At 36.6% G+C, this 286,939-nt stretch overlaps 24 protein-coding genes and 1 long non-coding RNA gene across 31 annotated transcripts in view; 11 read left to right on the top strand and 14 right to left on the bottom strand.

The window, feature by feature from the left end:
* Positions 1-834: 834 nt before the first annotated feature.
* LOC128199283 (uncharacterized) lies at positions 835-1,602 on the top strand. The gene has a single exon (XM_052888176.1). The coding sequence runs from the start codon at positions 835-837 to the stop codon at positions 1,600-1,602; it is 768 nt and encodes a 255-aa protein (XP_052744136.1).
* Positions 1,603-3,152: 1,550 nt separating this feature from the next.
* On the bottom strand, positions 3,153-20,916 carry LOC112047203 (N-alpha-acetyltransferase 40). Its single transcript, XM_052888025.1, has 5 exons — positions 20,743-20,916; positions 20,364-20,620; positions 19,466-19,624; positions 9,685-9,843; positions 3,153-3,872 (listed from the first exon to the last, which is right to left on the bottom strand). The coding sequence occupies exons 1-5, from the start codon at positions 20,746-20,748 to the stop codon at positions 3,770-3,772; spliced, it is 684 nt and encodes a 227-aa protein (XP_052743985.1). The 5' UTR covers positions 20,749-20,916; the 3' UTR covers positions 3,153-3,769.
* LOC112047201 (UDP-glucosyltransferase 2-like) lies at positions 10,531-18,786 on the top strand. Its single transcript, XM_024084227.2, has 6 exons — positions 10,531-10,935; positions 14,350-14,817; positions 15,068-15,238; positions 15,522-15,759; positions 16,227-16,446; positions 17,092-18,786. Exons 1-6 carry the CDS (start codon positions 10,762-10,764, stop codon positions 17,441-17,443), a joined length of 1,623 nt encoding a protein of 540 aa, XP_023939995.2. The 5' UTR covers positions 10,531-10,761; the 3' UTR covers positions 17,444-18,786.
* Positions 20,917-21,217: 301 nt separating the features above from the next.
* LOC112047202 (1,5-anhydro-D-fructose reductase-like) lies at positions 21,218-27,572 on the top strand. Its single transcript, XM_024084228.2, has 6 exons — positions 21,218-21,539; positions 21,645-21,812; positions 22,880-23,083; positions 23,552-23,802; positions 24,720-24,870; positions 25,548-27,572. Exons 1-6 carry the CDS (start codon positions 21,381-21,383, stop codon positions 25,716-25,718), a joined length of 1,104 nt encoding a protein of 367 aa, XP_023939996.2. The 5' UTR covers positions 21,218-21,380; the 3' UTR covers positions 25,719-27,572.
* A 46-nt stretch (positions 27,573-27,618) lies between these two features.
* LOC112047223 (DNA replication licensing factor Mcm5) lies at positions 27,619-38,180 on the bottom strand. The gene is made up of 13 exons (XM_024084254.2): positions 37,907-38,180; positions 37,688-37,835; positions 37,198-37,305; positions 36,927-37,099; positions 35,730-35,808; positions 35,355-35,513; positions 34,633-34,870; positions 34,196-34,389; positions 32,968-33,108; positions 32,335-32,511; positions 31,535-31,779; positions 30,155-30,297; positions 27,619-28,918 (listed from the first exon to the last, which is right to left on the bottom strand). Exons 1-13 carry the CDS (start codon positions 38,059-38,061, stop codon positions 28,689-28,691), a joined length of 2,190 nt encoding a protein of 729 aa, XP_023940022.2. The 5' UTR covers positions 38,062-38,180; the 3' UTR covers positions 27,619-28,688.
* Positions 38,181-38,826: 646 nt separating this feature from the next.
* Positions 38,827-100,989, top strand: LOC112047228 (dynein beta chain, ciliary). The gene is made up of 82 exons (XM_024084264.2): positions 38,827-38,835; positions 39,068-39,202; positions 40,054-40,224; positions 40,929-41,099; positions 41,376-41,464; positions 41,779-41,882; positions 42,490-42,678; positions 43,818-43,991; positions 44,416-44,551; positions 45,285-45,513; positions 45,961-46,152; positions 47,442-47,576; positions 48,062-48,198; positions 48,811-49,000; positions 49,518-49,619; positions 50,138-50,291; positions 51,371-51,566; positions 51,983-52,073; positions 52,277-52,526; positions 52,871-53,016; positions 53,310-53,430; positions 53,808-53,948; positions 54,220-54,314; positions 54,766-54,933; positions 55,268-55,437; positions 55,795-56,014; positions 56,717-56,881; positions 57,701-57,874; positions 58,292-58,440; positions 58,833-58,956; positions 60,421-60,551; positions 60,656-60,770; positions 61,111-61,335; positions 61,432-61,618; positions 61,745-61,923; positions 62,052-62,247; positions 62,332-62,542; positions 62,774-62,915; positions 63,297-63,453; positions 63,768-64,008; positions 64,141-64,342; positions 64,681-64,905; positions 65,182-65,520; positions 65,784-65,932; positions 66,257-66,475; positions 66,834-67,071; positions 67,496-67,688; positions 68,184-68,361; positions 69,114-69,242; positions 70,068-70,287; positions 71,469-71,630; positions 72,300-72,499; positions 73,580-73,746; positions 74,721-74,899; positions 75,517-75,594; positions 76,687-76,848; positions 77,421-77,669; positions 78,042-78,153; positions 78,755-79,017; positions 79,264-79,344; positions 79,500-79,715; positions 80,271-80,419; positions 80,863-81,022; positions 81,809-81,975; positions 82,394-82,595; positions 83,227-83,357; positions 83,892-84,176; positions 84,821-85,076; positions 85,585-85,766; positions 85,850-85,981; positions 86,344-86,476; positions 86,624-86,850; positions 87,248-87,371; positions 87,505-87,641; positions 88,243-88,438; positions 89,233-89,406; positions 90,131-90,199; positions 90,849-91,031; positions 91,660-91,833; positions 92,462-92,610; positions 93,133-93,327; positions 100,619-100,989. Exons 1-82 carry the CDS (start codon positions 38,827-38,829, stop codon positions 100,716-100,718), a joined length of 13,797 nt encoding a protein of 4,598 aa, XP_023940032.2. The 3' UTR covers positions 100,719-100,989.
* LOC128199256 (uncharacterized) lies at positions 46,172-100,592 on the bottom strand. Its single transcript, XM_052888024.1, has 3 exons — positions 93,613-100,592; positions 48,371-48,455; positions 46,172-46,798 (listed from the first exon to the last, which is right to left on the bottom strand). Exon 1 carries the CDS (start codon positions 99,230-99,232, stop codon positions 93,989-93,991), a length of 5,244 nt encoding a protein of 1,747 aa, XP_052743984.1. The 5' UTR covers positions 99,233-100,592; the 3' UTR covers positions 46,172-46,798; positions 48,371-48,455; positions 93,613-93,988.
* A 377-nt stretch (positions 100,990-101,366) lies between the features above and the next one.
* Positions 101,367-118,167, bottom strand: LOC112047218 (ankyrin repeat domain-containing protein 12). Its single transcript, XM_024084247.2, has 8 exons — positions 117,886-118,167; positions 113,808-114,096; positions 109,239-109,372; positions 108,094-108,266; positions 106,983-107,248; positions 103,916-106,568; positions 103,214-103,608; positions 101,367-102,818 (listed from the first exon to the last, which is right to left on the bottom strand). The coding sequence occupies exons 1-8, from the start codon at positions 118,102-118,104 to the stop codon at positions 102,532-102,534; spliced, it is 4,416 nt and encodes a 1,471-aa protein (XP_023940015.2). The 5' UTR covers positions 118,105-118,167; the 3' UTR covers positions 101,367-102,531.
* A 22,386-nt stretch (positions 118,168-140,553) lies between these two features.
* On the bottom strand, positions 140,554-145,603 carry LOC112044277 (uncharacterized). Of its 2 annotated transcripts, XM_024080074.2 has the most exons (4): positions 145,290-145,603; positions 142,677-142,773; positions 141,806-142,147; positions 140,554-140,700 (listed from the first exon to the last, which is right to left on the bottom strand). In XM_024080074.2, the coding sequence occupies exons 1-4, from the start codon at positions 145,425-145,427 to the stop codon at positions 140,585-140,587; spliced, it is 693 nt and encodes a 230-aa protein (XP_023935842.2). In that variant the 5' UTR covers positions 145,428-145,603; the 3' UTR covers positions 140,554-140,584. The 2 variants fall into 2 exon arrangements, with proteins under 2 accessions (XP_023935842.2, XP_052744015.1); XM_052888055.1 differs by lacking the exon at positions 140,554-140,700 and having other exon boundaries at positions 140,721-142,147; positions 145,290-145,601.
* A 3,785-nt stretch (positions 145,604-149,388) lies between these two features.
* On the top strand, positions 149,389-165,779 carry LOC112044328 (uncharacterized). 2 transcript variants are annotated; one of them, XM_024080147.2, is made up of 11 exons: positions 149,389-149,505; positions 149,589-149,781; positions 149,861-150,060; positions 151,610-151,817; positions 152,559-152,877; positions 153,531-153,714; positions 154,727-154,872; positions 160,861-160,990; positions 161,279-161,506; positions 162,278-162,448; positions 163,571-165,779. In XM_024080147.2, the coding sequence occupies exons 3-11, from the start codon at positions 149,941-149,943 to the stop codon at positions 163,697-163,699; spliced, it is 1,635 nt and encodes a 544-aa protein (XP_023935915.2). In that variant the 5' UTR covers positions 149,389-149,505; positions 149,589-149,781; positions 149,861-149,940; the 3' UTR covers positions 163,700-165,779. The 2 variants fall into 2 exon arrangements, with proteins under 2 accessions (XP_023935915.2, XP_023935914.2); XM_024080146.2 differs by lacking the exon at positions 149,389-149,505 and having other exon boundaries at positions 149,520-149,781.
* Positions 165,780-171,639: 5,860 nt separating this feature from the next.
* On the bottom strand, positions 171,640-180,129 carry LOC112044285 (3'(2'),5'-bisphosphate nucleotidase 1). 2 transcript variants are annotated; one of them, XM_024080086.2, is made up of 6 exons: positions 179,917-180,129; positions 179,617-179,736; positions 178,648-178,792; positions 177,848-177,952; positions 176,456-176,742; positions 171,640-174,886 (listed from the first exon to the last, which is right to left on the bottom strand). In XM_024080086.2, exons 1-6 carry the CDS (start codon positions 180,034-180,036, stop codon positions 174,620-174,622), a joined length of 1,044 nt encoding a protein of 347 aa, XP_023935854.1. In that variant the 5' UTR covers positions 180,037-180,129; the 3' UTR covers positions 171,640-174,619. The 2 variants fall into 2 exon arrangements, with proteins under 2 accessions (XP_023935854.1, XP_023935855.1); XM_024080087.2 differs by lacking the exon at positions 177,848-177,952 and having other exon boundaries at positions 179,917-180,128.
* On the bottom strand, positions 175,104-176,449 carry LOC128199271 (uncharacterized). The gene is made up of 2 exons (XR_008251923.1): positions 175,284-176,449; positions 175,104-175,186 (listed from the first exon to the last, which is right to left on the bottom strand). It is a non-coding gene; the product is annotated as an uncharacterized LOC128199271 (long non-coding RNA).
* Positions 180,130-180,364: 235 nt separating the features above from the next.
* LOC112044288 (protein farnesyltransferase subunit beta) lies at positions 180,365-185,985 on the top strand. Of its 3 annotated transcripts, none has more exons than XM_024080088.2 (5): positions 180,365-180,501; positions 181,154-181,248; positions 181,327-182,140; positions 182,222-182,330; positions 183,945-185,985. In XM_024080088.2, exons 1-5 carry the CDS (start codon positions 180,477-180,479, stop codon positions 184,150-184,152), a joined length of 1,251 nt encoding a protein of 416 aa, XP_023935856.1. In that variant the 5' UTR covers positions 180,365-180,476; the 3' UTR covers positions 184,153-185,985. The 3 variants fall into 3 exon arrangements, with proteins under 3 accessions (XP_023935856.1, XP_023935859.1, XP_023935861.1); XM_024080091.2 differs by lacking the exon at positions 180,365-180,501 and adding an exon at positions 180,697-180,895; XM_024080093.2 differs by lacking the exon at positions 180,365-180,501 and adding an exon at positions 180,702-180,815.
* Positions 184,719-188,585, bottom strand: LOC112044287 (cysteine protease ATG4D). The gene has a single exon (XM_052888120.1). It carries the CDS (start codon positions 188,242-188,244, stop codon positions 186,829-186,831), a length of 1,416 nt encoding a protein of 471 aa, XP_052744080.1. The 5' UTR covers positions 188,245-188,585; the 3' UTR covers positions 184,719-186,828.
* Positions 188,586-193,542: 4,957 nt separating this feature from the next.
* LOC112044291 (mediator of RNA polymerase II transcription subunit 6) lies at positions 193,543-196,742 on the top strand. The gene is made up of 5 exons (XM_024080096.2): positions 193,543-193,883; positions 194,148-194,322; positions 194,909-195,014; positions 195,453-195,604; positions 196,418-196,742. The coding sequence occupies exons 1-5, from the start codon at positions 193,684-193,686 to the stop codon at positions 196,634-196,636; spliced, it is 852 nt and encodes a 283-aa protein (XP_023935864.1). The 5' UTR covers positions 193,543-193,683; the 3' UTR covers positions 196,637-196,742.
* On the bottom strand, positions 196,668-198,330 carry LOC112044294 (uncharacterized). The gene is made up of 3 exons (XM_024080099.2): positions 198,082-198,330; positions 197,446-197,561; positions 196,668-197,107 (listed from the first exon to the last, which is right to left on the bottom strand). The coding sequence occupies exons 1-3, from the start codon at positions 198,145-198,147 to the stop codon at positions 196,939-196,941; spliced, it is 351 nt and encodes a 116-aa protein (XP_023935867.2). The 5' UTR covers positions 198,148-198,330; the 3' UTR covers positions 196,668-196,938.
* A 683-nt stretch (positions 198,331-199,013) lies between these two features.
* Positions 199,014-201,331, bottom strand: LOC112044292 (CDAN1-interacting nuclease 1). Its single transcript, XM_024080097.2, has 5 exons — positions 200,549-201,331; positions 200,306-200,458; positions 199,793-199,937; positions 199,650-199,699; positions 199,014-199,430 (listed from the first exon to the last, which is right to left on the bottom strand). Exons 1-5 carry the CDS (start codon positions 200,668-200,670, stop codon positions 199,052-199,054), a joined length of 849 nt encoding a protein of 282 aa, XP_023935865.1. The 5' UTR covers positions 200,671-201,331; the 3' UTR covers positions 199,014-199,051.
* A 1,870-nt stretch (positions 201,332-203,201) lies between these two features.
* On the top strand, positions 203,202-206,196 carry LOC112044290 (probable DNA-directed RNA polymerase III subunit RPC6). 2 transcript variants are annotated; one of them, XM_052888132.1, is made up of 5 exons: positions 203,202-203,351; positions 203,778-204,008; positions 204,347-204,551; positions 205,600-205,851; positions 205,933-206,196. In XM_052888132.1, exons 2-5 carry the CDS (start codon positions 203,812-203,814, stop codon positions 206,170-206,172), a joined length of 894 nt encoding a protein of 297 aa, XP_052744092.1. In that variant the 5' UTR covers positions 203,202-203,351; positions 203,778-203,811; the 3' UTR covers positions 206,173-206,196. The 2 variants fall into 2 exon arrangements, with proteins under 2 accessions (XP_052744092.1, XP_052744093.1); XM_052888133.1 differs by lacking the exon at positions 203,202-203,351 and adding an exon at positions 203,413-203,429.
* LOC112044275 (optic atrophy 3 protein homolog) lies at positions 204,526-209,367 on the bottom strand. Its single transcript, XM_024080073.2, has 4 exons — positions 209,049-209,367; positions 208,789-208,957; positions 208,104-208,246; positions 204,526-207,663 (listed from the first exon to the last, which is right to left on the bottom strand). Exons 1-4 carry the CDS (start codon positions 209,188-209,190, stop codon positions 207,332-207,334), a joined length of 786 nt encoding a protein of 261 aa, XP_023935841.2. The 5' UTR covers positions 209,191-209,367; the 3' UTR covers positions 204,526-207,331.
* Positions 209,368-209,809: 442 nt separating this feature from the next.
* LOC112044331 (glucoside xylosyltransferase 1) lies at positions 209,810-218,382 on the top strand. Its single transcript, XM_024080151.2, has 6 exons — positions 209,810-210,116; positions 211,183-211,492; positions 212,049-212,241; positions 212,326-212,441; positions 213,545-213,727; positions 214,160-218,382. The coding sequence occupies exons 1-6, from the start codon at positions 209,983-209,985 to the stop codon at positions 214,334-214,336; spliced, it is 1,113 nt and encodes a 370-aa protein (XP_023935919.2). The 5' UTR covers positions 209,810-209,982; the 3' UTR covers positions 214,337-218,382.
* Positions 218,383-221,981: 3,599 nt separating this feature from the next.
* LOC112044295 (NPC intracellular cholesterol transporter 2) lies at positions 221,982-230,399 on the top strand. Its single transcript, XM_024080100.2, has 3 exons — positions 221,982-222,204; positions 226,533-226,643; positions 229,033-230,399. The coding sequence occupies exons 1-3, from the start codon at positions 222,114-222,116 to the stop codon at positions 229,317-229,319; spliced, it is 489 nt and encodes a 162-aa protein (XP_023935868.1). The 5' UTR covers positions 221,982-222,113; the 3' UTR covers positions 229,320-230,399.
* A 2-nt stretch (positions 230,400-230,401) lies between these two features.
* On the bottom strand, positions 230,402-258,861 carry LOC112044296 (ecdysteroid-regulated 16 kDa protein). The gene is made up of 3 exons (XM_024080102.2): positions 258,677-258,861; positions 234,018-234,125; positions 230,402-232,127 (listed from the first exon to the last, which is right to left on the bottom strand). The coding sequence occupies exons 1-3, from the start codon at positions 258,747-258,749 to the stop codon at positions 231,847-231,849; spliced, it is 462 nt and encodes a 153-aa protein (XP_023935870.1). The 5' UTR covers positions 258,750-258,861; the 3' UTR covers positions 230,402-231,846.
* Positions 258,862-263,595: 4,734 nt separating this feature from the next.
* LOC112044269 (uncharacterized) lies at positions 263,596-274,824 on the bottom strand. Its single transcript, XM_024080068.2, has 5 exons — positions 274,074-274,824; positions 271,364-271,471; positions 266,713-266,790; positions 265,726-265,814; positions 263,596-263,855 (listed from the first exon to the last, which is right to left on the bottom strand). Exons 1-5 carry the CDS (start codon positions 274,144-274,146, stop codon positions 263,631-263,633), a joined length of 573 nt encoding a protein of 190 aa, XP_023935836.2. The 5' UTR covers positions 274,147-274,824; the 3' UTR covers positions 263,596-263,630.
* Positions 274,825-276,651: 1,827 nt separating this feature from the next.
* LOC112044274 (dimethyladenosine transferase 2, mitochondrial) lies at positions 276,652-282,270 on the top strand. Its single transcript, XM_024080072.2, has 7 exons — positions 276,652-277,178; positions 277,802-277,943; positions 278,630-278,769; positions 279,225-279,374; positions 279,680-279,819; positions 280,784-280,948; positions 282,064-282,270. Exons 1-7 carry the CDS (start codon positions 276,783-276,785, stop codon positions 282,215-282,217), a joined length of 1,287 nt encoding a protein of 428 aa, XP_023935840.2. The 5' UTR covers positions 276,652-276,782; the 3' UTR covers positions 282,218-282,270.
* A 2,055-nt stretch (positions 282,271-284,325) lies between these two features.
* The window catches only part of LOC112044297 (uncharacterized), a 9,225-nt gene continuing 6,611 nt past the window's right edge, over positions 284,326-286,939 (bottom strand). The window contains exon 4 of the mRNA XM_024080103.2: positions 284,326-286,939. This exon is cut by the window's right edge and continues 277 nt beyond it. Within this exon, the coding sequence (XP_023935871.2) occupies positions 285,739-286,939 (1,201 nt within the window). The 3' untranslated portion in view covers positions 284,326-285,738.

Here is a 286,939-nt window from a genome sequence, read left to right on the forward strand (position 1 = left end):
AAAGGCTTCTGGAATGAAACGAAAAAGTTAAGTCCTAAGGTAGGGATCCCAGTGAGTATCGCCGGTGTTACGGAGTCAAAGGAGATAGCAAATCTTTTTAAAGAATTCTTTCAAGCTCGTTCACCTGTAGAATCTATACAGAGTAGTAGTAGCGTAGGCGTTGTGTCGGGTATTCCATCCCGTATTTCTGCCAGTACTGTTAAAGAGATACTGAAAGGAATGAGGAAAGGAAAGTCACCCGGACACGATGGCTTAAGTATAGAACACTTATTACATGCAGGTCCACATCTTCCGAGGCTTCTGGCTTTACTATTTACCATATGTATCAGACACTCATATCTGCCGGCGGAGCTAATGAGGACGGTGGTCATACCCATAATTAAAAACAAAACAGGGGATATTACTGAGAAGGGGAACTACCGACCGATCTCATTGGCTACTGTTATAGCCAAGGTTTTTGACGGTCTGTTGGAGCGTCAGCTAAGCAAATATCTGCGAATTCACGATGCACAATTTGGTTTTAGACCGGGTGTCTCGACAGAAAGTGCGATTCTGACGCTCAAACATACCGTTAGATACTACACTGATAGGAGTACACCTGTATACGCTGCCTTTCTGGACCTCTCGAAAGCTTTTGACCTGGTTAGGTATGATATACTTTGGTCTAAGTTGATTGACTCGGGAGTACCACAGGAAGTGATCAATATTCTCAAGTATTGGTATGACCATCAGACTAACCAGGTCAAAAAGAGGAGTACTCTTTCTGATGAGTTCAGGTTGGAGTGTGGAGTGAGACAGGGGGGATTATCGTCTCCAGCACTCTTCAACCTCTACATGAACCAACTAATTATAGAGCTCGGCAACGCTGGCGTCGGCTGCTCAATAGATGGGCAGTGTGTTAACAATATTAGTTATGCTGACGACATGGTGTTGTTGAGTCCATCAGTAAGGGCGCTCCGGAAGCTGCTGACAATTTGTGAGAGATATGCGCAGAAGCATGGCCTTCTGTATAATGTTAAGAAGAGCGAACTTCTGGTGTTTCGGGTGGGCTCGCGAAAATTAGAAAATGTACCACCAGTAACATTGGGAGGAATCGAGCTTCAGAGGGTGTCGGAGTTCAAATACCTCGGTCATATTGTCACTGAGGGTTTGTGCGACGACATGGACATGGAAAGGGAAAGGAGAGCGATTGCTGTCAGATGCAATATGTTGGCTCGCAGGTTCGCGCGGTCTACTGTAGACGTAAAAGTAACACTGTTTAAGGCGTTCTGTCAGACGCTATACACGTGCAGCCTGTGGGTCAACTATACGCAGAAGACATACAATGCACTCCGAGTGCAATACAACAATGCCTTCAGGGTGATGTTGGGGCTCCCACGGTACTGTAGTGCATCAGCAATGTTTGCGTACGGAAGGACTGACAGCTTCTCTACAGTCATACGGAAGCGAACGGCAACGCTGATGAGCAGGTTGAGGGGGAGCACTAACACCTTCCTGAGGGTGATTAGCGAAAAGTATGACTGTCCCATACTGAGGCACTGGATACACACACATACCTGTGTGCCCGGTGTGTCAGTATGTAGGGGCAGATATCTTAAGTAAGTATTATACCTAAATATGTAGTGTTATTATTTCTCTTTTTTTATTTTTTATTTTTTTGGTCTGTATTTATTTTACTAACATATATTTTAAGCTATTGTCTTTTTTTTTTTTGTACACTAACAACTATGGGTCAAGGCCTGAAATAAACATATTTTATTTTATTTTATTTTTTTTTTTATTTTTATATATTATAATTTTTTTTTTATAAAATTTATTTAATGTAATTTCCTCATCGGTTAAATAATTAATAAATATCGTACACTAGAAGAATATCATCATCATTATCAACCCATATTTTTCTCACTGCTGTGCTCGAGTCTACTCTTAGAATGAGAGGGGTTAGGTCAATAATCCACCACGCTGGCCCAATGCGGATTGGCAGACTTCACACACGCAGAGAATTAAGAAAATTCTCTGGTAGGTATGCAGGTTTCCACACGATGTTTTCCTTCATCGTTTGAGACACGTGATAGTTAAATTCTTAAAATGCACACAACTGAAAATTTGGAGGTGCATGCCCCGGTCCGGATTCGAACCCACACCCTCCGGAATTGGAGGCAGAGGTCATATCCACTGGAGGAAAACATAAAGGTTGCCTGCTTTCACACTGCAACTGTGGGGTTATATATAAACAGTTAAGTAATGTTATTTAGTCATTAAATTCTTCAAATGATACCTAGCTTATTTTGAGTGTAATTTTGCTTTTGAGTTTTGACGGCCTCCGTGGCGCAGTGGTATGTGCGGCGGATTAACAAGACGGATGTTCTGGGTTCGATCCCTGGCTGGGCCGATTGAGATTTTCTTAATTGGTCCAGGTATGGTTGGTGGGAGGCTTCGGCCGTGGCTAGTTAGAGCTATCACCCTACCGGCAAAAACGTACCGCCAAGCGATTTAACGTTCCGGTACGATGCCGTGTAGAAACCGAAAGGAGTGTGGATTTTCATCCTTCTCCTAACAAGTTAGCCCGCTTCCATCTTAGATTGCATCATCACTTACCGTAAAGTGAGATTGTAGTCAAGGGCTAACTTGTAAAGAATAAAAAAAAAGTTTATGGTTTCCTAGATTTTGTATGAAATCAGTGTCTGGCCACAATTTAACTAGGCAACCTATTAGCAATGTGTTACTGTGAATATTATCTATCATTTATTTCTTATCACTAATAAATAACAGATGAGGATTTTTTGCTAATGCAGTTTTAAGTACTGCCGCTCAGAGATTGCGTTTCTGTCAGTTCGTGATCGGATGGGACAAACATATTCAGTTACAATTGCCTCGTTATTTTGTCTTATCACTACAAACAAACAAACAGTTGGCATGGCTTTGAAAAACCGCAGTTCAACAACCTTGTACGCCAGTTCGAAGTTACATCGCCTATTCCATCTCACCTGACAGAAACGCAATTTCTGAGCGGCCAAGTTTAAACCGTTACTTAATGTTATACCTGAAAGTAGGTTTTCTGAAATTAAGAAAAAAATTCACAGACTATAAGTCAGTAATCATGTATTTAACGTTTAGAATATGAAATAGAAGAAATAAATGAAAACAACATATTAGATAATGTATAAAAATTATATTTACTTTTGTAGGTAAACTATATCTTAAATTTCATGAGACAATAATAACCAAAAAACAAACATGACGAATTGTATTTTTAACAATATTTTTCTGTATTCAGTTTAGTGCTATTTGTTTTTTTTTCGTTCCCGTATTGGTCAAAGATATGTCATTTTGTCTACACGAGATAATATGCCGTGGCGCGAATCTTAGGCCTAATGGCACAGATTAAAGAATAATAGGCAGATATAGCGTACGAAACACGGCAGGGATAGCCATTCTAAATACAAATCTCGAGTACGACACGAAGCGTCGCAGTAACTTTCAATATTTTTCAAGAAAAATGGCGTCTTATGTTTCTAAATAAATGTTTACAAACACTAAAGAAGTTAGATGGAGTATTTTTTATAATTATTGATTAGTATATTAATTTACATAATTGTTGTTAGTGTCAATTTTTTAAATACAAATTATGAAAAAAGTTTGTATATGCGGATGTCAAGGAGACGCGTGACGTTTGTTCTTATTTATGGGTTTCACCGGCTTCTACGCTTGTAATCTCTCCTAGATTCATTCTGGATCATTCTCTATTCTGTGCCTAATGGTTTGTCCCCTACGCGATACAATCTTCTGCATTGTCTACTGCAGTGGCTTTGCTCAGGATTTCATAGTGCGCGCAATCTTCTTTGGCCGGGCTCGTGTCATCTATACTGTATCTGTAAAAGAAATATTCATTTATTTTTGGTGCTTATTTCAAGTAGTCGCATTTGCAAATTCAACCTTAAACTCAATATTTAAGGTTGAATTTGCTCTGAATTTGGGATTTTATTGAATATTGGACTATATCTAAAGGCCTTTAGGTATAATTTTCTTTACCAATGATGAAACTGTCAAAGCAAAATTGGCCAGTCTTTAAGTGAAATTTTCTACATGATAGTGCTTCCTTTTATTATGTCAATGAATAGAAATTTTCTGTTTTGTGCTACATCTAATGTCTACCCATACCCTGGTTACAAGCTTTGTGCACGCCACTGATGAGTAAGAAGAACAAGTGAGTTCGTGGTTTACAATGTGCAGCCTGCCTCCATATCTGCCCAAAGATGTCGACCAATTCTCGAATCTAATAGGCACTATAAAATGATATAGACACGGCAATAGGGATGATGACAGTTTTTTAATCTTCTTTTTTTTTACTATATAAAAATAAGTCGGGTTTTCCTTCCTGACGCTATAACTCCAGAACGCACGAACCGATTTCCACGGTTTTGCATTCGTGGCAAAGAAAATTCAGGAAAAATTTTAACGTAAGATAGAGGTAGGGTAGGGTACGGGTAGGGTAGGGGTAGGGTAGAGGTAGGGTAGGGTAGAGGTAGGGTAGGGTACGGGTAGGGTAGGGGTAGGGTAGGGTAGGGGTAGGGTAGGGTAGGGGTAGGGTAGGGTAGGGGTAGGGTAGGGTAGGGGTAGGGTAGGGTAGGGGTAGGGTAGGGTAGAGGTATTTGAAAGTTTACATCGAGTTTCACGCGAACGAAGTCGCGGGCATCCGCTAGTTGTATATAATTTAAGAGTATGCTAATAGTGAAGCAATTTTGTTACAGTGACAGGATATCTGCGATCATTACTTTCGGAGCTACAGGGATTTAAAGGGTCAGATTTGCGGCGCTGTCGCGGATCCCTGAAAAACGCTCCATACAAAATGGCACGAGTTAGTGACGTCGTTGGCTCGCTGATCGTTAGATTAGTATGGGCGTTCAAACAAAATTACTAATATCTTTGTTATTTGTGCGTTTATGTTAATAGTTCATTATTGAAAAATCTCACATTTAATCTAATTACGATAAAAGATTTTTATTAGATTTTGAAATTTTATAATCTTATTTATTTTGCAAATATCCAGTCAATCTTTGCTTTTTATGTATAAATTAGTTAACATTGACCTTATTTAACCGAATTTATTATAAAAATCAATATATTCTAACCTAGTCATCATCCCCATTAAGCAACTGTAGTAATAATAATATTATCAATTTGTTGTACTAGAAACTATGACATAACAACCGTTTTACTAGTAACTTGTAAATGTTGTACTTAACATAATCTATAATCTCGCAGATAGACATTAAGCATCATATTATTTATCTAATTAAAAGTAATTGCACCGACATCGCATTTTCCTTGTATATTGGAGATCCAACTGATGCAATAAATTAATATATTCCACTAATAGTGTAAAGGTGAAAGTTTTCATAAAGAAATTAAATATCACAAGTCTCAAACGGTGAAGGAAAAACATCGCGAGGAAACCTGCATAACAGAGAATTTTCTTAATTCTCTGTGTGTGAAGTCTGCCAATACGCATTGGGCCAGCGTGGTGGACTATTGCTAACCCCCTAGCATTCTGAGAGGAGACTCGAGCTCAGCAGTGAGCCGAATATGGGTAAATGAAAGTTTTCGTATAGTATGAATTTTTGTTACTAAATCATGCAAGAAATTATGAGGTAAACTTTGTGAAATTGTAAGGGCTACCTCTAGACCTACTAAACCGATTAAAAAAAATATTTTACCAATAGAAACCCACGTTATTGGTGAGTGTCATAGGAATGTTTTAAGAGAATTTAGAACTCGCTTCCCTCCTCTCTCTCCCCCACGATGGAGATGAGATTCCCCCTACGACTTGCGATGAAGTTCGTTCGGTTATCAAAGGTCTACATAAAAAGAAGGCCCCAGGTCCCGACTGTATAAGTAACAAAGCGATAAAGCTACTCCCTATGGAGATTATAAACCTACTTGTTAACATTTTCAATGTCCTCTTGTCACACTGCTCCTTCCCCAATGCGTGGAAGGAAGCCACTGTCATAGGTATTCACAAGCCGGGCAAACCCCGCGATCTCCCTTCTAGCTATCGCCCTATTAGTTTACTCAACACTATTGCCAAGGTATACGAGATTATTATTCTTAACCGTTTAAAGGCTGTATGCGATGAGAAGCAACTTCTCATCAAACAACAGTTCGGATTTAGAACCCAACACTCCTGTGTACAACAAGCGCATCGCCTCACGGAGCATATTCTCACCGGCCTTACCCGGCTTCGCACTCCTATTCCTACTGGGGCCATTTTCTTCGATGTAGCAAAAGCCTTCGACCGAGTATGGCACGAAGGCCTAATAGTTAAGCTTAGCCGCTTCGGCGTACCTAGCAGACTTGTCCGATTGTTTCACAATTATCTGTCAAATCGCACCTTTCGATACCGCCTAGATGGCACTCTCTCGTCTCCCAGGCCCATCCGAGCGGGAGTCCCTCAAGGATCCGTGCTCTCCCCGCTTTTATATTCACTCTTTACGAGTGATATACCCACTAACCATCCAGGTGTGCACATCGCCCAGTTCGCGGATGATACCGCACTGTTTGTGACACACCCTTACCGTAGATCCATAATAGCCCGCCTCCAGAAAGCGGTAACACACTTAGCAAAGTGGTTTCGCAAATGGAGGATAGAGGTAAACCCAGAGAAGAGAGCAGCAGTGCTCTTCTCAAGGAAACTTGCACGCCATTACTTCGATTTAAAAGAGGTCTCCTTACATGGAGCACCTATCCCGTGGCAACGCACTGCCAAATACCTAGGTGTGACCTTTGATACCCGTATGAGCTTCGCGACTCACATACAGGAAGCCAGAAAAAGAGCTGCTTATGTGATGAGTCGTCTCTATCCTATGATATGTGCTAAAAGCAAATTATCCCTTCGCTCTAAGGTCACTCTCTATAAGACCTGCATCCGTCCAATAATGACCTACGCTAGTGTAGTGTTTGCCCATCGCCCAAAGGCGACCCTAAAGCCCCTTCAGGTCCTTCAGAACCGATTTATGCGTCAGGCCACGGGCGCTCCGTGGTTTGTGCGCAATAACGACCTACATAGAGACCTAGATCTCCCTACAATAGCCCAATATATGAAACAGCTCTCGAAAACTTATTTTGAGAGAGCCGCCACCCACCCCAACCAACTAGTGGTTGAGGCTTGCAGCTACATCCCCGATATCAACGCTGATTGTAGATCTAGACGCCCAAAAAACGTCCTTTACGATCCTGACGATGACATAACGAACGACAATGCTTCCCAGGCAACACAAACACAAGCTACACAGCGTCTTCGCCGGCGAAGACGAGGTCCCCGATATCTGACGTCACCCAGACGTGGGCTTTTTAACTCACGATCTCGGGGGCGCCCGGACTGATACACTCAGGCCAAAACACCCTTCCCGAACGGCCCTCTAAGTCGAGGCCCGAGTCTCAGAGGAGACGCCCTTAGAGAGTCGTTCCACCCACTACTTTCTTCTGCCTTCGGGCCCCATCAGGCGATGCTTCTGCGCTCGCCCAAACCCCCCGGTGACGCCGCTGAGGTCCCATAAGAAGCCTACGGCACTTACACAATCAGGAAAAAAAAAAAGGAATGTTTTATCCCGGGTGAAACCACTGGGCGAGCTTGTATATCTACTGCAGAGTACATTTCTAACATTTTTCAATTCCCATAATTCAACAAAATATTTGAAAATTATATTCAATTTTGGAAATTTGCGTTGCCGCTAATAACAAAATTATCAGTTTTCGAAAAAAAGTGAGAATTGATTGCTGAATTAATTAATAATAGTGCTGTGAGTGGATGTAAAAAAGCAAAGTTGGCCAACCAAATAGTGATTCCATCCAACTTTAATTTTTTACTTCTACTAATATTAATTTTATTGGCATAAGGAGCCAATAAGTTCTCACTTGTTTTATTTAAAGGCACATTCGGTATGAAGCATTTAGATTTTTTTCATGGATCCCGCTTACGAATTGTGAAATTCCTTTTTTTTTTAATGATTTTAAACTTATTTCGTGGTTGTTCATTATGAATATTATTTAAAAAGAAAAAGAACGAGAAAGAGGGTAGATCGATTCTACCACTAACAGCTGACTTCACTTCTCATCTCGCAACTTCAGTTCCGTCGTGACCACGATCCACGCAACTGGGTCGAAATATCGACATTAAAAATGTCGTCGTTTTATCGTGGTATGTACCCGTTTAAATAATATTCCTTTTTTTGTCATGCCAAAGTTTTAGTGTACCGTGAACCCCTCGGGGTTCACCTGGATCACTTTGGGAACCACAGACAAACGAGGCAGTGAATGTGGTCTAATCGATACACGAGTCCAATATTAGATTTAGTTTAGTTTCTAACGCACTATGCAGCGATCAATGACATACTCAATGAGCGAAGTGATAAGATCCACGTGAGCGATGCGTGCACTTTCAACTACTATGTTGTGTCCGGAACTTTAAACATTGTGTGTAAATCTTACTAATGATGGTAAGTAACGAGTAAAATCTCGTTAGTAATCGAACATTTTCAAATATTAAATATCAAATCGTTTATTTGCTGATACAGTGTACAAAGGTCTTAAAAATAATTATATTAAAGGTCTTATTAAAATACTAGCGGACGCCCGCGACTTCGTCCGCGCTTGGACCTCTTTAATCCAGCACTTACAGTAGTATCGCTGTAAAAATGGAGTAACTTCTCCCGTTTTCCCAACATTTCCCTTCACTGCTCTGCTCCTATTGATCGTAGCGTGACGAAAAGTATACTATAACCTGCACAGGAGTATGAAGAATAATTGTACCAAGGTTCATTAAAATCTGTCTAGTATTTTTTGTTTCTATAACGAACATACATACAGACAGACAGATAAAAATTTAAGTGAATGCATTTTTGGCATCAGTATCGATCACTAAATCACCCCCTGATAGTTATTTTGGAAATATATTTCATGTACATAATTGCCCTCGCTACAGATTTATTATAAGTACAGAAGTTAAATATAAGGATTTTGTCCTTTTCGTCGACAACGTACAGTTGTTTACTCACAACAGAAAAGGCAGAGCTCAAGTTATAGTAGGTACTATTTATTTACTATCATGCTCGCATTACAAAGCATAAAAATGTTCATTTAGTAATTGACAACTTTGTTCCCTTGGTCAACCATGTTTAGGTTTCTCACCCACACGCTCGAAATGAGCCAGTTGCGGCTGGGTTTTAATACTATTATCCTCGTATTATAAAGCGCAAAATCTCGATAGTAATAGTCAACTTTGTTCCCTTGGTCAACAGTGTAATTTTCTCACCCGCCCGCCCGGAAGAAGCCTATTGAAATCGGGTTGTAGTATGATTTGCCTACTATCATTTTCGTAACACTTCCTTAGTAATAGTCAACTTTGTCCCCTTGGTGAACAATGTACAGTTTTCTCACCCGCACGCCCGAAGAAGTCTATTGCACTCGGGTTGTAGTACTATTTGCCTACTATCATTTTCGTAACACTTCCTTAGTAATAGTCAACTTTGTCCCCTTGGTGAACAATGTACAGTTTTCTCACCCGCACGTCCGAAAGAAGCCTATTGAAATCAGGTTGTAGTACTATTTACCTACTATTATTTTCGTAACATCTCTTTAGTAATAGTTAACTTTGTTCCTTTGGTGAACAATGTCCATTTTTCTCACCCGCACGCCCGGAAGAAGGCGGCCGCGCTCGGGTTGTGCGTGAGCGCGGTGAGGCGCACGCAGTGCATGCGAGTCTCCGCTGCCAGCCGCTCCAGCACCTGCATCAGCCGCTGGCCGAGACCCCGTCTGCGTTCGGCCTCTTCTATCTGCACCTCGTAACTGTTGAAGAAAAAAAAAACCATTTTTATGTAAATAAACCAAACAAATTTGGCGACCTTTCTGACGTAGTCGATTTCTAGTTTAGGATTTCATAATTTCTAAATTGGCTCAGGTCTGGTCTGGTGGTAAACACCGGTCGTGGCTAGTTACCGACAAAGACGTACCGCCAAGCCTAGAGTCAACAGTCTCAGGGATTCACTGGATGCAGGATCCTGGATCCTGGATGGTGGATGCAAAAGCCTATGTTCTGCAGAAGACGTCCATCGGCTGATATGATGACCAAATAATTTATCCATCCGTTTTCTAAATAATAGACGAGTAACACTTTTTAAAGCCAGTTTTGCATTTAAACAACTCTTTTAAAATGGGAAAAATTAGATTTTATTAAGTAGTTAAGTATATTTTCTTTGTATACAGCCGGACCAAAAATATGAAAAGTTTGGATTGAGGGCAACAAGTATTTTTAGCAGTTTGTGAAATTAGAAAATAGTTGATATTTTTATTTCCGCAACAATCTATATTTTGCTTGTTAGGTTAATCTAGGTTAGGTTATTGGGATTTTAACCTATATTATTGTAAGGGTATGCATTGCGTTTATGCATCTATGATGTGCACGCCACTGCTGATCATGTACCAAACACTGTAAACTCCTGAAGTGATAAAAAAATCCGATCCCAAAGATTACGATTACTGAAGTTATATAACAGTTTGGGAGCGTGTCTCTAACCAAATCAGCACCATTGTCTCGCAAACGGCTTTATCACCACAGCGGCAACTGACACGAGTTCAAAGGGGAGGTCACATCTGGTGGCCGGGTGGAGAGGCGGTCGACTTGGGCGTGAGTCGTGACGTCATCGGCGAGGCAGCGCGGCTTGTTGCAACGATCCACGGATGCAATCAGTGTTGAGCCGCTGAGGGATGCACGCGCTTGGGATACTGCTGGTGGTAGCCGCGGTGGGCGCGGTGGACTGCGCGCGCATCCTCGTCGTGCTGCCCACTAACACGAAGAGCCACTACGCGATGTATGGGCGCCTGGTACACGCGCTCGCTAACAGGGACCATCAGCTGACTGTTATCACACATTTCACCATGGTAAGTGTTTTTTTTTTTAAAAACACAACCTGTGCCACGCGTAATATCGTAAGTGCGACTCAGACTAGTAAACGAAGGGTTCCGTTCTAACAATTAAAAAAAAAACTAATTCATTTATTTAAAGTTGGCTTAGTTTACAAGCACCTTGGAAATGTCAAGTTTGACTATTTGTAAAGAAACTACCATCGGTTCGGAAGGCAGCAGGCTCTGCTTAGAAGAGCCAAGAAGAAATTCAACAGTTGCTCTTTTAAAAAAAAAATCATACAATTTTATAATAATTTGCATCTTTATCATTCATCACGTTTACCGAATGAAAGCCCGTCTTAAATATTAATTTCATTTTAATATAATTATTAAAGTGAATAATATTATGCCTATGATTCATTTTGGTATGGTAAAAAGCATTTCCCTAGATGACTATTCACTCATGACTTAAAGATACTTCAAGCCTCTGTAGCCGTTATCAATATCAAATAACATCTTTTCAACATAAAAAACCGACTTCAAAGACATATCACTTATTTTGATTTCAACAAATTACTGAACCGATTTTCATGAAAATTAACCACCAGTCTGGAAGTATACTCTTTCAAACAAAAAAGATTTTTCTAAATTGGTTGATTAATGACCAAGTTATGAGGCAACAAACATTAAGAAAAAAACTTACACGTCAAATTGAGAACCTCCTCTTTTTTCAAGTCGGTTAACAAAAAGAGATAAAAAATCAAGTTTGTGTATTCAATGTATTATGCTACAAGCAATGATTGAAAGTGTGTGTCTGTTTGTTTGTCCGTCTTTCACTGCAAAACAGAGTGACGAATTTTTACGTGGAGACAGTTGAATTTGGGCTACTTTTTGTCTCTTTCTAATCTAATACTTCCCTAGAATGCCCCCCATTTTATGGAAATGTGTATGGAGCATTTGTAGGGTGCCGTGATAGCCCAGTGGACCTCTGCCTCCGATTCCGGAGGGCGTGGGTTTGAATCCGGTCCGGGGCATGCACCTCCAACTTTTCAGTTGTGTGCATTTTAAGAAATTAAATATCACGTGTCTCAAAAAACGGTGAATGAAAATACCGTGAGGAAACCGGCACACCTGAGATTTTTCTTAATTCTCTGCGTATGTGACGTCTGCCAATCCGCATTGTGCCAGCGTGGTGGACTATTGGCCTAACCCCTCTCATTCTGAGAGGAGACTCGAGCTCAGCAGTGAGCAGAATATGGGATGAGAATGATGATGATAATTTGTAGGGTAGGGTAGGGATAGGGTAGGTAGGGAAAGGGCACACACAAGTCAATGCGAAGCTTGACCGGGTCCGCTAATACGCATACAAATATTAGGCAATGTCATTATATTATCATTCGTAGTTCTTTACCAGATAACAAAAGGATATTTATTGCCTACTCCAGTTTACTTAATCACCAAACCAATATGCAAACAATAACAAATAACTGGTCAAGAGTATGCTATTAAGTATATATTATATTAAATCACCATTTGCTCCAAAATCGAGCCTGATAACACATCGACGCAATATTGATTAATTACTTCATAGAACACTCGGAATTCCAATACAAATAGTAGTCTAGTAGCACAATATACATAACTCGCCCACGTAGTTCCCGTTCCCGTGAGAATACTAGGATATAATATGGGCTATGACACTCACAAATAATATGGCTTTGTAGTGGTAAAAGAATTTTCAAAATCGGTTATGTAGATACAGAGTACCCCTACAATACCACAAACAAACAAATATAAAATCGATGTGAGTACTTATAATTTTACTTTATCTTGATAGTAAGGATAGTACTAACAAGTCTTTGTTTTTTAAACTTGATCTTTCTCATTCGGATAAGCCAAAAACATACTGTGCACTGGGCATGACAATTATAGTCTAGTGGTTTAAAAAAGTGAAGTTGTTATAATATTGAAATCTAGATAACCGATAAAAAACTAAAAATATGTTGAAGTAAGAAGAATGGCAAAATAACCAAGCTTAGTGAAAAGTATGTTATTAGAGCAAATTATTACGAACAAAACGACGAAAGTGAAAGAGAAATCAGTTGTTTTCGGAGAAATTCATAACCCACTGATAAGGTGCTACGAACGGGAGGATGGACTATTCGTAGGTCCTTGCAAAAACGTCATAGCAAAGTTGGGCAAATAATTTTTTCTAATCCTAATTCGTAATCAATATAAAACTCAATATAAAACCTCAAACCCTATTCATTTCATTCCTAATGTACATTACCACACAGGTAAACCGTGCTGCAATTTTTTTTTTTAATTATCAAATAGTTCCATTCAGTCAGTTCAGTCTTCCTTATAAGAGACAAAATCTAGGAGGCCACGCAGAAGCAAAATCGAGGAGGCCATGCTAATTTTTTTATTTCTTTTAACGTGGAAAAAGTATTGTTTGTACTCGTAGCACTGGTGCTTTCTATACTCGTGCTACAATGACCTTCATCACATCACATGACAGTGGCATAAATAATTATTTCTCTTCCGCAAAAACAATCAAAATACTTTCGCTATTTCAATCATCTCTCTGGCGTAGGCTGATGAAATAATAATATAACTAAATAAGTCATACATTCAGGAAATACTCTTACATCTATATCTAGACATCTAATGATATTCGCCGTTTAGTATTAACTAGGGTTTGCACATTTGGTACTCCTAGCTTGTGACCTCTGGCGTCTGCCACGCTCCTTATCTCGGCACGCGCTCCCAGCCCGCCTATCTGTCTTGTCGAACTTATACGGAATGGAAACATTCGTAAATAATCAATATTGTATTAAGCTACTTAGTTTTAATCACTTTGCGGCTTAATTCATTAAGGTTTTCAAAGCAAAAAAACTAATTTGCAGTCAATGGAGTTTATAGCACAATAGACTCCTCCGAATAGAAAGATTAATTATTATTATTATCTGCGCTGAGTGGATTAAATTAATCAATAAGTAATGAGGCACGTCGTGGGAATTTTAGCATCAGGATCATGCAAAAGGAAACAGACATTTTAGCATCTTATAACCACAAAATAGAAAGGCTAAAATAGAGATATTTTCGTTTAGTGCCTCTACTTAGTTAAGTCAGAAAATAGCGAAACATCGAAACACCAACACAACCGCAAATAAGGCAATGATTCAGTGAGTTACAAAGTATAAACAATTTGAAACCCAGAAAATATGCGGCTTTGTATGGCCACTTTGATTTTGTCGCTTTGCGAAAAGTATTTAAGTTTAGGCACTACTTACTTTAAATATGTATTTATAGTAAAATACATAGGAAATATAAATACTTTTAGACGGTTAAAAGTACATTAATACCAAGGCTTTCTCAAAATTTTAGTCCATAATATTTTTATCAATGCCAAAACCAACTTACGAGTACGCTTTATGTTTCTTTCAGAAAAACCCACCCCCGAATGTAGAGGAGATCAATCTGGCCGGCACGATTCCTGAGTTGACGAACAACCTGACTTCACAGCAATTCTCCTTGAAACCTGACTCTATCAGAAACCTGGAGCAAATCATGTTGGAGTGTGTACACTCATGCGATATAGTGTCTCAAAACCCAGCGGTCAGAGCACTAGTCAATTCATCGAAGACATTCGATTTAGTTATAGTAGAAGTTTTTGGAAGCGAATGCTTTCTTCCCTTCGGCAAGAGGTTTAAAGCTCCGGTTGTAGGACTGCTCTCGAGTGTACCTCTACCTTGGGTCAACGAACAGTTGGGGAACCCCGAAGGAACGGCCTACATACCAGCCTACATGATGGAGTATGGACAACGAATGAGTTTATGGGAGCGACTCATTAATACTGCAGCAGTTGCTTGGGCCAAAATTTTGTACAGATATAAATCACAGATACCTTCGCAGGTTGGTAACTTTTTATCTTTTAAGTAATTAAGAAGCAGATGAATTGAAAACGAAGTTTCTATATTTTAATATAAATACGTTTACCTCAAGTAGGCTTAGTAATTTCGTAACATCAAGACCTTTAGAGAATACCACAACACTAGTTTGAAAAAAGTAGAAGCTGAGAAGAACCAATAAGATACTCAAACTCCCTTTTTAGTGTAACAAATTCAGTGAACCGCTACTTAATTGTTCTTCATGTATTTTGTAGGTGATTGCAGATAGATTGTTTGGACCAGGCCCGAAGTTAGAGGCATTAGCTCAGAACTACAGTTTAATTTTATCGAATAGCCATTTCAGTATTAACGAAGTACGACCACTAGTTCCTTCTTTGGTGGAAGTTGGAGGCTTACATTTGGACAATACTCAAACAATGTCTAAGGTACGTTGATAAAATGATTTGTGGTAATTGCAAAAATTTGAATGTATTGAGGTAATGGATGTCACCTGGAGTAAGGTGCCATCTAAAAATTAGTACTGTATGCTCCAGCATTTACTAGATTTATGCAACAAAATGAACTGAAAGGTACCAGGGTTTTTAAGGTTGCGCCAAAAATGACAGAGCAGTGTTCTAATGCTTATACTACTTGGGCTTTACCAATTCTTGTCCAAATGGTCAAATGCTTATCACACAGGTTATTTATATTATCTTGCTCTATCATCAGGAGCTGAAACAAGTTTTGGACAACGCTCACGAAGGCATAATCTACTGGAGCTTCGGATCCATGTCTCGTATTGAAACTATACCGAGTGAGAAATTATCGCAGATCTTCACTGCCATATCTGAACTATCACAATCCGTGCTTGTGAGGTTGAACCGAAAAATGCTCGCACAATTAACAAATCTCACTGTGCCAGATAATGTATACACCATGGACTGGATACCTCAATATAAAACTTTATGTAAGTAGTTTAGTAGTGTGTTTGCTTACTTCTGCTTTTAGCAGGCGTGATTGCAGTTTAGCTTTAATTTTTCTAATGTTAATTATAACCACATTCAGATGAAATCGTTGAAACAAAGTTCTAAAATAAATATCTGAAAATGAAAATTTTTAGCACACTATTGTAGGGATTATATCTAGCTCAAATGATCCACTCTTGCCTAGCATGTGACACCAACATATTTGGTGAAGAGAGACGAGCGGCGAAATCGAAATATCTTATTCGCCGCGAGGGACAAAAATAGCCAATTATCTCGTGGTGCGCATCCCAAACCTACCTCGAAACTCTAGTCTTCAAAATTAGAATGTTAATTAAAGGATTAACGGAAAAAAGAAAGAAGATTAAGGATAAAAGGAGAAAGAAGAAGCGAAAACTATGACTCCACACAGAAGAGATGAGTTTTTCTGATAAGAAACTTTACATTACAGGCCACCCGAACGTCAAGCTTTTCATATCGCACGGTGGACTGTTAGGCACTCAGGAGGCGGTGGCATGTGCGGTGCCTATGCTGATGGTGCCACTGTACGCAGACCAGGCGCTGAACGGGCGAGCCATGAGCGACCGGGGCGTTGCTCGTGTCATCTCCCTCAGAGACTCTTCTGCAACTGATTGGAGAGAAGCTTTCCACGACTTACTTGCGAATAATAGGTAACTATCATTATTTTTCGAGATGTGGTGTTGCAGGAAATTGTTCCAGATTCTATGGACTGCATTTCAGACCAACCAGAAGATAGATCAAGATGGCATAAGATCCTAAGGACAGGAGTTCAGAAATGGAGGTGGTCACAACCCTCGCAAATGAGGTTTTCGACTCACACAGGAGGATCATTATTATCAGCTTATTTTAATATGAACAGGGTCAGGCTTACCTCCTTGTAGGATTGGCTTAGAGTGATAAAGCTAAACTATTACATGTTAATGATAATAATGACTGGCTACCAACAACTTAACGTGCTCTCCGAGGTATACTTACATCCTAACTTTTGCCTCAGTACCTACTGAAAATTTGAAAAATGAAAACTTCAGCATATGAACTATAACTTAGGATATGAACTTTAAATCTCGTAATCTGAAGCCAAATAGTTTAACCACGCGACCAACAAGCCAAGTTACATCTATTTTTAAATATATAGGTATGTAATGTATAAATTGTATATGTATTTAATATAGACAGATAGATGTAAATCAATAATCTTTGCATAAGCTATCCTGTTGTATAGTTTTAAACACAACATCTAGGACTGTTTATCATGCACAAAAAAATTATTATAACATTTAATTGTTTAATTCCAGGTACAAAGAAAACGCGTTGAGGTTAAAGGAGATGTTCCTTGATCGAATGTTACCTCCTCTGGAGACTGGGGTGTATTGGATTGAATATGTCCTGAGACACAAAGGTGCTGCCCATCTAAGATCGCCCGCTCTGGACCTTTCCAGCCCACAATACCTTCTATTAGATGTCATAGCACTCAGCATAGCAATAGCATCAATGACAATTTTCATCCTGCACATATTGTTTAGGTACTTATGCACTCGCTGCATTCGGTGGTTGCCAAAAGATATTGTATTAGAGAAGAAACTTTTTAGGCGAAACATACGGCTATTTCATTGTTTTCTTTGGATTTACAAGGTGAAATTGAATTGAATGATAACTTTAGATACATATTATAGTGTTTCTTGTTAACGTGTTACGTGATGTGAGTGCATAGGTGTAAAAAAATTGCTGACATGGTGTTATACATTTGGTCATTTATGAATCTTTAAATTAAGCTGAACTGATAAGTTTAAATAATCTAGTAATATTTTCAGACTTTTTGATATTTCTCTACTTTTGTAGATGTTCTAATCTAAACACAAAAAATAGAAATTGTAAGCCACAAAATTAATTTAAAATAATGATAATATATTCATATAAACCAAATGAACAGCTCTTGCAGTTGGTCTGTCTCAAAGTTCATAATGATTTGTAAAAAAGAAGTCATGTTATTGGACATGATTAATATTGCTCTTTTCTATAAATTAATAATTCTTTTACAGCCAGCATTTAATGTAAATAATAACAAATAAGGTATTTATTATTTCCACCTGTGACATCAACTATTATAATAAAAAACATAAATGTATAGCATTATTATATTATACTGTTTTCTAATAGCATTATATGCATAATATCTTTGTTTTACAAGTAGGTAATTGTTACTTAATATTTTGTTGTGGTTGGTATCCTGCTATATCAGAAGATAGATAAATAAATGACAAAAAGATACAAAAATCTTTTTTGATACCTTTTGTATTCTATAATATGGTATACTGTGTATAGGTATGTAATTATATGATGAACTAGCGGACGCCCGCGAATTCGTCCGCGTGATACTCGATGTAAACTTTCAACTACCCCTACCCAACTCTACCCCTACCGTACCCTACCCCTTTTCCTGAATTATTTTTGCTATAAACCTCACGGAGCCCGAGACCATTCCAACGAATACAAAACCGTGGAAATCTGTTCGTGCGTTCTGGACTTATAGCGTCAGGAAGGAAAGCCTGACTTATTTTTATATAGTAGACTAGCGGACGCCCGCGACTTCGTCCGCGTGTCACTCGATGTAAACTTTCAACTATCCCACACCCAACGCTACCCCTACCCTACCTTACCCTACCCTACCCCTACCTTACCCCTACCCTACCCTACCTTACCCCTACCCCCACCCTACCCTTACCCTACCCCCACCCTACCCCTACCCTACCCCTACCTTTTCCTGAATTTTCTTTGCTATAAACCTCACAGAGCCCGAGACCTTTCCAAAGAATGCAAAACCGTGGAAATCGGTTTGTGCGTTCTAGAGTTATAGCATCAGGAAGGAAAACCCGACTTATTTTTATATAGTAGAAGATAGATAGATAGATTGTCATTTAGAATACTGCGATGTACATAATGTGATGAAAAGAGATTATATTATTTTATTAAAGATTTTTATTATGTTTGCATTTTTTTTTAAATTTTTATCTATCTTTCTGTCTATACATACTAAGCAGTCATTTGATCGGATTATGGTCCAGAGACTGATTTCCGATAGATAAAGGAACAAGAGAAAAAACAATCTTTTTATCTGTCTGTTGTTAAAAAGAATATTACACATTCAGTTACAGGCTTCCGCTACTTTAAAATAAGTCTACACTTTAACAATTTATTTAATAAATATATAATTTGTATGAATAATATTAAAAACATTTATAAGTTTAAACAAGAATATTAATGAGAGACTATGCAGCTGCAGCATGAGTTTAAATAAACCACAAAATTGTTGCTATTTAAAATATCATTAAAACTCAGACTAATTAGATAAGGACCTGCCTCTCTAGATGTTACTTTTCTGTCAAAGTATATAATCAACTGTCTAATGAGATTACAAAAACTGTCTATATAGAATCAATGTTTCATAGTTGTAATCATTTGTCAGTTAAAGAGCTTGGTAAAATAACTTTTTTGTGTAGTTGAATGGTGCAAATGGACAAAAATTTCTAGTTTAGTGTAAGATATAAACAAAATCTAAACTCCGTTTTCCTCAGAATATGGTAGATAATTTTGTTCAAGAATTCAGGTTCATACTAGTCCTCATGTAATTAGTCTGAGGATTAAAAACATCAAATTGGTTGTTATTCTTACCAGTAAAGGACAGGTTCACCATAGTCCATATCAAATCTGAAATGTGAGAAGGCCTGTAGCTTTTTGTTCTTGTCTCTAGCCACCAGGTACCAGGCTGCATCGTCCGTCATCTCTTCCACTTTGCGCTCTTTATTCCAGCCCCAGGCACAGGTTTCATATCTGTAATAATGATTTTTTTTATTTGATCAATTATTTCGTAGCATTGCTGCCAGATACTGAGAAATGCTGGAGCATTATTCCATAAGCATCAGTTTATTTTACCACCAATAGAACTGGTTATTGGGAATATTGGTCCAAGTATGGAAGCTGGTGAGAGGCTAAGGACATGGCTTTCCGTTACCAGCAAAGATGTACCGCCAAGCGATTTAATAAACTGGTAAAATGTTGTGAAGAAACCAAAATGGGTGTGGATTTTCATCCTACTCCTAATAAGTTATTTCTATTGTAGACAAAAAAAAATTCTAGTAAGAGAATATTTGAGAATAGTTTTATGGCATGTGTTTTTGTTCCTAGCAAGTCCTGAGAAGTGTTGTGTTGTGATATTATAATAATGTCACTCTGGCGGGGACCAGCATCAAATGAGCCGACATACAACCACCAACCTTTAGTGGCTAAGTGCAGAATAGGCCTAGGAAAGAAGAAGAGAATAGTCCTGTACTTTAGCTGACTTCCATAGTATAACAATACAATGTTGGCATTGTATTTGATTATTTTTTGCAGTGTTCTATTTAAAAAAAAATTAAAAGAATATAAAAACACAGTGAATTGATTCCTAATCTGCCTAAGACAGTCAAAAAACAATAAGGAATAAAACTAAGATGTCAACTGGAGACATGATTTCTCATATTATCCTTATGAAAGAGCTTTCCAATATGTGGATACCCAATAGAATACTTACAATTTTTTCATATTCCTTTCTGTTAGATCAATAGCCCAGTCTAACGCTTCTTTATCAAGATCTGTGACTCTTGATATGCTCATATCAATCTCTTTGTCCTCAATACTGTACATCAAGAGGTCTTTGCATAGAGAGTTCAAGTCTTTCAGCTTATTAGCCGTAGTCACAAAGGACATGCCATCGGCTATACGACGCTGTTCTAACTTGCGCGCTTGACGCTTTTCTTTGCTCTTATTTGTTGAGGTAGTCGACTTTTTCTGTAAATTAAACATCAATCTTACTGCTGGTACTAGTTAACAAGCTCTATTTATTGTAATTATTATAGCATAAAAAACATGTTTACAAGAAATTAAATTGTTTTAATTTGTTGTTTACTTACGCCCATTTTGGAGTTATGTGTGTGAATGATGTTTTATTAGTGTTTATTTTCTCAGTTGTCTCAGCAGTATTTAGAAGCAAAAACAATAAATTTTTCAATATTTATAATATTCGGCGGGAACTTATATTATACAAAAACAACTTTAACCTTAAATTTTTGTTGACATTTGACAATCAAATTTGCTGTCAAATTCACAAAAATTGATATTTTTGGTATATTTTATTATCTGGCGCCTTTTGTGATTGGTTACAAAACTGAATATTATGTTAACGTTTTAAAATTATTAATTACTTATTAAGCTTGATATCGTTTAAAATATAATAATTTTTATTAAAACACGTTTTCAAATAATTTAGCAGCAGTAAAAGTTTACCTCATTTAAAAATATAATTTAACGCTACTACAATTATTTTTTTGAATTGTAAGTAGTATTTAAATGTAAAGTTTATGAACGCGAAAACCGCGTAATTCAAATCATAGAAATATTACATCACAAAAATCAATAACGAGTTTTCTTTTTCCTATATTCCTATAAAAATACATAAACAAAAACAGTTTGTGAAATAAAATATATTTTGTTAATTTGTAGTAACTAGACTAGTTCGGCGTTTACAATATTTGGCCATTTGCCAATTTTCATGTCCCTCAGATTCATATTGCGGAGAGATTTTGCGTGTGTGATAAGTTCTAGTTCTTATAATTTTCGTTATTTCCATAAGATTACTGGGAGAATGAAATACGTGAAGCTTTCACAATCTGCAGATTTAATGCCCACACTGGGTTTAGGAACATGGCAGGTTAGTTTAATATAAATCGATGCAGTAGACAAAGTACAGAACATTGATAATCGTAAATCAAGAATTTATTTTTAGTTTTCATAGCGTTTAATTGATTTGTTCTAGGCCTCACCCGAAGTAATAGAGTCTACTGTATACAAGGCATTGGATTTAGGTTACAGGCATATTGACACTGCTTTTAATTACAATAACGAGGAAGCTATTGGTAATGCTATTAAGAAATGGTTAGATGATGGTAAAGGTACGAGAAAGGATCTGTTTATCACCACAAAGGTAACAACTTTTTGTAGAAAAATTTTCAGCTGAGACCAGAATTGGAAATTTGGTGGTATTACACCTCCATGCCTTGGAGAGCACATTATATTGTCGCCCAGTCATTAGACATAAACATATTTTATTTATTACTAGCGGACGCCCGCGACTTCATCTGCGAATAATTGTGTAAGCTTTCATCAACCCCTCTCAACTGTATCTATTATTATTATTATTTTTCTCAACAATAACATTTCGTATTTCTTCCATGATTTATACATATTTTTTTATATCTGTTACTCTTAAAATGAAGGACTTTCCATGCCAAATGACAACCCCTTTTTCTTTTCTTAATTATAAATCGATCCTATCAGGATAATAAAATTCATCTTGATCGGTTCAGCCGTTTAGCCGTGAAAAGGTAACAGACAGAGAGACAGACAGACTTACTTTCGCATTTATAATATTAGTATAGATAATGAGTCTAATAATATCACCCTAATCCCGCCAACCCACATTAGAATAGATTGGCAGGTTTAAGCTCCTTAATATTATCCTTTTTCCTCTAAGTAAGGTTTCTGGTCCTGTAATGGGAAGTGGTGCTTATTCTATCAACTATTATTATGAAAAAAAAAACCTACTATTTATTTCGCCATCATAATCTTAATCATCACCATCATTTACAATAAATAATATCACAAAATCAAATTTACTGACTGGTTAATTTTCGCGCAAAGGAACGCGAATATGTAGCAAGTACTTATTCTTGTCACCATTCCACGTTGGCGTGATTTTGATAGCTATTAGAATAAGTTAGCTGAAGTTACTGTATTTTTTGTTATTAAAAAAATATCTTAAGAAATTGAATATCACGTGTCTCAAACGGTGAAGGAAAACATCGTGAGGAAACCTGCATACCAGAGAATTTTCTTAATTCTCTGCGTGTGTGAAGTCTGCCAATCGGCATTGGGCCAGCGTGGTGGACTATTGGCCTAACCCCTCTCATTCTGAGAGGAGACTCGAGCTCAGCAGTGAGCCGAATATGGGTTGGTGATGATGAAGAAAATATCACTATAATTCCTTTCAAGCTACCGCACGTAGGGAATCGCGCCTCAGACGTGAAGAAGTTCCTAGAGCTGCAGTTGAAGAGGCTGCAGATGGATTACGTGGACCTGTACCTGATTCACGTGCCGTTCGCGTTCCTTTGTGATGCCGACACGCTGACCCCCGTAGTGAATGCCAATGGCGAATATCAGCTGGATATTGATACAGACCACGTTAGCACTTGGAAGGTGAGACCTCTTCTTTTTCTTCTGGGCCGTTTCTGCACATATAGCTTGGCAAGTTCCTTGTATGGACCGGACAGAGGGAAGGACTGGGCGGGTATGAAATCTAGGTACTTCAGAGCTTCGAATTTTCTAGGCAAGCGCACTCCTACCTAGACGTCATCATAGCTTTCCACCAGACATGATTGTAGTCAAGCGCAAGTCTATTATAAATAAAAAAAAAAAAAGTTGAGAGGTGTCAAGGGACACTCGAATGGAACGAAGTTCGCTATCGCAATCGCTATCGCTATAGCTATCATCACTACGCTTCTTACGCAGTCGGGTCAACTTTTGGTCTTAATTTTTTCTGTATAGCTCCCTTTCACAACACGCGTTAAGGAACTTCGCTCCATTCGCCCATTGCTACTTTACATTTGCTTCTAAGTAGCATGGTAGGTACATAATATCAAATGGAATCTGATGTTGTTTTTATAGGTAATGGAGTGTTGTCAAAAAGAAGGACTCATCAGGAACTTAGGTTTATCCAATTTCAACGAATCTCAAATAGCAAAGATAATTCGCGAGGCGACGATCAAGCCGCAAGTGTTGCAGGTGGAACTTCACGCTTACTTCCAACAAATGGACCTCAGGAAGTTCTGCTCAGAACAAGACATCGTGGTCACTGCGTACGCCCCTCTCGGCAGTCCGGGGGCGAAGGACCATTTTGTGAACAAATACAATTATAGGTAGGATATTGACCGTACCTTTATATACAATCTTTTGACAGTTCAATCCTGCGAGATAGATTGTAATCTATTAGCGGACACGGTCAAGCTTCGCTTTGGCTTATGTGCACTTCCACCCTATCCACGTCTTACTAGACACTGGCATAAGTTAGTTATTTCTGCATATCGTCTCCAAAGAGTAAAAAAATCTTTTGTAGCTTTGAATGTACTCTTCTATAAGAAGATTCCAAGACTGTGATGGACCTGCCAATGCATAGCTTTAAGCAATGTGTCAAAAAACATTTGCTTAGTCGAGGTTTCTACACCATTGATGAGTTCCTTGATGATAAAGATGCTTGGAGGCCATTGGATCAGCTTCCACCTTCACACAGGAAGTAAAACTATAAGAATTTGTAATGTTGCCATCAATTGTAAATTATAATATTATATGTTTTTTTTTTTAAAAGAGCAACTGTTGAGTTTCTTGCCGGTTTCTTCTCAGCAGAACCAGCCTTCCGAACCGGTGGTAGAATCTTTACAAATAGTCAACTGACGTATCAAAAGTGCTTGTAAACTGAGCCTACTTGAAATAAATGAATTTTGAATTTGAATCCCTACTCTACAGGGTAGGAAGAGGGGTGGGGGGGGGGGCAGCTTTACTTAAATGGAGTCACTCACATAACTAATTGACGCGGATGTCAACGAGACGCGTGACGTGTTTTTTTATGGGTTTCACCGGTTTACCCCGCTGCTTGTAAAGACTCATTCTGGATCATTCTTTATTCTGTGATGCGATGGAAGAAATTCGTTTTTCCGCAATATGGAGAGGTTTTTAATTTTCTCGTTCAAGCTATACATTGCGTTGTTTTTAAAACATTTTTATCATGTATTTTTTTATCATATTTACAATGTTTTTTACAATTACCTATTTTTTCCAGTCCTGACGCTTTTCCGGATCTGCTCGGTCATCCGGAAGTGGATGAGATCGCCAAAAGTCACGACAAAACCCCCGCCCAAGTGTTGCTACGATATTTAGTTCAACAGAAAGTTGTAGTCATCCCAAAAAGCACAAGCGAGAAAAGACTAAAGGTAAAATAAAGGTTTTTAATTAGTTCTATTCAAGTCTCTGCTTTGACATCTATATCTTTTGCCTGGTGGTAGGCTTCGGCCGTGGCTAGTTACCACCTCACCAGCAAAGATGTACCGCCAAGCGATTTAGCGTTCCGTTACGATTCCGTGTAGAAACCGAAAGTGGTGTGGATTTTCATTCTCCTTCTAACAAGTTAACCCGCTTCCATCTTAGATTGCATCATCACTTACCATCAGGTGAGATTGTAGTCAAGCTAACAAAATAATAAAACTTTAACAGGTTATATTTTGTACATTGAAGATATTTAAAAAAAAATGTCCCAGGGTATTAGACAGACTGTCTGTCTTACCATATTTTTGTTGACCGGGCACCACGCTGAAACTACTGAATGCATTAAATAAATTAAAATGAAACTTCGCGAAAATAAAATCAAAAGGGGTTGAAGTAGGGGTTGAAAGTTTGTATGGAAAATAATTCAAGTTACATTTGTAAAATATAAATCGTTCAAATTATTACGATTTATTATACACAATTAAAACACGCGAAAATATAAATAGTTGGGGTGAAAAAGGGGGTTGAAAGTTTTTCATCGATTTTCACGTGGACGAAGTCGCTAGTAATAAATAATAATAAAATAATCAGTACCACAATCTCAACACATGGTTATTGTTTTCAGGAAAACTCAAACATATACGATTTTGAATTAACGCCATCAGAAATAACCAAATTGAAGAAACTAGACAGAGGGGAGAGCGGGCGGATTTTCAATTTCCTATTTTGGAAGGGTGTGGAGAACCACCCTGAGTACCCCTTCAAATTTTTGACCCAAGCTTCAGACAAAGTATAATTTCATGTTATTTTTCAGAATTTCCAAGGCTTGAGCATTATTCTATATATATTAATATTATAAAGCTGAAGAGTTTGTTTATTTGCTTGAACGCGCTAATCTCAGGAACTACTGGTCCAATTTGAAAAATTCTTTCAGTGTTAGATAGCCCATTTATCGAGGAAGAATATATTATCCCCGTATTCATACGGGAACAAGAACCACGCGGGTGAAACCGCGCGTCGTCAGCTAGTTTTATTATTAAAAGCCATGCCATTCATAGCAGCAAAAATTAGAGATTTCTATTACTAGTTGAGAAAAGCTTTCTTTGTCAAAGTCAGCCTACAAAATTGTACTTTATCTGTTAATAAAAAAAAATGGCAGCATCTACATGCACTTATGTAGTTTCAACAATTTATAGATAGTTCTATCAAATTAGCGATTGTTTATAATTAAATGAATATTTAATAATTTCCCTGCCAAAGCACCTACTTAGTATGAAGTAGCAGCATATTTATACTTATTTTTATTCATTGTAAGTATTAACAGCTTTAAATAAATGGTCTACTTGGTTACGCCAATACTATTAAAGAGGAAATATTTTTGTTTCTTTGTAGAAGCTAATATATAAGTAAACTTCAATATACTTCAATATATTGATTTCTTAAATAATTGAGACATGTATACTTCTGTGAATTCGCTATTTTTCTAGTCAAAGATTACCTCTTTTAATTTAGCTTAAGAATTCTAGTGTGCTTTACAATATATGAGACTCAAGCTCAGTTGAATTGAGGAGACAATGAAGTCTGAATGTTGGATGTAATTAGGGTTCCGAATATCCAGTTATATTATAAAATATATACTAGTATATACTTAAAAATGCACTAAAATATGGTATCTACTGGTCAAAGGAGGTGCTAAAGGAAATATGTGTTAGTGTTTTTTTAGTCGGTTAATTTTTCTTTAATTTCTTGTAACTATACTTGTTAGGTTTAACCAGTTTCAATATGCTCTTCTGGTTCAGAGGTTTGACTGCAATTTTTTTTTCAATTTTATTAAAACAAATGTTATATTATTCTATAAAATATATGGATACGGAACCCTCGGTGCGCGAGTATGACTCAATCATTGTTTTTTATTTGTCAAATTATAGGTAAGTCATAGACTGTCATTTAAGAGGTGGGTATTACGGAATTAACCAATGTTACGTGGCGTATTGTAACATTCGCAGCGAGCATATTGTAACAAAGCCGTGATAGCCCAGTCACCAGTGGATATGACCTCTGCCTCTGATTTCGGAGGGTTCGAATCCGGTCCGGGGAATGTACTTCCAACTTTTCAGTTGTGTGCATTTTAAGAAATTAAATATCACGTGTCTAAATCGGTGAAGGAAAACGTCGTGAGGAAACCTGCATACCAGAGAACTTCTTAATTCTCTGCGTGTGTGAAGTCTGCCAATCCGCATTGGGCCAGCGTGGTGGACTATTGGCCTAACCCCTCTCATTCTGAGAGGAGACTCGAGCTCAGCAGTGAGCCGTATATGGGTTGATAACGATGACGACGATATTGTAACATTTTTTACCGAAATTTGTAACAACGAGCAATAGTCCGAATGCTCGCTGTGTAACATACATATGTGTTATATTACGCCTAATGCTGGCTACACACCTTCAGTTTTATCTAATGATATTTCGATTCGGTTTCACATTGTCAGTTTAACTGGGCAGTTTCAGATTTGCCTTCACACGGACAGTTAAACCTGTGCAGTTAAAAATGAAGGTATGTAGTCCGCATAAGACGAACATTTAGTTTAAAGCCATTCCTATTAAATTATTAATACGTATGACGTAAAACCACCATCGATTATGTTAGTCATAAACATTATAAATTATTATGAAATTCATAAAATAAAATTCATAAAATCATTGAATGATTGTTTTATTTTCAAATCCTTACAAAAATAAATCCTTATTAATTTATCTTACAAGTAGACACTAGACCTAAAATGCACGCCAAAAAATAACGAGATAATTTGGCTACATAGCTATCTCTTTTGTTCCATCCTAACGAAAGAGATGGTATAAATGTCTTTAGGAGCGATAAATAGACAAAATAATGAAAGATTATTTTAGCAGTAGCTACCTAGCATGTGTCAACGATATATATCGAGACGAGAAAGCCATATTGTCGACGAGACAGAGAGAGAAGGATATTTTAAATTCTGCCGTTATTGGTCCACAGTGTTTTTCTTGCGTCTCGAAATCTTAGGCCTGATGAAGTGCTACAAATTAATCGAGTATGGGTGGTAATTAACATTCATTATTTATATTATTATAAAAAGGAGGTATTTATATAGTGTAGTTGTTTGTTAGGCAGCGTGAACACCGTCACGCTTCTAGTTGTGTTCGTGATTTTATGCAACAATGTTTTGTGTTTTGATTATTGATTGTTTTCTAATTGTTGATCATTAGTTGTTCAGTGTGGGCACAGAGAAAATTTCGGGCAGGGGAAGTGAGTGTTGATGCATTATAAAGGGATCCCTTAAACCTACACCCAAAGTCACAAGTCCTGATACCTGCTCGAGGTGTTTCCTCTACCACAAAATAATGGTACAATCACTGTTACACGTCATAGTAGGCCTAGAATGTGCCATAAGAGAAAACGAGATAATTTTGTGCATACATCACTCCTATCGCAACGATACCATATTAGCCAACAAGTTAGTAGTTAGCGTACAAATTGCTGACATCACACACTATAGTCTGGCAAGTTGATGTCGATGATTTCGTCGATGACACTCCCATGATATGCGGGCGACGGGGGAAAGACTGCGCGGGTGTGAAATCGTGCGTGCGGGGAAGCCAGGTGCACCAGTTTTTATTTATCGCTACACGCCCCCCGGCCCGCGCGTACCATCGGGTGTGTTACGAACGAAGTTGCCAAGCTATAGTCTTCCTCTTCAGACGATGGCGCCTGTAGTACATTACTTCACTATGAGAGCCTGTAAAGCATCTTCCTCTGCAGACGGTGCTGCAGCTCCCCTCGCCTGATCATGGTGTGGATCACCTTGACGATGGCGCGCTCCGGGTACTTCTGGCGCAGGAAGTCCTGCACGATGGTCTGCTCGGAGACCTGCGAGCCGACCGCGAACCGCCGCTTCAGTTGCTTCTCTACTCGGGATAACATCTCATGGTCTTCCTCTGTTGTGAAGCCTTCTGCACCTGGAAATCAAATATTTTTGTTTAATTATCAGAATTACATTGATATTACTGAAAGGGCTGGAAGCTTCTTGTAAGTACTGGACCTGTACTAGAAGGTCCCGCTCTTCCTGGTATTATAAAAAAGTGTATTTCAGCTCCGATGCTTGAATGGAGTTTTTACTCTTTCAGATACACTATGTACATCTCAATACTGACGCCTAAAAAGTGAAAGGTGCGCAATCGAGGAGCATCAGGCCGCGGCGTGCGCGCGCGCCCATTAACAGCGCACGGTGAAAGGTGCGCAGAAGAAAAGCGTAACGCTGTCATTCGTTCATCGAATTTTACTGCCCATATATTTTTTTTTTTTTTTTCGTGTTGAGTAAGTGCCGATGGCTCCATTTGGGACGATGTGGGGGGTTTGGGCGAGCGCAGAAGCATCGCCTGATGAGACCCTAGGGCTGAAATACAGATAGAGGACGGAACGGCTCTCTAAGGGCGTCTCCTATGAGACTCAGACCTCGGCTTAGAGGGCCATTCGGGAGGGTGTAACCGTGACCTGAGGGAATCAGTCCGGACGCCCCCGAGATCGTGAGTTAGAAAACCCACGTCCGGGTGACGTTAGATATCAGGGACCTCGTCTTGTGTTGCCCGGGAAGCATTGTCGGTCGTCATGTCATCGTCTGGATCGTAAAGGACGTTTTTGAGATGCCTCAGCTTGAAGTTAGCGTTAAGGTTGGGAGTGTAGTTGCAGGTCGCAACCACTAGTTGGTTGAAATGGATGGCAGCTCTGTCGAAATAGTTTCATGTCGTTATTGCGTACAAACTCAGACCAATTATAGAAGGACCTGTATCGCACTCATAGTCACGAACAAAATTGTCTGTCATTTTCTGAGGAAAACGAGCTTAGATTTGGTATATATCTTATACTAAACTAGAAGTTTTTGCCCGTTTTTTAAACAATCAATTACACAAAAAGGTATTTTCTACGAAGCTCGTTAACCGACAAACACGATTACAACTATTCAACATCGATTCTATAGAGACAGTTTTTATAATCGCATTAGATCGTTGATCATATACTTTGACAGAAAAGTAACGTCTAGCGAGGCAGGTCCTATACAATAATTGGTCTGAGCGTACAAACCACGGTGCGCCCGTGATTTGTCTATTTTTTTCATACCGGGATTCATATATGAAAAATCGAACCGAGTTTCACGCGGACGAAATCGCGGGTGTCCGCTAATAAGTAATAATTACCAGCCAAGCTGCCCGTCATGGCGGCATCCAGCGTGGACACCTGGAACAGCCGCAGCGCCTCCGTCACGTGCGCCTCCGTCGCGAACGGCTGCAGCTGCATCTTGGCCAGAGACTCCGATATGCGGATCACAGCTTCCAGTTGTCTGTGGATGAAGTCAAATATTTTGTTTAATTACCCACTACAGGTTAGTGGCGCTAAAATACGACCAACAAGATAATCTCGTGAAGAAAAAAATGCACGCACGTAGCCTCATGTACCGTCTCGTGTATACACACTGACCTCACAGTGATGGGTATAGGCAGCCGCTTGTCCGCCTGCCGCTCCTGCTGCGAGGCGCCGGAGCGCATGAGCACGTAGCCTCATGTACCGTCTCGTGTATACACACTGACCTCACAGTGATGGGTATAGGCAGCCGCTTGTCCGCCTGCCGCTCCTGCTGCGAGGCGCCGGAGCGCATGAGCACGTAGCCTCATGTACCGTCTCGTGTATACACACTGACCTCACAGTGATGGGTATAGGCAGCCGCTTGTCCGCCTGCCGCTCCTGCTGCGAGGCGCCGGAGCGCATGAGCACGTAGCCTCATGTACCGTCTCGTGTATACACACTGACCTCACAGTGATGGGTATAGGCAGCCGCTTGTCCGCCTGCCGCTCCTGCTGCGAGGCGCCGGAGCGCATGAGCACGTAGCCTCATGTACCGTCTCGTGTATACACACTGACCTCACAGTGATGGGTATAGGCAGCCGCTTGTCCGCCTGCCGCTCCTGCTGCGAGGCGCCGGAGCGCATGAGCACGTAGCCTCATGTACCGTCTCGTGTATACACACTGACCTCACAGTGATGGGTATAGGCAGCCGCTTGTCCGCCTGCCGCTCCTGCTGCGAGGCGCCGGAGCGCATGAGCACGTAGCCTCATGTACCGTCTCGTGTATACACACTGACCTCACAGTGATGGGTATAGGCAGCCGCTTGTCCGCCTGCCGCTCCTGCTGCGAGGCGCCGGAGCGCATGAGCACGTAGCCTCATGTACCGTCTCGTGTATACACACTGACCTCACAGTGATGGGTATAGGCAGCCGCTTGTCCGCCTGCCGCTCCTGCTGCGAGGCGCCGGAGCGCATGAGCACGTAGCCTCATGTACCGTCTCGTGTATACACACTGACCTCACAGTGATGGGTATAGGCAGCCGCTTGTCCGCCTGCCGCTCCTGCTGCGAGGCGCCGGAGCGCATGAGCACGTAGCCTCATGTACCGTCTCGTGTATACACACTGACCTCACAGTGATGGGTATAGGCAGCCGCTTGTCCGCCTGCCGCTCCTGCTGCGAGGCGCCGGAGCGCATGAGCACGTAGCCTCATGTACCGTCTCGTGTATACACACTGACCTCACAGTGATGGGTATAGGCAGCCGCTTGTCCGCCTGCCGCTCCTGCTGCGAGGCGCCGGAGCGCATGAGCACGTAGCGCGCGCCGAGCCGCTCGGCGGAGGCGGCGGACAGACGCGGGCCGCAGCGTGCGCGGCAGTAGGCGGCGTAGCGCCGCAGCAGCGTCAGCGGCAGCTCGCCCGCCGCCGTCTGCCGCTCCGCGCTGTCGCCGCCCATGTGCACAGAGATTATGTGCTTCGCTAGAGTCTGGAACATAAGTAATACATAGGTCCTCAACCTGTGACGGATTCCAACACACTGACAGGCCTAGCTGGTGGCTCAGACTACCTCGGACGGACTTCGTATTCGGAATCCGGGTTTTTGGCGTCATTCCTTATGTTTTGAACATACTTGAACACAAGGAACAAAATCAACAAAATCAAAAGTTTGCTTGTGCTATTTCTTAGCAAAAGTTGAAGACAAGTGATGACAATTTAATTACGAGATTACTTCTGTCGGACGATCCACATATGCTGAACATAAATGAGGGTCTAATGAATTGAGAAGACAAAGAAATATATAAAATCGAAAGGTCACGAAATGTCCAGAACCGAACGATCCGACCGATCAAAGATGAAATTTGGCACAGAGGTAGTTTATAGAAAACAGCCAAGAACAGATTTTACGAAAACACCTGACGTGAAAAAATAGAATTTTGCAGGAAGGCAGTTTATAGTTAGTAGACGTAAGTCAAGAACAGATTTTGCGACAGGGCCGGATTAAAGGGGTTTAAGGGTAGTAAATGATATAAAGGACACTCACAATATCCCGGTTCTGGTCGTGTTCATCCTTTACAATGAAGATCATGTCGAATCTGGACAGGATGGTGGGCATGAAGTCGATATTGTCCTCCGCCTTGGTGTCGTCCCATCGCCCGAACACAGAGTTGGCAGCAGCCAGCACCGAGCAGCGCGAGTTTAGCGTCGTTGTTATACCCGCCTGGAATATGAAAAAAAAAAAACATTATAAGTAGTGTTACTGTACTGTGGAATACAAGTTCCTGGATTACGGGTGGTATTTGTTATTGTGGTATAAATAAGAGGGTATTTGATGACTTGAGCTCAATTGTTTGTTAGGCAGCGTGCACGCCGTCACGCTGCTAGTCACTTTAGTTATTTTGTGCAATAGTGTTTAGTTGTAATTTTTAATAATGGCTTGTATTGGAATTTTTGATTGTTTTGTGTTGTAATTATTGATCATAAATTGTTTAGTGTGGGCATGGAAAAATATCGGGCAGGGGAGGTTAAGTTGACAATGAAACTTTTACCTTTGGGTTACTTTTTCTGTCTCGATAAATTGTATTTTTGGTTCTTAATAGCGGGGTTGTTGTGTATTGAATACCTTAACTTCTCACATAATACTTAGTTGCGATCAAGTTGCGCTACCAACACAAACCTTAGCGATGGAGATGGTCTGTTGCTCCATGGCCTCGTGTATGGCGACGCGGTCGTCCTCGCGCATCTTGTCGAACTCGTCGATGCAGACCACGCCGCCGTCCGCCAGCACCATCGCGCCGCCCTCCATCACAAAGTTGCGCTACCAACACAAACAGATTTTACATAAGGAAACAAACAACTAGCTGCTTAGAATTTTTTATTACATATAATCTCTAAAAAGCCTATTACTTCTATTTACTAAATATTTTAATAGGTTTTAAGATTGTAAAACGAGCAATTTATTGAACTGACCCTTGAAGTTGATAATTGCGTTACGAAAATTGTAATGGGCGATGAGTGAGGCCATCTACAGGCATAGTCAAACAGTTTTTGTTCTCTTTAACTACAAGTAGATGGCGTTCTTAGAGAACTTTGAAACAATCCCTTACCTATTGCGATGCAGTTATACTTGGGATTCATAGATGTCGCTTTATTTTTATCTTTAAAAGAAGTTTTACTTCAGTCGTGTTTTTTAATAAGGTCATAAAAAAGATTCCAACGAATGGGCTACTCGCATGCTGTACTCGCATGAAACTCTAATCACCTATTATTTGTGAAAATAATATCGTATTGTAATATTTTTATAAAACAAAATTGTATTTTTATCACGTCACCGCAAACACCAATCATAAACGGTAACGTCATTCGCTACAAGGTCGGTCAAGGCATCGGTTTGTGATTGGCGCTTGCGGTGACGTTATATAATCACATCATTGCAAACGCCAATCACGCTGTTATCTCTATGAATGACGTCACTTGCTAATGTGTTGTGTTTCGGCGGCATAAATTTTACGTAGATATTTTTTCATTTAAATTTAATTTTTTACTGGTATTGACGGGACAAAATAAAATATAGCTTATAATACTTCCATAATTCAGTTTAACCACTGTTTACAAAAGAGGCAAGTAGACTATTGTAATGGGCGGAGAGTGATGCCATCTACAGCCATAGTCAAACAGTTTTTGTAATTTTAAACTACAAGTAGATGGCGTTCCTAGAGAACTTCCTAGAGAACAATCCCTTACCTATTGCGATGCAGTTATACTTGGGATTCATAGATGGAGCTTTATTTTTATCATTAAAAGAAGTTTTACTTCAGTCGTGTTTTTTAATAAGGTCATAAAAAGAGATTCCGACGATTGAGAACTTTCTTTTTTTGAAGTCGGTTAATATCAAAATCACTCACGCTGCCAGGGTCCCGTATAACAGAGGCGGTGAGCCCCGCCGCGCTGGAGCCCTTGCCCGACGTGTACACGCCCACCGGGGCCACCTTCTCCACGAACTTCAGCAGCTGCGACTTGGCCGTGCCCGGGTCACCCAGCAACAGCACGTTGATGTCACCACGCCTTGTCAGCCCGTCGGGCAAACGTTTACGGGAACCTAATAAAATAAATAAAAATTAATGTAGCCTTTAATTACTGACTATCCATATCTACTATCTGACGTCGATCGATCTCGTGATCCGACGCTAGGTGGCGCGACTTGTTTCCGTAAAGAGTAGGGAGTTAGAGAGGGGTAGCGATCGGTTGGCGGGAACGTCGTCGAAAAGTCTGTTTTTTTAAAATAATCATTACTTACAAATAAATCGTCTCCTTATTATTACATAAATATTTCTATAAATACCTCCAAACAGTAAACAAGCGATGGCTTTCTTCATATCATTGACTCCAAACACGCTGGGTGCTATGGACATTGCAATCCTCTCGTATATGTCGGGAGACGCAGCCAGGCGTCGGAACTGCTCCTCTTCATCAGCTGTGAAGGGTCTGAGGCCGCCGGTCACTCCTTCCTCAGCTGTCAACCCCACTGCACGGATGTAGGAGGATCGCACTCCTACCGAGCCTTTGTCGCGGCCTTCTCTCTGTAAAATTTTACATTACCATGAAATAAGATGGTACATAATAAAGAAAAAAGATGTTATATTACAATGCAATAAGATGGTAAATAACAATGAAATAAGATGTTATATTACAATGAACTATGATGGTTAATTACAATAAAATAACACATTACAGTGAAATAAGATGGGACTTTACAATGAAGAAAAATGGTTTGAATACAATGAAATAAGGTGGTACATTACAATGAAATAAAAAAGTCTGTTGCAATATATTGAGGAGTTACATTGCAATAAAAATATTCCTTAGAATGTATGTGCAGCATATCAGACTATTTTTACGGCGTCCTTTGTCATGAACTTGTCCATGTAATATGATAAGCTTAACTAACGTACGAGGCGAGGCTTCAAAAGTAGTTGTGTATACTTCCACATTAATTATGGGAGTTTAAGCAATGTGTTCTATATAATACAAGTATATAATATAGTTCTAAGTTATCTTAGTTACCCCGATCTTGGCAATTTTCTTAATAGAGTATATTCCCAGCACAGTGACCCTGGCACCCGGAGCCACCCGCTCGCACAGCATCCTGTCACAGTACACAGTGAGGTGGCGCGGCATCTCACCCTGGGGTATTGACTCGGGTGCCTCTTGGAGTTTCAGCACCTTAGGGAATTAATCAAAATTCAAGTATTTCAATTAGGCATAGTTCAAGCACTTTTGACCCGTAAAGTTATGTCATGATATAAAGTCGAAAACTTATAATTAAAGTTATGAGGGTAAAAAATAAGTCAATTATTTACGATTATATAATATCTTAAGCAAAAAACTAATTAATAAAAATTATTAATTGTTTGCTTTAGGATATAAATAAATTTTTACCTGATAATCTATACATTTGCATTTGTCTGGTATAATAAAGTATGGATCCAAAGGACACTTTGGTCTTCCAGCTTGTTCCCTGAAACACAAAAAGGTAATTAAAAATTCTATTTTAACTATAGTAAGGGTAAGTTTAGTCACTTTCTTTGTAAATGTCAAACTAGTGAATGCCCACCACTTTGTCCATGCATGTATCTGCAAAGAAATAAATTGATTGATTGATTGAAAATCGATGTATAAATAGAAAGGGTTGAAATAGGGGTTGAAAGCACCCCTATTTCAACCCTTTCTATTTATATAAGAGTATATGCATGTTTTGTATATATAACACCTCCCTGCCAAATTTCAAATCTGTGGCATGAAAAATGGAGGACTTTCATACAAACTTGCGAGTGCGTTTAGGCCTTTTTAATCCAGCCCTCTCGCAAAATCCGTTCTTAGCATATACCTACTAACTATAGACTTTCTTGCCAAATTTCATTTTTGTGTGTCAAGCGGGTAAGAATGAAAAAGACAAAACTTGTGAATAAGCTATCCATCTCTGTTATTAGAAAGTGGTGACACTGGCCATAAGCAACTAAAAAGTGACACTGCAGGGCAGACATCCATGCCCACAATGTGGTGTAGTTGCATATTCTGGCAATCTGGGGGCATGGCAGTGCTCTTGAAAAGTCAAACATTAGCTATATCATTTGTAACTCATATTGAGTTACTAATGATATTAGACTATTATACTAGATATGACTGAAAAAATTAGGATGAACTTTGGCACAGATTCAGGAAGGGAGAATAGGAGTAGTATAGGTTATAGCTTGATATTCTTCCAAAGACTGGATCTACGTGAGAAGTGGATATGACCTCTGCCTTTTATTTGGAGGGTGAGGTTTGAACCCAGTCTGGGCATGCACCTCTAACTTTTCAGTTATGAGCTTTTTAAGAAATTAAATATCACTAGTCTGAAACGAAGGAAAAACATCTTGAGGAAACCGCATACCTGAGAACTTTCTTAATTGTATTCTATGTGTGTGAAGTATGCCAATCCGCATTGGGCCAGCGTGGTGAACTAAGGCCTAACCCCTTTCATTCTGAGAGGAGAATTCATGCTCAATAATGAGCTGAATATGGTTGATAATGATGATGATGATGAACTGGATCTACATAGGTGAAACCACGTGGTGTCAGCTAGTATAGACTTACGTATTACACTTCCTAGGCATAACATAGCCTTCCAGGCCAGGTTTGACGGGCAGGTTGGGTATAACATTGCGACATGATCTGCACTGGATTGATATTTTGGTGGCCTTTGCTTTGATTCCTGATGCTGATATCACAATGCCTGGTATTTTCACTAGCCTGGACACTGTTTCAGACTGTAATAAAGCAATATTTATAATTATTAGTATTTATAATAAACGCAATTAACAGTAAAATAGCCTTTAATCTCTTAAAGGCTATTTTTATAACTTACTTTAAGCTCCCTTAAGTTGGATGCATGTGCATCAGAGGAGAGCAGTACTTGTATGTCCTCTACTTTCTCCTCGCCCTCAGGTCTCGGAGCTGTCAGCTCATCTGCCAACTGAAATATACAAAAAACAATCACATTCAGTGATTCAGTAGTTAACATAGCAACATAACACTTACTTAATGTAAACTATACTTTTTGTCGCATCAATTAAATTACAAGGGGGTGAAACAGAGGTTGATAGTTTGTAAAGAAAGTCCTTCATTTTTCAAGTTACATTTGCATAAATTGGTATTATATTATAAAATTTGTGAGGTTGTAGGAGGTCTCTGGATCACTGAACCAATTTTGAAAATTCTTTTATTAATAGAAAGCTACGTTAAGGGACTAAGCAGGTGAATCCGCGGCTCGGCTAATACTAATTTGGATGTTTTATAACTGGTGAACTGCTGTAGCTCACTTTTTATTTCAAAAATTATATGAATATATCTATTACCTCTTTAGCAGCTTCTTCTAGTATTGGTAAATGCTCTGTTGGTTTTTTATAAAGCTTCTCAGCCAGGACTTCATCAAAACTTGACAGATCTTCAATGTTTATTTCAACCCAATACTGATGGAGGTTATAATTACGTTTGAGGGCATCTCTGTAAGAACAATATTGTTTATATTTGTTTTGGATATTTTATTGTGAATAAACAGTTTAAGGTTACATTACCTGTATTTGAAATTAAAATTTCCCGTGTGAAACTGTCTAATAAACTCTTTAAACTTTTTTTTAACACTTTGCAAGTTGATATGGTCTTGAGATTCGTTTTCTTCTACGCCGAAATTGTCAGAGAAAAATACACCGGGATCGTCAAAGCCTTCCATTTTTAATTATTCAGTTCTTTATAAGAATTTAATTCAAAGCAAAAATAATTAAAATTTAAAATATCAGCATTACTCGAAGTCGTACCCAAACAAGCAAATTTTGGCGCTAAAATTGACTTTGACAGTTGACAATTGACATGAACATGAACAGCGACTACCGAGTTTAGAGTTTATGGTATTAATGTCTTCTCACACGATTTGAATTAGCTAATCTCAATATTATTATATGTAATGATGTACCATTAAAATACATAATTTAATTATAATATTAACGGTTCAAAAAAATTTTTTTTTAAATATATTATAAAGCAGTAAATATCATTTTAGTGATTTGTTTTTGACGAACGATTTTTGGGCGGTAAATCCAAAAATTGTTCGTACTCGACTAAAATACTAAAGTAGTCCGAACTAGGCCTAATAAAGGCAGATCTCTAATCTCTATAAATGCGCCTTAGTCATAGACAGTTTAAATTTTCATTATAATCTGTGATAGTAACTTTCCAAATTCAAAATTCGATGAAAGTCGGTTGCTAAGCGACGTAAATATTTATAAATTATCAATTTTCATTCCCAAACTTGAAAATAATTTAATAATAAAGTTAAAATGCTAATTATATTAATTTAGTTATTAGGATATAAAGCGTGAAAAATACGAAACATATTATTTAAAATAACGGTTTTTATGTTTGAGTATACATTATGTATTAACGGAATGTTATGACCACATTCTACTGAATAAAATAATTATTTTAGCCCAAAAAAACCATGGGTGATGTAAGTTTGCATGGTTGAGAGGATTTTCAGCAATATTCAAAAACTACATTTCGATGCAAATTTATGACGTCTCGGAAATAAGCTGCGGATTTCGCTTCGCGCAAACTAGTGCCATAAAGTACGCTAAAATCGTAAAGTGATGCCACCGCGCCCTACTTTACCGCTGATACCGAACTTGTATTGCGTAGCATAATGCACTATGTTTCGAAACGTCTTAAAGCTTGCATCGTAGGTAGATCTACTATTTTATATTTTATTTCAGAAAGAAGATGTCGATGTTCGTTTGGAATTTCTAAGCGAATATCTCTTGAAGACACTCAAACAAAAGATAGACAAATGGGCAAAGTTTATAACATCAGAGGACAGGGTAAGCATCTGTTGACAAATCTGTTCGCTTAAATTTGTATTTTTCACAAAAATCACAAGAATTAAAGAATTTACAAGTAAAAAATTGGCATATTTAGCTATATTTATCTACTTATTAGCTCATCTTCCATTGAAAGTCCCGTTAAAATCGGTTCAACCGTTCCAAAGATTAGCCCGGACACGAAGAACGACAGACAGACAGACGAAAATTTTAAAAAAGCTCGTTAGTGATTTGGTATCGTGTAAATAATTATAATCACTTGATAGCCCAGTGGATACGACTTCTGCCTTCGATTTGGAGGGCGTAGGTTTGAATCCTGTCCGGGGCATGCACCACCAACTTTTTAGTTATGTGTATTTTATGAAATTAAATATCATGTGTCTCAAACGGTGAAGGAAAAACATCGCGAGGAAACCTGCTTACCTGAGAATATCCTTTATTCTGAAGTCTGCCAATCCGCATTGAGCCAGCGTGGTAAGCTAAGTCCTGACCCCTCTCATTCTAAGAGGAGACTCGTGCTCAACAGTAAGCCAAATACGAATTGTTAGGCACTTGAGAAAACACATTTATCTTGAAATCACAGACAGTTTCTTCAATTTAATTTTGTATGTATTGATGTATTGATAGACGACACTCACACAAAAAACGTGGCTTTCTAATTGGTGAAATTTTTTTTAAATCGGTTAGGTAGATCCAGAGATAACCCCCTACAATCTCAAAAACTCACTTTACTAAGAGGTAAAGTTTTTGAGATTGTAGTAGTAAGACGAAATTTTAATTTTCACATTTTGAAATGTATAAAGGTGCCAGTTAAAAATAATTTTGATTCACATTATTTATTTTCATTACAGCATATATTATTCAAATTTTTTGAGTATCCAAAATACGATGTGATAGTGTTCCGTATGAACGCGGCCGGCCTGCTGACTTGCTCCTTGACCTTCCCGCCTCAGAACAGAGGGAAAATGGTGTACTTTCTCCGCAATATCGACGACAAAATTACGCAGGCTAATTTTCGAAAGGTATTCTTTTTTTATTGTTAGTAAGGATATCATAGACTAGAGGTAGCGATAAAAAAGTTCCAAACATACTTACCGCTTACTTGCGCTATTGCAGACCTTGCAACATCGTCGCAATGTAGCTTTTCTGTCGGTTTTTTACCGGATATACTTTGGCGAGTGTGCTCAGGAGCTTACCATCTAGTTCCTCCTTCTCCTTTCTACCACAGAACAGCAAGACGTCGCAAACGGTGGCATCCATATATTGTGTATGTCCAGGCAACTCGTACGAAAAGATTTGCATCTACATTTCTAATTCGTACAGCAAAAATCTGGAATGCCCTTCCGGCGATTGTGTTTCCTGACACATATAATTTGGACACCTTCAAAGCTAGAGTGAATAGGCATCTTCTAGGTAAGCGCGCTCCAACTTAGACCGCGTTAATGCTTACCATCAGGCTTAATTGTAGTCAAGCGCTGGCCTAAAAAACCTTTTTAGGTAAGGCTGAAGTTCGTCAGGTAGGCCTTTTTAAATTTTTGAAGTTAAATTAATATTTTGAGCGTTTTTTCCCTGTGAACGCAATTTCCCCCTTCCTACCCTACTACTATAGGTAAGTAGGTACAGTAGCCAATTATGGAGTTTTAAATTGGGTAGCATTGGGAGGTAGCAGATTTGAGGTCCAGCCTCTCGAATGTCTAAGTATGAATCTAATATAACAATATTTTAGGTCCTCACAATAGGAGAAATATCGGGAAACATACTGATGGACCTGAGCGTCATGGCGGACGAGGTGATCGGACCTCTGCTGTGCAACCCGGAGAATCAGAAGGGCTGGCCGAAAATTGTCAAAAACGACATGAGAAGGCACGTCAATGACCTGAGGAGCTTAATGCATCAAGTACGATACCTTCACCATGATACCTTTTTTTTCTTTTAGAAAGAATATTTGCTATATCTTTTGAAAATTACGAATATCCCCATTCCCATCTAACTGTGTAACACTGAACTAAATTGAACACTAGAGCGATTTTGCAATTCCGATTATGTAAGACAAATGACTGCCACAATGCCCAGTGGTACCATTCTAAGTTACCATTCATAGGTCAAAATAGTGAATAGGCCAGCTGATACAGGTGCTGTGATCTTATTAAGTGTTAACATATTTTACCAACAGCTGAAAGGAGAAATGGCCAGTCAGATTATGCTTCCGATGCCGGAAGGTGTTGAAGATATTTATCTCGCTGAAGCGAAACTTAAGGAACTGTAAGTATTTAGGCACAATTATCCGCCCACTTTAATATGTGTGAGTATACTAAAATGGGCGGATAATTGTGCCTCTGAGTGTATTTTTTATATATTAACACACAAGAAACACTTTAACAAATAGAATAGTATACTAGAATGTGCAAAGGCAGTCTTATTGCTTAAATAGGCTACCTTTTATCCTGAAAATTGAATTGTTTTTCGAGGATTTGTTACAAACTACGTTTCTCGGACGAAGTCGCGCGCGTCAGCTAGTTTAGTATATTATTGGACTTACCTGCTTTACGATAAACCTAGGATCTAATGTATTTTAGTGATTCAGAAGCAGTAGACCTTCAATTGAAGACGAATATAGAAGGAGCAATCATAAAGTGGACACAACAGGTTCATGATTTATTGCAAGAAGATTCTTATTCAGGTATATATTCTGAATTTTTACAATAGGTACTTAGGATTATCCCTTTTTCTTCAAAACATACAAAGACTATACATTCGTACGTACGTGATTTTCGTTTCTATTCTACAGTATGAAACTCTCTCGCTGTATTTTCTAATTCTTACAACCTGGCTATCTTTTGAGACGATAGGAACAGCCAACTTTTAGGTTTTTTACAATGTTATGTAAACCTAATCTATGGGATCTTGGTCCAATGAGGCACGTCGATTCTCTTTCATCATTATCATCATATATTTCTTTACTTTTGGAAGCGTTATCGTTTGTAGAAAGAGAATCGACGTATCACGTGGCTAACAGGCCCTTGTTTCATATTGTTACGAACTAGGGATCGAAGATTTGGAATTAAGCACCTGGTGACTCGACTTGTGTGTTGGGCCAGAACGCTTCCAGATCATTCTGGGAACGCCTACACGTGTTGTTTATTCCACGAAATTCGACAAAAAAACAATAACAAAAGATAACGTGACGTAATTAACTCAAATGGTAACTAATCCGAAATGGGCGAGCGATTGTGAACCCTATGTCTCTAGTTCTTCGTTACAATATTCATCTAGTTCATAATCATCAGCTTTTAAGAGAACGAAGTTTCCACTGCCGATTGCCGACATAGAGTTCTACACGGCTAGACTGCGTAACCTCGAAGGCATCTACTCACAACTACGTGACCCCAGAGTGAAGCGGATGGCGCATTACCTCGAGGCGACCAAGAGCGTTTACTTCGATTGCTTCAAAACTATGCTCACGAATGTTGTGGCTGGTAAGAACGGTTTTTGATTTTAGCACTTCATTTTCTTTCCATTACCAATTGAATTGTCTGGATTCTGTTTGACTTATCAGTGAATAATAAATAACATGGGGAAGGAACTTTCAAATGAAGTTTTGTATTTGCCTGTACAATTATTTAAAAAAATTTGTCAAAAATTATTACTAGTCATGATTTACAGTTACTGTAAAATTGATGACTTTTTTTATAATGATTCATAGAAGCGTCTTATTTGAAGATCGCCAGTGACAGAAAAATTGAGGAGTAAAAGGTTAGCTTGGTATGTAAATGTATTACGGAGGGATGAAAGTCAAATTACTAGAAAAATGTTGAATTTGCAAGTGGAAGGACACAGGAGCGGAGGCCAAAGAAGAGATGGTTGGAGTGTGAAGGTAGTCTATGATGAGTTGACAAGTAATAGAGACGCCATATAAGTAGGATCAGAAGTGGGATGACCGGAACAGTATTCTTTCGTCCTCGAATGAACAGTGCGTGGCGACTCCGCACTACAAAGCGCAGTGTTGGTCGACCCCCCACCAGGTGGACTGACGACATCAAGCTAGTCGCGGGTATTCGCTGGATGCAGATGGCTTAGTATCGTGATGTTTGAAAGTTCCTACAAAAGGCCTATGTCCTGCAGTGGACGTCCATCGGCTGACATGATGATGACAAGTAGGATAAGGGAAAGGAGTCGATGATGATCGCTTTGGCAGATCAATTTATGGAATTTTGCTCTTTTTATCACCACTATTATAATAATAATATTATCTGAAAACTTGAGTGTTTTACAGAGGTGATGGTTCCTAACAATCTGATTCCTTACGGGTTAATTGTTTAAATATTCACGAGTTTTACTGATATAATTTAACGTACTAAGCCGAAAATACATTCAGACTAAAGAACCACATGAATGGGTTACCTACGAGAAAATTTCAGTCGTCGCTGTAGCTTGGCAAGTATCATCAACGAGATGACACTCCCATGATATGCGGGCGACGGTGGGACAGACTGCGCGGGTGTGAAATCGTGCGTGCGGGGAAGTGAGGTGCACTCATCGCTACCCGGCCCGCGGATCATTGGGAGTGTTACGAACGAGCTTGATAAGCTATACTGGTGTTTTATTGTATTCGCAGCTATTGTAGAATGCCGAGACATTTACGTTTACCAAAGGCCGTTGATTCCGCATTTTGAAACGTTTGAAGGCACCGACTTCTCCGACGCTAAGCCGCTCATACGACCGATGTTCCATTGTATTGGTTTGCTCTGGGGGAATTCCCGATACTTTTGTAGCGTCGAGAAATTGATACGTAAGATTTGATATATTAACACTTAAATAATCTACTTTCAACCGACGAAAAAACGGAAAGTTCGACGCATAATTTTTTTTTTAATTTATGAACACGCGTAATGGTCTGATTTTGATATTTTACTTTATTGGAAAGGGTATTTCGAATTTTGTCCGATATAAATTAATTAAATGTAATAATACCACGTATAAGACTGATAAGACTTTTTTGATTCAGTAGGGTATGTTTTATAAACTGATTAGTGGGGAAAAAAATTTAAGTATCGTGGCGAAGTTTATGTTTTTTGAAGTGGGTTGTTTTTTTTTTTAAAAAACATTTCTTTAAAAAAAATATTTTTTTTGATAATTATGATGGTGTAGCTGCTGTAGTTTTTTTTTAATTTCTCTTTAATTTAAGATGCTCTATAATTTGTATACATTTTCAGCGCTTTTACGGGAAGTATGCAATCTGGTGATCCAGCAATGCACCAATTCCATCGACCCTCCCACGATATTTCAAGGCGAGGCCGATGAGCAGTTGTTAAAATTGAGGAAGGCCATGGGAATTTTGAACCATTTTGTGTAAGTTTTAAGCATATTTATTTATACACGAACCTCAATTGATACCAGTAGCCTTTTAGTCTATGTGATGCCTGTGCGCTGGTTAGTCGACCGCGTCTTTATGCATTTTAATGATTCACTTGTCCTAAATTATCGCAGTGACACTTTAAAGTGAAAATTATGAAATGAGCCGCGACAAAGTGCGCACTTTCTTCCCTCGCAATGTGATGCCTGTGCGCTGGTCGTTCGACTTCGACCGCGTCTTTATGTGTGACAAAGATTCACTCGTTCTAATCATCGGCTCATCGCATTGACATTTTTTAGTGAAACTTAAGAAATGAACCGCGACAAAGTGCACACTTTCTGGTGTGATGCCTGTGCGTTGGTTGTTCTATACTTCTACCGTGTCTTTATGCGTTTCAATGATTCACTTGTACTAAATTATCGCATTGACATTTTTAGCGAAACTTACGAAATGAACCGCGACAAAGTGCACACTTTCTTCCCTCCCGGTGTGATGCCTGTACTTTGATCATTCTATACTTTGACCGCGTCTTTATGCGTTTCAATGATTCACTTGTACTAAATTATCGCATTGACATTTTTAGCGAAACTTACGAAATGAACCGCGACAAAGTGCACACTTTCTTCCCTCCCGGTGTGATGCCTGTACGTTGATCATTCTATACTTTGACCGCGTCTTTATGCGTTTCAATGATTCACTTGTACTAAATTATCGCATTGTCATTTTTAGTGATACTTACGAAATGAACCGCGACAAAGTGCACACTTTCTTCCCTCCCGGTGTGATGCCTGTGCGCTGGTCGTTCGACTTCGATCGCGTCTTTATGCGTTTCAACGTCTACATGAAGAGGCTGAAAATGATTGAGGACCTTGTGTCGGCGACTGTCGAGTTTCTGAAGTTGGAGAAAGTTGAATTTTCTGGACTGAGAGGCAAAACTTTGAGTTCGGAATGTATAAAGGTTTGATTTCGTGAATTGTTTTAATAAATTATACTTACTTATCTATCAACAAAATTGCTTAATCGCTGTATGCTGGAAACGTGATTCAATTGTAATTTTGCGATTGATGTTTGCGTTCGTGATTGATTACATTATGTTACTTCAGTTAAGGCTTGATTGAGTATTTATAATTCCAAATATAAAATGTATAGGTTCTGCCGTATTCTTAATTTTTTCAAATAATATGAAATTAAAGTGTCTGTTTGTAATTTCAAATTAACATCTTTTCACATACATACATACATATAGGCAATGAAACTATATAAGTAATTATGTCCGTTTGTGGTACTTATTAAAAAAAAATGTTTAATGTTTTTTGTCTGTTCTGTTGGTTGTCTAACCTCTGAAACAACTGAATTTCTTGTATATAGTAGAAATTGATTGTCTATGATATCCACTAATTTATAGATTTTGGAGGACTACACACTGGCCTATCAACATCTCGGCAATATTTCATACGATCCCGCCGACCCTGAAGACAACAAATTCCTACCGGATTATCAGAAACACTTGGCTGTAATCGAGGACGTTGACAGGAAGCTTGCTTCTCTTTTCTCTCAGGGTTTGGATGAGTGTCAAGACTTGGAACACTTTTTCAAAGTTTGTATCAATCATATATATTTACATACGTACAGTATCTATCATATTGTATTTATCTACTTTGAATCATCTATAACTATATCTATATCTATATCTATATCTATATCTATATCTATATCTATATCTATATCTATATCTATATCTATATCTATATCTATACTTAATAAAACTGGTCGAATTCTATACATTTATTCTCAATTTGAGATTTTACTTATATCATTTGTAACGACAAACGTTACCGTGACATAAGGTACTACTAGCGCCATCTAGAATCTATACTTATAATACGAATTTTTGTCTGTATGTCTCTCTGTCCGTGTTTTTTTGTTATTCGAGCATCACGCACGGTTTAAGACCACGCACGGTTGCACGGTTTACGGAGAAGGTTATATGATACTTTATATTGTGAAAATAAAATAAGAAGGGGGTGAAATAGGGGTTGAAAGTTTGTATGGAAAGTAATTAAGAGTTACAGTTTTATTAATTCACACTCTAAAGTGATGAAACAGGGCTTGAAAGTTTACATTGATTTCCACGCGGATGAAGTCGCGGGCGTCCGCTATTTTTAGAATAAATTGAAACAAAAATACTATTATTTTCAACATCATTAGATTCAATTACTTTCGATCCCAGATCCAGCAGCTCCCTGTAACCAAAACAATAAAGATTTTATGAATGCCAAATAGTACATAATTATTGTATATATTTTTTTATTCTGTACTAGTTAGCCTTTGACTACAATCGCAAGTGATGATGCAATCTTAGATGAAAGCGGGCTTATTTGTTAGGAGTAACATGAAAATCTGAATCCAGCTAGACCTGGACCAATTAAGAAAACCCCAATCGGCCCAGCCGAGGATCGAACCCAGGACCACCGTCTTGTAAATACACCGCGCACACCACTGCGTCACGGAGGCTGTTTAGAGATATTATTGTATAGTAGAATTCCTTTAGTCATATAAACACGTAAATAAATCTCGTGCCACAGTGTTAGTTGACTAAATCCTCCGGAACGGCTTGACCGATTTTGATGAAGTTTCATATGTATATTCGGTAATTTTGAGAACAGGCTTTATTATTCTGAGAATAACTCTATATTTTTATACCCCCACATGATAAGGGTGGCCCACCCCAAAATTTACAAGGCAAAACAATGTTTGTCGGGTCAGCTAATTATACTAGATAAAACTTAAATTAATTTAAAGCCTTCAGGCGTAGGTAACTTTAACCTTATTGTAAAAGACGAATAATTTAAACATAGTTTAAGTGAGAAATGAATAATTTTTCAGTATTTTCAAATCATTGGTGATCTATATCATCGATCTATCATAAAAGAAGAACTAAAGTCAAAGATACCTAAAGTACTTGACTTTATGCACACCAATTTAGATCATGTAAAAGAAATCTTTGACGAAGACATGGCGGTAAGTTAGAAATAAAATTTATTATGCCTTTAACTTATTACTACAAAATAAATGACCACTTCAATTACAATAAAAATTAAACATCTAAAGGATAGAAAAGGGTTGTTTTATATATTGTCTAAAATTAAAAAAACAGTAGTTTTATTTTTAAAAATAAACAATTGGGTAAATATAATACAAAAATTTCTAATAATAAATAAATAAAAATATAAGACCATAAAGGTTAAAGTTTTTTTTCAAGTTATGTTCCCGTCAATAAGTAGGTATATTGACTATCGTCAGAATTTGAAATGTAATGGGGACAAAAAAAAAATAACCCCTAATTAAACATAATAAATTATTATATAACAATAAATATAATAATGAGGTGATTTTTCGGTTTTTGTTTTTGTGTTGTTAAAAATCGGCTAAATTTTCTTTTTCAAGTTATATTTACGGTAATATGAATAGGAGACTAATTTGGTATGTAAAATGATTCATTTCAGAAATTAAATCCTAAAAGCACAGAAAGGCCAATGGTAGATCCTTACTTACCACCAGTAAGCGGTATGCTGTGGTGGGTTTATAAACAACGGACAAGGATACAGCGCCCTATGGAAGATTTCATATTATTTGAAGATCCGTATGTATAACTAACCCGTATTTATAGATTTACCTTAAGTCGCATTTTTTTGGAGTTTACTCCTTAAGATTCGACTTTTCATATAAAGCCCCGGTATGAAAAAAATATGGACAGTAAAATTCGATGAACGAATGAGAGCGTTATGTTTTTGTGCGCAACCTATTCTGCGCACCTTTCACCGTGCGCTACCGCTAACAGTGTGCACGCAAACGCCGCGGCCTGCTGCTCCTCGGTTGCGCACCTTTCGCACCTCCCTGCTGAGCACATATAACTTTATTTAGTAAGGTACATAATACATTCATAATCATCATCATCATTGTCATCATCATCAGCATCAGATAACAGCTGATGAACGCCCACTTAAGGACATAGGCCTTTTGTAAGGTCTTCCAAACATCACAATCCTGAGCCGTCTGCATCCAACCAATCCCTGCGACTCGCTTGATGTCATCTTTGCCTGGTCGTCGACCAACACTGCTCATTCTAGTGCAGGGTCCCTATCACCTTACAACATAATCCATTATTTCTAGCTATTTGAATGAAAGTTGGGTTTTTTTTTCAAATTCTTACTTGTTTAGTCTCTTATTATGTTTATTTGATATTTTGTGACAGTATTACGCAGTGCGAAAACGCCCTGTACGTAAAACAGAAGCATAATGAAATGCTGAGCTACCTGGGCCAAGTGGAAGACAGACAGTTCAAGCAGTGGTGCACCACGGTCCCCACCATCTGTAAAACTTATCTCGCTAAAAATCTTATATATAGAGATCCGCCGTTCGTTAGGAACAATTTTAGCCCTGAGGTGAGTTGGTTCTGTTTTGATTATAATTAGTTAGATTATTAGTTATAATCAACCAGCGACTTCGACCGCGTGAAAATCGATATAAACTTACAACCCCTATTTTATCACCTGATTTTATTTTTCTTGATTGGTTTTTGTTACTAAATAAGAAGATCATATTATAGTCCTAAAAGGTGCCGGGTTTCCTTGGAATTCATTCAGTACCGGCAAAGACGTACCGCCAAGCGATTTATCGTTCCGGTACGGTGTTGTGTAGAAATTGAAATAGGTGAGGATTTTCATCCTATCCTACGCCTAACAAGTTAGACCGCTTCCACCTTGCATCATCACTCACCATCAGGTGAAATTGCAGTCAAGGGCTAACTTGTAAAGAATAAACTCCGTCCGACACTTTACTTACATCTTAACTGTATGGTAACTCAGGGTAACGCAAGGAAGTACCATAGTTCCGATCTTATTCCTATTATACGACTGTAGTCATCGTACTTACCGTTACTTTTTTCTGTATTAATATTAGCTTGTTATGCTGTTACGAGAGATACGTTACATGAAGTATTTGAATAAGCAAGGCATACCACCAGACGGCTTAGAATTGTATGCAAGAAATGAAAAATTACAGGTAAAATTTTAATTAATATTTTTATATTCTGAATAAAAATACACATTTTAATACTAATATATTGTGAAGATGTACTATAAATATACAAAAATATAATTAAAATGTTTCTACTGGGTTTTTATTATATCGGTGTACTATTTAAGCAATAAGTCTACTAACTAACAACATCGTTTTTCATCGTATTTTTGTGTTTGTGATCATCTAACATAGTTACTTCAACGAAATGCCTTTTTACTTCAAGTGGCAGTGATTTTTCGTTTTTATGATCAATCATGATATGATTATTTCAACGAAATAACGTAAATAATGGTTTTTCGTTTATATTTTTAATTGCTACTATTCCACTTTACGTAAAATGACAATACTTAATTCATTTAGTTGAAAACACAATGTTAGATGATTGCAAAAACGAAAATATGATGAAAAACTATGTAGTGACTCATTATTTATATGATACACCGAGATAAATAACAACCCTGCTCATCTGTGATTCCAATTTATATAGCTGGTATTTACAGTATGACATGAATCGCCTTAATCGTGCTATATCATGGTACAACGCAATACGCGAGGGTAGTCACGAAACGGAAGTGGCTCTGATAGAGAAAGAAATATCTGCGATAGATGATCTTCTCGGAAGGGGCGTTGAGGAACTAACTTGGAATGATGATTGTGAGCAATAAAATTATGCATTTTTTGATAACTTTCATCGAATTAAACGGATCGTAATATTATTTGTATAGAAAGTCATACAAGTGCGTCCTCTGATCCGCATCATACGGACCGCACGAATCAAAATACGTTTAATGCGATGTAAAAAACATCTGTATCAATAAAATCAATTGCCAAATACATCGCATCTCATTTTGGAACGCTTGAGAACGGTTTTCGATAAAACTTGGACCCGATAGGTGTTTAAATTCTAGAAATGACATGTCCCAAAATGAACTTTATTAGGTAACTTGCCGTTGCCTCGCGATTTGACCGAGTTTGGCGTTTGGCGTAGTTTTCGTTTTAAAATATAGCCTATGACACTCACAAATAACGTGGCTATTGGTAAAAGAATTTCCAAAATCGGAAATTAACCCTTCTAATTTCACAAACTTTACTGTTTTATAATATTAGTATAGATTTATAGTTAGTAACTAGTAGTAGGTAATATTAGAGATAGAAGACACAAATTGTTGGTGTAACACTGCCAGCTTCCCCACTCACACACACTCACTTCCCCACTCACACTACACTGAGAATTTATACAGAAAATTTCTTAGAAAAGAAAAGGAAAAAAAATCACAGTCTTTTACAACATGATTTCAACAAACATACAAAACTATTAATTGTGTGCACAATAGGGATGATGACAGTTTTTAAATTGTATATAAATTAAGAGTGTTCTCATAGTAAAGCAATTCTTTAAAAGTAACAGGGTATCTGCGATCATTACTTTCGGAGCTATAGGGATTTAAAGGGATTTGCGGTGATGACACGGATAGTCCAAAAACGCCCTACATAAAATAGCAAAATACGTTTAATGCGATGTATCCGATACGTACGACGAGGTTAAGTGGACGTCTATGTCAATAGGATACGTTACGGAAACGTAACAAAACGAACCTTTAGTTTTTACACACAAACGCACTTGGTCTGTCGTGTTATCTCTATATCCAAAGTATAATGGACTTCCAGGACTAGGAGAGATAGATTGACTGTAAATTGTAACTATTTTTTATAATATGAAATTTATTTATTAGTCACAGAATGGATGGCTGAAGTATATGCAGCAATCAATACGCTTCAAGAGCGTGTATTGACAGCGCAGAAGAATGTTCGCACTGGACTTGAAAATATTTCTGTATGGGGTGACAAACCACTACACAATCGCAAAGAAAACCCGCAGAAAATGGAACTCCTTGCAGTAAATGAACGAAATTCCAGATTACTTGTACGGTAAATTGTCATTGTATCATCATTATCAGCCTGTAAAAAAAGCGTGCTACAGGGCCGGTCCCTGTAGATTTGTGGTTAATGGCTTATTCATATGGAGGAAGGTCTAATTCTGTATCGGCTAGATCTGAAAATTGGCCAACATCTTTTTTGCATAACCCCTAAGTGAGGAAAAACAACGTTTGCCGGTTCAACTATTAGTATTATAAAGGTGAAAGTTTGTGTGAGTAAGTGTGTATGTTTGTAATGCCCTATGGCAAAACACCTGCACTGATTTAGATGATTTTTTTAATGGAGACTATACATTGGATTGAAATAATACTCATTAAACTGTATTTTAAGTAGGAGTTATTTTATGGTTAATGAAATAAACTATCTATATTTCTAATTTTATTTAAAGTAATTATATTTCTGAATAGGAGTAAGAAGATCGTAGACAGTCATGCAGAGTTTCAAGATAAGTTGAAAGTTAACTACAAGCTATTTTTCAATATCCAAGATGAAGAATCAGTAAGTGTATAATTTTAATGTTGTTGTTTATTTCGTATTTTACTCCATAGAATCGTAGTAGTAGTATCAGTTTATTTTTTTATTCCTAAAATAGTATGGACTACATAAAAAATGTCTAACACAAAACAAAATTTTAAGATGAGCTTGCATTTTAAAAAGTAGTTATATGAGTTTAGTTTTAAAAAGGAATGCGAAATTTTTAGTCTGACGAAGAGGAAGAAGAACTCGAAGAAGTGGACGAAGAAACGCTGGACGAAGACGAAAAAACAGCTAGAAGACAAAAAATTCAACAAATAATGGACAACAGAGAAGCCAAGCGGAAAGCTAAAGAGCTGAGGGACATAGAAAAAGCTGAGTTAGCGGAGGCCAAGTTTTTGAGAAGAGAAGAAAGAAGGATGAAAAGAGAAGCTAAAGAAGCTGCAAAAAGAGAACGGCAGGAACTAAGAGATGCAGGTGACTATATGCGTTTGTCCCCGACCCCGTAGCCCAAGTTTTATGTTATCTTATATTAACGCGTTCAAGTTATTTCAACAAACAGACGAACTCTTCAGCTTTATAATATTAGTATAGATGGTAAATTATTGTTGCTATGCAATGTAAACAAATATGCATGGGAAAAATATTTTAACTTTGGTGCTAGTCAGTTTTAATAATAACTTTAATTAAATTTGTTTTAACTTAATACAGATTAATACCTAGCATCAAATATTAATAATTCTTATTTTGAACGTGAGCTATACGATTTTAAATACAAGAGTCCAGTTTTTACATATACAATAATGCAATTACTTAAATAGGTGAGGCAATAGACTCGCCTGCTGAGGAAGAAGAAGAACTGGATCCTGAAGAGCTGGCAGATATCGAAGAAGAGCGTCGTGAGATGGAGGAGGAAGCTTTCCGTGCTGAACGATGGCCAGCCTACGTGAAATATGTTGATTCGCTGGTTAGTTTAATATCCCTCATATTTTGAAGGATTTTAGGGTAAAAGTGGCTTAATTTTCGACGTTCGTAGCCACACATGAAATGAATACATTAGAAAGAACACTGTCAGATTCATTTTATTTAATTATTTTTTGTTTTCCAAATTGTATCGAGGCTATATTTTAAGTTGAAAAATGTAAAAATCAGTACTTTTATTATAACTTTGAGGTCATTTATTTTAACTCCGATATTACTTGTACAGTTTTATCAAAAGTTTTTAATATATACATTTGAAAATAATTTTACGTGGATCAGGTGTCAGCACAAGTAATGAAAGCGATCAAATCAAGCCTAGATCTCTTCGAGACACAGACTGACTTAGAGAAAGGACCGAGGGTGGCTTTTATGGAAATTATTGCTGAACTTAGAGATCCTGGTATGTGTTATCTATTATGTTTCATCATTATCAACCCATGTTCAGCTCACTGCTGAGCTCGAGTCTCCTCTCAGAATAAGAGGGGTTGGGCCAATAGTCCTCCACGCTGGCCCACTGCGGATTGGTAGACTTCACACACGCAGAGAATAAAAAAAAAAATCTTTGGTATGCAGATTTCCTGACGATGTTTTACATTCACCGTTCACACGTGATATTTAATTTCTGAAAATGCACACAACTGAAAAGTTGTAGGTGCATGCACCGGACCGGGTTTGAACCCACACCGATAGTTAAGTTAGTAATCACTCACACACTCGATAGTTTAAACTTTAAAAAGCTAGTAACGGTTGTTAAAGATGTTATATATTTCAATACAGATATATATTTCTCTCCGTCTTTGGATATTGACGATAGCGGCGGTTTGTATGATACACTCAGAGAAATGATGAAGGATATGTTCCTACAAGCGACACTGTTCCCTAGAATTGATCCCATCGTGCCCCTTGAAAACTATGAAGGTAAGAAATAAATAAAACAGCATATCCAGCTAAGTTTGTATTTGTGCACGTCATTCTTCATTAAAGGGTTAAAATATTTTTATTGAAATGGAAATAAAGTACGATATATACATACACTTATTCTAACATTCTACATATATAACTATGGCTAACTTGTTGTTTTTATGAAGGCACATCAACTGTAAACTTAGTTACTTAAATGTTTAGGTGCTTGATACATCCATCATTTGTACTGCTAATTCATGCTTATATTAATTTTAGTATTTTTCAGAGGACATACGAAACGAGGATGGAATGATCGATCTGTATCATGACATACTGAAAAGGGTTGAAAATAGTATTACCGACGTCGTACAGTATGCCTCGGTAACTGTCTTTTGATTTAAATGTACATTTTTTTATTGAATTTTGGTCGGTAAATAAATTAACGTTTCTTGGTTCAACTTTAAAACTGGTAGACGTATGAACTGATTGTTTTCTTATTTTGTAATAAATATTGTTTTCTGTTGCTATTGTTAGCTCAGCCAATAAACAAATAGAGATTGGTTAATAGTAGGTACCTATAAGTACAACAAATATGTTCCATTGTTTTTATGCTCTGTATTATTATTTAGTTCAAAAACATCAGCGTTAGTTTCCTTAGTCAAGGTCTTCTTTTTTCTTTCTAGCTAGATATTTTATAGAAAATCTTTCGTTTCGGTTGTAAATATCAATGAGTTAATCTTTAGCTCATTACTAGACTTCAGTTGAAGGTCGCAAAATCAAAGATGACTATTAACATTGACAGTTAGATGGATAATTGTATACTATTTTACAGAAATACGAGAAATATGCACTACTGTGGCTGGAAGACAGGCAAGAAGTTTTAGCGGGTTTCATGAAATACGGTCGCGTGATACCTCCCGAGGAGTTTGATAAGTATCGTTACGAGAATGGCTGTGATCCGCCTGAAGTCAAACCCAAACTAGAGCAATATCAAAATGAGGTATTTAATACAGCCTAAGTTTGATATCTATTCCTCAGCAATACTGATTTTACAAAACGATGAAGCGGTAGCCAAGATGATAAGCGCTAGTCAATCTAAAATTTTGCGAAGTATATCATTGTTAAGTCCACTGTAGCATTACTATTAATTGTCTTAGTTTTAAGCGGCTCTGAACTAAAACTATACCTACAATTGGTACTAAGAGGTCAATGCCTACACACAATACAAATTTCTAGAGAGCTTAAAGTTTACAAAGTGAATACGTAAATTACTAGCGCATCTAAATAAATTGTTGTCATCTTAGCCTGTAGTAATAGTCATTGCAATATTGTAGATCGACAAATACAATAAACTGTACAAAGAGTTGTCAGATTTGCCGAGCGATTATCTTTGCAATGGTTGGTTAAAACTTGATTTGAAGCGGCTCAACCAGGCGATCATGAACATTATATGCAAATGGAGTAATCTTTATAAGCAAAATCTCAAGGATCATGTGCAAACGAGGTGTGTTTAATCTTTTAATATTTACTATAAGGTATCTGCTAAAGTAAATATATAAAAGCGAAATTACACTTATCACGGAATCTCGAAAACAGCTTGACGTAGAGAGTAATTTGATAGAGACGTAGTTTATAGTTAGTAGACGTCTGCTTAGAACAGCCTTTACGCTGGGCTAACAGGGCTGGATTAACGACGTCCACTAATTAGTAATAGTAATGTCTATTATTATTAGTAGGTTCTGAAAAATAAACGAATTATAGCTGATGACATATTGGCAAAAGTACCACGTATTGGTAATTTAGATATTGCACTAAATGGTATGCATAAATTAAAAGTCTGAATCAATGTGGTCGCTTTCAGCCTCGATGATTTAGAGAAATTCATTATATACGCTACTAAAGAATTGACAGTTGAGTTAGCAGAGGATGATTACATGGGCCTGCTAAGAATTATGGGTGTACTCAACGAAGTGAAAGCAAAAGTAGACGCTGGGACCGAAATGATGTTTGAACCTCTCAGGGATATTATCTACGTTCTTAAGGAGTATGGCGTTGAATTCCCTGAGGAAACTTATGAACAGGTAAAACCATGATGTAAAATTCGGTCTCTGTTAATGTTTTCAAATGGAAATACTATGCAATGGTAAGCTTAAAATGAAAACCCAAATGTTGGAACACCCACTTGGAACAAAATATTGCTTGAATTTAGATTTTAGTTTAGATCTACTAACTTTTCATTATTCAGCTTTCTGCTGAATGTTCTTTTAACCTTAAAGTAACGTAAATATTTATCAGGGTTATTAATTGTTTTTATACTCATATCTACCACAGTTATTTTAAATAAATGTTATGGTAATTTAGATGAAAGTTACTTTAAAAATACATTGTAATGAATCATTTAATATTTAATGCCTCTATGTGGATCATAGCCATATACCGAATCACATCAATATTCGGTATATACTTTGGTAAGTTTAATAGGTATTTTTGGTAGTAACTCATTGACTCAGACATATATTTCATAATTCACTTTAGTCTCATACTTTTTCCAAGAACCTTACTTGTAATATTCATTTCGTTTTTTGTTTTATAAAAACACTATATAGTATTCATCTAAAGACGCTTTTTCACTTATTGCCATCTAATCACTCCACCTCTCTTTGCTATATCATTAAACCATTCATTGCCAAATATAATTATTAATTGTAATTAATAAAATATAACACTATGTATCCGTTTGTATGCGTCCGATACGTATGATTTTTTCGTTGCAATTGTACCAGTTGGATGTCCTGCCGGAGAAATGGCGTAACCTGGTGAAGTTGGCGACCGTGATGAAGAACGAAGTGGCACCGATGCAGGCCGCACAGGCCGCACTCATCTCTAAACGTGTGGCGTTAATCAATCTGAGAATCACTATGTACAGAGAGCAGTTTGGAGTTAAGGATGTTAGTATAAAACTAAACTTCGTCTAAGCCAATTTGTTATGTCAGGGTCTATACCATGCGGTATTAATTAATAATTAATACCGCGTGGTATAGACCCTGACAGATAAACTGGTAGACCGCGCGACCTTACCGCGGTATCAAAGTAATGTGCCACACCTTGACGCTTTTCGAACGTATTATCGAAACACGGCTGCGTCAAGAGTATGTAGTGTCAATATGGCTTTCAACCTGGGTATAGTACGACGGATCTAATGTTTGCTATCCGAACGCTTCGGAACGGGTCGCACAGGGAAAGGAACCAGCCCCTGTATCTTGCATTTTTAGACCTGAGAAAGGCCTTCGACTGTGTGCCTCGGTTGGTAATCTGGTGGGTACTGCGATCTAAAAGGTACCTGAGATTTATATTGACATCATCAGACATGTATCTTAATTCCGAATCTATAGTTAGGACTGCCATTGAGGACACATCGCATTTTCCATTCACAGTCGGTGTATACCAAGGTTCGGCTCTGAGCCCCTTTTTATTTAATGTTTTGCTAGATATTGTTACCGAGGTCATTCAGGGTCCACCACCGTGGCTTCTAATGAACTTCTAATTAAGAAGAAGTATGGACCCTGACAAGTAAGATTAAGCAAAATCTTAAAAGAAAATCACCTGCGCAGGTACAATCATAAACCAAAGTGTTAGTCGCATGATAGGGCGCGTACTTTACTATTTTATTTACAATTGTATTTTTTTAATTATTCTCCTGTACAAATTTAGGAAATTATGCGTTTTCAAACATTTTGAAACAAAATATCATATTTTATTTTACATAGATTTTCTACGAACGATGCAAGGAGCCCTACAATCAAATAGATAAAGTCAACCAGGAGCTTCTGCAATTTGAAGATGTAGTGCAAACCTTGAAGAAGTCTAGCAGTCTGTTTGATATACAGCCACCTGATGAGAAAAATCTGAAGCAGTGTCGACGTGAACTAAAACTTGCTAAAGTAATTAATTATATTAAGCTCCGTTTCTCTTTACCGGAAATTTGAATTTTTAAAATTCCGTACTAACAAAGAAAAAACAGTCTCCTTAGAGAATCATATGGTTGACTGTCCGTCTGTCAAGGCACTATCTCGAAAACAAAATTGAAATTGATACAAAAACCGAGGGAGGGCTATTGTGACTTTTTTGAAAATTGAATTGAAAAATCTTATTATAGTGTTTAAGATGTATAGTGTAAAAGGTAAAATTAATTTTTGGAGTTTACTTTCACTTTTAATACATAGGTATTGAGACGTACCTATTTAGACAAACGATCTGAAAGAGTAAACACCATGCGTCGGAGCTGACACACAGTTCTTTTTCTTTAGTTTCTTCAAAATTATCTACAATTGATTTAACGGTAACTAATTACATTATAGCAATTATGGGATTACTATTATCTAGTGATGGGTACAATAGAGTTCTGGAAAAAATCTCCATGGAAGAAGATCGACGCCGATGGCATGGATCAGGAGTGTAAACGATTTACAAAAGATCTCCGACAGCTGGATAAGGAAATGAGATCATGGTGAATAACTTTTTTATCTTACTCGTGTATATCACTCTCTAGAGTTTCTTATGACTGGTGAAAATGCAGATTAAATGCTCCTAAGTCTGAATATTCCGGTTACAAATATGTATAGTAGGTATTTTTAGTCATCAAGATTTTGTTATAAAAGCAAATATGAAAGCACCTTCATCATTATTAGAATCTGGCAAATTAAAGCGTGATCTAAAAAACGCAACAAATTAAAAAAAAGCACGTAGTTATGGTACACCAGGAAGAAGTGTTTTGAAACGATGTTTATTTTATTTAAATGTCAGATATTAAATCTATTTTGCCGCGTTTTTTCAGGTCACAATTTAATTTACTCACATTCCAGAGAATTCGCTAAAAGTACCTCTAAATATTAATTTTAGGGAACCGTACCTAACAATAGAAGCAACAATAAAGAACTTGATGACTTCATTGCGTGCGGTGACCGATCTGCAGAACCCCGCTATTAAAGACAGACACTGGGTTGAGTTAATGATGGCCACAAAAGTAAGTTTAGAGTCTTACTAGAGTCTACTAGAGTCCTTTTCAATAAATAGCAATAAGACCGCCATTACCAATTTTTTTATTTTTTTATATATATAGATTTTTTTATTCTATTCTACTAAAGCATCTTCTTTCTATTGTTGAAAACCGCATTATATTCCGTTGCGTAGTTTAAAAGATCTAAGCGTAAGCGTAAGTTGTATTACACTATTAATCATCCTCATCATCATCGTCATTATATCAGCCGATGGACATCACAGGCCTTTTGTACACTGTAAATACAATATATCAATTAATTACTATTATGATTGTTATCTTCGATGTGGTATTTTTTTTTGTATCATCATATCTTCCTTACGAATGAATGGTAAGAACTACTCAATGTTTTGCAGTACTGTTTTAATTTTTTAAAAATCATTTAAGAAGTCTTAACATCAATCAAATCAAAGTCGTAATCAAATCTTTGGAAGTGGTGTATTCGTTTAGAAGATATGAAGACAAGAATCGTTGTAAATAATAATTATTTACATTATTAATAATGATAACACGTTATTTTTAATGATAACACATTATTAATAATGATAACACGTTTTTTTAACATTTTGCATGTAGAAAGCCGCACATTCATTCATCGTGACCATCGAAACGAATCATCGACATTCCACGTCATTTTCAATTAGGCACAAGATTCAAAGTCGCGTATCTTTTAAAGAAATTCTAGACGACTTCAAATCATTAGAAGATTTAGCTAAAACATTAGATGATTATAATAAAGTTGATCATAATAATAAAGTTGGCGAATCAGAAAAGGAAAAAGTTGCGATTAATACTGATTACAAAAGATATCTTCAACTACAAGACTTTCGAAGACCAAAGTTGCAAGAATATGCAAACTATTGTAACAATAAATTTATCAAATTTAACAGATCATATACTCTGCAAGAAATAAGAGACAATGGACTGCAAATATCACCACTAACAAAAAAGATACAATCAAACTCGCAAAATCATAATTTGATTTTGTCAGAATTTATTTTGTAAATAACAAATCGTATTATTTATAAGGACCGTAGTATAAATATTTGATAGAATAAGAAAATGTAGTTATACGAGTAGAGCTCATGTAGAGATGTTATACATAAATTAAGTGTACAGGAAAAATTATAAATTAGGTAAGATTTAAATTATTATCTATTTAATAACCGAATGATGACATGGCATTTACTTTGTCTCAAATTAAATTAGTATTACTTAATTTATCACCATCTTTTGTGCCTGTGCCACCTGTACCTGCAGGAAAAAGATTGAAATTTTTCTCTAGACCCACTTACCTAAGTTATAACCACTGGTCTAAAGAAGTATTATAGCATAAGTAAAGACTAAGAGCCTCAATAAACCATAATTAGTTAACAGAAAGAATTTTACTTTAGGTAAGTACTCAATAATTTTCATTAAAATTAATTTTAGGTGAAGTTTAGTATTGATGATGAAACAACACTGGCAGATTTATTAGCACTGAATCTCCATAAATATGAGGAAGAAGTCAAGACTATTGTTGACAAATCAGTTAAGGAAGCAGCAATGGAAAAAACTCTTAAGTAAAACACTATTTTTAAAATATTTATTAACATATCGAGATAATCATAATTTTGTAAGAGAATTTAACTTTGGTAGGACTGTGTTGAAATTTAAAATATTTTAGGGAATTGGAGATTACATGGGCATCAATGGAGTTCGAGTATACTACTCATGATAGGACCGGCTCTAAACTGCCTAAAGCAAGCGAAGAACTTGTGGAGACCCTTGAGGACAATCAGGTAAACAAATTTCGTCGACAGGTCAGAGTCGATAGTAATAAGGAATCGAATAATTATTATCACCATTATCTTAAGTTTAATATTATTACCTGACGTTTCGAAAGAGCTTGTAAACTAAGCCCATTAGAAATAAATGAATTTTGACTTTGACTTTGACTTTAAGTTAAGTTAAGTTTATGATTTTTCAGACTACTTGCACATATTTTTGTTATACAAAAACTAGAACTATTTTTTGTTATACAAGAACTTCCGCATCATGTAATTGCTATGTAGTTTAATGTTAAAAGAATTGCTTGGGCTAACCAGCCTGATTGAGTGAACTTTTGTATTTGCTTTCTAGAACCAAGTCCAAAACATGATGTCATCGAAATTTATCGGCTATTACGAGGAAGAGGTTACAGAATGGCAGAAAAAGCTTGGCACTGCAGATGCAGTTATTGCTATATGGTTCGAAGTGCAACGCAAATGGCAATATCTGGAGAGTATCTTTGTTGGTTCTGACGATATTCGTTCGCAATTACCTGAAGATTCTAAAAGATTTGATAATGTTGACAAAACTTTCAAGGTAAAATAATAATAAAGAAACGAATAATTGTAACTTTTTGTAGCATCAAATTAGGTACTAATTAAATCTAGAAAATACATATATGGATTTTTATAGGAACTACTTAAAGATATAGCAAATACACCAAATGTTATTCAAGCTACTAATAAACCAGGACTGCTAGACAAATTGGAAGAACTAATGAGAGCACTTAATCTATGCGAGAAGGCTCTTAACGATTATTTGGAGACGAAACGCTTGGCGTACCCACGGTTTTACTTCGTCTCCTCGGCTGACTTGCTTGGTAATAGATTTATAATCTAACCTTACCTCTTTTTACTTTCTTTGGTTGTTTGTTTTACATTTGCTTTCTAAGTGTTTTACATCTCCTATATTAAATATTAATTAATTAAATTTGTTAAACTTCTAGATATATTGTCTAATGGAAATAATCCGCCAGCTGTATGTAGGCATCTATCAAAGTTGTATGACAATTTAGCTAAACTCGTATTTGTAAAGCCAGGCAGTAAACACGCTTTTGAGATGATATCTAAAGAGAACGAAGAACACGTGCCATTTAAGCCCCCGTGTTGTGATTGCTCTGGTAAGGTAAGTTGATACTGATCTGGTAAGGATATACAGTAAATATCAAAAGATCGGACCATTTTTGACCAACAGAGAGCCATATTAGGAATCCTTTTGGTACTTGAACGATATTTTTTTCAATTTTTAAACAGGTCGAGTTGTGGTTAAATCGAGTGACAGATTGCATGCGGTACACTCTTCGCGATATTTTTGAGCACAGCGTGAAGTCCTATGAAGATAAACCTCGTGATGAATGGGTTTTCGATTGGCCAGCCCAGCCCGCACTAGTTGGTACCCAGATCTGGTGGACTACAGAAACTAATCAAGCATTTGAGAAACTCGAGGAGGGTAAGAATCATTAAGACTCTATAAGATCTTTTATACATTTTTTTAATCAGTCTCATACAGAAGGTTAAATTGTTTTTCATACAGGTTATGAAAATGCGCTCAAAGATTACCAGAAAAAACAAATTGCACAGCTAAATGCATTAATTGTTTTACTATTGGGTGATTTAACTGTTGGTGATCGACAGAAAATTATGACCATTTGTACTATCGATGTACATTCAAGAGACGTCGTCGCCAAACTTATTGTTGCTAAAGTGGAAACGTCTGCCGCTTTCCAATGGCAGAGTCAACTGAGGTAATTAGATACCGATTATTATTACTAAAATTATTATAATTTATTTCATATTCGTAATTCCCAAGATTAGCAGATTTTGTAAATATGTAGTCATCAAAAATGGTATTGGTCCATAGTATCGAAATTCATCAATAGTTGACTGCACCGGTAACTTTTGATAAAAAAAAATATATAGAACTATTATACTACTATACTACTACTATTTTCATATAATAATCCGTTTTTTATTAGGCATCGGTGGGACTTAAATGCAAATAATTGTTTTGCAAACATTTGCGATGCTCAGTTTCTCTACGATTATGAATACTTGGGAAACACACCGCGTCTTGTAATCACCCCATTGACGGACAGATGTTACATAACGCTCACACAGGTTTGTTCTTTTAAGTTACGCAATAGTAATTTGTAAAAGTTAAGTAATAGTGCTGCACTGGTAGATCCACTTCTGGCGTAACAAATACTGAAAGACTACTTACACATTAAATGTCCATTTTGTTTTCGGTCTTTTCTTTTTCGGGTTTATTGTTTTTTTTTGTTGTCTTTTCGTTTATTGTATATATATGTGTGTGTAATAAAACATTTTATTTCTTTCTATCTATATACTACAAGCACTGCGTTTTATGTACGTCACTAATGTTTCATGGATTTGCCATTTTAAGAATTAGTCCTTCGATTACATCTTTATTTCTTTCAGTTTCCTTAATTACGCATACATGATTTATTTTTTGTTAATGTTATATCAAAACTATTTTAGAGCCTCCATTTGGTCATGGGTGGAGCTCCTGCAGGGCCTGCTGGTACAGGTAAAACCGAAACCACCAAGGATTTGGGCAGGGCATTAGGTATCATGGTATATGTATTCAATTGCTCCGAACAGATGGACTATAAATCTTGCGGGAATATTTACAAAGGTTGGTATTGACAGTTTTACCGCTGATCTAAAATTTAAATTACTTTTTGCGTCTTTTAAGGTTAAGACGTTTTTTTATTTCATCGATATCTACATTAGTTAAGCATTTAAGGCCCTTTTGAGTACTAAATAAAGTTATGCAAATCACATCTAGACATCAATGAAATTATGATATTCATAACTGTTTGCAAAGCGTAGAGGCTTGTATACCTTGTTGTGGAAAATGGTGCTACATTGATCACGAGGTCTCTTTTATAAATGCTATATGCAACGATTAGAATCTAGATGATGAATTCTTTGATTTTTCTTAAACAGGACTTGCTCAAACTGGCGCTTGGGGTTGTTTTGATGAGTTCAACAGAATCTCCGTTGAAGTGTTGTCCGTAGTGTCAGTACAAGTAAAGAGTGTCCTTGACGCTATTAAGGCTAAGAAGAAGAAATTCGACTTTATGGGAGAGTTTATTTCCCTTATTCCCACAATCGGAATGTTCATTACAATGAATCCTGGATACGCAGGAAGGACTGAGTTACCTGAGAATCTAAAGGCTCTTTTCAGGTGATTTATGCAAATTCCGGTTAAGCTTCACAATTTAACTCTTTGAAATTAACAAATAGCTATTTTTAATTAAATTAAATTAACCGTCGTGAGTTGAACTTGCGTTATATTAAAATGTAATGTATTCAACAGGCCATGTGCAATGGTTGTGCCAGATTTCGAATTGATTTGCGAAATCATGTTAGTAGCAGAAGGCTTCCAGGATGCGCGTCTACTGGCGCGAAAATTCATTACATTGTACACCTTGTGCAAGGAGCTGCTGTCCAAACAAGACCATTATGATTGGGGTCTGAGAGCTATCAAGTCTGTGCTTGTCGTCGCTGGCTCTTTGAAGGTAGTTTCTTGAATAATTTAGTTTGCAGAGAGCCTTCTGCCGTTGTATAATTTTTATGGTACAATGAGAAATAAGCGGCGCGATAGTCTTGTGGAAAATAGCCTTTAGAGTTCATTTTGAATTTGGTGGCATGACGAGACTGCAGTTCTCTCTTCCGTGGTAATAGCAATATAGCTGTTTCAAGTATAACATGCATAATAATGTCTGTATCTACCAAAAAATCACCTTCAATATAGCTGATAAATATTCGAAGATCTGACTTAAGCACACAGTTTTGTTATTAGTGCTTGATTAGAGAAAACAACATTAGGTTAATTGTACAATCTTTTTTTTCTTAGAGAGGTGATCGCTTGAGACCAGAAGACCAGGTGTTGATGAGAGCCTTGAGAGACTTCAACATACCTAAAATTGTAACAGATGATACGCCCGTATTTATGGGTTTGATTGGTGATTTATTCCCCGCCCTTGACGTACCGAGAAAGAGAGATTTTGATTTCGAAAAACGACTTGTAGAAGGTGCTATATCTATGAAACTTCAACCCGAACCAGGATTTATTTTGAAGGTTAGTTTATCCATTATAATCAATATTTCATTTAATTTTAAATTCATGGAGTAATTTCATTCTAAAATTTATGTGTCTGTTTTTCTTCTCATGCTGACCTTCGGTATTTTATTAATTCATCAATATTCAAAAACGCTTAATGTCTAGGTATAATATTCACCTATAAGTGTCGGATACTAAAAAAATAAACATGTAATTACTACCACTGCATACACTGACGTTCCCGTTTTTAGTCAAACAAAACATCGCTGTCTCTCTCAAATATGACTTTTACAGATGGTGCAGCTTGTAGAATTATTTGCCGTGCGTCACTCTGTTTTCATTGACGGATTCGCGGGCACCGGAAAATCCATGGTCTGGCAGTGCCTGAACAAAACATACCACATGTTAAAACTGAAGCCATACTACAACGATCTTGACCCAAAAGCGGTTACTAACGACGAACTATTCGGTATTATTAATCCAGCTACCAGGGAATGGAAGGATGGACTGTTTTCAACAATTATGCGGGATATGGCGAATATGCCTGGGGATGGTCCTAAATGGATTGTCCTCGATGGTGATATAGATCCGATGTGGATTGAGAGTTTAAACACTTTGATGGATGATAATAAGGTTTGAAAATTATCGTTATTAAATATGTTTTTGAGAAATGCGCTAATTTAACATGCAAATCTTTATTGGGATCTTAAAACTAGTAGTCAAATAAAATTATGTAGGTATGTAAGAAAAAATATTGCATTAACAAATTTTGTAACTACTCAATTAATCAAAAAGTAACCCGCATGGTCTTTTTATTGTCTGTTGTAGATATTTATATCAATTACTAAAGTAAACCTAAATTTCTGTAGTATAATTTAGTGTTACTTATTATATAGGTCTTAACGTTAGCCAGCAACGAACGTATAGCTCTTACCAAGTCAATGAGGTTACTATTTGAAATAGCTACACTAAGAACTGCAACTCCTGCTACTGTATCTCGGGCTGGCATCTTATATATTAATCCGCAAGATTTAGGATGGAATCCGTAAGTGACATTTTTAACAAAAAGCTGCAGTTTTAAAATTTATCTTAATTTTGAAGAATATTGCAACTACTTTCTAATTACAAAATGTTTACTCATGAGCTACTTCTTTGTGTCATTTTCGACCATATCTTGCTCTGTTATGTTTTCTTCCTCTATCGTCAAGGTCAATCCAGTTTGATTTTCAGTAGCAAGGCCATCAACTGGATTAAAAATCATGTTAAAGTTGATAATTATGTCAGTGTTCTTAAATGAACGAACGATGAACTTAACGTTTTCTAACATCGAATTCTTAACAAGAATAAATTATAATTTCATTGCTTATAGATTTGTGGCATCATGGATCGACACGACACGCGATGACGAATCCGAAAAAGCCATGCTAACAGTATTATTCGACAAATACATTCCGCCCCTGTTGGAGTCTTGTAAAAAGTATAAACGAATTACACCTCTAAGCGAATTACAACAAATACAGCTTACGTGCTATTTGTTAGAGTGTTTCCTTAATAAAACATTGCTGCCCAGCGATTGCCCAAAAGAATGGTAAGATATGTAAATTTAATTGATTAGACATTTTGTTGAATTTATCAGACATGTTAAAAGGATGTGTCCACCCCAGACTTAATGTCAAGACACCATGTGTAAAAAGGTTCACTTTAGAGTTTAGATCATTTACGGGTATGTATTTGCTTAAACAAATTTTTGTTTACACTTCTTTGCCTTTTGTGCTTTAGCCGTATGTAATTTTATTTATTTCATTTAAATATTGTTAGGATTACAGTAGAGCGCCGAGAATCCGTCTCAAAGATGCTTTAAGTCCATATCATTTTTCTTTTCATATTACGAAAAGCTGTTAACTGCGTAACGTTTGCAATATTTGTGTCAATATTTTTATTTTCAGGTATGAAACCTACTTTGTCTTCTGCGTTGTCTGGGGCTTTGGCTCAGGTCTCTTCCAAGATCAACTCGTTGACTGGCGGAATGAGTTTAGCAAGTGGTTCTGCAATGAGTTCAAACAGATAAAGTTCCCATCCACCGGAAATGTATTTGGTTTCTTCATAGATCCAGATACTAAAAAGTTTTTGCCATGGGCTGAAAAGGTCGAGGCTTTTGAGCTTGACCCAGATATACCACTACAGGTAGAAAACTATTGAACTTAAGTAAAACTATTTAAATATACAATACAGTGACGATTTTCAAATCGTCGATATTGAAAATCGATGAGCACAATTCTCAAATTATGCTCATCAAGACTTGATATACTGTGAAGATTGCGAAAGACAAAAGAAAAAAACTTTTTCATCGGCACGTTTATAATTGCATCATATACCAGAGAATAAGAGAAACCAAGAATAAGACTACTCACCAGAGTGGGTTCTCATGTGCACAAATAATATCACTGCCACAATAACTCACGTGCCTTCTTCTTACAATGACTATCAGAAAGTCTCGGGTTAATAAGTGGAAGAAAATTATACAGAATTTAACAAGGACAAGGGTGAATACTATCTTTAGTAATGTAGGCAATAAAGAATATGTTATTACAGCTTTTGTCTATTTCAGTCGTGCTTAGTATCTACATCTGAGACCACTCGTATTCGGTTCTTCATGGATCTGCTGATCGCTAAGCAGAAGCCGGTGATGCTGGTGGGAAGCGCTGGCAGTGGGAAAACTGTCAGTGTCGCTGCCAAGCTAAACTCACTCTCCGACAACTACGCTATCACTAATGCACCTCTTAACTTTTACACTACTTCAGGTTAGGGATTTTCTAAACAATTGTCTTTTAGTTATTTAAGTACTTGTAGTTATTGTCAGCCTATTTTAATGGACCAGTTTTGTAGAATCAGAATAATCTGATAATTGAAATGGTCTAAGGAAATGGTATGGAATTTTCACTTTAATTTTTAATTTATTTGTTGATAAACATTGCAGATCGAGTGTAATATAGGAAGTCAATTTTATGTTTTAGGTTTCACTTGATAAATAAATTCATTTTTCATTTCATTTATTACCTAATTTAACTTTGTTTTCCTTCATTACTGTCTACTTTTTTTCACTTCTGTGGAAGAAAGTAATTACCACAATACAGGGAATCCTAGTGTGGAGATCACAGATCTATGTTAAATGATTTTTATGTATTTACTTGTTAATCAATAAACAATTATTATTATTATTAAAATGACTTAAAAGTGGTTAATTCTGTCATTTATATATGACCACGGTATAAATCATTTTTACTGTTTTCAAACAGAGATGATACAAAAAGTGTTGGAGAAGCCATTAGAAAAGAAATCAGGTCGCAGTTTTGGACCACCGGGCAGCAAGTTTATGATTTACTTCGTTGACGACCTGAACATGCCCGAGGTGGACACCTACGGGACGGTACAGCCACACACACTCATCAGACAATTTATGGATTACCATCATTGGTATGAAATGTCTCTAAATGAAATTGCGCAAAAAACATTTACATAAAAAAACTAGCGGTCGCACGGGACATCTGAAACATCAGCCTGTATCCGTCTACTGCTGGACATGAGCCTTTCCTAGAGCGAGCCACCATACGCAATCCTCGGTCTTCCTCATCCAGCCATTTCCCACTACCTTCTTGATGCCGTCGGACAATCATACTGCGCTTATCACTCCTACATTCCAGAACACGTCTGCCCAACGGCCATCTGTTCTGCTACAAATATGGCCTGCGCACTGCCAGTTTGCTATACTTTAGATATCTATTTTCGATATAAACAATATTTCGTCCCTGTCGCAAAATCCGTTCTTAGCGAACGTCTTGTAACTATAATCTATACTAATATTATAAAGCTGAAGAGTTTGTTTGTTTGTTTGTTTGTTTGATTGAACGCGCTAATCTCAGGAACTACTGGTCCGATTTGAAAAATTCTTTCAGTGTATATAGGCTATATATTGTCCCCGTTTTTCTACAGGAACGGGAACCTCGTATAGTATAATTTACCTCTCTGTCAAATTTGATCTTTGTACGTCAACCGGTTTTCGATATTGATGTGATGAGTACCTATGTGAGAGTGATACTTTTGCTTTTGTAAATGTAGATTGTCAAAATTTTTCTAGCATGGCTTCAGCAAAGTAACAATGTAGACTTGTAGCTAATCGAAATGTTAATTCTACTATCAATTCTACTATCGATTATATCTTCATACAGGTACGACAGACAGAAGTTGTCTTTGAAAGAAATAGCGAATTGCATGTTTGTATCGTGCATGAACCCCACCGCCGGCTCCTTCACTATCGACCCAAGATTGCAGAGACACTTCTGTACCTTCGCTGTGAGGTTTGTACTTTAATCCATACTAATACTGTAAAGAAGTAAACTTAGTTAGTGAGGTCACCGCGGGTCTCTGTTTCTCATATCTCTGGGCCAATTGAACTAATTCTGACAATTCTCTTAACACTATAAAGCTACGTCATTTGTTAATGTCAAAGGTTATATTTTTATCCCAGTATTCTTAAGGAACGGGAGCGACGCGGGTGAAACCGCGCGGTGTTGGCTAGTAATAATTGAACATGTCAAGAGTATGTCGGATCTGGATAATTTTATACTAATATTGTAAGTTTGTAAGTTTTAAATGGCGTTATAGGAGTAATTTTCGGAACTACTGAACCGATTTTAAAAATTCTTTCATCACTTTTTTCACCTACATTAAAAACTTTACTTCTATTGGACTATTGGTTAACTACGAACTTTTATAATGTATGTAATGCTTGTTTAGACACGTGATAGCCCAGTGGATATGACCCCTGCCTCCGATTCCGGAGGTGGTGGGTTCGAATCCGGTCCGGGGCATGCACCTCCAACTTTTCAGTTGTGTGCATTTTAAGTAATTAAATATAACGTGTCTCAAACGGTGAAAGAAAACATCGTGAGGAAACCTGCATACCAGAAAATTTTCTTAGTTCTCTGCGTGTGTAAAGTCTGCCAATCCGCATTGGGCCAGCGTGGTGGACTATTAGCCTAACCCCTCTCATTCTGAGAGGAGACTCGAGCAGTGAGCCGAATATGGGCTGATAACGCACGAATGCTTGATGCTATTCTATAGAGTTGATCTTATACTTTTGTTGGTTTTGCGTTTGTCGTTTTCGAAATCTATTTTTTCAGTTTCCCAGGCCTAGACGCCTGCTTCCACATCTACAAACAGATCTTATCGCAACACTTGAACAACGTGGCCAACAAGTTTAGCATACCAGTGCAACGGTACGCCGAGTCTATGGTCAACTGTGCTTTGGCTCTTCATTCCAAGCTAGCGTCTACCTTCCTGCCAACCGCTATCAAGTTTCACTACATTTTCAATCTCAGAGATCTGTCCAATATATTCCAGGTTAGAATAATATTATTTTTTTGATTCTTAAGTAAAAGCTAATAGCCCAGGATCCGTGGGACATTTTTACATTTGATTAGTATCAAGTTAATTTTCCTTGAGTAGCTAGCTTCATCTTGAAAATTCTTGATTCTGGTAGCCTACTGTTAAAAATTTCTGAGCCTCGGAACTAGATAATGTACCACGCAGTTTGTAGGACATTGTGGCTGTTAAGTTGTATTTAACTATTAATTAAGCAACTGTAAAAAACCGGTGGTTAGTGACAACTTTTAATAATCTCGTTATTAGTACAACTTAGGAGGAGGGGAGTTTACCAAAATTTGTTCAGATGTTTTTTTATTTTTTATTTTATTTTATTCTTTACAAGTTAGCCCTTGACTACAATCTCACCTGATGGTAAGTGATGATGCAATCTAAGATGGAAGCGGGCTAACTTGTTAGGAGAAGGATGAAAATCCACACCCCTTTCGGTTTCTACACGGCATCGTACCGGAACGCTAAATCGCTTGGCGGTACGACTTTGCCGGTAGGGCGGTAACTAGCCATGGCTGAAGCCTCCCACCAGCCGATTTATACTGGTTTTTACACGGATCCAGGACTATATTTAACATCAAAAAAGTTTCAGAAGTTTAATATTCGCCGATCAAATTCAATAGAAAGGTACGATGTATTTTTTTCACTTTTAAGTATCTTTCATTTGCACCTTTGAAGTCGACAAAAAATTGAATTTTTCAGTTTTTAGTGTGTTCTAGCACAGTGACCGTAAACACGTTCATTCACTTATTTCGACTATTTTGTTTTTAATACAAAAGTATTGAACCGATTTCCGTGAAAATTAGATGGGACCTGTAAGGTCCCCTGTCCCCACTGTAATAGCAGTAAGTCACCGTCCCACCACTACACTGTTATACACTACAATGGCCAGCGGCACACGTCCGCCTCCTCTCGATGCCAGCGATAGACTGCCTGCCCCGCCCTACCAACGGTGCATATATACCCAAACACTACAGGACCAATCTGGAACTATACTTACTGTTTCAAACAAAAAAAATATTTCCCAAATTGGTTTATAAATCACAAGTTAAGAAAAATAAATTTAAAAAAAAACTAAAACGTCGAATTGAGTCCTTCCTCAAAATCCTTTTTTTTTGAAGTCGTTTAAAAAAATTACTTTTTTGTAGGGCATATTGTTCACGACTGGCGATGCTATCAAATTGTCGTCGGAACTGATAAGGCTGTGGCTACACGAGGCGACTCGCGTGTACTCCGACAAACTGGTCGACTCCGCCGATAATGAATGCTTCGCCAAACTTATTGGTGACACCATCAAGAAGACTTGTGAAGTAATTTATCTATATCTATTTATATATACTTATAAAAATGTACATGTACATTGAAGATATTTTAATAATTTTAGTTGCAGGGCACTAGGTATTTATAATCGATGCTGAAGCCAAAAACGTATTTTGTTTTGTCTGTCTGTTCGTATTTAATGCTGACCAAGCATAACGCTGAAACTACTAAATGAATACAAATGAAACTTGGCAAGATTTGACAACATAATAAAATGAAAAACATAATATTTTTATTTACAAGTTAGCCCTTGATTACAATCTCACCTGATGGTAAGTGTTGATGCAATCTAAGATGGAAGTGGGCTAACTTGTTAGGAGGAGGATAAAAATCCAATAAAAATCCAAATGGGGAGGTTGAAATTTAAGGACTTCATTATTTTTGGAAGTCCTTACAAAAGGCCTATGTCCAGCAGTGGACGTTCATCGGCTGATATGATGATGATGAATGCCAATGTGGAATGGAATATATAAAGCGTGTGAATAATTGTTAAAGTTTTATAGAGACTGTAGACACTTAGTTTCACAGAGCAGGGATCGAACCACTGCACCACCTCTCGGCGATGAGTCCGACCCCTTTTCATTTGAGCTATCGAGGCTTTTCTTGTTTGTACTCATTTGTGTTGTATGCAATAAATTATTAATATTTGATATTTTTAGGACTTCGACGAAAACATAGTGTTTGAGAAGCCATTAATTTATTGCCATTTCGCCGAGGGAATTGGAGATCCGAAGTATTTCCCAATAAAAGATTGGGCACATATTAAAAAATTACTCGACGAGTCTCTTTCGTCCTACAACGATCTCGTAGCTACTATGAATCTTGTGCTGTTCGAAGATGCTATGTATCATATTTGCAGGTAACATAAAGCCTTATGCTCAATTTTATCTAAGACTAGCGGACGCCTGCGACTTCGTCTGCGTGGCATTCAGTTTTTCACAAATCCCGCGGGAACCATGGATGGATTCCGGGATAAAAAGTGCGTATGTATTAATACAGTGTAAAATCTATTTCCATTCCAAATTTCAGCCAAATCGGTTCAGTAGCCGCAGCGCAAAGGAGGGAGGAACAAACATACACACTTACTCACATAGGTACTTACACACCCACTAACACACACACACAAACTTTCGCATTTAAAATATTAGTGTGATTACATATAGCCTTTAATTTGCAACTTTAGGTTATTTCATCCTCATTGAGAACCCATATTCGGCTCACTGTTGAACACGAGCCTCTTCTCAGAATGAAAGGGGCTAATAGTCCATCACACTGGCGCCATGGCATTGCGCATTGGCAGACTTCACACACGTAGACAATTAAGAAAATTCTCAGGTACGCAGGTTTTTTCACGATGTTTTTCCTTTACCGTTTGAGGCATGTTATATTTAATTTCGTGAATTGCACATTTAACTGAAAAGTTGGAGGTGCTGCCCAGACCGGATTCGAACCTACGCCCTCCAAATCGAAAACAGAATTTCCTCTGCGTGTGTGTGAAGTCTGCCAATCCACTTTGGACCAGCGTGGTTGTCTATTGGCCTAACACCTGTCATTCTGAGTGAAGACTTGTACTCAACAGTGGGCCGAATATGGGTTGATAATGATCACCATCATCATTATCAGCCGATGGACGTCCACTGCTGGACATAGGCCTCTTGCATGGACCTCCAAGCATAGCGGTCTCGAGCCGCCAGCATCCAGCGGTTTGTTGCGACCCGCTTTATGTCCTCGGTCCACTTAGTGGGGGGTCGACCAACACTGCGCTTTCCGGTGCGGGGTCGCCATTCCAGCACCTTGGGACCCCAACGTAAATCGGCTCTTCGAATTATGTGGCCTGCTCATTGCCACTTCAGCTTCGCGACTTGCTGAGCTATGTCAGTGACTTTGGTTCGTCTGCGATTATGATGATGATGATGATGAATGTACAATTCCGCTATAGAATAAACCGCATACTGGAAGCACCCCGCGGTAACGCTCTGCTGGTGGGTGTGGGAGGTTCTGGCAAGCAATCGCTGTCCCGACTGTCGGCCTTCATCTCCTCGCTTGAGGTATTCCAGATACAATTGCGCAAAGGATACAGCATAAATGACCTTAAAGTTGATCTCGGTGAGTTTGGCTTATATAGTAAACTAGCGGACGCCCGCGACTTCGTCCGCGTGGAAATCAATGTAAACTTTCAAGCCCTATTTCACCACTTTAAAGTTTGAATTGTAAAAAATTTTTGAAAATACTTCGTATTTTTTTTTTGATTTCAGAACTTTAAAACTGTATCTCTAAAAATGATTTTCCATACAAACTATCAACCCCTATTTCACCCCCTTCTTATTTTATTTTCGCAATAAAAACTATCCTATAACCATCTCCGTATTATGGTCTTAAAGTACGTACCAAGTTTTATTTGAATTCATTCAGTACTTTCAACGTGATGCCCGAATAACAAAAATCACGGACAGACAGACAGACAGACAAAAAATCGAAAAAAAATAATTTTAGCTTCAGTATCGATTATATAATGCCCCCCAAAAAAAAATTTCAAAATATATATCTTCAATTTACAGAATGTACAAAATCTACAGAATTCGTATTATAAGTATAGATTCTAGATGGCGCTAGTTGTACTCTATGCCACGGTAATGTTTGGTGTTTAGTGTTATAAGTAAAATCTTAAATTGCGAATAAATTTATAGAATTCGTTCGGTTCTATTATAAGTATAGATATAGATTATTTTTTTTATTTTGTTATATACAAAGTGAAACTTCTGGGATGGTAATTTATATGCGATTAAAGGGGATACGTTCCATGGCGGCAAAAAAACCCAAAATTTTGAAGAATTTTGCGACGACTTATCCCATAAAGAAGACACTATTTGCAGTTTAAGTATGAATTTGCAGATTTTACGTCATATCGGCAGGCAGATAAAGAAATATTTAGCCGCGAATATAGGAATTGGGTTGGGTTGCAATTTTTTTATCCGCGAATATTTAAAACGCAAATAAAGGAAGTGTGAATAAGCTATATGTAGCTTTTGTTGTATTTACATTGAGCAATTTAAAAATGACCTCTCTAATGATACTCACAGCGGGCCTCAATATCAAGGCTGGTTTGAAGAACATCGGCAACATGTTCCTGATGACAGACGGTCAAGTGGCGGAGGAGCGGTTCCTCGTACTCATCAATGATTTACTAGCCTCGGGAGAAATACCTGAGCTGTTCGCTGATGATGAGATTGAGAATATCATTAACGGCGTCAGGGGAGAGGTAAGTGTCATCCATCATCATCATCATCACCATCGCTATAGCCATCTTTAGGTATTTTAATGACCCATTGAGAGACAGACAATTCATTAACGATCATCAGGGTGTTAATGATAATGACTGGCACTGACTGCGACTCTCTAAGGCGCGGGGGTGTAACAACGCCAATTTTTCTAAGAAAATTTCTTACAAGAAAGATAAACTCACTTGTTTCCGACCCAAGGATTTTAACCTAGGACCTCGTGTTCGGAAAGGTAACCAAAGGTTTGGAAAGTTTGCAACATGCAAACATTCTGCTGCTCGAGACTTTGGTGTTTGAAAGTCCATACAAGAAGCATATGTCCAGCAGTGGACGTCCATCGGCTAATAATGATAATGGTGATGACAATCCACTCATCAGTGGGCTCGACTCCTGGAGTCGACTTCCGAAATTGTTGTTTATTTTAGTCTTTTTTTTCTTTGTAGAGACGTCTCTATCTTGCTCTAACTTATACTACGTGTAGTAAAAAGAAAAAGGATGGCATATAATCACTCAATACTTCTACAAAACTTGTCTGTGATTAGTAATGACAGTTTTTAAAACCATACTTTTTCTTAACAAATCTTCAATGAAATTGTAGACCAAGGCATCTGGTGTACCAGATACCCGCGAGAACTGCTGGAGATTCTTCATCAACCGAGTGCGGACAATGTTAAAGGTATAACAATTTTTTTTTAATCCGATTAGATACTACTTGAAAATCAATCGAGCTCTCTTAATGTTTTAGCAAGACTAATGAACAGCAACTTGTTTTTATCTGTATATCTGGTACATATATGCCGGCTCATGACTAACTCCCACTTCTGATTAACGGAGAACAGACTAAATCACGCGGGCTAAATATCGGTATATCGTGATAAGTCTCAACTAGGTTCTACGCTTTACGTCAGGGATGGCAAATACACAAAGTAACACTATCCATCAATACCGTTGTCTTACTTCTACAGGTCTACCCTCTAATTACTAGTATTATACTATAATTAATGTAGGATGGCGCTACTATCTAATCCTTCGACATATATTATTCTTTGTATTATACCCGCTTATATCCCTTGTATTTATTTTCTCTTTTTTGTTTGGTGATCTGGAAGAGATCGCTCATTAGCGATAAGGCCGCCAATTGTATATTTTTTTTCAAGTTAATTTCTTGTTTGTTATATTATTTTTGGTGTACAATAAAGTATATTTCATGCACTCATTCATATATACCTACCTATTACAGGGTACCATATTTAGATTTCGTTTATTTACGTCGCACCTCTGAGTTAGTCACAGAAATTGTGATATATTTGTGCCAAACAAGATCAGTTTCAAAATGTAGATTCGGAGATAATTGACTATGACAGCAGTAGAATGGGCTCATATTTCTGGGGCCCTATCTAATGAATTCGCCACGGGCCACGGATAGTATAAGCTATGTTTAGCTAGTATTTACATGAGGAGATCCGCAGAAGAACCAAAGTCACCGATTTAGAACAACGAAACGACATAGCACATCGCGAAGCTGAAGTAGCAAATAGCCGATGGACGTTTGGGTCCTAAGATGCTGAAATGGCGACCTGAACTAGGAAATGCAGTGTTGGTCGACTGGTGACATCAAGCGAGTTGCAGGGATTCGTTGGATGCAGGCGGTTTAGGATCGTGATATTTGGAAGGTCCTACAAAAGGCCTATGTTCTGCAGTGGATCCTTCGGGTGATATGATGATGATGAGTATTATCATCAACATCTTTTCTTGTTCCTACTCCAAGGTGGTGCTTTGCTTCTCTCCCGTGGGCGCCACGCTGCGAGTGCGCGCGCGCAAGTTTCCCTCCATCGTCAACTGCACCGCCATCAACTGGTTCCACGAGTGGCCGCAAGAGGCTCTGCGCTCTGTCTCCAAGAGATTCATTTCCGAAGTCGAGGCTTTACCGGTAAAAATACATTACCTACTTAGTGACGTCTATTCGGTAAACGGTTTATCGACGCTACACTCCTTTACGTTGGACTTTCCTTTCTTTCCCGAATAGTTGAAGGGGAATTATATTTTTATATTTTTTTCAAAAAAAACAAAACAAACAAAAATGTACATTTTCTTCAGATTACACTGAATGCATTACTATACTATAGCCATAATCGATGTGCAATGTTTACGATCAAATTAGAAATGAAGGTAGAAAACGCATGCCATTTTATAACTTATTTATTTTATAATATGTATTGTGTTTTTATAAAATAATAATCAAAATATATTAACTATATCTAATTGTTTTGCTTATTATCAAGAACTGCGATTTCTCAATATGGATGATTTTAAGTTACAGTTTTTGTCATGGTAAGGCAGTCCATCTGTGTCAGTCACAATAATTTAACGATATATTTCTATTGTGCTAAAGTTCCTTTAATTTACACTCACAATTGGGTATATGCTGTCACTTTACTACGACATCCAAAACCAAGACCTTCTTCTACAATTAGGATCAATATAAAATAATGTGTTTTTCAGCCACGTCTCATTGAACCAGTAGCGGCATTCATGTCGCACGTACATCAAAGTGTGAACCAAATGTCGGCCGTGTACTTCACGAACGAGCGTCGGTACAACTACACCACACCGAAAACTTTCCTTGAACAGATATCGCTATATTCAAGGTTGTTGACCGAAAAGACCAAGAATTTAAAGATGATGATATACAGACTTGAAAATGGTCTTGAGAAATTGGCATCTTGCGCTGCAGACGTAGCAGTTTTGAAGGTAAAAAGCAATGATGTTAGAAGAAAAAAGAGGTATAGAGGTTATACGCGGATCGCAAGTGGCACGTTAAAACTATGCTAATTAGCAAACATGAGCTCAATCGCCGCACTGTTATCGCGCCATTGACAACGCCTCTGAAATATTTTTTGTGAGCCAGTTCATCGAATTTGGTTTATGTAATCTATCTACCTCCTTTTTTCTTCAAACTCTTCATTGGTAAAAAGAAATTCTCTTGACGAAATTCTATTGCTTCGTTAATGGAAAATGGATTCTACTAAAGAAGTAATAGAATTTGGCTGCATTTTGTTAACCAGCGCTATTGCTACGCCAATATTATTGAAGTTCTTAATATTTTAAGCTTGTAATTAACAGGTTACTCTTGCTGAGCAAGAAATAATATTGAAAGTTAAAAACAAAGCAGCTGAAGAACTCATCGAAGTAGTTGGTGCTGAGAGTGATAAGGTGTCAAAAGAAAAAGCTTTCGGTGAGTTGGTAATTTACTTCTTCATTCATTGTTTCCTACATAAATCATTTAATTTTAACCTGTAGTTAAGAGTACAGAAAACTCCTCAAGGTGTGATCGCGCATAGGATTGAAACCTCAGGAATTACTCTTTTTTGGTGTAATTTCACGAACAAGCTATTAGTCACTATGTATTTCGTGTTGTGGGACGTGCTATTTTACGTACATATGTATTTTACGTACTTTAATTTTTGCACAGAGTGTGTATTCTGTATTCTGAGATTTTAACCCATAGTCTATTAAATAGTACGTTCGTCATTTCTAAATCAAAAAAACAGTAGCTATATGATAATGGCAGTACACTGTTTTAAAATGTTTGTAACATCTCATTAAATGAATTTGAATTTAGCACACTCCGCAGTTTCTACCGCGTGATTCCCGTTCCTATGGGAACACGATTAAATATATCATATGACACTCTCTTATGACGTGGTTTATTATTAATAAGAGAATTTTTAAAAACAGTTATTACCCCCTACAACCTCACAAAATTTACCTCTTTATAATATTAGTATAGATTAACATAAAACAACAAAATTAAAATTTAATTACCATATAAACAGCTGCTGAAGAGGAGAAGAAAGTAAAAGTGATAGAAGAAGACGTAACGATAAAAGCTAAGATTTGCGCCGACGACTTAGCTAAGGCTGAGCCAGCGTTACTCGCAGCTCAGGAGGCACTGAATACGTTGAATAAGAACAACTTGACTGAATTGAAGTCATTCGGCTCGCCACCAGATGCTGTCGTTAACGTTACAGCTGCCGTCCTGGTGCTGTTTTCTAAGAAAGGCAAAATACCTAAAGACAGGTCATGGAAAGCGTGCAAGGTAATGGATAATTTGCATATCGAGACATAGTTTGCGATGTGTTGATGATGTGTGTGATGATTTGTTAATCAAATGAATCAAAATCTCCTATGAAGATTTTCTATCTCGAAATTCTCAACTAAGAAGATGAAGTTATGGAGTATAGGAGTGGTGTGGATTGGTGTCAATAAACTTTAAAAGTATTTATTTTACGATATCGTAGTAGAGAGTAGAGTTGATAATGCAGTGTTTTTCTCTTGCTTTCAGCTAATGATGGCTAAAGTTGATCAATTTTTATACGATCTCGTTTACTATGACAAAGAAAATATTCATCCAGATGTCATCAAGGTAAGAATATTTTGTCAAATGTATGATTGAACTGAACTTTTATCTCTCTGTGATGTTATGAACTATTTTAATATTACAATTTTTCTTTTGATGTTTTATTTTTATTGTTGTTCTTCAATTTTTTTCTGTTTCTGTCTGTTTTTTTTGGTCTGTAGGCAGTGATGCCATACATAAAGAATCCGGAGTTCAACGCCGAGTTCATCATGTCGAAATCAGCGGCAGCCGCCGGTCTGTGCTCGTGGGTCATAAACATCGTGAAGTTCTACGACGTGTACGTCGTGGTGGAGCCCAAGCGGAGGGCTCTCAATGCTGCCAACGCTGAGTTGCAGGCTGCCAGAGACAAGCTGTCATTCCTCACTGATCAGATTCATGTAAGGAAAAACAAATTCTATCACGATGACTTCTTATGTGAAGATGAAAGCTGATTTGATGGTCTCCAAAGTACAATCATCTTTGTAATTGAGGCTTTTTATATATATTTATGAGAAAAATACATCGATCTCCTATTAAAAAGTGGATGCTCAATCAACGACCATAAAACGTCCCCACTCAATGACACACACGCAAATACAACTTCTTGGCACTCAATTCAAGTAGTCGCATTTGCAAATTCAACCTTAAACTCAATCCTTGAGGTTGAATTTGCTCTGAAATTGGGATTTTATTGAATATTGGACTATATTTAAAGGTCTTTTAATTTTCTTTACCAATAATTCTAAAACTGTCAAAGCAAAATTGGCCAGTTTTCAAGTGAAATTTTCTACATGATTGTGCCTCTTTTATTGAGGTTAATTGAAGAATATGTAATAAGTATTCCTACATTGACCTCTTAAAATAAGTTTGAGTTTGAACAAAATGAGACAAATATTGGATTATAATACGTATTATGTATTTGGGCCCTTTAATTTTGATTCGTGATATTATAGGAACTAGAAGAGAAATTAGAAGAATTGCTAAAAGCATTCCAAGAAGCCGTCAACGAGAAAATAAAATGTCAAGCGGAGGCTGACGCCACAAACGCAACTATTGATTTGGCTAATAGATTAGTTAACGGTTTGGCTTCGGAGAAAATAAGGTAAGTAAACAAATCACATATCTAACATAGATGTATTTATGAGAATTCTGAAGCCTGACTAATCTTTTAGCATTTTTAGTAAACAGAAATGTATACTGTTTTAATATAGTGATTGACAGGGCGTATACGACCGGCAAGTACTAAAATAAGAATAACTCTTTGGTCAGCAGGGAACCTCATAACTTCACTTCGTTGACCTTAACTTAATTATGTTAGAGAATTTAAATCATTATAGTCTATTTAAATTTAAATTACCTACAATTGATTATAGTCTATTTAAATTACTTACAATTGATTTTATTTTCTTTATTGTGTGAAGTCTGCCAATCCGCATTGGGCCAGCGTGGTGTACTAAGGTCTAACCCCTCTCATACTGAAATGGGACTCGTGCTCATCAGTGTGATGAAAAATGGGTTGCTAATGATGATGATGATTATAATCAGATGGTCTGCAACGGTGGTGAATCTAAAGGAATCTGGAGTAATGTTGCCGGGCGACGTTTTACTCGTGACAGCTTTCATCTCTTACGTTGGTTGTTTCACGCGCCGCTACCGGTTGCTCCTGATGGACGAAGATTGGACTCCTACTCTTCAAAAGACCGATGTTTGTATTTTTATTGATTACTAGTTGATGCCCTAGACTTCGGCCTTCAAAGTCAGAGCCGCACAGCATTGTACGAATACTTACCTAAGTATTCGTACAATGACTTTGAAGGCCCAAGTCTTTGGCATATTATGGCACAGTACCTACTTTACTTTGTATCGTGGTCGGCTATCATTCCACCATAAATGCTATATTAGCTATTTGAGCATAATTATGTTCCAGAGTAATTTTATTTTTAATTCATTTAGTTAGTTTTAATTCATTTAATTCATTTGTTTTAAATATTTCACAAACAAGATAATTGTTTCCTCGTCCAACAACCATTTCTTTTTATTCGTTTTATACAATTCTTACTACAATAATTCTCCTAAAAACTTGGGCCGTAATGATTGTCCGCCAGCAACGGAATATGTTTTAGCCAGCGACATATTAAATGTCAAGCAGGGAGCAACTATTTGACAAGTTGTAACATAGTCTTCTGTCAAATCTGTAAGCCGAGCGATTGGCCGATTAGTAGTGATGGGTAGACACATAATTTGAAGAGCTGATGGATGTAGGGTTCTCAAGATGCTGGAATGGCCACCTCGCACCGGTAAGCGCAGTCTTGGTCGACCTCCCAATAGGTGACCGAAGACATCAAGCGGATTGCAGCGAGCCGCTGGATGCTGATCGATGAGATCGTTGTGCTTGGACGTCCATGTCTATGTCTGCAGTGGACGTCTGCTGATAATAATGATGATGATTTAGTCTATGGATCGTAGATACAATTTAAGTCGTTGATTTTAGCCTAAAATCGAGACAACTGAAGGCTTGGATCCTCTAACGATGTTAACCGACGATGCACAAATAGCGACGTGGAACAACGAAGGGCTGCCAAGTGATACTATGAGTACGGAGAACGCGACAATTCTCACAAATTCGGCAAGATGGCCGCTAATGATTGATCCACAATTGTACGTATGGAAACTTTTTCATCTTAACAAGCATCAAATAGTGTCGAATTTTGCATTTAACAACTATCATTAGCTGCAATCTCAAAAATATTCTGATAGCAAAATATATTTTTGAGATATTTTAACTAAATTGGATTTGATGTATTAATTAAGTTAAATAGATACTAACTTAACTAAAACATAGCTTTAATCTCTATTGATAGTTACTAAAAGTCCAGCCACTCAATTAACTTTGACGTACGTTACCTACCTAATATTACTACTAACTAAACTAAAGCTAATTGGCAAATTTCGTATAGGTCCACTAACATACCAACGTCTGAATTACTGAATTGATTAAGCAATTTTATAAATTATTATGATTTAGTGTATAAATATAATGTAAAATCCTCACAATATATGCGATATTATCCACCAGGCAAGGAATAAAATGGATAAAATCCAAATACGGTGACGCGCTCGTAGTGATCAGACTAACACAACGTAACTACCTGGATCGCATAGAGCGAGCAGTTAGCAATGGCGACGTGGTGCTGCTCGAGAATATTGGAGAGTCTGTAGATGCTGTGCTCGAACCGTTGCTGGGACGTGTGCTCATTCGCAAAGGACGAGTACTTAAGGTGTGCAGTTCTTAAATTGGTTCTATTTCATTTAACCTATCTTTCACACAATCACCATCTCCATAGATTACTTTAATGGTTCTGTTTGTTCACCACACACAGAGAGACACACGCACACAAACACACACACACACAATTTCTCATCACTTTTATAAGTTCACTAATCGTATAAAATTATGTTAAGTAACAAAACTGTGTTTGTATGATATGTACGAGTATCTTTGTTGGAGGGCGTTGATCACACAACACATTTGTAACTTTTGTGGGATCACCGTCACGTTTTGTTTCACCATTTTTAAAAGTTCCGTAGTCAATAAGAAACCCTTAGGCCATTTTCCCACAGATATATTCAAATGTAACGCAACTGCAATGCAACTCGAAAGTCTGAGGGTCCTCTGAATGAAAGCTAATAAACTTACATTAAGTTTACAGTATTAGCTTTCATTAAATTTAATCTACGGAACCCTAGACTACGCGTTGTCCGACACAAAGTTGGTTGTTTTTTAATATTAATGGTTATGTTTGTAAAGGCGTTAATAATGATTACTAGTAAAATTTAAACTTTTAAGAGCTTACCAAAAATAATTAAACGGTCTTCGTTACTAAAATTTTTTACTATTTTGAATTTCAGATCGGTGACAGAGAAATAGATTACCATGTAAATTTCAAACTATTGCTTCAAACAAAGTTAGCCAATCCTCACTACCAGCCTGAAATGCAAGCGCAGTGTACATTAATAAACTTTACAGTGACTAGAGATGGGTACGATGTTTTTTTTATAGTTTACATATATTGAGAAACTAGCGGACGCCCGCAATTTCGTCCGACCTTAGACGTCTTTAATCCAGCCAGTAACTTCTCCCGTTTTCCCATTTCCCTTCACTGCTCTGCTCCTATTGATCGTAGCGTGATGAAAAGTATAGTTGACCTGCCCAGGAGTATGAAGAATATTTGTACCAAGTTTCGTTAAAATCCGTCGAGTAGTTTTGGTTTCTATAACGAACATACAGACAGACAGACATACAGACAGACAATTTTACTGATTGCATTTTTGGCATCAGTATCAATCACTAATCACCCCCTTATAGTTATTTTAAAAATATATTTCATGTACAGAATTAACCCCTCTTACGATGAATGAATGAATGAATGAATGAATAAATGAATGAATGAAATATACTTTATTGTACACCAAAAATAATAATAACAGGCAAGAAATTAACTTAAAAACTAATGTACAATTAGTTAAAACTAATGTATTAATTTACGATTCTGACGTTATATTTTTCTTAACAGTCTCGAAGAACAACTTTTAGGAGAGGTAGTCAAAGCAGAGAGACCAGATCTTGAAGCACTTCGAGCTGGTTTGACTAAACAACAAAACGACTTTAAAATCACGTTGAAAAGTTTAGAAGACGATCTGTTGAAGCGACTGTCTTCAGCTGGTCCCGACATCCTCAGTGATTCAGCGTTAGTCATCAACTTAGAAACTACAAAGAAAACGGCCGCAGACATTGAAATAAAAGTCGAAGAAGGAAAAGTTACAGCAGTCAAAATTGATGACGCTCGTGAAAAATACAGGTAATTAATTAACCAAAAGTACAGGATAGTTCGTAATTATCATGAACATTAATTCAAAATTCTCTGAAATTCAATTTTAAATTGAATTTTTGAAGATTTCTGAATTTCTCTACTAGTTAGTTGTACATTTGGAAATGCAAATTAACCGAGAAAGCCGAATTTTGGATATGACGTGGCGAGAGCTTAAAGAAAAGCTTAACTTAAACTCTCAATATGAATGAGCAATAAATGAAAAATGTAAAGAACCTTATTTATAGAGCTAATAAAGAGCAACAATAAAGTAATGAGTCGAAATTTTACATATATCCAAGTTATTGTAAAAAAAAACTGAATTCAACCCTTTTTCAAGATGACGAAAAATTACATTCATAGGTTCTAGGACGTTATGAACTAGCCGAAGTTTAATTTACCTTCAACTAGATCAAACGGGCTAATATGCGACCAAATGACGTATCTCATGAAGAGAAATAGACAAAATGACAATCAATAGCATCGCAACCGGAAATTTCGCTATATATTGAAAGAGATGGGACTGGGGCTACTCCGCTGACATTGGTTGACATTTTGTTTATTTCTGTACGTGATATGCTATATAGGCAAATAGATAATGTATTGTATTTTCGGTTATTTCTTCATATTCACAGAGGTGCAGCGACTCGCGCTTCAATGTTATATTTCATCTTGAACGACCTATGCAAGATCAACCCCATGTACCAGTTCTCTCTAAAAGCGTACAGTGTTGTATTCAAAGACGCGTTGAATAGAGCTTTACCCGCCGATGAACTGGAGGCTAGAGTAGCTAATCTATTGGACAGTATAACCTTTGCCGTGTTTGTATACACCAGTCGAGGATTGTTCGAGAAGGATAAACTCGTGTTCTTGTTCCTCATCACGCTGCAGGTTTGTATGACAGTATTATTTCTCTAATTTTTTTTAATGTTTGACGTTTGAGGGTAACCACACCCTATAGATACACCCTGTAGATAGTTGACTATAGTGAAATGTGCTGGCCTTGAAAAGGCTTAAAATTCACTTTTGACTTAAGAATACCCGAGTTGTAGGTGGTAGGGAAAACTGAAGTTGGAAGGGTATTCCATATCCTTGTACTGCATATAAGGAATGAAGAACGAAACTTCTTAGTACGCCTCCAAAGGATCTACAACTTGTCTGTCTTGGATGTCTAGCAGTTCTATTATAGAACGGTAAAGCAGGAATTAGATTAAATAGTTCCTGAGCACACTTTCTGAAATATATCTTGGAGAATATCGACAATAAATCGACGAAATGTTTCCAGCGATGTTTGTCAAAGAATCGAAGTTTACATAATTTTACAGCTTCATGTCATGACAGCAACAATTGACAAGTTTTTGTAGAAGTAATACCGGAAGTGTTAATTATTCTTCTTCAGGTGTTACAAATAGAGGGAAAAGTAGATCCAAGGGAGCTTGATTTCCTGCTGAAGTATGCCGTAGCACCTGTGAACTCACCTTACTCGTGGCTGTCCCATAACGCATGGGGTGGTATTATTGCCCTATCGAAAATGGACGCTTTCGAAAACTTGGACAAGGACATCGATGGGGCAACAAAGAGGTTTTACCTAGCTTCATCTAGATAACATTTGTAATTGGCAATTATTATTGGCTTACTTAGCATATTATAATGCCTTCTACCAGATGGCAGAAGTATACAGATGGCGAGGCTCCTGAAAGAGACAAGTTGCCGGGTGAGTGGAAGAACAAGACGTCGCTGCAACGGCTCTGTATACTACGCGCTCTCAGACCGGATCGAATGTCTTATGCTTCTGGGTATAAACTATTTTATTTATTCATCGACATGTTAACTCTTGACTGCAATGTTATCTTTTATGATGATGTGGTTAGTTTGAGTTAATGATGATACTCTTGATATTGGTTTTAACGGATTCCAAAAATCGCTTGCTGGTAAATATTTTCCCGCGGACAAAAGCTCACCAACCAGTTAAAACTCACCATATATTGTGTATAGATTTTTAAACTGCCCTAAGAGATTTGAAAATTTGCTCTACTTAGATGTGCAATAAACAGCTCATAAAATTTCTGATATTTAGTTAATGTGATTATTTTGTGCATTTTGTGTAGCTTTAATTTATTTTTTATACATTTTAATATACATAACATGCTTTAATCAGAGCGTTCTGTGAAGAAAATCTTGGAACAAAATACGTTGAGGCGAGAACTCCACCGCTGGAAAAGTCGTTTGAAGAAAGCACCTGTACAACGCCTATGTTTTTCATCCTATCGCCAGGAGTCGATCCGTTAAAGGTATGCCAGTATTAAAGTAAAGGTTTTTTGCAATGTTTTAATGCAGATTATCAAAACAATTAAATTGGACAAAAATTTAATTCCTGTCGGTACTTAGAACACCATTTTAAAAACAACACTAATAAATAAAGCTAACAATTGTTACAGGATGTTGAAAAATTGGGTCGCAAACTGGGTTTTTCTACGGACAAGAAAAATTTCCACATCGTATCCCTCGGTCAGGGCCAGGAAGTGGTGGCTGAGGAGGCCATGGGCGTGTCCGCTGTCAACGGAGATTGGGTCATATTACAGAACGTGCATTTGGTGGCCAAGTGGCTGGCTACGTTAGAGAAAAAGATGGAGGAGACCTTTGAAAATCCCCTCCCTATGTATAGGTCTGTAAACAGCAAAACAAAAAATTGAAGCCTCTGTATCTTATGGTAAAAGTGGTAAAAAGGCATCACCGAGAGGTCGTGGTTCGATCCCCGCCCGTTGTAATTAATTGGAGGGGAACGAAGAATTGGAGGGAATATTAGTTAAAATATTCATCTTCACTTACTTAATTTTATAAAAAGCTAAAGTTTGTGTTGTTTGAGTAATCTCTTGATATACTGAACCGATTTTCAAATTCTGTTACCGATAGAAAGCCATGTTCTTTGTGAGTGTCTATGTTTTATCCCTTGATTCCCACGGAAACCGGACCTACGCTGGTAAAACCGCGGGGCATCTGGTACTTGTTCATAGAATGTTAGTGATATAATTGGTCTTTATAATAAATACACCATTTTCTAGGCTCTTCTTAAGCGCAGAGCCCGCGGCAGATCCCGCCTATCACATCATTCCCCAGGGGATTTTGGAATCTGCTATCAAAATAACGAATGAGCCACCTATAGGAATGTGGGCAAACTTGCATAAGGTGCGTAGAAGTATGTTGTTAGTAATATAAATAGAATGCTGAATTCGAATATCCCTCCTCCAACTGCAGTTCTAAAAATTGTTGCTGCCATCTCTGAATTAGGAGTTTTTTTTTAATTAAATTTCTTTGGCAGGCTTTAGATAATTTCAATCAAGAAACCCTAGAAATGTGCACTAAGGAAGCGGAGTTTAAGGCTGTATTGTTTGCTCTCTGCTATTTCCATGCTGTGGTGGCGGAGCGACGCAAATTCGGTCCCCAAGGTTGGAATAGGTAATTTATGAAGAAAACCTTTTTATTGCAATTTTGCGGGGCACCCAGTAATACGGGTTTTCCACCTAGTATAGGGACCCTTGCTACTTGTTTGTAAGACTTAGTTGACGAATAAAGATTTTTTCATTTTTCATTTTCATTTGCAATTAATTATTTTACAAACAATTTCTAAACGCACAATGTCACATTGTCTGATTTAAAAAAAAAAAAGAGGAACTGCTGAGTTTCATGCCGGCCCTTCTCATTAGATTTTGCCTTCTGAACCGACAGTAGGTTTCTACAAACAGACAATCTTGTATCAAAAGTGTTTGTAAAGTAAGGGCCAGTTTCTCCACCTTCTAATAAGTACTTATAATCTAACCTTGAGTTTTGTCACTTATTTTATGTCAAAAGACAAAGATAAAACTTTTGACTGCTATCAGACACTTGTCAGAAGGTAGTAGAACCGGTTGTACATCTTCTATAATTAACGCTTCTCCAGTAATCCATTTAGTTTTACTAATTAACCTACTTATTCTATTCAGAATATTGTTTCATCTTTTGGAAGGACAGAATATGATAATGATAAGATGGAAAGAAGTGTTTAATTTTCTTTCACCAGGGTGTATCCATTCAACTTCGGCGACTTGACAATATGCGTGTACGTCCTGTTCAACTACCTGGAGGCCAACCCTCGGGTGCCGTGGGAGGATCTGCGGTATCTGTTCGGTGAGATCATGTACGGCGGGCACATCACCGACGACTGGGACAGGAGACTCTGTCGGACTTTCCTGCTCGAGTATATGCAGGCGGAACTGGTAATTTACTTTTCTACAATTTATTGTATAATATAAGTAAGAGGACATTATGATGAAGTCTAATGAATAGAATAGAATAGAAAATACTTTATTTGTTAACACAACACATTGAAGACTTAAATGTGTTGTGCCAATAAAATGGATCCGACTGTTGAATGAATGTTGCGTGCGGGTACATCAGTACCTACAACGCTGATATTCTGCCAGATCCTATTGAGGAAAGGACAGAACATAAAAACTAAGAAGAAGCTTATAAACCTAATTTGAAAGTAAATAGAGAAAGCAGTGTAAAACCATAATGAAAAAAAACAAAATTGAATTATAGAAAACAAAAATTATAAATAAACGTAATAACGAGAGTACAACAAGTAAAAATTATAAAGAAACCCAATTCGGAATATTTTTTATTAAATGCAAAAAATATAGTCTAGCAAGTTCGTTGATGACACTCCCATGATATGCGGGCGACAGAGGGAAAGACTGCGCGGGTGTGAAATCGTGCGTGCGTGCACGTCGTGGGTTTTTCATACATCGCTTCACGCCAATGTTGCCAAGCTATAGTTTGTTAGTCCTCAGTGCTATTGTACACCTATTAAATACCCATAGCTCTTTTACAAAGGTTAATTGAAAGGTGCTAGCAATAGTGACAGAGTATCTATCCTGTATTTTAAAGTATTAGGCTAAATGCACTTTGTATTTTTTTACAGCATAATGCGACTCACCAAAATTTTCTGACCTCAATAAATCTTCATGTGGTATTTCTATAGATTAATGAAGTTAATAATCACATGTAGGTGGATGGTGAGTTGCAACTAGCCCAAGGATTCATATCACCTCCGAATTCGGACTACGTCGGCTATCACCAATACATTGACGACTTCTTGCCGGACGAGACGCCCTACCTCTACGGACTACATCCCAATGCCGAGATCGGGTACCTGACTACGGTGTCTGAACGTCTGTTCAAGGTGAAATGACAATTTAACTTTATTCAGTTCTAGCATTTGGATTTGGGTGGATTTACAAATCGGAGGTCCTGGGTTCGATCCCCGGCTGGGTCAATTGAGATCTTCTCAATTGGTCCAGGTCTGGCTGGTGGGAGGCTTCGGTCGTGGCTAGTTACTACCCTACCGACAAAGACGTACCGCCAAGTGATTTAGCGTTCCGGTACGATGTTGTGTAGTAACCGAAAAGGGGTGTGGATTTCCATCCTCCTCCTAACAAGTTAGCCCGCTTCCAACTTAGACTGCATCATCACTTACCATCAGGTGAGATTTTTTTTTTTTTTTTTTTAGATTGTAGTCAAAGGCTAGTTTGTAAAGAATAAAAAAAAAATAGCAGAACATCGTGGTTTCACTTGCGTAGTTCTCATTGCCGTGGGAAGACGGAGATAAAATATAGCCTGAATTAGGAACTTTCTGATAATACAGCTTTCTATTGTGAAAACAGCCTATGATGAAAGGATTTTTCAAATCGTTACAGTAGTTTTTGAGTTTATTCGTTACACACACCAACAGAACGCAATATTATCAAGGAGTAATATGGGCTATATTTTATCACAGTGTTCCCACCGTAATGGTAACTACCCAAAAAAGGGTGAAACTAAGAGGTTCTGCTAGTTTGAAATAAAATAATACTAATATCACTTATTTAGAACTACGTCTATCTCCTAACATTAGTAACGGTTCGCAGGTGGTGTTTGAGATGCAGCCACGTGATACTGGTGCTCAGGCGGGTGGCGGGGCTAGTAAGGAGGAAATGGTAAATCAGTTATCTCTAAGAACAAAAAAAAATCTTTGTATGTAGTATACTAGCGGACGCCTGCAACTCTTTCGCATTCTTCATTTACAAATCCCGCGGAAACCATGCACTTATCCAGGATAAAAAATAACCTATGTTCTGCTCCAAGGTCTAATTAATTTATCTCTGTACCAAATTTCATCCAAATCGGTGATCTTGTTAAGCCGTGAAAAGGTAACAGACAGACAGACTTACTGTCACATTTATTTAAATCATAGATCTATTCGTTGACATCGTTACGTGATTATATACCTATTTATAAATAAAAGAAATTAAAAAAAACATACATGCAGCCGAACGTAGAACCTCCTTCTTTTTGGAAGTCGGTTAAAAATAGATGAAGAAGTCGATATTTGTTCAGGCTTTCTTTTCAATGTTCCTTGTCAGTTCTCATAGCAGGTCAGCTTTCAAGTATTTAGAATTTTGACAATGGCACGTTGCCGTGTAACAATTCACAATTCATTCGAAATATTCTCCTTGTTTTCTGGTAAGTTTTAAAAAATAAAACCCATCCAAAGGTATCTACCTTAATATCTTGTACCTTGTAGTTTCAGGCAAACCTCCAATTCGCAATTATGAACATTTTAAAGTATTTCCAATTTCCAAATAGGTTCGAGCCATCTTGGACGACATCATGGATCGGGTGCCAGAGCCGTTCAACCTTCAGGAGTTGATGGGAAAGGTGGAGGAGCTGACGCCGTTCACCATCGTGGCGTTGCAGGAGTGCGAGAGAATGAACCGGCTCATGGGGGAAATCAGACGATCGCTGAAGGAATTAGAGTTGGGTCTGAAGGTAAATGTATCAATACTTTCACTGCGTCATTTTTTTGAAAGACTGCTTGTGAACTTTGTGCCTGAAATACCTCTTGACTAACTTCTTGAGGTGAATAAGAGATCTGATCAGTTTCATAGAATAAAATTTTTAAAATGTAGATATATCTCCCTCAGAACATAAGGAGTGACTTTTTTACTATAGTGCTAAAATTAAATTTCTAAGAAGCATAATATAATTGTCTTCTTAGTCAAAGAATTTTACGCCAAAGATTTTGGACGCCTCTCAAAACGCAAGTCAAATTAAAAACCAAAATAGGCTTAGCTTGCAAGCACTTTGAAATGTCAAGTTTGACTGTTTGTGAAGACCACAATTTTCACCACCACATTTTCGACTTGAAGGAAATACCTTTGGAAGGCAGCCAAGTCAAGTGTGAGGTATTTTCGATCACGTGCATATCTCAGTGAGATCTGCTTATTACTCTGAACTAATAGGTTTGAATTTTTCGTACGAGTATACCTAATATTGGTATTTGCAGTTCACAAAGGCTTTTAAAATTAATGATCTGTCATCTATGTTACATGATCTTACTAAGGTTATTAAGTGGTGGTGCTACTAAGGCTTATTGTAAATGTTCTCCATCGAACAGGGCGAGTTGACGATCAGCAGTGACATGGAGAAGTTGATGGAGTCTCTGTTCATGGACCACGTGCCGGACTCGTGGACGAAGCTGGCGTACCCCAGTCTGCTGGGGCTGGCCGCGTGGTTCTCTGACTTGTGCCTGCGGCTCTCTGAGCTCGAGAACTGGTCCGGTGACTTCAATGTTAGTTATTATCCAAAAATCTTAATAATTAATTTAACGTCTGAGTATGCCCGACTAATTTCAAACCCATAGGCACTTTACTGATTTCACAGGACCTAGTTCACGATCCAAAATGATACAGACTTTGGATCGTGTCGCGTTGAACGTGAGTTTTAGCCGTGTTTCATAATAAATTATTATAAATAAGATTTACGATAGTTTAAATTCTAAAATCTTAATAGAGACACTGTTTTATATTTTTGGATGTGTGACAGTTTGGCTTTGTAATAGTAAGAGGTGTACAGACGGACAAACGATATTTCGTTGGAATAAAGATAACGTCAATGTTCAGTAATATCTACAGTATATTTTTGTGTGTTTTCTAGATGAAAGATATTGCCTAGAAGATACTCAAAATTGAAAGAATGAGCACAATGCTGTGTCAGATCTCTGATATTTGATCAAGGGTCCCATGGGATTATAAAATAAGATTGTATTGTATTACCTATTTCAGTTTCACTAAATCTGGTGCAAGATTATAATTGTTAATTCTATGAATTTGGTCAGAACATTATTACTGGTTCGACTGAACGATGCTTAAGGTCTTCAGAAGTCTGCTATGGTCTGTACTATGTATTATTGAATGCAGCTTCCGCCTGCGGTGTGGCTGGCCGGCTTCTTCAACCCGCAGTCTTTTCTCACGGCCATCATGCAGCAGACGGCGCGCAAGAACGAGTGGCCGCTCGACAAGATGTGCCTCAACTGTGACGTCACCAAGAAAACCAGGGGGGACTTCAAGTTAGTTTTCCGCGTCATACTTACCAACATCCTCAAGTGACCAAGCTTATTTGGTGCATGTTTAATTCAAATGTATTTCTAATTAAAGGTTCAGTTCATTTTATTTGACGACGATGTACCGCGGTTCCTGCCAGGAATATTCTGCTCGTTCGAGAATATCGGGATAAATGGTGTATGTGCTACTTTTTATCCCAATATTCCCTGACTCTGAAAGGATCTGGTGTCTGGACATTTGAAAAATGCTACCTCCTAAAGCCACCGTGATTTAGTATGAAGCAGGGCTGATATCCCTGACTCTTATATCGTTTGATGCCCGCTGAAGACAATTTAGGGACTTATGAAGGCATTTAGCGCGAATCATCATCGCGCTTTCGAAAGTGAGCGGTCAGCGGGACTGTGAAACTAGCTCCCCACTATTTAATATCAAATATATTGACAAATTGCCAAAAACGATTCCTTCGTTGCATTTCAATTTCAAGAAACCTTTTAAGGTTGTCATAAGTTGTTAACTTGTGCACCCAGCGCTCCGCCGCGCGAAGGGGCCAACATCCACGGGCTGTACATGGAGGGCGCGCGCTGGGACACTGCCACCGGCGGCATCGTGGAGTCGCACATGATGGAGCTGTTCCCCATGATGCCCGTCATCTACATCAAGGCCGTCACGCAGGACAAGCAGGACACGCGCAACGTGTACGAGTGTCCCGTCTATAAAGTGCGGTGAGTATAAAGACATCGTGGAGTCGCACATGATGGAGCTGTTCCCCATGATGCCCGTCATCTACATCAAGGCCGTCACGCAGGACAAGCAGGACTCGCGCAACGTGTACGAGTGTCTCGTCTATAAAGTGCGGTGAGTATCATAAAACATCATAAATCTTGGATCGTGTGGTTTTATAATAAAGGGAAATAGAGCTCTATAATTTCTCCAAGTAAAGATGACAAGCGAATGCACTGTTCGCGTTCGGCTTTGCTAAGGAAGGGAAAAAATAGAACAGGACTTACTGACACTGCTTTTCTTTCTTTTTCTTCTCTTCACTTTTCACCATAAAAACACATAATTTAAGCGAACAGGCGAATTGTCGCGGTGCGCGCGCGCATACGTAAGTTGGTGGTTTAATTGCGACTATTAATTTTGACAAGTTTTCAGCGGCGTGGACGAAGATAACGGGAGTTTATGCGGGACAGAGAGGTAAATGGAGGATGCGTTGGAGTAGGAGAGGGAAGCGTGAGCTTGGCGCGAACATACTGCCCAGCTTTGAAAGCTTTGAAAAGCTTTCAAAAGAGGAAGCGAATATAGCGAAGTATATAACAATAATAATAAAAAAGAAATATTAAAACAAAAAAATAAACTAGACTTAAATATTAAACTAAATTAAAATTAGTACTGAATAGGAAGTGGGCATAAACGCATTACAGGACGTTTGAATGTACCATTCTTTGTTTTAACTAAAGCGACGTGTGAGCGACCATCTATACCTGTATATAGTTTCTCTATTATGCCTAAAGGCCAGTGTAGTGGCGGTGCGTTATCCTGCATTATTAGTACGACCGTGTTAATCTGAATTGGGCGTGATTCGGTATTCCATTTTTCTCGAACTTGTAAAGTGTGTAGGTATTCGTCGCGCCAACGTTTCCAATATGATTGAACTAGTTTATCTAAGAGCGAGAACCTAGATAGTAAACTGGATTTCTCGCTAAGAACGTCGGCAGCGGGTAATAATTTGAGAGGGGTTGTATTTAAAAAATGCGCGGGCGTAATAGGACTTGGTTCTGCGGGATCTTCGCTAAGCAATCCCAGCGGGCGAGAGTTCAGAACAGCCTCAATTTGACACAATACTGTTAATAATTCCTCGTAAGTTAAGATTTGATTGCCTATCACTCTTAGCAAGTGAGTTTTAAAAGATTTTACGGCGGACTCCCAGCTGCCTCCAAAATGGGGAGCATTAGGTGGGTTCATAACCCAGGAAATTCGACTATTTGCAAGTTCTTTTTTAAATGCCTCATCGTACTCTGAATTTAAAAACTCGTATAATTCACTGAGGTATGCCTTAGCACCTTTAAAATTGGATCCCTGGTCGGTTCGAACTGAATTCACATGCCCTCGCCTGCTTACGAACCTTTTCCAAGCGTTTAAAAAGGAGTGTGTAGTTAAGTCTGGGGCTACTTCTACGTGTACTGCCCGTGTGGTTAGACAAATAAATATGCAGACGTAAGCCTTTTGACTTTTTATGCCACGCCCTCTTGCGAGCGTCGTGTAAAAGGGCCCACAATAGTCGATTCCTGTATTAGAAAAGGCTTTAGATATATCTAATCTACAAGTGGGTAAATCTGCCATTAATGGCGTTTGGCATGGTTTAGGACGGGTTTTAAAACACGGAATACAAGCATGAATGCGTGCACGTACTACTGTCCGAGCGGATAAAATCCAATACTTCTTTCGTAATAATGACAAAGTTAGTTGTGGACCGGCGTGACAACTCATACTATGAACATGGTCTATTATTAAGTTAACAATGTGATCTTTGCGAGGTAGTAATACTGGGTGCTTATGGTCAAAGGAGATCTCTGAGCTTGCAGATATACGTCCGCCAACACGAAGGATTCCGTTTATAAGTATGGGTCTAAGTTTATTAAGCAGGCGTGGTATTGCGTGGTTATTTTTTATTGCGTTTATGTATTCAGAAAAATAGGTTTGTTGCAGTACGCGAACAATAAACATTTCGGATGTATTTAAATCGTCTGCGGTTATCGATCCGCTTGTATTTATGCGTTTAGAAAAACGTAGTAGATACGTAAATATGCGTAATAATTTGTTCCAATTAGACGTGCGTTGTGCGATAGTATTTATAAGTGGCTGTTTTTCAGTGACAGCGGGTAGTGCGATTAATTTAACTTCCGGTAAGTTTTCTAGCGTAGGAGCGAATGGTTTAATAGGCCATTCGTTACAATCTGATTGCAACCAAGATGGGCCGCTAAACCATAAAGGATGAGATATTAATTGTGCTGGTGTCAGTCCTCGAGACAAACAGTCACTTGGATTTTCTTTACCAGCGATGTGAAAAAAGTTTTCCGGTTTTACATTGGTTTGAATTTTTGAAACTCTATTAGCGACGAATGTTTTAAGTTTATGTGGGCTAGTGTTTATCCAATTTAGTGTTATAGTAGAATCGGAAAAGGCATAAATGCGTTTCACCGTTATACGTGAACAATAACTTGATAATACGACGCTAACTAATTTGGACAGTAAATAAGCCGCACAAAGTTCTAACTTTGCAAGCGTGATTATTTTAACCGGTGCTACTTTCGATTTGGCGCAAAGTAGTTTAACCGTAGTCGTGGTTGGAGTCTTAGTGTGAATATATAAGACTGCACCATAAGCTTTCTCACTTGCGTCAGCGAAGGCCACTAGACTTATTTCACAGCTGTCTGTAATACCTATGTGTCGTGGTATCGAAAGCTGGGATAAGCATGATAACTCCGATTGAAATCTCGACCAAGACTGCGTGATTTGATGAGGTGGGTCATCATCCCAATCTATTTTTTGCAACCAAAGCTCTTTAATTAATAGCTTAGCGTATAAAATGACAGGTGCGATCAAACCCAATACGTCAAATAATTGTGCTATAATTGACAACATATTCCTTTTAGTACATTTGAGTTCGTTAGGTGTGAAGTTGAAGGTAAATGTATCGTGCGCAGGTTCCCATTCAATACCTAATACCTTTTGACCCGCGGCGGTACTGAAATTAATTGTTTTTGGGTCCAAAATCGAAGGATGCAATATTTCTTTAGGATAATTTTGTAAAAATAGTGAAGAGTTACTCGACCATTTTAAAAGTTTAAATCCGCCTAGTGATAACATGCTGGATAATTGATCTGCTAAATTAATGGCTTCGCCTACTGTATGCGTTGTATATAGGACATCATCCATATAATATTGCCCTTCATCTATTATTTTTTTTGCTAAAGGGTAGTTTCTACCTTCATCTTCTGCCAGTTTCTTAAGCGTTCTAAGTGCTAAAAACGGACTACAACTTAGACCGAAGCAAACACGGTTAAATTCAAATAATTGCAAAGGTTCAGTTTTAGCGAAGCGATAGAAAATGCGTTGAAACTTCCAGAATTCTGGATGAACTTTTAATTGCAAATACATTTGCTTTATGTCGGCAGATATTGCGATTTTAAATAATCTAAAATTTAAAAGTACTATAAATAAATCTGATTGTAGATTAGGGCCCTTATGTAACAACTGATTTAGGCTGATATTATTTTCTACACTCTTACTAGAAGCGTCAAGGACCAGTCTTATTTTCGAAGAGACCTTATCCTCCCGTCTTACACATAAGTGCGGAATAACGTATTGAATATCCGATTTATGTTTGATTGGAGCTAAGTAGTTTTGTTCAATATATTCTTGAAAGATACTATTATATTCGGTGCGTAAATTAGGGGACAACTCCAATTTGCGTTCTAAAATTCTAAATCTAGTTAGTGCATGCTGTGATGCGTCACCTAACATATTAGGATCCGACTTAAAAGGCAAAGCTACTATATACCTACCCTGCGAATCGCGTTGCGTTGTATTTTTATAAATTTCTTCGCACTCTTGCTCTTCGGGGCTAAGAAATTTATTTTTTGGTTTTGGTATTTCTTCTACTTCAAAAAACTTGCGTAAAGAACTATCCAATCTCTCGTTAGTAATAGCACAAAAGATTTGAATCTGCGAGTTATATGAACTTTGTGATATCGGTGCTTCACCCATCAGAATAAATCCTAGCGTTGTTTCGAAGGCTTGTGGCGCCCCTGGCGGCGAGTATATGCGACCCGTCCGAATTATTTGCGTGAACATCTGCGCGCCTAATATCATATCTATTCGGCCAGGTAGGTAATAAGTCTCGTCCGCTAGCGGCACGCCTGTCAAATGAGTGATCGACGATTTATCTATGTGCGATGTCGGTAATTGATGTGTTATCTTGTCTACTATTAACGAGTTAAATGTATACGAGTTGTTACTGTTAAATTTCGAAAAAATGGTTAAATGTGTAACACCCTTTATTTTACTAGAATTACCTCCAAACCCATCGACCGACATCGGGTATGTCGGCTGGTTTATATCTAAATTAAGACGGGTAGCACATTCGTTCGTTATAAAATTATGTTGCGAAGCGTTATCAATTAAGCATCTAAGCGTAAATTCAATTCCCGATTTATTTAAAGTGCGTACACAAGCAGTAGCGAGCAAAACAGACGTGCGAGTCGTTTGCCTCGTTTTTTCTATTGAACATAAAGATACAGCGGCTGCCGTATGGTTTTGCGTTTCAACAATATCCCGCGCCGAGGTAGCTTTATTCTTATCTATTTTATAGGTAGATGCATTATCGGTCCCAGGTTTGTGTGAAAAACATAACAGAGAGTGATGAACCTGAGAGTTGCAAAAGTTGCAACTTTTTGAGCTGTTACAAGAAACCTTTGTGTGATAAACAGACAAACATGCAGTGCATGCGTTATTCGCTTTTATTGCAGCATATCTGTCTCGCGGCGTTAACTTTAAAAATTCCGAACATTGATAAAAATGATTATGATGCTTATTGTTACAGAGAGGACATTCATATGTATCTGACGTCACGAAAGACTTCGTCCTAGGTGGCATTTCTTTAAGTACAGGAATCCTACGCATTCGTGGCCGATTATCTGTGACGTTAGTATATGAACTCGACGGAATGCGCTCATTAATTTTCGCTTGCTCTTTAATAAATGTAATAAAATTTTCAAATGAAGGTAGTTTTTCGGACCGAATTGACGATTCGTATAAGCGAGCGGTTTCTTGATCTATTTTCTTTAATGACAGATACAGGTAAATAAAATCGGTTTTGTCTTTAATTTTTAACTTTTCAAATGCGGCAATAGAAGTCGCGCATGTGTCTAAAAAAGAATTTAGGTTCTGCGAATTTATTAGCGGTTTGAAATTATAAATTTGATCTAAATAAAAACATCCTAAATTTCGTACGTCTTGATATTTGTCTTCAAGAGTAGAATAAATTAACTGATAATTGTCACCCGTGGGTTCGATACCCGCAATGGCCGTCTGAGCGGTGCCTGAAATTTGCCCTAATAGGTATTGTAGCTTCTCGGTGTTTGACAAATCTTTGTTATAATGAATGATGTTATTATAACATTCATAGAAAGCCGTCCAATCCCTGGCGTTTCCATCAAATTTTTGCAAATTTATAGCAGGGAGCTTAATTCGTGACTTAGATTGTACCGGGGTTTGAAATTTAGCCGGGCTTCTCGGACTATTGGATGACGAAGGTGAAAGTTCATTCATTCTATATTGAACTGCTGAGAACAATTCTTCAAAGGCGATTAAAGATTGAAAGTTTGGTTCGTAATTCGTATCTTCCTGTAAACGAGCTATATTGAGCTGTTTAACTAAGTTTAAATACTCCGTACGTAAGGTATTTATATTAGCTGCCTTGCTTAAAAAGCCCTCTGGGTTTTCGCCTGTATTTGTAGAAGCGTTATATATAGCTTGCATATTAGCAAAATAAGCGCGAACCTGAGCCTCTAAAATTAAAACTTCCTGGCCTACCTCAGGTAATGATTCAGGCGTACGACGTGGCATTTTATGAAATAATATTTAATATGCGTATAAGCGTAAAATATTCAAATAAAAGTCAAGCGTAAGTAATAGACAACCAAATATTTTTCAATGTAATACTATTTGCCACATCAGCTGGTGGTCGAGACAAAGAAAAAAGATGTCGACTTACGAGTTGCACCGACAACTATTTTATTGCATCAGCTTTAAAATAATAGCGAATTTAAGCGTAAATCTTGTAATAATAAGTTGATAATAGCGTATATATTCTAAAAATGCGTTTGAAATAGGTATAATACCTAAACGTAACTATGAATTAATGGTACATTCAATTCACCGTAACACGTCAGCGAAGAAAAAGTGCGTAATGTAAGAAATATATGGAAATAATATGAATACGAATATAGGTATACTCGAAGGACCTTGCGAAATAATAAAATAAGCGTTGAAATAATGAAATTAGCGTTTATATAAAGAGAAAAAAGGGGGTTCAATCCGTGGCTCGAAGTGACCAAAAATATGTTCGCGTTCGGCTTTGCTAAGGAAGGGAAAAAATAGAACAGGACTTACTGACACTGCTTTTCTTTCTTTTTCTTCTCTTCACTTTTCACCATAAAAACACATAATTTAAGCGAACAGGCGAATTGTCGCGGTGCGCGCGCGCATACGTAAGTTGGTGGTTTAATTGCGACTATTAATTTTGACAAGTTTTCAGCGGCGTGGACGAAGATAACGGGAGTTTATGCGGGACAGAGAGGTAAATGGAGGATGCGTTGGAGTAGGAGAGGGAAGCGTGAGCTTGGCGCGAACATGCACATTGCACAGATATGTTAATCGGCTAAATTTTCTGATGAAAAAGGAGCAAATTTGAAATAATGGATTAGTTTTTTTGGAGTTTACTCCTTAAGAATCGGTTTTTCATACATAGCCTAATAGGCATAAGCATAAGCAGTAAAATTCGATGAACGAATGACAGCATTACGTTTTTGTGCGCAACCTATTCTGCGCACCTTTCACCGTGCGCTGCCTCAAACAGCATGTACTTGCGGTACATGCGCGCACGCCGTGGCCTGCTGCTCCTCGGTTGCGCACCTTTCACTTTTCAGGCGTAGATTTTGAAACGTACATAGTGTATGCCGTAGTCGATCTGAAAGATTAAACTCCATTCGTGCGTCGGAACTGACACACACTTTTTTATCAGAATTACTTTGTCATATCGAACAATGGCGTGCATTTCATAGATACAAGAATGCACTGCCTACTCTAAGAACATATTACGAACCTATATTGGAGAAAGAGTTTTCTATCTGATTGCATGTCATTCTTTAATTAGCTAGTTCTTTCTTCCCGTAACAGTGTTTATAGTTTTCGGTGCAGGCTATACCTAACTGTCTTTTTCATGAATCGCAGAATGCGTGGCCCTACATTCGTGTGGACGTTCAACTTGAAGACGAAGGACAAGCCAACTCGTTGGACTCTCGCCGGCGTCGCTTTGCTACTAGGCGTATAGTACCGACAACATTTACGAGTACTACTAGTTGTATTAGTGCTATTACTTCTAATGCTACTTCTACTGATACTACTAGATATAGTAGAGCATTTAGACATGTTATCAGATGTGAAACAGCTAAGACTATAATGTAATAATTTTGCTTTAGCCGAACTTATCTCGAAATAATGATTTTTTTTCGAGAAGCTATCTTTAGTAGGCTTACGTTTGCTTTAATTTGCTTATTCTATTATTTATGAAAACAACTAATAAATATATTAATGTTAACTAATATGTCTTTTATTTCACACCTTAGTTTGAAATATAAGTCCAGTCTTCTATTTGATCAAGTTTAAATCTGATCTTGTAATCTTGAAAAAAATCTTATACCTCTTTCAAGTTAGCCTTTAACTTTAACATCAGAAAGCAATAATTGGCTAGTAATTGTCATTGAATAAAAAAATATAAGAATTATTTTAAGTAACTTCAGCATCTTCCTTTCCATTTACTTTCAATTTAATTCCACACATTGTAGGGTCACCATATTTCGCATTTGCATTTGTTTTCAGCCATGTGCATTTTAAAAACGGTGTCTCAAACGGTGAAAGAAAAACATCGTGAGGAAATCTGCATGACTGAGAATTTTCTTAATTATTTTCGTGTGTGAAGTCTGCCAATCCGCATTGGGCCAGCGTGGACTGTTGACCTAACCCCTCTCATTCTGAGAGGGGACTCGAGCTCAGCAGTGCAAACCCTAAACTGCCGCAACGGAATTTCTACAAATACTACAAGCCGTTGGAAAAAATAACCTGTGAAATGAGCCAACGTGAATAACGCTTAGAAGATTGTAACTATATCAAAAAAAGGGTAAATTATTTCCAAGGGCTTGTAATCTAAAAGTTAAAGTTCGCTGACAGAAGAGGATAAATGAAAAATGGACTTATTGATGAGAAATTCGGCGACGATGTTGTTTAAGAAAAATGCACTGCAGTTGTTGAATTGAGTTGCTAAAAATGTCTTGATCGATTCAGCTCCAAATAAATTAACAAACCATAAAACTGTACTTCATATATTATATTAACTCGATGACTCGAACATTACGTGGGGCAACTCGTCTTATCTACTTAAATATTAAACTACCTACAGAGATCATCGCTGTTCTTTGATAATTTTGAAGAAAGGTATTATATAATTCCAATATCTTTATACCTATTGTCTTTGTGATGAAAATTTCTTCTTTAGCCTTATTTTTAAATACATCGGTAATCTCTGTATGACAAAGAGAGATAGATTAGAATACTAATACAATATCGTGTTGTTCACAGTTTAAGTTCGTTTGTATACCTAATATCTAAATTAAAGTAAATAATAAAATACAGATTAATTTATAGATAAAATTACAAAAATATGCTATAATAGTTATTCTTTTCTGACTTCTAACTAATAGAGCATCTAATAATAACTTATAAAACAAATAATACTTCTTCTAAACTACCGATATCACAATTCGTAGGGTTTTTAAGCAAAATTTATAAAATGGCAGTGATAAGTATACAAAATCAAAAATAGATAAATTTTACACCTCGCTGATTTATCTGGTAATATATATTTCAAACTATTAATAATAACAATATTAGAATTTTGTCGAAATTCTAACAAATCATTGAAAATATTGAATAGTTACGTATTTATTCTCAAAATTCATCCCTAATTTATTTATCAAGCTTTAATATTCTTTAGCCTATTAATAAAGGCACAGTATCAAGGGCTTGAGAGTACCTTGAAAACCTAAAGCGTCAGCTTTAGTGTAGTTCTATCTATATAGTGTTTAAAACTAGCCACTTCGAACAATCTTGGTAGACTTCGGCGAAGCGTTGTCATTGTCGGATGTCGGCTCTGAACCTTTCACTGTAAATGTTACGTAGTATTTCTTATTTCTATCCAGTTTCTCAGCTGGCAACGCTATCAGTTGTTTATCTGTGCCATGAGATACTTCGAGAGTTACGTGAGCTTTCCCAGATGGTGGCTTAGAATTTATTTTAGGTAGAAACCCTTTGGATTTGGCCGTCGCGCCTGCTGTTACTGGTTTTGGCATTGTATGGTGATTCCATTTATAAGGAACTGCAATTAAATATGAAATTAAATTCATTATTTTTATACACTTTTATTTTTAAGGTACACTGATTCTACGTATCACGAAACACTGACGCCGGAAGGACATTACACATCCAATGTTCTACAACATCATAGCCATTAGAAACATCGATGCGAAACGTTTTTCACGAGTCAATGCCAATGGCGTCTCGATTTTGGTGAAAGTAAATGGGAAACCTGTGAGACAATGTAGTCTGAAAGCGCAAAGTTCATCAAGGAAACTATTGCTAAAGGATTCTTCATTCAAATCCTACAACCAGGCCAGGTACAAGGCCAACTTAGATAAATGAATTTCTATAATTTATTTTCAGAAAGGCCAAGAACACTAAGAACATTGTAAGCTTTTAAAGGATATAACTTACTGTAAGCCGAACATGGAATTCCAGTATATGCATGCACTGCATGGAAACACCGATGAGTCTTACTGGTGCAGAGACAAGGGTTGTCAGGTATAGAGCTCATTTTATATAACTCACTCTCCCCATAGTCAAAGTCTATTGGCTTTTCTGGTAAATTATCTAACTGTCTCTTGCCACTTTTTTGTAACTTTCTGAGGCTATTGTACAGAAATTTTTCGAAACTGCTAAACGAGTAATCCGTGTTGTTGTAAGGCCCCAAACCCACGTGAGCCAAACTCGATTTATTGTATTCGTCTATTGTACGTTTGACTAGAACGGCTTCGTTCGCTTTACTCGTCCTTATTTGCAGACGTTTCAGTTCCAGTAAATGCTGAAAGATTTTTCGTTCGCAGTAATATCTGAAAAAGATACAACTTCAGTGCTTAATTCGATGCACAGCATTCAATTCAAAGTGCATTTAATGTCGTGCCTCGTTAGTTAAATGTGCAATTTATATGTATACGTACTTGAACTTCAATACAACGTATAAACATAAACGTACTTGGTTTGGTCTGGTTTGATAGTTTATTAAAAAAATTAAATACTACCGCTTTGTTCTTAGGCTTGCTGTGTATTTAAAAAGAAAGGTGCTCGCAACTTGCAATTCTGTTATAAACTTAAACTTATTTGGTTCCATCGATTGCACTATTACCATAAAAAGCTTACCTTCTCATATTAGTCTGTATTTGTTGTGTAACCGACCGCATGTCGACTGCTCTTTTGTCTCCTGGCTTCCGCACCGGTATTTTACTATCGGACGTTCCCGTAACTTTTGCACTTTTTCTTTGCTGGTAATAAGCATTGAGTCTCGGACTCATTATACAACGCTGAACCGGTCGTGGGCTAGGTTCGAAACCTGAATCCATTAAGCCACTAGATTCGTAGCCCCTTTCGGAATTCTCACTTTTAGATCTTATTGTCAATCGGCTTTTCGTTCTACCTTTTTTACGAAAACGTTTCCTTCTACCATTAGCTTCTGAGTGACTATAATAAATTTCGTTGTCACTTATACTTGGGATTCTTCCGAATGAGCTATCTCTACGTAGAGTTTGTTCATAACTTTGATCTTGTTCATCATCCCCTACACTTGGTTTTTTTAATATACCAGTGCCCACTACTTCAGCTGTTCCTACAGTGTCAGAAAGAACTTTGTAACTTTCGGTTTCATAAATACTGCTTTTTCTACTGCTGCTGTGGCTATCTTTTGACGACTTTAATCGCCTAGGAGATGTTTGTGATCGTTGCAAATTTGTGTCATATGGTACTTGGTCATCTTGTTCAAAACTTTGTTGTACCGTGTCATTTGAAGTACCATCATCTAAAATTTTTATAATGCCTTTATCAGCGGGTGGAATACTATCGCCACTGGCAGTTGACTCAATATTTTTTTCTGTAGATTCAAAGCTATCTTTAGTTTCAGTTTCTTTAGTCATATCTCCAGATTCAAGTACTTCTTTATGTTCTATATGTTCCCCCATTAAATGTTCAGACGCATCTGTGTCCTTGATTTTAAACACCTCATCTTTATTAGAAAACGAGACAGTAAGGCTTTTGTCTTGTGAATCAACTAATTCATCACTAGCACTCTCCAAAGTTGATTTTATTTCTTTGGTGGTAGTGTCGCTTTTAACTTCATCAGGTCCTGATAAAACTGTAAATGAAGTTTTACGACTTTTGTCTAAAGATCCTTCTTTAGGTGATTCAACTAATTCTGTTGATTTTTCTGTAGATTCTTTGTCTGAAGTTTTAATTTCTTTGTCACTGGATGATTCTTTTTTAGTCTCAACATCTACACTGGGCTCAGACTTCGGTGGCTCAACATCATCAGAAGTTTTGGTTTCACTTCCTTCAGCAGTATCTAATGTTTTTTTTTCTAATATATTCTCTGTGGTTAGAGTATCAAGTGGTATTTCTTCAGTTTTTGTTTCAGGTTGTTCTCCTACCAACTCAGATTTGGTCTCTTTTTCGAGTAGTTTTTCTTGTATAGTTTCTTGGGGTACATTTTCGCTTCCATCCTTATGTGTTACAGACAAGTTTGTAGTTTCTATTGATACATTATTCGATGAATCCATAGTAACAGTCAATTCTGAACTACCATGTTGGCTTGATTCACGTTCCATATGAATTTGAGCTTCTGTTATAACCATATTAGTTTTAACTGAAAGAGTATCCGTTTCTGTTTCACTAGGAGATTTGGTTTTGCCCAGTTGACTTTCTTTAGGTTCCACATCGGTGTGTTCAGGTAGTTTGTCGGTTACTGCATCGTCTTTATCGTTTTCTGGTATTTCTGAACTTTGATGGGGAGTTTCTATTTTTTTATATTTTACAATATTGACTTTTTGTTTCTCATCGTCATGTTCAATATGTATAGATGTTTTCTTACCTCTTCGTTTTGTAGTTTGACGGTCACTTGACTCTGAACTACTTTCAGTCGTAGACGAAGATTTTCTTTTATGACGCTTTTTATGTCGCTTGCTCTTTCTTTTTTTAGAATGATCTGATGATTCCGATGATTCTGAACTTTCTGAAGTAGATCTATAATATTTACGTTGCTTTGCGCTTTCTTTACTTCGTCTACTAGGCTCACTTTTTGATCTATTCTTTTTATCTTTTACATCCTTTTTCACTTTATGTTTATAATCTTTTCGTTTCTCGCGTCCTTCAAACTCACTATCGTAGCCATCACTAAAACTTTTTTGTTTTTCAGATAACCTTTTTCTTCGATCTCGATATCGGTCATTATATTCAGTTTGTTGCTTTCTTTTACTTTTACGCTCATCTGATGATGAACTTAATGAATTAACCTCACTTCTTTGTTTAACTATCGTACGCTTCTCTGAACCGGGACTCGAAAGTTCAACTACTTCACGTTTTTCGATTCTTATTCGATCACGTACATCAATTTTTGTACTCGTCACTTTTCTAGTAGGTAACCCAGTGATTTGGGTACTATCTATAATAACTTGGGTATTTGATAGCTTAGAAGCTGGTAAACCTCCGTGCATCTGCAAGTACTTAGCTGTCGATCTATGTCCTCTGCTCGCTGCACAGTCTAACGGAGTCAAGGGTTCATTTTTTGATGATCTAGCTACAGGGTTAACTTCAGCGCCACGGTCTAGTAATAAACGACAAAGATCTGCATTATCAGTGGCCGCTGCAATGTGTAAAGGCGTTCTCCCTTCATGATTTGTAGCATTGACTTGTGAAGGTCTTCCATCAAGTAACCATTTCACTAATTCTCTGCGTCCTGATGCTACTGCTTCATGTAAAGGCAAGTCTCCCTTGGAGTTTCTCAACCATAAATTTGCTCCCCTTGAGCCTGCAAATAACACCCATTATATTCAACTACGTTGTTGGTTACAGATCATGAAAATTCGAACAGGCTATGAAATATTACGGTTTTCGGCCATCCAAGAAATTTTCAATAGCAGCCCAGAGTTGGGAAAATGCTGGTCTTACTCCCCGTGCTTCGAAGAGCACGTTGATCCGTTGGTTGTTATTTTTGTTATCTAATAGTGATCGCGATAGATACAGAGTAGAACATGAAACTCTAAGCCCGACTATCTGCATTGGAGCGACAAAGTCAGTCGAAGCTCCAAATCTTCCTGTAAGAAGTGGCCAGGCTCTGTATTAGGTGGGCTTTTTCAAATAAGTGGATGATGATGATGATGATGATGACTAATCTTTCATCAACACATCCTGAATTCGAATTCACGAATGTTCTCAAACTTACCCAGTATACGGACAGTCTCTATCTGTCCTTTAGCGGCAGCAGTGTGCGCAGGACTTCTGCCCCTGCGGTCTTGTCGATGTGAATCAGCACCATGGACGAGTAGGGCGGAAGTAGCGTCAGCATGCCCTAAAGCCGCGGCGTAATGTAAAGGGGTGCAGCCGTGCGAGTCGGCGACGTCGACGCGCGCGCCGCACAGCCCCACCAGCGTCTCCAGGGCTTCGGTGTGGCCGCGGGCTGCTGCGCAGTGCAGAGCAGTCAATCCGTCTCTGTGAAAACAGATAACATACAAACAAATTACATCTGGGTATGATTTAATATCTTCTGCCTACCGGTCCATACCCACTGGCTTAAAAAGGCTTGAAATTTTTAGCTATCATTTTACTTGTATAGAGAAATTAGCAGACCCAATCAATTAAATTATTAAAACAAAATTTGATGATACAAGATCACCTTAATGCTGAGCTGTAAACCCTTTCTGTTTGGTGTCACAGACAGTCATGTAATATCTAAGATAGGATGTACTGTTTGTGACACTAAAAAGTGACTAAAAAGTGAATAAACTTATTTTCTTTCTTTCTTTTCTATCTTTCAGCCTTTGCTATTTTTTCAATCAAAAATGACGTAGCTCATTTTCAATTGAAAAAATAGCTCGTTATATCATTGGGCTTAATTAAAGATTTTAGTTTTAGAAAAAACCGCATCCACTGGAAGGCCATAAAGTACTCACAAGCAATTTGCTTAAAGCTGTTGCAGCTGATTGCACAATAGTAATGAATTATTAAAAAAAAGCCGCAACCATCAATTTAAAAATCTTTAATATTTTTTAATTTTGTAAAATGTTTTAAAACTGATAATTTACATATTTTTTATAAGTTATGAATTTCTCGTAAAACATGACAAATGCCTAAACCAAATAAGTAGACCTACTTTCGCATTACATACGAGTACTTTTTACGGAAGACAAAGGGCCTTGCAAAAACCTGCCGCCTGGAGCCTCGCAATGGTCTAGACCGCCACTGCCTCCGGGAATGAAATCAAAGCGGGTGATACCGCTGGGCATCACTGTATTAAGAGTCGTGGGACCGTCAACAGTTTCTATCTATAAATTAACCTGTCGGCGTCGTCGACGCTGGCGCCGGCCTGGTGCAGCGCCAGCACGGCGGCGGCCGAGCCGGCGGATGCGGCCCACAGCAGCGGCGTGCGTCCGTCCGCGTCCCGCACCACCACGCGCGCGCCGCCCTCGCGCACCAGCGCGCGCAGCACCTCCAGCGCGGCGCCGCGACTCTGTCGTACAGTTGAATTTTTTTTTTTTTTACTCTTTACAAGTTAGCCCTTGACTACAATCTCACCTTATGGTAAGTGATGATGTAATCTAAGATGGGAGCGGGCTAACTTGTTAGGAGGAGGATGAAAATCCACACTCCTTTCGGTTTCTACACGACATCGTACCGGAACGCTAAATCGCTTGGCGGTACGTCTTTGTCGGTAGGATGGTAACTAGCCACGGCCGAAGCCTCCCACCAGCTAGACCTGGACCAATTAAGAAAACCTCAATTGGCCCAACCGGGGATCGAACCCAGGACCTCCGTCATTAAATCCACCGCGCATACCACTGCGCCACGGAGGCCGTCAAAAATATAAATTATTAACATCACATTAATATTATAAAGGCGAAAGTTTGTGTGTAAGTACGCTGCGGCTATAGAAGCGATTTGGCTGAAATTTGGAATGGAAATAGATTTTATTCTGGATTAACACACAGGCTACTTTTCATCCCGGAAAAATGCATGGTTCCCACGGGATTTGTGAAAAACTGAATTCCACGCGGACGAAGTCGCGGGCGTGCGCTGATCCGGAATCATAAGCATCATCATTAACAGCCGATGGACGTCCGCAGCTAGACATGGACTCTGTTTATTCAATGAAAAGTTAGCCCTTGACATATGTTTTCTGTGCCTTGACTAAGATCTCATCCTGATGATAAGTGACGATGCACTCAAGATGGAAGCGGGCTAACTTGGAAGAAGTGTAATTTTATTAGAGGAACACTTCTGACGGTTTCTACGCGACATCATAGTGGAGTGTTCGGCGTTTTTGCCGATGGGTGGTAACTACCCATGACCGCTGCCTACCACTAGACCAAACCTCAGCCAATTTACGAAATATAAAATCGTAGCTGCAGCGAGAGCCCGCCGTGTTGCTCTGATATGCAGCGCGTGCCCACCTCGCCGCACACTGTTGTACATCGTGTCGCACCTGGTGGTCGGTGGCGGCCGGCGCGCCGCACATCTGCGCCGCGTAGTGCAGCGGGAACCCACCATGCTGGTCCGATGTGGCGGCGTCAGCGCCCGCCGCTAGCACCGCGCGCAGTGCACCCACCTCGCCGCACACTGTTGGTTATATATCACACTATTTGCATACATCTTTTTTTTTTTTTATCTAAATATATACAAGCGAAAGGTCACTAGTAGACAGGGCCGGTTAAGAAGTTGCAAGCGTCTGTTAGCCTCTTATTTTAGGTTTCAACTTTGGTTGGAATATTAAGGTTTACCTGTACTAACAGGCGGTGGACAGATACGTTTGTGTGTGAAATTCAAAGAGCTGCATCAGCAAATCGGAATGCTGTCTGTGGATTATTATTATCGGTCTGTGAGAGGCCGCTTAGCGACGGATTTTTATGTCACTCCTCTTCATGTCCTCCATATTCTTATGTGTTATGTCCTCCTTATCATTATCTCCCATTTTAACTGCCCGCTATAGAACAAGGCTTTCCTAAAGATAGGGGGACATATAGGAGAAGGGTTCGAAGCTAAATATTTAACAATCATTATTATCAGAAGATAATGACCGTACAGTTATAACGAAAGTTCGAAGTAATCTATACTTATAATAAATCTGTAGAGAGGTCAATTCTGTACATGAAATATATTTCCAAAATAACTATCAGGGGGTGATTAGTGATCGATACTGATGCCAAAAATGCAATCAGTAAATTTTTTGTCTGTCTGTCTGTCTGTCTGTCTGTCTGTCTGTCTGTCTGTCTGTCTGTCTGTATGTTCTTTATAGAAACAAAAACTACTGGACGGATTTTAACGAAACTTGGTACAATTATTCAACATACTCCTGGGCAGGTTATAGTATACATTTCATTACGCTACAATCAAAAGGAGCAGAGCAGTGAAGAGAAATGTTGAGAAAACGGGAGAAGTTACTCAATTTTTTAAGCTTCCGTCGCGTGTACAGCCTTAATGGTTAAAGCTACATAGAAATCATGTATGACGGAAATGTTCTCCTTAAAATTATCTATAAAAACACAACAGCATATATATGTCTATCTGTTATGGTTGACTTACAATAACACGTGTAACTCCCGATAGCTTAGCAGTTCGGAGCTTTCTAATTATATTTGTCAACTCTCATGTTTATAACACTCATCACTCATCCCTAACTAAAAAAGTTAACATTATTACCTATTCAATAAAAAAAGAATCATAAAAATCGGTAAAGATACACCAAAGTTATACAAGAAATACGCTAAGCCATCGCGCGTGAATACTAATTCATGCTATATGGATTATTTTTGTGTAACGGTTGCCGCGCTCGACGCGACTCGCGGGGGAGGGAATAAATAAAGAAGTGCAGCCTTAATGAGTAGGGTAGGGGTAGGGTAGGGTAGGGTAGGGGTAGGGTAGGGGTAGTGTAGGGTAGGGTAGGGGTAGGGCAGGGGTAGGATAGGGGTAGTTGAAAGTTTACGACTTTCACGCGGACGAAGTCGCGGGCGTCCGCTAGTTCTATAATAAAGGTACGAGTACAATCAAATTCGCGATCTTTGCCAATCCATATGACCAAATGCTGACTCATTCGTATTGACCTTTTTTAGTATTTTCGTGTACAGCCGAGTCCTAGATAGAGTACCCGCCCGGGTTCAAGGGCCCGACCTTGCTCGCCGCTCAATAACGGAACCGCTGGACACCCCACACCCCCTTAACAACGACATACAAACTTTGGTTACTCTGTCTAAACGCCTGGTTAATAATTCAGTCCTGAAACGTATTCCCTACCATAAAATACTTCGTGAAAGATTCGTAACTATCTACTCGTAGAGCGAGTAATTTAATTCGACAACTAACTGGCGTAGTTGGAAATGCTGAGATTTCAATTGTAAGTTACTGGGTTTGATTCACAGCTCGAGTAAATATAGCATTTTATCTTCAGCTAAATGCCCTAATAAATGCCAGCTGCATCTGGATTTAAGAGATGAAACCAATGTTTAAATCTTCTTATGATCTTTATCCGTGTAAATCGTTTCAATAATCATGGAGAGTCAGTGGATTCTTGCACAATATTGTATTTACCGTACAAAAGCCTCCTCTGTAACTCCCCCGTTCTAGAAATCGTTTATTACTCGTTGGTTTATTTAAAGCCAGGGATTGAATAAACTATCCATTTTCAAACCTTCCTTAATACAGCACTAATATGTTTAATTGCCTTATAGCTAAATGCCAATAATTGATCTTAAACTTGTACTAAGTATTGTGTTTTCTGTGGTACCTATTAGTTGTGATTGTAATCAAAGAAATTATATGGAAATACTTTTCTTACAGTAATAATGTTTGACGTTTCGTGATTCTAAATCACTCAGGGCTATTATAATGTAATTTCTAGCAAAGGTCACGGTGAAAGAAAAGGCCATGTCTGCCGGACAACTAAATTGCGATAAATACATAACTATCCACATGAATTTATTAGTTAGGTAGGTAAATAGGTACAAAGTATAAATTACATAGACATTCATTATTCATTTTTTTACGAATAACTAATGCTTATACCTTCGTGGATGGAACGATAGAGAAGGACAGGACAGGACGCAATAGTGACCTTGGTTGGAACCGTCCGGGTGGCCCAAGTCGAAAAGCCTAAGAAGAGGCTTCGCTGGCGCAGTCATGGTGAGCAGGTTCATTATTTTGCCAGAAATTATTGTCTGTGGTCCGGATTTATAGGAATCCAATACAGCATTTTATAGAGTATCGATACTGTCCGTAAGAATCAGTAGTAGGTTTTTTTTTCTGTGCAATAAAGAACTTAAGCTTAACTTATCCCAATAACTTTACAAGTCATGCCCACGGGAAATGGTTGAAAGATTATTGACTGCATTTCCGCGTTGACAGCCAGGCTGATCCTTTGCGCAAAAAATGAGCCAGCCTTTTTATTACCTTTGGCAACTAGCCGTTGTTATTCGGAGGATTTTTTTGGCACTGTGACTCCATGGCCCAGGGATCTCCACGGCAAAAGTAACAAATATGTAAACTCTCAGTCACAGAGGCATACTTGTGCCACTTACTGGTTTTTCTGCTGCGGCTCCCGATCTTGATTCTGTCTCGCTGAAACACCGTGCTAATGTGTCAACGCATGTAGCGTGTAGGGCATTCCCCATTTCCCAGGGAACCAGCTTATTTCAAGTAGGCTTCAAAATTACCAGTAGAGTTGATAAAACAACAACTAGATAGAGCGAGGAATGATTGGCAAATTGTGGTAAGTTGTAACAGGCGCGTGTCGTTTTACGATGATAATGTGAACTCGGATTCACGGCTGAGTGACATCGCATCGTTGCCTCCACCAATGAAGTGCTCTGCGAACCAATTTACTGAGCTAACCTTCAATAGATTCGATATCCTCAACTGTGTTTTACGTAACTATGTATTTTGATAAACATGATGGTTGAAATCTGTTTGCTTTTTCATTATACATATCAAAAATTTGTTTAGAGCAAGAAAGACTTTTTATTTATGTACTTCGGATAGATTTGCATAACATACGAGATACGTGAAATTAAAATTTCACGTAGGTATGAAAAAAGCCGTGATCGAATAAAATATTGTTAAAGTACTTTTAGAGGAGAAGGCTTAACGGCAAGGGATGGAGAACTTAAAGGCGGAACTTCATTCCTTGAAATAGAAATATGCGTAACTGTGGTTAAGTTATATTACTTATTAAATATCTGTGATACTTAATCTGCATAGTTTTATAAATAAACTCGTTTCTATATGTATATTTGACCGGAATAATAAAGAAATGAACAATTGTTTGCCCGCATGCCCCGGTTATTGCATGAATTTAAAATAAAAAGTCATAACACAATTTGGTTCAACCCACATTACATCACCTCTGAATGGCTTTGACCTAGTGTGTGCAGTCGTAGAGTCGTACTGAGCACGCCATTTCTAACTGTTCAATATTTTCCCAATTGAACCCAATTGTTTTAACTTTTACAACTTCGATCGCGTTGTACCTATTCTGAAGCGGCTGTTACTATTCCGAAGAACCATCTTGATACCGTAGTAAAGCTTACCTGGGTCTGTCGCCATGTAGCACGTCGGTTCTCTTTCTACAATCGCTAACGCTTCGAAAACTAAAAAAATGTATGGGAATGACAGATCTTGATCACGTGACCTGTCGATAACAAATGTCATCCCATATATTTATTCGTTTTCCAAGCGTTGGCCCAGTAGACCAATGAACAAAAGCAGCTCGATGTCTTTAGCGATGATTCGGTTCGCACTAATGGCATAAGAGGCGACTAGATTTGAGGCGTATGCCAGCGATGAGTCCGCAGGGGACGGGGTGAATCCGTCGTTTAATGACGTTGCTGTCCCAGAAGGGAGAGAGTGCACACAAAGGGTCAAGGGCGACGAGTAAATAACTTTTAGGGAGTCAAGAAGACGGCCTAAGAAAAAGAGCAAGAACCGAGCTCTCCCTCCCACGGTTCAGCCCGAATAAATGTGAGGTCAACGTGGCCACTGGAGGTGGTGGGTTGTATAACGTTACCTGTAGCCCAATGAACAACAGTATGCTGCTCGTTGTCCTTAGCGTTGACGTCAGCGCCGGCGGCGAGCAGCGTCTGCACGAGCGGCACGTTCCCGTGCACGACGGCGAGGTGCAGCGGCGTGAGCCCGTCGGCGTCGCGCGCGTCGGCCAGCGCCGGCGCCGCCATCAAAACGCGGTCGGCGCACGCTGCCCGCGCCGCTGCCGTGCCCGCGCCCGCGCCCGCTCCGCTCGACGCGCAGTAATGCAGCGCGCAGCGGAGGCCGCGGTCTCGGATGCGCACTGATGATGGCTGTTGAGATGATAATCACACTAATATATATTTTTTATCCTTTACAAGTTAGCCCTTGACTACAATCTCACCTGATGGTAAGTGATGATGCAATCTAAGATGGAAACGGACTAACTTGTTAGGAGTAGGTATAGAAACGCTTAGCTAACTCGCTAACTCTAACTCAAATGGAGGTCCTTCGCTATTATGCAGCTTTAGGGCGGTCTAGTTGTTTGATCGAATTATACAAACCTTCAAATACTGAACACGTTATTACACGTTATTTTCATATTTTAATTATAAATAACGTATAATTTGTCTGCAGAAATCTAAGCGACAAAGTCACCAGACCCGAATAAATCCACTTTTTCTAGATCAGACCATCCTTTTATTGGATCTACAAAGTTCAATTGTGATAAAATTAAACGTTGTAGAGTCAGTGCACCTTTATTTTAGAATCGACGTCAAAGCGAACGGCAACAAAATCGAAGACAAGTACCCAAGATTGAACAACAAAACTCCTGATTGAAGATCTAACTTCCAACTTATTAGACTATCAACGTACTCATAGTAAGGACAATATCTATTATTTACCTACATATGTATATGAGACAATTCTCCCTTGCATCATTAACACGTTAAACACAACGTGTCATATCTGACGGCGTTACGACGCGCCGCCTGAGAACGTAGTCCATACGTAGGGGCTGTTTGTTGTTTGTTTATCAAGCAGCAGCAGGCTATGAGGGCCGTTTTGAAGTGTGTAACGTAATACAGCTTAAAACAGCATGCAGTATACTTTATTGTCAACTAGCAAAGAATTTGCTGGAAACTTTTTCATTTAATATAGTTGAACAAAACAGACTAAGGTGTGTGGCTCCAAATTTATTTTTGTCTTACTGTGGAAACCGCATCATAATCCGTTAAGAACTCTAGTAGGTATAAGCAAACTCACGTTCGCATTTAATAGTCTGTAAACCACGGTGAGCCCAGTGGATGTAACCTCTGCCTCCGATTTCGGAGGATGTGAGTTTAAATCCGGTTGTGTGCATCCAAATTTTCAGTTGTGTGTATTTCAAGACATTAAATATCACGTGTCTCAAATGGTGAAGGAAAAACATCGTGAGGAATCCTGCACACCAGATGATTTTCTCAATTCTCTGCGTGTGTGAAGTCTGCCAATCCGCATTGGGCCAGCGTGGTGGACTATTGGCCTAACCCCTCTCATTCTGAGAGGAGACTCGAGCACAGAAGTGAGCCGAATTTGATAATGATGAAACCATAGTGGGCCTACGCTCCAAATCTTCTCTAGTATAAATAAGGCATGTAATGGGCTGTTTAAATAAGCAGATAATCATGATACCTAGTTATAATAATAGATAATATTTGATAAAATTTACAACACTACTATATTCTATAATGGTCTTCTTAACGTGTCACAAATATACTATACACCTATTGATTGACTTCTATACTACTATCGTTAACAACTGAGTCTTAGGGCCATAAATCATTTCTCTATATCTATCTCGCTTGCACTTATGGGTCTTATGGAGCCGTCTAGTGAAGGGTGTAACAATGAAAGACATATTATCGATAAGTAAAGTTTATTATCGTATCTTGTTCACAAAATTAAAAAAATTAACAATATTTGATTTAATATAATACATATTTCATATTATATAATTATTAACTAAATAAACTTTTCAATTCATTGAGAAACAGGAATACGTTGTGAATCAGTGTTCGAGCTTGAGGGCTAATATCGCCATGTAATTTCTTCAGATCAACGTTAGAAAATAAAGTATCCATAGTGCGCAACGAGTAACACATGAATGTATTTATTTAATTGCAGTAAACACATTTATAGCAAAAAAAATACGCAATGCAATTACATTAGAAACCGACCAATCAGAATCGTCCAAATCATTATTGACTCATCATTAGCACGTGCGCAGGTAGCCGTTTATCGATAATTAGGGTGCGCAGGTAGGCGCGCTGCACATTCCTATCTTTTTTGACTTTTATGACCGGACGACTCAGATGATAACGCGCATACTATAGCTATTATGTGCCCTGCGCTTCGATGTTTGCCCGCTGTGCGCTCGTAAGGTACATTTCCTTGAAAGCTTTCAATTTAATAGCACCAAGGTTCACGCAACGAATATTCAAGAAGCTTATGTTCTTAGTTTTTTTATACCATAAAGGATGAAAGGGTTGACGGGTATAGGTTTATAATATTTGACTCTGTCTTGTCTTTTCAGAATGTTGATGATCATTATCGGGATCGACAGCTAGAGCTGTTATTTCTCTACTGAGAGTTTCATGTGGTACCTAAAAAGTAGTAAAAAGAATTAGGTGCTACTGATTATTTTTAAGCCCCGTCGCAAAAAGAAGGGTGTTAAAAGTTTAACGTGTCTGTCTGTCCATGGGCGTAGCCAGGATTCAAAAAAACAAAGTTAGTTAAATCTTTGAATACCTTAATAGGTATGAAGCCCCATAAACCAACCGCTCATCCAGCTGCAGCTGCCCACAACTGCCCACAATAACTGAATGTCTGCAAATATACTCGAGTGGGGTCTCAAATGAAAGCGCACTGAAAGACAACATTAACGACTTGATCGAGAGTGTAATTAATAATTTCATGACATTCGGGGGTTTATCAAATTTTTCAATATTAGGATGTTATTGCTTAGCTTATACGGCATTGTCACTCACGATTAACGCAGTCAAATGTTACAGTGACATTGATAAAAAAATCTGAAATTATCTGAAAAATAAACAAGTGATCATCACCGTTAACTCGGAAGGTATGTACGAATAAATATGCTTTTTGCAGAATTATCATTTCAACTGGGCTTTTACCACACTTCAGAACCACTCTTTTAAATACGCTTCTCCAATGCGGGTTAAAGGACCCCAGGTTCCGTTAAGTTCCGTTAAGGTGACAAAGTTTAACTTTTGATCTCTAACAGATTAATGACCAGGACCACCAGCTTAAAACGTGTTCTCTGAGGCACGGGATGAAACGGCAGTAACTTCGGGCTACTGTTTATTTCTTGGACGAAAAATATTTATGGACTACAAGTTCGCATGTGACCACTTTATGTGTATAATACTCATAAGCAAACAAACAATAACGTGTTTATAATGCCCATTTGAAATGCACATTCATTTGCGATTTAAAAAAAGTAATCGTGACTGACACGTGATGGAAGTAGCTTGTCGTGATGTATTGTTTACAAGACGACGCGAAACGATACGATGCCTTTGCCAGTCGCCTCGCGTCACAGGAAGACTGGCTACATCGCGTGCGCCCTGACACTAGGCACAAAGCTAACGTTTCATATTTCCACACCATTAAAAACTCTTGATTTACATCGCTTAATACAACAGTACTGCGCCAAAATACCGCGAACAGTCTGCTTTTACCTGTCTAATAAAACAACGTACACAGGTCTCTCGCACATGCTCAACATTGTCAATAAAGTAAGGTTAGGTTGTCTGGAGTCGTACTTCTTACAGTAAATGATACTGTAATCTTGGCTACGTGTGGTACTACTTTAGGCAACCTTACGCTACGTTATTGACAACTAGTAGACCCGTACAGTTCCCGTTTCCCGTACGAATACGGGGATAAAATATAGCTTATAGCCTCGTTAAATGGGCTGTCTAACACTGAAAGAATTTTTCAAATCAGACCAGTAGTTCCTGAGATTAGCGCGTTAAAGCAAACAAACTCTTCATAATATTAGTATAGATACTTGTTTAATGGCGTATGTGCTGGCAAACACTAAAAAGTAAACTCACGTCTTTGTTGAGTGTGTCGACAACAGACTTGTAGTTCGCCTGCTGACAAGCGTACATCAGCGGGGTACAGCCCTGGGGCAGGGGAGTGTTTACATCAACCTTTTTGTAGCCGTTCCGTTTGATTTTGGAGCTTTTGTCGAGTAGATCGTAGCTCTTCTTGGGTTTCTTGAGTATGGACGGGATGGGCTCGCCCCTGCCGCTGACTGCGCGCTTTTCCATAACAAGAGGCTAGACGATGCCATGTGGGGGCTGGCGCGAGTGGCGACGAGCGGGCGCGGAGGGCGCGAGGCTCGGACTGACCCTCAGCCACGTACCACCAGCGCCGCCCGCCCGCTGTCCGCTCGGACAACACGCAACGCACTAAACCAGGTCACCGTCTTAGCGGGGAAATTTGATTTCAGACCCCGATTGACACGATTAATCATAATATTAAGGGCTGGAATACTAATACTAAGCCTCCCATACCGTGTAGGGTTCGCTGGTCTGTTGGTATTGATGAAGATGTACTGTCTACCTCGTATTGCGTCACGTTTCATTATAATATTACTTGCGGACGCCCGCGACTTTGTCCGCCCTTAGACCTCCTTAATCCGGCCCTACCGCAAAATTCTTAGCGGATACCTACTAACTATAGACTACCTCCCTGCCAAATTTCATTTTTGTACGTCAAGCGGTTTTCGAGATTTCGTGATAAATGACCTTTCGCATTTATTTATTAAGATAAATGCATGAGGAAGTTGTTACATATTTCTGATTTCCTGCTGAGTCGATCTTGAGAAAATCTGGCACAGTGATAGATTGAATTGTAAAGATGGAAATATGATAGGTGAGGTACTCATTATGCCAGAACTTAAAGAGATCCCGCGGGACGTCGTCGACGATGGCGTCGAATCTTTATTAAATATTCGTTTTAAATTTTGTCTACACTTTTAGTGACAATTAATTAGGTAATTTAGGCTAATTCAATTTAGGAAGGGAAGCTAGTTTAGTTACTGAAGGTATACAATATTCATGGACGCTTATATAATTGTCAAGGCGTATAGATACGAGTGGTGTACCTGCTTGAACCATATTGCGGGCGACCAAACCAAACCCATACCCCTGAGAGACGCTACGAGTACCTACATCATACAAGAACGCTAAAACTGATCGATGTTATACCTTTGTCGGTAGGGTTGACAGTCACGGATAATGTCCAGAATCCATATAAAAAATCATCATTAACTTCGCGCCATCCAGGGATCGAAGCTTGGCCTGTAGCCATGTGGCACGTCGAGTCTCTTTCTACAAACGTTATCGCTTCAAAAATTAAAAAAATGTATGTGAATGACATTTTTAATTATAGACATTTTCCAGTTGTGCGAAAAACTTCATAATAAGTAAGTCCTTCCCATTGAAAGGACTTCCCAATGTTTTTTTCAATAGCAATTGACATTATACTACTTGTTGTTGTTACTATATATTCTGCGGTACGAGTGCCAATAATAGGAGTATAATTGTATACATTTAGGCAAAACAGCGTTTTGTTGAAGAAAATATTATTCACCAGTGCGCTATTGTCTGCTAACGACTTCGTCCGCATGGAATTTGCTTTGATTTCGCTTCCGACTTCCAGTCTCAATGAAATATGTGTAATGATGATGCAGGTACCTATTTAAATACATATGAAACTGTTTTCCTGTTTTTGTTTTATTACTCTACATTTCTTTCCCCCCAACGCCAAAGTTGCTGTCATTCCTTTAAATTCATTGTACGCATTGAAAATATACTCTATTTCCACTGATTAATGTAAAAGATACCTAGATTTAAACTAAGATATTATCTGTGACTGTGAGTGACGTCATCGGTCGCTTCGGCGTTCAGTTCTATAGTAGGAGCAGCGCCGGACCGAGGTAAATTTTAGAATGGAGCGAGATCCAATTATGGCGCCTTTCCTGTTTGCTCCTAACATTATATACTAGGGACATTTGAAAAGTTCGTAGCCTAATTTATATCGGAATGTCATTTTTAAGCACATTTTTAACCGACTTCAAAAAAAAGAGGAGGTTTCTCAATTCGACCGTCCGATTTCATTATTCTGGATTTTCAGATACGGCTTTAATTAATACAGCACTAACTGATCAGAAGGTAGCACATACGATGTTATGTTTTGCTTTTAATTTAATGGAAACTTTTTTATGATTTTAAGGTCGGTTGTTCTTTTTTATTATTATTTTTTAAATTACCCTCATGTTTGTGACGTCCTGCTTGTCACCAAGGTAAGGCTTATAAAGAAACACAAAATAATTTATTTGACAACCTCGTGTCTGCACGTCCGCTCGGCTTGGCGGTAAGTTGCCTCTTCCCCGCGCCCCCCGCCTCGCGCCGTGCCTCCACGACTTTATCGTTTATTCAATAGTCATCACACCTCTCCTTTTTTGACAAATTGAAATATTTAAATATAGTTTATATACAATAATAATTTACTGTAAATATATTTAGAAACAAAACAAAACTAAACATCTTTAATGCATTCGCATTAATAGAAATTATTTATTCGCTGTTAACATCACTTATTTTATCCGAACCATCTTTATCATCTCCTAAAACTCCCCATTGACCTTCAATTCGTGAATAATATTTCTCATTAACTCCTGTCCTGTCTTATCGTTTCGTATATTATACTCAGGGTCTTTGTGGTTTAAGACCGTATGTGTTGTTGAGATATACCTTCTCTCCAAAATCAATATCTATATCTTGTGCCTTTCTTCTCCTGTCTCCATATTCTTTCCCCTTTTCTTTCATTATTTTGTCTTTATCTTTAATTTGTGAAATTGATACGTTTTCTAAATCAATTTGATTTCTCAGATTGACTAATTTTAAGACTTTTCGTCAGCAGGTGTTATCGTTTTAATTGGTTTAATTTCTTTGTATTTGCTATAGTAATCAACTGTAACAAAAAGATGATGTCCGCTAGCCAAGTTAATCGACTGCAACGTCAATCCAAGGTTTAGATGGCAGCTCACGACGTTTCATTTGTATTGGAGGATTTGGTGCAGAAACCAAAGTGCAACCCTTACAACTTTTTACAAATCTCTCAGCATCACTGTCTATTTTGGGTCACCATACTTTGGTTCGTAAGCGTGCTTTCATTGTACCAATTCCTGGATGTCCTTTGTGGATTGCCTCCAAAACCTGGTGTCGTAACTTTAAAGGTATGACAATCTTAGTTCCTCTCCAAAAAAGGCCTTTATATAGTTCGGCTACAAATATTCTATAAATATTTATTGAAGGATCCCAGTTATTGGATGACAGAGCTTCTTTAACTAGTCGAATTTTATTATAATCTAAAGACAATTCTGTTAATGTTTTCATCTTTAAGGCACACGGTCTAGCGTATTGAATCAAACGGCTGGGGGTTATTTGTGGCACATAATCGAGATAGGCGATATTTGTTTTGCCTGGTTTACATAGCACCTTAAACTTATAAGCTTGAAGATGAAGTACCTAACGCTCAATTCGGGCACATGTTTTTGATCGGCTGCCAAATATAACCTCCAGTGGTTTATAATCGGTTTCTAAATCGAACGTATCCTTGCCGAATACATATATATCGAAATGCTCAACTGTCCAGACTAATGCAGGTGCTTCCTTTTACATTTGACAGTAACGTTTTTCAACGTCAGTTAGCCCTTTAATGCCGTAAGATACGAGATCCGTTACTATCTGAATAAACACTGCAATTAACTTAATTTTAAACTAAATTAGGATTTGCATCGTTGCGCATGCAACCGATTTGTGCATTTTTTCTAATTTAAGGGATTTAGTGGGCTTAACCCCTTGTATTGATAACTCATGGCCGAGAAATTTAATACTTTTGCAACAAAAATACACTTATTTGGGTTTAGAAGCTTTTTATAAATATTGCTTTCTTTTAAAGTTGCTAAAAGTTATCTAGCATTATGTTCAGCTTTATTTCTATCTTCATAAACTACAATATATGTCTATGAAGTTTACCACACCCTCACATGACAAAAGGATTCTTTAAAGTATTTTCTGGAACTGCTCTGGAGCACATGAAATGCAAAACATCAATCTTTTATAGCGACATAAAATTGTACCTGATCTGCTACTTGAATATCAGTATTAATGGATCCAGTAACGATATGAGTTTTATCGCTACCATAAGCAATAAATATATTAATTTGGCTTAGCAATTTCATTTCTAACTTCAACTTTTGGTTATCGCTTGATATCTTAATTTTTTTTTTCAAGAATTCAAAAAATTCTGAATTCATTTATTTCAATTAGGCTTAGTTTACAAGCACTTTTAAAATGTCAGGACTATGTCATAATTTAATTTAATCTAATGGTGGTAATAATAGTCGAAAACTTGAAATTAAAGTTACGAGGGTTCTAAATGCGCCTTGGTCCGAGAAGAGCCCACAATAAACTCAGCCAAGGTATAAATATTTATTTATTTATTTATTTATTTTTACCACCATTTTACAAACTTATCGAAAACTAAACACACAGTCATATAATACAGTTTAACACCAAGCTTTTTTATTATTTATATAGTCATTAACACTAATAAGACTTTCCTAAAAGCTTGCGTCTAATAAACACTTTGAACTTTTTGAGAGATATTCCAGTGGCTTCATATGGTAGTTGATTATAAAAACGTATGCAATTTCTCTTAAAAGAATTATTACTAAATTCTCAATAGTATATTGACTATGCACAGTCATAACTTTAATTTCTTTAATTTTTTCTGTTAACGACTCTCTCTCTACCATTTTGTATATCGCACGAACAGCTCTCTTCTGCAGAATAAATATACTATCAATATCAGCAGCCTACCCTATAGTAAAATACCAAAGTCAAAGTAGCTTCGAATATTTATCTGTTGTCTTTAAAATAGAACTATTCCTTTTGCTAGATTGAGTCCAATATACATTTCTTAAATGCTTATAAACCCACGTTGTAGACAGTGGTTCCTTGCCGGGCAAATATTACTATCTGCTGTATTGCGTACACTTCCACACCGACAACATTCTCAATTTTCCGACCAATTGTATTTTGTCAATTTTATATATATCAGATGTTTTAGATACTTGACCGAAATCATCGAGTTGCCGTTCAATGGCCTCAATAGCATTTGCCTGGGCATCATCACCCAGTATAAGTATTTTTACTTTAGATCTTTCGAATTACATTTCTCTACTATCTGATCCATCATGTTATCCTCATTATTAGAAAATTTGTATTTACTTCTTTGATGACATAATCACACTAAACATTTATGAAATTATTCATTTTGTTTTTGAAATTATTCATTTCAGTCTTACATAAATTTTATTTTGCATCGGGGAGAAACAAAACATCTAGTTTCTTTATTGCAAAGTCATATTAATCACCATCGCGATCAGTGTCTTGGTCGCTCGGTAAATTATAATATATCTCTTGTAACGCCAACCCTCCCAAGTGGAGCAAGTTACCCTAGCGTTTTTTTTTTTTTTCTTTTCCGACGCTGTATGTAATATTTGTAATATTTGCAATGTTTCCATTTTTTCGCAAACCTACAGATGCAGGATCGCCGTCGTCATCGTAATCGAATATTTCTAGGGATGGTATATTGTCCAGTTTGCTACTGATTGTTTTAATACCAACCGACGACCTTGTCAGTTTACTACTGTTCTGCTAGCACCAACTGGATTATCCAATTTGCTACTGATTGTTTTAGTACCAACCGACGTCCTTGTCAGTTTACTATTGTTTTGCTAGCACCAACTGGATTATTCAGTTTGCTACTGATTGTTTTAGTACCAACCGACGTCCTTGCCAGTTTACTACTGTTTTGCTAGCACCAACTGGATTATTCAGTTTGCTACTGATTGTTTTAGTACCAACTGACGTCCTTGTCAGTTTACTATTGTTTTGCTAGCACCAACTGGATTATCCAGTTTGCTACTAAATCCTTTTTTTTTTTGTTAGTACCAATTGACAGTGTCAATTTACTACAATGCATGTACGTTCATTACCAGCCAAAATTTTGACTTTATGTGGATGGTTGTAGCACTCGTTAAAAGGCTTCATTTCAGAGTGTGAAATGTTTGCTTTGATATCCATATTGACCAAAACAGTTAAGTAAGTACCCAAAATAATTTCAATATAGTACCTACCATTATTTCAGGGAAAAATTTGAAAAGTTGTATTTCTTCTCTTTTACCGGCTATAAACCATAAACTATTTAATTTTTTATAAGATATTTAAAAAAAATTTAACTGTCATCATTCTTCCATATCTGAATCAATCTAATTTTAACTGCTTGTGCACAAAGCCCATTTGAAAATGCCCATAAAAATAAACTAAATTTTTATTTTAGTATTATTACTAATTTCCAAACGACTCTAATCGTGATTGCAATTTAATTTAGATAGAATCACTCATACTGATTAAAAAAGAATATACCCTACGGTGTGATACCTTTGCCTCTTCGAATTGAAATTCGAAATTAAAAAAATAAAGAAAAACTAAATTATTTAAAATTTAAAAATCTTAAATAAACTTAATCTTTTATAAATTATTTGCTAAATTGGAATGTTTTTTGGTTAGGACAAATTAATTATTATTTTAATATCATTTTATCTACTAGAATACACGCTACTGAGACGGCATTCGTTCATGCAAGTTGCCACCTGTACCCAATGGCGTCGGTGCGTTTTGTTGGGTACTTACTCACCATTTTATTTTATTCACTGTTCTTTTTCCTTTTTCCACATTTATTTCTAGCGCTTACACTTTAGGACTCGTCGCCAGTTGTGACGTCCTGCTTGTCACCAAGGTAAGGCTTATAAAGAAACACAAAATAATTTATTTGACAACCTCGTGTCTGCACGTCCGCTCGGCTTGGCGGTAAGTTGCCTCTTCCCCGCGCCCCCCGCCTCGCGCCGTGCCTCCACGACTTTATCGTTTATTCAATAGTCATCACAATGTTAAAGCTACATTATTCAATGTATAGCTATATTAATAGAATAAAATTTTATGCATTCGTTACGTTCCCCACGCGATCCCGTCAAACAAATCGTGACTAGGTACTCGTATTTTTTAACATGAAAAAAAATCGAGTATCTTAATAATAAACTTAATCACTGCAATGAAGAACTTGAAGAAGAAAGGTTTAGCAAAAAAAAAATCATTTATGAAGTCATGTTAAAAACTGAAGGTGAATTAGGGCCTTCGTATATATCGTGAACTTTATTCGGCCTTTGGCCGGTGGAGAATAAAGTTCGCGGCCGAAGGCCGCGCGTTTTTGGGTAAAATGCCCAGCCATAGCCACAGTCGAAAGCCCTATTTCAAACCCCTGGCCGAAGGCCGGAACAAAATAAAGATCGCGGCCGAAGGCCGCGCGTTTTTTGCGCTTGGGTAAAAAGCCCAGCCATAGTCACAGACAGAAGCCCTATTACAAACCCCTGGCCGAAGGCCGGTGAAGAATAAAGTTCGCGGCCGAAGGCTGCAAGTTTTTTCCACTTGGGTAAAATGCCCAGCCATAGCCACAGACAAAAGCCCTATTACAAACCCCCGGCCGAAGGCCGGAGCAAATTAAAGATCGCGGCCGAAGGCCGCGCGTTTTCTGCGCTTAGGTAAAATGCCCAGCCATAGTCACAGTCGAAAGTCCTATTACAAACCCCCGGCCGAAGGCCGGTCCGATCTTAATGAAACAAAGCCTATATGTTGCCGTGGACTATGCTTAATCTATTGGTGAAAACCGCATCAAAATCCGTTCAGTAGAACCAGAGAATAGCGCGAACATACAGACAGACCTACAGACAAGAAAATTAAAAAAAATGTTTTCGTATTCAATTGCTCATTTCTAATTGCACTAACTTGATTTTAGTTAAATTTGGGAAAAGTACTCGATTTCTACTCTTTTATTATAGTATAGATAGATAGATAGATAGATAGATAGATAGATAGATTGACTTTTAGGAAGATAGCTGACACTATTGGCATCTCAACAGCAATTGGCAAACATCACATAATCGCCTTGGCTTCTTTGAGTTGAACAAATACGCGATCGACTGACGAATTTTCGCAACTGCTTGGAGTTGTTTGAGGCAGATACTTTTTTGTATATTTTGTGACCATGGTTAAAACCTGGGTATATCACTTTACTCCAGAAACAAAAGTACAGTTTAAAAAGTGGACACGACTAGGATCCAATGTTCCAAAAAGGCAGAAGCGGTTTTGCGTGTTGGAAAAGTAATGGCCTTAGTTTTTTTAAATTCGCGGGATGTAATTACGGTGGATTACTAAAAAAAGGCGTAAATATAAACTCTGCTTAATAGTGAAATCTGCTGCGATGTTTCAGAGGACAGATTAAAGAAAAATGGCCATGGTCATTGAGGAGAAAAATTTTGTTTCATCAGGATAATTTGCGAGTTTCTGCTAAGTTTTTAACAAACGTGTGAAACGTTTGTTGAAAGCATAGCAGAAATTCATCAGTATAATTTAGAATTCTTACCTTACCACCATATTCATATGATCTAGTCTCGTCTCCATCAGATCTATTTCCGAAGCTAGAAAAAGCACTTATCGAGTTCAAAATTTTTATGAAAGTGGTCTATGCATTTTCTAAGAGTTTAAAGAAAAAAAATAGCTGGTATAGAAATGTTTCCAGGCCAACAAAATAAGTGTATTGAGCTCTAAATAAAGTTGAAAAATAAATTAACTAAAAAAAAAATTATAGCTTTGTAGTTTCCTGGTTTACTTAGGCTACGAACTTATGGAACGCGAAGATTTTGACCATACTCAGACCAATTGAAAATCAGGCACAATACCGTCTCTCGATCACGTAGTGCCCGGGTGCAATCATCACCCTAGCGCCCCCTAGTACCTAGAGAACCCGCGCGGCGAGTGGCGCTTGGGCGCCCCTGAGATCGCGGCACCCGGGTAATGCACCCCATGTACTACAGGTAAAGAATCTAGCTCACGTAGCGCCCGGGTGCAATCATCACCCTAGCGCCCCCTAGTACCTATAGAACCCGCGCGGCGAGTGGCGCTTGGGCGCCCCTGAGATCGCGACATCCGGGTGTAACGCACCCCCTGCACTATAGGTAAAGACTCTCTATCTCACGTAGCGCCCGGGTGCAATCATCACCCTAGCGCCCTCTATTATCTGTATATACCCGGGTTAAAATCAATGCACTCCCTGCACCATAGGTAAAGAAAGACGCCTCTATTAGAAGTAAATTCGCGCACGTCGCGTTCATCTCTTCGCTTTAAAAATCGTCTATATTTAAAGCAAAGAAAAGCGAAGATCGAAATAAATTTCTTTTCGATCTTGTCTTTACCATTTCGGCGCCCCCTAGGATTTGGCGCCTGGAGCGACCGCTCCGTTCGCCGTATGGACGGTCCGGCCCTGAGTAGGAGTACCAACTGTAAATAATTTATTGACTTCTTTAGTTCGCACACTAAAACATTATGTAACCATCTTGTATATTCTACATCCATATAAACAGTTTTTTGCTTATAAAAAAATTACTAGCGGACCCAGTCAAGCTTCGCTTTGACCTATTCAACTTGAGAACTTCACCTCACAGTAGGTACGTAGTAGGCTGGTACAGTTACGCAAGTAACCAATAAGGTTCAAACTATTGGTGACAAAAATAATTTTTATCCGCATAAGATCATTCCGAGGTTTAATGCTATTTTGTTTCATTGCATTAATTTCTACGCTGCTATACTTATTTACAGTATCTAAAATTCTAGTCAATTAAGGATGTTCAAGTATGACCTTACCGTTTCTTCCAAATGGGGCAAGGTTAGAAACTGTGTGATTGTTGTGGCAGGCGCCTTGGTAACTGTTACAGGCGTTATTAGGCAGTCATTGTGTTGTAGGGCCAGTTGCTGGCTTATTAGCCTTCACACACGAGCCCAACTTGATGTTAGATCTGTAATCCACGCCTGACTGTTAACAGACAGCGGACAAAACGCGACTCTGGCGTGACGAGAGCAGTTATAATGGTACTTGGACTGCGGCAACGCATTCGACCAAAAAGGCTAATTGACACTTTTTTTTTAATGGTCTTACATTGTTCATTAGCGTTCTACTGGATTGGAAAAAAAATATCATATTATTCTGAGACCGATTACATGAAAATTTTAATTGTTAAGATTTTTTTGACAATAAGAGCCGAAACGCCTGTCGGCCATGATGATCTATATTTCAACTGCTTCGTGTCGTCACGTTAACAAATCCTTTACAAACGGAGTGTTTGACAAAACACAAAGTTAGTACATCAATTAATACGTGACGACAGCGTTTTTGACGTTGGGAAAATTTTAAAAAATTCATGATCAATTAATTAAGTGAAGAAATCCTTTATTATCTACGAAATTAATATTCTTGACATTAAATTTGATATGAGTCAACTACACTATTACACACAGGGCACAACGTCCATCACGAGAACTTAATTTCAACGAGCAAAATATTCCCCGTACATGGCTTGGTGGCCTCAACTTGCCATCGTTATCGGTATCAGCCTATGTGAACAGCCCACTAAAGGGTCATAGTTCGCTAATTATAGAAGCAGGGGATTTGTAGCGCAGCTTCGCTTCTTTAGTATTATCGCAAATTTAATATTAAAACTACGGTACGCTAATGCGGATAACGCAGATACGATCTTCGTAACGTTTACTATAAGATAATCACCGGGACTGACGGCTGTCCGTTCTGAGATTTTCTGTCTATATTAACAAGCTCAATGTTTCACAACCTGAACCAGGATTCGAGCCAAGTATCCCATGATCCGATAATGGACTAACGAGACTCTTAACTTGCCTAATTGCAAAAGAAAAAAACCTCGTAAATACGGTAAATCACAGTGATAGTTTGCTCCGTGTGTAGAGGGCTATCGCGTTAGGGAGTGATGCGTGACGTCATGCCACGACGTTACCCCTTGATGGTAATCGCAGTGAGGCAAGTTATGGTGGGCACAAATTGGTGGTGAATTTTCACTCGACTGTGACCGAACTTTTCAAAGTATGTTGTAATTTTGTTTCGAGAAAGTTCCACTTAATGATATACTATGGAGAAGTGGAAGATCTTTATCTTTTGTTTCTTTTATATTTTTGACTGATGACGAACTACGAGCTAAGTAAGCACCTACTATACCTTACCCTCTACTGTGAGTCACTAAACTTTCAAGCTTTTTGGATTCCAATATGGCACCCATTCGCATTGGCATTTGTTTAGATCTTATTTAGGTCAGTAGTTACTTTGTCTTTAAAGAACAGAAGCAAAATAATTTTATTGAAGAAATTATATTTTATGTTAATTAAGCAATAAATACACAATTGATCACAAAATTCCCAAATATCATTTTCATAAAGACGAAAACATCCTTATGTTATCATAATTCTGCGAACCATTAAATTACTTATTTACTAACAAATAAGTAATTTATTATTATGTATATTGTACAATAAAGCGAGATTTATTATTGCAAATGATAAGTAAATACCTAATCACTAAGATCATACGCATTACTGACCTACTGGCCCGATTTCTTTACGAGAGAACAACAACTTATAACACCCCTACAAAAAGTGGTTAATACATAGTGTAGGTACAACATAATTACCTGCCTGTTTTATGGCAGTAGGGTTTAGAAGTATAAATATTTTGTGTTAAGTTGCTTCGGGGTGATTATGAAAATGAGGTATTAGTAAGTATTTTTGTACACGTCTATTTGCCATTCGTAACTTCAGATCAGACATCTTAGCGTAGTAAACCAATCTGCTACAATACTTGGTAGGTACCTACGAGTATCTATTTCATATCTAAAACTATCTGACGCCGCACGGTTTCACCCACGTGGTTTCCGTTCCAGTAGGAATACGAGGATAATATATAGTCTATAGCCTTCGTCGATAAATGGGCTATCTAACACTGAAAGAATTTTTCAAATCGGACCAGTACCTAGTTCCTGAGATTAGCGCGTTCAACCAATCAAATAAAAAACTTTATACCTATATTAAGAAAAAGAAGATCGTGACCGCTACCACTTTCAGCGATTTCAATTTAGTTTTTTTTTTGAAAGGTGACTTATGTGCGAATGTTCTTAGATAAGTATGTTTGATTAAAATTGGTTGAGCCTTTTAAAAGTTGTGGGGAGTAAAAGTGGGAAAGAATACCCGAATGTCTGCAAATATACCTACTCGAGTGCGACCTCAAATAAAAGCGCACTGAAAGAGAATATTAATGTCTTGACCGAGAGTGTAATTAATAATGTCACCTTCGGGGGTTTATCAAAATTACTTTTATCATTTTTATGTTATAAGTTACTTATTTCATTATAAATTTTATATATACTTACCACTTAGCTACTTTTAATCGATTTACAAGATTTTAATAGCTTTCGCAATTTATCGGACAGCGTGTGCGAAGTAATTATGATTAACTATAAATTAAACTAAATTATGTACAAACTAGGTCGTAGCCTACTTGTGTCCTCACTATGTTTGCTATGTTATACTTAGATGCTTAGACAAGTGTGGCCTCACGCGTGATGCGTCCTCCACAAAAGAAAATGAAGCAGATTTTCCACATAAGAAAATGCAGCAGATTTCCATGTACAGGCCGTGAATTGTACTGTATCATATGTATTTGATTGCCTATTTAATAAAAAAATCATCTTATTCGAAAACCGGGAAATGGGTCAAATTAAGATTCCAAGATTTTCTTACATACATTAGTTACAAGTAAATCTAATTTATAGCGTGAAATAAATGGTCATACTTAGTAAAAAAATGTTCGTATAATTAGTTTTTTTTTATTTTTCAAAAAGGCCCCAAATTCTCAAGTTTTTTTTTTATTATTCTTTACAAGTTAGCCCTTGACTACAATCTCACCTGATGGTAAGTGATGATGCAGTCTAAGATGGAAGCGGGCTAACTTGTTAGGAGGAGGATGACAATCCACATCCCTTTCGGTTTCTATACGGCATCGTACCGGAACGCTAAATCGCTTGGCGGTACGTCTTTGCCTGTAGGGTGGTAACTAGCCACGGCCGAAGCCTCCCACCAGCCAGACCTGGACAAATTTAGAAAATCTCAATCTGCCCAGCCGGGGATCGAACCCAGGACCTCCGTCTTGTAAATCCACCGCGCATACAACTGCACCAAGTGCCCAAGGTTCCCAGCCTAATTTAAGACGGCGGCGCTTTTTAGTATGAATCTTCCTAATTTAATACGTGAAGGACGATTTTAGAGAAAATACAAGAGTTTATGTTCAGCTCAGTTCAGTTCAGTTAAGTATGTATGTTCAGTGATATTTCCGTCATTTGTGGACTGACTTGAATTTTGTTTTTTAAATGGAAGGTTAGGTATACTTCAAAGGTGGTCCCATTTTCTTCATATCAGTATCATATGATGACATCCTGGAGAAATCGAGAGGAGCTTTCGAAAATAGTATAGACGACAAGTGAGTTTGTTAATTTTTTCATTATGTACCTAAGTAGGTCTGAAGTAGGTCTGACGATGGAACCGAAACACAGGTGATGGAACTAATCAACGATTAAGAGCCTTTTGTTTGGACTTGGTTTATTTACTTGTTTTTATAGACGTACCTTTTTATTATACATATGTTATTAGACATTTGTACCTATACTACGCGTTAAGATATGAGCCTCAATCATTCAACGTCAAAACTCCTAAAGAACTTTGTAGATAGCATCATGGGGCTAGGACTGATGGTTATTTGTCTGTCATTTGAAGGTTACTACAGTATCTAGTGGCATTTATTGTGATGAGATATACATCGGCCAGTGTCACGACCTTTCCCAAGGTAATTCAAACCACAGTCTGATTCACAAGTGGTCTTTTCGGAAACTATTTAGGAGTCTAGTAAAAATCTATACTAATATTATAAAGAGAAAAGATTTGTTTGTTTATTTTTTTGCATTGAATAGGCTCCGAAACTATTGAACCGATTTTAAGAATTCTGTCATTGTTGGGAAACTACTATCCCCGGGTGCTATACTTATAGGTTAAATTTTATTTCCGTATTTCTACGAGAACTGAAACTACGTGGGTGAAATTGTATGGCGTCTGAAAAAAAAAATCAAAATTTGCTATTAACTTATAAGCAAGTTACAAAAAAAATAATACTTCCTACGTTATACGTTACTAAAAAAAATATTAATCTACAATATCTTCCAAATCGAATGAAAACTTACAAATATTATTTTGCCCTGACACCTAAAACAAATTTACCGAAAAGAGCGATTCTTAAATAGTTAAACACTACCACTAAAAATAAGAAAATAAGAATTGTAGCGGTACCACAATTCAATAAGAAAATAACATTTGCAGCGGTACTACAATTCAATAAAAATTGTAGCGGTAGCGGCGGACTATAGCGTTTGTGTCGACCCCTCAAAAAGGATCAAAGGTTGCCTCAACGCACGAGCAACTTGCAAAAACTATATTGTAAATTAAAAGACTTTTGAGAAGTTCTCTTAGATTCTAAGAAAGTATTTGGACTAACTGTTTAACGGGGTCCTACGTTCTCGCAGGTAGATTTTGTTTTAGTTTCTTAGTGTTGGTGTTATCTGACGGTCAGCGGGCCTTTAATCAGCGATGGTGAGCGAATGTAGGTCAGCGGTCAATCGCGATAGTGGCGAGCTTGGTCGCGATTATATTCAAATTAATCGCCCCCGATAGCCCAAGAGACCACCAACATATTATGTCATCATTCATCGTTATCAGCCGATGGGCTACTGGATCCATTTTTAGACATCTAGACTTCTTAAGAAATATAAGTTAATGGTATCTTCCATACACCATTGTCTTAGGCTCCCTTGATTACCTAGTGGTGGGTCGATTACAACAACGCTTTTCGGAAAGCGCATACAATTTTTAATAAAAAAAAATATGTGAGTACTTGTTAATCTGTCCTAAAGATCACGGGGTCCATATTTACACGGACGACGATGACGTGCAGATACAGTGCAGCAGCAAAAAAAATGCAGTGAATAATATAGTTTTTCTTGTAAAATCATCATGATGCAGGATTTGTCATAGTAAAAACTGCAGTGGGATTCGCAATGTTACAGTGGAATTCTAATAGATAAAAAAACATCGTCGTTAACATCACAATTGGCACAGTTTCCTCGTATGTTTCCGACTTAAGTATTCATACAACAAATTTTACCGCATCGTGTTACCAGTTTCTACACAATATTGGTAATCGTGAACTCATATACCTACCGGGGGGTTTAGGCGAGCGCAGAAGCATCGCAAGATGAGGCCCGAAGGCAGAAGCAGAGTAGATGGGCGGAACGACTCTCTAAGGGCGTCTCTGACTGTTAGCATTGTTAATATTCTTAACTAGAGGACGCCCACGTCGCCGTTCACGTGAAATTCTGTTTTTCAGAAATCCCGAAGGGACCATAGATTTTTCCGAGATAAAAAGTAGCCTATCTTCTGCTCCAAGGTCCAATTTATATCTATACCAAATTTCATCCAAATCGGTTCAGTGGCGTAGCTGTGAAAGATAACAGACAAACTGACAGTTTAGTACTGACATAGTTAGCATTGTTCTTATTACCGTCGTCTCCTGTACTACAACTACTATGTACAATAATGGCCAGTGAGGCAGCTAAATCTTATGGTGCCTATAAAAAGAATAAATTATCGACATCCTGTATTAAATGTTTTTTATGATGGAGCCATGACCTGGATCTAAGTAATCATCAGCTCCACGGTACAGTTGGGTATAACTGTTAGCCCTGATTTTCTACACCTTAGCCTTATTTTAATTTAGCACATATTCATTATTATCAACCCATATTCTCTTCACTGCTAAGCTCGAGTCTTCTCTCAGAATGTGAGGGGTAAGGCTGATAGTCTACCACGCTGGCCCGTTGAGGATTGGCAGACTTCACACACGCAGAATTAAGAAAATTCTCGAGTATGCAGGTTTCCTCACGATGATTTTCCTTTACCGTTTATGACATGTGATATTCTATTTCTTAAAATTCACATACGTAACTAAAAGTTGGTAGTGGACTGGATTCGAAACTACACCCTTCAGAATCGGAAGCAGAGGTTTTATCCACTAGGCTATCAATTCTCATTGGATCACGTGCCTTTGGATCACAAGGTCCTGGGTTCTTTCTTCTAAGTCTAAGAGTTAAGTTAGTTAAGTTTTTGGCTGGTGAGAGGGTTCAGCCGTTATCACCCTATCGGCAAAAACATACCGCCAAGCGATTTAGCGTTCTGGTGCGAATTCGTGTAGAAACCGAAACTGGTATGGATTTTCATCCTACTCCTAACAAGTTAGCCCGCTTCAATGTTAGATTGCATTATACACTTACTATCAGATGAGATTGTATAGTCAAGGCACAATCTACTGTGGTCAAGGGCTGATTTGTAGAGAATAAAAAAAAAAGTTGGGAAGTTGGTGGTAACTGGTGTTACATTCTCATGCCTCTGAGAGCTTGTTAAGCTGCAGTTGCGTGTACATAGACGCAAAAATGCTCTGCCTACCCGAAGAACGCAATACAAACCTATGTTGGACCACATAATATATAGTTGTACAAGGAATTTTCCAAGTTTTACTTATAATACATACCCTAATTAAAAACCTTATGTACGCTATTGTTAAGCTGCCGGCTGGTCGGTATGGTTTACGGCACATAATTAAAACGTTCAGTGCAGTTTTTTAACTTCTACAGAACAAGAAACATCTTTAAATGCAATTAATGTATCGTCAAAACAAATGCATAGTCTATAAATAAGTATTTTAATACAAAATACGAGTAGAAGGGTTCGTTTTTGTACTCCTTACCTTATTTTGATTATTTTTGTGATCTCATTTCCACAGTTTGAACGTAGCACTGATTATCGCACACACAATTCACATTTCACTTTTGTTCACTTGAAGTTCAGAAAGTTACAGTTCCAAACCATATGTTCGAAACTTAAAAAGCTTTCAGCATATAGGTAAACAATGACAATGGATCTTGATATACCAAGCTTCATGCAATGAACCACCTCATGCGTTGCCATGGCTACGAAGGGGACGCCTCTCTGTTGCCATAGATAACTGGTGGCAATACATCACGATCACGAAAGATTTGTTAGGGTTACGACTCAAACTTAGCACTGACTGTGATTACTATCGTTTTAAGTGGGGTCCGCTTTCTGGCATAATCTCGCCCACTTTGCCCGATTATGGGTATCCGACTTCTTAAGTTTGTTGGCTCTGAAGTCCGCGTGTATGATATTAATTATTATATTTGTTGTCGTCTATGAAAATCGCGCGTTATCTGTGGACAACGTAGCGTTGCGTAGTTGGCAACCTTGAACCGTTCGCGCCTTATTACATGAAACAGTTGGGATTACTGTAGAAAAATGGCGCCTCGCACCATTTTTCCTACCCCCTCAATTATTGACTGTTATAAAAGGTGGTGTAACAAACTTTTGGGTTAATCAGTAGTGAGGGTGCTAGCGGTCTCATTCTGTTAAAAGTAAAAGTGTCACTAATAATTAACGTGATAAACAGTTACAAGTATACGGATTTGGTATTGTATTACAATTATATATTATTGTCTAAAAAACCATTAACTATTAGGAGAGGTTATACTAATGTCTTTGTGCAATATTTTCATATGATTTTGTATTACGGTTTCATGATGACTCTTAAACATCCTTGTCTGTTCTTAAATCTTATTATGTGATAATACATTGTATGAACATGTTATCATGCGAGTATGTGTGTAACTTAATTAACTGATTTCATGATCATAATGGTTTAAATAAATAATATTGATGTACCTCCAATGTGATTTCATTAACAGACCTTACATGTTTTAGATTACTCCTAATATCAGAAGTGCTAAGAAACCACGACCCTCGACAATGCCTCGAACAGAGAAAAGAAAACGTAGGCGGACTCGCAGGCAGTCACCCAGTTCATCTTCATCATCGAGCTCATCTTCGTCGTCGAGTAGCAACAGTGATCGCGGAAGAAGTAAGCGACCTCGCCGCCGTTCGTTGAATGTGAGTCAGAATGTTTTATTGTCGTCTGTTATACCTGAATTTGATCCATTGTTAGATGATGTTGATATGTGGCTTAATGTGATACACGCAAATGCGACTAGTTTTGGTTGGTCAGATGATATGGTTAAATATCAGGCTTTACAAAAATTACGAAATACAGCAAAAACGTGGTACGATTCTTTGCAAAAAAATGAAACTAAATGGACATCATGGAAATGGAAAGATTGGCGGAATAAACTATCCGACACTTTCCAAGTTAAACGAAATGTTTTTCTATTACTTAAACAATTGTTAGATTCTAGACCAAATGACGGTCAGTCGTTATACGAGTTTTACTTCCAACAAAAAAACAAAATTGATAATATACATTTGGCTTTTAGACAAAATGATATAATTTCTATAATTGTTGGTACAATAGGTGACACACAGTTATGTAATGCGGCGGAAGCGGGTAGTTTCAGATATTGCGATGATTTAGCTTCGTTTTTGCATAGTAAAACCCAACAAGATTTAGCGTGTTCATCTCAACAAATGATCAATAGGAAATTTACATCTTTTTCAAACCCTAAATTTGATATAAAGCCAGGAACTAGTTATTCTCAATACTCTTCTATAAGTAGCCAATCAAATAGTAATAATAATAATCAATTTCAACCCACATGTTTCCGGTGCGGGGAGGTAGGTCACAAACGGAATTTCTGTACCGTTAAAGATAATGTAAAATGCTTATTTTGTTTAAAAAATGGACATTCGGAATTAGCCTGTAAAACTAAACAAAGAACTAAAACTGACAAGGACGTTGAAGTAAAGTTAATTTCTTCTGAAAAACAAAATGTTTTTTAAAAATGTTACTGTAAATAACAAAGCTTGTTCGGCGTTTATAGATATGGGTAGCGATTGCTCTTTAATTGTATTCAGTTTAGTTAAATAAACTTGGTTTGTTAGCACGTGATCTCGATAAACCAGTTCATTTAACAGGCTTTGCAAATTCGTTGACAATTGAAGTAAACAAAGCCGTTGATTGCACAATGAAGTTTGGTGAACACAGTTTTAGGGAATCATCGTTTTGGTAAAATCATATGTTACATGGATGATTTACTTACTGCAACAGATAATTTGCCCGAAAATATTTCATGTCTAGAGGAAGTACTAAGAATTTTTTCTGAGCATGGATTAACATAAAATTTTAAAAAGTGCTAATTTTTTCAAAATAACATAGGTTTTCTGGGGTATGAGATTATTATTATTATTAAAAGGGAATTAGGCCCAGTCCAAATAAGATTAATGCCGTAAAACACTATCCAACACCAACTAATATCCATAAGTTAAAGCGATTTCTAGGTCTTGTTAATTATTTTAGAAAATTTATTAAAGATTGTGCATTACTAAGTAAACCTCTCACGAATCTATTAAAAAAGAGACGTCTTGGTATTGAGATACAGAACACAATCAAGCAGTTGAAAATTTAAAAAAAAAATCTCTAATCAACAATGCTATTCTTAATATATTTGATCCAAAGTTACCTATAAATTTATATACGGACGCAAGTCGAGACGGATTAGGGTGTATTTTGATGCAATTTACCGAAAGTAGTGAAAAACCTATACGTTTTTATAGTCGTCAGACTTCACATGAAGAAAAAGCTTAACATTCATTTGAATTAGAGTTACTAGCTATTGTGGTGGGTTTAGAAAAATTTAGGCATTATCTACTGGGATCTAATTTTAAAATCATTACAGATTGTAATGCCGTTAAACATGCGTTAACAAAGAAAGAAATAATTCCTCGTATTAGTAGGTTTTGCGTACCCAAGAATTTTCATTTGAGGTAGTTCATAGGGCAGGTTCGCAAATGCAAAATGTGGATGCATTAAGTAGAAACCCCGTAAAATTAGGTATAGATGACTCATTTTGTGTTAATACTATCACTGAGGGTGACTGGTTACTATCCGTACAACTTCAAGATCAAAGCATTTTTTCTATTCGTGATATATTAAAATCAGGAGAGGCCGAACAACATAAACAAATATTTGATAAATATGGACTTTTGGGTAACAAAGTTTACAAGCGCACGGAATTTGGCCGACGATGGCTTGTCCCGAAAAAGTGCACTTGGCAAATTATTAGGCTAAATCATGATAACGTTGGACATTTTGCGGTTGACAAAACAGTCGAAAGGATCCGTTCATTATATTGGTTTCCGCGATTAAAAACCACAGTAAAGAAATATATAAATAACTGTTTAAATTGTATTTATTATAAAAATCTTCATGGTGAAAAAAAACCAGGTCAGTTATATCCAATACCAAAATACGCACGTCTTTTTCACTCTTTGCATTTGAACTATTTAGAACCATTTGTGAAATCAAAACAAAACAAATGTTATTTACTTTTAATTGTAGATTTGTTTACAAAGTTTGTATTCATAGCCGCTACAAATGATTGGGGAGGGTTGTTAATGAGTTAGATAAAATATTTAAAATATTCTGCAATCCGAAACGTATTATATGTGATGCAGGGATTGCTTTTACTTCAAAATTATTTATGTATTATGTAATAGTAACTGCGGTACCACGCTCTAATGGTCAGGTAGAACGTTATAATAAAACAATTTTAGAGGCCTTCGTAGCACAGATACAGATAATAATAAATGGGACCAACATATCGATCAAATTCAACAAGGTATTAACAGTACGATCAATAAAACCACAACGGCAGTACCAAGCGAGGTATTTTTTGGTTACCGGTTACGAATGAGTAGCGATACTGATTGCAATAACGATGAACAGTTAGTAGACGTAACCGCGTTAAGAAAACAAATGGATTCTAAAATAAAAATAAGCGCAGAAAAACAAAAGGTGGCTTTTGATTCATAACGGAAGGAAGCACCTAATTATAAAGTCGGTGAGCTTGTAGTGATTAAAGTTCCCAGTTGTACAAATAGCGGACAAAGTACTAAACTCGTGGCTTAGTACAAAGGACCATTTCAAATAACCTAAATATTGGGTCATGATAGATATCGAGTAGAGGACATGAGAGGATCGGAAAGAAGTTCCAAGCTTTATGATGGGATATCCTGTGTGGAAAACATGAAACCTTGGATACGCTTGGACAACAACATTTTATAAGCCGGCTGTTGTCAGTGGTACTACTTTATTTTGTGAGTATCAAAATACTTGTTAAATTACTACTGTACTGTTTTTCTTGTTAATTATTACTACTATTGTTTAATGTGTCTGAATAATTTGTCTGATGTATTTGCTTCAAACATAAGAATTTACAGTGTATTACAACATTGTATCAGGTATCAACATTGAACGCTGGATACAATGGTAAAATGAGCCATACACAACCCTACTTTAACAGGTCCATACACACTCATTGTTAAACGAGTCATACACGACCTTAGATAGGGGGTTTTACACGCTCGAGTTGTCAATGTAAACATCTGCGCACTGTAATATCTTGTTTTCTAGTTGAGTAAATGTGTAACTGTTATTCTGAATTCGAATGTATACATTCAGAATAATAATTTTAAAATTATTGGGATATAGCTTAATTAGTTCCTTTGTTCTCAGCAATTACACCAGACAAGCACGCGATTCGGGACGAACGCGTTAACAGGAGGGCCGGATGTTGTCGTCTATGAAAATCGCGCGTTATCTGTGGACAACGTAGCGTTGCGTAGTTGGCAACCTTGAACCGTTCGCGCCTTATTACATGAAACAGTTGGGATTACTGTAGAAAAATGGCGCCTCGCACCATTTTTCCTACCCCCTCAATTATTGACTGTTATAAAAGGTGGTGTAACAAACTTTTGGGTTAATCAGTAGTGAGGGTGCTAGCGGTCTCATTCTGTTAAAAGTAAAAGTGTCACTAATAATTAACGTGATAAACAGTTACAAGTATACGGATTTGGTATTGTATTACAATTATATATTATTGTCTAAAAAACCATTAACTATTAGGAGAGGTTATACTAATGTCTTTGTGCAATATTTTCATATGATTTTGTATTACGGTTTCATGATGACTCTTAAACATCCTTGTCTGTTCTTAAATCTTATTATGTGATAATACATTGTATGAACATGTTATCATGCGAGTATGTGTGTAACTTAATTAACTGATTTCATGATCATAATGGTTTAAATAAATAATATTGATGTACCTCCAATGTGATTTCATTAACAGACCTTACATGTTTTAGATTACTCCTAATATATTATTCAAACCTTGTTTTCGAAATAGGTAACTACTGCACTACCTACCTACCTATTTAAATGGTTATTTTTTATTTATTTTTATTTACCGTGACGAACACAAGATTGCACGGCATTTGCACACGTTAATAATTTCAACAGGTTAAACCAGATGTTTTTTTTTTGTATTTTAAAGTTATAAATAAAATTATATATGTACACTTTTTTATCTTATACCACTTATTAGTTTTGCAAAGTTATAACAACTTTATGCATTACGACAATGAGCAATATAAATTCTTTCGATTTTTTAAGTGACTGGAATTTTTGTTGTAAATTAATCAAGTTCGTAGTTACTATTTAATAAATGAAATGAAATGATGAAAGGAAATAGAAACACACTAAAATATTAAATAAATTTAGTCTATTAATTTATTTTTACTATCAATATAGATAATTAATTATCCTATATACAAAAGCTTGAACGCACGATGTAAATTTTCTTATTGGCGATTCCGATACGACCATTTTCACGATCGCTTTAGGCTTAGGGGATGGGGCTGGAAAAGAAACAAACATAATTCTCTTACCTACTTGTTTAATTGATATCTAAAGATAAAACAAAAGAACTTAAGATTGCTTAAACGAATTAACTTTTGGGGTTCGAAATTTTCCCCGAAATATACCCATTTTCGTAACTATACTTACGTATCTATCTATTAAAGCTCTTTGCTCGCTTGTTACAAAGGACTTCTGGACGGATTCATACTAGATGTAGATAGAGTAGATTCAGTAGATACTAGTAAGAATATCGTTGGGGTTCCAAGGTGCTAAAATGGCGACCCCGCACCGGAAAGCGCAATGTTGGTCGACCCCCCAATAGGTGGACTGAGGACATCAAGCGGGTTGCAGAGAGCCGCTGGATGCTGGCGGTTCGAGACCGTTGTGTTTGGAAGTCCATGCAAGAGACCTATGTCCAGTAGTGGACGACCATCGGCTATTAATGAAGTTATGTGACTTTTGCACATGCACCAGAAATATAAAAAATATATAAATTAAAGCTAAGCTTAAGTGGTATCTTACTGTTCTGTGTTCAACTTGCAAACTAAGTGATCTAAACAGTGACTATAATATGTTTACGTAATTAAATGCGATTAAAGTAGAACTCGGGCTTTCAAAAAGGAGTAAATTATAACTCCTTTTTGGAAGACTTGTGACTGAAACGGCAGAAAAAAGTGATTGTAGCGGTTTCAGCCATTTTTTATATTCCTGACAAGGCTACTCATATTTTATTAATTGTTATTCACAATAGCTTAAAGTTTTAAAATTTTTAAACTGTCCAAGACGCAAATAAAATAATTAAGAGTTATACTCAAAGATTTTATACTAATAGATATGTCACTAACTGAGGTGAACAAAAGTGGCTAATTGTCTTAATTTCTGTTAGTCGCATAAACAACGAAAGTTATTTAAACAAATAATACCTAATGTCTACAATATCGAGTTGCTTGTTTAGGAATTGTATAAAATGTGAATATACACAATATTGTGCATGTGTGCTCTCAGTGGAGTATTTAGCTAAATTCGTATCACTATTTGCGGTGATTTTGTAGGCACGTAACACACAGTATAAAATCTTTGGTTATACTACAATTTCGGGCGTACATTCGTTGTGCAGATGCCGTCTACATCCAAGCGGGCAAGTTGTAGTGACTTCTATCTCCAAATCAATAGAAAATCTGTTGTTTATGTGGATTTTCACGCAATCAATGGTGGACGTCGTTGCATTCACCCATAGGACTTTGGCAGGGAACGTGTCGCCGCAGACGCTTGAGCCCAACTTCTCACATTGTCCCTTCCACGGAACCATTGAGTACGTTTTGCACGGATTCGGCACGCACACCGGTATCATGGAGTCTTTGGGCAAAGTTAAATACTGTTCTTCGGGACACGGACCCTGTTGGTAAGCCAGCCAACATTTGTCCGTGTCCGGGTGAAAGAGGAATCCTGAAAAAAGAAAAATAAATGGTTTTCTAAATGCTTCCAGGAAATGAATGATTCATTTGACTTAAAGCTACGGTTTTACAGGAATGTAAACCATTTTTAAAAACTTTCGTAATAACACCGACATGGAGCTCTAGTGGACAGGCTTTTGTCATTTTGTAAAAGCTGAAATGTTGTCAGCCAATGCTTACACCATGGTAGGAAAAGTGAGTCGTATTTTTATAATTTCTTAGGTTTTTGCCATTTTATTATTATTAGCTTCCACGCTTTATTTATTTTTGTATTCCCATTGACAGGATGGACAAACATCTTGACACCTTGGGACCCCAACGTCCATCGACTCTTCGAACTATATGCCCTGCCCATTGCCATTTCAGCTTCGCGACTCGCTGAGCTATGTCAGTGACTTTGGGTCTTTTACGGATCTTTTCATTGCTTTTTCATCGCATTGGAAACACCAAGCACAGCTCGCTAAATTAAGAGAAATCACATAAATCAAGCAACCCTAATAAGGTCTCTGGAAATATCTTACCGGGGCGACAATCGCAAATCCAGTCGTCGGTTTGATCTCCGGGATAATAGAGCTCGTTCTCTGGACACTTTGCCGGTAAATATACGGGCATGCGATTCTGAAATTTAATAAAAAATCCTCAATCAGTGGAATAGCGATGTGGGGGGCAAGGCAACGATATAGGTATTTTAGTAAAGATCGCATCGCATCAAAACTGAGGCGAACAATTAATGTGAAAAACAACGAAAATTATTTTTAAACTTAAATATTGTCTACAATGTCGATTTGTGTATTGTTTAAGGAGTGTAAAAACTATATCATACACACGGAAAACATTATACATAAATATATAATGTAAGTAAACACAAAATTGTGCATGTGTGTTAGTGGAGTCGCTAAATTGAGATCACATATGTGGTGATTTTGTATGCACGTAGACAGGGCCGGCCCGCCCATACGGCGAACGGAGCAGTCGCTCCAGGCGCCATATCCTAGAGAGCGCCTAAATGATAATCCTAGCCAACCGTAGGCGGCACTGCGCCTGATTTTCAATTGGTTACCCCAGAGTATGGTCAAGATCTTTGCGTTCCATTCTTACTTTACACTCATAATTTGGTATAGGTATCTGCATATTATTAAGAGAAAACAGGAAAGGCGCCATAATTGGGTCTCGCTCCATTTAAAAATTTACTTCGGGCCGGCGCTGCACGTAGGTAACATATTTATAGTATAAAATAATCATTGGGGTAACAACGGGAGGAAATTGCGCCATACCATCAGATTTAATATAATAGAAGATTGGTTTCGGTCATGGTATGAATTGAAAAAAAAAATACTTACTTCTACGTGCGCAAATCAATTTTCTCAATATTGCTATCTAAATTATAACAATTTAATATAAATACGAGGTACATAGACATACCTACATCTACAGTTGTTTTTATTATTGTTATCTAAATTAAAATTGTAGCGAACCACATACATAATCTCACTAGTTCGAAAAAGTATTCTTTGTATTTGCGCGCGGCGTCAGGACTTTGCATTTAATTCATGAGATGAGTCCAATTTATTTGTTTTCTTCATCCGCTAACGTGAAAATTAAATTGAATTTGAAACTTAATGAAGCACGGTAGCGTCAATTTTATTGCTTGATCCAGTTACTTTTTATAATTAAAAGGCATTGATAGCTAATTCAAGATAGACTCCGCACAGCGCCTAGTCTATATTTTTTATGTAATTTTGCTATCTGTGTGCATATCATCCAAATTGATTTGCACGATAGCTTTCGTCCCTATTTAGAGTCACTATATTTTTAGGTGATACGAAGTCAAACGGGTCAGCTAATATCAGTTAATGTATTTTCAATAACAACAAATCTACGTCATTCAGGCATAATGCTTGCTATTACACCAATTAACAATTAATTTTAGACGGTCTCCGTGGCGCATTGGTATGCGCGGTGAATTTTACAAGACGGAGGTCCTGGGTTCGATTCCCGGCTGAGCCGATTGAGGTTTTCTTAATTGGTTCAGGTCTGGCTGGTGGGAGGCTTCGGCCGTGACTTGTTACCACCCCACCGGCGTACCTCCAAGCTATTTAGCGTTCCGTTACGATGTCGTCTCGAAACCGAAAGGGGTGTGGATTTTCATCCTCCTCCCAAACAGAGGTCATGGATTCTAATATTCTATCCGTTCCAGCTGAACTAGCCACTATCATATAGTCTTTCAGACTAATTGTAAGACTTATTAAAATGGATCGGGAACAATGGATTTTCCCGGGATGAAAAGTAGACTATGTATTAATTCAGAGTAAAATCTACTTCCATTCCAAAGTTTTAACCAAATCGGTTCAGTGGTTGCTGCGTTAAAGTTTAACAAACATCCAAACATTCGCGTTTATAATATTAGTAGGTATAATGCAAATATTGTTTCCTAAAAAAATGTATTGAGTTAAAATTAATATCATCATTAACAACCCATATTCGGCTTACTGTTGAGCACGAGTCTCGACTCAGTATGAGAGGGTTAGTCCACCACGCTGGCCAAATGCGGATTGGCAGACTTTACACACACAGAGAATTAAGAAAATTCTCAGGTATGCAGGTTTCCTCACGATGTTTCTCCTTCTCCGTTTGAGACACGTGATATTCAATTTCTAAAAATGCACATTTGGAGGTGCATGCCCAGATTCGAACCTACGCCCTCCTCGCACGTCTCTAAATTATTAATAAACTTATACTCGTAGTTATCCAATTACAGTGCATCAAGAACATCATTGAGTTTTAATTTGAATCAAACAAAAACTCGACCTTCAAACAGTCACCTACGAATCAGTTCACTACATAGGCGTATATAGCGGGGGAGCCGGGTGGGTCGAGCCCACTCTAGAATGATCCAGTGCCCACCTTAGGATTCTGGGCTACCGATTTAAAATTATATGATGGACGGAAAAAATACAAAATAAACAAAGAAAAATCAATAGACAGTAGACCCGTTTCAAAGGTCAGTTCCACAATTGTTAACGTATTTTCTATATTGAGTGTCGACTCTCCAGGGGCCGGGCCCACCCTAAAAAATAATCCTAGATACGCCAATGGTCCACTACATAGTTGTTTGACCGGATAGACGTTCTCACCTGTTTATTTACTAACAGTGGATTCTCTTCGTACTCCGGAAAACCTATGACATCCTTATTGACACCAGTACTCATTGAACTCACAAAAACACTTAAACAAAAAAATATTATAACCGTGTCTCTAAACCAGGATACCATCTTAATTTAATTCGATAATTATTAATTTTCACTATTTTAATACGACACCAAGTTACAATTGTAATTAAATGATGTTTTTAAGAGACTTTATTTTAGTTAAAACGTTTGTGTTTAAGAATATTAAATGCAAATACAGCCGTTTAAATGGACAGTTTCGCTTCGACTACAGAATGATTCGTCTGGTCGAGTTATATCAAGTTTATAATGTTAAGTTGCGGTCACTAATCGGAAATTATAACTTAAATAGATTTGATAACCGAAAAACCAGTTACGTGTGTGAATTCTTCGGACAAGATATTTATTTTTATTTGTATATCTACCTATTTAATTTACGTTGGTCGTTGGTATTTATCGGCTTATCGGTGTTCGCTTTATTATAATTTTAAACTTTATAGAGAAAGACATGTAAATTGTTTCTATGTCCGTCAAAGACTTTTAAATCACCCAATTAATTAGATGTGTCCCAAGCCGGCTTAAATAGAAAGACGATGTTTAAAAAAAAACATGCGAAGGAGTTGCAGGCGACAGCTAGATTATTATTTGTTAGTTAGTATTATTATATTTAACTAGCAGACACCCGCGACTTCCGGACCGCGACCCGCGATCCGCGACCGGATTAAAGAGGGCCGGATTAAAAAGGTCTAAGACCTCTTTAATCCAGTCCTATCGCAAAATCTGTTCTTTCCTTTTATTTCCCTTCCTCTGCCTCCGGTTCCGATCCCTCAGACGGATTCGCGCCGGAGTCCCTCATGGCTCCGTGTTCTATACTCGCTCTTCACAAGCGACATTCCCACCGACCACCCGGACGTACATGACGGCCGTAGACCGGCGTTCCATTAGAGTCCGGTTCCAGAAGGCAGTTAATATTATAGGCAAATGGTTCCACCTCTGGCGGACAAAAGTCAACCCAGAGAAAAGCGCAGCCGTGCTTTTCATTGGCAAACCGACCGCCCGAAACAAACCTGGACTCAAAGAACCTCCCTTCAAAGAGACTCAAAGAGTTACGGAGCTCCCATCCCCTGGCGATGTACTGCCAAGTACCTAGGCGTAACCTTTGACAACCGCATGAGCTTCTCTATGCACATCAATAAAGCGAGGGAAAAGGTTGCATACGTAATGCACCGCCCACCATCCCAAAACGACCCTTAAGATGCTCCAAACATTGCAAAACCGGTTTCTGCGACAAATTACGGGCACACCGTGGTTTGTACGCAATAACGACCTCCATAGAGGCTTAGATTTACCTTCAATAGCTAGTTACAACAGCTCTCTCGAAACTATTTCGACAGAGACCTCTATTTAGACCCTTTAATGGTCTAAGATCCCAACCAACTAGTCATTGAGACCTGCAACTATCCACTGGGCACTTATCTACTCAACACGAAAAAAAAATTCGTTTCCGGAGGGCGTGGGCTTGAATCCGGTCCGGGGCAAGCACCTCCAAATTTGGATTTGGGAATGCATTAGTTGTATTTGAACGCTTTTTTAATGATGGATGTTAAAAAATACTCACGTTCGAATGAGGGCTTAAGCTATACTTTGTAACCGCCTTGATGGTAATACATACATTACTTATGCGAATTGGAACTATAAGATCCTCTGTTTCGACGGCCTCAGTGGCACAGTGGAGGCTTCGGTCGTGACTAGTTACTACACTACCGGCAAAGACGTACCGCCAAGCGATTTAGCGTTCCGGTACGATGTCGTGTAGAAAACGAAAGGAGATGATCGATACTGATGCCAAAAATGCAATCAGTAAAATTTTTGTCTAGCTCTACGGATTTTAACGAAACTTGGTACAATTATTCTTCATACTCCTGGGCAGGTTATAGTATACTTTTCATCACGCTACGATTAATAGGAGCAGAGTAGTGAAGGGAAATGTTGGGAAAACGGGACAAGTTACTCCATTTTTACAGCGATACTACTGTAAGGGAATAAAGAGGACTAAGGGCGGACGAAGTCGCGGGCGTCCGCTGGTAATTAAATAAATTTCAAAATGGGTAATCCAATTAACCTTGAAAAAATACAAATAATGTCAGTTATGATATAACTGGGTAAATCAACATTTTTACTAATTTCAGACCTAATTATTAATCACTACTAGGGAACTACTGAACTAGGGAACTTCATAAACAAAATATTAGGTATACCGAATTTGATATCTTAATGTTAAAAACCCAAACAAATCCATAAAACTCCGTACAGAAAATAATAAGTACAGATAATGGAATTGGAAAACATTGCTTATCTATACCTACTAATATTATAAAGCTGAAGAGTTTGTTTGTTTGATTGAACGCGCTAATCTCAGGAACTACTGGTCCTTGTCTATTTTTACTATTTCTTGTCAGTCTGTCTGTCCGTATTTTTTGTTCACAGGGTATAACGCAGAAACTACTGGATGGAGTCAAGCGAAACTTAGCACTGTTTGAGATCACAATAAGTAGCATACTAAATAAGGATACTGTTTATAGCAAAAATAAAATCAGAAGGGGGTAAAATGGGGGTTGAGAGTTTGTATGGAAAGTCCTCCATTTTTAGAGTTACAGTTATAAAAATCATGAAAAATATGCGAAATGTAATGTTATTCAAGAATTTTTTAAATTCAACCCTTGATAGCCCAAGGCTTGGATTTAAAAAAGGGGTTGAATTTTGTGAAAAAATAAAAATCAGTCATTTTAACAAATGTAAAGTGTAGTAAAAATGGTCTTCATACGCTTTGTCTAACATTAAAATTGAAATTTCACCCCTAAAAAAGGGTTGAACTTTTTTTTATAAAAGTCCGTCACTTTTCAAAATTTGTTTACGGTAATACATTACATTGACTATCGATAAAACATGAAAAATAACTTCCAAAATTTAGTTTTAAATAAGAGTTGCCCTTTTTTTTATGAAAGTCTGTCATTTCTGAAATTTTGTTCACGATAACAGATAACATTGACTATCCATAGAATGTGAAATGCAATAGGGATAAAAATTCATCCACTAAAGGGTTTATGGTGCTACAAATTTGACAGAAAAACGCGACGGCTGGGCATTTTACCCAAGGACAAAAAACGCACTTCATGATACACCGGCCTTCAACCGGGGGTTTGTGACAGGGCCTCCTACCGTGGCTTTAGCTGGGCAATTTTACCCAAGGAAAAAAAACGCGCGTCCTCCGGCAGAGCACTTTGTATACACCGGCCTTCGGCCGGGGGTACGTAATATGGCCTCCGACCGTGGCTACGGCTGGGCATTTTACCCAAGCACAAAAAACGAGCACATTATTGTACGCTGTCCTACGGCCGGGGGGTTGTGGTTTTGTATTTATTATATATATATAACATACTAAAATATAAATATTAGAGGCGAAGCGGTCAAAAGTGTACATCGATTTTTACGCGGGCGAAGGCGCGGGCATCTATTATTTAGGTACAGTATATTTTTGAACACAAGTAACTTTTGGCGCATTTTCATTTCGGCCCTAAAAAATAGATCTCACGCTGATCATTTTCATTTTTAGTTAGATTTTCACAAAACTCTCTCTTTTCTTTTCCCTTTAACTATCTTTCTATTTACTTTTTTGTCTACGCTAACCACAGAGCTTGCGCAGCTTGTACAAAGTGCTTGTTTTCCAGCCGGTATTTTTATTATTTTACTTTTACAATTTGAATGATATTTGATGCAGGTGGCTGAGTATCGTGATGTTTGGAAGTCCAGCAGTGGACGTCCATCGGCTGACATGATGATGATGATGATGATGATGATGATGATGATATTTTACTATGTATCTAAGTATTTTAGTTATTCTGCGTATATAATAATCACTTACTGTACTCTTTCGTTATTTCTTTGAGCTCTGTGACTTTGTTATGATTTTCTTCAAAATAGCTAGAATTTAGATCAATACTGCTGTTTTAAAAAAAATCTTTCAAACGTTTGACAAGTGATAAATTGACAGTGACAATGACAATTGACAATAGTTCGTTTCGATCTGTGGTTCGTTTTGTATTGCTGCTTTTGTAATTAAAATGAATGTTATCTCGTATTAATACTTCAATGAATGAATATTAAATGTCAAACAAATTCCTTGGTCAGTTGGTCAGTTCAGTCAGCTCATGAGCTCAGGTTCAGTCAGTGAGTCAGTCTCAATAAAATAAATTAATATTATTTCAGAAATTCAGACTTCAGTGATCTGTTAACATATAACAGTCTTCCACGAAACTCGAAAGTCTAAACTCGTAAGCCGTAAGACCAAAAATCAATTTCTGTAGGTGGATAAAATCATTCTTATTAAATAATAAGTAATCTGCGATACCGGTGTAAGATAACCTATGTGTTATTTTGTGACTGATATCAATTATAAATGGTAATTAGATTAATTTTATCTTATCGACTACGTAATTCGCAAATGCTAGATTGACCAAATGATACCCTTTAATAATTAGGGGGGCAGGTGACTTGGCTGGTGTTATTGCAAGAGTGGACACTTATTTTGAAAGGATAAAGTCAATAATTTTGAATTAGAATGGCAACGGTACACAATAATGTAGTAAGCGGTCCTGAGGAGAGATCCATCCCAGCACATTTATCATATGGCCAATTTTTATTTGATAAATTAAAAGCAGGAGGAAATAATATCGCACAAGTAAGTATAACAATATACTAAAATCATATTCTTGTATTTCTGTGTTTTTAACTAACTCTTTTATGCTAAGCCGTGATAGCTCAATAGATATGAACTCTGCCTCAGATTCCAGAGAGTGTGGGTTCAAATCCGGTCCGGGGCATGCACCTCCAACTTTTCAGTTGTGTGTATTTTAAGAAATTAAATATCACGTGTCTCAAATGATGAAGGACAACATTGTGAGGAAATGTGCATACCAGTGAATTTTCTTAATTATGTGTGTGTGTGAAGTCTGCCAATCCACATTGGGCCAGCGTGGTGGACTATTGGTCCCCTCTCATTCTGAGAGGAGACTGGAGCTCAGCAGTGTACCAAATATGGGTTCATAACGAATGAACAAACCTAACTCTTCCTAATAAGTTGGGCTGATTAAATATTATATATGAGTAGCATTTTCTGTAAAAATATTGAAAATGGCACTTATCCATGATGTATTTACTTTATTGCCAAAAGAAAACTATAAAAAACTAGCTAATTCAATAATAAAACAAGTCTTGGATAGTAAATCAATGATGTAATTTTCCTATCCCACACATAAGTCAAAGTCCGCTCACTGCTGTCATTTAATGGGGATTTTTATGAGATATAAAAATCCCCCATTAACTGACGTAAATAAGGTAATATTGAAATTAAATATCACATGTCTCATGCGGTGCAGGAAAAACATTATGAGGAAACCTACATACCTAAGAATTGTCTTAATTCTCTGCGTGTGTGAAGTCTGCCAATCCATATTGGGCCAGCGTTATGGACTGTTGGCCTAACCCCTCTTATTCTGAGAAGAGACTCAAGCTCAGCAGTGAGCTGAATATGGGTCGGAAACTTATAATTAATAATCATAAGAGCCTCTTTTCAGAATTTGTCTGATTGTCCTTTCGGATAAAGGCCTCCTCCAAGCTTTTCCACAATTCTTAATCCCCAATAGGCTAGTTGACACTTTTTTTAAATGGTCTTAAATAGTTCATTATCGTTCCACTAGACTGAATTTTTTTTTCATATTTTTCAAGACGTGATTACATGAAAATTTTAGTTTTTAAATATGTTTTTGACAATACAAACCAAAACGCCTGTCAAGCATGACAGTCTATATTTCAACTGTTTCATGACGTCACTACAATAAATTCCATACAAATGGAGCGTTTAACAAAAATGTTAGTTAACAATAAGTTCAACATTAGTGTATTAGTGGACAACAGTGTTTTTAATATTTTGAAAATTTGAAAAAATATGTGATATTTAAACTAAGTTTTATAAGAAATGTTTAGCTTTGATTAATTGATATTGATCTATTTCAGACCCTTATTTCATGTACTACACTAAATTAATATTATTTATATTTAATTTGATATGATGATACAGGTGGCAGAGGCAACTGGGCAATAGGGTAGTTGACACCCTATTGCCCAGTTGCCTCTGCCATCCGTCTTATTTCTCTAGCCATCTCTGCTTCATAAAGCTCTGCTTAATATTGAAAGAATTATTTTATATTAATAACTGTAAATGTTTTCAGATATGTGCAGAGACAGGTAACTCTGTGACATATAGAAGTATATTACAAAGCAGTGTGAACCTAGCTGCAGCTTTACAAAGACTTGGACTAAAGAAGGGGGATGTAGTATCGCTCAGTAGTGAAAACCGGTTTGAGTTCACAGTTTCTGCCCTGGCTATTGTGTACTGTGGTGGGGTACTATCAACCCTCAATGTCACTTATTCACCTGGTAAGTGAACCACCATTAAATTTTATTACGACAAACATCAAAGCACCCACTACTATTCTGATATAATAGACACCCTCAACTATTCAGATCTACCGACAAAGACGTACCGACAAGCATTTTAGCATTCCGGTATGATGTTGTGTAGAAACCAAAAAGGGGTGTGGATTTTCATCCTTCTCCTAACAAATTAGCCCGCTTCCATCTTAGACTGCATGATCACTTACCATCAGGTAAGATTGTAGTCAAGGGCTAATTTGTAAATATTAAAAAAAAATCAAATTTTTTTTTTACGAATACCACAGAAACCATGGATTTTTTCAAGATAAATCTAGAACAGGATAATAAAATTAACTATACAAAATTTTATCCAAATCTATTCAGCGGTTCAGCTGGAAAATGGTGACAGACAGACAGACGTCTGGCGACCCACGTCGCCATGGAGACTGTCAAAAATTTGTTAATGCCCAACACAATTAATTAATTGTCGTACAAAAACAAGAGACGAATATCTTAGCATTCCATGGATTCACCGTGCAGGTGCTGGGTCCATCGAGTCCAGGACTTGTTACTACAGGATGTAGGGTTAAGGAATTCCTTGACGATCAATCAACACTCTCTTCTCTGCTCGTGTTGTTCTCCCTACCTAAATAAAATTAACGGAAAAGCAAAATAAAATTAACGGAGTAAAAGAGTATGTAGGCAAGCAACAAACTAATGTATATTTTTCTTATTTTATTTCAGGTGAGATCACACATATTTTAAATATTACGAAGCCTAAATTTATTTTCACATCACCCATCACAGCACAAAACATTTACGACTGCAGTAAAGATTTGGCTCACGTAGAGAAACTTATTTTATTTGGAGAGTACGATATTGTTCCTGGAGTGTTTTATAACGACTTGGTAAAGAACGAAGTACCGATTGATGACTTTACATTAGTAGATGTGAATGGTTTGGAGGATACACTTGCTGTTATGTGTTCGTCTGGTACCACAGGACTGCCTAAAGGTGTAATGCTGACACATGTGAACTTTCTTACATTAGCTGTGCATATGAAGTAAGTGCTGCGACTACTACACCAATGTTCATAATGCAAAGATTTTTTTTTTTTTAATTCATTAATATTGCCCAATCAGCTGCAAAAAGCAAATTTCTTGGGGCTACTTCATGGCTATTGCCATTCTGAACAATTTTCTTTTTATTACTGTCAATTATAAAATCGATGTACTATGTTGTGTAGAAACCGAAAGGGGTGTAGATTTTCATCTTCTTCCTAACAAGTTGGCCCGCTTCCATCTCAGATTGCATAGTCATTTACTATCAGGTGAGATTGTAGTCAAGAGCTTACTAAAGAATAAAAAAAAACAACTATTCTGAAATAATTAAATAATCAGGAAAGACTATTACGAGTGGATACAACAAAAGTCTAACATAGCGGGGATAGAACCACCAGCCCCTCAATGATGAGTTTGCTACAATGTTAACTCATCTCTAGCAAACAAAGATCGTTGATAATACAGCGTAAGTTTAGCGTCTAGCGTCTTCAAGAGTTAGGAAGTCGATGGATCCCGCACCGGACCACATAAAGTCCTCTGGTGCGATACGAGGTTAAAAAAACCTCGTATCGCACCAGAGGAAAGTGCAGAAAAAACAGTGCCGCAGCGAACGTGTTTAGTATAATAAATAAAGGCTATTTAATCATTTTTGTAGGTATTACTTGGAGACATCTCAACAGAATCACAAGCATAAGGTGACCAGGGCGCTGTCCCTGATCCCGTGGTTCCACGCCTACGGCTTCATAACCACTTTGGCCATCATGTGCATGCATATTGAGATTGTATTCCTGGTCCGGTTTGAAGAAGAACAATTCCTGGAAACCATACAGAAGTATAAGGTAACAACTGACAATTACCCTTACAGACATATTAGTAAACAATTAAACATTACCTAAAATTAAATTAATAATAATAATAATAATTTTTATTAAAGGTAAAAGCACCCAGTATACATATTACATATTGATATAAAATAATAATAATTAATAATACAAATACGTATTAAAATTTACATACTAACTGGGAAGGTTAAAAGGCTCTTCCCAGGCGACATTCTAGTCCGGAGTATAAACTATTTCTTATTATTGTCTTGATGCACAGATAGCCAATATGTAAACAAAGGGCTGGGCATCCCGTCACAAACTGTCCTGAGGATGCTGTTACGCGCTGTTCTGAGTCTCTCCCAGAAGGAGGCCACGCGTGTTCTCATAACAGCATAAACGTCATATGTATATAATGTGAACCTTAGGACGTTATAGCCTAATGGATATGACCTCTGCCTTCGAATCGGAGGGTGTAGGTCCAAATCCAGTCTAGGGCATACACCTCCAAATTTTTAGTTATGTGCATATTAAGAAATTAAATATCACATGTCTCAAACGGTGAAGGAAAAACATAGTGAGGAAACCTGCAATGTGTGAAGTCTGCCAATCCGCATTTGGTCAGCGTGGAAAATTCTCCGGTATTCAGGTTTCTTCATGATGTTTTTCCTTTACCATTTGAGACACGTGACATTTAATCTATACTAATATTATAAAGCTGAAGAGTTTGTTTGTTTGTTTGATTGATTGAACGCGCTAATCTCAGGAACTACTGGTCCGATTTGAAGAATTCTTTCAGTGTTACATAGCCCATTTATTAAGGAAGGCTATAGGCTGTATATTATTCCAATATTCCAACGGGAACGGGAACCACGCGGGTGAAACCGCGCGGCGTCAGGTAGTTTCTTAATATGCTCGTAACAAAAAAGTTGGAGGTGCATGCCCCGGACCGGATTGGAACCTACACCCTCCGAATCGAAGGCAGAGCTATCCACTGGGCTATGACGCGTCACACAATGGTGGTTGTCAGATAAACATGGCGACGCTGGTGCCCCCGCTGGCGGTGTTCCTCGCGAAGCACCCGCTGGTGCCGCGCTACGACCTGAGCTCGCTCAACGAGGTGTGGTGCGGGGCGGCGCCGCTCTCCAGGGAGATACAAGCCGCTGTGTCACAAAGGTGAAGGATATTTTTTAACCGTGTTGGTACTGGGACGTTCGTATATGTAAAATGATTAGACTGTATAGAAGGATTAAACGTATAATTTATAATCAGTACATCGGTAAGTGGATCCGAATAGAGTGCCTGTCCCGAGCGCGCGCCTCCGCTGCCGTGCGCCGTCCTCCGGCTCCCCGCGCGTCTCCTCCCGTGCGTACGAGTACATAGATGGACGATGATCAAACCGACTTCATAAAAAAGGAGGTTCTCAATTCGACCCATATGTTTTTTTTTAATTTTTATATTTTTTTTTCATTTTTACCGCATAACTTCGTCATTTCTTAACCAATTTGAAAAATTCTTTTTTATTTGAAAAAAGTTAGTTAAGAAAGTACGGGCAATTTTACACATAATTATTGAACTGATTTTTGTGATTAAATTAGGACGCACTAAAAACAGATAAATAAATCTTTTTAACAAAAATATTGAACCGACTTTCAAACTCACAAAAATAAACTAAAAAGCGAAAATAACATCGTATGTGCTACCTTCTGATCACTTTGAAGGTGGTGCCTACACAGTGATGCATTAGCTAAAGCCGATTAGATCATAAACTTTTAGGATTTAAAAACCGTGATTCTTTCAGAAACGGCTTTAATTAAACAGGTTTGGCGCCGACTTCAAAGTGATCAGAAGGTAGCAAATACGATGTTATTTTTCGCTTTTTAGTATATTTCTGTGATTTTGAAGTCGGTTCAATATTTTGTTAAAAAGTTTAATAGTATAGTTTTTACACTTCCTGAACACACAACTCGACATTGTAGACAATATTCGGATATTATTTCTTTAAATAACTTTCGATGTTTACTGTGCCACTAAATGAAATTAAGACAATTAGCCACTTTTGTTCGGCTCAGTTTCGACGCGCTGGTAACATATCTAATAGTACACTAGCTTCTGTTAAACTGTTTGCTACCTCCCTGCTAAATTTCAAGTTTGTAGCATTATGCTACAAAATGAAAGACTTTCATTCAAACTTGTGAGTGCCTCTAGACCTCTTTAATTTAGACTCTAGGCCGGATTCGAACCTACGCTCTCTGAATCGAAGGCAGTCATGTCCACTGGGCTATCACGACTGTTCCTTATTAATATGATATGATTATAATAGGGTAGTTGACTCATATAAACAATATTAATTTCGTGTAGTACATGGTACAAAGGTCCGAAATATATATGTAATAATAATAATAATAATAACGCTAATAATAATACGCCGTGTGGCACCGGCAGATTAGAATGTTGCCACCCCTATCTTTCCCGAGGGTGTCGTAAGAGGCGACTAAGGGACATCGGAGAACCGTTTGGTATCTTTTGGTTCTCCGAAATCAAGCTAGCTGACTTAAAAAAAACAGCCTCCTCGGGGACCTGAGTGGACCCCGGGTGATGTAACCTCCACTCACCCCCCCCTAAAAAATATGATGATGGAACAACAGAGAGCGCGATTAGGGCCGCTACCTGGGGGCCGCCAGGGCGCGTCTGGGGCTGGCGCTGGACGTGGCAGCATGCGAGCCGCCAGCCAACATAGTCGACCGGCACTACCACCTGACCGGTCGACACTTCCATCATCCCCATCAGAGGGCTTGGCTTCGACAGGGTCCCCTAGGGCCCAATCTTCGGAGCCCGCCGCTGGTGGCGTACGGCGCATGAAATGGACATGCGACATGAATAAAAATGTCATGCGCGCGTACTACAGGGCTACAGGGGGAGAAACCGGACGGACTGGCTACCGAGCAGCAATGTACCGCGAGTTCTTGCTGCTTGAGCCGCACTTAACTGTCACGGAACAGAACCTAGCAGATCGAGCTCGGTTTATTCAGCGTTCTAACATCTTCAACGCGACCGAGCTCGAACGATTACGACGTGAGGCTGTTCCCGAAGTGCCTGTCCGCCGAAAGCCGGAAGAAGTCTCACCGGCGGCGCCTGTCCGCGAAGAGACTGAACCTATGTCCCAAGATTTGCATGCAGAGGAGGAGGACACTGAGGGAACCGTCTCCCTTGATTTAGAGCGGATGAGAAGGATCCTAGAAGAGACGATTGCTGAAATCCGTAATGCTCCTCTAGAGAATCGTCCGCGGCTCTCCCGTATTGCGCTAAATATAGCGACGCGGGATGTCATTGAGGCTGTCAACAAAATGCTGCCCCAACATCTGGCGGGCAGCACTGGTCTGGATGATACGGCTTCTATCCTTTTCGGGGCAGCCCTAACCGTCCACCGTTTCATTGGTATCAAAACCAAGGAACCTGGACGCCCGGGGCGTTCTGTTAATAACATCAGAGCAGAACCAGCCTGGAAGAGAAGGATAGAACGCCGTATCACCCTTGCCAGAGGCCTCATTGGCAGACTGCTATGCTTCAGGTTGGGCAATAGAAGGCCAAGGATTGTGCGCTCCGTCAGAATAGCCTTTAACGGGCTCGGGGTTAGGCTGGATCAGCCGGACATAACCCTAAAACTGACGGAGCGCATCGACGACCTGAAGCAGAAAATCGCTGCATGGGGGAACCGCATACGACGATACTCGGAAAGAGTTGAGCGATTTCAGCAAAATCGTCTTTTCTCGAGTGATCAGAAAAGGTTCTACAACAGATTGGAGTGTCCTGCAGTCTGTTCTACCTCTCCACAGCCGAATCCGGCTGACCTTATCGCTTTTTGGCGAAACATATGGTCAAGAGAGGTAGAGCACGATGAGGGTCCTTGGATTTCGGCGATAGAGGAGACATGTGCCGCAATCAGGCCGATGAACCCAGTCGCCATCTCTACGGAGGATGTAGTTGGTGCAGTAAGGCGGGCTGCGAACTGGAAAAGTCCGGGGCCCGACGGACTGCATCACTACTGGCTGAAGGCGTTCTCGACTTGCCATGTCACCTTGGCTCGCCAATTCCAAGAGGCTCTCGAGCAAGGGACACTCCCGAACCTTTTCACCACCGGGATCACTCATTTAGCTCCAAAGACCACCGACACCGTAGATCCCTCAAAATACCGCCCCATCACGTGTCTTACTACCATCTATAAGACACTGACATCCGTTCTGAGCTCTAAGATAACTCGTCATGTAGACGATAATAACATCATGTCTGGGGCTCAGAACGGATGTCGGGGTGGTAGTCGTGGTACCAAGGAGCTCCTTCTCATCGACTCCGTCGCGGGCCAATTGGTCAAGCGCAACCGCCGGAATTTTGCCGCAGCCTGGATTGACTATAAAAAGGCATTCGACTCGGTGCCTCATTCGTGGCTCTTGAGGGTCCTTGAGCTGTACAAAATCGATTGTACAGTTCAAGACTTCCTCCGGTCATGTATGGGGCAATGGAGCACGATCCTTTGTCTCCATGGCGAGCGGTTGGCGGCTGCCGATGACCGGATTAGAATACGCCGGGGTATCTTCCAGGGTGACTGTCTGAGTCCACTATGGTTTTGCTTGGCCTTGAATCCTCTCAGTACATTACTAGAGGGTTCGGGAACAGGCTTTCAGTTTCGGAGAGGAGGGACAAAAGTGCCTCACCTTCTCTACATGGACGACCTCAAACTGCTAGCGCCCAATGCTACCCGACTGCAGGAATTACTGAATCTCACCACGGGATTCAGTAATTCCATCAGAATGGAGCTGGGACTAGACAAGTGTGCGGTCTTGCATGTGGAGAGGGGTCAGGTCACTCATACGGTCGGGATCAATCCTGACCTGCTTAACATCAAGACCCTTTCTGAAACTGAATCTTACCGGTATCTGGGCATGTCACAATCTATAGGGGTGCAAGAGGCGGACATGAAACAGTCAGTTTGCGAGGGTTTTTATCGACGTCTGACAAAGATCTGTAAAAGTTATTTGTCGGGCGCCAATAAGATTCGAGCTTATAACGGCTGGGTCATGCCTGTTCTCATGTACACCTTTGGCGTGCTCAGATGGACTCAGACCGAATTAGACGTCCTGGATAGAAGGGTCCGCACGACTATGACTCTCTATCGTATGCATCACCCAAAATCGTCTGTCATGAGATTGTATGTCCCCCGAAAGTGTGGTGGTCGAGGCCTACTTAGCGCCAAGACCATGCACAATCGGGAGATATGCAGCCTCAGGACCTACTTCGAGACGAAAAGGGAGTCCCCGATGCATACAGAAGTCATAGCATGTGATAAAGGACTCACCCCGCTATCCTTGGCCAACAGCGAATGGCAAAAACCAGTGGTACAGAGCATCTCTGACCGGGAGACCGTATGGAAGGGGAAGGAGCTGCATGGACGCTTTTTTAAGGCTCTTCATGAGCCCCATGTCAGTAAAAAAGCGTCTGTGCAGTGGCTGCGCTTCGGTGACCTCTTTGGGGAAACCGAAGGGTTTGTCTTTGCGATACAAGATCAGGTGGTAAAGACGCGGAACTACCGAAAGTACATTCTGAAGGATGGCACTCACGACATCTGTCGAGCCTGTCGCCATCCCGGCGAGTCACTCAGACATGTCCTTTCGGGTTGTTCAGCTCTTGCCAACACTGAGTATCTGCACAGACACAACCAAGCAGCCAAAATCCTTCACCAAGAGCTTGCTCTGACGTACGGTCTCCTGGACCAGAGGTTGCCTTATTACAAGTACACACCGGTGCCAGTGCTTGAACGCGACGGAGTACGGCTCTATTGGGACCGGTCCATTATCACGGACAGGACTATTCTTGCGAATAAGCCTGACATCGTGGTGTTGGACCGGGCACAGTCGAGGGTGTTTTTAGTGGACATCACAATTCCATATGACGAGAACCTTGTGAGAGCTGAGACAGAGAAAAAACGTAAATATCTAGATCTGGCTCACGAGGTTACCGCCATGTGGCATGTGGAGTCCACTGAAATCATCCCCATCGTTATATCTGCCAACGGTTTGATCCCAGTCAGCCTCGCTCACCATCTGAGGCGGCTGGGGTTCCGTGGCAGTTCGCTCGCAGGCAAGATGCAAAAAGCGGTCTTGCTGGACTCGGCTAGGATAGTCCGCCGGTTTCTCCACCTGTCGCCCTGACCCCCGGCCGTTTGGTCTCCCTGCCGGGGTGAATCCTCCGCCCGGTGCATATATGTATTTATGTAATATATATTTAAGTTTATTTATTTTGTGTATTTAAGTAAGTTTATTTATTTTCCCTTTGGCTTTTATATATATTTATTTTGTACCGGGCTTGAGAGTAGAATGCATGTATAATAATAATAATAAAATCCTTTATTCAGCTAAAAAATACAAATTAAAAAAGAAGAAATTACAAACTAATACTAACAGAGCTTACAAACTACTTAAAGATACATACTTAAATTACAAAGTTCCTCTGTCTGTACTTAGTATAATAATATAATAAAGAAATTCAGCTGAAAGGGGCGCTGCCTCAGCTCGATACTACAGTTGAGAGCTGTAGTGCTGATGTCGATATCAATTAATGTTACGGATTTTATATAAAGCTTAATTTAAATATCAAGTATTTTTTAAAATTTTCCAAACGTCAAAAACGCTGTCGTCCATTTTGTGACGTCACTAAGACCTTGTACTAAACGTCGAACTAATTGTTAACTAATATTTTTGTCAAACGCTCCATTTGTATAGGATTTATTGCAGTGACGTCATAAATAACAATAAATGGTAGATTCTGTCATTACTAACACACTAACATATTTTAATTTAGTTTTTAAGTACCTATTACTACTAATATTACTAACAATAGGATATTAAAATTTAATCAATTGAATGTAATTTATGGATTTTACTATCTGAAATAAAGATTATTATTATTATAAAACAGTTGCAATATAGAATGTCATGGCCGATAGGCGTTTTGGTTCGTATTGTCAAAAACGTATTTAAAAACTAAAATTTAAATGTAATCACGTCTCAGAAACATGAAATTTTTTTTTCGTTTTAGTGGAACGTTAATGATCAATTTAAGACCATTAAAAAAAGTGTCAACTAGCTTATTATAATTGTACAATTTCAGGTCTGGCATCGGCTTCATCAGACAGGGCTACGGGCTCACCGAGGTGACGATGGCGTGCTGCGTGGACCTCACCAACTCGGGGCAGAAACAGGGCTCCTGCGGCATCCCCGCGCCCGGCATGAAGATAAAAGTAACTTCATCTGTACAATCTACACTAATATTATATAGAGGGAATAGTTTTACTTGATTCGATTTCACTGTTATTTTTTTTGATGTGTTTATTTAGTTGATGTATACACCACCTAATTATCCCTAGGGTGACCAAATTATATATATTTTTAGGATTTTTCGAATCTTTCTACCATAAATATTTTTTTTTCTATGCTGTAGTTGCTGTATTTAATATTTCAAAGTTCTGATTTTTGTTAAACATTACAAATGTATAATACTTTAATTTGATTTTAATTTTTTCCCATAGGTATTGGACATAGACAACGGCAAGAAACTCGGCCCAAACCAAGAGGGCGAGCTTTGGATCAAGTCCCCGCTGCGGATGAAGGGCTACATGGGCGACCGGGCGGCGAGCGACGCCCTGTTCGACGCGGAGGGCTATGTGCAGACCGGCGACATCGGCTACTACGACAGTGACGGGTTCTTCTACATCGTGGACCGGCTCAAAGAGCTCATCAAGTATAAGGGATTCCAGGTATATATCATATCAATGATTTTGAGTACTGTACTGGCTAGTTACTTAGTACTAGGTAGCTAGGTAGTATTCATCTAATTTAGATGTTTTAACGCCCTAGGAAGCCATAATGACAATTAAGATGGTGTCGGCCCGTCTCAATCTGAATTTATGTGTGTGTCAACTCATAACTTTTGAACGGCGTCCATTTGTATGAAATAGAGAAATAAACGTTTGGACCGGTGCAGACTACTATAGATTTTGAAAATCTCAAAATTTAAAAATACAGATGGAGAGACCATAGAAATAGTTGATATAATAGTCCTCTTTAAGCTGCGAAAAATTGGTCCTGTAGTTTGGGTATGTTCTCTTATGGACTACGATGTCAAGTCTTGCATAGGTTATTCGTAAATTCGTTTGGTATATTCGTTTTTTTTTTAAAGAATATTTGCCATACCTTTTATAATATGACCAATATTCCCATTCCCCTCCAACTAGTCGGGAAAGACTGTGCTAGGAGTGGGTACGCCAATAGACCAACGGGGGCATCGAACCACCACCCTTCGATGATGAGTCCGACCGCTCTTACCGTTGAGCTATAGTAACACTCGCGATGTCCCGCGCGCCAGACTTCATAGTCCACGCAGTCCTTCCCGCTGCCCCACGCGCACGACCTCACACCCTAGCAGTCCTTCCCCCGTCGCCCGCATATCATGGGAGTGTCATCAACGAACTTGCCAAGCTATAGCGTTGTTCGTCCACGTGTGAAGCAGAGACCCAATACTCCGACAGGTGGCGCCCGCGGAGCTGGAGGCGCTGGTGCTGCAGCTGGCCGGCGTGGCGGAGTGCGGCGTGGTGGGGCGCAGCGACGAGCTCGCCGGCGAGCTGCCCGTCGCCTTCGTCGTGCCGCAGCCCGGCCGCAGCCTCACCGCGCAGCAGATACAAGACTACGTCGCCTCCAAGGTTTGTCACTCATCACACACATCTATAATATTTATATGTGAACTACATGGCACCAAAAGACAAATCAGAAACTGTGGAAGAGTTTGGGGGAGGCCTTTGCCCGGAAATGGGATGGGTTAAAAATATATATATATATATATATATATATATATATATATATATATATATATATATATATAATAGTAATAATAAATAAATAAAGAATAATAAATAATATTTATATCAATAACAAAATCATAGGCAAAGTTGATAAATTTATACATTTGAGACAAACTCTGACACTAAGCGATAACAATAATATGGAACAGATTATAGACGTATAGAAAACGCTTGGAAAATATTTTGGTCACTAAAATTTATTTTTAAAAACAAATAAATGAAAGTGGAGATGAAAGGAAGAGTTTTCAACTATTGTATTTTACCCATACTTACCTATGGCTCACAAACATGGTCATTAACAAAGAAAACTGCAATTAAAATGAATGTTGCACAAAGGAAAATGGAAAGAGCAATATTAAATATTCGTCTTTTAGATAAATATACAAAAGGAAAAAAATAAAAGGAAACTTCAAACAAAAGACGCAATAACCATGGCCATGAAAAATAAATGGAATTGGGCAGGACATAAAATGCGAAGGAAGGACAACAGGTGGTCTACTGAAATTAATGCTTGGTGCCCAAGATATAACAAGAGAAGAAGAGGAAGACCATTATGTAGATGGAGAGACGACCTAGTAGAGTATATGGGCCCTACATGGCACCAAAAGACAAATCAGAAACTGTGGAAGAGTTTGGGGGAGGTCTTTGCCCGGAAATGGGATGGGTTGTAAATAATATATATATATATATATATAATAGTAATAGTAATAATAAATAAATAACCAAGCTATAATAAATAATAAATAAATAGAAAAATAAGCTGAAGAGTTTGTTTGGACGCGCTCATCTCAGAAACCATGATATGTGAAACATCTAGCATAAACGGGAAGACTTTATTTCGTCAATAGTTACGAAAAAATAATATTAACAGAATTGTTTCTTTAAAAAACGAGGCTGATGCAGTATCTGTTAAGGTCTTTCTTTTTTGTATTTTTCACTAAATTTTTGATCTTTTTTTTTCAGGTTTCACCAGCAAAACACTTGCGAGGTGGAGTTATATTTGTGGACGAAATACCAAAGAATCCTTCGGGTAAAATTCTGAGGAAGGAACTAAGAAAAATGTTGGACGACAAAGTTAAAAGTAAACTTTGATGACAAAGTTCAAAGTTAAGTTAGTAATATTTGCCAACTTTGCGCATTTATAATATTTTATGATACTTTTCGTATATTTATTATCTTATATATAAAATTCTCGTGTCACAATGTTTGTTCTCATACTCTTCCATAACAGCTTTGCAAGCCTTATAGTTTGTGCCGGTTTTTGTGAAACGATTTGGATGAAATTTCTAGTGCGTCACCAGCCAAACATACAGCTTGTAGACCAGAATCTCAAATGTTACCACCGAGATTCTGGCTTTCGGATCTATACCCGTAGGAGGATGTGGGGTTAAGTAAACAAAAAAAACACTTTTACAGTAATCACCGGTATTTGGCTTCTATATTTTTAGATGAACCTTTTTTTTACAATATAAAAGTAATGCTAAACCCTTGAGAAACCCTAAAAGGACAAAATATTAATGGGTTAAATTACATAAAAAAAACCAGGTTTCCTAAATGTTAAGTTACTTTGTACATACTTTGTAAATAAACAGTGGTTATCTCAAATATTTGTTTTATTATACCAATCCTTGGGGATTAGATGGTGTCGATATAGCGTTTGGATTTTTGTTGACCAAACCACTGCCACGGCTAGGTATTTAAAGTGGGTCCGTCGAACAACGCACTAGAAGTTATGAATTCACATCGCTACCAGCCAAATCCACAAGGATGATTCCATTTAAGTTCGCTTAGCAATTACACACGTTTATACTAAAGGGACAACAAACACGTTGCATTTTAAACACTCACGAAAGAGGTCTAGTTATCTCTAAATCTTATTGTAATCTGAACGGTATATCCGAATCACCACCAACAATTAATGTAACGCATCCTTTTAAAAAAAAACAATATATAAAAATAGAAGTTTTAGCATGACTCCATTTAACAAAAGAAAGAATAGGTACGACCTGACGTTTATGATGGAAGCTGACACCACGCGGTCGCTGACCTTGCTGTTGCATTCATCCGTCCGTCATTTTGTCTGGCGGCCAGCGAACCTCCAAGATTTACGCCGCTAACAGCATGCTACTCGACGCGTGCAAATGATTAAATGTAATAGTCAACTCAGGTTCCATAAAAATGTTCCAAGAATGACCAAAGGTTTCAGAACCGGCGTTTCAAATGTCTACAACCAATCTACGTTTCTACATAATAACGTGGTTGTATTAAGAAGAAGTGTGATTACATTAGGTCACGTATATAGGTTAGGTTAAGTTCAGAATATATTACATTCCCATCCTTAAAAGGATATCCCGCCCTAGTTCCCAGTAGGTAGCCATCTTAACATCTCACGGGAAATTTTTATGGTTGACCGGAACTGCAAGAATTTGTCTCTTTAGCACAACAAAATTCGATAATCACGAATGCTAACCAAATATAAATTCGAGTCTTACCAAGTATCTTACATCACTGCCTCTAAGTAAATTTAATGTTTTGGAAAGTCAACTACATGTCTCCAAATTTCAGCCAGCCAAAAGAAAAAACTCGAACGTGCCCGAGTATATAACGAGAAGATAACGGGACTTTCTTCATAAAAAACCTCACCAATAGCAAAGCTATAAAGTTACCGATTCATCTTTCTTACAGAGTACAATCAACAAATTGCACAGATAATATGTGACATTTGTTTTTAAAGTCGGTTTCGGATTCCATACCTTTCGTTACTTGTGGAATACCTCTAACCATATATTAAGTCTATATACAGATTATAAAGCTCCAACTACTTGTCCATATTTATTTGTCTGAGCACTTTAATATAAGCGCCATCTAGCAGCGAACCTCGTAATCTCTACGACATTCATCGATGTCGCTGCCTTTCGAAACAAACCTAGAGATTCCAAATTTGACCACCCAAAATTAAAATCCACGACGTTACAATACCCCCCAAAATAGTAGAAGTTTTTTGCTACCAAAAAACTTTCGCTGCCCTCAGCGCTCTAAGAAGCAATCATCTGTAACGACGTTATAAAAAAAAAAAAAAAAAAACACTCTATGCTAACACTGATAATGGAATAAAACACTCATCTAAACTACATAAAGAAAATATAAGTAAAAGAAAAAAAAAATATATATACCTAAATACCGATGATACCTAAAATTAAACTATAACTAACGTTGATGTAGATACTTGTTCCGGTTTCCCTTTGCTGTAACAAAAATGCCTGGTTCTATTTTACATCTTGAATTTATACTCTCATAAAATAATAGCAAACATAATAACTCTATCTATTTTTGCTCGTCGGCAACTAATAACAATAATTTCCGGCTACCTATTATAATGTTAGGTTCAATCACCTAAATTATTCACTATCTTCTTTAAACTACGCCCACCTAACTCTATAAGAAATTCTAAAACTAAACAACACTACTGGAGAATAACTTATGAAAATATCATAAACGATCTTGTTGCTTCATGCAGCTTGATCTAACACAGCCTATTTCAAACTGTAATACATGTTATCACTATACCATATACCAACATGGGACTGAGTCTCCATGTGAAATGAGTTCATATGACTCCATAATAAATGCCCAGAGTCTGGGAATAATTCCTAGCACAACGATTGCTAACAGATCTCTGGGAACAAAGCGTCTCTGTGTTAAACACAGCACAGTAAATATCTCACGAACTATATTTTGTTCATAGCGTGATAATAATATTTCTCTAATCACCTTTCAGGAATTTCCGACTAACCCAATCCAACTTGATCCATCCATTTCTAATACACACCTACCTCATCATTTATACTGACCTTTCATTCATCACTCTATCAAACTGTAGTAACCTATTTGTATTTATAAGTGTACTTTACCATTCTTCTTGTGTGTTTAAGTACCTAACTTAGTATTTATACACTTTATGGACGAATATATGAGTTAGTCTACCGTTTTAGGTCTTTAATATGCCAAGAGCCTATTTTTGTACCGTCTTTCCTCTCTAGTTCGTATACTAGTGGTGACAATACTTTGACTATTTTACACTTTTCGTATTTAGGAGCAAGCTTTGCCATTTTGAATTTTTGCGCGTCACTTTGTGTATATGTGGTTTTCCATACCCAATCCCCTACTGCGAATCTAGCATTTCTTCGCCTACGGTTATAATATTGTGCGTTCCTAGCGTGTGCCTCTAGAAGTTTCTTGCGAACACTATCATAAATCTCCTCCATGCATCCAAACTTCCCAGCATATTCATCACGTGGCATAGCTACCTTGTACTCACTCTGCGTATCTAAGTAGAAATCTCCGTTTATCACTGGCTCACGGGCGTGTACTAAGAAAAACGGTGAAAACCCAGTCGATTCATTTATCGCGCTATTTATTGCGAACTGGATCTTTCTTAGATTTAGGTCCCAGGTTCGATGATCCTCTTCTACATACGACGCTACAGCGGTCATAATTGTTTTGTTGTAGCGTTCTACCAGGTTTACTTGCGGAGTGTAACGAGGAGTATAGTGAAGCCTTGGCACGTTGTAGCGCTTTATGACATTCCTGAACTCGGAACCGGTCATTTGTGTTCCGTTGTCCAGGATTACCGTCTCCGGCGCTCCATGTACCAGGACCAACCCGTCTTCGAAGTTTTTAGCCACCAACGCTGATGTTGCGCGGCGTAACGGAAATAGTAGAGTGTATTTAGAGAAAACGCACGTTATTACTAGCAGGTATGTGTATCCAGACCTACTTCGTGGAAGTGGACCCGCTAAGTCCAAACTCACTACTTGGAAGGGACGTGAACATACCTTTGGTTTCCCCATCAAACCAGGGACTGCTTGTGTAGAATGTTTATATGCTTTACATACGTCACATGATTTTACGAAATTTTCTATGTCTTTGTACATACCCGGCCAGAAATATCTTAAACATAAGCGTCTATGTGTTTTAAAAACACCTAGGTGTGCAGCTGTTGGTTCACAATGGTTCTCACTTATAATTTTGTTTCTCAAACCTTTTGGAATGACCTCTTTCCAATCAAACTCGCTTATTAGATCATACTTGCTTTTACTTAAGCGAAATAAAATATTATCTTTAACCATATAATTTGGAAAGTGTGTAGGTTTAGAAACACAATTATTTTTTATCCTCTCATACCATTCATCTTTCATACCTGAGGTAGGTGTATCAGACGTTGCATGGATTGCCTCAACTTTCATGAGTCGCGATAGAGCATCAGGAACTACATTGTCTGTGCCTTTTCTATGTTCTATCTCAAAATCGAATTGAGACAGTCGGCAACCCCATCGAGCTAACCTACCAGAAGGATTTTCCAAATTCAAAAACCACTTTAAAGACGAATGGTCTGTAACTATCGTGAACTTCCTACTTCCTAAGTACGCTTGGAACTTTTCGACTGCAAATATGACTGCTAGGGCCTCCCGTTCCGTAGCACTGTAGTTCCTTTCATTCTTATTTAAAGATCTACTAACATAAGCTATCGGATGATCGTGACCCTTGATCATCTGTGACAACATTCCCCCCAAACCGTACGACGAAGCATCACAATGGACAGTAAAAGGCTTACTAAAATCAGGAACTGCTAATACTGGAGCTGACACCAATGCATTTTTTAGCAACGAGAAGGCCTTGTCAGCTGCCTCGTTCCACTGGAACCTCGGCGCGTTCCTCCCTTTGCTGGTCAGCTTGTTCAGCGGTGCTGCAATTGTTGAAAAGTTACGAATAAATCGCCTGTACCAAGAGCAAGTTCCTAAAAATACTTTTACTTCCCGGGCTGTGGTTGGGGTCGGAAAATTTAAAATTGAAGAGATCTTATCAGGATCCGTATGTAACCCAAACTCATCAACTACATAACCTAAATACTTGATTGACTCCCTAAAGAATTTGCATTTGTCAAAAGACACTGTCAAGTTAGCTGACTTTAATTTATCCAGGACTCTATTTAGCAACAACAAGTGAGTAGAGAAATCCGATGAACATATCACAATGTCATCTATATAACAAAAAACATAACCATTGTCTACGTCACTACAAAAGTTTTGATTTATTAATTTATCCATTAATCTTTGTTGCCGCGCCGGAGCATTACAAAGTCCAAAGGCCACAACTTTGAATTTAAATAATCCTGCCCCTTCAATTTGGAAACTCACTTTTTCCTGTGAACGTTCTGATAGAGGTATCTGCCAAAATGAAGATGACAGATCTATAGTCGACAGGAATTTGGCCTCCTTCAAACTATCAAGTATTTGAGGAATGTATGGTATAGCATACGAGTCCTTCTTTGTCACTGCGTTTAGCTTCCTGCAGTCCAAGCAGAACCTCCAATCACCATTTGCCTTTTTGACTAAAATAACTGGGTTGTTCCACGGACTTTCACTGGGAGTAACGACGTCTAATGCCAACATCTTTTTTAACTCTTCCTGCAACGCCACCTTCTTTTCCGGCGATAGCGGATATTGTTTTACCCTAATGGGTAGAGCATCACCTGTGTCGATGTCGTGCTCTATTAAGGACGTCCTACCAAGACCTTTTAATTCAAAAGAGATGTCATGGAATTTCCCTATAATGGCATTTGCTAGTTCTTTCTGCTCGGTTGACAGATTTTCCAAAGACTGAATAGTGTTTACCCTATTCGTACTCAAAGTCTCGCAGAAGCTCGCTGGTTGATACTTATAGTCAATGCAGTCTAGTATCTCTGGGGCGATATTGAATGCCCTCCAAAAATCTTTACCTAATATTATATCCGATATTATTGTAGGTATAACAAAAAATTTAATGGCACAGGTAGTGTCATGACATGTTATTGGTAGGTACATGTAACCTATACTTTCCAGCTTAACACCATTTGCCACGGTGCAGGAGATATTACTAAATTTTTCTAGCTTGAAACCCATTTTGATGAAGTTTTCGTGAGAGTTGTTACCTAGTATTGAGATGCATGCTCCTGAATCAAGTAGACCACAAATTTCAAGGTTGACTACTTTAAATTTAAGATAAGGCCTAATATCATTCTTTTTTGGTTGAAATCGAACAGATGCCAAAGTGCCGAAACTTTTTAATTTTTTAAATTTTTTATTTATGCTGGCATCGTTCGAGCAGACTAGTTTTTTGGACTAGTAGCCGCTTTGTTACATTTTGGACACGTAAACTTCGTGTACCCAGGGGTTTTACAACCGTAACAGTGTACGTTATGCCTCACTAACCGCTGGTTTCTATATTTGTTACCAGTGTGTGACGGCCCTGCCCTGGTTTGGTCATTATCATTAACCCGTCCTTTGTTGTGAGGGTTACCATGTTCATATTTACCCTGGCTGTTATAAAACCGATTTTGATGCAACTTGCTATGTTGTTTATAACGACCCTGGTCATTATGAACCTGATTTGAATGAAAATTTTGTTCGTTGTCCAAATATGCCACATTTTTATTTTTATTTTTATAAGTAAATTCAGGAGTTAAAATAGAATTCGAACGGCCGGGCTCAGCAAATTGTGTGGCCCTTTGACTGGCCGCTTCGAGTTTCCTGCATGCATCTTTCAGCTGCGATATGGATGAAATGGTTGTCAACGCGAGCTGCTGCGAAAACTTTGGGCGTACATTGTGTAATAGAATTTCTAATTTTTCGACCTCGGACATCGAAGTCCTCAGCCGAGCAAACAAGCAAGCCATTATAGAAAAATATATATGCACGGGCTCTTCAGCCCCCTGCGTCCTAGATCTTATCTCTCCTCGCAACCTATAGTCATAATCGACGGGGTCAAATTCCTCTAATAAAAGATTTTTAAGGTCAGACCAAGAGCGTACCTGATCTCTGATACCTCTGTACCAGAGTAGTGCCTGATCTTCAAACAGCTGAACCGCCGACCTGAAGAGTTTAGCCTCAGAGACACCGTAGCAAAGCTGAAGCTCCTCCACTCGTTCGACGAAGGAGCGCGGATCGGTGGAGCCATTAAATTTTAGGTTCCACTTCGCCAGGTTTTTGTCCCCGGAGCACTCTATTTCCGAAGCCTCCGCTGAAGGTGACGGCTTAGAAGATGTAGACAATTGTTCTGAAACATTTTTTCCAGGCGCTTCAATGATTGCAATAAATTTTCCTAATCTCAGTCTGGCCTCCCCGACCTTGGCTAAAACCTTAGCTGATTCGTCGACCTTCAATCTGTTTACTCTATGAAACAGGTGATAGGCTAGGGCCTCTGCCCTTGCTATCGATCCCCTATCACCTGATTTTCCCCATCCTTCAATAATTGTGGCTAGTTCATTTAACTTATCATTAATTATTACTAATTCGGTGTTGCTGTCTATATTTGTTTCTAATATGGCAGTCGAGGGGCACTCAATCATGAGGCCTCGCATCTGCCTCCTAAGCTCATCTACAGTACTACCCGGAGTCTCGGATCTGATCGAGACCTCGTATACCAGCTCATCCTTCCTCAAAGAGTGAAACTGTATTTCCTTATGACCTGACATTATTTATTGGTGATGGTACAACTATTTTTTAAAACATTAAATTAATATTGAGTTACTTAAAATAACAATAATAACTAAAAATTCAGTAATTAAATTTCTCTATAACATAACTAACTATGCCAAATACACCATCACAAAAAAATGATCATAGGTTATTTTATATTAAGCTTATGCTGAAACAAAATCTTATAGTACACAAAGCATATATCCTACACATTACATAGAAATTGGAACAGAAAACAAAAAAAATATTGTTAGAGTGGTGTTCGGATGATTTTATTATTCCCTTTTCTCTCCCACGTTGTACAGATCCTTTAGGATTAATAAAAAAATCCCCAGGCGCCACTGCAAGCCTTATAGTTTGTGCCGGTTTTTGTGAAACGATTTGGATGAAATTTCTAGTGCGTCACCAGCCAAACATACAGCTTGTAGACCAGAATCTCAAATGTTACCACCGAGATTCTGGCTTTCGGATCTATACCCGTAGGAGGATGTGGGGTTAAGTAAACAAAAAAAACACTTTTACAGTAATCACCGGTATTTGGCTTCTATATTTTTAGATGAACCTTTTTTTTACAATATAAAAGTAATGCTAAACCCTTGAGAAACCCTAAAAGGACAAAATATTAATGGGTTAAATTACATAAAAAAAACCAGGTTTCCTAAATGTTAAGTTACTTTGTACATACTTTGTAAATAAACAGTGGTTATCTCAAATATTTGTTTTATTATACCAATCCTTGGGGATTAGATGGTGTCGATATAGCGTTTGGATTTTTGTTGACCAAACCACTGCCACGGCTAGGTATTTAAAGTGGGTCCGTCGAACAACGCACTAGAAGTTATGAATTCACATCGCTACCAGCCAAATCCACAAGGATGATTCCATTTAAGTTCGCTTAGCAATTACACACGTTTATACTAAAGGGACAACAAACACGTTGCATTTTAAACACTCACGAAAGAGGTCTAGTTATCTCTAAATCTTATTGTAATCTGAACGGTATATCCGAATCACCACCAACAATTAATGTAACGCATCCTTTTAAAAAAAAACAATATATAAAAATAGAAGTTTTAGCATGACTCCATTTAACAAAAGAAAGAATAGGTACGACCTGACGTTTATGATGGAAGCTGACACCACGCGGTCGCTGACCTTGCTGTTGCATTCATCCGTCCGTCATTTTGTCTGGCGGCCAGCGAACCTCCAAGATTTACGCCGCTAACAGCATGCTACTCGACGCGTGCAAATGATTAAATGTAATAGTCAACTCAGGTTCCATAAAAATGTTCCAAGAATGACCAAAGGTTTCAGAACCGGCGTTTCAAATGTCTACAACCAATCTACGTTTCTACATAATAACGTGGTTGTATTAAGAAGAAGTGTGATTACATTAGGTCACGTATATAGGTTAGGTTAAGTTCAGAATATATTACATTCCCATCCTTAAAAGGATATCCCGCCCTAGTTCCCAGTAGGTAGCCATCTTAACATCTCACGGGAAATTTTTATGGTTGACCGGAACTGCAAGAATTTGTCTCTTTAGCACAACAAAATTCGATAATCACGAATGCTAACCAAATATAAATTCGAGTCTTACCAAGTATCTTACATCACTGCCTCTAAGTAAATTTAATGTTTTGGAAAGTCAACTACATGTCTCCAAATTTCAGCCAGCCAAAAGAAAAAACTCGAACGTGCCCGAGTATATAACGAGAAGATAACGGGACTTTCTTCATAAAAAACCTCACCAATAGCAAAGCTATAAAGTTACCGATTCATCTTTCTTACAGAGTACAATCAACAAATTGCACAGATAATATGTGACATTTGTTTTTAAAGTCGGTTTCGGATTCCATACCTTTCGTTACTTGTGGAATACCTCTAACCATATATTAAGTCTATATACAGATTATAAAGCTCCAACTACTTGTCCATATTTATTTGTCTGAGCACTTTAATATAAGCGCCATCTAGCAGCGAACCTCGTAATCTCTACGACATTCATCGATGTCGCTGCCTTTCGAAACAAACCTAGAGATTCCAAATTTGACCACCCAAAATTAAAATCCACGACGTTACAGCTTGACAGATTCTTATGAAATTTTATATGCATATTCAGTAGGTCTGAGAACCTAAACCCTAGAGGTAGGGTAGGGTAGGTGGAGTAGAATAGGATAAGTTTAGGTTATGAGTCAAAGGGAAGCTTATAATATAATATATTTTCACCTAAGTTGCCTAAACCTTTGTTGATAAAGTGAACGGTTTACTTCCTAAGGCCACACATCATCATCAACTGTTTCATGACGTCACGTTAACAAGTCCTTAATAGTTTAAAGTTTAGTACATCAAGTAACATTGTGACGTCACAAATGGACGACAGCGTCATTGACGTTTGGAAATTTTGAAAAATCCATGATTTTTATACTTAGTTTTATAAGAAATCCTTAGATTTTATTAATTAATATCGATATATTTTGGATTCATACTTTATGTACTCCACAAAATTAATATTGTTTAAGTACCTATATTAAATTTGATGACTCAACTACCCTATTGAACAATGCATGCCTGCTCTCCCATGGTATGCGGGCGACGGGGGGAAAGACTGCGCGGGTGTGAAATCATGCGTGCGGGGAAGTGAGATGAATCAGTCGTGGGTTTTTCATTCATCGCTACACGCCCCCCGGCCCGCCCGGACCATCGGGAGTGTTACGAACGAAGTTGCCAAGCTATAGTTTATACTTTCTTGTTAGCATTAATATAAAATCAATAAAACCAACTTATAATAACTCATAATAATAACTTTTATTAAATATAAATATAATAAAAAAGAATCATTTAAAAACATTTTTATAAAAATTTCGATTTGGAATAAAATTTGATACTTATCTCTCAATATACCAATCACATATCTGCAATAAAGAAATACTGTCTATACAGGGTGCTCAGGAGTATTTCCCATAACTTCAAGGTGCTTAAGCTGAAAATCAGCGCTGTATGTTCTTCGTTTATTGGGAGCATATAGCAATATGCTGAGCTAGGACCTTTTTCTAGGTTATGCCACATATCGCAGGGTATTATTCTTAAATAATTGTGATGTGTGTCATAAATCGTAATGTAGTGATAAATATATTTTCTTTTCTAAATATAAATATATTTCTTAAGAGTCCACTTATAGGACCCGAACTGCATAACTAATATTTCACTAAATAAATAGAAATCTATTTATGTTTTCATACAAAGTAATTCAAATAATTTCGACTATCCATGTAACACACACCTTTATATCCTTGCATTATAAAAAAACTTGGCTACGTCATAATTATAAGGATAATAGAAATATTATTTACCTCTATAATATTAATTATAGAACACATGTTCCTTGAAAATTTTTAATTAATTTTCAGTAAAGAATATAACCCCACAGTTATGGGAAATACTCCCCTGCACCCTGTATAATAAATGTTTAAGTATACCTACTATTTGTGCACTTTTATTTATTACTAGCTAATTTGTCTTTTAATTCTTGCGGTATTCTTGTTAAAGCATAATTATGCAGTTCTCCGTTGACAGCGGCCAGTACTCCTGTTTTGTTCGGTTTTCCCTCAGAAGCTCCATATTTATAATAATTTCCTAGAATGTCTGTAAGCTTTCCGCCAGCTGCATTTAGAACAGCCTCTGGAGCACAAGTGTCCCATTTTTTGCAGCCGGGACTGGCAAATACATAAATTGATGCCACTCCTTCCAGTAACTGTAATACCTGTAAAATAAATGATAATTTTATACTATAGATCGGTTACGTCCCTACAAAATCACCACATAAAGTGATCCGAATACAAAACTGGGCTCACACATGCACAATTTTGTCTTTAATTCCATTATATATTTATGTATATATAGTTTTTACATGTTCTGAACACACAACTCGATATTTAGGTATTATTTGTTTAAATAACGTTTGTTGTTGACCACAACTAACATTGAGATGTGGAAATTTCCTCTTTTGAGCGCCTCATTTATCATGCGATGATAACACATCTAACAGTATTTAACATTATTGCTGTAAAATAAGTTACAACTATTATTAAATATTAATTCCGGTGGTTAACACATATCAAATATAAATAAACAATAATAATTTCGTGTAGTACGATTACATGGAATAAGGGTCCGAAATAAATCGATATTAATTAATAAAGGTTAAGGATTTCTTATAAAACTTAATTTTAAAAAATGTATATTTTCAAATTTTCCAAACGTCAAAATCGCTGTCGTCCACTTTGACGTCACAAAGTTACTTGTAAACGTCAAACTAAAAAAAAAATCCCGTTTGTAAAGGATTTGTTCATGTAACGTCATCAAACAGACCATCATGGCCGACAGGCCAAATATTTAACTTGCAACTTGTTAACATTCAAACGTAAACCTACAGAATCATTACACATGTGTAATAACATAGAAAAAAACTACATAGACAAGTAATATTTGAACAATCTGTTCAAAAAGTTCCCATAATATCATCTCCATATAGTTTTATACCTGGGTTCCAATGTTGTATTGGCCCATGGGCATTCCCCATAAAAGTTTTAAAATAAGGAGAGGATGGTATAGAATGGAGTATAAAAGACAAAGAATATGCAGTTTATAACCTTGTCTGATAGGAAGCCATGAGAGGCGGTAATGTCAAATCAAAATCAATATATACAAACTATGACTTCTCTAGCATTTTCTAGTGTTTTTTTTATAAAAAATAAATCTTTGGTTTGATTGCTTGCTTGTGTAGAATTGCTGGTTACTAAATTGAAGGTAAGTTAGATATATTTCATTATGTTGGGTATTTTTTAATACTATTATTTATTTATACTATTACCAAAAACTTGTGTTATGTAGAAAAATACACAAGCTGAATCATATAAATTTGTTATTTATAAATAATAATAAGCATTAAAATTACAATTCAAACTATTGTGCAGTGGAATTGGAATGCAAGGTTACACTAACTCGCTACCAGTGTTATTTAACAGTGAGACTATAGTAAAGTTCTAACTTGTGATCCTATCTTTCCCTTCATTTCTATCATATGTCAATTCATCATGTTCTCTTTTTACCCGACTTCAAAAAAAGGAAGAGGTTCTTAATTCGAGTGTATGTTTATTTTTTACACATATATTCTTTCATGTTCGCCTCACCCGATCACACTTTTTGTAACTCATTCGCCTGCTTACTCCCCAATTAAAGTGTGTATAAAGAACTTGTAAAACTGGATTTCATGCGAAGAGTCGCAGGCTTCTGCAGTAAAAATACAATAAATAGGAAAAAGTAAACATACCTTGTATCCAGCACCTCCAACTCTTAGTATTTGACTTGCATTCATGACTTGCAAAGCCTTCTCCACTATGGGGTTGGAGTGACTCCTAGTTGTTGTGATGACGAGGGAGTCTGGTGGTGGGGCGGCAGTGAATCCTCCCACGCCTACCTCTTGCAACCCCCATATAGTCCTCCCGAGTTTCTTCTCACCGTCAATCAGTGTTTTGAAATATGGTTGATGTATAACACCAGCGACGGGTTTTTCATTGACTGATATTCCAATTAAAACTGTTACATGTTCAAGAAACCCTACAACAAATAATTTGATTAATTTAAAGACAGGACATGTATACTAAAGCCACACTGGATGTGCAATGTTTACCAACAGGTAAATTAAAAATGAGGGTATCAATAATTATAATTAACTTGTTTTTAAAAAAAATAAAATAAATTCGATAAATAAGCTTAGAACAATTAGATATAGTTAATATATTTTGCACATCAATCTCCTATTAAAAAGTGGATGCAATAAAATGAGTGCCAAACACAACTTTTTGGCACTCAATTCAAATAGTCGCATTTGCAAATTCTACCTATAACTCAATCCTTAAGGTTGATTTGCTCTGAATTTGGGATTTTATAGAATATTGGACTATATTTAAAGGCCTTTAGGTATAAATTTCTTTATCACTGATTTTAAAACTGTCAAAGCAAAATTGGTCAGTTTTTAAGTGAAATTTTCAACATGATTGTCCGTCTTTTTATTATAAGAGGTCAATGATTTTGCATAACATTTTATAAAAAATCAATACTAAGTTATGACATGTGTTTTCTATTTCAATTTCTAATTTGTTTGTTATTAAATAGTGCACATAAAGTATGGCTCTAGTATAGCTTCATGCAGCATGCAATATATTACAGTTGTTAGAAGTCATCTAACTAAAGTGAAAAAGGAAATAGCCTTAATAATTATTACTTTTTACATAACATGAGAATTCTTATTATTTGCCATTAATATATGGATTTTGTCTCGGCAATATGAATAGTGATTGTGGTATTTTTTACAATTTGACATCAATAAAGCGATCTGTGATGCATGCATTGAATTGTGTACCAATTATTGCTAAGTATAATGCCAACCATACATGGTCAAGAATACTGTCCGGCCTCTAGCAGGCTAAGTGATGTAGACAGTGAAAAAAATATTGAAATACTGTTTCCAGCTGCATTTTCAATATTTTTATAACTGTTCACATCCCTAAGTGCACTGCAGACTTGATGGTAAAATTGACTGTGCATGGCTGGTGTTATAAATGTGTTTTTAATTTATAATGTTTTTGTTGAAATAAAAATTATTAATAAAAAGGCGATTGTTACTCAAAACCCAAACTACATACACTACATTTTCATTTACCAAAGTCTGACTGTAGTAAACTTAAATACCACTTGATACTTATAAGTGGATGAGTCAAATACATTTTCCATCTTTCCCATGGATCTCTCTTCAACATGAGGGCACCTAAAATGTTTTATAAGCATACTTACACTGACAGTGTAAGCAAATTGTTGGTATTTATTATTAAAATATTTTAATATTTATTATAAATAAATAAATAGATTCAAGATTTCAGATGTTTCAAGTTAAAAAATAGCGAATGAAAAGCAAATTAGATAAAGTATATCAAATAGACAGTTTGGGGTCTTGCTACTACAGCCTGTCTTGATGAATACTGTTTACCAACAAGGAAATTAGAATTGAAGGTAGAAAACGCATGTCATTTCATAGCTTATTTATTTTAATTTATGTCTTAGCTAATTAATTTATGTTCTTAGCTTATTAATCAAATTTATTTTTATTAATATTAGAACAAGTTAATTGTACATTATTATTTAGTGTGAAATGACTAGTGTTTTATATCCTCATTTTTAATTTGTTTGTTTTTAAACTTGTAGACTTGGCAAGTGAGACAATCAAGTCCAAAAAATAAATGGCAACTCAAAACATAGATATAACTTATTTCCATGTCTACTCATAAACAGAATACCAAACTTAATGAATGTAAACTTTATAATTATTCTAATCATATTTAAATAAAAAGTTTACATAATGTGACTGATACCCTTATCAAAGACTATCTAATATATCTGACTTGGCAAATATTCATTTACAAGGTCTTTGGTTTGTCTTGGTAGGTATGAGTAAATTCTAAAAACCTTGAGTATATTCAGAAGTTCCATCGAGAGGATCAACCCAAATTACTATATCCTCCTCTTTAACACTTTTCAGAAATGAAGGGCACTCTATGGATAAAATTTCCTTATCTGCGTCAACTGCTAGCCATTCACTTGAGATATCACCCTGAAAATAATTACTTTTTTGTTAACAATTCATTGACTGTCAAGGTTTTTGTGTAATTCCAATTAAATTGATTGTAAGGTCATAATAGAAGGCTAATAAGTAGTAAAAGCTATTACAAATGTTACTAGGAACCAGTATAAGGAAGAATAATGAGGTACTTATTCATAACTATTAGATCTTTGTAAGTATTTTAGTAAGTACCTACACAGAACATATTATTTATTTTTTTAGTCAATGACAAATTAACCCTTGATTGCAAATGTAGGTACCTAATGTTAAGTGAAAAATGAAAATGCAGTCCAAAATGGAAATAGGCTTATTGGAAAGTGGTCTTTGCCCAACTAGCCATGGCAGATGCCATCTACCAGGCCAGACAGGAGCTAATTTTGTTTCATCAAATTGTTCTGTATCAACCTATATTTGACTGCAGTGCTCAAGTCTCCTCTCAGAGTGATAGGGGTTAGGCCAATAGTCCACCACGCTGGCCCAATGCGGACTGGCAGACATAACACATGCAGAAAATTAAAAAGTCTCTGGTATGCAGTTTTCCTCCATTTGAGACATGTGTTATTTTAATTTCTTATACTGCACACAACTGAAAAGTGGAGAAGCATGCCCCGGACCAGATTTGGACCCACACCCTCTGGAACCTGAGGCAGAGGCCACATCCACTGGGCTATCACGGCTCATTTAGGAAATATGAAACCTAAACTGACCTAAGCAGGGAATTGAACCCACGACCTTTTTGATCATGATGATCAATAATATTATAACATGTTCTCTATGGCATAAAATGTAGGAAATTCAAAAAAAGTATTTTATACTTCTGTGTCTGGATTATCTTCTTCACCAATAATGTTAACTTTAGGGTACTGAGCTGAGAGAGACTCGATGATGCATCGCTGCGCTGACCTATCAGCTTCAGTCTGATAATCATCTTTACCCTGAAATTAAGATTCACCCATATTACTATATCCTAATTTAATAACACTATATATATTTTAAATCTTAAAATATATATAGGAAGAAAGAAAAAAAGATGAATAAAATCATTCATCTAAATCATACTTAATTGGGATTTAAAATACAAAAAAGAAAAACAATTATAATCAAAGTTATGAAACCTTTTCCACAATGCCCAACTCTCCTTTGCTCATCACATCTCTCACTATCTTTCCTGCTTTTCCAGCTACGGACACTGAGGAAGCTAACACTCTAACAATAACTGGTATGGTGGTGGACATTTTAATTACTTAATTTTAAAATTATTTTATTTACAAATTAACAAAATAATTTGGACCACTCGTCACTTCACTTTTACACCATAGACAAAACAAGACCACAGAACACTAATACTCCTAAGACACAGATGACAAATTTTCCATCTACCCATAGTGATTATATACTCTTTGTCTACCACAGATAAATAAATTTATCACACAGATTACAGATAATAAAGATAAGGATCACATCACAGACAATGTCATGAGTGGAAGTGGATGCAAATCGCTCAAAAAGCTAGTTTAATGTCAAATAGATAACCGTACCTACTCATAAATCTATGATATTTATCGTCTTTGACTCAAAACGGCTAGAACAAGGGGCCGAAACCTCAGCACAGAGACTTTTAGTTAAAGGAGATTATGTATGTGTTGACTGCGGAAATGGTGCTAGAATTAGAATAATGTTTCGAATTACAATTAATAGAGGTGAGTGGTACTTTGCTAAAACACGTACTGAGTATTACTATTATTTTATATATCTATCATTTATTAATAAATTTTGTCCTTTTTGTATATATAAATATTTGGTATGCGGAAATAATGTCGCTGCAATGTTATGTTTTCATGTATGTAGATTCACTTCTTCTCCTTGGTGTATATTATATTCTTTGGGCTAGAATATAACTCAGAGTAGGTACGCAAAGCCAGTTAAAATTACATTACAGAAAAATACATACAAATAAAAAGTAAAATGTGTGAAAACTGGAAAATTGGTTAAAATTATAAATATAACTAAATTCGTAAGCAATTAATTTGATAGTTAGTTGAATTATAATAGTTATTCTTATTGTTTTAAATATATTTGCATAATTGAAGTAAGGTAAAATATATTTTTACATTACTCTTTAAAAATACAACGATGTTTACTTCTAATACTAAGGAAACATTAACACCCCATTTAATCTAATACATTGTTTATTAACTGTTTGTGTATTTCGTCATTCATCAATCCTTTTAAAATAGGTTCAGTGTAAAGGCCGCAAGTTTGGCACGCTACTGGCACAGATGTCGGTATATTTTTGGATTGGACAACTTGGATTCTATTCGCGTTAAATTTAATTAGCATTATTTGTTTTAGTCTCCATCATGGAAAATCATATTCGATGTTTCGCGGATATCTCTAAACAAGTGTTTAATGATGAAGGCGTAATTACGAGTTCGTCGTTAGAACAGGTAAACAGTCACAAACCCTTTTATTTTGCCTTAAAAATAGAGCGGTATTAATACCCTTTTACCTTGATAAATTTTCAGAAATGTGTCGAAAATGTAATTTTGAAAATATACAAGCAATTTGAACAGAAAGCTTCAATTGACCCAGACTTGCCTAAACTGAACAAGAGTGCTCACGCTAAGTTTTTAAAGAATGCCTTAATCAGTTTATCACAAAGCTACACTTGCTTGGATGCAAGTAGGCCTTGGTTGATTTACTGGATTTTGCATGCATTGTGGGCCTTGAAGGACATGCCTGATGCAGAAATACTGTCGCATACAGTGAGCTTCCTGTCGCATTGTCAGCACAAGGATGGTGGGTACGGTGGAGGCCCAGGGCAGTATTCACATTTGGGTACAACTTATGCAGCTGTTAACGCATTAAGTATTATTGGTACAGAAGAAGCCTATGATTCAATTGATAGAAGCTCCTTACAAAAATTCTTATGGACCGTCCGTGAAGTAGACGGATCTTTTGCTCTACATAGAGGTGGGGAACAGGATATCAGAGGAGCCTATTGCGCTGTCAGTATTGCTAAATTAACCAACACTTTTACTGAGGCATTGTTTGATAAAACCGCAGAGTGGATAGTGAGTTGTCAGACTTATGAAGGAGGTTTCGCTGGGTGTCCAGGAATGGAAGCGCACGGGGGTTATGCATACTGTGGAATTGCTGCGCTAGGTTTATTAAATAGAACAAAACTGTGTGATATGGATGCACTGTTGAGGTGGTGTGTCAATCGTCAGACAACTGTTGAAGGTGGATTTCAAGGTCGTACAAATAAACTTGTTGATGGATGTTATTCCTTTTGGCAAGGTGCTACATTTCCTATCATAAGTGCAATATTAGCTCAAGGTTTGTTGATATATGTATCCGAGTCTGGTGAAGCATATTAATTTGAACTAAACACATTTCAATGAATGCTTATATTTTTAGATCACAAGGAAATGATAGAGACAGTACTGTTCAATCAAGGGGCCTTACAGGAATATATCATTGTTTGTTGCCAAGCTCCTGATGGTGGACTTATTGATAAACCGGGGAAGTAAGTATTTGTATTTGTTTGAATCTATTCTACTTTTTTTATATTTTGTATTAAATTTTCACTAAAAATATTCTGCTAAAAATGTATGGAAAACATTCCAGCATAAACTGTATATTATTTATGTTGCACAGACAAAGTTAGGTTTGGCAGCTATGTTTTAGGATCTGGGTTAATTAAATTGCAAAATAGGCAACAGTATTGCTTACCATCAGGTGTGATTGCAGTCAACCACTATTCTAGTCTTCTGCAGATTTTTTTTATATTATAACTGACTAGCGGACGCCCGCGACTTCGTCCGCCTAAAATTCGATGTCAACTTTACTACTACCCCTACCCTTCCACTACCTCAAACCTACCCCTACCCTACCCCAAACCTACCCCTACCCTATCCCTATCTTACCTACACCTTACCCCCATCCTACCCCTACCCTCCCCGTACCCTATCCCTTTCCTACCCTTATACCACCCGTACCCCTATCTCACGCCTATCCTACCCCTCCCCTACCACTTCCCTATCTTACCTGTACCTCTACCCTACCCCTACCCTTACCCTACCCCGGCCCTACTCCTACACTACCCCTACGCTTCCCTACCCGTACCCTACCCTACTCTATAAATTCTCTATCTTACTCCTACCCTTAGCAAAATCGGTCCAGCCCTTCGAGAGTGGTGCGATGACCAAGGGAAATAGAGACTTCTATGCTAATAATATAAAGAGGTAAAGTTTGTGTGGTTGTAGGAGGTAATCTCTGGATCTACTGGACCGATTTGGAAAATTGTTTTACCAATAGAAAGCTACGTTATTTGCGAGTGTCATAGGCTACGTTTGATCCCCATATTCACACGGGAACGGGAACTACGTAAATGAAAGCGCGGGGCGTCATATAGCGGAATTTCTGCGGCTTTTAGAAATTTTATATTATCTCCGAGGCAAGGGCAAATCTTATCTCCATAATATCCTTTTGATTATTAAATAATTTATTTCAATAAGGATTCAAGTTTAGTTGTATAAATAATGACGTAAACCAAAGTATATAAAATTAATAATTTTTAAAACACAAAAGGTACTATATCTGCTAATATATAGAAGATAGATATATGGTGTCGCGGACTTTTTTGTAGAACTTTTAAAGATACATAAAGCCTCCATACATTAATTTCAATTTTACACAATGGTTAAGACAGCGCATGCGAATAAGTCTGCTTAAGAGGATTTTCGGTCCGACCTGTATGACAAAAACTGTGTTAACTCGGCGAATATATATATATATCATACTAATATAAAATATAGCCTATAGCACTCCCCGATGATGTAGCATTCTACTGGTGAAAGAATTTTTGAAATCGGACCAGTAGTTCCGAAGATTACCCCATTTCAAAAATGTGACAAACTTACAAACTTACAAACTTTACCTCTTTATAATATTAGTATAGATATAATATAAAAAAAAATCTGCAGAAGAGAACATTATTTATTATTATGGACTGAATGGCTGGTAACACAGATCACCAAGTTGCAGGATACATAAAAAAATTAATTATAGACATATCTAATAATGTAAATGATAAAAAAAAACTTCTTCAAATTGATTGATATATATTTTATTTTCACAGGCCTAGAGATATATACCACACATGCTACACACTGAGTGGATTGTCCGTAGCTCAACACGGCACAGGGGCCAATGATCCTTACGTTGTGGGAACCCCTAATAATGAATTGAACAGGATACACCCGCTGCATAATATTGCTCCTCATCTTGCATATAATGCTCTACATTATTTCATTAGACATCCTCCACCAGTGAAGGATAAAAATTAACTTCTTTTTTGTAGATTTGTATATTAAACAGTAACCAATATAAGTGTTTGAGTTTTTATGAAAAAAAGAATACAATGTTTTCATTTGACTTCTCACTTATCTGACTAGATAAATTTAAAAAGTATCAACCGTTTGTGAGTACAGGCTATGTAACATAATGAAAAATTCTGAAATGTTATTTTTGCTATAAAAATATTTATAGTACTACTAAATAGTCTAAGGTGACAATATACTCAATATCATAATTTTAAATAGTGTACTAAAGCTCAGAATTGTAAATTACATGAAATAACAAATTTTAGTTTGCTGGCCAGCCAGTATTTGTGGTAGAACTTGACGAAATTTTTTTGTAACTAAACCTGATGTTTGAAAAAAGAGGTAGATAGATTACATGCGGACGCAAGTGGCACTTTAAAACTATGCTAATTAGCAAACTTGAGCTCAGTCGCCGCACTGTCATCGCACCGTTGGCAATGCAGCTGAAATATTTTTTGTAAACATCAAATGTGGTTAATGTAACCTACTACCTCTTTTTTTCTTCTACTATCATTGAACGAAACATAACGACTATGCCTGATAAATTTAAATAAAATCCTGGTGTTGGCAAAGTTTTGCAATCTTTTGCAAACCCAATTTGCCATAATAATTTTTCATTTGATCAGCTAGATCCTAATAAGATTAACTTTCTTTGTAATGTTTCATTAACTGATTAAATAAATCTAATTTTGAATTGGTGGTTTTGTACAGTTCAAAAAATTTACATTACAAGTCAAGTCTACAACATAAAGTTTACAACCTGAACCTAAGTTATTAGATGATATTTGTGATTATTTTACCATTACCTTCATATGTTATTTATTTGGGATAAGAAACAAATGATAGAAATATTCATATTGACACATTGCACTTTTGTATTGTATGTTTTAAATGATGAATTTGGTTTTTTAATTTAATTACTTAATCTCAACCCTTCATTGGTTAATTATTTTAATAATTAATATTATATTATTACACTATACATGTGTTTGTCACCCACGGGTACAGCATTTTCAAAACTAAAAATGACAGAAGCAAGTTCTAGTGTATTTTTTTTTGTACAATCTGAAAATTTAACTAGTGTGTTGTATGTATAGTGTGACTCACCTTGGGATGAATCATTTTATATCATACTCATTATTAAGTGATTTGTAAATAAGGTATGAGATTAAAATGCTAAGAATGTATGGAAAGCAGTTAATAATAGTTCTACATCAAAGTGGTATTAATTTATTTTACATTTTGAATGTATGACAGTGTAATCTAATCTCATAAATCCCTTTATTGCATTGTCAATGCAACATTTACAAAGTAAAGGAGTTATTATACTACCTAAAAACTAAAATGTAAATTAAAGAGAATAAGCAAAATAAAAATAAAGTAATCTTCTTATGTATTTTTAAATGCTTGTAGTCAAAATGGTAACATTATTGTTAAAATTAAATCTGAGCACCTATTTTTCACACCTATTTTAAATAAGATGTGCTTTATTATACTATGTGTATAATATTATTAGTATGTAGTTGTATTAGCAAAAGTGGGGCTGTAAAAAATTAATGGTTCGTAAATATTTTTAGATTTACAGAAAGGAAACTTTTTGTAAGATATGTATAAACATGGTTCTGGTATTGCCTAAATATTTATTATAACCATTCTTGTCTCTGACAGAAAATAGAAAACATTGAAGATGTAAGCTGATGTGTTTGTATTTTTCGAAAATAGACTTTATAACAAGGTATAGGTAGAGTAAACTTTAATTACTAGTTATGTAATAACTAAACTTTACTCTATATGACCTATAAAACCTCTATTAAAGTATATTTTCTTTTACTATAAGGGCGTTTTTCCATCAGAGGTGTGCTATGCAGCTATGCTGCGAAGATGTGAAATCTTCGCTACGAAAATATGTTACTGTTTCCACCAATACTAAAGATGTGCAGCTCGAGCTAAGAGTATGCGATGTACCGATAGCAGGCACCCATAGCAAGATTCCTTATATATAAAAACATGTCTTAGTTGAATCTGTTTCCACCAGTGCTAAGCTATGTGCACCAATGAATATGATTAGTGGATATCATCCATAACAATATAGCGTAGCACACCTCCGGTGGAAAAGCACTCTAAATTTGATTTTCTACAAAACAAAAGATGTGCAACAACAAGAATTATTTTGCTTAAATCTGTCAATAAAAAATAAGTACTTGTTAAGAATAAAAAAAAAACTCAAAATTAAGTTTTTCCAAACACTGAAGACATTTATTGTTATCAGTTAACATCATAAATCAATTATGTAAGGAGTTTGTTAGTGTGCTTTATTTTCACACTATATGTGTGTTCACTTATGACACCCCCATGTACATAGTTTTAGTACAGAACTAAAAATGACAAAAACAAGTTCCATGTTTTTTTAATTCCGTGTTATCAATAAGAATAAATAAAGCCATTTTTACAAAGGCAGTCTTATTTTATTTACAGGCAATGCTAAAATAAACTAAAATTATTTGGTTTACCTAGATCGTTTTATATAAGAATTACAGAACCTTTTAAACAACAATATAATTCTAATATCATCCCTCTTCAGGTTCCTACATTAGATGCATTATGTTTACCTTAAAAAATATTTAAGTTATGATAAGTAGTTCATATTAAAACAAATTCTTCTGACTCCATGTCAGTATCACTGTCTTGAACATTCGGTGTTATCCAATGATGGTCAGACTCATATATTGAATATCTAATGTTAGGCGGGTCCATAACTGAACTACGAGATCCATTGTGTAGTGTGAATATAGGATACTCATTAGCTGATGACACTCCTTGTGGCACAAGGAATGAGCTGATGACATTGACAAATGTTTCGAAATCAGTATGTGTCGCAAGGTAGAAACCAATGCAACAGGATGGATCCATTTTTGTTATAGGCATTTTTCTTGGAGAACGGCAGTGAAAGGTCTGTAAAGAAAAATTTGGTTGCCAAACATCAACCATTTCTTGGCAGTAGTGTGGATCTAAATGAATAAGTCTATCATCTTGATATCCAACAAAATATAGAGAGTGTTTGGGCCTTCCTCCTATGATTCCTATGCAGAAATCCAAAGTCAAGAGAGAGGTGAGACATGGCCCATAAATGGGATTAAGCTTATCAGTTCCCAATTTGACAGGTACAAGTAGAATGAGAGATTTCCATGAACCATTAGGTAACCTACAATGAGAATAAACATCTTGAATATATATAGTGGATTCTTGAGCAACATAAACTTCTAATTTATCAAATTCATAATTTTCTTTAGAAGCTGAAGTCATTATAGCCTTCAAACAATGTGCCACTGAAGCTGGCCCATACCAATCTCCAGGTTTTTTTCCAAGGGTTTCCCCCAAATTGACCATCTGGTGTATGGAGAGGGGACTGTTTACAGATGATTTATCACCAAACCATTTTATAATCATGCGATGGAGACAGTCTTCCTGAAATTCTCTAGCATTCTGAATGGGCTTTTCTGGGGTCCATCGCCACGTCCGACCTAAGAAGTGACATACTAAGGCTTGCGCTAACATCATCTGACCACTGCGCAGCATGCAGCCCCAACCACAGTCTGTTGTGAATGTTGATCCAGACATCATAGGAAACTCTCTGCGATATGTCATCCAAATTTTGCTAATGAAATCAGATTTAAAGCCTTCTATACCTTCTCCATAAATTTGCTCCATAGGATCCTGGGCTGTAGCCTCTGTGCCTATTTCTGTGGATGATTCCAAAGAACCAGTTGGGCTCAACTTTCGATGATAACAACGACCTAAAAGCCACACAGGTGACTCTTTAGAGAAGTTTGTTTTCAATTTCACTGTCCATCCAAATTTCACATTATTCCACATAGACAACAATCTCGATTCTACTTTTCCTTTGAGATCTAGGAGATCTTCTGCACTGTCACGAGTGGTATCTCTCGATGTGGCAGCGGTACTGAGACTCTCGACCTTCATGCTTGTCCCTCCGCGCCTGACGCCACTGCTAGTTACGGCAGAGCTCGTAACTGGGCCCCTTGATCCGTTCATCATAGTTCTCTAAAACATCTGTTTATTTTGCCGTTCACATTGTAATAACTGTTTATCTAGACATTAGAAAATAATTAAATAGCACGTATATTTAATAATCAAATTAACATTTGTGCAAAGACAAAGATATTTCACATTTTTGTTCCACAATTCATTAATCATTTGGAATACATACGTAGGGAAAGTAAAATGCAATTATCAATTAATTAGTCACTATAGATTTTGTTTGATCGAGGTTTTGATTTGTCACTTCGCAAAATTAAGCACAATTTTTACGTTCATTTTTTCCATTTCACAGTCGTCAACTCGTCAGCGTCAGTCAGTCAGCCACACTTTGACAATTACAATCACAAACCAAAGTCACAAACCGCAAACGTTAAATGAAGACACCATAGATAATACACTATTGACGCACAGAGTACCTACTGGGTTTGACCATTCTTTGATGGTCACAGCACAGAAAATAGACGGAGAAACGGACGGAGAAGAAAACAGCCAGACGTTTTCAAACCCAATTCTTAATGATTTTATATAAAAAACCAGTCAAAATTAGAACCCTGAAGTCTTAGAGACTCTAGTGAACTAACCATGCGTAATCAATGGATCTAGACTTAATATTCAAGCGTAACTCAAAAAAGAATCCATTTTACTAAGAAAAAGAATTATATAGAATTGACATGGAAGAATAATACCGTGAACGAATGAGATGTAGCTATACGAAATCCTGAAAGAGTGACAGAGCCCGAGAAAAGTTTTTGTCCTTATCGGAATCTCGCTTTAATTTGTCTGCCCCGTGAGATCACGGGGCAGACGAACTTTGTGGAGTAAACTTCATGTGGACTAAAATTTGTTTTTTAAAGTATAAATTGTGTTCTTTGTTCTTAATTAAGTGTAATAATTATTTCTTTAGATATTTAAAATGGTGAATTGTAGTGTTTTGGGCTGCAAAAGCCGCACTGAACGAAAATGTGAAAACATAACCTTTCATACGTTAGTATTATAATTTCAACTTATTTTTATCAAGAAGGATGATACTTAGGTAAAGTTTGTAATTAGGATTTGAATGACAATGAAAATATCCAGAAAGAATAAAAGAAACTCGATAATAGTCTTTACAAAATAATGAAATTTTGCATGATAAACCACCGAAATTGAGTAGGTTATAATAATTGCGTCCAGAATAGCCATTTTCCGTGCATTAAGAAACATTTTTAAATTAGTCGGATTATCTGCATTTTGGGGTTACCAATTGTGTTACATTTAGCTTTTCCCTAAAATTAGGGAAAAATAGTAACTTATATTTTTCATTGCCTAAGTAGTAACTCGTATTTTTATAGCTTTAATTGTTAAAAGCTTTATTATAAAAATATTACTATAGACATTATATAAAGTCATTGTGACCTATATTTGTGTGATGAACATGGGTGCTTTTGTTTATTCTTCCAGTTTTCCACGAGATGTCTTTATTAATAAAATATGGACAAAGGCGACAGGAAGAGAGGAAGACAAAGGTGGCCTTCATTATCCGTCACCGTTAGTTATTAAATTATGTGAAATAGCGGAGGAAATATTTAAAAAAAATAAACTACTAATAAGCAAAACAAACTTGATGGAGCATCTACTGCAAGCATGTTGTACGAAATGACCTTAATTTATTTTCCGAAAATGACCATTTTCGTGATAACCACCATTATATTTTATTAATTAAAGCCATTTGTAGAAAATACTTTAATGTGAGGTTACATTATTGTACTAAATCCTTAACTTGTGAAGAAAATGTAAGAAATTTTTACACGAAATTAATTTTATTCAAAGGACAGTAATTTTTTTTTGGTAAAAAGATTTTATTCTTAATTCCATGCTGTGCTAGTATATTTTCCTAACTAATGTTTTATGATGTACACAATCAACAAATCACAAATACACCAAGCAATCAATAAATCAATCAATCAAAAGCGTATTATTTCTGAAGACTATTTATTTCCAATTACACAAAACCAGTTAGTTGTGAAAATTTCAAATTCTTTCATTTTTAGTAGTTTTTAGTAGTTTTATTTAAAAAATGAATTCTAATTTCAAAGTATCTGACCCTAATTGCCTTCAAAAGTAAAATAATATGACTGTCGAAAGGACTTTGGTTGTATATATGTTTTTAAATCAGGATGAAAACAATGGTAATTAATGCTTTTTTTTAATATGACCAACATTCCCGTTCCTTCAACTCGTCGGGACAAACTGTATCAAGAGTGGGTACAACAATACTCGAACGGGGCGGGGATCGATTAATCACCCGGTGCCAGCTTTTACGCTCTGACTTCTGAATTGGCCAATTTCGTCAAATAGTATGATATAAAAATATTTATAGACTTGTCAAATAGTATGAAATAAAAATATAACGCTAGTCTTCAAATATAGGGTAATTTTTCGATCACTGGTAACACCAGATAATCTATGTACTTTGTTGTTGTCCCTTACCGGGAGACTCCTAATAGCTACTCCATACTATTCTCCCTCCACGCCATTTTAAATCTATCTCAGACTAATTACACAAGTCAACAAAAAAAAAAAATTTTTTTGGGTTTGTTATTAAATTAATATTTTCTGATTTTTTACAACTAAAAGTAACCAGAAACTTCGTTCATTGCAAATAAAGTTTGCTTTTGTACAATTTACGATGAAAAATAAATATTTTAATATTTTGGCAGACAGTTTGAGGTGCAAGGGTTTTAACACGCTAGAGACGGAGTTGGTGGGGGGTTACAGGTGTGAAGCGGGGACCGGCAGGTAGTCTCGGTAGTATGCGCGTGAGCATTACCAAGAAACGACGTTATTTGTGTGGCGCGAAATCTAAAATGGCTTCCAAAAAGTGTAAAAATGACGTTAACTCTTTTTGTTATATTTGCGGCGAATTCATTAAAGTAAGAGCTATGAAATTCAGTTTGTCGTCAAATGTAAAACTCTGTGAAGCTTATGAAGCTTATTTTAATCTTCCCATTCGAAGTCAAGATAAAATATGGGCACCTAAATTCTCATGTAGTTACTGCAAAAACACATTAGAAGGTAAGAGAGTACATCATAACTTTCAAGGATACTAATCGCAAGAAAAGTACGATATGTTATAACCTGTGTGTATATGTATATACGTTTATATGTATGTTATTTTTTTTCAGCTTGGTATCGAGGAGAAAAAAAAAGTATGAAGTTTGCAGTACCAAGAATATGGAGGGAGCCCACTAATCACATCAGTGATTGCTACTTTTGTCTTGTCAATCCACGTAAGCGTCGGGCTGGCAAAAATGCCAAAAAGATTCAGTACCCAGAATTGCCATCAACAACCGCTCCGGTACCCCACAGTGAACATTTTCCTGTGCCTTCTCGTTCCAATTTGAAGGAAGAGCTCCCGCTATCACAAGATTGTAGTAGTAGCGAAGGCAGCGAATTCTTAATCAAATCAGTGTCTGTTGAACCACATCTTATTAATTCAGAAGAGTTTAATGATTTAGTAAGAGACTTAAACCTACCTAAAATTAAAGCAGAAATATTAGCTTCACGGCTAAAACAGTGGAATTTGCTCAAGCAGGATGTTAATATAAGTGATCAAAGAAAGCGTCATGAAATATTTTCTGGATTTTTTACAAAGAAAGACGGACTGTGTTATTGCAATGACGTGAAAGGTTTATTTGATGCGATCGGAATCCCTTGTGTTTCTTCTGAGTGGCGTCTTTTCATCGACAGCTCTACAAAAAGTTTAAAAGCAGTCCTCCTTCACAATGGAAATAAATTTCCATCACTACCTTTGGCTCATTCTGCAATGCTCAAAGAAAATTACGAAAGCGTTAAAATGGTGCTTCAAACTTTAAAGTATGAAGAGTATGCTTGGCCAGTTATAGGGGATTTCAAGATGGTAGGTTTTCTGGTGGGTATGCAAGGCGGATACACTAAATATCCATGCTATCTTTGCTTATGGGACAGTAGAGCTGACACACTTCACTACAAGCAGCAGTTATGGCCAGAACGGATCGAGTTCCAGATAGGAAAACATAATGTCAAGAATGAACCGATTGTGAAGGCCGATCATATTTTGATGCCTCCATTGCATATTAAATTAGGCCTCATGAAGCAATTTGTGAAGGCTCTTCGTCAAGATTCTCCAGCTTTTGAATACTTAAAGAGTTTTTTCCCTAAACTTTCAGAGGCTAAAGTTAAAGCTGGTATTTTCGTCGGTCCACAAATTAAGAAAATAATGGCCAGTGAAAAATTCCCAGAGCTACTGAACGCTCACGAAAAACAAGCGTGGCTCAGCCTTAAAGCAGTGATCCATGGCTTTCTTGGCAATAAAAAAGCTGCAAATTATAAAGAGCTCATTTCTAATATGCTTGAGAATTTCAAACTCATGGGATGCAGAATGTCCCTTAAAGTACATATGCTACATGCTCACTTAGACCAGTTTAAAGATAACTTAGGGGCATACTCAGAAGAGCAAGGAGAACGCTTTCACCAAGATATGATAAACTTTGAACAACGTTATCAAGGACAATATAATGAGAATATGATGGGTGACTACATTTGGAGTCTAATACGAGAAGGTTCCTACTCACACAGAAGAAAAACAAAAAATATTCATTTCTAAAGTTTCTTACTGATTCTTTTTATGTATTTGGAGATTTATCTTTATTGTTCTTTGTAAATAAAGGTGATTAACATATAAATTAAAGTTCTTTTTCTTGCCTTTGTATTCTACTGAATTAAAAAAATAAGATTTTCTTAAAATTAGAAATTGCGTTCTGGTTGCTACAAAAGCAAACTTTATCAAATAAAAGTATTTTTTTATTGTTAAGTTAGACATTATTAATCTAAATCAGCACCACAGAACTCAGACTCAAAAATCGTGTTTACTTGTGTTATAAGCCTATCTAGAGCTGTCACTGCCTTCATAAAGTCCATAGATTTACGAGTCGGTACAAGTACCTAATAAGTTAGTATCATCATTCGTCTGAGGTATCAACACTTACGCAAAAAAAAATATTATTTTTAGGCACGTAGTGATTTTATTTTACACGTATATTTACACGTAGTATTCAATTTAATTTTTGAATATATGGCTTGCTGATGTGATTTTATTAAACTCTTTGTTTTTAACTGTCAACTGCTGTCAAGTGTCAGAGTCAAATGTCAACAACTCAAGATACAAGTTCTGTCATTGTCATGTTATAGAAATATTTATTTATATAAAAGTATTTATTAATGAAGATAATACTTAAATTAGCTAAACTTATTATAAAAATAAAATATAAGGAAATATAACTACAACTACAAAATTAAAATAAAAAAAAAAATAAAAGTATTGAAGAAATTTATAAGGATTATATGGTTCTCTAAAACTGGATTTCGATTTTCGTGTATAAAATACTTACTAAATTCTTAACTAAAAATAAAAAAAAAATGATGTCAGGAAGGATTGGCCACTTGCCTATTTCATCTGAGAATCCCCTTGGACTTTCATGGCATGATTCTGCATGGATTCCATCCCTAAACCCTTCTAATATAATGGATTATTTTTCAGAAAGGTCTAATCCATTTTTTGATAGAACATGTAATAATGAAGTAGTCAAAATGCAAAGGCTTAGCATGGACCAATTGCAGTAAGTTCCATTAATCGATTTTATATAAATAAGTCTGTATAATGACAACTTTAATTAGTATTAGTGTGCTTTGAAGTATTATTTACTAGCTATAATGTGGAATTTTATTGTTACTGTTTTAACAAATTAAAAATGCAAGTAGTTTTCTACCTTCAGAAGGCCAAATTTTTATGATCTGCCGCTCATCTTTAGTCTCTATTTTTCTCTCTTTTCAGCAGTATGCTGGTTTGCCTATATTTATAATATATTTTTATTCTTTTGCAGAAACATGACAGGTCTGGAATATGTGTTGTTGCATGTACAAGAACCCATTCTGTATGTGATCAGAAAGCAGCACAGGCATAGTATTAATCAAACTATTCCTCTTGCTGATTATTACATTATCGCTGGAATAGTGTATCAAGCTCCAGATTTGGCTAGCGTGTTGAACTCTAGACTGGTATGTCACTATCTGTTTTATTTACTTCAACTTGGTATTGTTTAACTGGCATTGCTTTGGTATACAAAGAGGTTAGAGTTAGAAGAATTAAGTTATTAAATGCATTAGCAACATTTACAAGTGTCTTAAGAACCATAATTCTATACAGGTTCCCAGAAGTATAACCCTAGGGTTATATTCTTTAAGGAAAATTAATTAAAAATGTATAAACAAATGTATTCTAAATATATTACATCCTTATATTATGAGCCAGCCAAACTTATTCATTGATAAATATGATACAATTACATATTATAATATGCAAGGATAGATTAAAGAGTGTGTTACATGGATAGTCAGAATTATTTAAATTACTTTTTTTTTTAGTTAAAAAAAAATTGTATGCAGTTCAGTCCTATAAGTGGACTCGTCAACATCTTGAAGTTATGGGAAATACTCTGCAACACCCTATAGTTTCTACTTAGATGTAGTAGTTAGTGCCTTAGTTGTGTGATGGTTCTGTAAAAGCAATATTTACAGAACCATCACACAATTTTATTGAAAAAAATTCAGTTATGTAATTTGTTTTCATTTATATATTTTTTAGCTATCTGCTGTCCACCATCTGCAAAATTCATTTGAAGAAACTATGTCCTATTCAAAGTACCATCCTAGCAAAGGTTACTGGTGGGATTTCAAGACTAATAAATCAGGTGAGCCTACCTTAAACTATTGTTAGTTTTATGCAGTCATAATTAACTTTTATTTTATGATATTATGTAATTTAAAGATTTTATACTATTAGATAAGTCACTAGTGCGTTGAAACTGAGGCTAACAAAGGCAACTAATTGTCTTAATTTCATTTAGACAATTAGTTGCCTTTGTTAAATAATTTTTGTTGTTTACTATGTGATAGTAAACAACAAAAATTATTTAAACAAATAATACCTAAATATAGTCTACAATGCCAAGTTGTGCGTTTAGGAAGTATAAAAATGAAATATACATAAATATATAGTTTAAGTAAATACAAAATTGTGCATGTGTAGCTCGATTCGGTTCACTTTATATGGTGATTTTGTAGGCACATATCTAGTAGTATAATTCTTTAGTACTTTCTCTTACACTCTAAAAACTATAAAATTACAGGGCCATTTAACATGGGACAGTCTGCCCCCAAAGAAGTGCCCAGTGCCTCTAAGGAAGAACCATCAACACTTTTCCAAAGGCAAAGGGTAGATATGTTGCTGGCAGAGTTGGTGAGACAGTTTCCATTGCCCGTTGCACAGGCAGCAAACCAGGTGACATTTTTTTATATCTTTACCCAATACTCCCATCCCATCATAGTCTTTTAAGACTGAGCAGGGGCCGCCCAATCTTAAAATACTATATCAGGAGTCTGTATTAGTATTGCATCCTATAATTGAAGGATATACAATACTATAATCTGGCAAGTTCATTGATAACACTCTCATAATATGCGGGCGACAGGGGGAAAGACTGCGCGGGTGTGAAATCGTGCTTGCGGGGAAGTGACGTGCATCAGTCGTGGATTTTCATTCATCGCTACATGCCCCCCGGCCCACGCGCAACATCGGGAGTGTTACAAACGAAGATGCCAAGCCATTATACCAGCTTTGTCTTTTTGGTTTTTAATTGTTCTAGTGGACCCAGTCAAGCTCTGCTTCGATTTATATTTGCACTTATTCCCTGCCCCTTCCCTAAAAAAAACTCTGTAAAAACTATTGTTGTACTTCAAGGAATAATCTAAATAAAGATTTGCACTTAGCGACACATTTTATACACATCTAATTTATTTATATGATATTTAAACAACTGTGTGTTTAGTTCTAGATGTAATATGGTGGTAAACAAAAAAAAGTAAACCTTGGCTGAGTTTGCTGTGGCCTCTTCTCGGACCAAGGCGAACCCTCGTAACTTTAATTTCAAGTTTTCGATTATTATTAGCTTTATTTACCACCATTAGATAAATTTAAATTATGACATAACTTGACATTTCAGAAGTGCTTGCAAACTAAGCCTAATTGTATTAAACTAATTTTGTATTTTATGATTTTATTTTAAAAAGTTAAATAAATTGGATTTTTTTATAGAATGGAGTTACAGTGAAGACTGAAAATGTTATTGACAAAAACTCTGAGAAGCCAACTGAGGGTAACAATATAAATAATATCACAATAAAACAAGAACCTGTGGACCCTATCAGCTCTGAGATGACAAATGGTAACATGCAAGGACATATGGAAATCAAAACTGAAATTAAACAGGAAAATATGAAACCTCCACCTGAGAAAAAACCCAGAACTCTGTAATTGAAAGTTTTCATGAAAAATAAAACACATCTTAATATGGAATATTTTACATAATAAGTCTTTAGTTTAATAATAAATTAAAAATTAAATGTATTTTTTCTTTAAACATTTTTAGTTTTCATGTTTGGTTGTATGTTTGTGTTTTATATCCAAAAATGCATATTTTACATAACTACTTGATATAGAGGGCTCCCCTACCATATCCAGTTATTATTCACTTAGACCACCTAAATTACCAACACTTCTTATGAATATAAGACCCTACTTAAGTGGGATAAGGAAATTATGATTCTTCATAACGATCACTGACTATTATTTTCTTTCAGGTTTTCTTCATTTTTCATTACTTGTAAATTATTTATCCTTATAACATTTTCTGAAATTTGTGATTTGTCCAAGCAAATTTGGCAATTCATGTTAACTGGATATTTAAGTTTTTCTTTATCACCCAGGCTCTTTGATTTTTGTTCTCTGAAATAAATTACAAAATTTATTTTAAAATACTTATTGTATAAAAAAATATTGTAAAGTTAAAGTTCCTCTTGATTTGGTGTATGAAAATTTTATAAAAAAAGAAAACATGCTTTAGTTTTTGTGAACAGGTTTTAGATTATTTAATTATTTTTAATTATTTATGCAATTTTTCTTGAATAATATTGAAAATTACTGATGCTACTCTTCATGTCATACTGACTAGAGAATGTATTATCTTTTGATTGTTGTATTTGTTTTGGCTACAACACTGGCGTGTTCCGTGCGTTCTATCTGCCTATTATTCTTTATCTATGGAAACAAGTATGAAAACTTACATGGCCAACTTGTATCCCACATCTAGACCAAATGTGAGTCCTTGACTGTAACCAGAATCAAAACTACTTTGGAATGATGCGTTTTGTCCATCAACAACACCATCGGAATAGCCAACCTAAAAATACAAAATTTGGGAGACAAATATATTAGAATTCCATGGATTCACTGTGCATGTGCCAGGTCCATCATGTGGCAGAAAGGACATCTCTGAGCAGAGCCCTGGACTTGTGACCAATGGGTGTAGGGTTTGCCTTTTTCTATCATTTATCATCTTATTCATCATAATTATTTCTATCAAATATCATTCTTTTTTAAAAGTCCACTATGTCAGGTCTGTTATTAGAGAGGGGATATGAAGCTTAAACCCACCACTTCAATGAATTTGGGTTGGCGAGTTTAGGGTGTCAATGATAACTCTTTACATATCACTAGTAGATTTTAATAACGGCTTACTATGCTCTAGCACAGGGCTAAACACTATTTATTTATATTTAATTCTAGTGAGAATTACATGCAAGAATTCATAGCACAAACCAGGCTCAACCAAAACTCATGATCCGAACTAGCATAGGCTGACCACTGGACTAAAGACACAGTGTAATTAAAAACCGAATAATTATTATTACTGTAAATACCTTGTTAACGCTTTCCACTTCTCGTGTCCAAGTTTTAGCAGAAATATTTATACTCTCGTCGATCATTTTTATAAGACCTGTGAGGCTAGCTTTAGCTGTAGTCTTTTAGTCCAGGGTACTTTATGCTGCAGTCACTTTACAGGTACTTCTGTACGGGCCTCTTATTTTACTAAAATTAATTAATTTATTCTTTTTTAAAATACATTCTTTTTTAATAAAAACAAACCATGCCAGTCACTATGACAAATGACAATGACAGATGTGGATGTCAGATTTTTATATTTTCACAGACTATAAATCACCATATGACCACAGACGTTTATAGAGCACTAATCATAGATTAGAAATAGACGCAGATTAAAAAATCATTTAAAAAAATTAAAAAAAAACATACGTTTTATTTTATGTTTAAATTATTTCTTTGTTTGTTTTGTGAATACATTATCAATCTCTCTTTATTAATAAGTATTATCACGTTCGCTGCGGCACTGATTTTTCTGTACTTTACTTTGGTGCGTTACGAGGTTTTTGACCTCATACCAAAAGATTGACCTATATATACCTCTTGAAGATGCTATACTTACGAGGTCAATTGACCTCGTACCGTAGCAAACGTGTTAAACTCAGTTATTACAATATTTGCAATATAATTCTGAGAATTTACTTTTTCAGTCTTTACTTTCATTAGCCAAACTCTATTCACATTATAAAAAGCCAAGCTTTGGGTTTAGCCATTTTTATAATATTAAAGTGGTAATTAATAATTGTAACTTTAAGCTTGTGCGTATTTAGTGTCGCTCAGAATCAATAACGTTGGACTCACCGTTGGACTATAATAGAAACATGCGTTTTTGCATTTAATAACTTTTCAGTAAATAATACATAACCAAACATATCTATGTAAAAATGTTAAATGGAATAAAAACAAACAGTAATGTTACAACTCACAACTATTAACAAAATATTTATTTTACAGATCAATTTTATATTGTGTAATACTCGATTTATCAGGGAAATTTGTACGTAAAATGAACATATTGTTTACTTCTGGTGTGGAATCTAAAGCCTCTAAATATCCAAACCAATATATAACCATCCCGGGACCAAATCTGTTCCAATAGCACATAAGCTGCTCTTTCATATATCCCAAATGGTTCTCCTCATCACCAAACAGAGCTTTACTCTCTATCCAGTTTATGATAAAGTTGTCAACAGCAATGGGAACATCCAATTTGAAATCTGGTGTTTTGTCATAGCCTCTTAACCTCAGTAAATTTTCATCAGAAAAAGAGATATTCATCATTCTTAATTCTCTTTCCAATCTTAATTCATATTCTAGTCCTATTGATCTGAAAGTTTATAATATGTGTTGTTCATATATATGTATTATGTATGTATAAGTTAAAATAAAGTTTATAATATAATGTTATTTAAATAAATAAATTTTGATTATCCAATGTAGGTAATATAAATTGTAAGAATGAGAGTGTGTGGGTCTTATTTTTATACCTTATTCAAAAAAAGTAATTTTTCCTTTTCATATTGAAAAACAAACCCTTGAAACTTACTGTTTGATTATATCTGCATAGGGACCGTACTGATTGTCATTCATGATACCCTAGAAAATAATATGTTAAAGTTACTAAATATTCCTAATTATCATAATAATTTTAAATATTAAAATTATCATAATAATTTTAAATTTTCTTACCAGAAAAACTTGGTAAGCTAAATCTTTGTTTTCAATTAGTGTTGTGTCTTTAAAGTACTTCTTTACCACCGCAGAGTCAGATGAAACATTCTGTAGAAGTGACCTAGCAAATAGAGCTGGACTAATGCCTTGACTTTCTGCTAACCTGTAAATAAAAATTTGATAATCTATCTGTTTTATACCTGTATTAAACATAATAGAAATTAGAGAACATTTTACAAATCATTTGGTCAGTTGTCAGATCCTTACTCCCTGCCTTAGGAAACATGGGTGGTGTTTACAACACCATTCCTTAGAGAACATGTTAGGCCATCAGTTTCTGTAATTATAAATACCATTTGACACTGATTGTTACAAAGTCAAAGATTAAATTATAAACCAAAAACTTGTAACCCAGACCTACCCAGTATAGTGAGTCTAAACTATAAGCACTTAATCCTAATAAGAGCCAGGTCTGGCTCCCGGCAGTGAGCCCTTAAGATAAGTTTATTATAATGATGCTTAAGAACTTACCTATTTATAACATCCCCTTGATTTTTGTCTTTCATTAGTTCTTCATAAAGCTCATAATATTTGCTTGATATAACTGGAGATTTTCGATAGCTTTGCTTCATAGATCTTTGTACGAGCAATGAAATTATACTGCCCATTGTGGAAGGTGGAACTCTGTCAAAAATAGTTTAATTATTTATAGTGAACATCAGTTTTTAAAATGGATAGCAGTGGATATAGACGCTTATACGCTATATTACTTACTCTTTGTATTTCTTGCGAAGTTCATTTTCAGATTTCCTATTAAATGAAGTGATCCTGTTAAAATCTTTAACGATTGCATTGTAAGTTTTTAGAGGCATGGGCTTTAAACCGGTGGTAGTCATTATAAAGTTTTAAAATAATTGATAACTTATCGGTGGACGACTTGTTAAGGGAATATGGTTAAAAGACACTGTACTGTATTCAATTTTATTATTCTTTCACAATTTCAGGAGTTATTAGGAAGTTGGGAACCAAATCTCCAAATCACAGAAAACAAATCGAGACGAGATCTATCACTTTATTAATTAGAAATTTAGAAATCAAATGACAAATCAAGTCAGTGTTACCAACTCTCCAAAATATTTATCCCTAAAGTTTGTGTCAAAAACCCCTAAAATCGCCTTAATTATTGAGTTGTCCCCCTAAAAAATATAAATTCATAATAATTTAGAAATAATATGCTGTAATATGTTTCAAAAGTCTATATTTAATACAGACAAAATATTACGTCTCTATCTGAAGATTCAGATTTTTTGAAATCATACATGTTGACAATGAATAAATTTAACAACTTTTTTTATTCGATAAAAATTGTCGCCAGTTGCCTCAGAGTGGTTGTAGAATGACGTATTATATGTCGTTATAAGTCGCTAGGTCAAGAAAGAAATTAAAATTATCATCAATTTAAAAATATTAAAGAGTCAAAAAATCCCTGAAAATACCCCTAAAAATTTCAGACCCCTAAAAAAATCCCATTTCACTTATTTGCCCCCTAAATCTGGGGGGAAAACCCCTAAGTTGGGAACCCTGAATCAAGTCCACCGACCATGACATTGACATCATGCCATGGCAACTTAGAAGAACGTGAAATCTTTATGAAGTTGCGCCATCTACATCCTAGATTTAAGATTCCAGGATAATAAATTCAATTACTTATGGTGTGTATGTATTATAATGTTTTTAGAGATTTAAACCCTGTAAGTATGGAAAAAAAAACCAAAAAAAAGAATTATTTATCCTTTTAATTTTGACGCGTAATAGGAAGAATGTGTTTGTATTTTTGAAGCAAAGGGATTATTAAAGAAAGACAGTAACCGTACATTAATTTCAACCATGTTTCATATAGTTATTTGGCCTAGTGGTGCATAATAAAGGTACGATCGAACAATCCTGAGTTCGAGCCTGGGGGTAACAATAGAAAACTTTTTGTCTTTTTTTTTTTTTGTTTTTCTCAATTGGTTTCTTCATCTGTTACAAAATCAAAAATCTCTCATTTACAAAAAATATGCTTTATTCTCTCATTTATTTATTACTTCTTTTTTTTAAATTTTTAACAATATAAGTATAAAATACAAAACATTATTAAAAATTTATAAAAAAAATTCACCCTCCCGCTGCGGGACATTTGAGTGCCCAAGCAACCGGTGGTCAGGGCTCCAGAGTGAGGAACCTCCTCACAATACGCGCCGTCTCAAGAATCACTGCCTTTTGTATTTTTATAACATAATGGATACTATACTAAAAATACCGTAGCTAGTCACTAGATGGCGCTATCACAAGCGTTCCGAAAAAAGTTAGAGTTGCCGATCTATTTCCAATAATACATTGTAATCTTTGATTGACATCTCCAAGTTCACCACAGATTAAATACTGCGGAAATGACAATCTCCAATTTCAATTCATATTTTTTTTAACTGGCAGCTTATTCTAAGTACTGCCAAGATCTATGGTCTTAGTCTAACTTAGACTATTAAAAAAAAGGACCTGCCTCGTAAGCCATTACCCCTCTGTCAAAGATAAAGAATCAATGATCTAACGATGCCATAGAATCGATGTTTCATTGTTGTAATCGTTTTCATCGTGTAAAGAGCTCCCTAAAAATGCCGGTTTGTGTAGTTGAATGGCATAAAAAAAGGCCAAAAACTTGTAGTTTAGAGAAAGATGGAGTAAAGTTTCTTTTGTAAGTATTTCTACCATAATTTTATCAAATTTGTAATAAAAACGATTTCTAAAAAGAATCGAATCTTTTGACAGAACAGCAAAAAATGGATCAAGTAATCGAACATACTTTTTATATATTCTGTGGATAGTCTAAGCCAGTGATTCCCAAAGTGGTATATATCGACCCCTAGGGGTCTATGACAAACTGCAAGGGGTCTATGTAAGCGAAAAAAATTTAGGGGTCCATTAAATGAAAATGGTTTCCACGATATCATATATGTTCATCATAACACATACACTGATAGTACCTATTTTGTACATCATATTATCTTTTAAAATCAAAACATATACATTATTTTAAAAGTAACTGTGAAGTAAAAAAAATATTATATATGTTTATAAAATTGTGTAAGTTGTAGGACACAGAAAATCAATATCAAATAAGCAGGGGTCTACCCTACACGAAAAGACATGGCATCGGGTCTACGACACAAAAAGGTTTGGGAAACTCTGGTCTAAGCGATGTGTTGGTTAGTCTGTGTAAAAATTATGCGTGATGTATTGCGAGTCAATTAAACAGTTGTGTGTAGTGTATGAACACAGAATATACTTATTGGTGTTAAATGTTTTCGATGTGTGAGTTTACCTCGTCCCCCTCAAAAAACGACTTTTTTGTTGGTGAATTTGGGTGCGAAACAGGTCCATTCTTTTAAATGGTCTAAGGAGTAAAACTTCATACGTTTACAAATTGTCAATTTGTCAATTTCAAATCAATCCAAAATAAAAAATAATTTTTTCAATAACATTTAATGAATTAAATTAAACATTTACTTTTCTAAAACATACAATAACATGGGAATTAGTAAGTAGCAATCTCCTGAGTAAATATGTTCCTTGGTAGCAATAGCCAGATAAATAGCTGTGAAAGGAGTAATATAGTGTATTTTTTATTTTATCTTTAATTCTACACTAAAAGTATTTTAATTTTCTTTCTATTCTTTAATAATATTTATAATTTCTTTCTTTATTATAGAACTTTAATTTCTTACATCCTATAAACGTGCATACCAGACAATTTTCATAATTCTCTGTGTGTGTGAAGTCTACCAATCTGCATTAGGCCAGCATGGTGGACTATTGGGCTAACCCTTCTCATTCTGAGAGGAGACTCGAGCTTAGCAGTGAGGTTGATAACGAACAAAAGAATTCATAAAATCAGTTTTTCAGTAAATTGATGAAAAAACCAAAATACAAATCAGTGTTAGTTTCTGATGTTTTTTCATTTCAGGCATTTGTGATACAAATCAGAACCACTAGCCAAAATGAGTGAATCAAATGATGACCAAGTGACAGAAAAAATATTAAATGTTGCCAAGAAAAATCCTAAAGGCATATCTGACAAAGATATAGCAGCTGCAATACCTGGACTATCTTCTGCTGAACTGGTCACTGCTATCAACAAGTTACTGCAGCAAGGCCTGTTTGATATATATAATCAGGGTGGCTCTTTAATATATAGGTAAACAGAACTTGTAAATATAGTAGATACTCTATATTTGACAATATTGTCTTGTAAATAAATTTTTGTCATCAGCCAATTTTATTTTGAGCATAGTCGCAAAATGAAATACTTGATTGCAGTGTGTGAAATACTGCATGAAACAAAAAAAAAACACTTACTATTCTCTCAATTTTGTAAATATGATTCTAGTAAATGTAAGAATTGAAAGAGAGCAGACTGACAGACCAACCAATTCAAATCTGCTACTGACAAATTGCTGATAAAATACTATAAAAATGATTTATTGTAAAATATTTGTGCATAGATATATGCAAATGACATTTCACATTTCACAGACTAAAAAGTCAAGCTTCAAAGCAAGCAGTCAAGGGAGCTGATAACGAGGAGAAAGTAGTCTACAACCTTATTGAGGAAGCTGGTAATAAAGGGATATGGATAAGGGACATAAGGATACGCTCAAACCTTGCTAATACACAGCTCACAAAAGTATTGAAAAGTTTGGAGAGCAAAAAAGTTATTAAAGCAGTAAAATGTGTTAATGTATGTATTAAATATAATTTGTGTATTCACTCCTAACATTTTAGTCTATAAACAATAACAAGAACAGTCCTAATACTAACCCCTGGAACCAATATTGTCATACTAAATGTACATTTCAAGTATAAGCTTTCAGTAACTATTAATACTTAAAAACAACTACTTGTGAAAATATAGTGCAGAAGTATGTTATTATGGTGGCCACAAACATGTAACATAATGGCCAATATTAGTTCCAGGACTATATTTTCTGACACAAAACAAAATGCTTATGTTATTATAGTCCTTGGGCCCAAAAAAAATATATATTTATTCATAATCATTCTGCTCATACTTTCTGTATGTGATATTCTTGGCAAGAATGACAAAACATGAGAACCAAAGGGGAGTTCTTTCCTTTTGAACAATCTCCCACACTACAGCGTGTCTGACAACAAATATGCCCCCTTAATCTTGGATCCAAGGACTATTTAAAACTAATGTATATTTTACAAATATTTCCTAATAAGTAACTTTTTATCTTACCACCATTGTTCTTGTTCTTAGGTAATACTTTGGATAGTTTGATTTATAATCCCATTACTGGAAGCATCCAAAAAAGAAAACTTTTGAATGCTAAATTTTTAAAATTGTATTAAGCAAGTGGTTCTTTTGCCAACTTTTTTTGGCAGTGACAGAAAAACATGAGCAAGATGTAATTCCATTCAATGGTGTTTGGAAATAAATGACCCCCTTGCTCATATGCTTTATGACACATTGCTTGTATTATGCAAAAGTGCACTGCCTACCCTGTGGATTAATTATAAACCTGTATTGGAGAAGGAATTTTACATTTTGTACAATCTGTACACATAATTCCTACCTACCCTTGTCAAAATCCTTCTACTTGCCACTGATTCTGTAACTGCTAAACAATTCGTTGACAAAAGCACTTGCTTCTAAACAATAACTATATATACTTATATTTTCCTTTATTCCCAGTGGGTACAGTAGTGGGATTACAGCAAAATTATCTCATTACAAATAGCTTTACAATTACTTCATTTTACAGGCATCAAAGAAGAAAGTTTATATGCTTTATAATCTAGAACCAGACCGCTCTATATCTGGAGGAGCCTGGTATCAAGATCAGGACTTTGAATCAGAGTTTGTAGAAATTCTGAACAGGCAGTGCTTACGGTTCCTGCAGCAAAGGGCTGATAAAATAAAAAACAATCCCAGAGGTCCGATAGTGGGCAGAACACAATCCTATGCCACAGCAGCTGAAGTTCAAAAGTATATAACTGACTTAGGAATAAGTAAAGTAAGTTGGTGTACCAAATGTTTAAAAAAAAATTAAATCTCTAATGACAATAATGACCTAAATGTAATTTTGAATTTTAAGGTGAAGCTCGAAGTTGAAGATGTTATCACAATTTTAAATACACTAGTCTATGATGGGAAAGCAGAAAGCAGTGTTTACCCAGATGGAAGCAAAGTGTACCGATCTATTGAATCACTAATAACACCACCAGGATTGGTCCAGGTTCCCTGTGGAGTGTGTCCTCTCATACATAAATGCTGCTCTACTGGGCTTATAACACCACAAGAATGCAAATATATGAGTGAATGGCTTGAGCAATAAAATAAACTTATATAATAAATTGTCTGTTTTTTGTTGTTATTTAAAAATATCATTAAGTAAACATATTTACTATTATCATCATCATCATTAACAACCCAGAATGGGTTAGGCCTTAGTCCACCACACTGGCCAAACGCAGATTGGGCGACTTTACACAGAGAATTAAGAAAATTCTCAGGTATGCAGGTTTCCTCACAAAGTTTTTCTTTCACTGTTGGGAGGTGCATGCCCCGGACCAGATTCAAACCTGCGCTCTCTGAATTGAAGACAGAGGTCATATCCATCATGTCAACTATTCTATTCTATGGTCTATTTCTGATAGTTCATAGAATTTACAGTTTACCCCTCATTTTTTTCATAAAAAGTATGTAGCTGTAACTCATGGAATTTTAAAATGAAGTATGTTTGACTAGTCATAAACCTTTGAGAACTATATTCACAAGCTTATTCATTCAATCTAGCATTAAACAATCTAAATTGGATTAAAAAAATAAGAAAACCAATGAGGAACAAAGGTTCTGATACACAATATTTGTCAGGACAACTTAATTAATAAATCAAACTGTAACCAAAAAAGACCCTGGAATGGCAGAAAATGACCTTGAGTGGAGTCACGCACTTGTAAACGTTGTGTGTAGGGTTAAAGGATTCATTGACTGTTAACAAACACTCCCCTCTTCCACTTACGTTACTTTCCCCGCCTGTCCCAAGTAACCCATAAAGATTTACACAAGAAATGTGGACGGCTCGAACGCCACGAGCATATTGAAGCCGACCGTACGACGAGCGCCTTATATCGGAAGTCGTTTCCGCCAACCGACCGCTATCCCTCTAACTCTCTACTCTTTACTGAAACAAGTCGCGCCACCTAGCGTCAGTATAACACGAGATCGAGCGACGTCATATTCGTCTCATACTACTATTTCCTAGAATATATAAATATTTTTTTAAATATTGTCCATGAGATTTTTGTAGACAATTCATAAACTGTTCACTGACCTAAAATCAAAGATAATCTGATTTGTTACAATTTACTAGCTTATATTACAATATTTTTCATACACCTTGTGACTTGAAACAAATATATTACAAAAATCTATCTTACATATTTTAAAAATAAATACTACAATCATTTACCACCTCACACTGTTAAATTACATTAAAATAAGCTTGTAAAATTGTTTTCAATATTATGCAATGCCTCAGAGAGCAAGGCAGGTTCCCTTTTATAATATGTTTGTGTATTATCAACCCTTTGGTTGGGGTCATTTATGTTTGAGCCATTAAAATAAGAGCTGAAAACGTCCATTTGTATATAATTTAACGATTGCAGAATGACGCCCTTATCAGGATATGGAGTCAATGATGCAGTTCTACTGTAGTCCATAATATGGTTGATATTTTGTGGCTTTGGTGTTGGTGGTGTAGGTGGAGGGGTTGGTCCTGATGGCACATTAGCAGGTGGGGGGCTAGGAGGTAGTTTCTTGCCACCTGAAATAAAAAAAAAGAATTTCAGACAATAGAAAATATTTCATATCATAAATTATTGTTTTGTATAATAAAAAAGAAAATATTATACTCTACAGCCTCTCTCCTAATAGGTGAGAGGATATTGCAATATATATCCTCTCACCTATTAGGGTTCCATACATAAATGAAAATGACTTGTCACTACCTAGTATAAAACAAAGTTGCTTTCTCTGTCCCTATATCCCTATGTACCTATGTATCTGTATGCTTACACATAGGCTACTTTTTTTCATCCTGGAAAAATCCAAGGTTCCCGGGGGATTTGTGAAAAACTGAATTCCACACAGACAAAGTCGAGGATGTCCACTAGTAATTTATAAATCTCATTTGTGGTTGCTATGTAAACATCTGTGCTCTTCTGTTTGATGAGAAATTTGACAAAAGTTAGACAAATAATTCACCTATAGAGTGCACCATTCTTTCCATTTCTCTTAGTTGCGTCTGTTGTTGCTGAACAGTGAAATATAGATCTGTTATTGTTCCTGTTATGTGTTTCATTTCCTCTTCACGTTTTGCTTCTTTTGCTGCTTCCTTTTTACTTTGTCTGAAAAATAATGATTTAATAAGCAAAGATTCTTTTTTCTCTTATTTATTTATAAATTTTTTTTAATTTTCAACAATGTCAATAAGATACAAAACTATTAAAAACTTGTAAAAAAAAAATATGAAAGCATCCTGCTACAGGACACTTGAGTGCCTAAGTAATGGGTGGTCAGTGCTCCAGAGTGAGGAACCTCCTGAAATTATGCATTATCTCAAGAATATACCTTACCTTCTGTATCAGACCCTTGATACAGCAATTAAGCGAAAGATTCCTAAAGTGTTGGTCAAAGCTTTTTGCTATAAGCCTTCGTGAGCAAGGTATCAAGTATTTTGATACTTTTTCATTATACACAAAGATTATTATTAGAGAACCATTAACTGATGTAGTGGAAGTTTATGGTGTGTTGTGTTACATCATCAGCATGCAGTGCCATCCTCATAACAAAGTTTAATGGTCAGTATTCAAAAAGCTTTCCTGTCCTCCACAGTATGTTCCAGTTGTGGGTAATTAAGTGTTACAAGGTGTATAAAATGTATACTTGCCTGTTGTATTCCACAATAAGCAGACCCGCTCCAATTACAAATATGACGGATTCACCCAGCAGATTTGCTCCCAATTCTATAGCCATTTCTTGACTCAACACTGGAATGTTTACGGGTTTTCCCAAGTTTAAGATCCACATTTTTGTCTTGACTTCACACCAGTTGTAAACTGCAAAACCACACATTTGTTATCTGATGTAACGTATAGAAGTTGTATGTTTTATAATTAGACAAATTATTAATTGGTTCACTTCACATACATTGCGCCGGAGGCATGCACACGTAGGTTCTGAAAAAAGGACTATTTTTGGCCCTTTCCTTGCAAGCATTCGCAATGGGTTTGCTGATTTGTTTAATTAGCAAAACGGACAATTTTGCGATAGGAAAAGCTCCGACAACCATTGTTTCGAAAAATTTGGAATTAAGGTAAAATGTATAATTCTTTTCGTGGTATAACTAAAATGTTTTTATTGTTATGTAGACACTCTAGATTAGATCATATCTATCTTAAATCGTTTTTCGAGAGTCAAACTTCGAAAATCGTCGTCGTACCGTCCGTACAAAAAACAAGACATTGACAGTCCGTTTTGTGAAGACATCTAACGTCAAATATGAGTATGACAATAACAATTGACAGTTAACCATAGAATTTTTAGTGGTATCATTTTCAGTTGTATTTTTTTTAACCATAGAAGAAAAATGTTGAATGTGCAAGTGGAAGGAGAAAGAAAGATGGTTGGATTGTGTGAAAGAGGACGTGTGTGTAAAAGGAGTGGATGATGAGTTGACGAGTAATAGAAACGAATGGAAAAGATTGACATATTTTTCCGACCCCACTTAAGTGGGATAAGGGTAAGGAGATGATGAGAGTACAGTGCTCAACAGTGCTACTTAAAAGAGTAGAAAATAAAATGTCAATCATTAAAATGTGAATTTACATTGGAAATTTTAGGCAAAGCCAAAGAGAACGTCAACGTCAATGACAGATACACAGTACAAAGTAATAATCTGTGGTCAAATTACTCAAATTATTTGTGGTCAAAACTCAAATCATTTGTTTTTATTTTTTAAAGTTGTATTTTATTTTAGAATGTTATGTTGGAAATGTAATTTTTTGAAGAAATTATTTATAGCAATGATGAATTAGAAAAGTTAGAAATATAACATTGTGATCTTCATCTTAGTTTTGCCACAATGAGACGTTTACCATATCTCAAATTGTTTTTGTTGCTGTTTCTTTCATTGACTCTCTATTACGTTTTTAATTACACCGTAAATTACCACAAGAGTAACAAAAACCTGTCTGCCAATGTGAAAGTTATTGATAAGTATGCTTTTTGTCTAATACAATAGTTTACATCATTTTTGTCATTATTTGTGGCTAAATTTTGTTTCATTTTAATTTGACATCTCTCTGGCGCAGTTGATAGTGCTCATCTCAACATATAGGTCCTGGGTTCGACTCCCAGGTCGGATTAGTTGAGAATTTTATAATTTCTAAATTGGTTCAGGTCTGGTCTGGCGGTAGTGTTCGGCCTTGGCCAGTTGTCCCCTACCGGCAAAGACGTACCACCAAGCAGATTACCCTTCCGGTACGATGCTGCGTACGTAGGAACCGTTAGAGGTATGGGTACCATATAAAACTTGTACCTCTTCTGGCTTAGCAATTTTACAGACAGACACATATGTCAAATGTTTATCTGTACACTTGACTATAACAACTACAGAAAAACCATCTTCCAAAATTAGAATATGTGTAAGAAACATAAGCTTTCTTATAAGAATGTGACATGATGGTATCCTAGAGAAGGTAAATGGAGAAGAGGTTGGCTACAAAAGAGATGGGATGATGATATTAGAGAAGTAGCTGGTGTGATCTGGAGAGTGGCTCATGACCAGTGGCATGCACTTCATAGATGCAAAAATGCAGTCTACCCTAAGGACTCAATACAAACCTATGTTGGACCACAGAATACATAGTTAAACAAGGCATTTTCCAATTTTTACTTGTAGTGCATACCCTAGTTAAACACCTTATGCACACCACTTCTCATGACATATTACAATGGAAACAGTTGGAGGAGGCCTTTGCCAATTGGCGAACAAACAGATCAACAGAAAATAAGCATGTTGCAAATACTAAATTAAGATTTTTTAAATTTTGTTTTTGTTTTAAAATAATGCTGTTAAAGTGTTTTTAGATAGCATGGGTATGGTGACAGTCACCTGTATGACGTTCATATTACAAACTATTATCGTTAATTGCTGCAAACTTTCAGGTGTGAAACAAACTGTCACCTGCACCATCATACATGAAACTAACTGTAGGTTAAATGGATCTGAATAAAGTAGTATTATATTTGTTTGTCAAAAGGTTTGTTTAATTTGTTACAGGTCACCTAAAAACCTGGATAAGGATATAATTGACAGAATAGTAATATCCTTTGTTGTGTGTGAAACAAGATTTAATGAATCTCTGAATGTAATTAAATCTGTATTACTTTTTACCAAAACACCAGTACATTTTGTTATCTTCACTGATGAATTGTTGAGGTTACAATTTAATGACACACTGACAAGATGGAAGTCAATTGTTAATAATCAACTGGACTTTGAATTACATAAAATTGAATTCCCCAAAGCCCATGAGGAGGATTGGTTAAACTTGTTCAGTAAATGTGCTGCACAGCGTTTGTTTATTCCAGTAAGTTTTTCAAAATATAATGCAATAATTATTATTATTATTATAGACTAAACAGCTTTCACTGATTTTTTTTTATTTTTGTTCTTTATAAGTTAGCCCTTGACTACAGTCCCACCTGTAGGCAAGTGATGATACAGTCTAAGCTGGAAGCAGGGTAACTTGTTAGGAGGAGGATGAAAATCCACACCCATTTCAGTTTCTACAGGACATCATACTGGAATGCTAAATCACTTGGCAGGAGTGTGGTAACTTTCCACTTCCCATCAGCCAGACCTAGACCAATAAAGAAAACCTCAATTGGCGCAGATGGGGATTGAACCCACAACCTCTTATAGATCCACCGCACATATCCCGCCGCCACGGAGGCTGTCAAAAATATGTAACATACTCCTTGGCTGCTGAAAAAATAGCATATTTACTATTAAAATTTAATATATATTACTAAGGCAGCTACAGTTTTTCAGATGAAATTCTTACTTGGGGCATTCTCAACATTTAATTTTTTTGCCTGTATTTGTGACTAGAACTTACAGTTCATAATTTTTTTCATTCACAGAAATTAATAACCCATATTGATGCAATGATATACGTGGACACAGACACATTGTTCCTCGGCCCGGCAGATGAGTTGTGGCACACTTTCACCAAGATGAACTCTTCACAAATATCTGCCATGACTCTTGAAGATGACAACCCAAATATTTCTTGGTATCCCCGCTTTGCAAAACATCCATTTTATGGAAAATATGGTATGTCATTGTCATTGCTTTTTGTTTCAATAGGTCTGCTTCTCGATTTTGTATAGTTATTTTTATGTAACTTCTATTTTTCAGGATTAAACTCAGGTGTGATGCTTATGAATTTAACTAGAATGAGAGATTTTGGATGGGTAGACTATGTCACACCTATTATGTTGAAATGGAAACTTTACATTCCTTGGGGAGATCAGGTAAAGATGAAAACTGTTTATTAAGTGTGTGGGATGTAACAATGGTTTCATGTAGCTGAGATAGTTTGCCTTACCACAGGCAATACCTGTTTTCTATGATATCCAATTAATCAAGTATGCTGAAAAGTTAAATTTTACACACCACATAATTTATGGCGACTAGAGGGTAGCGAGAGATTTATGGGAGGCAACACGTGCGCAGTATCATCGCTCAGTATGTAATTCGCGTAGCGCGCATGGTGACAAATGAAAGAAGGATACGCTTGCAGACGGTCACTCACTCTCTTTGGTCATTCCTTGTGGCGACCCTGTACCGCGCGGGCGAGGACTAAGAGCGGGGGCACATGATGCGTTGTGGCGACGGTGCGGCGCCGGAGCAGTGTCGCTGCGTCTTACATAGAAATATCTGTGGCACACGATGCCCTTCGGCGCCGCACCGGTCTTGCATCGACCGAGACGAGGTGGGGAGGGGTGAATGCGTTGCGACGTCAGAGCGGCACCGCTCGGTCTAACGCTGCTACGGCGCCGCTGCGATATAACAATTTTGCGCCGCACCGCCCGTGTGCCCGCTGATACGGTGAAATCTTTGCGATGCAGCGCCACAATGCATTGTGTGCCCCCCCTCTCTCAGTATGTAGCTTGCGTAGCGTGCATGGTAACATATATAAGAAAAATACGCCTGCAGCCCGCCCCCATCTCTGTCACCATTCCTTGCACCGCGCGCCCTTGTACCGCACGGGCGAGAATTAAAATATAGTTTGGTGTGCAGGAGCGTAGCTACCGCCGTATCAGCCATATCAATGATACGGGGCCCACGGACTAGAAGGGTCCCCTACGTTTTAAAGCAAAAATTAGTAAAATGTAATGGAGAATCTCACTTAATCCGGTGCTTCTCAGAAAATAAAAACGTAAAAAACTGCCAGAACAGAAATGACAAAAATCGAAAAAAAAGCAATCTTTTTTCGTGGGTGAAGCGTGCGCTTAAAAGTTGTAAACATTTTTGTTACTTTTGTAAGAAATCTTTACTCTTTATTGGGCCTCCTACTAATTTTGATACAAGGCCCCACCAAGACACGCTACGCCACTGACAGTGTGTGTTTCAGGATATAATAAACATAATATTCCACTACCACCCGCGCGCGGTGCACGTGCTGTCGTGCCGCTACAACTACCGCTCCGACCAGTGCATGTACGGCGACGCGTGCGCCGACGCCTCGCGCCGCGGCGTGCTCGCGCTGCACGGCAGCCGCGGCGCCTTCCACGGACACAAGCAGCCCGCCTTCCAGGTATTTTTCTTTCTTTCTTTTCAGGTATTTTTCTTTCTTTCTTCTTTCTGTATTACTTTTGAAATATAACTTCTCTACCGGTACTGTCGTAACTAGCCACGGCCGATACCCAAACCAGACCAGACCTGAGCCTGTATATAATATCTTAAACTGTCCCAACTTAAACCCCAGACCTCTGCTAAGAACCACAGCACTATCAATTGTCCCAAAATCTCATATCAATGAGATGTGAGGAAATGTGGTGTTACTGTCCAATATCTGCCCCTCCGACCAGTGCTTGTACGAAATAAATGCGTAAAATTTATGATGGCGTTAAATGTAACGCGCTATCACTGATGCAATAGCATTTAAGGATTGATATATTTCTTCATTATTTAGTAGGTAGTTTAAGATCTAATGTAGTGTATTTTAAGGTTCAATTTCTATTTGCAGGCAATTTACAAAGCAATTAACGAATACGAAATTGGAAAAGATCCCATGACAGTGCTCACTAAAATGGACCAATACCTCACAGAAGCGCCGCAGTCACTTTGTGGGAATTTGAAAGATGCATTTCTCAAGGTACCTGTAGAAGTACTCACGAAAAAGTATACAAAACCAGATAGATAGGATACCATTTATATATAGATAGATATGGATTACAAAATACAGTGTTTATTTAGTATGAAATAAAAAACAGATAACTTTAATAGGAAGAATGATTGATCAGAAGTTTTCTGTGCCTTAGTTTGGCATAGAAAACATTTTTACTTCTAGAATGATATTTGTTTTGCCCTATTTTTTTCCGATTCTAAAATGTTTTTGTCTTAGATACCTTATGCCAAAATTCATTTTGAGAAATGTATATTCTGGCTGGGTAGGGAGAACAACACGACCAGTGATTGCACCATTATTTTGTGCTAGAGGAAACACCTCCAACAGGTCCCAGACTTGTGACCTGGGGTGTAGGTTTAATGGATACACGCTAAACAATTTATGATCAATAATTACAACACAAAACATTATTAATAATTGCAAAAAAACATTATTGCACAAACCATTAACGCGCCTGGCAGCGTGACGGTGTCCACGTACGTGTGTAATATCAGTATTTGGGAGTTATGACAGTTATCATACACACAAATACAGATATAAATACATGGTCGACGTCTATGCTGTTTTCTGCTAACCTGAGTTATTTTATCATTGTAAAATATACCCGTGTTTACGATTATTTATAAGTATTTCATGTAATTAAGTATTATTTAAAAGCACAAAATGTTATGTTAAAAAAAACATTTTATTTACATTATTACAGTGAATATCTACAACCATACTACCAAAAATTAGTTTTTATACTGGATTTAATATTAATTCTGTGGTATTAAATAATTTTCAAAGTCAATCATGGCAAGTTAAATAAACCAGTTCACAAAAAAACTTCTGTGATTATATTGTATTTATATGAGTAAAGGTCCGTTTATATCTACAGACATTTAGCGTGCAAGACACGGGCCGTGACAGACAAAATAATATTTATAATACGTATTACCATCTATCGTAACGCGGCCGCGCAGACGTTGACAGACACGGCGCCCGGCCAATATTCGCGGAAAGAATATTTTGTCTGCGCTTTTCATGTCTGTAGAGTCCTTTTCATGAACCTGAAATAAAATTGACAGCGCCTTACACAAAATATAATAAGACCGCCATTAACAAATGACAATAAACGCCATTCAGACATTAGCGCCGCATCTGGGGGACTTCTTTCATGAAAAGGACTTTAAGTGTTTCTAGCTACCTGCTGGGCAGTGTGAATAGACGATGTCTGTGGGTGTCTGCCACGCTACTTGTCTGTGACGCACTGTGTTTGTAGGTATAAACGGACCTTTAATCGGAGATAGTAAGAACCTGTAATGGACAGACTTTCAACATTATAGGAAGCTCAAGCTTAAGTCCTAAAGTTTTCATGGGCTTTATGATCTTAGATCCTACCGTTCTTACCAAATGGAAGACGGGTTGAGAAAATGCCGAAGACCTGGGCATTACAAGCTCTTGCTTCTATATAAAAAGTATATAAAAGAATTTTACATGATAAATAATAGTTAAGGTCGCTGCATATATACGTGTTTCGCCTTGGACGAAACGGAAGGATCCGTTTTGGAAATATCGTTTTATACATGTCTATCAGAGGGAATACGGGGATAAAATACAGCCTGTGACATTTACAAATAATGTAGCTTTCTTTTGGTAAAAGATTTTTTATAATCAGCTCAGTAGATTCAGATATTACCCCTCCAATCACATATCCTCTTTATAATGTTAGTATATCTTATTTTTTATTCTTTACAAGTTAGCCCTTGACTACAATTTCACGTGATGGTAAGTGTTGATGCAATCTAAGATGGAAAAGGGGTAACTTGTTAGGTGTAGGATAAAAATCCACACCCCTTTCGGTTTCTACATGACATCTTACCGGAAGACTAAATCGCTTGGTGGTACCTCTTTGCCGATAGGGTGGTAATTAGCCACGGCCAAAGCCTCCCACCAGCCAATATCTATACATATTACTGGGAAATGGCGTAACGGTGACTTCCCGTCCACTTCCTTTCTGTATGCAGCGACCTTAATATTTTATTAAAAATGTGACATCTCTAAGTTGTAGTTTATAAATTATTTATTTAACATATTCCGCTAAAAGACAATCTAATACTTAAATGACAAAGTTATTTTATTTTAATTAATAGGTAAATTGGTTTGAATTAAAACGTTATGAAACAAGTTACCTTATCACCTCGAATTTAAGATCTGTGAATTTAATTCATTTATATTTTTTATTTTAATATAATGTATATTTTTTTTTTGAATACTGAAAAGCTTCAGGAGTCAAATGTTTTAAGATATATTTCAATATTTAGTATTAAGACATGACCATATTGTAACATAAGATGTTAGTTTATTAAGAAAATAATATATTTTTTTAGATAATATTGTCTTCAACTCACTGATTGTGCTTACGAATTCACAGCTTTATACCGACTTAAAAAAATGGAGGAGATTCTCAATTCTATGCATGTTTGTTTTTATGTTAGTTACCTCATAACTAGCAATTTTGAAAATGATTTTTTATTCGAAAGAGAGGCGGTGCCAAAAAACAAAATAAACTTTAGGAGCCTAGCACCGCCTTCAAACCGATCAATAAAAAAAACATAGGTACGATGTTTTTTTTTGCTTTTTAGAACTTAGATGCATCTTTTAAGTCAGATAATTTTTTTGTTAAAAATTTAACTGACTTAAAAATTGAAAAATAAAATTAATTTGTCAAAAAGATTTTATGGCTTCTCCATCCACCACTTTTCACTCAACAAGTTTGACAGTATGAATATTGCTAATCGATTGTTAGGCATTTCAAAAGGGCTAACTCGATAACAGTCACATTTTTCATGGAATAAAGTTATTCACTTTTTGTTTGATTTTTATTTAGGTATTTATTTTCTAGTAAGTTTGTTTGATTTTATATTTTTTTATATATCTTCATTTGACTGCAAAAACTATGGCTAGCAAAAATTATAAAATATAAATATACATTCTTTTTTTTCGTATATTACAAATTTCTTTAGTTGCTAAATATCTGATTCCATTCCATCCAATAACTTATTAGAAAAAAACTCATTTTTTTATTGTTTTGTTATTATTATAATGAAGATGAAATGTGTCTGTGTGAAAGCTGCGAATTAATCGCACTGCTAAATTGTAATAATAAAAGATTTGCCTACGCGATTGTTTTGATATATGTACTCCATTAAAAAAAAGATTACTAAAAACCAAACATTCGTTTTTAAATTTGTTGTTTATTAATTAAAGCTCACATTTTTCTTTTCTGCTTGTAATTTGATTTTAAAAAAATCAATAATCAATCAATAAGTAATTTATTTGTCTGTAATTTCTCAAGACGAGAGAAACAAATTTCGAAAAATTCTCTGTATCGTTGCCTTGAGGCGAAAGAGATGGGTCTGGGCAATTTGTATTTTTCTCTTCACTAGGTATACTCAGAGGCACACTTATCCATCCCCGTTAATATACTCGCGTCATATTAAAGTGGGCGGATAATTGTGCCTCTGAGTATATGTCCTTGTCGCATGCTAAGCCTCCTGTAGCGCTGACTTGCGACCAAGCGAAGAGAAATAGACAAAAAAACGTTCAATGGCGGCGGAGTAGTCTCTCATTCTTCCCAACGCAATGAAAGAGAGGTAACCGGTTGCACTGCCGTTGGTTGGAAGTTGCCTATTTCTCTTCTCGAGATTATCTCGTTGGTTGCATGTTAGCGCCACTGGAGTATCGTAAACAAAGAAGTAAATAGACAATAGATTGCGTGCTGTTGTAAGTCAAAAGTTATACCTACGCTACCGACTCAATCTTGGCGGTTTAGTTATTTTACATTGTAAGAATACCGTTTGATATTTTAATAATCAGTATTAATTAATGAATACCTCTTGAAATTAATATTTTACTACACTCATTAATTCATTATTTTACTCATGTATAAGTTAGATAATTTCTCCCTAAAGGGAAACAACATACATTTACGTATCTATTATGTAAAACTGCCTCATTTTTTTAAATTGTGTATTTTATATCTGAGATTATTATTTAAAATAAAAAAATTGTATAGATAACATGCGTTATTATTTTTCCAAACTTTTTTTTGTTGAAATGTCATAATCATATGAAATAGACCAGACTCGGGGTATAGCAAATTGAACCAAAATGACAGTTGTCTGCGGAAGTACGATTACAAATGAAAATATTAGACGCGTGCTCTGTGATTGCCTATAAATAAATTGCAAAACCCCCGAAGGTCATAAAATTATCTAGAAAAAAGACTTTTATGCCAGAAATTCTTTCTATCCTCATATGTGAGGATAAAGAAAATCATTACTTGTACCGACTCGTAAATCTATGAAGAAAATTGTTTATTTTTACTTCTATATAAACAAGGATTTCCATGTCTTAATTTCCCCACAGCCAATTTTCTCATCCAACAAAGCTAAAAACACTCACAATCAAGTCATCAATATTCTCTTTCAGTGTGCTTTTTTTTGAAACCCCACTCGAGGATATTTGCAGACATTCGGTTATTTTAACCCCAATTTCACCTCCCACAGCTCAACCGATTTTCAGCAAACATGTCTAAGAACACTCGCACATAAGTCACCTTTAATGCAAAAAATAAAGTAGGTAGTTCAGAACATGAACCAATACATCAATAAGGCAGTGATTGTTCCTGCGAACATGCTTATTCCAACGAAATTTTGTAAATACTTACGCAATTTTCGTTTCATATTAGCTGAATACTTGCATATTGTTCGCAATAGTTTTAAGTAGTGTCACAGTTAAACGATTAAGTAGGTAGATATTTTGGGGCAAACCTTGCATAATGCATTTACCACACAATGTTATACCTACCAATGCATCCAGTCTGATATACCAACTAGTGGATTTTGTGGTGTACTGCTGTGTTTCTCGTGTTCCAACCAGGTCGTTGGATGTAGGACTGTCCTTTAGCTTTTTAAAAGACTAGCAGTCTAGAGACCTCCTATCGACGGCCTCCGTGGCGCAGTGGATTTACAAGACGGAGGTCCTGGGTTCGATCCCCGGCTGGGCTGATTGAGGTTTTCTTAATTGGTCCAGGCTGGTGGGAGGCTTCGGCAGTGAATAGTTACCACCTTACCGGCAAAGACGTACAGCCAAGCGATATAGCGTTCCGGTACGATGTGATGTGTAGAATCCGAAAGGGGCGTGGATTTTCATCCAACTCCTAACAAGTTAGACCGATGTCATTAGATTGCTTCATCACTTACCATCAGGCTAAATTGTAGCCAAGGGCTTGTTCACGGCCTCAAAAACACCCCCCTATATACGCCTATGCATAGCCTATATACTGTAACTAGGTAATTTTAATATAGGTACTTAATTAAATAAATCCAACTGACTCCATGTTATGTTGTAGGTAAATGTTTTCTGGCTTCATGTAAACTGATTGATTGTACCTATCCACAATGCTTAGTTACATGTATGTCTACCTACTTGAAGGACTGAGATGAGGGCCTGTAGCCAAGTCAGCCTGTGGCAAGTCGATTCTCTTTCCACAAACGCTAACGTTTCGAAAAATAACAAAATGTATGGGTATGCTAGATCCGAGCGACAACTTGATCACGTGACCTGTCGAAAGCAAATGTCATTCCTATACATTTTTAAATTTTCGTAAGCGTTTATAGAAACAGAATCGACGTATCATTGTAGATTTTTTAGTTCCCGAGCCGGGAACTTTTTTTATGAGCAATTCCATCCCGGCCCAAAACTTTTATACAATCCTTGACAGTGTTTTATGCTGCATATAGAAAGTCAGCTGCAATTCCGGTGGTGGCCTGAGGAAGCTCTTCAAACATGGATAACATCGGAATACACCTACTACCTATATAAGCATACGTATTTTTATATTTTTCGCGGGCTAGACTCTAGCTCCCCTCCGTCGAGCCGTAGGTCCGAAGCTTTTTCAACCCGACCACTCCATAGTAGGTAATTAGTAACGATATGATCTCTTTGTTTATCGTGGATCAAAGATATTAATGTGTACTGTTAACTTAATAGTGGCGAAGGATGGGCTCACCATATAAACAATTTTATTTATCACTAGCGGATGCCCGCGACTTCGTTCGTGTGAAAGTCGATGTAAACTTCCAACTACCTCTACCCTACCCTACCCCTACCCTACCTCTACCATATCCCTACCCTATCCCTACCCTACCCGTATCCTCCCTACTCCTACTCTCCCTACCTAACTTTTTATTGAATAGGTAATAATGTTAATTTTTTTTAATTAGGGATGAGTGATGAGTGTTATAAACGTAAGGGTAGTAAATATAATCAGAAAGCTCCGAACTGATAAGCTATCGGAAATTACACGTGTTATTGTGAGTCGACCATAAAAGATAGACATATATTATATGCTACTGTGTTTTTTTTAATATAATTTTAAGGAGAACATTTCCGTCATACATGATTTCTTTGTAGCTTTAACCATTAAAGCTGCACACGCGACGGATGCTTAAAAAATGCAATAACTTCTCCCGTTTTCCCAATATTTCCCTTCACTACTCTGTTCCTATTGATCGTAGCGTGATGAAAAGTATACTATAATCTGCCCAGGAGTATGTAGAATAATTGTACCAAGTTTCATTAAAATCCGTCGAGTAGTTATTTTTTTTCTATAACGAACATACAAATAGACAGACAAAAATTTTACTGACTGCATTTTTGGCATCAGTATCAATCACTAATCAACCCCTGATAGTTATATTGGAAATATATTTCATGTACAGAATTGACCTCTCTGCAGATTTATTATAATCATGATCTCAAATAGCTTGAACATCAAGTTAATATTGAGGAACATTTAATAATGGAAGGCCACCACTGATCTGCATCGTTCGTATCGGATGCATCGCATCAAATGGATTTTTAATTTTACGCCATATACAATCCGTTCGATGGGAAACGTACGATGCGGATTAGTGGGAGCACTTGTATGACTTTCTGTACAAAGCATACTAAAATCCGTTTGATGCGATGCGTCCGATACGTATACGATGCGGATATGTGGACGCCGGTAATAATACGACATACGACTTATAAGTTCCGTTGTATAGAGTCTATTGAGTTGGCAACTTTGTAAGTGGTGTGTCAATTGATCGTCTGAATCGTATATGTAATGACTTATAGGATAGTCATACATTAATGAGTATCTTCCTACATGGGTAGCCACTAGGCTCATGCCTCATAGTATCACTAATATGTAATTGGTTTATCGCGTTATACGGAGACAAGTTTCTGTACTTATGGTTACCCTTAGATACAATTATTAAGAGTGAAATACTTATGTATCTTATACATAAGTATGTTGATTTTCTTTGTAATTTTGCCGAAAGCACTTTCATAAAACACTGAAAAACATAAAAAAGATTGAATGAAATCAGTTTGCTGATCGCAAGTAATTATTTATGTGACCAAGAGAAGAGTTTCATTTTTATTCATTTCTATATGAATGTAGAAGTAGGTATAAATCGAGTAAATCATAAAATCATTCAAGTAAACCAACCTCTCGTGGATCGATCATTGAAGCAACTACGTATTACTGGTATACAGAATACAGTGCATAATACGACACTGGTCTTTGTATCCAATTAGTAAATCGTAGCGGTACAGAATAAAATGCTTTGTGATCGGAGTAGTCTCGCACCGCGCGACCTCACCCGACGACGAACGTTCAAACTGGTTCGCTTTAATTTGAGGATTTCTTCTCAATAGCAGTGTCTGCGATTTGGTGTGTGGTCGTCCCATCGTTACAATGAACAAAGCGTATATCACTTTTGCGGTTGTCTTGGCGCTCTATGCGATTGCAGTCCGTTCTGATATTACGCCCGCAGAACAATGCCCAGGTGAGATATTTCTTTATACCTACAATATAGTTCATCTTAAGAGTTTCTCGCTAAGTGTTTTGTTGCAATGTGATCAGTGCGTGTGCTTATTGCATTATCCTTGTGTTATGTAAAATGTTATAAATATAGAATAAGTAACGCAAGACTAATATACGTATGTTGATTTTTTTTATAATTAATAGGGATGATGACAAGGTTCGAATATATTGATTTTTATGAGACATTCGGGTAAATAAGGTCAAAATTAATATGTAAAAACCAGAAATTTACTGGATTTCTGCGAATTAAATAAGATTTTATTATTATTTTATTTCAAAATCAACTAATTTCTTTTTATCGTAATTATATAAAAAATCATACATTTTTAGCTTAATTACATTAAACGTGTGATTTTTCAATAAATGAACTATAAACATAAACGAACAAATAGCAAAGATATATATATGTATTTGTAATTTTGTTAGAACGCCCATACAAATCTAACGATCAGCGAATCAACGACGTCATTATTTCGTGCCATTTTGTATGGCGCGTTTTTCAGGGATCCGTGGCAGTGCCGCAAATTGCCCTTTAAATCTCTGCAGCTTAAATCCCGAAAGAAATGATCGCAGATATTTTGTTACTTTTACAAAGTTTCTTTACTATTTATATACTCCTAATTTATATACAATTTAAAAAACTGTCATCATCCCTATTATACTTATGATTTTATCTGTTAATCGTATTAAGACTCGTTCTTATGTATATTTAAATGGAAATTACTACAGTCTAAGAAATCCTAATTTTTTTTCCGAAACTGACGGTAATTCCAACTCAAGATCAAAAGTTAAATTAAAGAGAATTAAGTACAAAGGTTCCATCCGCCGTACAAAGTTTAGTCAAGATGTTTCCGGTCGGTTTCACTTTACATTTTATGAGCATTACCCATTAAGGATTTGAACTTGTCTCATCCTCAAGGTTTTTTATTAATTTGGTAGATAGATAAGATAAGTAAGTCACATACTTAATTTATTTCTCGCGCTTATTGTATATCACTAAATAGTTTATAACAAAGTCGTTTTCTCTGTCTCTATGTATGTTTAAATCTTTAAAACTACGCAACGGATTTTGATGCGGTTTTTAATAGATAGAGTGATTGAAGACAGAGAAGGAAGGTTTATACATCCATGGTTTCTGCGGGATTTGTGAAAAGCTGAAAACCACGACGGCGAAGTCGCGGGCGTCCGCTAGTTAGAATTATATTTTAAAATAAACTAATAAATGATTCACAAGAGACGATCAACCCTATTTAAAACAAACATTTACGAAACCTTACGCGGGGCATTATATTCGGGCATTCCATGAGGACCGGTCTTTCAGTTCAGTTTTTGTTCACGATGTTGTTTTTGTTTTGTACCAGAACTGGAGACACGGACGTATAGGTATATATATTATTATGTATTTGTCTTGTAAACTGGGAAAATGCAAGGTAAAGCCTTGCACACACTGCGATTTTATGTCTTTGCACTAAGTAGATTGTAATATACATACATATAGCTGATACCTTGTCAAAGAAAAAACAGTATTTTCAATCGACGAAAAATGGGTAGAAGGTTATCAATTCGATGTGTATATTTTTTATGTCTAATTTAATGATATATAATTTCATTTAAATCTATACTAATATTATAAAGAGGTAATCTATACTTCTTTACTAATATTATAAAGAGGTAAAGTTTGTAAGTTTGTAACATTCTTTAAATGGGGTAATCTTCGGAACTACTGGTCCGATTTTAAAAATTCTTTCACTAGTAGAATGCTACATTATCGGGGAGTGCTATAGGCTATATTTATATTGGTATCATATATATTAGCCGAGTTATCACAGTTTTTGTCATACAGGTCGGACTGAAAATCCTCTTAAACAGACTTATTCGCATGCGCTGCCTTAACTATTGTGTAAAATTGAAATTAATGTATAAAGACTTTATGTATCTTTAAAAGTTCTACAAAAAAGTCCACGACAACATATATCTATCTTCTATATATTAGCAGATATAGTACCTTTAGTGTTTTAAAAATTATTAATTTTATATACTTAGGTTTACGTCACTATTTATACAACTAAACTTTAATCGGGTCGGTCATCGGTTGGGTAGTGGTGGGGTAGGGGTAGGGTAGGGGTAGGGTAGGGTAGCGGTAGTAGTAAAGTTAACATCGAAATTTACGCGGACGAAGTCGCGGGCGTCCGCTAGTAAAATACAAAAATGTATAAATACGCTAATAAAATGTATCTATACACATTAAATTTTCAATTAGGGTATCATTCCAATCAATCAATTCAATTTTCCAAAAAAAAAATGTTTTTTTTTGTGTTTTACCTTTTTTTATCACCACTTAGTATAATAGTTGTTCCTCAAAACATAAGTGGTGGGCCGTGGGTGGCGGGACAGTATATTATAAAAAATATATTACTCAACTAACGGTGTGGTTAAGCTTCGTTTTGACTTATTCCCTACCCCTATCCTACTTCCCCTAACCTACCCTATATATAAAAAAAACCTACCCCTTTCCAACCCGATCTCTACCCCTACCCTATCCCTACTCAACCCATACCCTGCCCCTACCCTACCCGATGTCCGACTCCTGATTTTAAGCTACCTCCCCACCAAAATGAGCTTATTCATTACATGCAACACACAAACAAACAAACAATCAAATCTTTTCTCTTTATGATATGATAGATGTTATGCGCGGCCGTACGGGGGGCAATCCTAGTGGTCGTACGTTTATGAAATCACACAGTTCGCTGATTTCTAAATAACTATCTGATTCGCAAGACACGGTGCAACCTTCAAAGCAAACGAGCGCATAAGTGTCAGCGAGGTTTTAAAATTATTTTGAAATGAAAACATTTCCATATTTACTAAATATGTAATTTTAATTTTCATAAAATTATAATTATAGTATGTATAAAAACTTATTTTAATTTTTTTATGTTAATTGTCTAGTGCTGTGTTGTAGTTGGTTCAGTGGTTCGCCTGTGGTTTCGTATCACGAGGTCTTAGGTTCGAATCCTGAGTCGGGCTGTAAAATAGTGATTTTTTCTTTCTTCTAATCAGTTTAAAATTATCAGCCTAGAGTTGGAAAGTTGGTAAGTCAGTGCCAACGAAGCCCTCCAACCTGCTTGGAGCAGTGAGGCGGGCATAAGCTCAGGATCCCCTCTCCTATAAGTGGGGAGGTTTGACCATATAGTACGCCATAAAATAGCCTGCCCCCCTAGCCAAGTGGCACGTCGATTCTCTTTCTATGATCACTTACGCTTCTAAAACTAGAAAGATGTAAGGGAATGACATTTGCTATAGACACGGTCACGTGACCAAGATCTGACATTCCCATGTATTTTTTAGTTTTCGGAGCGAATCGACGATTCCCATATATTTTTTAGTTTTCTTAAGTGATAATGATGATTCTGATAGCAACGATATTTTATACTATAGATATGTTAAGTGCTTACAAAATCACCGCAAAAAGTAATCCTAATTTATCTACTACACTGAGCGCACACATGCACAATTTTGTGTTTATTTACATTATATGTATATTTATGTATATATAGTCTTTACACTTCCTGAACACACAACTCGACATTGTAGACAATAGTTAGGTATTATTTGTTCAAATATATTTCGTTGCTTATTAGGCGACTAAATATTAAGGCGACTAAAAAAGGTTTGATGCGCTATCTTTATACAATATCGTTGGCTGATGGTCGATGGCATTGGTGGGGCCCTGTATCAAAATTAGTTGTTGGGCCCAATGAAGGGTAAAAATTTCTCAGAAAAGAAAAAAGAAACAAAAATGCTTGTTTAAAATAAATATGATAGTGACTTTAAGTATATTATGTAAAAAAAAGAGATTGCTTTTTTCAACCATTGTCATTTCTGAAGTGACCACCACTGATGGGAAGCATCAGATTGAGTGAGATTATTACATTTTACTAATTTTTGCTTTCACACGTAAGGGGCCCCTTTAGTCCGGGGGCCCCGTATCATTATGGTGTAATATAATGGTGTAATATAAATGCGAATTAGAAACCGATATGCTGTGAGGTGTTCTTATTTTAAATGTGAATATTTGTATTGAATATAGATAAATAGAGCCTCAATAGCTCAACGGTAAGAGCGGTCGGACTTATCACCAAGGGGTGGTGGTTCGATCCCTACCCGTTGGTCTTTTGTCGTACCCACTCCTAATACAGCCTTTTCCGACTAGTTGGAGGGAAATGGGAATATTGGTTATATTTAAAATATATGGCAAATACTCTTTAAAAAAAATATGGTCACCAGGTCAACACTTCGACGGCCTAGAAGAAAGGATCCAGGTCGTGCCATGCAGCAAGTCGCGGTGCAAGCTACGCAAGGGTACCAACACTACCGTCATATTTAAGTTCAAAACAGGTTGGTGCTGTTATTTTTAAGGCATATTTTTAGCCCTCATTCGCACGAGAGTTTCTTTAACGGACGTTAAGTATATGTTCACACGACAGCGTTTTTAAAATATGATGCTTTTTTTAGGAGTGTTGCATTTTCAATTTTGGGCGTTGGAAATAGACCTTCATTTAACTTCATACTATATTTGAATACTCTCGTGCGAATGAGGGCTAAATCGCTTGCCGATACGTCATGGGTACGGCCGATGTCTATCACCAGCTGGCCTATTCACTATTATGGTCTTTATTATCAATCTATTAAAATAAACATTAAATCAATTGAGATGTCATGTACCTTCTGTATGATATCCACCAGTAAGCACCGGATGACATTTGTTACATAGAATCTCAATTTCGTATATATGTCACTGTTCACTAAATTTTACATGCAAAATTGAGATTTTATGTAGCAAATGTCATCCAATGCCTATTGACAACCCTTCGTGGATATCATACAGTAGGTAGATGACATTTCTTAAATTATTTGATGTTTATTTTAATAGATTGTTAATTTCGTGCAAAATGGCCGACACAGTTGAGAGGATAAACACCAAATTAGTGAATAGGCCAGCTGGAGCAAAATTAGAAAATATATCCTAATGTAACTAAGCTGGAAATCGAACCCGGACCTCTCTGTTGAGAATCACAGTATACTACTAACTGCGCCAGAGAGGTCGAGACAGCCTTATCTATGTCTTTGTAGCGTTAAACGTCATAAAAATACCTATGAAGCCTTATTTTAAAAGCTAATGAAGTCTCACCTTGAAGGTACTTAGATGAATACCTTCAACGCAAGATATTAGACATGTTATAGGCAATCGCGTTTTAACCTAGACCTCAACATTGCAACCGTGTGATTGTCGTAAAGCACAAGCTAATTAAATATCCATATATATAACAAGCCAAGTAAATATCCTTATATAACAGAGTAAATAAATTCATTAGTAAGTCGACTCTCACAGCGGGTGATGGAACGAGCTACGCTCGGAGTATCTCTGTTTGATCGCATCAGAAATGAGGAGATCTGCAGAAGAACCACAGTCACCGACGTAGTTCAACAAGTCGCAAAGGGTCCAAAACTGCTGGAATGACAACCCCTCACAAGAAAGTGCAGTGTTGGTCGACCCCCCACCAGGTGAACTCACGACATCAAGCGAGTCGGAGGGATTCCTCAGGGGCAGGACGCTTCAGGATCTTGACGTTTGGAAGTCCATACAAAAGGCGCTATGTCCTGCAGTCCATCGGCTGATATGATGATGATGATGAAGTCAATGCCTATAACTTAGAGATAGTATTACAAAACCAAGACACAATGAGACATTATACAGCTTCTCAAGCAGTTATTGATTGACATAAATTCCGAGACCATTTGTCATAAGCACAATAATGATAAAAACTAAAAATATAAATGTGTTGAAGGATATAATATTGTATAACCATCATAAGTATTTAGTTTCAGAATCATATTTTATAGTACAACTTGTGCGCATTATCTTGACACCTGGCTACCAAACACACCCGCACGAGCTGAAAATTTAAAAGTCACATCATGATGATGTTGCCATTTTGGTGTTGAGTCTGTCCTCTTAGGAAGCTCGCGCACTAGAAGGCCACGACCACGACAGGCAGGCATAGGTATAGGCCGCGTTCTTGGCCGCAGACTAGCCGTTGCGACCATAAGTATGGTTTTCTATTACCGCTCGCGCACTAGTACTGTGATGGCGAATACCGCTCGGCCAGCAAGTGATGTGCGGACAGCATAACGACAACAGGTCGTGGTTATGGCCACAAATCTGGCCGCAGCCTAACCGTAATTTTCGCGAAGACGGCCAATTAGTCGTTGTCACTGGAAGTGGTTGCCTAGTGAACGTGGTGCCACAACTAACCGTGGAGCTGAGGATTTCAAAGGAGATGGTCCATTTCAGGTCCACTCTTGTACCCCGTATCATTAAAATTTAAAAAATACAAGGATCTTATTTAAATTTATTAAAGTAAATAAATCTAACTAAATAAAAAGAAATAAATAAAATAAAAAACCCAAGTTTTTGAGTTATATTAAGATGGCGCCCATAGAGTAATTATGACATGACAATTGACAGCAAACGTCAAATCGATTGCTGCATTGAAAATGTCATCTATCCGCCTTTATTACCCATAATAATGTTGCATTTCTTGGGAGATAATGAATGTTATTTCGAAAGAATTAAAGTAAATTCGTAGATTTGTATAATCAAAGCTAGTTAAAAAAGATATCTTCTTTTATTTCTGCTAGGGTACAATGAGTGATCCTGGGCTCCATACAATTTTGGACCATCTCCTTTGATGTTTGGTAATGTTTGGTAATGTTTGATTTACAGACAGCGTAGTGAACAAGCTCACGAACGACGTGTACGCGATTATAAGCGGCGTTCCACTGCCCTTCATCGGCGTGTCGGGCGTGTCCGCCTGTCCGCACGTGCAACGCGCCGACAGCGGAGCCCCCGCGCCCTGCCCGCTGGAGCCCCACCAGGAGTACATCTACACCAACCAGTTCCCCATCCTGTCCTTTTATCCGCCGGTGCCGCTGCGTGTACACTGGAGCCTCAACAACGGCACCGCAGACATCGTTTGCTTCGAAGTACCCGCAGTCATTACCAAGGCATAAAATAATTAAGTACAGCTTGATCGAGAAAAATAAAAAACCATGTCATGTTACGGAAAATGCAAGAACCAATTTTTATAATCCGACATATATCCACGTCTATATTAGTCAGTGCGTTATCAACTGAGTCGTGAGGCCAATATAAAATGTCCTATGTCCTAACTCGCCGCATTGGAATACTGTGGTGGGTTTAAATGCCTGCCTTAATTTACTGTTTGTCTGGAGACAAAGTATGTATGAAGGAAGTCTGACTTTGTAGTTTATAGCTATTCAAATTGGCTATAGGTATTCAATTTTTATGGGCCGACGACTAAGTTGATAACGCACTAACTTATAGCGAATTATGAAAAATAAATGTGGTAACCTCAGACATGGCTTTTTATGTTTCTAGTCAGGCTTCTATTATTTGCTGTCAGTCTGTTAGACTTTTGTTTCTAAAACAATATTTTTAAATATTATGGCATGTTCACATTACCTACAGTGCGCGCACGATAAGTTTGCGCTTGGCTAAAATCGGAACTGATCAAAAGTGCCGTCATATTGTCGTCTATCTCTATCTATCTCTTGGCGGGTAAAAGAGATCACTAACGCTGGCAACATAATTGCGCCGCCAGTCGCGCGCAGACTTATCTTGCGCGAACTCTATTTAAACTATTATAGATACCTGTGATAATATTACATTTGATGCTATGTGGTTATACGAGTATCTACTCGTATGTCTACTAATATTTTGAAGCGAATGTATTTGTGTATTTGATTGTTTAAACTTGCTTAAAATTAAAAAAAAATATATATGACTCCTGAGGAGTGACATTGGCTTACTTTAAAGTGGTAGGGGTAGGGAGAATTACAGGTGGAGGATTCTTGTATACGGCTGTTCTTTGAAATTGAAAGGTCGCGGACGAAGTCGTGGGCGTCTGCTAGTGTATTTTATATTTTCACTAATTAGTTTTATTTTATTCTCAGCTTAAGTAATTATGAGTTTTATTACCTTGAGATATGTAGATTGTAGGTATTGCGTATGATTTGTATAAATGCTTATTTTTCAATACAAACTGTGAGAGAAATATAGAATTAAAACTACGTTTTATTATTCAAAAACCTGTTCTATTTAACTTATTCTAATAATACTATAAATATAAAACAATGCAAAGAGTTATTTTATATGTGGGACAACGTTAAATTGACTTTTTTGTTCGTCATACATGAGATAACTAGTAATGTGCCGGACTGCCGGATCTTTAAAAATGTACATCCGCGGATACGGATATACGGATGTCTGGCATATCACTGATTATTTTGAATTTAAATACACCTACCATAGCTGTAATAAAAGTCCAGGTTTTCCTGAACTAAACAGTTGCGCACCCCAATGATGCCAATTCACTTAATATATATTATGTACACGCCGATACACACACTGATGCACATATGAGAGATGGCCATTAATTTCCTATAACTGGCAATATACTTCACACTCACACATGTTTGACAGCTAGATACCTATTTTGAATGTTGACGCCAAGTGTGAAGTTCTTGTATCAAATTAAGTACGATTTAACGAGATTGAATAACGATGACTCTCTATCCACCTTACCCACCAAAAAAAAACATCGTTTTATACCGTCAATGTAATTAATAAATATTGTAGGCTTAACTTGCCATTTGATTATGATATCAAATCCGAGAATATATTCCGGGATAGCCTGGATTATCGATGTAGTGGTAAGATGCAAACGTTTGTGTGTATAAAGTCAAATTCAAAGATAATTTAACTATTTCAAGGCTTATTTTCCAAGCTATATAATATAAATAAACTGAAGGACTTCTTCGACCATGATTATAAACATGGATTAAATTTTAATCATCAATTTGTTTACAATTAAAATGCAGCTAATCACTACTATGTAAAGTTTACTTTACTTTGTCAGTTTTACAGATATTAGAAGTGATTTGCTTGGATTGCACTAACCCGCCTGTCTAACACTTTTCTGTACTTACACCCTCATATTCATAAGCATGGATTACGATTTAAATCTTGATTTTCTTCAAACCTTATCACTGTTTAAAGTTCAGTTTAGTTTGAATAAATTACCATTAATTACTAATTCGCAAAAAGTTGTGAAGCTGAAGTGGCAATGGGCGGGGCACATAGTTCGAAGAGCCGATAGACGTTGGGGTCCCAAAGTGCTGGAATGGCGACCCCGCACTAGTAAGCGCAGTGTTGGTCGACCCCCCACCAGGTGGACTGACGACATCAAGCGAATCGCAGGGATTCGCTGGATGCAGGTGGCTCAGTATCGTGATGTTTGGAAGTCCCTACAAAAGGCCTATGTCCTGCAGTGGAGGTCCATCGGCTGATATGATGATGATGATGATGAATTACTAATTATCAATACCACTACATCCAAACCAAAACGGACTTCCTGGAGTACATTTTAAATCAGACGATGGAATGGCTGTGTTAGGATTACAATATTAGTGTTTATACAATAGTTGGGTGGACTTATAATTATTTGTTACTGCATAATTATTTAGTTATCTTAGCTTTTACCTCGAAACATGTTATATCCTTTTTGTTGTGTCTCAATGACCAATGCACGGTTAGATCTGTGTTGGGGTAGAAACTTAATATCGGGAAGGAGTCCCTGTATACGTATGTGGTGCCAGCTTTGAGAGGGCAGGAGACTTTCTCTCCGGCCTCGTTCTCCAGTTTGTCGCAGATGTTCGCGCCGTCCACGCCGATGAACGGGAGCTCCACTCCGAATATGACCGCGTACACGTGGTTATTCAGCACGTCCATGTCTTTCTCTGAAATGAGTAACACAACGGAATTATCATTAATATCATTAAGGCAAAACCAGTAGACCTAAGTAGGTCTACTGGTTTTGCCTTCTTTGAAAGCTTTTTCGATTTTCCGTTTTTAGTATACAGATTGGAAATTACCATGTTGAAGGGAAAGAAGAAGAGAAGTCATATCTTTTTATAGTAACGCCACCACATGTTGTAAATGGAAAACCATCGCTAATTAATCAGAGCAACACTTCCCAGCCATGCAAGGCAGTCTTGCTGCAGCGTTCCGCCCTGTGTTTCTACCTGAGGCATGGTTAAGCCGCCTCATGTGCCAATTACGCCGGCAACCATGCGGAACTCAGCCATGATGATTGGCGGAAAAAATAAGCATGGCGTAACTGCCCCGGTCGAGTCCCGTCACAAAAATCTACTTAGATCGTCATCATCATCCTATTAGTTGATGGACGTCCACTGCAGGACATAGGCCTTTTGTAGGGAATTCCAAACATCACGATCCTGAGCTTCTTGCATCCAGCGAATCCCTGCGACTCGCTTGATGACGTCAGTCCACCTGGTGGGGGTTCGACCAATGATATACCTTATACCTTAATGATATTAATGATAATTCCGTTGCGTTGTGTAATTGAGAATTTTACTTTAGTTTTTACTAAATATTGGATAGAAGCAGGCGTTACTTTGCGGAAGTTCATCATGATTATATAATGATTTCTTTATTTTGCTATCATCCGCGAAAAGTCGACGAACCCATGCGACAACGCGATGTTGACTCTACAACGTGCAATTGCACGTTGTAGAGTCAACATCTCCTGAGGATGCTCCGGTTTCGGGGTGAAACGTACGTAGAGAGTATTTTGTCGGACCTGTGTGACGTTGTCGCATAGGTTCGTCGACTTTTCGCGGATGATAGCAAAATAAAGAAATCATTATATAATTTAGTTTTTACTATTTTTCAATTAAGTTAATAGTAAAAACTAAAGTAAAATTCTCAATTACAAAATACTTATATTTAATTAATAATAATTTTAATTTTAAGTTTTCGATCAGTTATTATTACCATTATCTAATAATATTATTACCTGACGTTTGAATAGAGCTTGTAAACTAAACCTAATTGAAAGTTTACAATTTGTATCTGCTCTTTTTTATAATTTAATTAATAATTTTAATAAATTTAATAATAATATTAAATTTGTATCAACTAACAGTATATTAGAGAAACTGAGAGAGAAACTCCGATGAAGTACCTACTACTACAATGCGTATTATGTGACGTTGATTTATCTACCTACAACAAAAATAATTCAGCTCGGGACGCGTTGAACTCTAATTCATGGATTATTTCACTTTTTTGATGAAATATGTATTATTCGATATTTTGCTTAATGATAAAATTGTAACTAATTATTTGATTTTACTGTTTATTGATAACCAATAATAAGTATTACCTTATACGTAAATAAGTTAATTTCTGAGTTTTGTAACAAGTTACAGATTTTTGGTAATTCAACTTACAAAATTTGGATTTCGCAGGTTTATTCTACATACGCCTCAAGCGGTTACGACGTACTTACGAGTACGTATACTTACGGTATTTTTGGTCTTATACAATTACTAAAATACTTATCAAGCTATACTACTATAATGCTTATTATGGAAGAAACTTTTTTTGCTGTCTTTTATTATTTATTGAAAATCATTTTACTTTCAATTTTATTATTAACTTTTATTTCAAAATTATTTTTTCATTCTTATAATATTAATTTCTTGTGTTCTTTCGGCAACATAGCGATGTTTTCTTTTATTTATTTTTTTGGTCAGACTACGTGAGTAGACTTCACCACCGGAAGACACCGAGTTAGTAAATAACCGAACTGTAAGCGAACTTACCTGGTTTAAAGGTAATAGTAATATGTTGATCGGTGCCTTTCCTAAGGCGACATGGTAATTTCTTGCACGGTGACAACTGCACATTATTGGCCAAATCGAAATTCTCCCCTGAAATTGAAAAGATATTACTTTTATTATAGAGAATAGGAAAGAACTATAAATATTCCGGTTTAGTGTAAGAATGTGGCCGTTCCATATGTAGGTACCTGTGAATGTTGTAAAAGGCGGCTAAACCTTTTGACGGCTTCCATGGCGCAGTGATATGCGCGGTGGATTTACAAGTCGGAGGTCCTGGGTTCAATCCCCGGCTGGGCCGATTGAAGTTTTCTTAATTGGTCCAGGTCTGGCTGGTGGGATGACTCTTAAGCCTTTGACCTCAGTTCTGAAAGGGGCTGGAGGAAAATGACCGGGGCAGCAAGATCCCAAAAAGGGCAAGGAGGCAAAACCTCGGGGCCCGTACCCCCACCCGGATTTATCATCTGGGATTAGATGACCTGCCTGCTGAAGGTTTTATTTGTATATTGCATTGTTATACAATACTTTTATTACTATTTAAATGTGAAGTGACAGCTTGACGTGAAAAGTAAATCGCAGTAAGTACGAAGGCCATTCTCATTGTAATAAAAAACATTGCATTGCTTAGCAAATTTATTTTCTTCTGTTTGTATCTCCACGGCACGTTTAAGTTCCATGTTCGCGTTTGTTTATTTATGTACTTGGTTTATTTACGTATCTAATGTATGTAAGCGAAGTATTTATAAGGTGTTAATCATTCTAATACTTATTATAAACATAAATGTGTGTACGTTTATTAACCATTTCCGGCTTAACCGCAGAACCTTTTTGATAAAATTTGGCACTAATAGCCTAGGATTCAAAATAGAAACAAACTTCACCCACCTTCCGTGGGATTCCTAAAATCTATTACCTAATCATCCAAAAAATCTTCTATGCAAATAACTTACTTTAGAAGCATTATGATTAATAACATAGCATGTTTAATAAGTAATTGTATGAACTCATCTGTACATATCTAGCACAATAAATATATTGTGCTAAATATATTGTGTATAATGGTATAATAATAAGTATGGGACTTAATTTAGAGTGGATTTACCAGTCTTAAAACAATTAGAACAATTGGCCATTACATTATTTTTTAAAGAAAAATACCTAATTACCTAGGTAATTTTCCGACGATTGCAATTCGCATCGAAAAATATTTGCGTTTAAACAAAATAAACCAACCTAAAACTGCTGTACTATTTTTTGCAATTAGCTCTACAAACAACTTGATAAACTGGATTCATTCAAGGAAGATAGGTACACTACGTAACTCATGAACGTGATATTTTGACTTCTGGTTTTAAATCTAATATTTCATTTTATAATCTGAGATATGTAAACCTACCTCGAGTGGCCATAAAAGTTTTGATCATAGTATTTTCCAGTTTTTATTTAATCAAAAATATATCTACCTAATGAAATATTAGGATAATAAACACATGAGTAATAATCGTATTGCCCTTATGTATAAGAAAATAGATACATATTTATTTATAACTAGCGGACGCCCGTGTTAAATTTATTTATTTATATGTCTAATTAATAATGATTTTTCTCAAATAATATTATTGGAACAGAATTATAATTTGTTGTCATAAATATCTATTGTTACTTGTAAGATCAGTTCGGCTAAGATCGTCAGTCGGGTAAGTCCGTCAGTTTAGTATTTTTATACAGAAACAATTTGATTAGTTGATAGGCGTTGTATGTTAATACATACTTTATCACGTAGTGTAATAAACCTGATATGAATCATTTTAGAAAAGGCCAATAATATCATTGAATGAAAATTTAAATAAACTGTGCCTATCGTATTGACTAACTTTATTAAGATAAGTATCCTTAATTCAATTTAATTTTATTATTTAATAAGTATATTAAATGTTATTTAAGTTTTACTGAGTGTCAAGGTATTTTAAATAAAATAAAATAGAATCGTGACCAAATTAATCATTTATTTCTTTACTTGAACAATATTACTTTTAATTTTAGTGACTCTACCGCCAGTTCGGAAAGTGCAGTCTCTTGTTGAGAAGAACGGCAAGAAACTCAACAAATGCTCTTTTAAAATATTGGTTAATTACAAATACAATATAAATGATAATTAATACCTTGAAATAGATAGTTCATTAAAGTCTTAACTTCAAGACAAATCAAAATAACATTAACCATTATTACAATACAAATATACAACGACGTAAGTAGGTAATGTCGTTGCAAATATACCTAATTTCACATAAGTAAATTCGGATGTATATAACTTATCGTTACAACAATACAACATAATAAAATACAGTTTACAATAAAGATATTATATATAAAATACTTAGCTTTCATAAAACAGCCTCAGAAACACAGGAAGACACCATAACAACAACAATAATTAATATTTTCTAATCACACCGGCCAAGACGCCATTTCGTCATCCAGCATGAACATCTCGATTCTTTACAAAACGCCTATTGGCTAATATTCCTTCTGCATTTGTTTGCAATAGACCAATCACACGCCATCTGCTCAAACTGACCACAGATTACTTGATACCGCGTATCCTGACGCTCCGTGTCTATGCCAGTAATTCCTCATTACATAGAATCATTCTTAGTAGTTCCTACCAGTGTTACCATATTCCAATAACGTTTATAATGACAACTATTACTTTTATTTACTTTTTAATTACAATAATGTCAGATCTATATTCTAAGTTTTATTTTAAATAATATATGAAGAATTATCGAAACAGTATAATTAAGAATATATATATGTTCTACGTAATGATATTTGAATTTCAATTTAAATAGAACATTACACGTGACGTCATATTTGGTCACCTAAACTTTGAAATTCGTCATGTAACATAACTGTTTGTATTTTCATTTAAACTTTATTATTGAATACAAAAATACTGTCTAAATATAAAATAATATTTAACTAACGTAAGAATTATCTGATAGGTCTAATTTCACAATGAATCATACACATATTATCAATCAGCTTATCAGCTTAACTTTCAGCTATATTTATTTTTCACTACTTTATAAAATAATCTATCACGGCCAGACTGACAAGTACTTCGCTCTCGAAGTACTCTCACACCTTTTTTCTTTTTCTTTTTCTTTTTTTTTTTTTTTTTTTTTTTTTTTTTTTTTTTTTTTTTTTTTTTTTTTTTTTTTTTTTTTTTTTTATTTTTTTTTTTTTCAACTCATTCGTGGATTATGAACATGAATAATATATAAAAATAATGATGATGAGATGAAAATGAAAGACGAATGAAAATGTGTAGTTTTAATAATGAACATGACATGAATGAATCTTTCCTTCGCTCTCGAAGTACTTATTGTTAGTAACCTCATTCGTGGACATGAATATAAAATGAATAATGAGATGCAAATGAATAAGGTGAATGAAACGAAAGTAAGAGTTGTTAGTAATGGACATGACGTGAATGAATCTTTCCTTCGATCTCGAAGTACTTATTGTTAGTAACCTCATTCGTGGATTATGAACCTAACTGAACAATGATGAGGTGAAAATGAATGAAATGAGAAATAAATAAAATAAAATGAGTAGTTAGTAATGAACATGAAATGAAATGAAACGATGGACCATTGCCATCACACACATGATTTTTCAAAACATCTCCGGCCTTCAACACAGCACCTATCACCCGCTGCCGGTGAAATAACAGTGAAGTGTCAGGGCAGAGACACAGCGATCCGTGATATTATATTTCATATATATTTTCATTTCCGTGACATTGGCATTTTCAGTCATAGTTATAGTCTCAATTTAAGTCATAGTCATGTCACATTTAAATCAATATATTTTGTTTTTGTGTATGGTCCTTTGTAAACAAAAATAATAATTTTTATATGAACAACAATTATTCAAGTAATAACTTCAAATATTACAACTGTAGATATAAATTTTTGATTTGATTTTAAAATTTTAACAGGAAAATTCCATTCTGCATTTTTTTTAAACCAATGTACCTATTTTATGAATCTATTTAATACATACCATGTTACTCAATGTTTTGATTGTTTAAAATACTGATTTTGGTTTAAATCATTTGCATAGACAATGTGAAATAATCATTTAAGTAATGCAAATAAGATAACTGTCACCTAATAAGAGGCCACACAGCGGCTGATAAAGGTGAAATTTAACACAAAATAAAATTCTCGAGTCATACTTTAACATAGATACACTTTTCATTTAACCGATATCGTTGACGTAAGACTAACAAAGCTATAGCTTGAGCAGCAGTGAAATTGATTACATAAAGCAACATAATATATACTAAACATGAAACTAATTTAATTCAAGTTATAATTTACGAAAACGCAGCTAAAAAAAATAAATGTTCATGTTCAATTTACATATTTTTATAATTACGTACCATTTTTTTTTTTTTGCCATTAAACAAATTTTTTTTTCTTTTTCTTTTTTTTTTTCTTGTCTCTTTCTTCTCCAAATGATATTCAGTTTACTTAATATTCGAGATAATTTGTTGCAATAATCTAATAATCTATCATGGCCTCGGGAAGAAAAACTAATATTTATATTCATTATTCACATAATTGCCGAAACTCTTAAATTATTATCTTTGATTCATAATTCATAATTCTTTATTTGCAAATTGTTAAATAAAGATCTTGATATAAATGTTGGCATACAATTTGCTACAAAATAGCATGCAAATTTAAAAAATAATCTTATAACTAAATTACATTGTCTATAATACACTATAATTATTGAAATTTACTTAATGACTATGATGTTAAAATTATTAAATTATTATTATGTCCGTTATACGTTAATTATTATTGTTTGTCAGTTAAATAGTCTTTGATAGTGTAATACCGTTTTTTTTAACAATAGTTCTTTGATTTTAATTTTAAATAAAGCAACACTTAAATTTCTATCAGCTAATTTTGCTGGTAATTTGTTGTAAATTAGAGGTGCCATATGAAAAATGCTATTGCCATATAATGAAGTATTATGATGAGTGAAGCAGATTTTGTTTTTCCTCCGTTCTTTATCTGAATATTTAAATAGGTGTTTATGTAATTTGACAAATACTAAAACCTCGTAAATGTATAAACATGAACAGGTTAGAACTTTAAATTTATCAAAATATGGCTTGCAGGAATCTGTGAGCTTCAAACGGCATATGGATCGTATACATTTCTTTTGGGCTTTAAATACTCTGTCTCGGTCATAAGAATTACCCCAGAAAATAATTCCATATCGTATAGTAGCTGTTACGTAGGCATTGTACGCTACAATTACTGCTGACTGGTTAACTACCTTGGACAACATATATAATGCATATGAAAATCGGCTTAGCTTTAAACATAAATTGTCTATGTGTTTCCTCCAATTAAGACTGTCATCAATATCGAGACCTAAAAATTTAGTATGTGTTGTTTCGGAAATTTTTTTTTACCTAAATAATTAATGTCTAATTGTAATTTATTACGTCTATTTGCATATGTCATAATTTTTGTTTTGTCAAGATTAATAATTAAATTGTTACATGTCAACCAATTAATAATATGTCTTAAAGTATAATTTATGTCATCTAATGAAATTTGTGGATCACCAATAAAAATTACCGTACTATCATCAGCAAATAAAACCATCCTATGATCAGTTACTGTGGGAAAATCGTTTATATAAGTTATAAACAGTAGTGGGCCTAATATACTTCCCTGTGGCACCCCAGTTTTTACTGTTTTGGACTCCGACATATAAGCTGTCTCAATTTTATTATTTTTATCTATTCTAGTTATTTGAGTAATTTGTTGCCTACCAGTTAAATACGAATTGATAAGTGCCAAAGCATTACCCCTTACCCCATACACATCCAATTTATCAATTAAAGTTTTATGGTCCACATAGTCAAATGCTTTCGTCAGGTCCATAAAAAGCGCACAAACCGGTTTCCTTTTATCAACACTTGTCATTATCCCCTCTAAAAATTTATATATGGCCAAATTTATAGATTTATTTTTCCTAAAACCAACTTGTTCTTCTGCGAAAATATCATAACGCTCAAAATAGTCATTCAGATTATTATATATATATTTTTCCATTATTTTTGAAAAAATGGGAATCAATGATATCGGCCGATAACAATCCATATTTTCACTGTCCTCTTTTTTAAAGAGTGGTTTAACGATAGAAACTTTTAATTTTTCCGGAAATATACCATTCTCAATACACAAATTTATCAAGTAACTTAATACTGGTGATATTATATCGGAAACATATTTAACTACTTTAGTATTGATTTCATCATACCCACAACTGTTAGTTTTTTTCAATGATTGTATAATATTTTTTATTTGTGAAGGTGTACTAGGGTTCATGAAAATTGAGTTTGATTTATTCCAAGAAGTGTTATTTTTAGTATTATTTATTTTAACAGTTTTACGATTAAGGAAGTTTTCATTGAATGCCTGTGCTATCTCTTGAGGATTTTGGATTACTATTCCATCTCTTTTAATCTCTTTTAATCTTATTTATATTATTGTTATTGCTGCGTTTTACTTTTAAATTATTTATAATATTCCAAGTAGCCTTAGACTTATTCTGTGAAGTTTTAATTTTATAATCATTTTGAGATTTTTGAGTTAATTGAATAATTTTCTTTAACCTTTTCCCATATAATATAAAATTTTGTTTATTCTTATTAGTCGGTTTTTTCCTATATTGCCATATTGATATTTTATAATTGTGATATTTCCAAATTATCAAAACCGTTCGGCCATTCTAAATACTGAACTTTTATAACACAGATCCCACAAGTGGGGCATAAAAAAAAATATATCATTAAATATTAAATTAATAAAAAAAAAATAATGTTGTACAGGATGGCTGTAGATGAAACAAAAATAAAACGGAATAACTTTCGACAAAACATTTGAATTGGCTGTCGCTGCACTTTTTATCTACACACTTATCCATTGCAATAGAGTTTGTTAGCTTGCCCCAGCTTTTAGCATCATTTTCATTGCTCTTTTGACCGAAGCATGTCATCAAAGCTTCACCGCTGCGTTTGTGCGTCAGAACAGATTGAAGTATTTTTAAGAAAACTTTCCAGCAGCGTGGAATCATCGCTCGCTCCAACGCTTTCCTTAAACAGTAAAAAAAAAATGTATTAGCTAATTTTATTCGATCCCACTTCTGATGTTAAATTTATTTATTTATATGTCTAATTAATAATGATTTTTCTCAAATAATATTATTGGAACAGAATTATAATTTGTTGTCATAAATATCTATTGTTACTTGTAAGATCAGTTCGGCTAAGATCGTCAGTCGGGTAAGTCCGTCAGTTTAGTATTTTTATACAGAAACAATTTGATTAGTTGATAGGCGTTGTATGTTAATACATACTTTATCACGTAGTGTAATAAACCTGATATGAATCATTTTAGAAAAGGCCAATAATATCATTGAATGAAAATTTAAATAAACTGTGCCTATCGTATTGACTAACTTTATTAAGATAAGTATCCTTAATTCAATTTAATTTTATTATTTAATAAGTATATTAAATGTTATTTAAGTTTTACTGAGTGTCAAGGTATTTTAAATAAAATAAAATAGAATCGTGACCAAATTAATCATTTATTTCTTTACTTGAACAATATTACTTTTAATTTTAGTGACTCTACCGCCAGTTCGGAAAGTGCAGTCTCTTGTTGAGAAGAACGGCAAGAAACTCAACAAATGCTCTTTTAAAATATTGGTTAATTACAAATACAATATAAATGATAATTAATACCTTGAAATAGATAGTTCATTAAAGTCTTAACTTCAAGACAAATCAAAATAACATTAACCATTATTACAATACAAATATACAACGACGTAAGTAGGTAATGTCGTTGCAAATATACCTAATTTCACATAAGTAAATTCGGATGTATATAACTTATCGTTACAACAATACAACATAATAAAATACAGTTTACAATAAAGATATTATATATAAAATACTTAGCTTTCATAAAACAGCCTCAGAAACACAGGAAGACACCATAACAACAACAATAATTAATATTTTCTAATCACACCGGCCAAGACGCCATTTCGTCATCCAGCATGAACATCTCGATTCTTTACAAAACGCCTATTGGCTAATATTCCTTCTGCATTTGTTTGCAATAGACCAATCACACGCCATCTGCTCAAACTGACCACAGATTACTTGATACCGCGTATCCTGACGCTCCGTGTCTATGCCAGTAATTCCTCATTACATAGAATCATTCTTAGTAGTTCCTACCAGTGTTACCATATTCCAATAACGTTTATAATGACAACTATTACTTTTATTTACTTTTTAATTACAATAATGTCAGATCTATATTCTAAGTTTTATTTTAAATAATATATGAAGAATTATCGAAACAGTATAATTAAGAATATATATATGTTCTACGTAATGATATTTGAATTTCAATTTAAATAGAACATTACACGTGACGTCATATTTGGTCACCTAAACTTTGAAATTCGTCATGTAACATAACTGTTTGTATTTTCATTTAAACTTTATTATTGAATACAAAAATACTGTCTAAATATAAAATAATATTTAACTAACGTAAGAATTATCTGATAGGTCTAATTTCACAATGAATCATACACATATTATCAATCAGCTTATCAGCTTAACTTTCAGCTATATTTATTTTTCACTACTTTATAAAATAATCTATCACCCGCGACTTCGTCCGCGTGAAAGTCGTTGTAAACTTTCAACTACCCCTATCCTACCCTACCTTAAACTACCTCTACCATACCCCTACCCTACCCTATCCCAACCCTACCCCTACCCTACCACTACCCTACCCTACCCCTGCCCTACCCCTACCCTACCCCTACCATACCCCTACCCTACCCGTACCCTACCCCTACCCTACCCTACCCTACCCCTACCCTACTCATTAAGGCTGCACTTCGTTATTTATTCCTCCCACCGCGAGTGGTGTCGAGCGCGGGAACCGTTACACAAAAATTATCCATATAGCATGAATTAGTATTTACGCGCGCAATGGCTTAGCATATTTCTTGTATAAGTTTGGTGTTTCTTTACCGATTTTTATGATTCTTTTTTTATTGAATAGGTTATAATGTTAACTTTCTTATTAGGGATGAGTGATGAGTGTTATAAACATAAGAGTAGACAAATATAATTAGAAAGCTCCGAACTGCTAAGCTATTGGGACTTACACGTGTTATTGTGAGTCAACCATAAAAGATAGATATATATATATGCTGTTGTGATTTTATAGATAATTTTAAGGAGAACATTTCCGTCATACATTATTTTTATGTAGCTTTAACCATTAAGGCTGTACACGCGATGGAAGCTTAAAAAACTGAGTAACTTCTCCCGTTTTCTCAACGTTTCTCTTCACTGCTCTGCTCCTATTCATCATAGCGTAATGAAAAGTATACTATAACCTGCCCAGAAGTATGTAGAATAATTGTACCAAGTTTCGTTAAAATCCGTCCAGTAGTGTTTGTTTCTATAAAGAACATACAGACAGACAGACAGACAGACAGACAGACAGACAGACAGACAGACAGACAGACAGACAAAAATTTTACTGATTGCATTTTTGGCATCAATATCGATCACTAATCACCCCCTGATAGTTATTTTGGAAATATATTTCATGTACAGAATTGACCTCTCTACAGATTTATTATAAGTATAGATAGCTATCACTAACTATTCACATTTCCGGGATGAAAAGTAGCCTGTGTTAATCCAGAGTAAAATGTATTTCTATTTGGAATTTCAGTCAAATCGCTTCGGTGGTCGCAGCGCCAAGGAGGAACAAACATTTCACTCGAACTTTCGCCTTATTAATATTAGTGATACACGTAGGTACTGTTTTGATTATAGACTCCGGGTACATAAAATTACGAGGACATTAGATACCGGAATTCTGCCTCAACAGACATACGAGTTTTAACAATAATTACTAATATCTAATTACCTAAAATAATAAGCGAAAAATGACATCGTACTATGTGCTACCTTCTTATCAGCTTGAAGACGGTACCAAGTTAGTTTGTGTTATTTAAAGCCGTATCTGAAAGAAATGTCTGAAAATCCTGTTAAAATCTTTGATTTAAACGGCTTGAATTTTTCAAATCGATCTAGGCGTCTTCGAGTAATTTCGACTAATTGGTGAACTTACATAAAAAAAACGACGAATTGATAACCTCCTCCTTTTTTTGAAGTCAGTTAAAAATACTGTGATACACCTAACCGTAACTGAAACTTACGGAAACTGTTTTTAATGATGCAGGAAGACGTAGGTGATCTTAGAGTTCCTTTAAGAATTTATAGTAGGTAGGTACCTAGATTACTATTATTATGGGTTTTATATCATCCAATAATAGCTTTAAGTTCACGTGACATGAATTGTTATCTACTCGTAATATATAATGTGTTCGGAAAATCCCAGACATCAATCAAAAGCAAAACAAGTGTTTCGAAGAAATACGTAGAAGACCTATTTAGTTATTTGACGCTTAAGGATTTACAAGCTGCCAATTATTTAGATAAATGATGCATTCAACTCGCATTGAATAAGTTTATAAATATACAATGATGTATTACCAATTCATATCTCAGAGAAAGCAATGTTTGGTCGTAAATTGACAAGAACTAAACGTCTCTTTGTTGGTTGGTAGCTACCTACTACAAAAACATACTCATAAAAATTATTGTTAAACAGATCAATAATAATAACTAATCTTTTTAACAAAAAAATTGAACTAAACCGACTTCAAAGACGATACTACAAAACAAAAAACATACGCGTCACTTCAAGAACCTTCACGGTAACAGATAACGTTGACTATCAATAGAATGTGAAACGTAATAGAGATAAAAATTCAACCCCTAAAGGGTTAAAAGTACTACAAACTCGAAATTTGATAGAAAAACGCGACGGCTGGGTATTTTAGGCAAGGACAAAAAACGCGCACTATATTTTACACCGGCCTTCGGCCAGGGGTTCGTGATAGGGCCTTCGACCGTGGCTACGGCTGGGCAATTTTACCCAAGCACTACTTACTAAATATAGACACATACATAATATTATCTATTTGTATTTAAATAATACATCTACAGTATATTATAGAAATCAAATCGAAATTGAATTTTTCTTGCCATATCTGACTTTAACGTTGTCGAGAGTCAATTGGCAAAATAAATCAATTATTTGTATTCATTGTTTACAAAAGGGATCAAGTCAGCATTATCTGCTCCACCCTCGCCTCGAAGTGTTAGGTATGTATTGGTTACAAGTAACCATACATGTACTCCGCCGTTTCGACGTGCATCGTTGTAGGTATAAGTACCTTGATTTATCGATATTTAGACCCGTGAGTCTCATCTGATTGATCGCCAACTTAGACCAGCTTGGCTAGACTGGTTTACCTCGAGGGAGATGATCCCGAGAGACTATCTCAATTCGCTGTATATATAGCGTGGCGTCGTTAAAAACTTCAATAGCGTGAGTTAGGACTCGCAATGATTCGTGTTGTATTTATTACGATATGTCGATAGATGGCGTTATTAGGTCGTACAATTTCGTATTGCCAACTTGCCACACGATGATTTATGTTAAATAACTTACATTTTACAAGAATATTAAGAAAAGGAATGCATTCACACAGATTAATAGGTATAAAGGCAAAAGTTTGTGTGTAAGTGTGTGTGCGATTTAGCTGAAATTTGAAATAGAAATAGATTTTGCTTTAGATTTAACACATAGGCTACTTTTCATCCCGGAAAAATCAATGGATTTTTGAAAAACTGAATTCCACGCGGACGAAGTCGCAGACATTTGCTAGTAAACAATAAATCAATTGACAGAATGTAATCTGCATACGTGATAAAAAAATGACATCCGATGCTTACTGGTGAATATCATAAAGTATGTAGATGACATATTGTCAATTATTTGATAATAAAGACCAAAAAATATTGAATAGGCCTGCAGTCCGAAAGAATTTTGGACCAGAGAGCCCATTTTCCAGAATGAACTTAGTGCGCCCATTTCCATATTCATAAAAACTCTAGTCGAAGTTATAATTATCAGTAGGATAATAATTTACGAACCTAAAGTATCCTACTGTAGTTAACATAATCTATATCTATACTAATATTATAAAGAGGTAAAGTTTGTAAGTTTGTAAGTTTGTCACATTTTTTAAATGGGGTAATCTTCGGAACTACTGGTCCGATTTTAAAAATTCTTTCACCAGTAGAATGCTACATTATCGGGGAGTGCTATAGGTTATATTTTATATTAGTATGATATATATTCGCCGAGTTAACACAGTTTTTGTCATACAGGTCGGACCGAATATCCTCTTAAACAGACTTATTCGCATGCGCTGCCTTAACCATTGTGTAAAATTGAAATTAATGTATGGAGGCTTTATGTATCTTTAAAAGTTCTACAAAAAAGTCCGCGACACCATATATCTATCTTCTATATATTAGCAGATATAGTACCTTTTGTGTTTTAAAAATTATAAATTTTATATACTTAGGTTTGCGTCATTATTTATGCTACTTAACTTAAATCCTTATCTAAATAAATTATTTAATAATCACAAGGATATTGTGGAGATAAGATTTGCCCTTTATAGTATGTTAATTAGTTAAATAGTTTCGGAGATAATACAAAATTTCTAAAAGACGCAAAAATTCCGCTACATGACGCCCCGCGCTTTCTATTACGTAGTTCCCGTTCCTGTGTGAATATGGGAATCAAACATAGCCTATGACACTCGCAAATAACGTAGCTTTCTATTGGTAAAACAATCTTTCAAATCGGTCCAGTAGATCCAAAGATTATAATTTTAGCATAGAAGTTTCTATTTTCCTTTGTCATCGCACCACGTTCATAGGGCTGGACCGATTTTGCTAAGGGTAGGGGTAAGGTAGGGAAGGTATAGGGTAGGGTAGGGTAGGGTATAGGTAGGGTACGGGTTGTGTAAGGGTAGAGTAGGGGTAAAGGTAGGGTAGGGGTAGGGCAGGGTTGGGGAGTGTATGCCTAGGTTAGGGGTAGGGTAGGGGTAGGGCCTACCCCTATCCTAGGGGTAGGGAAAGGGAAGATTACGGGTAGGGTAGGATACGGGTAGGGTAGGGGTAGGATACAGTTAGGGTACGGGTAGGGTAGGAGTAGGGTAGAGGTAGGAGATCGATACTGAAGCCTATTTTCTATTTTTTGTCTGTCTGTTTGCCTTTTTTTTTTGACCGGGCATCACGCTGAAACTACAGAATGAATTCAAATGATACTTAAGACGATTTGAGACCATAATACGTAGAAGGATAATAGGATACTTTTTGTCGCGAAAACAAAATCAGAAATGGGTGAAGTAGGGGTAGAAAGTTTGTACGGCAAGTCCTTAATTTTTCTAGGTACATTTGTAAATGTAAAATGATAAGTGGACTATTTATTAGGTATAAGTTATAAAACTTGCAAAATAGAATGTGAAGTTGACATCGATTTTTACGCGGACGAAGTCGCGGGCGTCCGCTAGTGTTTTTATAAAAAGCGTCACAAGTTCACAAAAAAAGTAACGAGAACTGTCATAAATATCTGGTATTTTATTAAGAAAACAAAGCAATTACCTATTAATAAAAAACAAAAGCAGTGCGAGCACACAGAGTACCTACTAAAAGTCTGAGACTGTCCCTTTCAATACCAGTTTCCTTCAAGTAGCTACAGCCACTTCCCTATAACTGCATCAAAACATAGTTAGGTAGATACTAATTAACTTACCAATCATACGATTTATGGCTTAGGTACCAATAAAATAGGATCAATATTAAAACTAAGGGAGAACTCGAGAAATCTACCGAAGTGCAGCATGATGCTAAAGTTAGAGATATTGTTTTAGAAAGTCTCTTGTCACCTACTCGTTTCGCTTTGTAAATGTGTTTCGCAGAATCGAATGCGGCCATTAGTGTTGTGTGAAGGCGAGAATCTACTGTGAGTGTGACGCTTGAACGACTTTATATTGCGTGGAACCTCGTTACCCGCTGGTCCAGTGGTGCCTAAACATGTGTGGTTCACGGGGTCTTGTGTTCAAGCAGTGGCGTAACTAAGTAATCAAGGGCCCTGGTGCAAATAAAAAATGGGGCCCCACTACTATAGTATAAGCTGGTTAGATTTTATCAAGTAAATAATATATGTATGACCTGGTGACATGCCTAGAGATACTTAAAAATGCTATGCTACTTTATCATCAGCTCTGTTTCGTTTTCGATTTTTTTTAAGTTCAGTTCGATCGCAATTTTCTGGTAAGGATCGAGCCCAAGCCCTTTGTTGACGCCCTTGTGTTCAAGTCCTGGATCAGGAAATGAAATCTTTTATTTTATCCAAGGAATTCTTAGTAAAAATTAACTTTTTACTAAGTAAGAATTCCCGCGGTTGAGAAGATGGTGTTAGACCCCCGTGCCGCGTGAGTAATTTTAAGCCCTGGGTCTCGGTCATTATCAACAACATGGTATTGTGAGCGCTACAAAAACAAAGGTAAGTCGACCAATCCGCTTTGGTTTTCTGCATTGTGGTGGGTCTAAGCTCCATAAATAGATAAGCTAATAATGATGACCCTTGTAGAAAATGAAAAAAAGGAAATAAAAAAAACCCCTTAGTTTTGAGCCATATGCATCGATATAAATTGTACTAAATGTCAAAGAATCGAATTCGTATGACACCAAACCAACTTCTTGTTTGCGCAAAACAATAAAAAGCAGTAGTTAGTTATGTACGAGTAGTTATATACCTATAATGCATATTGGTTGTAAGGTCATTGCTTGCATACAACAAATACACCTAAAAAGAATACGTTCTCACATCAGCAAAGTCTACCTTTCGAATTTATGATATGTATTTAATGTGCTTGTGCAGTCATTCGTTAAAAACAAACCAATGTAGGTATTTACTATCTATCTACCTATTTATATTCGCAGAACACTGAGCACATTATTATACCCATGATGGTAATCTCATTCTACACACGCTATACCTAAACCCACATACGTGTAGGTACGTGTCTGCGGAAATACGAGGAGAATCCAGACAAGTTGATAGGCACGATGTCAGACAGATGAATCGGTAGATAATTTGAATAATTCATGTAGCATTTCATTTGAATTAATTTATTTCTTATGTGTTGTCGTAACTACCTATTTATTATTATTATTATTTACTAGCGGACGCGCGCAATTTTTAACCGACTTAGAAAAGGAGGAGGTTCTCAAGTTGATCGAAGACGCCTGAACCGATTCGGAAAATTCTACTTTTGTTAGCGCGTGAAATTGTATAACGTGAACCGTTTTTTACGGGATAAAAAAGTGGCTATATTATGTTGTTCAATAGCCTATTCTATTTCTATCGTGAAAGTCCCGTTTAAATCGGTTCAGCCATTCCAAAGATTAGGCCGGACAAATAGACAGACAAGCATTTTAAAAAAGCTTGATTATGTCTAAGTATCGTGTAAAGCAAATAAGCACTTCAAAAAACACAGATATCTTGAAATCACAGACAGATATTTCAATTTTATTTATATGTATTGACTAGCGGACGCCTGCGACTTCGTACGGGTGAAATTCAATTTTTTTATAAGTCCCGCAGGAGCCGTATATTTTATCGGGATAAAAACTAGACTATTTGTTGCTCCATAACCCCTCTATCTTCCAATGAGAGTCCCATTAAAATCGGTTCAGCCTTCGAGAGATTAGCCCGGACAAACATAATGACAGGCAAAATTTTAAAAAGCTTTGTTTTATTCTCATCTAGATAGTTATAAACACTTGAAAAGACACTGTTATTTTGAAATTACAGACAGACACTCCAATTTTAATTATATGTGTTGATAATGTAATTTTGTTAACTTTAATTTCTTAAAATGCACTCTCACAAGTTGGAGGAGAATGCCCCGGACCGGATTCGAACCCGGAATCGGAGGCAGAGGTAATATCCACTGGGCTATCACGGCTCTTAGGTCTAGCTGAGATGAAAAATATGCGACACCTCAAATGCCTAGTCCAAAATTTTCCACGCGAAGATAAAAGTTTTCTTGTAACGATTTATTAACTAGCTACGTATCACGTTTTGTTATATAGGTATGTTATATAACTTGAGGTTACTTCGTTAATCGATTGTTTCATAAAATGATTCCATGATTATTGCAAACCTGTCTAAGCAAGATGCAATAATAGTAATTATTGTTAATAGCTAAGTAGATGTAAGGTAACTAGATACGAGTAGGTTGTATTTAGTGTTTCGATTGTATTAGACTGTACTCGGTGTTATTACAAAACCGCAACTGCTTTATCTGTATGATTGCAGATTATTCGTCATCCTCAACAGCAATATGAAACTTCAACCTCTGCTTCAACGGCCTCTATCATCGTTAATGATAATGACCACAGGGTTATTATGTAACTCGGTGTACCATTCAATCAATTAGTCACTACATCGTTTTTCATCGTATTTTCGGTTTTGCAATCATCTAACATCGTATTTTCAACGAAAGAGACGAATATCTTAGCATTCCATGGATTCACCGTGCGGGTGCCGGGTCCATCGCGTGGTAGAGAGAAAAACACCAAGCACAGTCCAGGACTTGTGACTACTGGATGTAGGGTTAAGGAATTCCTTGACGATCGATCAACACTCCCCTTCTCTGCTCCTAAGATCCTATTAGAGCAGCTTTGGATACTCGTTCTAATATAGAACTAGCTGCACTTCTTGAGAGGCCAAGGTCTTTAAGCAAGTTATAGAGAGATTTTGCTGGTAATCCTCTCGCACCTACTTCTACGGCGTACAGAGTAACTACATAGCCATTTTTAGTTAGTTCATTTGTTAGGTCATAGTATCTTCATTTTACGTAAAGTGCCAGTAATATAGAAGTGGTAGTAGCAAGCAGTAAGATTATTTCAACGAAAAACCGTTATTAACGTAATTTCGTGTTAGATGAAAAGACCACTGTCATTTGATGTAATATGACGTAGCCACTAGCCAGGATCATTTCGTTGGAAATAACTTTGTTAGATGATCATATTTACGAAAATACGATGAAAATCGATGTAGTGACTTGAATGGTACAAAGACCATTTGACCGGCAAGACCGGTTTTAAGTGATTTCTGAGGTACGAGGGTGCAACTTTATCATCCCTGCTTTATCCACCGAAAGGTCAATGTACTTTATTGTTTTTTTGGTACGGAGTATACCACGGCAACAGGGTCAACTACTCCGGGTTGAGATTTTTTTATGAAAATTTCATAGCCCGACTCAGACTTGAACCTACGACCTCAAGCCCGAGGCTTATCACTGGACAGTGAGACAATCCTAGGTATTTAATATTGCAAATCAGTAACTATTTAGTGGGCTTTGCACAGGTTACGCTGCCCGCAGCGAAGACGTTTCATGTATGCGTCAAGTCGAGCCGTCATGCACGCAGCGACCAACACACGATCAGTGATAGCCGTGGGTGCTGCAGAAACGTGGGTATACTTGATCGTCAATGGCTAGCTTTAGTAGCCTTCGCAGTAACATTTTTATTTATTAAGGTACGACGTACGACACCAGTAACCTAGTATTATCGTTGACTGTACAATAGAGTCTAGGTACCTATAGTTATCAGAGCATATCAATTTTGACGGTCATTTTACGGTTAAGTAATATATGGTATAAAACTATATTGCTATTGGGCTGGCTTAATATTGGTAATGCTTTCATTAGTTTACACACATGAACGCGCTTTACCCGATGAAAAAGCCTTCTTTACTCGATATACTCTATTGGCCTATTAAAGTATGTAATAGTTTGTCAATTAACTGTTATTGTGAGTAAGGACTCTTATAATAAAGAGCCCAGTGGATATGACCTCTGCCTCCGATTCCGGAGGGCGTGGGTTCGAATCCGGTCCGGGGCATGCACCTCCAACTTTTCAGTTGTGTGCCTTTTTTAGAAATTAAATATCATGTGTCTTAAACGGTGAAGGAAAAACATCGTGAGGAAACCTGCATACCAGAGAATTATATGGTATGGTATGCAGGTAATCCGGATTGGGCCGGCGTGGTGGACTATTGGCCTAACCCCTCTCATTCTGTGAGGAGACTCGATGTCACAATTAAAAATTACCTTCTGATCTCAAATTTTTATCTTATGATTGTCGAAGTTTGGACAAGAGGGTAACTTATTTACCTTTTTTTACGATTTACTGGGATTGTTGAGTAGAAATAATGATTTAGTAAATTATTGTTGTATACCTAGGTAATTAAAACCTACGCTTTTCATGTCACCGCGTTAGCTGGTAGACTTGAGACTTTAATAATTATTATAGGTATAATATCGACATAGGATTACATTTCCGCGTTCTAATGGTTAAGATATAGAATGAGTGCGTCATTAATTTAATTAGTATAGATATAAAAAACAATAATTGTACCTAGGTACCTACGGATAATTAAAATTAATAGCACGAAATAAAATTGATGTGCAAAATTTATGCAAATAGATGATAATTATCCAAGACCCTAGCTATAATAAATTATGTGAGGTTCTCTTAAATGTATTTTTATTATTATATTATATGTAGTTGTAATTTATATGTGAGTAAGTTACATTTATTATAATAATGATATTAATTATTTAATAACTTGTAAACTAAATGTTTATTATAATTCGTCTCGGTAGGCAGTACATTTAAATTCATTAAGAAAAATGTTTTGAGAAGAACTTTTAACCTTTGTAGGCACGTAGGGGAACATGGTCTGAGATGGCATACATTTTGCAATCATTGTATATCAAACTACACAAATTGAAATGGAAATAAAAAGGCATTCTATATTTAAAAGTCATTTATTATTAACTAAAAAATCAGTCTCAAAGTTGAACAAAAATTATTATTCTTATATATATAATCAATCATAAAAAAGAATCGAAAATCCATCTCACCCTACCCTAGTGGGAAAGACGGCGTACCACATATGGGTAAGATGGCATATAGAGAATTAACATGCAAAACTAATAAATTTTCATAAATGAAGGAAATTTTCGTAAGGAAATTTAGATACAAACATCACATATAACTATTTTTGCTCTTTTTGGTAATCCGATGCATTCCGCGTGACACCATTGGTGGCAAACTTGGCATTGAAGCCAACATTCCCTTGCTCGAGATTGACTCCAGAGGCCTAGGCAATAAATACAAGATACGTCTTCACTGTCCGATACACTTGGCTCTTCGTCATCACTGGAAGATGGTAAAAGAACTCTTTTTTTCACTTGTCGAGCAGATTTTCTCAAATTTGCGGCTTTTTTTTCAGCAATAGCCTCTTTAAGCTGTGCAATATCTGGGGAATCATTTAGCATTCCATATTTTCCTTTTTTACGATTACTTCGTTTTAACAGCGACGATTTAGGCAAGGGGCTGACCTCTGCTATCGTAGGACTTCGATTCGTTTGATTAATAGGCTGATGGATTTCCAAACCTGAAGGCCCCGGCTTTGTACACTCAAGCAAAGAGTTGTCAACTTCTGATTGCTCAGCTTGTGTGTCAACATGGGTGTTTTGTGTCTCTAAATCTGAAGTGTGCACTCTATCGCTCTCACCTAACTGGACAGGACCAGATAAATTTTCAGGTTCAATGTCCGTCACATCAGCAGGTGCATACATCCACTCGGGGAAAATATTTTCATTTAGAGGATATATTCCACTAGCCGCAAACCCACTCTGGCCTAGGCTAGTTTAAATATTTCAGCCACTTGCAAATGAGTAACAACCCTTCCAGGATGGTTTCTTAACCACATATGCAGCTCTTTATTATAAAAAGTATTAAGTGGACCAAAGAAACTGATATCTAATGGCTGCATTTTATGGGTGCAGTGTGGTGGAAAACAAAATAGGATCACATGATTTTCTTTGGCAAAAGTTAACACCTCCAAATTTTTATGACTTGAGTGACCGTCTAAAAGTAGTAAAGCTTTAGTTTCTTTCGACGGTTTCGCATGTTTAACAAAATGCTGCATCCATTTAAGAAAAACTTCTCCATTCATCCATCCTTTTTCTTGGGCAAATCCAACAGCGCCTGTTGGACCGCCATCTATTAATTCTGCCTTCATATTTTTACGAGGGAAAATGAAAGCTGGAGGTATAAAACTGCCAAGAGCGTTGACACAGCATACCGATGTATAGTGATGACCTCTTTCAGCGCTTGTTAAGACTCCAACTTGTTTTCTACCTTTAGTCGCAAATACCTTAGGGTTTTGTGATGGCACTGTACTATATCCCGATTCGTCAACATTCCAAATTTGTTGAGGTTCAAAGTTATGCTGTTTCATAACGTCAACCAACAACTTAAAAAAAGTTTGCACTTGAACTTTGTTAAACCCTCGTGCTCTAGCAGCCGATGTAGCCTCAGGAATCCGGAGTGATATTGATGGGTTTCTTAATCTGAAACCTCTTAACCAGTCCACACCTGCCATTTGATTTTCTGACGAAAATCTGTGTGGAATGTTTTTAGCAACAGCTATTTGATAAGCAAGTCGTCTTAAATCAGTTGTTGTCATTCCAAAAAAGCGTACCTCTAACTCTTGTAAGTGTTTTATTATTTGCTCTTCCAGATCTTTGGTAAAAGTAGTTTTATGGCCACCTAAATATCCTTTTGAAGATTCTCCTTTTGCGGCTCGACGTCTAAGTGTAGTAGCTGGTACGTTATATATAGTGGCTGCTTTTTGCCATCCCATCTTTTTGCTATTAACAGCTGCAATTGCGTTGCTCATATTTTTCTCATCCCAAGATTGTCTAGTTGATTTTCTAATATATGGCGCCATTCTAAAAAATAAAATGTGTTAGTATTATGGACAACTATAACAGACAATTATTTCGATTACTTAAATAAAAAATATATTCTAGACAATAATTTAATTCTAGGTATTCGATGTCAAGTTATATTTTTTTTTCAAGAAATAAACTATCAAAGCTCTAAAATTGCCTGTTGGGTGAGATGGCATATACCTATGCCATCTCATACATTAGGCACATATCTAACAAAGATTTTTGCATCTCAATAAATACAGAAACTATAAAAATCAAATTAATAGACCTATATTGTCATTGAATAGACCTTTAAAAATGCATCCTCACTTACCTTGAATACCATGCACCGAGCTTGTGATATTAGTTAAAACTATTTGATAAAACTTTTTTACGCAACAGAATTTTATACAAACAGACGTAGTTCCCCTTTGAATAGTTTTAGCGAACTGAAAACAAACAGGTCGCTGCGTGTTCACGGGGGGCATCTATGTGTGTGTGTGTTGATGTCAATCGTTAGCTAATCACAGAGAAATAGCGACTATGCCATCTCAAACACTATGCCATCTCAGACCACTTTCCCCTAGTTAATTATGTAGCGGTTCAGTGAAATAGATCCAGCCGCCTATTTCAATTATTACTTTAATGTTAAAATATTTTAATAGGTCGATTGCGATGATTTTCGTGTGATGAAAATCATTAGAACAGTTGAATAGAAACTTCTTGAAATGAAGATAGACTTATACCACTGCTTTGGAAGGATCTATGAGAAGAAATAGCCGAGTGAGCCCAATATTATCGCAGGCAGATTTCGGCTGCTAGATTCTATCTTATCTAAATCTAAGTACATACAACGAGATACGCACGAATAACATAGTCCTTCTTGCAGACGGGTAATAAAACTCTAGCATGTCTTTTGTACATTCAAGATATTTTGAAAATTTCAGTTTGAGGGCTTTATATAATCGATACTGAACCCAAAAATATTGTTTTTTTGTTTATAAATTATAATTTTTGTTCTCCGGGCATCACGCTGCTATACTTTCGAATGAAACTCGGCACAATTTGAGATCATAATACGCAGAAGGTTATAAGATACTTTTTGACGCAAAAAATTAATCAGATGGTGAAACAAGGGTTGAAAGTGTGTATGGAAAGTTCTTAATTTTTCACTTTGTTTTACCACAAAAAAATAATCTAACATAAAAATAGGAAAAAACATTTAACGGGAAAATATAAATGGCACTGACATCCAACTTTAAATGCAACATGCATTTCATTCGTTCTAATTTAGCAAACTTTAAATCCGTATTTACGTTTTATAAGTAGCTATTAATAAAATTAGGTAGCACAATTTGTTCTACGTTCCACCTAAGACGATCTTGGTAAATTCGGATTTGTATTTAATTTAGAATTTTATAGTTTATTTACGCCATACTGTTTTAATAATCAAAAGGAAATACGTGTTTTTCACTCTTTATCTACTATGAACAATCGTAAACAAAGCAATCATAAAATTATTGATTAATATTATAAAGATGATTTCTGCTGATGGGCAATTTGCACGTTACACTGCGAGTGCGTCAAGGATATCTAGCGCTATAAATTTACGATTAGGTACTAGGTACGTAATAAGTTAACTGCCCTTACACTCGCACACAACACAACTACGGTAGTGTTCCGCAAACGTTTTTGAGTCTAAAGTAGGTACTCTTAAGTAGAGAAAATATAAATATAAGTAGGTATTTTCGTTTTCAACGTATATCATGAAAAAGCCCAGTGGATATGACCTCTGCCTCCGATTCCGGAGGGTGTGAGTTCGAACCCGGTCCGGGGCATGCACCTCCAACTTTTCAGTTGTGTGCATTTTATGAAATTAAATATCACGTGTCTCAATCGGTGAAGGAAAACATCATGATATGTAAAGTCTGCCAATTCGCATTGGGCCAGCGCGGTGGACTATTGGCCTTACCCCTCACATTCTGAGAGGAGACTCGAACTCAGCAGTGAGCCGAATATGGGTTGATGACGATTATAAAGGCGAAAGTTTGTGTAAGTGTGTAAGTATGTTTGTGCCTCCTTTACGCAGCGGCTACTGCAGCGACTTGGCTGTAGATTTTACTCTGGATTAACATATAGGCAACTTTTCATCACGGAAAAATCCATAGTTCCCGCGGGTATGTGAAAAATTTAATTCCACGCTGACGAATTCGCGGACGTCCGCTAGTAATCAATATTGGACGCATACAACTTTCTTTGCGTGAAATTCTATTTTTCACAAATCCCGCGAGAACCTTGGATTTTCCGGGATTAAAAGTGTACTTATTATGTTGTTTATATCTAAACTTCCAGTAAATTTCCAAAAAAATCAATTCATCAGCCGTTCCAGAAATTTGTTAAGACAGACAAACAGACTGATAAAAATGATTGTTTAAAATAACGGTAAGCATTTGAGAAAACGCCGTTATTTTGAACTCACAGACAGACAATTAATTTTATTTGAATGTATGGATTTTTGGATAAGTAAGCTGTTTAAAACAAAACATAGCCTGCATAACTGAATTAATTAAAATTTTAAGCAATTGTTTACTCAATGCTCTCATAAATCATCATAGATTGTCTTGTCTCTTTTTCTCCTTTTAATGCTTGTCCCACATATGGCTCTGTAGTATAACTGTTAGTCTATTTCAGGAAAATGAGGTTTGCTTTTTGAAAGATCGACAGCACAAACGCGTTTACAACGCAATCATTCGTGATACAGGGTGAGGCGTCTGCGTGTGACATGAAAACCCGATTACCTAAAAAGCCGTTGCTTAGCAACCATATAAACTTGTCGCGCCTTCTAATTTCACACATAAACATACATGCATTTTTATCTTACTATATTACAACTAAAGTCAAATAATCTTCCGATAATAGAACATCACCAGAAGTCGAGCACTTACAGCGTTAAGTGTGACTATTGAAACACAATACTACTACAAAATCTTATGTTTCTTTTTGGTTGGAACCCATCGTTCTTCCTAATCAATCCATATCACTATAAGTCACTCATTAAAGTGCTTTCCATCTTCATCCACCTTTCCAGAATCGGTCAAATACGAGTCGAAGTGTGAACACTACATCGAATATATGGCATGTTCCTACAAGAGATGTTTGCAAGTAATATTACTCCATGACCAAGATTTTGAAGAATAACACGAGAGTCTTACATTTAGACACTAAAGTGAACAGGTTTTGATTAAAATTTTACAAATTCAAAGAGTTGGAATCATATTAATAACGTTACCGTTTACACCATACATGTAAAGTTTTTATTTAGGTGCCTACTTGGTTAAATTACACATTACAAGTCAGGTCAGGTCATCAGTCATCACAAAACCAAAATCAGAAAAAAGCCGGATGAATGTGTAGGTACCTAAGTAGGTATTTATTCTATTCCTGGAAAATAATAGGCAATTTGCTCTGAAAGAAATTACCGTTTTTCTTGAAAATGTGACAATAGATTGGTTGGTCATTATACTGTAAAATTAATGCATGAAAGCGTATCAAACAATCACATTCGCATATATAATAATAGTATTTTAGTATTACATATAACGGAGAATAACTACTTCTAGTCATATTTAAATGTCCTAAAGTAAAAAAGCTACGAAACCGGATCGAAATGCGGTTACGTAAACGGTAAACAAAGACTACTTTACCACTGCATTGTTGGACGTCTGTGGCAGCCGAGACAGCGAGCAGTGAACACACAACCACGCCTAGGAACAACATAGCGAGATCTGCTTCTGCAGTGCACAGGTGTCAGGTACAGGTACAAGTCCGCGGACCGCCGTCTAGCAACTAACTGTGCCGGCCGATGCCGCACAACTTGCTTTAAACGACTTGCATCACAATAATGTTTGTGTAGACATCAAAAGACACACTCACTCATTTATTCCCTTGTTATAGAACTCGTAATCCAATGCCACAGCGTCGCGCTTTTTGCAAGTAGGTAGGTATTATACGTGATTTTAACTAGTTTTTGCGGCACAATTGCAAGATGATACGATCATTCCCCAGATGCTATCATGACGCGATTTCCTACAGCAGTAAATAAACCTCAGATATTTATTCGAATTTTCAAAGCGTGTTTGTGTTGGTCAATATGAACAAAGACAAAGGTTACTGACTTTTCTCTCTACGAATCGCCTTGAATGTTATTTACGAGTACCTGAAAAAAAATTGCCTTTGACTGAAAAATATTCATTTAAATAACGAAGTTCGTCTCCAAATCGCATCAGAATTTATTATTAAAATCGCAGACCAACGGGGGCATGGTATCGCCAACTACAGAACACCCTATTTGAAATTGCCAGTAAAAACGTAGAACAAATATGCAGGTACGCATCGATTCAGGTAGAACCCATTGTTGGCCACAGACTCCTTTTAGAATGAGAGAGATTAGGCCAATAATCCACCATGCTGGGCCCAATGCGGATTGACAAACTTAGAGAATTAAGAAAATTTTCAGGTATGGACCTTACGATGTTTTTCCTTCATCGATTGAGACATGTGATATTTAGTTGCGTAAAATACACATAACTGTTAAGTTGGAGGTGCATGCCCCGGACCGGATTCGAACCTACACCCTTCGAATCGAAGGCAGAGGTCATTTCCACTGTGTTATCACGGCTCTCAGCTCAGAGGTATTTGGAGGAAGAGGACTTTATAAGATAGCCGGTTTTAATGATCCTCAATTCTCCAAGTATAAAATGATACTTTTTACGGGATTCTTCATCATAGCAAGTAAAGCTGACTATTCAAGTTCTCTTGAAACTATATTTAACGGCGTTTTTCGTATATTGCGAATGTATAGTGATAGGTGACTGGGGACTTATTAAGCCTAGCAAAAAATAAAAATAATACGATTTATGTTTGGACGGTTGATGGTCTGGACCCTTGAAATCTGGTTTTTTCCAAAACCACCTCAGTCCAAACTCGCAGTAGAAGCATAAACGGAACGGACTGAAATTTTCAGCATTCCTAAAATAAGGTAAGCCTGGATCTAAAATAAGGTAACATAACTCAGGCTATAGTTTCATAATACGATTTAATTCAAATAAAATACCTAGGTGCTTCGTCGTCGTTATCAACCCATAGTGGGTTCACTGCTGAGCTCGAGTCTTCTCTCAGAATGAGAGGGGTTAGGCCAATAGTCCACCACGCTGGCCCAATGCGGATTGGCCGACTTCACACACGCAGAAAACTTAGAAAATTCTCTGTTACGCAGGTTTCCTCACGATGTTTTCCTTCACCGTTTGAGACACGTGATATGTAATTTCTTAAAATGCACACAACTGAAAAGTTGTTCATTTCTCTACTTCAATATGAATTTTTTTCTTTTCTGAAATATTCCTTCTAGATGATTTCCAGATCCTTTATAATAGGTCTATCATTATATTATAATCGCTATAATCTATCTACCTCTAACTATTCATTTAGAAGGTAAAAAAACAGATATATGTTTTAAAATACATTTTTTTATTAACACTTGCGTCTTAGTTTTTATTGCCATACTAGCAATTTTTTTTTGGAAGGCTGTGATTGACGTTCTACTAACGAGTCTTTAAGTGGTGGACGTATTTGGATGATCATTTACCTATTTAAATCGGTGATTGTTAAAACCCCACAAGTAGCATTTTTTACGAATTTTTTTTTTTGCATTTTTGTAGGTATTTCTTGTCTATGGTAATTTCTAGAATGAGTATTAACATAACACAACTGATATCGAATCAGTACAAAAAACAATTCAATTCAAGTTACTTTTAGAAATTTTCTAACAGTAACTTGAATTGAATAATATTGTGAGAATGAAAAAGTAGAATGAATATACACCGAATTTAGAAACAAGTTCTCAAAATCTTTATTTTCATAAACACATACGATTATTGTATTAATTTTGCAGATTCTCATTTATCGACCTTCGATAAGATAGCTATTTTGCCGATTTCCGACTCTGACAAATGGCAAAGATGCGTGCATGGTGTCAAGGAACAACCTTGTCGTTTACCTACTTGGTACTTGTACCTGAATAGCTTGTGTATAATTTTTAAAATACCTTATCTTTCGACATAAATCACGCAATACTAATTATTATACTCGAGCGGAAAAGGGGACTATGTTATAATTAGGTGCTAACATGCGACCAACAAGATATTCTCGAGAAGAGAAATCGACAAAATTCAAACAATAGCGGCACAAGCGGAAATAGGTACATCTATTGCATTAAGTTGAGAAGAAAGAGATGGGACTGGGATAACTTCAACACCATTGAACGATATTTTGTCTATTTCTCTTAACTTGGCCCCATATTAGCATCACTGTGAAGAAAAATGTAGACAAAATTTGGCTTTGTAATGTGTTTATTTCACCAACACACACACATCGGAAAACGGCAATCCTCCTTTGAGGCAAAATGCAATAAACTTGGCGGTAATATTTTCTTGGACGAAGCAAGCTTCCTGGAGGTAAATAGAAAACGCCTTTGTATAGAAAACCAATAATGTATACAGAACTATGGTCTGTATTTTTTTATATGCATTTATGCATTCTGAAAACTGATGCAAATGCTCAATGGCCCGAGGCGCGCGAGACGCGAGATAGGCGTGCGAACTTTAAACCTCGGTAGAAGGGTCAAATTCTTTTCAAACTAAAATCTATATAAAACGAAAATTACGAGCAGGTATATTAAGTATAAGTACAAGTACAATGCATAAACAATATTCCTCAATGAAAATAATTAAATATTATTATCAAAAATACAACAATAACAAGTATTTTCAAAAAGCATTATTTTTATGTATGCATTATTTACATATTAAGAAAAATGATAAGAGTAATATATATTTTTTTTACCACGAACAAAGGATATGTATGACCTTGTTTTCAGTAGGTTGACGTACGTAACAATAAATAACGCAAAATAAAAAGAACACTGACACTGGTGCAAGTGAGTCTAATGAGTACCTAATGGGTGATTTGTACACTAATTGTTATTCCTCAAATAACATAACGATTTACCTTTTTTTTTTCAATATGATTGCTGTAGGTTGACGTACGACGACTAAATTACACAATATAAAAAGAGCACGGACACTGGTTCAGGTGAGTCTAATGAGTAGCTAATGTGTAATTTGTTCATTAATTGCTACTCCTCAGATTACATAACCAATTAATACTGAACTCATGTTAACTGGCGTATTTTTTACTCGTGCTACCTTTACAAGGTTATACTGAGATTTATGAAGGGTCAATTATATAAAACTTCTTCTGTGAACCCCCATTTTTTTATCACACCAACATAGACCCTCGTTAAGTCTACCTTGAACCCGGAGGGGTCCACCTGGATTAGGGGAATTACTGTCTTTTAAGGGTTATATGCGTTACTTTATAACTGACAGACTGATTCTGATTGGATCTAGTAATTTTAAAGCTTTTACAGGAATAAAGCTAATTTCGAAGTATCATATCAAGTTAACAGAAAAAAGTTTTTGAGTACCAAAAAAAATATCCAAAGTCACGGGCGTCCACGCTTAGCGTGTACAACCCAATTAGCACCATTCAAATATTATTACAATGTTTAGCACCAATTGTTTATTTTTAGCACTAATAGCCTTGACTGGTGACAGCAAAGCTGGCTGGCCTGGTCCGACGCGAAAATGCAGCCAATTCTTGCCACCATTTTACTTGGATATGATTAATTGTAAAGCATTTAGGATAAATTAACTGAAGTTTTTTGTAATCGTTCTCAAAAAAATACTATATATATTATTTATTGAATAATTTATCTACGACTACATGCGCTTTGCTCAGACAGGACGTTGAACCTATATAATATGATTGTAGTTTTTATAGGATTTTTTGTACGTATCAACAAAACATACAGAGATGGCTAGGTTTAATTAAATTAGACGTAGGTAGGTAATAACCACCCAATCCGTCTCGTCTCGCTAAGCCATATAACGTAACAAGCGATGTTGGGTGGAAAACCATTGCCTATATAGATATACCATCTAAGGTTCAAAACTAGTTCATTTGATGGAGCCCTGCAGAAAATATCATCATTATCAACCCAATATTCGGTTCACTGTTGAGCACCAGTTTCAGATTGTGAGGGGTTAGGCTAATAGTCCACCACAATAGCCCAATGCGGATTGGCAGGCTTCATACACGTAGAGAATCAAGAAAATTCTCAGGTGTGGTGTGCAGGTTTCCTCACGATATTTTTCCTTCACCGTTTGAAACACGTGATATTCAATTTCATAAAATGCACATATCTAATTGAAAAGTTGATGGTGCATTCACCGGACTGGATTCGAACCTACGCCCTCCAAATCGAAGGCAGAGGACCTCCGCTGGGCTATCACGGTAACTTTAGCAGAAAATATAACGTCACGTATTTTTATCAATTGTTATGTTACTTTTAGAGTCTAGACAAAGGGGTCCATTTCGACCCTTCGAAGTTTGCCAGCCCTGCCACCCTATAGTCACCCCAATGCCTTTATGTCTATGTATATTACAGTCCAAATCTTGAACTCAGGAAAATTTTTAAACAGACTAACAGGATTTTCTCAGTTTTAATAAAATAATAAAAATTCTTAGAAGATTCCTTATTTATTTTTTTGTAATAAGTTTTGAAAGTAACAGAGTTGAATTAAAAAAGTTTGTTTTAAAAGATGGCCGTAAAAAAGGTAAGGCTTCAATCTTAGCCTCCAATACGGCTAGGTGGTGTCGTAAAAACTTTTGTACAAAATTCTGTGTCTGGACCATAACTTGATAGCATAGCACTCGCTGGCCCACTTCGTTGTAGACGCGCCACTGCAAGTAGCCTCGTTGATTCTGTAATCAATAATCAATAAATTAATATATAATAAGTACTCAAAGACAGTGGCGGATTTATCCTAAGGCGGCCAGATGTCAGGGGCGGCCATTCGTGACACAAAATATGGGAATAAGCAACGAAAAATATCGAACTTTTTCTTCTTCGTGTGTTTTTTCGGCCTAATCTGTGGAACTTATTTGAATAGAACTATTACTGGAATATAGAATAGGTAATTGAGCAATATATTGAACTTTTGTTCCGGAAAATACAAGTTTTCGTGGGATTTGTTAAAAACTGAATTTTACAACGATAATATATGACAACGTTGAATGTTTTTAAGTCTTTAGGATATTATAGCTCCCACTGATTTATATTTAATATACCTATTTGTATTCCTGTATTATTTTGTTCGTCATCGGAAACGTGTATTCAAGCGTTTTAAAATTCTTAGGCTTTATTTCCTTGTTGCGAGTCATAAAAACGTGATATCCTGCAGTCACTTCAATAAACTAAGGTGTTATGTATGTTTAAGTCACTGAATGCATAAAATTATAATGATTTGACCTGGAAAGGTCAACTCGGTCTTCGAGAATTGTCTTGAGCAAGTCTCGGTTCTTGACCTACACTACATCATCCAATAATAATTAATATTCTGTTACTAAAGTTCGAGTCATGTCTAGTCAAAGCGAGCTTTTGACCAACAGTTTGGGAAGCAGCTTGGAAGTTGGATCAAGGGTCGAATCGAAAACAGACGGTGAGTATTGCGAGAGGGTTCTTTACTCTGGAGCCTGGTGCACCAGTTGCTTAGTCTCTCTGTCTTCGTAAAGGTGCCTACTAAGGACCTAAATGTTTTTACCCCAAATCTATAAGTATTAGACTAAATGTTAACAAAAGATTTAAATTGTTATTTTAAGCGACACTTCTCGCTTAGACACACAGAAATAAAAAAATATTATTTTATTCTTGTTGTAAAATAAAATATATAGGTATAATGAACGTATCTACCTTGTGTGATGAATAGTATAATAAAATAATCATTTACCATTTAATAACAATGTACCTATGTATGAAAACAGGTTTATTATACGGATCCTTAGTAATTTATACGTACATAATTTGACTAATTTCAAGTCATAAAACCATATTGTAATTTGTACCTATCTAAACTTAAGCATTATATGGGTGATTGACAAACGTTTATGTAGGTAGACGATATTACAACATACGTATACGTATTATTTATGCAGATATACAGATGTTCCATATATTGCCTACTTATTTCGTTATTTAAGTAGGCCTAGATGTGTTTACTCAAACGAATAAATTCAAAAAATCTTTACAATTACTCAACGGACGTTTCAAAAGTGCTTGCAAACTGAGCTTATTTGAAATAAATGAATTTTGAATTTGATTTTGATTTTGATTTACTGGACTGATTACCTGGAAGCAACATAAGCCATATTTTAACCCCGTCTTCCCATGGAAATGAGAACTATGCGGGTAAACCGCGAGGTTCTGCTAGTGCGGTTTAAAAAATTCAAGTCGCCTTAGACCAATGATGGTCGCACGATACGGCACGACCGATATGCGAATAGATTGTAGATATGCGAATAGGTCATAAAGTATTTTTGACCCTACACTACCCCTACCCCCACATTTTATAAATCGCAATTTCATTAGTTTTCTATGAAAAAAATATGACAGAACGATGTTTGCTGGCTCAGCTAGTATGTATAAAATAAAGTAAGAATTTTTCGTCATCAAATAACGATAGGTAACGTACGTAATGACCCAAACATTAAATTTGCAATTCATTATTATAAATAGTAAGTGGGTATTCATTAGCTCAGCACAAAGAATACCAATTATAAGTCAATTTAAACTTACCAACGCCATATTAGTTGGTACAGACATAACACTGGTGAAAGATGTTTCGGCGTCCGTTCTTACGGGACACATCACAGTTTCACAAGGTTCTGAAAAATTAATGTAGGTATGTATTTATTTAAAAAAACATGGAAAATAGCTATAACTAAGCATCAAAACACCAAGGGATCTAGCTCGTATGTGGTTTCTATCGGCTACGTGTGTAGTTATTAATCTTTTATTCAACACTAGTTCAATATTAAACTATAAGTAGAATTCATCTTGAATGACATCTCATAATCATCAAATCTATCTCTATCTAATAAAAACCGCGTCAAAATCCGACGCGTAACTACCTAGTTTAAAATATCTAACCGAGCAGACGGCGGGAAGAAGGAAAAAACTTTGTTGTAGGTTTAAAAGAAATCTATATTAAAAAGTTAACACACGCTCCGAATTAACCACCACCACCACTATTCAGTTATGTTAAATGGCAATGCCGACTGATAGTTACCCTGGAAGAGGATAATAATTGACAGGTCAACCAGACCCATTTGCTGACAAGCAAGGGACGCGTTCCACAAAGCCAGTGGCGTAGCGTGCGTTTTTGCCGCTCGGGGCCCACTGGAAATTCGTTACCCGGGGCCCATTAAAATTTTGCCGCTCTTCCGTATTTCAATTGGTACATACCTATTTTAAGTTAAAATATTTTGTTCAACTGTCCTGATTTACATTGTACTTATTGAAAATCAATAAAATCTTAGTGCTTAACATTACTACAGGCTTGTGGACATCAGGCGTTTCTTTGTGTTACATTTTGTCTGAGATTTTTGTATGCACTTTTGGATTTTAATTTTACCAATTTTTTTTCAATTGAGTAGGTAAATCAAAGCGCTTGCTGCCACTCCCTTTCGTAGGTCACCTGGAGCAAATGCTCCCTTGCCGCCAAATCGCTACGCCAGTGTTAATAATGAAAGCAACATCATCATAGACAACATGTTACGTTACCTGGAGTCACTGGGGTCCTCGCGTGAACGAAGTTTATTTGTATAATGACATCTTGATCGAGTTGACGTGACACGAAATCTGAAATATCATTAATTAATTATTAGTACACGGTTAATGACTACATTTAGTGCTTAAAAAGGGTGTGCCTGAATAATTGCCAACCCTCATTGGAGCAGCGTGGTGGGTCTAAGTCTCATATTCCTTCTCCTATAAGGAGGATGGCCTGCCCCGGTTGCAAAGTGGCATGTTGATTCTCTTTCTATGATCGCAAACGCTTCGAAAACTAAAAAAATGTATGGGAATGACAGATCTTGATCACGTGACCTGTCGACAGCAAATGTCATTCCCATAATTTTTTTAATTTTCGAAGCGTTTGCGATCATACAAAGAGAATCGACCACTTTGCTACCGGAACTGGCCTTATAGCGGGCCGTTAAAATAGGCTGATGATGATGATGTCACTCACGCCGTCATATCGGATAAATGACGGCTACCAATATTTGACAATAAAAAATTTATACAATAAACCTTAATTACCTACAATTAATGAAAAAGTTTATTTTTTTAAATCAATAGTTTTAGCGTGTACAGTATAAAGTAGACTAAAATGAGCTTTCACACTTTCTAGAGATAAATGGAGACACGTGGCGTGTTTTTAATATACTAGGTACAGACAAAGGGATAGTCAGGTTAGGGTGAAAATCAACGAAAGTTGATTTTTTTAAATAATTTCTCGATGTACAAGATCAAGATAGCTTAAGTCAATCCAAGTGTATTGCATTTTTTCCGTCAAAAAACGAGTAAATAAGCAGATTGACTGACTTTTTTAAGAAATCCCATCGATCTCCTATTAAAAAGAGGTCAATGAGAAATCCTCATTTATTGAAGACTGTTGATTCTTCTTAGTGTTATGAAGATCCGATATGTCGATATAGGTATTAGGATTTTTCCGTTATGATTCCATAACATATAGCTATTAGGATTTTTCCGTTCAGAGATTCTTGACACAAGTCCTGTTATTATTAAAAAGACCTTCGTTGATTAATGTTTTAACTGTTATAGATACCTATAACTTCTCGAATAAACTTAATTAAAACAAACGATTACACCGTAGGTATAAACGTGTTATGTTACCTGCCTCACGCGGTCGGCAATTGAATCTCGGTATGAGTAGCAAAAAATAACAATAAAAGATATTAAATATAAATGATGACTGAATACTTAGATACCTTCACACAAGTCGACAAATAAATACAAAAAATAGATGGCATATTATTATGAGACGAGGTAAGCGTAAGTGTTGTTGATAATTCACGTAATTTTCTAGTAAGACCGTTGAGAGGAGCTTGAATGTTAAATATTACATACTTACATTTTGTTTATTAACTAGCGGACACCCCGACTTCGTCCGCGTGGAAATCAATGTAAACTTTCAAGACCTATTTCACCACTTTAGAGTTTGAATTTTAAAAATTTTTGAATCCCATTATATATTATGATTAATGAACAAATTTTTAAAGGTGTAACTCTAAAAATGAAGGATTTTCCGTATAAACTTTCAACCCCTATTTCACCCCCTTCTTATTTTATTTTCGTAATAAAAAGTATCCTATAACCTTCTCCGTATTACGGTCCCTCATGGTTTTACCACCTTCTATTTCTGCTTTATATGTGTATATATGTATATTAAATAGTCCACTAATCATTTTACAAAACTAAAACTTAAAATTTGAACAATTTATATTAAAAAAAACTTCAACCCCTTTTTAACCTTTCAGGGGTACAATTTTGAAATAATATTTTTTTATGTATTTTTTGGCACCACATACCAATTTTAACAAATGTAACTAGAAAAATTACGGACTTTCCGTGCAAACTTTCAACCCCTGTTTCTCTCCGACCGGATTTAATTTTCGCGACAAAAAGTATCCTTTAACCTTCTCCTTATTATTATCTTTAATCGTGCCAAGTTTCATTTGAATTTGTTAGTACTTTCAGCGTGATGCCCGGTTAATAAAAATACGGACAGACAAAAAATAATAAAAAAATATTTTTGGCGTCAGTAACTATTGTAATGCACTCTAATAAAAATTTTCAATATTTCTTTGACCTGTTACAGAATTTTATTGTTAGTATAGAATAGATAGATAGATATAGATTTTAACTTGTCTGCAATTTATTATACTAGGTCATGCAATAGTTTTATTAATGAAATAATTAGAATTCTCAGTTGGTAGATAATAATTAGTTTTATCTTATCTAAATACTTAGTAATTATAATGACTGTCCAACATCACACACATCGCACTTCCAAATCAATTTTAGCTATAGGTAATTTTTCTCTCTCCTATTGTAAAATATTGTAAGTATAGGTATCTGTATCGACTGTCGAGTTTTCAGTATATACATATATATTTTCCTAGGTTACATAAACTCCATCCACGTTTTATTAATAGTACATATAAATAAAAATAAAAATTGTGTGAACTTTATGTGATTTCTATATTACTGTGTTTTCTCAAGTGCGTATATAGTTATTTACACGATACTAAAATACATTATGGGTTTATAAGAAAAACAAATTGTCTGCTGTTTGTGCTTGTTAATCTCTGGAACGGCTGAACCGATTTAAATGGGTCTTTCACTGGCTATGGTTAGCATGGTAGATAGTTATTGATTTAATAAAGGCTATTCTTTATCGTGGAAAAGTTACCGCGATGCGAGATTTATAAAAAACTGAAACGGACGTTAACGAAGTTGCGGGCGTCCGCTAGTGGCAATCACTGGCTCTTAGCTCATTATCGGTCATGTCATTGACACATGACGTAATTGCTAACAATACAATACAAGCTTAATGAGCCGTTATTTCTAAACTAACAGAGCAGCTAATGTAAGAAAACTAGCAGCGTAGTTTTACCCGCGTGGTTCTTGTTCCCGTAGGAATACGGGGACTTATTCGGGGAATATGTAGCCTATAGCCTATAGCCTTATATATATAACACTGAAAGAATTTTTCAAATCGGACCAGTAGTTCCTGAGATTAGTGTGTTCAAACAAAGAAACAAATAGACAAACTCTTCAGCTTTATAATATTAGTATAGATTGCACCTTCTAAATTTTTCTATAGTAGATACCTATAGCTGTATTCACTGTAAAGAATCAAAACCTTACATATTTATTTATACCTCTACTAGCGGACGCCCGCGACTTCGTCCGCGTGAAAGTCGTTGTAAACTTTCTACCCTACTCTACCCCTATCCTACCCTACCCTAACCTACCTCTACCCTACCCCTACCCTACCCTATCCCAACCCTACCCCTACCCTACCACTACCCTACCCCTACCCTACCCCTACTCTACCCTACCCCTACCCTACTCATTAAGGCTGCACTTCTTTATTTATTCCTCCCACCGCGAGTCGCGTCAAGCGCGGCAACCGTTACACAAAAATAATCCATATAGCATGAATTAGTATTCACGCGCGATGGCTTAGCGTATTTCTTGTATAACTTTGGTGTTTCTTTACCGATTTTTATGATTCTTTTTTTATTGAATAGGTAATAATGTTAACTTTCTTATTAAGGATGAGTGATGAGTGTTATAAACATAAGAGTAGACAAATATAATTAGAAAGCTCCGAACTGCTAAGCTATCGGAAGTTACACGTGTTATTGTGAGTCAACCATAAAAGATAGACATATATATGCTGTTGTGTTTTTATAGATAATTTTAAGGAGAACATTTCCGTCATACATAATTTCTATGTAGCTTTAACCATTAAGGCTGTACACGCGACAGAAGCTTAAAAAATTGAGTAACTTCTCCCGTTTTCTCAACATTTCTCTTCACTGCTGTGCTCCTATTGATTGTAGCGTAATGAAAAGTATACTATAACCTGCCCAGGAGTATGTAGAATAATTGTACCAAGTTTCGTTAAAATCCATCCAGTAGTTTTTGTTTCTATAAAGAACATACAGACAGACAGACAGACAGACAGACAAAAATTTTACTGATTGCATTTTTGGCATCAGTATCGATCACTAATCACCCCCTGATAGTTATTTTGGAAATATATTTCATGTACAGAATTGACCTCTCTACAGATTTATTATAAGTATAGATTATACTTTTTTTATTAGATACGACAAACTTTTGTCTTGATAATCTAGCTTACTCAAATTAACTAATTGTATGGTTTACCAATAAGCATTTCGCAATTCCACCTGGTCCACGAGAGTGAGAGAGACAAGGGAAACAGAACATTTAGGCGTCCACTAGTTAATAATTATTAACCTAATAGCCGTGATAGCCCAGTGTATATGACCTCTGCCTCTAATTCCGGGAACGTGGGTTCGAATCCGGTCCGGGACGTGCACCTCCAACTTTTCATTTGTGTGCATTTTAAGAAATTAAATATTACGTGTCTCAAACGATGAAGGAAAGCATCGTGAGTTAACCTGTATACCAGAGAAATTTCTTAACTCTCTGCGTGTGTGAAGTCTGCCAATCCACATTGGGCCAGCGTGGTGGACTATTGGCCTAACCCCTGTCATTCTGAGAGGAGACTTGAGCTCAGCTGTGAGCCGAATATGGGTTGATAACGAAACCTATTACAAACATTGTTACAGTAAATACAAACAGGTAAACTTACCGGCGTGAAATCTCACATTGACAGGGATCCTGTCACCGAGCGTCACGAAACACGGCATCCGCATTCCACATCCTTGTATGTTGACAGTTTGTAAATCGTAAGCCGACCCTGTAAAGTGGAGATCATTTGATCAGTGGCGGAGCGTGGGTTTTCACAGCCTGGGGCCGACTAAAAAGTTGCAACTAGCCAGCCAGCCTATTTAAATTATTAATTTACATCGTATAACTTTTTGAAAATCAAGAGTGATTCGGAAGTAGCACATTCTACTTTTTGATAGTGTAATTGACAAAATCGTGACGCTAAACGCTGCCCCGCTTCGTATGCTACCCAGGGCATTGCATTTGAAAATGTAGGTATCTATATATGATTATTCCAGCGGACTGAGACCCATGGCGAGTTCATTCGATGGGGCCCCATAAACGACGTCGCGTTTCACGGGTTGGGCGGCCCTTCGAACACAGGGCGTAGCTACTGCCATATCAGCCGTATCAATGATACGGGCCCCTCGGACTACAGGGGCCCCTTACAGGTGAAAGCAACATTCGTCTTTTGTATTATTTTGATTAAAATACCAAAACGATTTAATTTGAAAAAAAATCTATCATATGTATTATTTTCAAACATTCGCTATTTTGTTTCTTTTTGACATTCGATTTACTACATATTATTCGTCGCACAATTACTTGGAATATTTTGTGTAAAAATTTCAAATCAGAAAGTAATAAAAAAAAGAGATTTTTAGGGATTTGTATCAAAATAAGTTAAGGGGTCCAACCTAATAGACGACTATTGGGTTGAGCCCCTTCCTTAACTTATTTTGATACAGGACCCTTCCTAGGCACACTACGCCACTGTTCGAACCGTAGGCTCGTGGCATTTTGCTAGCCCTGTCTAGCTAGCCACACCACTAGTAGTACGTAGGTAAATAAGAGCTTTAACTATCCTGTAAGTTACTCTCGTACTGTAAAACATATACAGATTGATAATAAGTTATATAATCTTAAAAGACCCAAACTCTAGCCTAGTAATCCGAAGCCACAACAGGCCCAACGAAACAGTTCAGAGCCAGTATGTTTCAATATAATCGCTTATTTATTTTTCGTATGGCCGGTAAACCCAATATCTACTGTGCCCAGGTGCTATATATTAAAAGATTGTTTTTCCTTAATATCGTATCTATATCTCGCGAATTATTTATGTGCATCACTAAGCTACATATTAATACATAATAAATTAATTATTAATCACAGAATAGCTATTTAAGCCGAACACTATCATTTGAACAAAGAATCCGTTGCAGTTGTAGGTACCTACTTGCGTATCTAATATGCAGTGGGATGTTATTTTTAGATAGGTAGCTAGGTAGGTACCTACACCACTCAATAGTATAAAACAAAAGACTTTGTTTTATAAAAGAGATAGGGACGAAGGTAAAAAAATAAAAAGTAAAATTTGGTAGGGAAGTAGTTTGTAGATAGTAGAGGTCCACTAAGAACGGATTTTGCGACAGGGCTGAATTAAAGAGATCTAAGGGCGGTCGCGGGTGGCCGCTAGTATATTATCAATAAATAGTTTAGATAAACAACTAGTTTTATTTTCCTCATATTCAAAATTAAAAGTAAGTCTAAATACCTCGGCCATTGATTCTTTCCACCCTCAGTTAACAATCTACTATTCCCTCTTTACTATTCTCTGTCTCTTATAGAGATATGTTTGCTTAAATATTTAAAACTACGCAACGGATTTTGATGCGATTTTTTTAATAGATAGATTTTTTATTTGTATAACTAGCGACCAGCCCCGGTTACGCACGGATGCAATGCTGATACTAAACAACACTACAGATAAACTGTGAACGTTGGATATAAAAACATAGCGGCCCGCTCCGGCTTCGCACGGGTATCACGCTAATATTATAAAGGCGAAAGTTTGTGTGTAAGTGTATGTGTATGTTTGTTCTTCCTTTACGCTGCGGCTACTGAAGCGATTTGGATGAAATTTGGAATGGAAATAGTCTGGATTAACACATAGGCTACTTTTCATCCCGGAAAAATCCATGGTTCCCGTGAGGTTTGTGAATATCTGGACGAAGTCGCGGGTGTCGCAAGTAATTTATAGATTAAAACTTTTCTTTGCATTAAATCTATACTTATAATAAATCTGTAGAGAGATCAATTCTGTACATGAAATATATTTCCAAAATAACTATCAGGGGGTGATTAGTGATCGATACTAATGCCAAAAATGCAATCAGTAAAATTTTTGTCTGTCTGTCTGTATGTTCTTTATAGAAACAAAAACTACTGGACGGATTTTAACGAAACTTGGTACAATTATTCAAAATACTCATGGGCAGGTTACAGTATACTTTTTATTACGCTACGATCAATAGGAGCAGAGCAGTGAAAAGCAGAAGAGAAATGTTGAGAAAACGGGAGAAGTTACTAAATTTTTTAAGCTTCCGTCGTGTGTACAGCCTTAATGGTTTAAGCTTAAAATAAAGTCAGAATAGGGTTTGTATGGTAAGTCTTTCATTTTACCCCTAAAGGGCTAAAAAGGGTTGAAGTTTTTTTTTTATTTAAATCATTTATGTTTTGAGTTATATTTTTATAAAATGGTTAATTTAATAACGCCAAGTTAGCGTTACCCCTTTACCATCATTTAAGCCAGCAAGCGCCATTCCATCGCTTAATCAAATAAGGGGACTTACCGCAATCCTCAAACACAACTGAGGCGCGGGCAGCTACAATAACAAAATGAAACACCAGGAACGTAAAAAACATTCGAATTATACGAACTGAGATCCACAAATAGTATATATCAAGGTTCCTACTCCCAACTGATTGCCACCAAATGGATATAAACACTACGTGGATTACCCTATCATTATTAAAAGAGATAACATTTGTCACCGTCACTTGACTTCTTATGAATTACCCATGCCTAATTCAAAATAAATGATGATAATTAATTATTAAGTAGGTAAATAACGTACGAAAATAGAGGACATTAGGTACAATCAGGATAAGGAAATTGAAATGGAAATGGGCAAGTCATATTATTCTGGAAAGGAGGAATCGAGAAATGGAATATTTTTTTAAGATTGGTCCAAAACAGAGAAAGAAATTGGGGCAGACAGTTTCGAAGGTGAGAGAACGAAATAAAGGCAGGGGAGGCGTGGATAAGGAAGGCGTTGAATGAATTGACCCGAATAGAAAGGAATGAATGAGGCACACGTTGGTACAGAGGTTAAGGAAGTTAAAAATCCGGAAATATTTTAGAACACACCAGAATACCCTGAAATAGGCCACTTGCCCATCATGTATTACTACTTACTACGCTAAATACTTTTTACGTAGCTACGCCCCTGCCTCGTAGAGTGGTAATTAGCCACGTCCGATACATACCACCAGAAAATGTAAAACCCTAAATTGCTGGACCCGAGCTGGAAATCAAACCCCAGATCTCTCTATAGCCATTAACAACTGGGCCTTAAAGGTCACTATCTATCTAATAATTATAGTAATAATTAAATTTTCCTTAATATTTTATTTAACGTTATATGTTTTGTGATTTTATGTTATAGTTGACATCAAGAATTTATCAGAAAAAACCAGAAGCATAAATTATAAGAATTATAAGAAAAACCAAGGTCGCTTCTAGAAAGGATCTCCACGTTAGAGATTCTTTAACTCATATGTACCTATAGTCCATTTATTAATTCCGTAGAATTCTGACATTTACATTTCCGTTTCCGATGTTTCAAGTAAAACAGTTCCCATAAAAAAAGATGACAAGTTCAACTAAAACAAAATTTATTCATTCGATTTTAAAAATTAAATTAATACAGGCTTAAGTTTTAATTAAATATTAAATCAATATAATATTATCTTAATTTTAAGTAATACAATTTGCAAAATATCAAATTTGATACAAATTACGTAGGGAAAAAATATCATCAACTAGCCAGACCAGGGAAGACAACAGATTTCACAAACCTTTTTAATAAAATGAAGCATTATTTGTATTCAACTATTTATAATTTCATATTAATTGAATTTAAGTCCAAATGCTATGGAAATTCCATAGCTTTATAAACACCATTAACAGTTGTCTTTGTCCTGTAGAGGCACCACACTATTATTTGTTGTCTGATTTCCAATAATTATTAACTATTGAAAAACTATTGAAAAACTGAAACTAAACTAAAACTTCAAAACATTAACGTAATTACGAAACTAAAAAGGGAAAAATAACATTATGAATTATGATATTTTCTACTTAATGATCACTTCGAAGTCAAGCCAGTGATCTATTAATTCAAGGCATACCTAATCGTAAAGCTTTTACTTCTCAGACATTATTTTTGTCTTTCATGTGGTTTTTGCAGTAACGAATAAAGGTTTGTGACAACTGAAATTTCAAAGTAACTGACAAATGGAACCGGAATTATAAATGTCAGAGTTCTACCGAATTAATAAACAGACTGTAATAAGTAAATGTTTTTACATTTCAACCTACTTAAGTTTTTCTAGTTGTTGGGGAGGGGAGGGGGTAGGGGGAAGGTAAGTACGAATTTTGGTACAAACATGGCCTGACAACTGACAAACTTTCAGGTTTTATAATAAATGACGAAGGTCTACACATCAGGCCCTCAAACTTCTGGACATATATATATATTAGGCTAAAATCTCCTTTGAGTAATATATTCTTTGGTCACTGTCAAAATCGAAAATAAAAGAACTTAACAACAGCTCGGATATGAAAAAATAAATTATGTACTTTTTCTTGGTTTGACAGATGACAACTACTAACTCTACTCTTTGACAACTATTGTCACTCCTTTGAGTGTCACTGCCAAATATTGTGGTGTCAAATAGGGCTGTTGATATTTTAAAAATCGAATTCTCGATTTATCGATGTTTTTAAATATATCAACATCGGAGTTTCAGAACGAAAAAAATGTCGATATTTCGATATATCGATATTTTATAGATTTTTCGGCTAAGTTTTAAAAAGTTTGTATTTCAGTTTATTTATTAAACAAACTTAAGTATTCTAAAACATGTAAATATTTATTAAAATTTACTAATTTCTATGTAACTAGATTTTAAATATGAAAATTAATATGATTAAACACGTGCTTTTCCACTCATTGCTAATCATATCTAAGTTTCTATATCGAACTATCGATACCGTCCTTAATGTATTAGATATTTCGATATATCGATATTTCATCACAGGCTCAGCCCTAGCCTAGCCCCTAGTGAGTAGTGTCAAAAAAAAGGTGATTGCAAGCTGTTTTGATAAATATTTGCAAAATTATTTTAGATAAATAATAACACTGAAACTGGACTGAAAATAGGTTCCATTGGCCGTACATAAAATATAACGTTAAAGACTTTTATAAGCTTAAAACATGCTTTCAACGTCTAGAACACTTGGGTTCAAACCTCTAAGTTTCAAGAGGATTCGCTTTCGGCATAAAGTAAACAAACAACATGATGATAAGCCAGAGCCAAAAGCAGCAACGGATGTGATGAATTACTTAGAAAACTTTAAAGAATACAAAGATATTGTTGATAAAATACCTGTTACACTTCTAAAGAAATATAAGTCACCAGAGACAATGTATTTAATTAATAAAAAAACTGCGAAATGTATAACAAACACACTTACCAAATACATAAGGAGAGAGTCTCCTATCGTTGAAATTAACCCCGGATTTGGATTTCTTACGCGGGAACTCCTAGCTTGTCAAAATGATCCAATTTATTTATATGAAATTTCCAATCATTTCACACAATTTCTTACAGTAAGTATGAAGTAACATCTAAATATAGGCATGGGTATGAATCTTCTAATATAAGAGGGTAAGCTTATATTCTGAAAAAGAAAGTTCTGAAAAATAAGTCTTGCTTGCAGCTGTTGTAGTCCTACTCTTGGGAGATCCACAATAAAATATTCTTGACAATATTAAGACATCAGTAAATGCCACATTATTGTTCAGTATGTTGTGGGCACCACAGTAAAATACTTTTATATTATTAAGACGTCAGTAAATGTTGTTGTCAGCAAAAAATACATTGTTTCTCAGTATGCTGTGGGATTTCTCAGCAAAAAAAATCTTTATGACTGCAATGGCTTAATATGCTTTCTGACACATGGGGGTAACACCACTAACTTCTCAACATGCTGGATCCCAAGGTGCTGGAATGGCAACCTCGCACTAGAAAGTGCAGTGTTGGTTGACCCCTCACCAGGTGGACTGACAACATCAAGAGTTCCTCAGGATTGTGATGTTTGGAAGTCCCTACAAAAGGCCTATGTTCTGGAATGGAGCTCCATCGGTTGATATAATAATTAATGATGACTTAACTTCATAAAGTAAAAGAAATATCACAATCAGCATTCAACTGACTTATTTTGCTATTTCAGGAGATTCAATCACAATATCCTAATAGAATACATCTCAAATCAGGTGACTTTTTTGGAATGTGGAAGCTAGCCTTTCAAGATAAATTGGATGATGGCAATAGACTACAGGAATTACTTGGAGATCTTGCAACTGACGATAGTGGTAAGATAAACATGTGCTTTATAAACAATACACCACGTTTTACTGGATGTGACAACACTAGTGTTGAACAAAATTATGGAGGTGAAATAATGCCTAAGCATATCTGTATACAGGGTGCTGGGGAGTAATTCCCATAACTTTAAAGTGTTGGCGAGTCTAATATTTTTTTAACTAAAAAATAAAAACTTTATGGTTTCATATAAAGTAATTCAAATAATTCTGACTATTCATGTAACACATGCCTTTATCTATCCTTGCCTTTTAATATTTTAAAGTTTTGCTACATCACAATTATAAGGATGTGTATATGGGACACATTTTAAGATCTATTTACTACTAGTAATTTGGTTTGGTAAAACTAATTATTATAGAAAATATTAATTTAAGAACACATGTTCTCTGAACATTAATAATTAATTTTCGGTAAAGAATATTACCCCAGAGTTATGGAAAATACTCCCCAGCACCCTGTATATGTATAGTTTTTATTTTAATTATTAACTTAGTCTCATACAACATAAAGACTAATGTGAAAACTGTGGAAGAGCTTTAACAGCAACAATTATCCAAGGAACTCTGCAATGTGATTTTCATATTTAAACTGCTTTCAGTTTATATCACAATTTCTTCATTTAATTTATTTATGCAATAAAACCTGTAATTGAAAACCATTATTATTTCTTCAGATAGAATTTTAAACATAATTGGCGCCATGCCAAGCTTAACTTTTGTGAAACATCTAATAACTACTATTGTTTTTCACAATGAAACCAGCCAGTTGGGTAGACCAGATCTTTATTTCGCCATGCCGGGACATCACTATGAGGTATCCATTTTAAATTATACAATACTCTATAGCTTGGCAACTTTGTTCGTAACACTCCCAACAGTCCGCGCGGACCGAGAGGCGTGTAGCGTTGAATGTAAAACCCACGACTCATGCACCTCACTTTCCCACGCAGTCTTTCCCCACGTCGCTCGCAAATCATGGGTGTGACATCAACGAACTTGCCAGATTATACTACAGGACTGTCTAAACCAGATAATTATAATTTTAAAAACATGACTTTAAATTAATTAATTAAAACAACCGTTTTTTGGTAAATGAGTTTTGATGTCACACACCTACCATATTTTTACATTATTTTAACAAATAAGCATTTCTGCTCTTTTAGTATACATACACAAAGCCAAACCTTCCTCTGAAAAAACACCCAACCCTTACTTACTTAGGTACATATTTTATTTTTGGTGAAAATATTTTTCATTTCTTATTTTCAGTTTCTCACTGATAGTTCTATTCAAATGAGTAAATATAAATCAGTGCCAGCACTATTTCAACTGCTCTTCGATTTTAAAATTTTGGACAAAGTGCCCAAAGTTCACTTTTTGCCGTGGATGCATAATCAAAATAATGCTAAATCTTCAGTGGTAAGTTCAATCATTCTGATTTTTTGCTAATATACAAGTAATTTTTTTACTTTCATGGGGAAAGTTTCACTCGCGTGGTTCCCGGTCCCGTAGGAATACGGGGGTAAACTGTAGCCTATTTTTAACACACATAAAGAATTTTACAATCGGTTCAGTAGTTTCAGATTCGATGTTTTTCCCTAACAAACAAACAATCAAATCTTTCCTCTTACTCTTTATAATATTAGTATACATAGTTTAATATTTAATAATATAAAGATGTGATGATGATTGACATCAACTTGATGTTTTTTTTACCTTGACAGATTGAAGACAATTGCCTTTACTTGGTAAGGATAACAAGGAAAAAGACGTTGCCGTGTGAACCGAGGGATCTGCCGCTACTGTGGTACTTTTTCAAACCACACACCTTTTCTAAAACTACAAGAGTGATTCCGATGTTAGAGTAAGTTTACATAAAACTGATATTTTAACTACCTACCTACTTCGGGTCTTCGCACACACATAGTGCGAAAAGCCGATGGACGTTGGGGTCCCAAAGTGCTGGAATGGCGACCCCGCACTAGTAAGCGCAGTGTTGGCCGACCCCCCACCAGGTGGACTGACGACATCAAGCGAGTCGCAGGAATTCGCTGGATGCAGGTGGCTCAGTATCGTGATGTTTGGAAGTCCTTACAAAAGGCCTATGTCCTGCAGTGGACGACCATCGGCTGATATGATGATGATGATGATGACCTACTTAAAACTCATGTTTACAACCCTGAATATGATAAAGCCATACACGATGTGTACTGTTTACAAACAAAAAAATTAGAAATTAAGGAAGAAAATGCATGTCGTTTCATAAATTATTTATTTAAATTATGTATCGTTTGTTAATAAAAATTCAAGTTGTGATAGCTCAATGAACCTTGGCCTTCGATTCTGAGGGCGCAGGTTCGATTTCGGTCCGGGGCACCTCTAACTTTTCAGTTATTTGCATTTTAAGAAATTAATTATCGCGTGTCTCAAACGGTGAAGGAAAAATATTGTAAGGAAACCTGCATACCTGAGATTTTTTTTAATTCTCTGTTTTGTAGTCTACCAAACCGCATTGGACCAGCGTGGTGGACTATTGGCCTAATCCCTCTCATTCTGAGAGGAGACCAATGCTCAACAGTGAGCCGAACATGGGTTGATAATAATATTATGAATGAATTATCACGTGTCTAAAACGGTGAAGGAGAAACATTGTGACGAAACTTGCATACCTGAGAATTTTCTTAATTCTCTATGTTTGTGAAGTCTACCAATCTGCATTGGGCCAGCGTGGTGGACTATTGGCCTAATCCTAATCCCTAAAGACGAGACTCGTGCCCAGCAGTGAGCCGAACATGGGTTGTCAATGATGATGATTTTTTGGAAAACAGGCAATGGATCCCTGGCTGCGGCGTGTGGCTCATAACTGGACAAGATCCTCCCGACACCAATAAGGAAGTGGGTCCGGGGAAAGATGACGCCGCTCTGCCGCATATGACGATATTTACAGAATTTGGCGATCTCACTTTAGCACAAAAAGTGACTGTTTTTAAAAGGTACGTGTTTCGTTATAGCTTGGCAACTTCGTTCGTAACACTCCCGACGATCCACGCGGGCCAGGGGGCGTTTAGTGATGAAAAAAAAGTCCACGATTGATGCACCTCACTTCCCCTCACACCCGCGCAGTCTTTTCCCCCCGTCGCCTGCATAGCATGAGAGTGTCACCAACGAACTTGTCAGACTATATAGCGTCGTAAGTGTTCTAGACTGATTTCGGTCAACCCTGACCTGTCCACCAATAAGTAAGGACCTTTACTGTAAAACGTATTTTAAGAGTAAATAATTCAGAGTGAACGTGAGTGAAAATCTTCAGTTACATTTTTTAAACAATTTGGGCATTTGGGATTATTTTAATACCAATAAGTCACAAAGATTGATTAATAAGTGGGAACGTAGGTCAATAATCCGAGGGTCGAGACCTGACTCTCGGGCTAAGTCCACTCCAGTTAAACGTGGAGCTATTTAGATTCACATTCACTTTAGATTTATAACTGGATTTGATTGTTTAATTAAGTAAAAAGATTAAATGAGACGAGACGAATATCTTAGCATTCCATGGATTCACCGTGCAGGTACCGGGTCCATCGCGTGGTAGAAAGAAAAACTCCGAGCAGAGTCTTTAAGCAAGTTACATAGAGATTTTGCTGGTAATCGTCTCGCACCTACTTCTATGGCGTACAGACTAACAATATAAGCCATTTTTAGTTAGTTTATTTGTTAGGTCACAATATTTATTCACTTTTTCACGGTCCTTCAGAATGTTAGTCTCCCACGGCACAGTAAACTTAACAAGTACTTAGCTGTTTGTTTGGAAAAAAGGAAAATGTCTGGTCTCGATCTTGAAATAGCGACATCGTCTGGGATTTTATAATGTTTTTCAAAGTCCAATAAGGTGCAGGATTGAATAGAGTTTACTAGAGGCATTCGATTTTGAGCCTGCTTTGACGAAGTTAATTTGTCAAATGATTTGAAATGGTCTTATTCCATCAATTTTATGAATATTCATTTACTAACGAATGTTAACTGTTTAATCTTTAAATTGCCCTGTGACTTTTGAACTTAATTTAGAACAAAAGTTACTTTTAGAATTAAGATGATTATTTCATTCCAGATTCATTTCATGGCCCGAGTTTGAGCAATGCCCGTACAGAGTAACAATGGAAAACAACTTGCCGAAGTTTGCTCTAAAGATTGATGAAGACAAAGGTCATCTAGCCACTCACTTAGATGATATGGAAAGCTCCGACACAGAAATTGAACAATGATATATATGTATTGTATTTAAATTGAAATAATAAAAACATTTAGTTAATTGTTATTTGTATTTTTTAGAATCCTTCCAATGTTTACATTTCATTTTGTGTAGTTCACTATAACACGAAATATATCCACTACGCTATTCCAATGCGGATTACTACTAGGACTAGCTTGAACTAGCTTCAACGACTTGAGTCAATGTGAAATTTAGTTTATTAGAAATCCCGCGAGAAACATGCATTTTTAGGAAAAGTAGCGTCATACTATGTTGTTCAATAACCTCTTCTAAGAAATAATTTTAAGAAATTAAATATCACGTGTCTCAATCGATGAAGGAAAAACATTGTGAGGAAACCATACCAGAGATTTTTTCTTAATTCTATGCGTGTGTGAAGTCTGCCAATCCGCATTGGGCCAGCGTGGTGGACAGTGGTGTCACGTGTACTCTTCAGGTGGACAGACCGCAGTGAGCCGAATATAGATTGATAATGATGATAAACCTCCTTTGTCTTCCAGCAAAAGTCCAATTAAAATCAGTTGCAGAGATTAGCCTGGACAGACATCTAAAAAGCCTGATAGTGTTTTAGTATCGTGTAAATAACTATTTGAGAAATCACAGAGTATTCGATTTTATTTATAAGTATTGCTATATGAGACGAGCAACACAAGATTTCACGAAATAGACACTATATTATATTTAAATCTATGCTCACAACATTGCAGGAATAATGAGGTCATAAAATAAAAAATATATATGCTTTGATGGCCGGGACGTATGGGGAATGTTTCCACTTCAAAGAATTACCACCAGCTTTCCTACTCCCTGGCTGAGAATTTTTGCTGAAAATTTCTTAGAAGAAAGAAAAGTATTTCACAGCTTGACATAGTACTTCGTAAACTGAAGGCACATAGTCACCTCAAAATGTACGACGTAGTCGTCAATCGCTCAATAAAAGATCAAAATATAATACAATCTTTTAATGTGATGATAGTTACCTATTTTTACATTTTATACATTTTAACATTATATACAGACAATAATACTTTGTATTTAATCTAAATAATAAATATTGCTTTTTCAAAATTAAGTTAGACAATTCAATTATTTTATTATAACAATAATCTCAACAGATTTAGCATAAATAATACAACTAAAATAGGACGGGTTTGTCTTTTAATAATAAAAAAATATTACGTTTTCCGTGCTCATTACTGTGCTAAGGGTTTCAAGGTGTACAGTGCGTCTAAGTAAATTGTTTGGGTGCATTCTTCATAACTCGCCTGAGAAGTTAGCAACAATCATCACAGATATGGCATACGCAACTCAGTATAGTGGCGTTAACAAGGTCTTTAACTAGGGTACGTATTATATGTATAAGTCTTCAAGTTCAGCACCTCCTAACCACGCACGCCAATCACATGGGCAATTGGGCAAATGCAGAAACGGCCAAGAGTCCTCAGGAAATGCAATGCAGTTTTTGGCCACGGCAGCCAATCTCATGGTGAGATACCCATGTACGCATGAAATATTATAGTGCACAAATGTGTGCGCAAGCACTGGTGCACTCTCTTTTCTCTCACTCTCATAGTACAATGGGACGGCAAACAGACAGAAACGGTGAAAGATCGGGCGCAGGACCGACGGCTTTACGTGCTCTCATAGGCACTGGGATGTACCAACACCCCACACACATTAAAATCTCAAAAACATATTTTTGTGGCCTGACCCGAGATTCGAACTCTGGAACTCATTAGTAGCTGAACCACCTAACCACGGGAGCAAGCAACGCAGTCCATATAAGAAGTACATGACTCCAAAAACGACACAGATCCCAAAAATTAAAACGAGCTATAAACATTATTACAAAACCAACCCTAAAATCAGGTATTTAAACTGATGGAGATGGGTTGTTTAAAAATTCCTTTCCTGATGGAAAAATACTGATAATATCCGATTATCTGTTGTAATCTTTGTCGTAATTTGTTAAAAAACGGCGGCATCGAATATATCGCTCCCTTTTTTGACCTGTGGCAATGAAAAAGAGAGAGCCGAGGTCAACAATGTCAAGACACAGACACTCTAAACTAGGATTGTGTTTCTGACAGGTCGGCAATGTACCATATGAGAGTGAGAGACAAAAAACGAGGCGATTGTAATTGAATATGTTCGTCCCATTCACACGACCTGACAGAAACGCAATCTCTGAGCGGGCGATTTTTAATAGTCAGATACATACGGTGAGCCCTTATGCGGGCTGTTTAGAGTTCATTTGATTCACGAATGGCAGTTTTTCAGTCTTCGTAACTTTGTTCTGTAATCCAGAATCTGTGACTATTTATGATGAGTGCAACAACTTGTGTGTGAAGAGTTATTAGGTAGGTAATACGAGATCCGGTATAAGAAATATATACCCTCATCTGTTATTTAATTGGGATAAGAAATAAATGATGGAAAATATTCACATTGGCACATTGCACATAGGTTGCCTTGTTAAATTTCGGACGAACTGTATTAAATGATTAATTTATTTAATCTCCTTCCCTCCTTGGTTAATTAAAAAAATCGTACTCTAATTAACAGAATATACCCAGAAGAATTGAAAAAGTAAAGGTAGCCTGCACACTGCCATTGTGAGGTTGCCAGTTAAAAACAGTTAAGTAATGTTATTTAAATACCCTCATCAGTTATTGTTGTATAATGTCAAATGAAAGCTATTTTAGGCTTAATTTACCCCATTATGTTGCCTTTGATCTAGTTCATAAATTTTGTATGAAAAATGAGTTTGGACACAATTTAACTAAACAACCTATTTGCAATGTATCACTGTGTAAATTATCTATCTTTTATTTCTTATCACTAATCATTAACAAAGGAGGGTATATATTTCTAATGCTGGATCTTAGACCATAATACTTACAATATTTTCTAGCAGTAAATATTGGGTCATGAAATTGCTTCGGTTTACAGTGCAGTAAGTTTCATCATTTGGAATCATTGACCTCTTATAATAAAAGGACGCACGATCGAGTAGAAAATTTCACTTAAAAACTGGCCAATTTTGCTTTGACAGTTTTAGAATTATTGGTAAAGAAAATTATACCCAACCCAATAGCCTTTAAATATAGACCAATATTCAATAAAATCCCAAATTCAGTCTTAAGGATTGAGTTTGAGGTTGAATTTGCAAATGCGACTACTTGAATTGAGTGCCAAGTTGTGTTTGGCACTCAATGAGTGCGAACATTTTTTGGTCGCTGATTGTGCATCCACTTTTTAATAGGAGATCGATGTTTGGAATCTATTAATGTGAAGTTTTACAATTTGATTTTGTAAAGATTTTGAGATCGAGGCATATGACGGCTAATTTGAATGCACCCTAATATACTCGAAAATAATTTATTTAACATTGTTGTTCTAACCTAATAATATTGACATTACCACCACCACACTATTTACATAAAGCTTAAATCTATATTAAGTACATTACAATATTTAGTATATTATAGAAAATAATTACAGTAGGTACTGTTATAAATTTTGTAAATGCTTTTCAGAATATAAACCACGATTACTGGACTTTGGCGTAATATAATTCAACGTGGGAATGTCGAGGGGCATCTGATTGCTTCTGGGCGCAAAATTATTTTGACCAGAAGTTTTTTGCATACTCAAATTAGTATGGACATTAAAGCTAATAGTATTCAGGCCGTTTTGGGGTTTCATACTCGGACTCGATACAAAGTCTGTCCATTCGTCATCATCTGCGAATGTTTTCTTAGGAGTCGGATGCTGTTTAGGAGCACTCGATACGAAGTCTCCCCAAATGTCATCGTCAGTCGGTTGGTTGGACACACTGCCCGAGTTATGGGCAGGGGACGAGTTTTTACTATTTCCAGTACTCGAGTCACTTTTCAATGAATGGAGACTATTAATTGGATTGAATCTCGACAAATCTTGCAAATCGATGCCAGGATTCGGCCAATTGATTTGCGAGTAACTTTCCAACGATAGAGGTTGTAATATTTGATCTGATTTGTGTTGACGACTCATTCCACTGTTGCTGGTAGTCGGTTGTAATATCTCAGTACTGATGCTTTGTATTGGAGGGGCTTGTGGGAAGCTGAAGTCTTGAATGATCGGAACATTATTTGACATAGAGGAACTTTGATTTTCTAAATTTAAATTGGGTTTTAAAGAAGTCTGACTTTCCATGTTAAGTGGATTATCACAGTTGTCCATTGTTTTTGTTGTGAGATTATCTTGCAAAGAAATTTGAGATCCAACAATTGTATTTAAACTGAAATTCATTGCTGACGTTCCAGCTGGTGCGGATTGGAATGTTTCGAAATCGTCATCGACATTTTCAGTTGTCACTTCTGTAGGTTGTTTTGTTTGAACATCTTTTCTCGTATCAAAAGTACCGGCTTGATTATCTTTATCGTTATTCCAAGAAGTGCTTGATATGAAATCCGAAAAATCATCAAAAGTCTCCTTGACTTCACCCGGATCTGGCCAATTTAACGTAGGTATGATTGGATCTAATTTAATAGGCTGCAATATCTGCGTCTGATATGTTGTACTGGACTTTGGTAGAATATTGTCAGTGGTATTGAAGGAAGACTCCTCAGTCGTTTGTGTGGTGTTATTTGGCGAAACGGTTGTATTAGCTCCCTTAAAGTCTTGAAAATCCCAATATTCTTTATCAACATTCTCATTTAATTGGGAGGGC

Source organism: Bicyclus anynana, chromosome 21, assembly GCF_947172395.1.
Source record: "Bicyclus anynana chromosome 21, ilBicAnyn1.1, whole genome shotgun sequence".
Lineage (NCBI taxonomy): Eukaryota > Metazoa > Arthropoda > Insecta > Lepidoptera > Nymphalidae > Bicyclus > Bicyclus anynana.

What these genes read in the sequence shown, in the direction of transcription:
- LOC128199283 (XM_052888176.1), top strand. Translation starts at nt 835, where the DNA reads ATGAACCAACTAATTATAGAGCTCGGCAACGCTGGCGTCGGCTGCTCA.
- LOC112047201 (XM_024084227.2), top strand. Translation starts at nt 10,762, where the DNA reads ATGCACGCGCTTGGGATACTGCTGGTGGTAGCCGCGGTGGGCGCGGTG. An exon ending in TTATCACACATTTCACCATG is followed by an intron (nt 10,936 to 14,349) that starts GTAAGTGTTTTT and finishes TGTTTCTTTCAG; the next exon opens with AAAAACCCACCCCCGAATGT. An exon ending in GACTTACTTGCGAATAATAG is followed by an intron (nt 16,447 to 17,091) that starts GTAACTATCATT and finishes GTTTAATTCCAG; the next exon opens with GTACAAAGAAAACGCGTTGA.
- LOC112047203 (XM_052888025.1), bottom strand. An exon ending in GAAAGGAATATGAAAAAATT is followed by an intron (nt 19,625 to 20,363) that starts GTAAGTATTCTA and finishes TCATTATTACAG; the next exon opens with ATATGAAACCTGTGCCTGGG. An exon ending in GGTGAACCTGTCCTTTACTG is followed by an intron (nt 9,844 to 19,465) that starts GTAAGAATAACA and finishes TTTCTTCAACAG; the next exon opens with TTACGAGGTGCAGATAGAAG.
- LOC112047202 (XM_024084228.2), top strand. Translation starts at nt 21,381, where the DNA reads ATGTCCCTCAGATTCATATTGCGGAGAGATTTTGCGTGTGTGATAAGT. An exon ending in GTGAACAAATACAATTATAG is followed by an intron (nt 23,803 to 24,719) that starts GTAGGATATTGA and finishes TATTTTTTCCAG; the next exon opens with TCCTGACGCTTTTCCGGATC. An exon ending in CAAGCGAGAAAAGACTAAAG is followed by an intron (nt 24,871 to 25,547) that starts GTAAAATAAAGG and finishes TATTGTTTTCAG; the next exon opens with GAAAACTCAAACATATACGA.
- LOC112047223 (XM_024084254.2), bottom strand. Translation starts at nt 38,061, where the DNA reads ATGGAAGGCTTTGACGATCCCGGTGTATTTTTCTCTGACAATTTCGGC. An exon ending in AGAAAATTGCCAAGATCGGG is followed by an intron (nt 34,871 to 35,354) that starts GTAACTAAGATA and finishes AAAATTTTACAG; the next exon opens with AGAGAAGGCCGCGACAAAGG. An exon ending in CATGACGGGCAGCTTGGCTG is followed by an intron (nt 28,919 to 30,154) that starts GTAATTATTACT and finishes TTTGATTTCCAG; the next exon opens with GTGCAGAAGGCTTCACAACA.
- LOC112047228 (XM_024084264.2), top strand. An exon ending in TTATAACATCAGAGGACAGG is followed by an intron (nt 39,203 to 40,053) that starts GTAAGCATCTGT and finishes TTTTCATTACAG; the next exon opens with CATATATTATTCAAATTTTT. An exon ending in CTACTCTTCAAAAGACCGAT is followed by an intron (nt 81,023 to 81,808) that starts GTTTGTATTTTT and finishes CGTTGATTTTAG; the next exon opens with CCTAAAATCGAGACAACTGA.
- LOC128199256 (XM_052888024.1), bottom strand. Translation starts at nt 99,232, where the DNA reads ATGCCACGTCGTACGCCTGAATCATTACCTGAGGTAGGCCAGGAAGTT.
- LOC112047218 (XM_024084247.2), bottom strand. Translation starts at nt 118,104, where the DNA reads ATGGAAAAGCGCGCAGTCAGCGGCAGGGGCGAGCCCATCCCGTCCATA. An exon ending in TGTTGTTCATTGGGCTACAG is followed by an intron (nt 109,373 to 113,807) that starts GTAACGTTATAC and finishes TATAACCAACAG; the next exon opens with TGTGCGGCGAGGTGGGTGCA. An exon ending in AGCGTCGACGACGCCGACAG is followed by an intron (nt 107,249 to 108,093) that starts GTTAATTTATAG and finishes CTGTTTTCACAG; the next exon opens with AGACGGATTGACTGCTCTGC.
- LOC112044277 (XM_024080074.2), bottom strand. Translation starts at nt 145,427, where the DNA reads ATGGTATCCTGGTTTAGAGACACGGTTATAATATTTTTTTGTTTAAGT. An exon ending in CACTGTTAGTAAATAAACAG is followed by an intron (nt 142,774 to 145,289) that starts GTGAGAACGTCT and finishes ATTAAATTTCAG; the next exon opens with AATCGCATGCCCGTATATTT. An exon ending in ACGGCATCTGCACAACGAAT is followed by an intron (nt 140,701 to 141,805) that starts GTACGCCCGAAA and finishes TTTCTTTTCCAG; the next exon opens with CCCCATCCCCTAAGCCTAAA.
- LOC112044328 (XM_024080147.2), top strand. Translation starts at nt 149,941, where the DNA reads ATGGCAACGGTACACAATAATGTAGTAAGCGGTCCTGAGGAGAGATCC. An exon ending in CGCCCGGCATGAAGATAAAA is followed by an intron (nt 160,991 to 161,278) that starts GTAACTTCATCT and finishes TTTTTCCCATAG; the next exon opens with GTATTGGACATAGACAACGG. An exon ending in AAGACTACGTCGCCTCCAAG is followed by an intron (nt 162,449 to 163,570) that starts GTTTGTCACTCA and finishes TTTTTTTTTCAG; the next exon opens with GTTTCACCAGCAAAACACTT.
- LOC112044285 (XM_024080086.2), bottom strand. Translation starts at nt 180,036, where the DNA reads ATGTCCACCACCATACCAGTTATTGTTAGAGTGTTAGCTTCCTCAGTG. An exon ending in TTTACTACAGTCAGACTTTG is followed by an intron (nt 176,743 to 177,847) that starts GTAAATGAAAAT and finishes TATTTGTTGTAG; the next exon opens with GGTTTCTTGAACATGTAACA. An exon ending in TTGGAGGTGCTGGATACAAG is followed by an intron (nt 174,887 to 176,455) that starts GTATGTTTACTT and finishes TTTATTTTACAG; the next exon opens with GTATTACAGTTACTGGAAGG.
- LOC112044288 (XM_024080088.2), top strand. Translation starts at nt 180,477, where the DNA reads ATGTTTCGAATTACAATTAATAGAG. An exon ending in CGAGTTCGTCGTTAGAACAG is followed by an intron (nt 181,249 to 181,326) that starts GTAAACAGTCAC and finishes ATAAATTTTCAG; the next exon opens with AAATGTGTCGAAAATGTAAT. An exon ending in AAGTGCAATATTAGCTCAAG is followed by an intron (nt 182,141 to 182,221) that starts GTTTGTTGATAT and finishes TTATATTTTTAG; the next exon opens with ATCACAAGGAAATGATAGAG.
- LOC112044287 (XM_052888120.1), bottom strand. Translation starts at nt 188,244, where the DNA reads ATGATGAACGGATCAAGGGGCCCAGTTACGAGCTCTGCCGTAACTAGC.
- LOC112044291 (XM_024080096.2), top strand. Translation starts at nt 193,684, where the DNA reads ATGATGTCAGGAAGGATTGGCCACTTGCCTATTTCATCTGAGAATCCC. An exon ending in CTTAGCATGGACCAATTGCA is followed by an intron (nt 193,884 to 194,147) that starts GTAAGTTCCATT and finishes ATTCTTTTGCAG; the next exon opens with AAACATGACAGGTCTGGAAT. An exon ending in GCGTGTTGAACTCTAGACTG is followed by an intron (nt 194,323 to 194,908) that starts GTATGTCACTAT and finishes TATATTTTTTAG; the next exon opens with CTATCTGCTGTCCACCATCT.
- LOC112044294 (XM_024080099.2), bottom strand. Translation starts at nt 198,147, where the DNA reads ATGATCGACGAGAGTATAAATATTTCTGCTAAAACTTGGACACGAGAA. An exon ending in AAGTGGAAAGCGTTAACAAG is followed by an intron (nt 197,562 to 198,081) that starts GTATTTACAGTA and finishes TTGTATTTTTAG; the next exon opens with GTTGGCTATTCCGATGGTGT. An exon ending in GTGGGATACAAGTTGGCCAT is followed by an intron (nt 197,108 to 197,445) that starts GTAAGTTTTCAT and finishes AATTTATTTCAG; the next exon opens with AGAACAAAAATCAAAGAGCC.
- LOC112044292 (XM_024080097.2), bottom strand. Translation starts at nt 200,670, where the DNA reads ATGACTACCACCGGTTTAAAGCCCATGCCTCTAAAAACTTACAATGCA. An exon ending in CTTCGCAAGAAATACAAAGA is followed by an intron (nt 200,459 to 200,548) that starts GTAAGTAATATA and finishes TATTTTTGACAG; the next exon opens with AGTTCCACCTTCCACAATGG. An exon ending in TATGCAGATATAATCAAACA is followed by an intron (nt 199,431 to 199,649) that starts GTAAGTTTCAAG and finishes ATAAACTTTCAG; the next exon opens with ATCAATAGGACTAGAATATG.
- LOC112044290 (XM_052888132.1), top strand. Translation starts at nt 203,812, where the DNA reads ATGAGTGAATCAAATGATGACCAAGTGACAGAAAAAATATTAAATGTT. An exon ending in AAGCAGTAAAATGTGTTAAT is followed by an intron (nt 204,552 to 205,599) that starts GTATGTATTAAA and finishes TTCATTTTACAG; the next exon opens with GCATCAAAGAAGAAAGTTTA. An exon ending in CTGACTTAGGAATAAGTAAA is followed by an intron (nt 205,852 to 205,932) that starts GTAAGTTGGTGT and finishes TTGAATTTTAAG; the next exon opens with GTGAAGCTCGAAGTTGAAGA.
- LOC112044275 (XM_024080073.2), bottom strand. Translation starts at nt 209,190, where the DNA reads ATGGTTGTCGGAGCTTTTCCTATCGCAAAATTGTCCGTTTTGCTAATT. An exon ending in GTGCATGCCTCCGGCGCAAT is followed by an intron (nt 208,958 to 209,048) that starts GTATGTGAAGTG and finishes GTGGTTTTGCAG; the next exon opens with TTTACAACTGGTGTGAAGTC. An exon ending in AAGAATGGTGCACTCTATAG is followed by an intron (nt 207,664 to 208,103) that starts GTGAATTATTTG and finishes TTTTTATTTCAG; the next exon opens with GTGGCAAGAAACTACCTCCT.
- LOC112044331 (XM_024080151.2), top strand. Translation starts at nt 209,983, where the DNA reads ATGAGACGTTTACCATATCTCAAATTGTTTTTGTTGCTGTTTCTTTCA. An exon ending in CACAGCGTTTGTTTATTCCA is followed by an intron (nt 211,493 to 212,048) that starts GTAAGTTTTTCA and finishes TTTCATTCACAG; the next exon opens with AAATTAATAACCCATATTGA. An exon ending in ACATTCCTTGGGGAGATCAG is followed by an intron (nt 212,442 to 213,544) that starts GTAAAGATGAAA and finishes TGTGTGTTTCAG; the next exon opens with GATATAATAAACATAATATT.
- LOC112044295 (XM_024080100.2), top strand. Translation starts at nt 222,114, where the DNA reads ATGAACAAAGCGTATATCACTTTTGCGGTTGTCTTGGCGCTCTATGCG. An exon ending in GCCCGCAGAACAATGCCCAG is followed by an intron (nt 222,205 to 226,532) that starts GTGAGATATTTC and finishes TATGGTCACCAG; the next exon opens with GTCAACACTTCGACGGCCTA. An exon ending in CATATTTAAGTTCAAAACAG is followed by an intron (nt 226,644 to 229,032) that starts GTTGGTGCTGTT and finishes TTTGATTTACAG; the next exon opens with ACAGCGTAGTGAACAAGCTC.
- LOC112044296 (XM_024080102.2), bottom strand. Translation starts at nt 258,749, where the DNA reads ATGTTGTTCCTAGGCGTGGTTGTGTGTTCACTGCTCGCTGTCTCGGCT. An exon ending in AGACGTCCAACAATGCAGTG is followed by an intron (nt 234,126 to 258,676) that starts GTAAAGTAGTCT and finishes TTTCAATTTCAG; the next exon opens with GGGAGAATTTCGATTTGGCC. An exon ending in TACTATTACCTTTAAACCAG is followed by an intron (nt 232,128 to 234,017) that starts GTAAGTTCGCTT and finishes TACTCATTTCAG; the next exon opens with AGAAAGACATGGACGTGCTG.
- LOC112044269 (XM_024080068.2), bottom strand. Translation starts at nt 274,146, where the DNA reads ATGTTTTTTACGTTCCTGGTGTTTCATTTTGTTATTGTAGCTGCCCGC. An exon ending in GAGGACCCCAGTGACTCCAG is followed by an intron (nt 265,815 to 266,712) that starts GTAACGTAACAT and finishes TTAATTTTTCAG; the next exon opens with AACCTTGTGAAACTGTGATG. An exon ending in TACCAACTAATATGGCGTTG is followed by an intron (nt 263,856 to 265,725) that starts GTAAGTTTAAAT and finishes TATTGATTACAG; the next exon opens with AATCAACGAGGCTACTTGCA.
- LOC112044274 (XM_024080072.2), top strand. Translation starts at nt 276,783, where the DNA reads ATGCTTTCAACGTCTAGAACACTTGGGTTCAAACCTCTAAGTTTCAAG. An exon ending in ATTTCACACAATTTCTTACA is followed by an intron (nt 277,179 to 277,801) that starts GTAAGTATGAAG and finishes TTGCTATTTCAG; the next exon opens with GAGATTCAATCACAATATCC. An exon ending in AGAGTGATTCCGATGTTAGA is followed by an intron (nt 279,820 to 280,783) that starts GTAAGTTTACAT and finishes TTTGGAAAACAG; the next exon opens with GCAATGGATCCCTGGCTGCG.